General features: G+C 40.8%; 18 protein-coding genes and 1 long non-coding RNA gene across 36 annotated transcripts in view; 14 read left to right on the forward strand and 5 right to left on the reverse strand.

The window, feature by feature from the left end:
* Positions 1-3,072: 3,072 nt before the first annotated feature.
* LOC148428840 (dachshund homolog 2-like) lies at positions 3,073-46,878 on the forward strand. 3 transcript variants are annotated; one of them, XM_088433716.1, is made up of 13 exons: positions 3,073-3,779; positions 24,942-25,060; positions 29,830-29,940; positions 32,470-32,667; positions 33,565-33,728; positions 34,303-34,408; positions 35,293-35,367; positions 37,963-38,066; positions 38,140-38,287; positions 38,690-38,851; positions 39,147-39,209; positions 45,460-45,572; positions 46,831-46,878. In XM_088433716.1, the coding sequence occupies exons 1-12, from the start codon at positions 3,193-3,195 to the stop codon at positions 45,549-45,551; spliced, it is 1,929 nt and encodes a 642-aa protein (XP_088289842.1). In that variant the 5' UTR covers positions 3,073-3,192; the 3' UTR covers positions 45,552-45,572; positions 46,831-46,878. The 3 variants fall into 3 exon arrangements, with proteins under 3 accessions (XP_088289842.1, XP_088289832.1, XP_088289846.1); XM_088433706.1 differs by lacking the exon at positions 46,831-46,878 and having other exon boundaries at positions 45,460-46,172; XM_088433720.1 differs by lacking the exons at positions 45,460-45,572; positions 46,831-46,878 and adding an exon at positions 44,386-45,316.
* A 2,080-nt stretch (positions 46,879-48,958) lies between these two features.
* Positions 48,959-50,667, reverse strand: cnpy3 (canopy FGF signaling regulator 3). The gene is made up of 6 exons (XM_088426537.1): positions 50,419-50,667; positions 50,045-50,171; positions 49,858-49,954; positions 49,669-49,791; positions 49,468-49,585; positions 48,959-49,387 (listed from the first exon to the last, which is right to left on the reverse strand). The coding sequence occupies exons 1-6, from the start codon at positions 50,525-50,527 to the stop codon at positions 49,191-49,193; spliced, it is 771 nt and encodes a 256-aa protein (XP_088282663.1). The 5' UTR covers positions 50,528-50,667; the 3' UTR covers positions 48,959-49,190.
* A 3,647-nt stretch (positions 50,668-54,314) lies between these two features.
* trpc5a (transient receptor potential cation channel, subfamily C, member 5a) lies at positions 54,315-110,428 on the reverse strand. Of its 2 annotated transcripts, none has more exons than XM_088426446.1 (17): positions 109,974-110,428; positions 82,683-82,724; positions 81,421-81,774; positions 80,506-80,622; positions 80,376-80,438; positions 80,173-80,310; positions 78,140-78,346; positions 68,347-68,484; positions 68,072-68,270; positions 67,594-67,733; positions 65,208-65,408; positions 64,741-64,862; positions 60,757-60,952; positions 60,465-60,674; positions 60,062-60,103; positions 59,495-59,584; positions 54,315-58,092 (listed from the first exon to the last, which is right to left on the reverse strand). In XM_088426446.1, the coding sequence occupies exons 2-17, from the start codon at positions 82,713-82,715 to the stop codon at positions 57,133-57,135; spliced, it is 3,210 nt and encodes a 1,069-aa protein (XP_088282572.1). In that variant the 5' UTR covers positions 82,716-82,724; positions 109,974-110,428; the 3' UTR covers positions 54,315-57,132. The 2 variants fall into 2 exon arrangements, with proteins under 2 accessions (XP_088282572.1, XP_088282581.1); XM_088426455.1 differs by lacking the exon at positions 109,974-110,428 and adding an exon at positions 83,024-85,857.
* LOC148428843 (uncharacterized) lies at positions 76,417-98,706 on the forward strand. Of its 2 annotated transcripts, none has more exons than XR_015867058.1 (4): positions 76,417-77,334; positions 79,357-79,462; positions 98,023-98,084; positions 98,348-98,706. It is a non-coding gene; the product is annotated as an uncharacterized LOC148428843 (long non-coding RNA). The 2 variants fall into 2 exon arrangements; XR_015867059.1 differs by having other exon boundaries at positions 98,352-98,706.
* Positions 110,429-112,565: 2,137 nt separating the features above from the next.
* Positions 112,566-114,913, forward strand: LOC148428844 (uncharacterized). The gene is made up of 2 exons (XM_088426511.1): positions 112,566-113,147; positions 114,011-114,913. The coding sequence occupies exon 2, from the start codon at positions 114,011-114,013 to the stop codon at positions 114,902-114,904; it is 894 nt and encodes a 297-aa protein (XP_088282637.1). The 5' UTR covers positions 112,566-113,147; the 3' UTR covers positions 114,905-114,913.
* A 200-nt stretch (positions 114,914-115,113) lies between these two features.
* LOC148428845 (uncharacterized) lies at positions 115,114-117,158 on the forward strand. Its single transcript, XM_088426522.1, has 3 exons — positions 115,114-115,230; positions 115,327-115,392; positions 116,153-117,158. Exon 3 carries the CDS (start codon positions 116,153-116,155, stop codon positions 117,026-117,028), a length of 876 nt encoding a protein of 291 aa, XP_088282648.1. The 5' UTR covers positions 115,114-115,230; positions 115,327-115,392; the 3' UTR covers positions 117,029-117,158.
* Positions 117,159-117,276: 118 nt separating this feature from the next.
* Positions 117,277-128,172, forward strand: LOC148428846 (GRB2-associated-binding protein 1-like). Of its 3 annotated transcripts, XM_088426475.1 has the most exons (14): positions 117,277-117,929; positions 118,384-118,714; positions 121,421-121,549; positions 121,633-121,798; positions 122,929-123,070; positions 123,184-123,722; positions 124,538-124,620; positions 125,454-125,560; positions 125,637-125,738; positions 125,820-125,893; positions 126,051-126,147; positions 126,801-126,930; positions 127,012-127,146; positions 127,248-128,172. In XM_088426475.1, the coding sequence occupies exons 2-14, from the start codon at positions 118,640-118,642 to the stop codon at positions 127,431-127,433; spliced, it is 1,965 nt and encodes a 654-aa protein (XP_088282601.1). In that variant the 5' UTR covers positions 117,277-117,929; positions 118,384-118,639; the 3' UTR covers positions 127,434-128,172. The 3 variants fall into 3 exon arrangements, with proteins under 3 accessions (XP_088282601.1, XP_088282593.1, XP_088282609.1); XM_088426467.1 differs by having other exon boundaries at positions 125,637-125,893; XM_088426483.1 differs by lacking the exons at positions 117,277-117,929; positions 118,384-118,714 and adding an exon at positions 120,383-120,865 and having other exon boundaries at positions 125,637-125,893.
* Positions 128,173-128,328: 156 nt separating this feature from the next.
* Positions 128,329-132,405, forward strand: LOC148428847 (FH1/FH2 domain-containing protein 1). The gene is made up of 9 exons (XM_088426496.1): positions 128,329-129,236; positions 130,042-130,182; positions 130,256-130,438; positions 130,912-131,031; positions 131,108-131,269; positions 131,341-131,591; positions 131,654-131,861; positions 131,930-132,038; positions 132,112-132,405. Exons 1-9 carry the CDS (start codon positions 128,811-128,813, stop codon positions 132,138-132,140), a joined length of 1,629 nt encoding a protein of 542 aa, XP_088282622.1. The 5' UTR covers positions 128,329-128,810; the 3' UTR covers positions 132,141-132,405.
* A 5,201-nt stretch (positions 132,406-137,606) lies between these two features.
* arsj (arylsulfatase family, member J) lies at positions 137,607-142,867 on the forward strand. The gene is made up of 3 exons (XM_088431468.1): positions 137,607-138,022; positions 139,425-140,451; positions 141,356-142,867. The coding sequence occupies exons 1-3, from the start codon at positions 137,754-137,756 to the stop codon at positions 141,662-141,664; spliced, it is 1,605 nt and encodes a 534-aa protein (XP_088287594.1). The 5' UTR covers positions 137,607-137,753; the 3' UTR covers positions 141,665-142,867.
* Positions 142,868-144,804: 1,937 nt separating this feature from the next.
* Positions 144,805-146,429, forward strand: LOC148428849 (calcium/calmodulin-dependent protein kinase type II delta chain-like). Its single transcript, XM_088431479.1, has 4 exons — positions 144,805-145,012; positions 145,143-145,218; positions 145,290-145,384; positions 146,129-146,429. Exons 1-4 carry the CDS (start codon positions 144,877-144,879, stop codon positions 146,353-146,355), a joined length of 534 nt encoding a protein of 177 aa, XP_088287605.1. The 5' UTR covers positions 144,805-144,876; the 3' UTR covers positions 146,356-146,429.
* Positions 146,430-146,669: 240 nt separating this feature from the next.
* ank2b (ankyrin 2b, neuronal) lies at positions 146,670-190,573 on the reverse strand. Of its 9 annotated transcripts, none has more exons than XM_088408598.1 (45): positions 190,448-190,573; positions 177,472-177,573; positions 175,670-175,768; positions 175,502-175,600; positions 175,323-175,421; positions 175,052-175,237; positions 173,945-173,968; positions 171,349-171,447; positions 170,037-170,135; positions 169,590-169,688; positions 168,746-168,943; positions 168,563-168,661; positions 167,760-167,858; positions 167,595-167,693; positions 167,319-167,516; positions 166,699-166,797; positions 166,321-166,419; positions 165,379-165,576; positions 164,186-164,284; positions 164,027-164,125; positions 163,863-163,961; positions 162,637-162,735; positions 162,256-162,328; positions 160,322-160,463; positions 160,122-160,203; positions 159,932-160,035; positions 158,506-158,544; positions 157,945-158,169; positions 157,695-157,793; positions 157,365-157,519; positions 157,082-157,293; positions 156,349-156,553; positions 156,180-156,276; positions 155,870-156,098; positions 155,670-155,795; positions 155,473-155,595; positions 155,292-155,318; positions 155,172-155,193; positions 150,687-154,733; positions 150,353-150,427; positions 150,138-150,269; positions 148,927-149,074; positions 148,689-148,749; positions 148,428-148,559; positions 146,670-147,252 (listed from the first exon to the last, which is right to left on the reverse strand). In XM_088408598.1, exons 1-45 carry the CDS (start codon positions 190,526-190,528, stop codon positions 147,238-147,240), a joined length of 9,042 nt encoding a protein of 3,013 aa, XP_088264724.1. In that variant the 5' UTR covers positions 190,529-190,573; the 3' UTR covers positions 146,670-147,237. The 9 variants fall into 9 exon arrangements, with proteins under 9 accessions (XP_088264724.1, XP_088264690.1, XP_088264716.1 ...); XM_088408564.1 differs by lacking the exon at positions 190,448-190,573 and adding an exon at positions 184,094-184,418; XM_088408590.1 differs by lacking the exons at positions 173,945-173,968; positions 190,448-190,573 and adding an exon at positions 184,094-184,418.
* Positions 190,574-191,380: 807 nt separating this feature from the next.
* On the reverse strand, positions 191,381-208,057 carry frem1a (Fras1 related extracellular matrix 1a). Its single transcript, XM_088423340.1, has 31 exons — positions 207,728-208,057; positions 207,555-207,663; positions 207,331-207,462; positions 206,653-206,997; positions 205,800-205,942; positions 205,139-205,335; positions 204,160-204,250; positions 203,876-204,043; positions 203,603-203,811; positions 202,616-202,709; positions 202,282-202,534; positions 201,254-201,445; positions 200,982-201,167; positions 200,293-200,489; positions 200,032-200,233; positions 199,712-199,856; positions 198,913-199,054; positions 198,626-198,821; positions 197,966-198,227; positions 197,479-197,893; positions 196,574-196,775; positions 196,345-196,489; positions 195,984-196,113; positions 195,847-195,919; positions 194,913-195,062; positions 193,250-193,434; positions 193,022-193,144; positions 192,818-192,949; positions 192,483-192,598; positions 191,944-192,029; positions 191,381-191,821 (listed from the first exon to the last, which is right to left on the reverse strand). Exons 1-31 carry the CDS (start codon positions 208,055-208,057, stop codon positions 191,619-191,621), a joined length of 5,553 nt encoding a protein of 1,850 aa, XP_088279466.1. The 3' UTR covers positions 191,381-191,618.
* A 6,595-nt stretch (positions 208,058-214,652) lies between these two features.
* On the forward strand, positions 214,653-224,629 carry aco1 (aconitase 1, soluble). The gene is made up of 21 exons (XM_088432818.1): positions 214,653-214,712; positions 215,557-215,690; positions 216,140-216,308; positions 216,404-216,541; positions 216,613-216,682; positions 216,765-216,948; positions 217,377-217,516; positions 217,605-217,776; positions 217,848-217,948; positions 218,034-218,150; positions 219,155-219,314; positions 219,385-219,520; positions 220,081-220,165; positions 220,324-220,480; positions 221,251-221,375; positions 221,446-221,550; positions 221,681-221,823; positions 222,491-222,638; positions 222,900-223,022; positions 223,924-224,109; positions 224,191-224,629. Exons 2-21 carry the CDS (start codon positions 215,582-215,584, stop codon positions 224,305-224,307), a joined length of 2,685 nt encoding a protein of 894 aa, XP_088288944.1. The 5' UTR covers positions 214,653-214,712; positions 215,557-215,581; the 3' UTR covers positions 224,308-224,629.
* Positions 224,630-225,081: 452 nt separating this feature from the next.
* tmem185a (transmembrane protein 185A) lies at positions 225,082-231,281 on the forward strand. Its single transcript, XM_088420169.1, has 7 exons — positions 225,082-225,276; positions 225,777-225,953; positions 227,725-227,938; positions 228,018-228,101; positions 228,997-229,173; positions 229,245-229,368; positions 230,370-231,281. The coding sequence occupies exons 1-7, from the start codon at positions 225,239-225,241 to the stop codon at positions 230,618-230,620; spliced, it is 1,065 nt and encodes a 354-aa protein (XP_088276295.1). The 5' UTR covers positions 225,082-225,238; the 3' UTR covers positions 230,621-231,281.
* A 1,128-nt stretch (positions 231,282-232,409) lies between these two features.
* Positions 232,410-236,665, forward strand: LOC148428854 (ankyrin repeat domain-containing protein 46). Its single transcript, XM_088411899.1, has 4 exons — positions 232,410-232,571; positions 233,810-234,152; positions 234,898-235,056; positions 235,641-236,665. Exons 2-4 carry the CDS (start codon positions 233,842-233,844, stop codon positions 235,855-235,857), a joined length of 687 nt encoding a protein of 228 aa, XP_088268025.1. The 5' UTR covers positions 232,410-232,571; positions 233,810-233,841; the 3' UTR covers positions 235,858-236,665.
* A 797-nt stretch (positions 236,666-237,462) lies between these two features.
* Positions 237,463-242,179, forward strand: ponzr1 (plac8 onzin related protein 1). Its single transcript, XM_088423572.1, has 4 exons — positions 237,463-237,595; positions 238,833-238,970; positions 240,239-240,384; positions 241,810-242,179. Exons 2-4 carry the CDS (start codon positions 238,835-238,837, stop codon positions 241,945-241,947), a joined length of 420 nt encoding a protein of 139 aa, XP_088279698.1. The 5' UTR covers positions 237,463-237,595; positions 238,833-238,834; the 3' UTR covers positions 241,948-242,179.
* Positions 242,180-243,677: 1,498 nt separating this feature from the next.
* tada2b (transcriptional adaptor 2B) lies at positions 243,678-248,062 on the forward strand. Its single transcript, XM_088415244.1, has 2 exons — positions 243,678-243,979; positions 245,127-248,062. The coding sequence occupies exons 1-2, from the start codon at positions 243,710-243,712 to the stop codon at positions 246,309-246,311; spliced, it is 1,455 nt and encodes a 484-aa protein (XP_088271370.1). The 5' UTR covers positions 243,678-243,709; the 3' UTR covers positions 246,312-248,062.
* A 771-nt stretch (positions 248,063-248,833) lies between these two features.
* grpel1 (GrpE-like 1, mitochondrial) lies at positions 248,834-250,388 on the reverse strand. The gene is made up of 4 exons (XM_088415255.1): positions 250,252-250,388; positions 249,587-249,725; positions 249,442-249,523; positions 248,834-249,363 (listed from the first exon to the last, which is right to left on the reverse strand). The coding sequence occupies exons 1-4, from the start codon at positions 250,305-250,307 to the stop codon at positions 249,017-249,019; spliced, it is 624 nt and encodes a 207-aa protein (XP_088271381.1). The 5' UTR covers positions 250,308-250,388; the 3' UTR covers positions 248,834-249,016.
* The window catches only part of sorcs2 (sortilin-related VPS10 domain containing receptor 2), a 115,202-nt gene continuing 79,426 nt past the window's right edge, over positions 250,047-285,822 (forward strand). For 3 of the 4 annotated variants that reach the window (XM_088415167.1, XM_088415175.1, XM_088415184.1), the window contains exon 1: positions 254,252-254,615. In XM_088415167.1, the coding sequence (XP_088271293.1) occupies positions 254,295-254,615 (321 nt within the window). In that variant the 5' untranslated portion in view covers positions 254,252-254,294. Of the gene's footprint in view, positions 250,098-252,361; positions 252,425-254,251; positions 254,616-285,822 lie in introns of those variants that run through there. The other variant, XM_088415193.1, reaches the window with a different exon arrangement.

The following is a 285,822-nucleotide window of genomic DNA, read 5'->3' on the forward strand; positions in this document are numbered from 1 at the left end:
CAACAAACAAATACTGTAATTGCTCGAGTTTTCTAGCTAGCCCTATGCTAGAAAATGTAGTTTTATTGTGCATTGTCATTTATTTTGCAGTTTTTCAGCAGACAACCCAGAATTAAAGCACAACCACGCACAATTGATCTTGCTAAATCAAATTTGCCTAAAGATACCGCTACAAATGGAGTTCAGAAGTTTAATAAATAACTATTTCAAGTATTTTTTTTTTCAAATCAAAAAATGTTCTGCATTGGTTAAGGAGTGCTTCCTAGAAGAAAAATAACATAAATCATGGAAAAACATACCACTGATCCAAGCAATGCATAAAATCATAAAATCTACACAAAGTTAAATTGAGGCAACTGGATTCTACTATTTTTTTTTTTCTAATAATGTTGAAAAATTACTCAAGCAATTATTCTATTACATTGACAATATTTAGGAAGGCATTTTATTAAACCAAGTTTTTAGTCGTAGTTCAAGAGTTGCTTTGTATTGAAAACAAAAATTGGACTGATGCAGCTCATATATATATATATATATATATATATATATATATATATATATATATATGTATATACGTATATATATATATATATATATATATATATATATATATGTATATATATATATATATATATATATATATGTATATATATATATATATATATATATATGTATATATATATATATATATATATATGTATATATATATATATATATATATGTATATATATATATATATATATATATATATATATATATATATGTATATATATATACATATATATATATATATATATATATATATATGTATATATATATATATGTATATATATATATATATATGTATATATATATATATGTATATATATTTGTTACCTATACATACCTTTTTCTGTGTGACTTTTTAAGGTTAAAACACACACTTTATTGTCTCATATACATGTCTGTTTTGTGTGTGTGTGTGTGTGTTTTGTTTGTGTGCGTGTGTGTTTGTGAGTGAGAGATAGATGTTTAGATTTTAAAGTCGCATTACAAAACCCCAAAATCCTGAAGGCCTTGAGTGTGGTTCAGATAGCTGTGTGTGTGTGTGTGTGTGTGTGTGTGTGTGTGTGTGTGTGTGCATGCATGCGTGCGTGTGTTTAATGGCGCAGGACCCAGCGTGACGTAGACTTGAGATCCTTTTGAACCTCATCCTCCCACGGGACCAAGAGCAATTTCTGCGACAGGTTTTCCCACTTTGCTCTCGCTCGCTGCTCTTGCCACCTCTCATCGCGATCGGATTCTTTTTTTTTCCGCGCTCGGCCGCGGCGCCGCTCCATGTTGCCCGAACCGCATGCGCTTCATCTTCCGTGCGGTAACGGCGCCTTTTTTTTTTTTTTTCCTCCCATTCAGTCGCAGCGTCTCGGTGTAATGGGATTACACGGGATTACAAAAAGCAGCCGGTCTGTAATCCACACCACTCAATCCCATTTACGGCCGAGTAATTCCTCCTCGCTGCCGCGTTTAATCTTCTTTCACTCCTAGCATCTCCTGGTGTCAATTAGTTTGCTTTCGAACCCCGCCGCCAAACATCTAACCTTCGGCGAGTCAGAGGTCAACGTGAGCCGCGCCGCGCGCCCACGTGCATTAGGACAGGATGTAAAGAGTCTGTTCTTCATTAACGACACAGAAAAAAAAGCATCAAATACAGCGGGACGTAGATTTACGAGTGCCTCGGTTATTTTAACCGTCTAACGAGACATAAAACAGAACGTAAATTCAAAACAGTATCATTGTGTGCTAGCTTAATGCTAACACAGGATGGAAAATGTTCTTGGCCTTAAACAATTTAAATACAGACATATTCTTTATCCTCTAATGATTAAGTTTACAGTCTGTGGTTATGAAGCTCTTCTTAGTTTATTAGGAATATATGGATCATACTGCCCCCGGTGGACGGTTTGCATGCAACACACTCAGTTTGATAATCCCGATCACATATATTATTTATTATTTTTTCACTGATAAAGTCTGAAACCTTTTTAGTTTTTAAGCGTAGATCTTGCTTTTTGTTTAGGATTGTTGTTTTGGTGAAAGGTAAACCTCTCTCACAGTCTCTGGTCTTTTGCAGATTTATAGTCGTGGCAAGGCAATACATATTCTGTATAACATACTTCGGGGCATGCTTGAGATTTTAACATGGGTTATGTGGATATCAGCAAATACTGTATATTTAAATTCTTTTTGATGTCTTTTTAACAAAAGAAAGAAGAAAAATCAAAGTTCAATCTCTAGTTTGCCGATTTCGGTTCCTGAAAGTATTTTTGGAATGTTAATGGTTTGTCTTTGTAGTCTGTGACGTGGTGAGGACATTAGACATAGCCATTAACTGGTCTCTACCGCCACCTACTGTCTCGTGGTGAAACACAAGTCAGCAAAGAATTTTTTGTTTGCTGACGTCTGACCGCCGCTCAAAAGAATGTTGCAAAAATCGCAGGAAAATGGTAATAATAATGGTTTTATATGGTCCAAAATTTGGACTGATTATTTTTGTACACAGAATCTCTCACGTCCAGCAGCAATCACACAGAAATGTCAGAATCATTGCATTTTGAAATTTTGCATGTTTTGATCAGCTAGAAATTTCAGCTCCCTAGTATTTTTCCCCCATTGATGCTTTTATGATATCATAAAAAAAATCATAGGAATCTCCATAATTTGTAACATAATGCCACAAGGGTTAAACGAGGCAACTATATCTATATTGATATCGCTCACTCTCTCATTATATATACAATATGTATGTTAAGTGGTTCAGAAAACAGTGCAAATATCGCGGATGTCGCACCGCGAGTCTGCAGGGGTCCACCTTACAAACTTTCTTCCAAAGCACCTGGCTCGCAAGTTAACCGAAGGGAGGTTGCCTAAAGGACAACCTCCTTTCTAGCCGACCAATCGTAGCGGCTGTCCCGCACGGCGTCTTCTCCGATTGGTCTTTCCGCCTGTCGTTCTTGCGGCGGGGGCGGAGCCACAACCGAGCGTGTGCGTCCGCTTCCAAGTAAGCGGTTTATACTGCCAGAGCGGACGCCGGAGTCGGAGGGCTCAAGTGCGCGAGATCCGAGAGTTGACGTGCGGAACGCGAGCCTCTCAACGACGAGCGGACCAACACAAAACAGAACACGAGAGTCCGGAAGAGCGTCCGGAACTTCCAGCATGTCTCTCCCCGGCTCCCCCTCGGTTATCCCGGCGAGCTCGGGCGCCCCAACTCCGGCCGCGCTTTACCGCTCGACCCCGGAGACGCTCCACTCTTCCGCGGCTCCCAGCGGAACCTCCAGCCCGGCGCACAGCAACTCTCACCCGCACTCTCTGTCCCCGCGGCTCGGCGGCTTCCTACCGGCCGGCCTGGGCAACGGCTCGGCCGCAGCCGCCGCAGCCGTCGCCCCGCTGGTGTGCGGACTGGGCGCGCTGGGCTCGGCCGCACTGAGCTCCTCCGGGCCGGGTCCGTGCGGCGAGTGCAAGCTGGTGGAGGTGCACGGCGTCAAGGTGGCCAGCTTCAGCGTGCACGGCCAGGAGCTGATCTGCCTGCCGCAGGTGTTCGACCTCTTCCTCAAGCACCTGGTGGGCGGCCTGCACACGGTCTACACCAAGCTCAAGAGGCTGGACATCACGCCGGTGGTGTGCACCGTGGAGCAGGTGCGCGTGCTGCGGGGGCTCGGCGCCATCCAGCCTGGGGTCAACCGCTGCAAGCTCATCTCCAGGAAAGACTTCGACATCCTCTACCAGGACTGCACCAGCGCCAGGTCGGTTTCCAAACTACTTCAAAGTGCTCAAGTAAAACTCCCGAAACTTACTCGCGCGGATTCTTTCAACTTCTGATGTTATGCTTTCGCCATCCTGTTAGAAATGTGAAATATTCATTTGTTCTTTACGTTGCCACAATACATGTCAGGGGTAATAATGAATCATGCGAATGCACATGCAACAACACAGCTGGAGAGCCATTGTTGCTGAACACACTCCCCCCAAGCCCTTTCAAATCATATTGACATTCCTCCGGTGACCCCCACCCTCTCCGCAAATCATGTGCTGGGAAAGGGAAAAATTAAAAGAGAGATGAACTCCCACTGGGCTTGGTCTTCTCATCCAGTGAGCGTGCATCTGTGCTAAACCCTCAACGGTGCAGGTGCATCATTTCAAGCAAAGCTTTGATGAGGGTACAAAAAAAGCAGAAAAAAAAAGAAGTCCACATTCAATTTTCTATTATTTTATTAAGTGAAAACGTCCTGTTTTGTCCTTTAACAAAGAAGAAGCTTGTGTGGGCACATGTGAATGGAACGTGAGTGACAGGGGAGGACTTGCTGATGTCCAAGTGTTATTCTGGGCTCGTCTTATCACGACAGGCTGTTATAGACGACACACACACACACGCGTGCATACGTGGAAGATGGAGTCTTATTGGTGTGCTGAAGCATCACCGTCTCACGCGGTTAAAGACTTTCTGTACTTGATGCCAATGTGATGGAAGTCAGTCGATGAATTGATGACCTCATTGATATTTTTTCAGCGCAGTCGCGGTGCATTCCAATTTTTACAATAGATCGGTTTTGTGTAACGACATAGAAATACATAATAATCATGTTCATATTTGGCAGTAGACCAGGCTTCTATTTTATCTTGTTATATACAGTAGAATAGAACGCCTTTTTTGTTTTTAAATATTTTCATGTGGTTGTTAGACGTTGTTGTTGCCCGTGCATAAGTGGACGTAACATTTTGTCTCAAACGTTGAGAAAATCTTCTTTACTGTGTTCCCTCGCTTCATCGCAGTTTGGTCATTGCTGCTTCGTTCATATCTTGAGGCGCCATTGTTAGCGTCCAAAAAAAATAGCTAAAGCTAGCTGGGCTAATCGCTATTCCCAACCACAATTAGCTTACTTTCTCAGCTAGCGTTGAGCGCTACAGTCCAGCAGGTGGGCTAATTGAATCGTCCTTTATAAATTGGTCAGTTTTAAAAGTTAATCAACGTCAAATTTTAAACATGAGCGTGATAGTAAATTGTACACATTGGTTAGCGGGGTTACAATTTTAAAACGGCTCAAACTTTCTATTAGTTGGGTTGTATCATTCTAATATTACAACCGCAAAATATTACGCTATTACATTTAGCTTTGAGACGCATGGCTACAGTATATTTAGTGACATAAATACTTATTAAATAAATAAATACTTCTTACCTCACTACCAGGGCAGATCTTCGCTAGCTAGCAAACTAGCATAACGAACATCCGTTAATTTCAGCTATGACGTTGCATCACGTAGAACAAAGAGAAGTAGTCGCTCATTTTAAACAAGTACGTTTACTGTTGTATTACATTTTGATTTTATTTTAAATGCAGTGTGCAGTAACAAAGTCATTCAAGCATTAAAAAAAAAAAACACCAATTTTTATCGCTGAAATTGCCATACCGTAACAATGTTAAACCGCAGTATTTTTCCGCTGACTTCTCAGTCAGATTACTAGCTAGCTAGCTAACTAGCGTGCTAACATTGGTTTGTTTCAGCAGTTACTTCATGAAGTGGAGAAAAGTAGACTTGCTGATTTGTAAGTCATTTTCAAAGACCTGCTTTTATCGTTCTACCACATTTAAGTTTTATGCTTCTCAAGTCACCTGCAATGTGCATTTAACCCTTTCCTTGCCAACGACTTTTTTTTGTCTTGTAAAATACTTCTGCCAGTGACTACGTTTTTTTTTTTTTTTCTTTTATGGATAGAATGATGACACTTGTGGCCAGCGCTCATCTTAATTTAAAGTTTTGGCACTAAAAGTGTTCATGCGATAAAATACATTTTATCAATGGAATTAGTGTATTGTAATACTGGCAAAGCAATATTTTTCCACCCACGTGCCATGTTATCAGCATATACTTACAAAGCAGATTACTAACTAGATAGCTAACTAGCATGCTAACGTCATTTTGTTTCTACTGTGACATTACTTCGTAAAACGTAGAAAAGTAGCTGATTTAAAGTCTTTTATATAGCTAATCTCATTGTTGTACTCCATTTTTATTTCATTTAGAAAAATATTGTCGTTTCTCTTCTCACGTTAACATATGGCGCTTATAAAAGGAAAAAGTTCTTCCGCTCAACGTTTCAAAATAATCCATTTTCGAGCACCGATCACTGTGGATGTGCACTCACTTTGAACCCCTTTCATCAGCTTTTCCATGGAGCATTAAGTTGCTTTAATGGAGCAGAGTGGGTGGTAACACACACCTCAGCCAGAAGGCACCACGACTGTCCAAATGTGCGCATACGTGCCAGCGCCTCGCCAGATCAGTTGTCGCACGGGCTCAACTTGCATGCGTGCGTGTCGTTTGCCACTAGAGGCGCCCTCGCCCAGACGCACTTCCTGTTTGCGTTGTGGAAAAGTGATGCCAATTTCTTTCTGGGAGAGAGACACTGAGGGTGGGATGCTCTCTCTCTCGCTCTCTCTTTTTTTGACTCGCTATTGTTGATGAGAGAGGAGCGAGGGATCATGAGGAGAGAGGTGGAGATCAAAGCCAGAAATCCGACCTGCCGCACCGTAGAAAATAATACGCTCACCCTTTATGTGCGCGTGTGTGTGACTTTTTCAGGAGGCCGCCAACTAAATGTTTAAAGTACAGCTACATGTTTAAAGTCAGGCACTTAAGTCTCCGTCCAAAGATGACGCTTAGAAATCACTGGTTGAAGTTCAAACGTAGTGTAATGCAGACGTTTGCGATACATTTAGAAGTGGTGTAGTAATAGGGATTTTTTTTTTTGCCGAGGATAAAGAATGTATGTATTTTTATATTGACTGTCTGCATGTGTTGCTGACAGTTTGTTTTCAAATGTCCATTTGAGGAGCTTTAACATTTCTGGATGGCGTTTGGAGTCGTTTGGGTACGAGTCAATTGGAAGGGACTCCTTGGTGAACACATATGTTTTACAGGGGAACGAGAAAAAAAAAAAGAAAAACCAAGAAGTAATGTCAAAGACAGTGTCGTGGTTTTGGTTCATTTTTCACATTGTTTTCTATGAAATTCACTGAAGCAAGGAATAGAAAGATTGTTTTAAGTTTTTCCCAAAATGAGGGTTCAAGGAACTATGCAGTTCAAAAATGTATTTAAAAAAAAAAAATCAAGATTCGGAACTCGGGTTTTCTTGCACAATGCTTGTCTATGTACAGTGAACAACAACAACAACAACAACAAAACTCTCGCATGCTCTTCCACTTTCCCGTCTTCCAACTCACAAAAAAATCCAATCAAGTTATGCCAAATACGATGACAGCCAATCAGTTTCCGCTTAAGGGAGTGACAGACCTTTGTTTTATTATGTACAACCTACTCTATTCTGATGTATAAAAACGGATCTAGTCAGCATTCTTAACTGCTCTCTAAAATAGTTTTTTTTTTTTACATCTCTAGTTCATATATTTTTAATGTTTTTGAAAGTGCTTTGTTTTATGAAGTTGTTCTTGGTTTCAGTATTATATTTTTTGTCAAGTGCAAGATGAAAGAAAGTAACTAAATATTGTGTATAAAAACAAAGTAAAAGCTATTGTAAAGCTATTGTATTTTTTTTTTTTTCTTACTAGCCAGCGAGAACCACGGTGATAAATGTCAGAATCTAATCGAGCGTGCTCAATTCAACTATAATTTGACTGTAATTTGGATCGATTAGTCATGTCTGGACGGTTGTGCGCAAGGATGACATAATAGAAAGGCGACCATCGTCATTCTGTGTTGTGTCACAGTTGTTGACTTGTACGTGAATGGACGAATGAAAGCACACTAATAACACACAGTGTGTTTTCATTTAAAAAAAAACAAAACATGGCATCGTAAGATGGTTGCCTTCTGACTTCAGCCACAAGGGGGCCTATTGCTAGTCCATTCATATAAATAAAACCGTGATGGCACTGCGAGTCTTGGCAGCGCCACTAAAAATGTCCGGAAGCTTGATGGGTAGCAAGGATTGAAGGTGATGGCGGTGGGAGAGCAGGGAGCGGGATGTTGTCGTCGCCAACAAGATTATTGGATGCCTGCGAATGCGTGCACACACGCGCACTTAGGTGCACTTAGCAGATTGCTTTGGAAATGGCATTAGGGAGTGTCACAATCGCTTTTTCTCCCGTCCGCCAGGTAATCTCTCCGTCCCCTTTTCATACGCCTCCTCTTCCTTTCATCCTTTCACACACTTCCCGTTTGTATTTGTTTTTGTCTTCATTCACTTCCTGTGTGCGCCACTTCTTATTTCCCCATCCTGCTCACTTCCTGTTCCCCCCACACACTTCCTGTTTGTTCCCGCTTTCACTCGCTTCCTATTTGTTTTCTCTTTTCACTCACTTCCTGTTTACTCTTTCCTTCCCCCCGCGTCGTAGTTTCTTCCCGTTTCTTCCTTTCACCCCCTTTTTCCGTACTTTCACTCACTTCAACTTTCGTCTTTTGACCAATTTCCTGTAACGTTCCCTCACCAATATCCTGTTTCGTCCTTTCACCCATTTCCTGTTTCGTACTTTCACCCATTTCCTGTTTCGTCCTTTTGCATACTCCATTTTTTTTTCCTGTTCATACATTTCACACACTTCCTTTTTTTCCTCCTTTCACACACATTCTGTTTGAGCCGTCCTTTCACACACTTCCCATTTCCTCTTTTCACAGACTTTCTTCTTTACTTTCACTCCAAGTTTCGTCTTTCCATCAATTTCCTGTTCCGGCCCCTAAACAACATCCTGTTTCGTCCTTTCACCCATTTCCTGTTATGTCCTTTTGCACACTCCATTTTTTTTATTGTTCATACACTTCCTGTTTAATTTCTCCTTTCACAGACTTCCTGTTTGATCCCTCCTTTCACCCACTTCTTGTTTCCTCTTTTCACTCACTTCCCGTTTCCTGCTTCCACCCACTTTCCTCCCTACTTTCACTCCAACTTTCGTCTTTTCATCAATTTCCTGTTCTGTCCCCTAACCAATATCCTGTTTTGTCCTTTCACCCATTTCCTGTTTCTTCCTATGACCTATTTCCTGTTTCGTCCTTTTCCTCACTCCATTTTATTCCTTTTCACACACTCCTGTTTCCTCCATTCACACACTTCCTGTTTGAACCCTCCTTCCACCCACTTCCTGTTTCTTTTTTCCATCCACTACTCGTTTCCTTCTTTCATCCTTTTTTCACTGACACTTTTCTCACACCCCATTTTTTTCCCTTTGTTCATCACTTTGTTCTTTTCTTCCTTTCACTGGTTCACAGATTTCACAGATAAAACGAAAATATAAACAGACATCACATGGTTTATATGACAGAGTGTCGGCATAGCTCCCAACCACAAAGTTGTAGGTTCAAATCCCGATACTGGTGATCCTTGAGCTAAACACTGATATCAAATTCGCTCCTTTAGCGTGTAAATGTCTGGGTGAATGTGGACCATATTGTGTAGTCTATTTACATTTCCAAACAACTCACTTCCCGTTTGTTCCCAAACTTCTTGAAACCATCCTTGACGGGCCCCCCGCCCCGAACACCGTTCAAAAAAAAACGTTCGGAGAAGCGACAGATCCGCCGCGCGGGTGTGTCCGAAAGACAAGTTGTTATTAATGGAAACATTGAAAAGATGTCACCCGGTTCATACGAGCAAGCGCCCGTCAGTCCAAGTGTTGCAACCAAGTAATTGCAGCCGAAATCAATTAAAAAAAATTGCGTGTGTGTGTGTCCTTGAGCAGACAGCGTGTCATTAACACAAACTTTAATTAGCATGTGGACACATGACAGAGGTGTGTGTTTGTGTGTCTGTGTTCTGACAAACTTTATTCCTCTTTTTTTTTTCTTCTTTTTTCTGACAATGGGAATTCATGTATTTATCATTAGTGTGTGTGTGGCTATCAAGAAGCCTCCAGCAGACTGCGCGTTATTGATGAAAACGTATAATAATCCATTTAAAAACATGTCATCATGATTAGAATAATAACAGTGGTTAAACTGACTGAGATGTTCACGGGCGAACAAGCTCTCATCATTTGTGTGTGTTAAATGTGACAGTCCAGCCTCCTTCATTTATTTCTCCGCTTGCTTTTGTTTTCCCACCAAGAAGGTGGGCGACAACATGAAGACAAATGCGCTGTGTGGTCTTGATGAAGACACACGTTTATTACCTGAGCGCAAAAGTGTGTGTGCGCGGTTGTGATAGCTTGTCAGAGACTCATCATGCTCACTGTAATTTTCTCCTCACAGTGAACAATGCGGCTGCGTCAATTCAGTTTGTAACTTCCTGCTTTTTTTTCCCCCCAGTGTGTTTATTCTCTTTATTCCTCCATCTTTGACTTATTGGTGTCACCCATAAATCAGCGCGACGGGCAGCAGGGCGGACAAAGATGCGTAAAAATGCCATCAGTGTCCAGACTTAATTTTTTCAATGTGTTCCTGTTTTGAACCGAGCATAAACAAGCAAACTTTTCCAGCCTTTTCATAAAACATCTCGACATCAAGTTTGGATTCATCTTGAATTAGTGACGCGCTAATTTTTCTTTGATGCTGCCCCACACAAAAAAAAAAATCATAACTGAAATCTATATCCATAAAGTGTATTTGTCATTTGAGATAAATACATTGTCAAACTCTTAGATTTAAGCTATTTCAATTGCCTTTGTCCTAAAGAATATTAAATAAATAAATAAATAAATAAAAGGTTTAATGTGGTTCTCCAATAAATCTGTTCATCTAACTTTGCGCTAATGAAGTTTTGAAAAAAAAAAAAGCTTCGACTGGTTGAAATGAATTTGTTTTAGAATCTCAATTAGCCACAAAAAGTCTTGGCGAAACCCTAAATTAAGCAGCCTAAAATGGCCGCCACAAAACAGACTAAGCGGTAAATTAAGCTAGGCTAAAAGAACCGCCACGCTTGCTAATCTGAGGCCTCATTAATCATTTATTTGCTATCTGCCTGTAACTGAAATGTAAATAGCCTGTTTAACCTCCACTTACATGTGTGTGTGTGTGTTTGCGAGAGGCACTGTGGAGTGTGTGTCTGTGTGTGTGTGTGTGGGGGGGGGGGGGGTGCGTTGGGGGCAGGTCGCTTTCAAGTTACAAAAGAAGTTAATTAAAAATGAAAAAGGAGAGCGGCGGGAGGAGGAGGAGGAGGGATGATGAGGAGGAGGACGGCTGGAGTGGACGGAAGCAGCCGGGGGTGGACGGAGGGTAAAAGGGGGGGGGGAGCGTTTTTTATTGAAAACGGGTGGACAAACAGAGCGTAATTGGCTGGGGCCGCGGGGGCTAAAGGGGGCTTCAAAGAGCCGAGCGCCGCGGCGAGCAAATGAAGAAAGAGTATGAGGATGAGGCGGGAGGGCCCAAAAAAAAAAAAAGAAAGTGTCGACTCAGACAAAGTGGAGATCACCAGCTCAAAGAGGCTAAAGTTTGCCATTAAAAAAAAACAACTTTATTTGTAACCACACAAACAATAAAGCAACTTTTGCCCACCGTCTAAGCAACGTTTAAACAAAAAAAACTTCATAATGCGCTTTTGGCAACCACAAGAGGAGTTGCCGCACCTGAGCTTAATCGCTCTTAGCATGCTCTTGTGTGTGTGTGTGCGTGTGTGTGTGTGTGTGCGCGGGCATGCTGGCAAGATGGAGGTTTTCGCTCACTCGCCGTCTGATTGAATGGAAGCCGAAAGGTTGCGACCTCTTTCTAAACACTGCACGGTTCTCAGCATTAATCAAATAACACACTCACGCGCACACATATAACACACACACACACACACTAGCGCTGACCTTCACACACTCGCTTGCATGCACATTGAACACGCATCTGCTTAATAAGTGAAAAAAAAAGTCGGAGCTCACGTGCGTGTGTGTGTGTGTGTGAGACCCGCACAAACATTAAACACTCAGCCAGGTGAACCTATAGAGGATTACACACACACACACACACTACAGTGTCAAATGCCTTGTGTATATGGTTTAGTGTGTGTGTGTGTGTGTGTGTGTGTGTGTGTGTGTGTGTGCGATCGTAATAGTGACATCTGCACCGTTGGCTAAACAGCTTGCAAATATGCTGATAAAAACAATGCCGGCAGCCAAATTTACAACTCCTATAAAAGACACGCGCATAAACACACACGCACACACACTTACACTCAGAGGACGTATTATTGTGAGATTTACGGTGTGTGTGCGTGCGTGTGTTTGGCTTTATTGCGGTTTACAAGACAGCAAGAGCGTCTATGTAAGCAAGCCTGTGTGTGTACACGTTTGGAAACGACATCCACTGTCAATTTCGGTTTTCAAACTTTAGCATTGACGCTAGCTGGAGCTATCGTCACGGCAACAACTGCAGCTGGGGTCAATGTGAATATCTGAGGGTAAATTATCTTTATAATTGGCGAATGTTGAGGTGGGGGGGTGTGAGAGTTTCAAACAGAAAGTTCCTGCGTAAAGTTAACATCCCGGGGTAAATGCGGCATCCTTCCAGAAAACAAAATAAAAGCAAAAATAACGTTTGTTGACGTAGGCCATATTTGTTTCTGTGAACCTTTTTTTTTTCCAGCGCGGAGTAAATTTAGACTCAGTTTGGGACCAGCTCAGTTACGGCGAGGGTCATGTGACGTGAGTTTGTTCGGCCGGTGACAGTCTAAAAACGACTAGTTGGATTTGTGTCGTGGAATCATGGAGGTATACACACACACACACACACACACACACACACACACACACACACACACAAGTGTCCAAACTGAAGGCAAGAATGTGAATCCCTCTTAGGTCTCATGTTGCCGCCTCCTCCCCCATCCCGCCATCATCGTCCGCCTCCTCCCCTCGCTTGGAATTAGACAATGAAAACAATGACATTGGTGTCTGTTTCTTTCTGGTTTCAAAAAAAAAAAAGCCTCCCCCACTTGGCGGTGACCTGGAGGTGCTCTCTCCCACTCTCTCTCTCTCTCTTGCTTTCTCTCTCTCTCTCTCTGTCACTTTTCCCGCCGTGTCATTTTCACTCATCCATTTTTCGTCTCTCTGTGTGTTTTCATGCTCCATCAGCTCCTTTGTCCACTCGGGAAAGCTTGTACCCTCCTAAAGTTTTTTTTACTTGTCAACGAGATGTTTTATCTGAACAGAGGGACAAAAGTAAAAGTAACTGCATTCAGAAGGTGACTTAAACAAGAGCCTTGTGGAACGCCATTGTCAAAAAGTTTTTTTTACTTGTCAACGAGATGTTTTATCTGAACAGAGGGACAAAAGTAAAAGTAACTGCATTCAGAAGGTGACTTAAACAAGAGCCTTGTGGAACGCCAGTGTCAAAAAGTTGTTTTACTTGTCAACGAGATGTTTTAGCTGAAAAGAGGGACAAAAGTAAAAGTAACTGTATTCAGAAGGTGACTTAAACAAGAGCCTTGTGGAACGCCAGTGTCAAAAAGTTGTTTTACTTGTCAACGACATGTTTTATCTGAACAGAGGGACAAAAGTAAAAGTAACTATTCAGAAGGTGACTTAAACAAGAGCCTTGTGGAACACCAGTGTCAAAAAGTTGTTTTACTTGTCAACGACATGTTTTAGCTGAACAGAGGGACAAAAGTAAAAGTAACTGAATTCAGAAGGTGACTTAAACAAGAGCCTTGTGGAACGCCAGTGTCAAATTTCGCAGCCAATTGTGCTGTTTCTCAAGCTTTTGTTCATATTGTTCTTGTTGAAGCTTCTGGTTATGCTGGTCACAATGTCCTCAAAATAAAATAGATCTATTTCCTGACAGATGCCAGGGTTTACACTCATCCATATTTCTTATTTCTTCTTTCTGTGTGAGTTTAGGCTGCATTAACCGCTAGGACTGAAAAAAACCTGATTGTGTTTTTTTGGGGGCTTCATAATTGCAAATTATCCATTTGATTTCCTACAACCTGTTTCTCCACCCATTTTCATCCTTGAAAATGAGATGTAAATCTCAATTGATCTTTCGCGGTTAAAGGTTAAAAATGCATTTTTTTAAGGTCCTTTTTCAACAAATAATCTTGATTACTATAACAATCTCAGATCTAACGTACATTATAGGATATGAAAGTAAATGCAAATGACTAGGGCTGTCATTGTAGATTTTATAATCGATTATCCTTTTTTATTATTGCATCAATTAATCAAATAATCTGACACAATTTTATTTTGCATCAACGTGTTTTGCAATTATTATAACAAATATAAACCTTGTCAACTAATTGGTTCAAACTCTAGTGTGCTTCAGCCGACGGACACGCATCAACGGTCCACGAGTCAATGTTTCAACGAGTCGGCATTCAAGGTATGAAGTTGACAAGTGGATAAGAGTTAGACAGTTAGCTCTCTGCTAAACTAGCAATACATGCATGTTCAGTTTCCACTTGTATCAATTAACTCAGTGTGTGATAATGAGACCAAAGTAAAAATCTTCCGTTGAGAAAGGTGACTTAAACAAGAGCCCTGCAGAACACCTTTATCAAATACCAAAGGGTACATTTTATAAACGGTAACTAAAAGATTTCAACACTATTCAAGGAAGATTTTTTTTATATTGGCCATATTCTGACTGACAATAACTACCGTAATGGGACAAGCTAAAGTGCGGAATTCGTCCTAAAATTAAGGGTACGTCCTTTACACATTCGCATCTTGTATTTGGAGGATTACAGTAACTTGGCATGTGGTAACTACAGAGACAAAAGCAAAGCTCCTATGTTCAGAAGGTGACTTCAACAAGAGCCCTGCTGAACGCCTTTGTCAGATGAGCTATTTTTCCATGTTTTCGTTCACATCCTCTCTTTCGATTCCAATCGCGGGCCCAACTCCCCCAAATAGAGCACCATCTATTTCCCGGAGGCTCCCGTGAGACGATACTATTTTCTTTAGTGGCATTTCCACAGGGTCAAAACCAAATGCAATATGCTTGACTTTGGCCTCAGCAGAACACGAGGGACAAACGCCGCTGCTTGTCATGCCTCTGCCCAACCTGCCTGGGACGCAAGCTAACAGCTCGGAGAGTTGTGGGAAAGGAGTCAGCTTTTGAATTGGAGCATTTCTGATGATCGACCGGACTGAATGTCTTCCTCTTCGTGGTTGCTCATTAATCAGGTCCTCCCACTGCTTCTCCTTCTCCATTTCACCCCCCCCCTCACCATTCAACTCGCCCGTCACACATCTTTGTCTTCTTCTCTTGTCCGCCAGATGATTCATTCCTTCTCAGAGTGTCTTTCTTTAGCTTGCTCCTACTTTGCTGAGTTCTTCCACTCTCTTGTTTCCTTCCTTCTTTGTGCGTGCACTGTTGTTGTTTGCATTCCTCAAGGATTGGGCAAATCTCAGCCATGTTTGTAGATTTTTTACCCCCCCCCTCTCCCTTCTTCACACACGGGTATGTAAAGGGAGATGGAATGTGTGTCCTCGCGATTATCACCGTTTGTTTTTGCGCGCTCGGACATCGGCGCGTGCATGCTGAACATGAGAAAGTTTGTGTTAGCATTCAGACGCGCGCATTAAGAGCAGCGCTTCCTGCCGCAGAGGATGAACACGCTGATATTATTTGTCGTTCCCGTACGCTTTGTTCGGAGTGACCTACAAAATGGCTCGGCGCATTCTTCTGCGCCCCCCCTTTTGCCCCCCCCGCTGCTAAATGCTAAGTAGCTTGTGTCAAACGCTAGCTTATACCACAAAATTGAATGTTTTATTTTGTGCGAGAGGACCGCTTCCTCTTGTTTTCATTTTAGTTTCAGATTTCAGCCGTCATGTATTGCCATGTCAAGCTAATGCTCATGCTAGGCTTTTGAACTTCAACTTTGTTCATTCCCACCAACCAACCTGACCAGTCGAAATCTAGCAATTTTGTTAAAAAAAAAAAAAATCGACTGTGGATTTTCATTAAGAGCATGACCACATCTATTGCATGTTTACCTCACTATTTTTCTTGATATTTTTCCTACTTTTAAGTCGAACCAGACAAGAAAAACTCTAGGTACTTTATACAGTTATTTATTTTTTACTAAAAGAAAAAGACCTTTGTAGAAGGTAGACAAAATGTCTCAAAAAAAAAAATGCACATAATCCACCTAATGCAGAAACCGCAAAAGGCGAACAGCGTTATTGCGGGGGAATTCTGCACTTTCGATTTTTAGTCAGCTGTAATGAACACGGGAGCGATGCTGACTCCATTAAATCGAGCGGACATTGACTCAGCACGGCGTAGCAGCGCCCGACGGAAGACAAAGTCCGGTCCGATCGGCCGGTCCACGCTGTGCCCGGAAAAGTCAAAAGACCACGTGAGGCACTCCGAACGCGCTGGTTATTCAAAACGCAAACCAAGATTTTGCGTCATGAAGGAAGTGACAAAGCCTCCCGACGCTCGTCTTGATGGTTTTTGATTTTTAATGCGGAATGACATCCTCTGCTGGTGCGGTTACTCCTGACGGCACACGCCGCGTCACTTGGCGTGAAGTACATTTGTCTTTTGGAGCGGAACGTTCCGCTCGGCCCTTCCCTTTGCGGGACCGTTGACCGTCTTACGGGGGGTCTCCAGAGACTAGAGCGCCCGCTACTGGAACCGGGTGACCATCGCCAACAGATTCTTGGTTTCAAAGCGGTTGGCCTGGTTCTCGGACTTGTTTAATTTAGCCATCGGCGGAATTCTTTATTGATTCACGACAGTTTTACTTCTTGACTCCGGTACCACAGTGGTGTATGTTGGTGAATTTTTATTCGACCTGTCTTGGGGCAGTAGGAGGGATACACCCCGAACTGGTTGCCAGCCAATCGCAAGGCACTCAGAGACGAACGATCACACACACGCTCACAGACGCATCTAAGGGCAGTTTGGAGTTTCCGGTATACAGTACCGACTGTGAATGTGTTTTCGAATTGTGGAAGGAAACCGGAGTGCCTGGAAAAAACCCAAGCAGGCACAGGGAGAGTATGCAAACTACACACAGGACGGCCAGAGTCGGAAGAAAAAATTTGAGGACTATAGGGAGGTAAACCTGCATAAAATTTGTAGTCTCAAATGAAAATTGACAAGAAATTTTTTTTGTTTTGTTTTGTTTGTTCCCCTTTTATTATTGAACTTGCTCCTTAAAAAAAACAAACATCAGTTTATTTTGTTTGGCTTGACTTAGAAGGAGGAACAATAGCAAGGTAAACTTGCATAAAATTTATGTTCATAAATGAAAATTTACAAGAAAAATTTTTTTTTTGCTTTGTTCCTTTTTGAACTTGTTCCTTTCAAAAAAAACACATAAGTTTATATTTCTGGCTCATTTTAGGAGGAGGAAAATTATCAAGAAAAATAGTGAGGTAAACTTGCATAAAAAGTTATGGTCATCAATGAAAATCTACAAAAAAAGGGTTGATTATTTGTTCTTTTGTTTCTAGCAAGGTAAAATTGCAATCAAGTTATGAGTTAGAAAACGTTAAATGAATGAATTTGTCAAATGTTTTTTTGGACCGGTCCAAGTTAAAAATTGCAAGAAAACTTTAAGGTCACAATTGACAAGCCACAATCGAGTGAACCCGCGATAATCAAAAAGCGATTTGGCGAGGGAACACTGTGTGTACCATATATACGGAACGTTATGAGGTGTGTCTATCACGAGTTGAATATACTGTATTGGGTGTGTGTGTGTGTGTGTGTGTGTGTGTGTGTCATGCATGCGTGTGTATTTTCCTAAACGACCAGGTCATTCAAAATGACTGTGTGTGTGTAAATCAACAGTTATAATAATATATTCCGGGAGATATAACGTGTGTTCATGAAAGCACGATGAGAGAGACATTTGTGTGTGTGTGTGAGAGTGTGTGTGTGTGTCCACTGTGACCCAGTGTAAACTAATATTGATTCAGCTGTTGGTGTTATACACGAGTCATAAAACTGGACTTATTGTAGGATCCAGGCTTTACCTTCTCGTTGCGTGTGTGTGGACAGAGAGCACATGTTAAATGATACACACACACACACACACACACTCTCACCCTCTCCAATTTGGGTAGTTGCCCCGAAGTTGACGACACAATAATTTGACTTTTCATCTCTTTCGTCGCGCTACCCCGTGATTCTTCTCGTCCTTTGTTCCCTCCTTTCTCCCTCGCTGCCTTCTCCTTATCCAAATAGAGGACACAGACAATCCAATAAGGCCCCCACACACACACACACGCGCACGCACGTCCACTTGCCTCTCAACAGCTGTGGTGTGTGCGCGCACACGCGTGTGTGAAGCTCCGACTCAGCAGAAAAGAAGGATGACACCCTCTGAGTCGGACAGGAATGTCATAGAGGGGAAAAATGGGATGAAGGCGGAAAGGAAAACTCTTGGAGTGACACATGGTGCGCTTGTGGGAAGTACCGATAATTTATTATGCGCAGTACTTTAAGATTGATTTTTTTTGTTATACTTCCAACTCCTTACTTTGTCAACGCGGGCCAGTGACTTTTTTTTTTTTTTTGAATGCGGATGCTGACACAACGTCGAGCGTTATGTTTCCCGACGTGAAGTTTACCTTTCATTTAAAGCCAATTCCCCGCCTCGGTCCCCACCCGGCTCGGCTGACAAGAGATAAAAGATGGCGGCGGCGAGGAGTGAAGGAGGACTTAAGTGATGGCAAGAGGAGGAACGCGGAGGGATGAAAGATGACAGGCGGCGCGAAGGCGGGCGAGCGAGGCACAGACTCATGGGAGGGAGGATGGAGAGAGAGAGAGCGAGATGAAAGATGCGGGGAGTGGCGGGGGGAGGGGGGTGCTCGGGGTAGAGATGACAGGGCGATGAAGAGGAGGAAGAGGAGAGAGGTGAGCGTCCTTGCACTGTCAGGGGCGATCGATGGCACATCATTTACATTACACTGACTTAACGGTCAGGGAAGGCGCGGGAGGACAGGTGAGAGGGGAGCGAGGGGGGGAAAATTAACAACAGTCAACCCCCGTTTATCGGGGCGATATATTCCAGACACACCCAACTAGGTGAAAATCTCACATCGAGGGAAATCATAAACACATTTTTATGTAGTTTAACACTCCCTAATTATAAACACGTTAACCGGTGAGTGTCCGGGGGATTTATTGTCACCGAATTGGGTCAAATATTAATATATATTTACTTTCAAACCCTCAAAATGTTCAGTGGCATCAACCCTGGCCATACATATATAAAAGAAGTTTTTTGGGGGAAACCTATGCCCCCTTTATGTACAGAAATGGTAAAAATACGACGATAGCAAAAGTGTTAGCTTAATGCTAACAAACGTTCTGAAATAGACAGCAAATTAGAAACTAGCACTAGTTCTTACAGTTTGAATTTTGCATGTGTGTAATTTTCGAAGTTTTCTAAGCCTTGAGATATTAGTTGTTTGTTTTTTTTTTCTAAGGAACGGGCTGCTTTGCTTTTCATTTTTAGCCTTGCAAGGTTATAAACTCGAAACAAATTGAGCTACGCTTTGAAGGTAGACATTCACGCGGCCAATCGAAAGGCATTCTCTGGTCACATGATTCCAAGCGGGCGGACACACCTGTATCTGTTAGTGACAATGAGTACTTGTAGCACCAGAGTGTGTTTTAGGGGCATTTTATGTTTTGTTTTTGATTATCACGTAGGTGCTTGCCGCCACCGGAAGTCGTGCACTTGGTTTTTCAGAATAAGAGCGTCGTATAGGAAGTGGTATGTAATTTTGTAAACTTCATTTGGAAGTGCGCTCATTTGATTGATACATGGGAAGAGGACCTGGAAACATAATCTTGGATTAAATCTGTGTTGTAGTATTGAGTTTGGAAAAAAAAAATCACATTTTGATCATTTTTTTTAATGAATTCAGCCCCGGTTTTATGTATGTAGCTTGTATTCTCGGCGATTTGTTTTGAAAATGACAGTATTATGGCATGTGACCTCCCGCCGTGCAAACTTCCTGTCGTCCCACTTTGTTTTGTGGAACTTCAAAGGGGGAGCGGGCGTGAGGTCTGTTATAGTTCTGCCTAAATGCTAACATGTGAGAGCGTTGTGCACGAATGTGTACGTGCGTGCGTGTTTGCCAACATGCCGAGGAAGTAAGGTAATGACGCTTGAAGCCATCACACACACATTTGTACAGACATGCAGACACGCGTTAGCCCATCGACCTGTATAACTTGTCTCGTCAGCGATTGTGTGTGTGTGTGTGTGTGTGAGGTGTTTAATATTTAATGGATGCTGGTTAAATATGCAAGAGTGTTTTTGCCTCCTGTCCCGAAGCACACCTGTTCCTCGATAAGAAAGGGTAGATAGATGGATAGATCTTATGGGAAGGGCAGGAAGTGAAGCGCGTGATCAGTCAATTCAACTTCCTGTTTCTTCGTCTTTCTTTTAAAGGTGCTATCCCCCCCCCCTCCTCAAATTATTTTCGCTCTACTTCTCTTATGGATCAATACTTGTTATCGGCTGACCGGGCCGTCTGTCTTCCTTTCGCACTTGTACGCGCATGTGCGCGAACGGACAATGAAGTCATTCATCTGTCCAATCAAAGAAGCGGAAGCTCGGAGGAAAATAAACATCCATCTCTCTTCTGGTGTGAGGGTCCATGATTATGATTTGTGCGTTTTTGTGTGAGTGAGTTCGCCAATGAGCAACTAAATATTTTTTTTTGGACACAACTATGTGAAGGAAGTCCAGCCAAAGTCAATCCGTTCGATTAAAAGTGTTTCGAGGCTTTAAAGGATGTGAGCCTAGCCCGGTAAGTCAGATTGTAGCTAGCTCAGGTTAGCAGCTGGCTGATAACCAGTTAGCACCATCTATTTTGGTATTGAATTTCTGGACTATGAGAAAAAAAATAAAATCATTTCTTTGGAATTGTATGAGTTAAATCAGCAATTAGGCCTATCAAGGCTGCTAAACTAGCTTGCGCTTAGCTACTACTCAACTTTAAGCTCTATATTTGGCTATTTTTTTTTTCCGAGTCTTTCAGTTACAGTTTTACTCGATTATAATTGAGGTAATAAACCCCAACATTAATTTAAAGTGTTGATTTATACAAAAGCACTTTCTGTCCAAAAAGTTAGGATGTCATGTATGCTCATTTTGAATCAGTTTCAACATCAACTTCATGTTCATGGGCTGTGCAAACCCTGCTGAAATGCCTTAATTACGATTGAAAACACTTTCTGTAAACCAGCCATCTTCCTGCTACTTTGGGACACTTGAGATCACAGTTGGAATTACTGTGTGGCAAGGAGCACATTTGACACCGGCGTTCCACAAGGCTCTTGTTTAAGTCACCTTCTAGACTTTTCTAGACTTTTGTCTCCACTCGTTACAAGCACAAACATGAATATGAGCCTTCCCTCTGGTTTAAAAGTACTTGTTAAACAATCCCAAACTTTGACATGCATCTGTTTCTCTCATTTCTTCTCGAACACACTAGATTGTCTGAGTCCAAGCCCGAAATAAGAATAGCAGTGATCCCGTGAATCAAAACAACACTTATTGACTCTTTAAGTGAGGAGGAATGAGGAAGAGACTCGGACAGGAAATGGAGAGATGAGCTGGACAAACGGATGGAGGGATGCGAGGAAGATGAAAGATGCTCGCTAAAGAGGGGCGACCTCTCGCCCGGTCCGACGTATTGACCGTCGCCGCCTTTGATAAACTGCGCCGCTGTCTGCGCGCGCGCGCGAGTGCGCACGTGTGACCTCTGCTCGTCTCACGCTAAATCAATCTGTCAAACGGGTTTGCCAATCCGTGCTTATTCACCGCCATGCCTGTTTGTGTGTGCGTGAGAGCGACCCCGACCGGCCATCAGAGCCGATGACGAAGTATTGATCAAGGCTCCGTCGCCATAGAAACGGCCATTTGGGACGACAGGAGATGGTGCGCGCGTCCGAGCGGGAAGGCTTACTTCAAGGTGGCTCGTCAGATCGTTGTGCGCGTGTGTGTGCGTATATGTGTGTGTGTGTGTGTGTGTGTACATTGAGACAATGAAACACTGCGCGTCCTGAGTGCGACTGGTGACTGCAGTCGGTTTGCAAGGCCCTGTGGCAAAAGGGGGACAAATGTCTATTTAAGGCTTTCACTATACTCAAGGTTAACAAATGAATGTAGGTCAGTGTGTGTGTTGAGAGTGTGTGACCCGCTCTTTGTGTGGAAGAGCGAGTGGACCGTTGACGAGGATTAATACCCGACATATGGCAACCCGACGGGACACACACACACACACCGAACAAAGAACTGTAATGAGAAGGCGATATCATGTGTCTTTTGTACATGCGCACTCACATACACACTTACACACACATGCATGTGGTCATGTGACATCAAGGGGTCAATTTGAGTTCAGATGAAAAGTAAAGGTTCACGTCCCCTCCTTCATGCTGCTTTGCTTCACTTTCACACCGTGTGTGTGCGCTGTCACCCTAAAACGCCGCTTTTTCCGCCACATCTTTTCACACCCTCTACGGCGGAGCTCCCAGCGGGACCAGCCTCAAAACTCCCGCCGAGCGCCGTCTCTGTCTTCCGAGGAGTCGCGTGACGACAGAGATGTTTTGCAGGAGACGTGTCTCGGTCCTCTTGCTTTTTTTTTTTTCATTTTTTTTTTCCTCGCTAGGTGTAAATGACTTTGCGAGGCCATCTGTTACAGCGAGCCGCCCTGCCGCGAGCTGGCCTGCTTGGGTTTTATGTTTAGTTGTCAGCTGAGCGCGTCGTGGCCATGTTTGAGCGCATGTAGCCGCTTTCCCTTCACAATAAAATGTTGCCAAGGTCAAGGAGGGACAGGTTCGGCGCTGGTCGAAATGACTGGAAATACCATGAATTTGTTTAAGCCCCGCCCCCCTCCACTCCCTAGAAAAAGATAATTGCTCAGAAAAAAAGCGCACTGTATAATCTTGAGTCCCTATGAAGTAGGGTTTGATCAAAAGCTTTGAAAGAGAGCTGAATTTTCACCCAAAATGGTGACATGTCAAAGTTGAAAATTAGACAGCCACTAAAATACAGGCAGAATAATGTGAAAGAAAATGAATTTAAAATACTGCACAAGCGTTAAAGGTAGGGCTACACGATTATGGCCAAAATAATATTTACAATAATTTTGGTCAATATTGAAATCTCGATTATTAATCACAATTATTCACCATGCTCGGTTGTTTGGTCAAACATGTCTATTTATTGCCCTTTTTGAAAAAAAAGCAGTATATACCAAGGCTTCAAGGCTTGATACTTGTAAATGATAAAAATAAACTAAAATAAATAAACTAAATAATTAACTTACCTGCTTAGGGCAAAACAATAACAAAAATGAAGCCTAAGCCTGCTTAGAACCAAGCACATTGTCCCTCTTATCTGTTAGGAATCAGGTCAGAAACTCAACGCCATTTCACACTGGTAAATAATACATTAGGGTGAGAAAAGCATAAGCCTTTGCCATGCAAACATGTGGGATACATTGCCCCCTGGTGGTAGGATGACAAAGTGTTTGGTTTGACATGTACTGTATGTATAGTATCCAGATTTTTAATTGTTAATATCACCAAGGATTAGCTCAATTAATCTTGGTAGCCATTATCGTGATCATGATTAAAATTCGATTAATTGTGCAGCCCTTGTTAAAGGTTTGATTTGTTAAACATCCTGTGGAATATTTCGACAAGTTTGTATACTGATTTCAAATCAGTTTTCAAGTAAATTTAACATTCCAAGCTTGTGCATAACTTGCGTATGTGTCACTATTAACTAATTCAAGACACATTTTTGGTTACTCATTCTTCAATCCTAGTTATTTATTTTCAAGTTTTAGAGTAAGGCATAGGTTACACGTAGCCGGGGGTTGTGCAAATGACTGATAAATTTCTACAGTTTGTTCTAGCTTCTACATGTGCCCGGGGTTTGGTTTTTCATCAAAAAGAAGGTCTCTAAAAACTGACCAAACCGACCAAAGTAGAGATTTGCCAAATTCTCAGAATCCTCATTTGCGTGTAGCAAACATAAACCGGAGATTTACGTCAATACTCTACTCGATTTCCCGCCAAAGGCGCCGATGCCGGTGATTTTAGTCGACGGAAGTTTTTTACGATTGGACAGAATTTGTCGAAACTACTGCCCCCTAGTGGCTTGGCATGCTTGTTTATGAATAAAATTGCACTATGCGGATTTGTATAGCACAGGGGTGGGCAAAACTTTTTACTCAAGGGCCACAAAGGCTTGTAAAATCGGACAAAAGGGCCAGACCAGGAGCAGATGGAACGTTTTGATAGTTCACCTCACAAGAGAAAAAAACTTCAGGATATCTAGAAAACATCTGCTTCAGTTTTAATAGAAAAAAAAATAAAAAAGCAACAGTGTTTTTCCAGTCCCTTGTATTTACCTATTTATTGAAATTACTATCACAGCAACTGAACATGAACTCTTTTAGTGCCAAGCTTTATCGGAAAAGGAAAGCTTTTGTGCGCCAGTCAGTATATTTTAGCATTTTCACTCCTCTTTTAAGGCCGACTATATTGTGTACTATGTCTATGTAAATGTGTGTGTCCTTTGAATTGCATGAAAATAACTGCAGTGTTGTAAGTGTGGAAACACTGCCGTCCAATGGTCACAGTTATCAGTACAGTGCTCAATCGGATTATATTAGGTACGCATTAGTCAAGGGTGTCAGCTACGCTCCATAAAAAAAATATTGTATCATTTTTTCATATCATTTATTATTGTTATGACTATTTTAAAAGATGAGAATTCTCATCCATGGCACTGAAAGAATTAATTGGAAAAAATACAGCTTTAGATTTTAAATTGCTAACAGTTGCTAACAGTTACTATTTTAAAGCACCAATAGGTCCACTGTTCTTCAAGAATTTAAAACGATCACTCCTCCTGACTGATAATTTCTTCATGTTCGACGACCGAAATTCTATTTCTGTGTATGTAATAAAGAGATGAGATTACTTTGCTGATTTTTGGCTCTTTCTTTCTTTTTTTTTTTTTTGTCTCTCGCCCGCAGCTCTCGTCCGGGTCGTCCTCCCAAGCGCTGTTCTTCCGGCGCCGGCATCCAGGAAAGCCCAAGGCTGCTTCACCCGGGCCTCCCCGGCCTGCTGTCCCCCAACCTGCTGTCTCACACCGGTCAGAATCACTTCGCTTCTTCTCCGCCTTCGTTTGTAGTACCTTGGAAGGGGGGGGGGGGGGGGCACAAGCAAGTGGCTGTAGAGAGGGAGGGATTAAAGAAGAAGTAAGAGGAGATGGAAGAAGGGAAAAGGAAGGACAGGAGATAGGAGGTGAACGAGTGCAGGCGGCATGCTGGTGTGATGAATGACTCGTCTCCTGGGTCCCACTCCTCCATCTGTCCATCTCCCCCCCTCCCTCCTGCTTTCTCCCCCCCAGCCGTCCTCCTTTCGCCTCCTCTCTCCTTCCACCTTCGAACTTCCTCGGAGTTCTCCCTCCTCCTTCGCCGTTGCAGGATTAATAAAACATGCTCGTGTTTAGTGACATATGGACACGGCTCACCGTGGCATACTAATGACACACGCACACACCAGGTATGTGTGTGCACAGAAGTGAGAGTGTTTGGTGAACATTAGTGGATCCCAGAGACAACATTTGCTCACTTATGATCGCTCATTAGTGCACGCGCACTCGCACACTTGGCACTCATCGCATGTCACCACAATGCACGCACGTCGTCTAGGCCGCCCTCGCGTCCATGGAGACGGACGGTTACCGAGGGAGACGAGCTGTTGTTTATGACCTCGCGGGGAGGCGGCGGCGGCCAATCACAGATGGATATTTATCACGCGACTGGAAAACGGCGAGCGCTAAGGGGCCGTTTGGGGCGGGGGGGTGAAACGCAATCGGACGGACGAGGAGGTGATTAAGGCGAGGGAGTTAGTCATTTTGGCCGTGGATTCATCCGGTTTTGTGGGAACGTGCAAGTCAACCCGCAAAACCAGGGAACGCCCCCTCGCCTCTTCCAAAAATGGCTGACAGTGATGGGGCATTGTGATTTCCCAGGAATGTGATCAAATGTGTGAAATGGGGAAGAAGGTATGCCCTTGCTTGCCTGTAAAATTCAAACTTCTAAAGGCAAGCAGGTCCCTATAGATGGCAGCGTTGCCTCGCTTTGAATTTGAAGTTAGCACAGCGTTTGAGTAGAAGATAAAGATCAGGAGGTGAACCTCGGGCTCGGCACGTGCGTTATAAATGAAATATGTGTCAGCACATTGGAGGTTTCGGAACATAAGTGTCTCAGCTTGACACGATCATTTTTGAGACCATTCAAATAAAAAACAATCATTAATCACATTGGCACAATATGTCTTTTTGAACAACTTTTGGATACCAATTCCATGAGACGAGATATCTCACGAGAGTCCAGACGTGTTGCGTCCTCTACAATCTGACTGGTTAAAAACAAAACCATCCAACGATGAAAAAAAATCAAATGAATTTCCGTCATTTGTAACCTAAAGCCACAAAGGTTAATATAGACAAACAAGCATTCCCTTCTAAGAAGAGCTTGGCGTAAACGTGATCACTAATTGGCGGCGACGCGGTGATGGTCAGGTTAAGCGCGTGCGTGCTAACTTTCAGTGCGCTCTTTGTGCCGCTCATTTGACTTGTTAATTCGCACACGCGCACCAACCAGCTCAATGCTCGGCCTTGTCTCTTCATCGCACGCATCACTTCCGCCGATGCAGAAATCCAGCCTTCTTGATCGCCACAACTTATTTCGCCGATAAAACACACACCTGCACTCACTCTTATACACACGCGTTCAGGAGTGGTGTGTTGATTACACATGAAGTGGTTTTAATCTTCTCATGAAAAGAATAGACACTCATCTGAAGGCCCTTTGTGCACCTGCGGGGAGTCAGGATGAGCGATCGGGAAGGGGAGAGAGAAAATGTGTGTGCATGGGCGGAAGGAAAAACTAAAGTGGTTTCAAGGCTTTTTTTTTTATCCCTGCTCATCCTTTGTTTTTACAAATCAATTTTACCAACTGAAATAAATTGGGTTAAAAAAAATAAATAATAATAATCGACACACTGCATGTACTGTAAAAAAAAGTTTCAGTCATTTTCTAATGCAAAAGCGAAAGCAACAGCGACAGGAACCAAAATGGCGCCCCGGACCTTCCGGAGAAAGCTAAAGATGGCCGACTTAAGTGCTGGGGCGCAGGCATTAAATCCGTTGGACTCGGCGCTCAGGAGGGCATAAAAAAAAGAATAGTGCCTTTCTAAATCCAGAACACAAAGAGCAATTCCTCTCTTTTGCTGTTTGTTTTATTCAAAGTGTCACTCCGTCTCTCAGAGTGCGCTCTCTCGCCGGCTCGCACCATCAAATATTGAGAAGCCAAATGGGTCGGGTTTCACGCGAGTGGGGTCTTGAAGGGGGAACGGGTCCAGTCCACGAGACGCTCCAGCACGTTGTAATCACACCTAATGCTGGGAAATTGTCGAATTGCTTCACTGGCTATGCTAAGCTAACATTCTACAAGTTGCCGCTAGCTCGCTAATGTGGCCAAACGCAACATTTCTTCCTCAAAGTCAAGAATACTCAACTGACTACATTTCCCATGAGTCCCTTTATCACAAAAGATGGACGAGAAGACGGAGAAGCCACGCTAACTGCTAAGCTAATGTGAACTGTCGACGATGCCAAACACGCAATATCCAAAACTGGAAATGAAACAAGGTAATACAAGAACAAGTAGACAATAAGGTCAAACATATATTCACATCATTTTTGTTGTTGCTTTTTTAAAACGTTTTTTCATGAATTTTCTTTTGTTAATTGCCTATACTACATTAGCCATTTAGCAATATTGCTAGTACACTTGATCTGATATTATAATGTGGTAAATACCATGAAGTTTCAACACGTATTTTTCATGAGAAAGTCTTAACAATGGCCAAGAGGTAACTAAAAAAATATCTTCATACCCGAAAAATGAGTGCTTTAAAAGTGGAAATGATTAACCACCCACCTGTTTATGTCAGGCACTCAATTCATACATTTAGGATTGATCTATGTTTCATAATGTTTCATATAGACGATTATTGGACTTGACAGATATTTTACATGTTTATGGAAAATTGGGTATAACAACATGATTTCCTCTTTTTTTTAAATTATTATTTTCCAATATTTTTCCCCCCATTTTCTGTGTATTTGATATTGATAAGCATTTTGGGAGATTTTTTTTTTTTTTAATATAATTGAATTGGTGTCATTTATTGGCAAATTTTTGGTTGTTTGGGGCCTGGTTCAGTCCCTATCCTGCATGACAGTAGAGCTGGGCAATAATAATAATTAAAATGATGAATGACTATTTTTGCACAAGCTATAAATGTTGAGGTTACGTTAAAACTGATTTCAAATCTAAAGTCTTTAAAGAAATAACTATACATTATAGAACACTTAATAAGGGAACCTGTGGAATAGAATATAGTGAAATTCATAATGGGAATAGTCATAAATTTTCACGTCAGTGACATAGTGTTTTCAAGATGCCAATAAGTGCACTCACTTTTTTTCGTTTGTGTCAGCTAAAAATAAAAATATTGAGGTTTGTTGCACTGTCAACAGTGTAATCTACAGCTTAAATAGTAAGCTTAAATAACAGTAAAAAACAAAACAAAAAAACGACCGCAGGGTAGTATTTAATTGTCATATTTACAATGCACATTATTATTGTTGCCATTACATCATTAGCAATTATACATGTCAAGGAAGACTCCAGACAGGATTTCTTTTTGAAGAATTAGAACTTTTATTTCATACTTTGATCAAAATCGTAATCATCCAGAATGACTTAAAAAAGTGATTTTGTTTTTTCACCATATTGTTTAGCCCTACTACAGTATACAGTGCATAAATAATGTTAAAAGTAGATATCTTGATCCATCTTCTGTTCTTTGTTCTTAATGTTTTTTTTTTTAACTCCGTGTTGAATATTGATCAATAAAAAGCCTAATAAATATCATGAGGTTATTATTGGCTTGGTTCAGAATCAGCGTCGTATATGAGCATTAAAAATTAAGCGTTTTGCGCGCACACACACTAACGCAAGCGGGTTGTGATGATGCTAGTGTCTTTAAGGCGCTCTGTCAATCAATCACGCGCTAATTCCCAAGGTTCCCCGGTCGCCATTAGCGACGGGGGTCGATGCTCGGTAACCGTGGACACAGCGGAAAGCCATCGATCTCGGCGTGTGCGAGCGAGCGTGCATGCACGTTTGATAGTCGTGATGGAGAACAGTATGGCGGCTCTCCCTTTCTATCGATTCTCTTCCGCTCGGGTCCAAGTCAAGCTGCCCGTCGGTCTCATGAATCGAGAGCGTAACTTTAAGCCGGACCGCCGACGGCGCTCCGTCTTCCGTCCTCAAATTTCGGACGGCACAAATCCTGGTCGTGTGTTCTTTAAGGCCCGCGGACAACTGTACTGCGTTGTGTGCGTAATGAGCATTCCTCTAAGGCCCTCAACCGTGGCTGGGGCAAAATCAACACACATATTCAGAAAAACATGCGTGCATTCCTTCAGACACACACACGCGGGGTCATCTCTCTCACTCTGCTGGTCGTTGTGTATAGAAGTCAGTTCCAGGTCAGTGCACTGAGCCAGGGATCTTAGTGGCTACAAAAGAGTGTGTGCACGTGCACTGTGCTTGTGTGTGTGTGTGTGTGTGCATGCATGCGTGCGCGCATTGTCTCGCCGCCTACCGGCCAACACGTCCTCGGGGCGTCTGAAACACTTGAACAAAACCACTTTCAGGCAACAATGGCAGCCGGCATGTGTGTCACGCCGGCGACGCCACCTGGAGGCGACAGGAGGCTGAGCGTATTGACTGAGGGACTGCGTGTGTGTGTGTGTGTTTGGTTGCGTGCGTGAGTAAGGCCTGACAGCCGCCGCCATGGCCGAGCTCCAGAAGCTGCACAAGATGAAGATGATGATGAGTCTGCAGAACGGAAACGAGTCGGACAATGATGACCTGCATTCCAACGCGGGTAACACACACTCTTCCGATCTCTCCTACACACACACACACACACACACACACACAGGTGAGATTGCTCACAAATAATGCATAAAGCCATACAGTTAACAAATAGCGTCGATATGTCTGTGATTCAATTAGGAGTATCCCGATACAACTTTTTATTTACCGATACAATAACGATATTGACGTTTACTAAACTAGCGTACTGCAGGAATGATACATGCTTTTATTTATCTTGTAGTTTGGAATATTAGAAGAGACTTGATCAGGTGAATAGAACAATAGTCAGCTTATCATCTGCAAAGAATCAAATAGCGATACGAATACCCCTGGGGGTGCATGTACGCACTTCTCAGGTATTTGAGATTTTAACCCGGTTTCTGCAGGAATCAGCACGTAAAATCCTTATGCTTTGTAATGTCATGACAGGAACAGTACATTTTTCTTTTCAAGTTAAGATCAAATGGACTGGAACATGACGCAACATGGCTAAATTGTTTTAGAATGATGGCATGCAAGCCGTTGCGTGTCTTTATTTCATTAAGTTTTACATGGCTGAGCCTTGTCATTACTGATACAATTTCTGGCAGGTGAGCATGAAATAAAACAGATGATGTTACACGAATTATCTTGTAAAGTTGCTCAGTAAACTATATCTATAGATACCGCTTCAAATGGAGTTCCATAGTTTAATAAATTAAGCACGCATGGCACAGCATTCTGTTTTAGTGTAACATTATAGTTTCAGTCTTTTTTGTTTGTTTGTTTTTTGTTTTTTTGTAGTGTAGAATTGAAATGGACAATATGTCAAGCATGCGTGCGTGCATTTCCGCTTGATGTGCGTTCAACAAAGAGTCCATTATATCCCAGTGTGAATTATTGAAAGAACGCAAAACAAAAAGCAGAAGGAGAAAAGAAAAGCGAGCCACTTCCTTCGCTGACCTGCCAAACGTCCGTCTGGGCCATTTTGTCTTGTTGTTGTTTTTTTTTTTTATTGTAAATGTAAAAATCCTGCTAGGTTTGCCGCTTTTTGCAGGAAAAAAAGACATCTGCATGTGGCCACAACCACAAGGTGTACATATCGAGAGAGAGGGGGGAGAAGTAGAGAAAGAGAGGGAACATCTGCCCATCTGTTTATATTTCTTGTCTTCCTGGTGTAAGCGCAGAGGGGATGAGGCCCAGCTGTCATACACACAAACACACACACGCACACACGTCAGCGTACGTGCACGGCGCAGGGAATTCAGTGGGCAATAATAGAGAGAGACGCCTGCTAATTCAAACTAATGGAGGGAGATGAAGATGGATGAGGGAGGGAAGAAGAGGCAAGCGGAGGGAGTGAGGCGGCCGGAGAGCGACACATCATGGCACAGACAGACGGGGAGGGAGAGACAGACACACAGACAGACAGGGACAAGACCGATAGAGACAGGCAGAGAGCAAGAGAAAGTGACAGAGAAGAGAGACAGAGGGAGGAAAAAAAGTGACAGAGACAGACAGCTCGAGAGAGACAGAAAGATAGAGACATGTAGCGACAGGCATTAAGACAGAGACAGAGTAAGACAGACAGACGGAGAGAAAGGGACATAGAGAGCAATACAGACAGAAAAAGAGGGAGAGAGAGAGACGGGAAGTCTGAGACACACACAACAGACAGAGAAAGACAGACACAGAGTGACATTCTGAAGACAGAGACAGACAGGGAGAGACAGGGATTTTGAGACACATACACACAACAGACAGAGAAAAAAGACAGAAAGATAGACAGACAGACAGAGAGAGACATACTTTGTGGCATTTGGAGAAACACAGAGAGACAGGCAGAGAGAGACAGACAGACAGACCAGTAATGTAAGAGACAGGGAGAGATGGACACAAACAGGATAGACCATGAGAGTAACAGACAGCGAAAGACACAGCAAGAAAAAAGACGGAAAGAGAGAGACAGGCAGAGAGCGAAAGAAATACAAAGAATGAAACAGAGAAAGAGAGACAAAGACACCGGTGGACACAAACAGAGGAGAGACCGTGAGAGTTACAGACAGCGAGAGAGAGCAAGAAAGAGACAGAAAGAGAGACAGGCAGAGAGCAAAAGAAATACAAAAAATGACAGATAGTGACAGAAAGAGAGACAGATAGCCTGAAAGACACAGAGAGAGAGACAGAGACACCAAGAGAGACAGAAAGCGAGGCAAAGAGACACAGAGTCAGACAGAGAGACAAATAAAGACACACACACACAAACAGAGACAGTGAGAGTAACAGAGAGACAGAGACAGGCAGAGAGATAGCCTGAAAGACACAGAGAGACAGGGACACCCAGAGAGAAGGAGCGGCAAAGAGACAGACAGAGAGACAAATAGAGACAGTGAGAGTAATAGAGAGAAAGAGAGCGACAGAGAGACACGCAGATAGAGACGGACTGTAAGAAAGACAGATATAGAGACAGACAGAGAGACATAAAGAGACACGCAATCAGAGAGACAGTGTGATGACAACAGTTGTTGCCTTTGACGCCGCCTTCATGTGCGCCCAGGAGGAAGCGAGTGCTCCTGGGACAAGGAGCGACTGAGCAGCCCTCCGGCCGGAGCCCAAAGCGGAGGGCCCGGAGGAGGAGGCGGCGGAGGCGGGGCCATCCCGGCCGGAGGCGGAGTAGGAGGAGGAGGAGGGCGGGGCTCGGCCCTGGGAGCTGTCAATCAACAGCAACTCCAACAGCAGCAGCTGCTCGCCAACAGTGAGTGAGCGCGTACACCCCAAGCTTCGCCGCGTGCGAGGTTACTGTGTCGCGCACACACTTAACTCTGCGTCTTTGCGTGATTGTGTGCGCGCCGTAGTTAGATTTGTGTGTTGCTGTGTGCAGCGGTCAATCTTGATAGCCTTTAGATGTAAAAAAAAAAAAACCAAAACAAAACATGGCGGCGTGTGCGACTTTATAGCCGATGGCTTTGCGTGCACGCGCGCGTGTATCAGGAATGTGAGCGTTTCCGCGCGTTGCGAAAAGTTTGATGTGTGCGTGTGGTGAGTGTATGCGCACCTCGGGTTTGTGTGCGCGCGTGTGTGAAAAGGCTGGCAATATTTGTTAATGCACAGCATTTAATCTGTTGCCATCTCCTGTATTAACACTCCGCCTGGATTAATCAGCAGACACTCAACTAAATGACTCAATTCATCAACATCTCACACACACGCACACAGAGACAACCATTGCTTCTTATTGCGAGTCATGTGTTTGACACACACGCACACACACACGGCGGGAGGTGACAAACACTCACATTGATTATTGTATCTCTCAAGTCGTCAGAACAACAGCAATCAGCATTATTGTTGCCCACACACGCACTCCCAGCTCTACACACACTCACGCACACACACCCCGAACCACACAAGAAAATAAAGGGGGGTCAGAGGTTTTGGGGGGAGTTGAAAGCAAACAAAAAGTTTCACCTTCATTTCACCTTTCATCTTTAACCCCGGGCCGCCCATTTGACAAGTTCAACGGCGGGTCACCGCCTCTTCAAAGATCCTAAAAAGTGACATGGGAGATTTTATTTTGAAAGGGAGTACAGGGTTGGCCAGGCTAGCCGTTAGCTTACCTGACCCTTCTGCCGGGTTATTGTTTTTGTTCCAGGACTGGACCTGCCCTTCATGATGATGCCTCACCCGCTGTTGCCCATGGGCTTGCCGCCTGCGTCCGTCGCCATGGCGATGTCGCAGATGAACCACCTCAGCACTATTGCCAACATGGCCGCCGCCGCTCAGCAGATACACGTGCATCGGGCGCCTGTCATCAAGGTAGGATCCCGTTTTCTGGGTTCTGGGCCTCCAATTAGGATGATCATGTTTTTTTTTTTTTTTTTTTTAATTGTAGTAGGCTTTATTTACATTTTGTCAAGTTCTTTTTAAATTACTTTTTAAAGCAAATTTGGTCATTTCAGTTAGTTTGTACTGTATTTTTAAATACTTAATTTTAATTTGTATTAGTTTATGTGGAGCGCAAATTTTGAAAATCAGGTCATTTCATATTTTCTGTTTCAGTTTTTTGTTTTTAAGTGTTTCTGCTTGTAATTGATTTCATTTATTGAAGTGTTTTTTCTTATTAGTTTCAGTTATTCTGTTCATTTTCAGTAACTATTACAGATCACTTTTTTTTTCTACTCCAGTCTTGTTTTTGAGGATCTGCTGATGCATTCCAATGCGATACCTCCATAATGACAGAAAAAAAAAGTAAAATCCCAACTTTAAAACCCAGTTTTTTTCCCTCTCTCTATTTCATTAAGCAGAAAATGGTGTAATTGGGACATTAAAACTCTGATAACCTTGGTCTAGAAAATTTCTATTTGTGTGTGTGTGTGTGTGTGGCGTGTAGGAGCGCGTGTGCGACAGTCCCTCTCTGTCGCCCTCTGTTGACGAGACCAACACTCCACTGCAGTCCCAGCCCAGTAGCTCCGCCTCCAGCTCGCCGGAAAGACTGGGTATGCATCTTCAAATCTAAATTAATTTTTACTTTCAACCCCTCAAAATGTTCAGTGGAATCTCCCCTATCTGTACATATGGATATTTACATATGCCTACTCCAAGGCTGTTTCCTTTTGAAGAATTTTCATTTTGTGAGAGAGAAAAAAAAAAACATGTAGATGTAATGTTACGCCTTGCATGAAATAAAACCCTGCAGCAGAACAAAAGCTTTGCTGCAACATTCAGTTCTTGGATCGAAGCCTTTTTTCAACTACAAGTCCCACAATGCATAGCAAGAACTTTGCATTATGGGATCAGGCTAAGCCACTCAATGAAGTCATTGAAAGGCTTGCAAAAGTCATAAGTTGCCTCCTGGTGGACTTAGGGGTCTGAACCCCAAAAAATTCTATTGCAACCTGTTCCATGATTAGCCATTGAAAGGATTCATGAAAAAATAAGGGAAATGCATGATGAAACATCAGGGTTTCAATAGGTCCAAAATTGACAATATTTCTAATTTTGAATGGCAGTAAGTGAGCCCGACATGGGCTAAATTTGACACCTATAGGGTGTTCCTCTCAAACTTCCATTTGCAAGCAGTTAGAAGGGACGGCAGGATGGCAAATTTAAAGTCCACAATGTTTTGACAATCCATGCAATATTTTAGCTTCCTAGTGTTTTTTTGTTTGCTTTTCCTTTGATATCATGCATCGAAAACATGTAAAAGCCCGAGTTGGGTCAAAATTTCCCTAGGGATTAAAATGGTTTGGCTAAACTTATAAGTACTTGGAAAAATTCCTTAACTACTGATGATTCGTCATTATTCATGGCAGGGTTCAGTCCTTGGTCCTTGTAAATAACAATTTCCTTACACTCACTTTGTCTGGTTTTCCTTTCTCAGGCCTGCTGTCGGCCGATGCAGATGTTGCACTGGCCAATGTTGCCACACCCATCAAGAAAATCACAAAGGACAAAGGTGAGACCACACACACACACACACAAACACACGGATTTATCTTAGTATTTTATTGGGGACATCCCATTGACATAATGCATTTCTTAGCTTCTAACCCTAACATTAACCATCACAACTGATTACCTAACACTAACCCTTACCCTAACCTCAACCAAAATCCAATTGAAACTCAAAAACCAGGTCTTGACCCTCAAAAAGAGGTCAGGACTAGTGGGGCCTCACAAAGACTGTAAAAACCCGGAATATAAACCCCACCGTGTAGCGAAAACAAAAACACACTCACAAATTCCCGCACAGCCATCACACACACACGTGCATGTCAAGATCTTCTGCATATTATGCACCTTCATCTAAACCCTCACCCATTTCCCTTTTGACAACTGACAAATCATCTTCACTTTCTTCATCTCCTGTATTTACACACACACACACACACACACGCACAAACTGAAGTGTCAGGATGTTCCGCCGCTCCTATTGATCACCTGTCTCGGAGCCATCAATCAGACCGATGAGGATGGGTGTGTGCGAGAGAGGGAGGGGGGGAGGGAGGCTAAGTGAATGGGGCAGGGCTAAAAGGGGTCAAAGGGTGTCCCACTAAAAGCATGGTCGTTATTTTCCATCCTCGGAAATGCGACACATTCCCGCGATTGCCGCCTCTTCCAAACAGCCAGAAGATAAGCGCGTGTGACGGAGGAGCAAAAAAGTATGGATGAAGTGGCAGATAGGAGATTAACACGTGTGTGTGCGCGCGTGTGTGTGCGCGCGCAAACGCGAGTGCTGTAGAGTGCATCTTCATCAGCGTTAATTTCACAGCAGAGTTAACTCAGTTGTCAGTTTGTTAGGCATTAAGGGCCGGGCAGACACTGTGACGCACTCGCAATGAGCGCACGCACACACACACACACACACACACACACACTTTAAATCACGGGTGTCTTTAATCCGTGCCAATTAGTAGCTCACGTGATTGTCTGAATACTAATGACGGGCGCTTGTGTCAAGTGTAATTGATCCCTATGATGCCGCATCATTGACTTTTACACTTTAGCAAACAAGGTGTCTTCAACTTGTTTGTCGCGTGTGTGTTTGGGGAAAAGTGGACGGCGGGAGTGTCTTGAGATGCAACTTGGAATTTTTTTTGTTTTTTGCTTTGATTTACAAGCGTAGACTCCATCCATGGTAATTGGCAAATGCGGAATAATCCGTTATAAGAAAGGCTTTAAAGCACTTGTGTCCAACTCAAGGCTCGCGGGCCAGATCCGACCCGCCACATCTTTATATGTGGCCCGCCAAATCAGCATTTGGCTTCAAGTTTCTGTCAGGGATTGAATGTTGATTTGGTAATTACATTATTTTTCACATTCATTTAATACTTAAAGACATTTTTTTCATTTGCTATCGACAAAAAAATTGACATCACATGCCGAAGGTTCAACCAATAGATCACGGTTCAGTTTATGGATGTCACATGACCAACAAGGGAGCCATAATTCATCGTTGCCCGAGCCTTAAACACAGGTGATGTCATTCAACAGCACGTAGAAAAATATGTTTTTGAAGGTATTAATAGTACACGCATGTCAAATAAGTGAATATTCCTTTTAAATAGAAGCGGGTAAGGGTTTTACTGCGGAAAATGGCTAAATAAGTTTAGCATCCCTTCAAAGCATTGGTATCAAACTGTTTTTTATCATGAGGCCACATTGTTGTTATACTTTTTATCAGAGAGGCAAAATAACTGTCAAGTCAAATAAATTTTAGAGTTTGTCGCACACTCAGTAAATTTTAAAATCAGAGCTCAGGAAAAACTGTTCAAAAGGGAGATTGGGAAGAAAAAATGCTTGTTGTTTCCCCCCAAAACTTTTTAAAGTACAGTAGAAGACAGCTCACAAATGTAATGTTTTAGTTAGAACCTTGAAGTCATAATTAGCATTTTGCGGGCCACATAAAATGGTCTGGCGGGCCAAATTTAGCCCCCGGGCCGTGAGTTTGACACCCGTGCTTTAAAACAAGCAGCTCAGCCTTTCAGTCATCTACTAGCTCAATGCTAATGCTAACAGCCGAGAGTAGACAACTGCAGTTCATCGAAAGATGCATCCTACCTATTTTTGATATCTCCCTGTCCCGTTGCCGCTGATTAAAATGGTCAGGATCGTTATTATGCTCCCACAGAGTTTGCTGCTGGGCTGATCGTTCGAGTCAGGTGCGAAGGACACGTCGAAAACTGGAGTTTCTCGTAAACTGCCTCAGGCCACGTAGACGGACAATACGCTCACAGTCATATATTCTTTATCCTCTATATGGAATGTCTCATTTGATTGCCGTGCTGATGAGCTCAGAGGGATGTGACTTGTCAATCGTCAGTAAACGCGTGGCAAAAAGGGGTTGGATCTTTTCATTTAAGGCTTTCCTGAAATATAATCGAAGAAACGATTGTACACGAGAATCAATGAAGCACTTTGTAAACATTTTACTGTGTACTATGTAGACCGAGATAATTCGATACTGATAACTGATATCAGATCAGGACAACCATATAGTTTTAAAGAATAGGACTTTATTCCATATTGTTCCTTTGTTTTTTGCCTGTAGAAGAAGAAGCTTCACTGGGGCAGGCCCTGCCCGCCGGCTTCCCTGGCCCGTTCCTATTCGCCGACAGCCTCTCGTCCGTAGAGACGCTCCTCACCAACATCCAGGTGCCACCACGCCGCTCCTTTGCTTCATCTTCTGTGCGTTCCTCTTCACGAAACGTACGCGTGTCCGTTTCAGGGCCTCCTGAAGGTGGCGGTAGAGAACGCCCGCGTGCAGGACAAGCAGATCCAGGCGGAGAAGAGGGAGCTGAAGATGGAGCTCTACCGCGAACGAGAAATGAGGGAGAGTCTGGAGCGGCAGCTGACTTCGGAACTGCAGAGCAGAGGTCTCGCACGCGCTCGTAAATTTGCATCTTCTAACTCATTTACTGCCAGCTTGGTAAAACGGCATCTTTGACGTCAATGGCGGCGAAAGCCAATCCAGTGAAAGTGGATCGTCGTCTATAGACGTCAATGGCAGTGAATGCCAGTCCTGTAAAAAGGGATCTTTGACGTCTATAGCCGTTAATGGCAGTTGAAGGCTCGTCCAGTAAAAATGGATCTTTTACGTTTATTGCGGTCAATGGCAGCAAAGGCCAGCCCAGTAAAATTGACGTCTACAGCCGTCATTGGCATCGAATGAGTTAATTTTCTTTCTTGAAAGAAATGCTCTGAATGCGTAGGGAGTTTGTCCCAAAGCATTCTGGGAAATGAAGTCAACCCCAAACAGCTTCCGCCTCTGCCCGCAGCGTCCATCCAGAAACGTCTGAAGAAGGAGAAGAAGGCCAAACGGAAGCTGCAGGAGGCGCTGGAGTTCGAGTCCAAGCGGAGGGAACGGGGGGAGGACGCCCTCAAACACTCGTCCTCGTCTTCGCCCGAGCCGTTGCACGCCGCTGACGACAACGGCGCCGGTACATTTGTAACTCCCTGATCCGGCTCAAATGAATATTATTATTTAGGACTGTGAGTTCCAACTTTTGCTAAGCCTACCATCACATACCTCAGTGGCCTGGGTCTCATTTGGAAAAAAAAAAAAGAATCTTTGTCGTTCACACTACCATCAGAAGATACAGATAGGTGCAAAGAAAAAAAAAATTGGATGCAATGTAGACCTAGCCAAAATGCTATATGCTAACAGTCCATTTTCTTCATAAAGCATTTGAATAGAATGTAGAACTGTGATTCTGTCCTTTTTGTCTCAAGCAGATGCTGCGTCTGACCAGCAGGATGAACTGAACGGGAACCAGGAAGACAACGGAGCTGTGCAAGGTACACACACACACACACACACACACACACACACACACACACACACACACACACACACACACACACACACACACGTTTGTATGTCTGTACTTGTGAGGACCTTCACTGATGTAATGCTTTTCCTAGATCCTAACCCTAACCTTAAACCTTAAACCTTCAAACAGTGATTACTAAAGAACGGAATAAGGTAGAATCTTATTTTCCTTTTTCCTTACTTTTTCTGGGTAAAGAATGGAATGTTAATTTTTCATATGGTACCACCAAATGTCTACATAATCAGACAATACAATAGTCTGTCGGCCCTGAAAGATGTGTCAAAAAGCTTGAAATCGGCTGGCACGCGAGCACAGGTGTCAGACTCAAGTCCCGGGGGCCAAATCCGGCCTGCCACATCATTGTATGTGGCCTGCAAAATGCTAATTATGACTTTATGATTCAAACTAAAAGGTAGGTAAGCATTCGTCAAGGTTGTCAGCTACCCTCCATAAAAAAAAAAAAAAAACTTATTCGAGGAGAATTTTATTCTTTCTTATTGTTTTTGCTATTTTAAAAGACAAGAATACTCGTCCATGGCACTGAAACAGTTAACATAATGCATTGCATCTGCTAGCCCCTAAGCCAACATATAGCCCACGGCCCAAATGGTCAAAATAGGCTCAATCCCGCCAGCAAGATGATTTTATTATGTATAAAAAAAAAAGCTGTTTTTTCATGACAAATTTGAGATTCCTGACTAATAGTGATGTTATACTTGTGCTATTTGTTTTGTATTAAAAAAGAATCATAAATTTGAAGTTATATAGCATGCTTTCATTGGTCTAATCTCAACCCTCACCCAATTCAAACCTATACTCTAAAAGCAAGTCTTTACCCTCAAAAAGAGGTCTGAATACGTGAAGACCTGCCTAAATCTCCTCACTTCTCCAAACCGTCCTCGCCGAGTCGCTAGAAAACTCCAAACCGTTCTCACAAGTATAGCCGTACGGGAACACCCGCACATACACACGCACGCACTTGCGCAATCAAACAAGCCAAATGCGTGCGCGTCGGGTAAGTTGTGAAGCGTTGACAGGAAGCAGATTTTCGCCTACTGTAGGTGATTTGATATCATAACAGGATTAAGCTATTTATGTGTGCGTGCGTGTTAGCATGCGCGTCGCCGTCCTTCTTCCACCAGCTGCGCTCAGTCCTGCCTGACATTGAGAAGCTTCATTTCGAAACGCCGCATGTGTATAAAATTGCCGCTCCCTCTCCGTGCGCGCGCGCGCGCGCGTGTGTGTGTGTGTGAGAGCGAGTGTAAGTTTGATCCGCACTTGGGTGAGACAGCCAACTCTAATTAGCTCTCTCTCCTCTTTAGACCCCTTTAGATCCACACACTCGCGCGCACGCACACACTCGCAGGCCCACCTGATTTCATTAATGTTGATTGGCCCGGTAGGACCCCTTTGCCGCTGTACGCGCACACACACTTTCATGCTCGCTGCCATAAAAGTGTTTTGCACCTACAGTGATTTTAATGCACACGCGCGCACACACACACACACACACACACCTCCCTCGCCTCTCACCTTCCACACTCTTAATTAACGAGTGGAGAGAAAAGTGCTGAATACAAAGAAAGATGTGGCATTAGAATCAGAAGAGATGCGCCGAGGAAGTGGAGCTTTTATGGGAAAGGTTGCAACTAAAAATGCGGCCGTGAAGAGGAGACGGCGGCGAGGCAAAGGAGGGCAGGGGGAGGAAGACTTGAAAAATGTGACCTTGTTGCCAGACCCGCTGACATTTACGGCAACCTGCTGATAGACTTTAACAAGGCGGGTCAGGACCATTTTTCACTCGCGCGCACAAACGCGCCATTGCTTCCTAAACGTAAAGATATTTTTATTGTATTTTACAAAAATATAAGACTACCGCAAGTGCCCAGAGGATGCGCCTATGTATTGGACACACCCCTAATTTTACAGTCAAATTCTGGTATTTTCTGCTTTACCGTGTATAGACGCAAATTGACGACAGTGTAAAAACTATAAGAAAACAGAATAAATCTCATCTTTGTAAATTCGTCATACATTCTTGCGTTCATATCCAGAAGTTATATAATGTTCAGTGGACCCCCGGGTGACAGCGTCCCTAGCTTACTTTTTTTTTTTTCAGATTACGAAGTGGAATACTACATTTTTTTTTTCGTCCCCTTGTTACAGCATTTTTCCCACTTTACGGCATCAACAACAATTACAGAATTCAAACTTGGCGGTCAGTGTGGATGCGTATGACTGTGCGAGTCGCACCACACTCGTGCGTCACTTGAAGATGCTGGTCTGGTTTTGGTCAGTGTCACCAAGATGCCGATATGCTAAAGACTTGATCTCGTGTGAGTGCTTAAAATATCGTAATTAATGTGCATTTTGGTGCTTATTTCAAACTTTAATTGGTTAGCCACGGGTCGCAAAATCGCTCGTGATGTCAAAGGGAGAAGTAAGAAGATGATTAGTATGGAAATGAAGCTGGAGATAATCAAGAAATACCAAGAAGGCACGAGCATCATTAGCCTCGCTAGGGAATACGGCCGTAACTAGCTCAAGTCACGTCACTCCAAAGGTGAATCAAATTTCCTTTTTACTTTATATATTTTTTATTATGTTATTCAATTATATACATGTATTTTTTAATATGTATATAAAATGTTGATGTTTTTACCTGGGGTTTTGTACGCATTAGCGAATGAGCTTTCCATTGCCCGCCGTATGACGATTTCGCCTTACGATCCCAACTCCGGAACGGATTAATTTTTTGTGGCGGGGGTCCACTGGATTTGCTGCAGGTTAAGTGTGTTTCCGATTTCCCACATTGTGAGCGGTCAGTGAAGCATAGGTGTTGAACTCCAGTCCTCATGCTCTGCATGCTCTTTGGGTTTCTGTCCCCAATACTTCTGATTCAAAAGACTAGCTTATTAGCAAGCTCTGCGCAACTTGAAAATAATCCTAATCATTTGAATCGGGTGTGTCTGAGAATGAAGGTTTGAAAACATGCAGGATACCGGCCCTCGAGGACCGGGGTTCGACACCTGTGGTCTATAGCATAAACTAGCCGCTACTGATCACTTTTGAACATGCCAGCCTGAAGCAAATGTGTCTTACGTGGGTTTGATGTCACTTTGTCTTTTTGAAAAGCAAAATATGGTTAAAGAGGTTCCTATTAGATGGAAATGTGTTTGGTCTTCTGGTGTTTATAATTGTTTTTCGTTGAACAAAATAAAACATTTGATGTTATTTTTATTCCTATTTTCAAGTGACGTGTGTGGTGATATTTTGGCTTTGGACTTGAAAAAATGATTGGTAAAATATTGGCATATCTGACAGTTTGTTAACACTGCAAAAAAACGACCACAACTAACATGCATTTTGAGAAACTAGCTTAGTTGCTACTGAAAAATGAGTTTGTAACTAAAGTGTCTCTCCTGCTTGGATTTACACTAACCTGTTTATTTTATTATTTTTATTTTTTATTTTTTTGCAGTCTGCTCAATATAAAGAACAATTTGAAAACCGGGAACTTTATATATATATTACTAATTTTGCCAAAATCGAGTCTCGTAAAAAATGAAACTCTTTCGGTGCACCTCACTTGACCACTAGGAGGCAGTCTAGTCACGCAGACGCAAATGATCAGACGACTTCTTCCGCTAGTACTTCTTGCTTTCGGTTGTTTGTTTTTGTCGAAACAACTTTTACACCAGGCAGATGTGGGGGGGAATGGCTCCGGATAAAAATATCCTCAACGTAACAGATAGAGGACACAAGGTGAGGAATGGGAGGGGTGCTGCATGGCAAAAAAAAAAGCCTGTCGGGGGTGGAGGGGGCGATCCGAGTTAAAAATAGCAAAGGACACCAGAAGACTCGCAAACGGGAGAATACGATCGCCGAAAAGTTCTTTTCCGAACGGATGTCCTGTCAGAGAGAGCGGGACGGCATTACGGCCGGCGTTATGCAGAAAATGTAAACACTTTGCAACGTTGGCAGAAAACAATGACACCGCAGGGGGAAAGGAAGGCGTGCTCGCGCGTGTGTGTTTGCGTGAGAGAGGCTGCTGAGATGAGATCTGAGATCGCAGCCATAAAGGGAGAGGAAGCGGCAACAACATACAATTAACCCCAGTTTTATATTCAGCAAATTTTGTGTCGATGGCTACGTGAAAAATATATGCGCTGTATGTGTGCATTTAAGTAGGATTCGGCTCTGGTTTTGGTCTGTCACATCTGTCAGAAAATCGGCAAAAATATTCATCGTTTTCTAGTTTAAAGCAGATGATGCATAGCAGTCTTGTTTGGGGGAAAAAAAAAAAAACACCATCTGCTTTATGATATATAAATTGAGAATATTTACCGGAGAGGCTGTCTGTCTGTCTGTTTTAAACTGTTTTTTTTACACTCTGTTTTATATTGTTACTGTTTTATTATTATATTTGTGCCCAATAAATTGTTCGGTATTTTAGTAACTATGCAGCACTTCGGTCAGCCCTTTGAGGTTGTTTTTAAATGTGCTGAATAAATAAACTTGACTTCAACAACAAGGCTTCTAAACAAAACAAAGATCTTTTTTACAATTTGATTTGTTGATTAATCTTTCCCCCTTTCATTCATATATATACATATATATATTATATATATATATATAATTAAATTAACCATTGCTGTTTTAATGTATGGAAAGCAAGCATGGGGCCAAAACGTCAACACAAGCTTGTGCTGATTTTATGAAATACTGAGCAAAAGTTTTGAAAACAGCTTCCTCTCTTTCACAATGCTGTGCCAATAATAAACTTCTCATTTTTGGGTTGCCCTGAAAAGTAATGACACATATTTACATATTTTTACGTTTTTTTTTTTACATTTTTTTTTTCAAGTGTTTTGGCTAAAGGAAGATCTAAAGTGGCTGTTAATAAATTAATTTTCATAAAAAATGGAGGTAAATACTAACTTAATTACCTAAAATAATTTGGTTATCGTAGTATTTATTGCCTAGTGATCAATTACTTAATTCACGTAGCCAATTTTTTGGACTTTAAAAAAAAAAAACGTAAAATGATGTCTTTGGGATAGAATGAGCTAAACGTTAAACCTTTCGATACTGTAAAGAGCGTCTTTTTTACTGATGGTTTTGTTTTGTCTCCAATTCAGAATCTCGGGCTTTTCTGAAGACCACCATCATGTTCTAGTGACAAAACGGGCCCACCCTCCACCGCCGCATCCTTCCTGGGCGGGATGCAAATTTTTTAAACGTGATGCCCCATCATCAGAAAAGAAGATGAAAAAAAAAAAAAATCTTCCTTCCACTTTCTGTCATGCGACTTCCTTCCCGCCCCATTTTTGTTCTTTTTACTTTTTCTTTTTTTTTGTGGTTCCCGCGCAAAGCATGCTGGGAGGAACGGACCAAAATATGACCTCGTTCTATTTACGCACGCTACAGCACCGGATTTGGCAGAACTTAAGTCCGCCTCATTGGCTGGCCCGCTCAGATTGGATGGGAATCAGAACATTGGTGCTGGAAGAAGACTGTCAAAAAAAAAAAAAAAAAAAACAATAACGTACTGGGATTGGAGGGTCCCGTCTCATTTCCTTATTTTTTTCTTTTCCAAACAAAGCAAAATATTGGAAAACGGTTTTACCCTCAACACACCTTTTACTCCTCATCTTGAACTCAATGAAGCTTTTTCTATCACTTCGAAGGACATGTTTAAAAAAAAAACAAAAAACGACTTTTGTTTTTATTCCAACGAAGTGCGTTTTAGAGTATTCTATCCTCAACCTGAGCAGGAAGTAGTAGTTTTCCACGTGACTTGAGTAGCACTTTTCCTTTCCTTTTCGCCCAGCAGGTGCGCAAATCAAGCGCGGCTCGGCTCCACTTTGTAACGTCGGTCACCTGCACTTTTTTATTTTCTTTATTGCTGGTGCGAACTCTTTTTGTTCCTTGTGAATCGGAAATGTACAGGAATGGCTCGTGTGTGTAGATAGAAGTGACACTGGCTGGTTTTTTTGTTGTTTTCTTTCTTTGGCTTTCATGTTTGTGACTGCAAATATACACGATGACGACCACGGGGGGTGACGCGCACTCGCTGCTCTTTTCTTCTCCGCCGAACGCGCGGCCTTTCCTCTGCCAGCGCACCGCCGTCTCCTCCTACCTCCGCGGCTCTCCGTCTCCATCGCTTTTACCAAATAGCTGATGTCACTTTTTCCATTTCCTCCTAATGGAAGCCCCGAGAGCTGAGCGATGGACGGCGGGGGGCGAGCGGCCCCGCGATGAGGAGGGATGGACGGGAGATGATGGAAGGAATGAGGAGGGATGAAGAGGTGACGGCGTGAAGGATGTGAGTAACCATGCGAGAGAAAATGAAGGGAGGAGGAAGGGGAGGGACCACAAACAAATGCTTGAAGGTGTCCCGGTAACCGCGGTAATGCTAGACAACTTTGACAAAAAACGCTAAAAGATTTGCGATTGTGGCTTCAAGTAATTATTTTTTAAGGTCCTCCGCCCGTTTATTTTGTTTTTTACCACCGCCAGCAATAAATTAATCTTTATTACAATGAAAGATGTAAGATTTATTATACAGTGCATACATGATTTAGATTTTTAGGTGAGGCTTATGCTAAAATCCAGACAACATTGGATTCATATGAAAAGCAGCTTATTTATCTGCTCAAATTAAACTTGTTTTACCCTTTTCAAGCTGCAGTCTTTGAACTGTTTACTCAAAACATTCTAATAAAAAAGTGTGGCGTAAGAACATACTGTAAGTCATAAATCAAAAGGCATCAATAATTCAAACATCTGTGACTTCAATCACTTTCCACGCTACTAATGAATATGTCAACATGTGACCTGCGTCTTTTAAGTAACTTATCTGGGCAATACATGAGCAATTTATACACACGTGTGTGTGTGTGTGTGTGTGTGTGTGTGTGTGTGTGTGTGTGTGTGTATATATATATATATATATATATATATATATATATATATATAAACCCACGATAAGTGAAAACTGTGACATAGTGCCCCCCAGAATGACTATCTAAATATCTTTTTTTAATGTGAAAAGTCTTCATTCTATGCATATTATTTAAGACAAATATTACTGTAGAACTCTACACATATATACTTAAATGATTAAACCTTGAAGTCTCGCGCCAGCCACGGCCATATTAGAAGTCAAATTAAAGTCAATTTTGTATGACGGCAGGAGTTGGAATCTACTCTCGCTTCACATCTTGAAGCGTCGGCCGGTCGGGCGGTCTCATTCATAAAACAAGGAGGCCGGTCTTGCTCCTCCAAGACAGAGGAGCAAATCTCTTACTTAGATTTCTTTTATAATAAAATGGTACAAGTATTTCAAATGTAAACTTACATTGTTATCATGTTTTATCATGTACAGATTTGACTTTAATTTCGATTTCGGGACATCGCTAATATGACCGCGGCTGCTGCGAGGCTTCAAAGGATGGAAATGGGTATCTGTTCGGTTACTGTATAAGCTTTAATCATTTAAGATATAAGTACATTTCTGTACTGCAATAGTTTCACATACATGGCAAGTGCATTTATAGTTACCTCGTCTGTCTGGCATGCAGGAAACCGTCACAGCAAGTCTCTCCACAATATAGCTACGCCCTGAAAAAAACAAAACAAAAAAAAATAAAATAAATATACATATATATATATATATATATATATATAAAATCAATTAATCGTTCAGCTCAAGAACCACCCCATGAAGACAAAACCCATGTGCTGCACATTCATGATTTTTGCGAGGATGAAAAAGACGAAGAAGAGAAAGACATGACGGAGGAAGAAATGGGCACTTTGCTCCATCATTAGTCTTCATTACAGTCTTGAGCAGGAAAATTAGGATGGGAATTTCCTCCCAAAACGCAGCCCAGGAATACAAGGTGTGTGTGCGTGCGCATGCGCGCGTGTCAAAACTAATAAACCTTTTCTCTGTACACACACATCTCACAGCTTTGTCCATCCTTCACATACGTCGTTTATTGTTGGTCATTTTGTTTTCACCTCATGGTTGGTGGCTGGCGTTGCAAATAAAAAAAAGTGCACCAAGTTTGAGAAATGACAAAAATCAGACAAGAGTGTAATTCCCAAAATTATGAAAGGGATCCACAGTGTTAAAAAAAAAAATGGTGTGATGGCAGCGCGCCTCGCAAGATTTGTATTTTCGTTCCTCCTGTCGTCCGCCAACGTTCATTTGATGGATGGCGGTGCGCTGACGCAAAACACCAACACGACGTGAACAAAACCACGCGATGGCACTCGCAAACGTGATTATTTGTTTTCTTGGATGGAGCGTCAAAGATGACTTGAGTGGAAGGTGTGATCACAATGCCCTCCCTTTCGCCTCCCTGTCATTTCACAGCCTAAATGTGCAAAGGTCAGCTGTTATTCATGGCAGGCCCCGAGGAGTGTGTATATTTGTGTGTGTATGCAAATGTTGGCCAGTGTGAAAGCTTGCATGTCACACCTTTCTGCTCCAAATGCCATGTAGCCCCGCGATTAGCACGTTAGCGTGTTTGCGCTCCCTTGTGCCAAAGAGATTTCAAGTGGTGAGCTGGTGACAAAGGGACACGCAGTGTGACAGTGTCATTTAAATCAGCTTTATTTTGTTTTTTAACCGAGGCGAAATCATTTATCTGAATTTTGCGATATTGCTCACACTTTTGCACCACTATTTGTGTTCAAAATGTCATCGCTTTAAAGCTAATAAAACCGGTTTTAATCTTTTTTTGACGCGATTGTGCTGGTTTTCAGCAGTGGATTAAGTTGGTCGAGTCCCAACCGAAGGCCGGTGTATCAATACGACTGCCTGTTCACTTGGCATCGATGCATAAAGCTGAAGTCTGGCGCTCTCAAGTGGTGATTAGTTGTAATTACATTGACAATTTGTTTAGCTCTGGCTTCTCCGAGTAAAGACGTGACATTTTACCCCCCCCCCCCCCCCCCCCCCCCCCCCCCCCCATTAGTAACTCGCTAATGCTAGTAGTAAAGTAGTGGACGTTCATACGGAACTATCAACATGTTTGTTTGGTTGTATTTTGTGTACGTTTTGCAATACATTTTTGAATGACGAATTATACTGTTATGCTCAGTAGAGAACTGCTAGCAACTGAACAAGGTCTAAGGAACACAAAATTGTGTTTAAAGGCATTTATAGGCGTAATCCTGCAAAAAAAAAACAATGCACAAAACATGTTTTCACACACATACATACACACACACACAGTAGGAAATACACACCTATGTACCTTAAATAGCACTTTACAGATACGCCATTTATGCTAGCAATACAGTAACGAACTTTTGTCAGACAAAATGATCAGATTTAGTTGAATATTTTGGTGTTAGTTACGTATTGTGTAAGTTTTACAGTAAAGTTTGAGTGATTGAAGCAAGCATGTTTTGCTCATTAAGCTACTGTATGTGGAGAACTGCTAGCAACGGAACACTTTTAAATTGCTAACGAGTTTCCACATGTAAACAGATGAGGGAATACTTTAGAATTGTATTCAAATGAGATTTGATATATCTTCAAGGGCTAAATAATACTTAAAATGCTGAAATAAGCTTAATTGAGCACAAGGGCAAATACTTTGTTTATAAACAACTTTCCATGTTTTAGGTGTAATGCTGTAAAAAACGACTAGTCGTAAATTTTACCACACTGCAATCAAGTCCAAAGGTAATGAATATTTTTATATATATAAAACTTTATTGAAAGACAGAAATGCAGCACAATCAAGCAGATATGTTCACAGAGAACACAACAAAAACCAGTAGGAAATACACACGCACACATGTACCTTAAATAGCAGCGTAGACACACACACACACACATCCGGCATGACCATTAAAATTACAGTGTAGTATAATTATGACTTCATTGTAGCAAACGTTCCTGCAAGCATTCTTCACAAAGTCTTCACAGCTCCGTCTTTGTCTCGGATAGAGACACCTGAGGCTGAACTCCCTCTGTCCTCTCCGCCTTTTTCTTCTTTACTTTCTTCTCAGTTTTCTTCTTGCCGTCAACTCCTTCCCTTTTCTTCTTCTTTTTCTTGTCTTCCCCAATGGCCGCGTGGTCTCCCTTTTTTTTTGGTCTCCACTCCTCCTTCAAGCAGGCTGGACAAAAAACACACAGTCTCAAGCAGCTTCAGAGGGACATACTGTAGCTGTCCTCATTGTGTGTCTTTGTGTTTCACCTGTGTCCTGTCCTATGAGCACATGCTTCTCACACAGGTAGGTAGTCAAATCTTCTTCCTGGTTGCCCCGGTACCAGTTTTCAATCACGTCCTCATACTCCTCCACCAACACGTCACACTAACACACACACACATGCTTAGAAGTAATTTCAACATATCTTTTATCGTTTTTTTTCCCCACCCTCTCATACGCAGATTTACCCGCTTCTTGAGGTCCGACACTTCCGCAGATGTCTCGTTCCACAGCTCATATGGAATGTCCATGACCACATTGACGCCTTTATTGACCAGGCCGTGAAGGGTGGAGAAGGTCTCGGACATGCCCTTCATACACAAATTTCTAGTTGGAGCAATTAAACAGCCATTGATTTATTGGGAAGTGCAACTCACCTTGGCGAAGCGATTGCTGCCGCTTCTTTCTTTGTGCAGGTTGTATTCCAGAAGCCTCTGACACACATTTTCCACCACCTCAATGAAGCGCAGGTCGCTGTGGACAGACAGAGGAAAGACGGGCTTCAAATGAGGATTTGAGGCGAAGCAAAATAGTTTGCACGAATGCGCAATGCTGCATACTTACGATTTGACATATTTGATGGGAGGAGCTCCCTTGCTGTCAATGAAGCGATAGTTGCGGTCGATCACTTCCTTGGTCTTCCCCGTTTCATCGAAGGCGGACTTCATCTCAATGCTGACAAACTTGCAGACTAAAAACAAATTAATACAACATTTGGATATTTTATCATATCTTTTTTTTCGAATCTTTTTTTTTTACATTAAAAAACAGGAAGTAAATAATTGTGTTGTAAATTTCTTTGCCCAGTGCTTTCTTTTCAAGGCATAATTCGGGATATCACTGTACATTTTACGTGTTCTTTACTTATTTCGTATTTACCTATTGTTTCCGGTAAGTAGAAGTGCATTGTGGGTTGTTAGTAGTTGATGGTCAGTTACCTTCACAATTGTCCGGGAGATGAACCCACTCGTCGTCGCCGTCGGTCTTTGCAGCCGTCCCAGCCGCGGCGACGGTCACCAAAAGGCAAAAACGAGCCACTAAAGTCATCCTGCTTGCCTTTGTTGGACTCGGTCTCAAAGACACGCACGTTTTGTCCGTTTTAAAGTTTCATTAACGGATTGTTTTATCCCCCATTCGGTGGTTCATCGCAACTGAGTACACTTCCTGTTTCGGCTGTTCGCCAACCAATCAGAGAGAAAGAAGTGGCACCAGCTCGACCAGTGAGGAGGCAAGACTGACAGGAAGAGGTGTTTCTATACGCAGATACCGTCAGGCGCATTGCGTGCCCTTTAAAATAAAAATCCACAGGAGGGCGCTGTCTACACAGGAAAAAAAGTACGTTTGTCGCGAAGATTGGATTGTTTGTTGTTTAAGGGTGAGTATGGAAAGTAAAACACTATAGTCTTGTTTCTTACGTCCACACCCCCCCTCCCTTTTTTTTTGGTATTTTACGTCTTAACATTTTTGTTTTCTTTGAGCAGCTAGAAGGAAAGACTATAAATACAATTAATTACTAAAACTAGTGGCTGGCCTCAGTAATAAGCTAGCACGTGGAATACATTTACAAATAAATCGTAACTGACGAAAAACAAGAACGTCTAATTTGGGATGTTTGATATGTTATAATCACAAGAGACAACTTTTGCAGTTTATTGTGCCAAGTGCAATCATTCTATATAAATATATATATATATATATATATATATATATATATATATATATATATATATATATATATATATATATATATATATATATATATATATATATATATATATATATTGTGTGTGTGTGTGTTTTAATGTATGTATGTACACAAAGTGCTATGCACAACTCCAATACAAAATATGCACATGAGATGCAGCTGTTTTCATCCTATATCCTCTTGTTTTACACATGTATCTGTGACTGAGTGGCGTGGGTGTCAGTGATTGAGTGTGCACATTTGTCTGTTTATCGCTCGGGATAGCAGCTGGCTAACAGTCAGTTGTGAAAGCGCAGTTTGTGGTTGAATGTGCTTGTGATGCTTATATTTTCAATTTTAACAGAAAAAAAATATTTTCATCCTTGACCACCTGTAGAGGGATTACATTTTTTTTAAAACAGCAGTGTTAGGCCATATTAATTTAGCTTGAAAATTTTACACTAAAAAATGCAGTACACGTTGTCCTTTCTAAGTTTGATCTCCCAACTTGGACAGTCTACATCTTCTACAGCTCTCCTTCTGTCTCGCACTTATTCCCATGTGAGCCGGAAAATCCCATGAGATAGTGAGAAATCTGTGATAGCAAGTTATATTTAAAAATTCTTGACCGTATCCTGGACTTTCGTTTGTCCTTTCGCCATGGGAGACAAAGACGACTGTTCTCCAGCCGTTTCTTCTTTTTTTTTTCTTTCTTTTTTTTTTTTATTATGAGGCGCTTCATCATGCTGTTGCAGCCTGCCAAAAGGACAGCCGGCTCCCGGTGACGTACTGTACGTCCGCGCACACACGCGCGTCCTGGCAGAGCGTGTGTCTCATAGAGCAAGTTGACACTGAGTTGGTGGAGGGGCGCTCGATGCGGCGTGCAGAGAAAGAAAAGATGAGAGCTGGTTCCTGTTCAGCAACGCGGCCCACACAAGAGCTTTGTGCGAAAAACCCTCATGTCTCTCTCAGTAATACGAGCATCACAATCACACGTGCTCTAGACGCAGCAAAAAGCACTTTCAGCAGTCGCACAATGTGGGGTTAATGTCGTTCACACACTATGTGCAAGAAAAAAAAAATCAGTTGGTGAAGCTAGGGATTTTGCCAGTTGGTCCATGATCCATTTGCCGAATATCAAAATCTTGAATAAAGTCAACATTTTTTTGGCTTTTAATAATCCACATCAGTGCAGCATTCATATCAGTCATTCTATACAGAAGATAAAGAATATATGATTGCTTTTGTATCATGTAAATCAAGTAAATCAATTGGAACTATGGTAGCGTGGATTATGGCCAGAATAATCATGATTATTTTGGTCGATATTGAAAGCAGGATTATTCATCATGTTTGGTCAAACATGTCTATTTACTTCTCTTCTTTTAACCAAGCAGTATATAAACAAGGCTTCAAGGCTTGATACAGTACTTAGAAATAACAAGAATGAACTAAAATAAATAAAGTAAATATATTTAAAGAATTTCACCCAATTCACCCAAAATTTGGCACACAGGGCAACACAGCTAACTTTCTGAGTGCAAACCAATGAAAAAAAAAGAAGCCTACTTAGAACTTGTGTACATATTGTCCATATTCAACCTGCCGTTTTATCTCAGCTGTAGTAGATCAGCAAGTAAACATTTTGCCTCTGACTTTTCTCCTCCGATCTCACAGTATTTTGGGCGAATTTCGGGGAAAAAAAAACACCACTTTCAGGCTAAAATGCATTGTAATGCATTACTTTACTCCCATTTGTAACGTGTACAATATCACTATTTTTTGTGTATAATTTATTACATTGCCGCGTTACTGTAAAAAGTAATGCATTACAGTAATAACAATACTTTTGTAATGCTTTACTACCAATACTACTCAAGTATAGCCGTATAAACGCGTGTGTGGTTGAGTGAGAGCTTCTCTCTCGGGCATGTATTTAGAGAGGCTGAATTGTTTGACACTTGTAGCTCTTTTTTTTTTTTTTATTATTATTTCGCCATATGGGTCCCGAGGGGTTGGAGTGGTGGTGCAGTTTAAATGCCACATATATATTTTTTATGTCACTACTTTGGTGCTATAATAGGTCAAATGTACACACACAAACACACACACACTATTGGTTTATTGGTGCGAGGTGTGAATTTGCCCTTGTTTTCCCCATCTTGTAGGAACATAAATCTTGTAGCAAAAAGTCAGTAAAGTGTCCTCAGTGTGTGTGTTGTGAGTGTGTGGGCACATGTGTGTTTGCGTGAATAAAACACGATGACCCCCTCCCTCAAGAGACACTGCTGTCAAAATGCGTGAGTGTGTGTGTGTGTCGCTGAAGATTTGTCTTGTCTCGAAAGCAAATGAGACAACGCACACACACATGAGGGAATCAGACCGCTGTTACAAATATTGACTCTATCAGTGATTGATCCTCATCTTTGTGTGTGTGTGTGTGCTCACCTATCAAGGGAGCTTTTACAGTGATCAATACTGATCGATTTGTGTGTTCATATCTCATTGGCAGGGGGAAAAAAACGGTGTGCCCCGAGGCTGCGAGTCTTTACGGCGATTGGCGAGGTGCGATCGATCGTCAAATCGGTGCGGCCAGGCGCCCCGCCGGTTACGCGGCAGCGACACCCGGGCCGGTCACCATGGCGACGTGGAGAAGCGCCACGTGAGTGAGCCAATTAATAAACACACAGAGCGCACTTAGCCGAGCATCCCCAAATCCCCTCGGCGGCGTCCGGTTGAGCTGCGTCGAGCTGGCGTGCGGGTTGCCGTGGTTACGGGCACACATTTTGGGGTGACGCGGTTGGTGGTTCGGAGTTTTGTTGCTTCAATGTAAGTCTTACACTTGTCTAAAGGATTTAGGATTTTGGCTAGCGCTCTAAAAGGTTTATAATGGCCTTTAACCTTGTGCGGTATTTTGGCCAATCCTTTTGATCTTTACATCCATTAAGGAACTGAAATTTCACCCAGATGATGTCAATATGGTGTTCCCACTTAGTTATCACACTAGCAGGAGTGTGCCTTGGCTCAAATATTGCCAGGATGATGTGGAAGATGTGGAAGTGACCCAAAAACGGTCAAAATACCGCAAAAGGGACAAATGCCACAAGATGGCAGCAAAGCTCTACTTTTCTAACAGACAGGGATATGGAAGCTCTTTCCTTCACTTTATTTGTTATTTGGCAGCAATATGCCACAGTATTTGACAAAAGTATTACGTATTTAAATTTTAGAGCACAAAAAGACTGAATAGGCAAATGTTTCAGTTCAGCAAATAACAAAAATTTAAAAAGATTAAAAAAAAAAGTTAAACTTACTGCCAATCATTGGAAAAGGAACCCTCTAGATTGCCAGTGTATTTAACATTTTCACTCATCTTTCTGACAGAATATTGTGTGCCATCTCTATGTTAATATGGGTGGTATCATATGAAAGATTGACTTCCATTCCTTACTTTGAATTGCATGTAGATAATAGCTGTGTTATAAGTGAAAGAACACTGCCATCCAATGGTCACTGTTATCACAACAGTGCGCTATTGGCTTAAGTTAGGTAAGCAATAGTCAAGGGTGTTAGCTCCTCACCATAAAAAAACGTATTTGACCAGAATTTTATGATTTCTTATTGCTATTTTAAAGACAAGAATTCTCATCATTGGCAGTGAATCAATTGTATTTAGTCAATTGTATTTACCTTTGTGATGTAAAATATCTATAATATGTGATGAAAAATATCTTTAGCATTTATGTAGCCACTTATGCACAGATTGGTGCCTTGAGATAAGCGTCACAGTTAAGCAGTTATATTGTTCGTTTTGTTCTTGGAAATCATTTTGCTCGCCAGATTAAACCGCCTCTGAGGCGCGGATCTGGCCCGCGAGCCATACATTTGGCACCCCTAGCGCAGAGGCAATTTGTTTACCCCCCAAAAAAACTGCATGGAGGGAAATGTGTTATATTATTATTAGGGGGTAACATCCCCCTCACCATTTTCGATTGCTTGCCATTAGCCAATAAATGGACACAAAGTCTCCACAAGCTGCGTTTCATCACTCACACCCTCTACACCGCTACTTCCTTTCCAAGTCCAATAATTTATTGAGCAGCTCCAAGTGGGGCAAAGTCAAGGAAGAACCGAACGAGGAGCCACAATCCTGGAGGCAACTCAAAAAGAAGCAAAAGACAAACCAGAGTAGTCCTTATTAATATAGTTATTATTATTAATGTAAGTATTACTAATATAAGTGTTATTGGGGTAGAATGTCGTTCCTTGGCCCTGCAGGGTGCAGAAAGAAAGAGGGGAAAGGGGGTGCAGGTTATCACAACAGTGTAATGGGGAAGCGGGGTCCCTTTGTCCTTTTAGATTTGTCTCTTCAGGCTACGTTCAAATGAGTTCTGGTACTTCCATTCTCGTGGGCTTAACAGGCCGCGTAAAGTGGTTAAAGGGAAAACGGCCTTGTCCTTGTCATTCCCTAACTTCTTCCGTCCTCCTTGACGTTGACGTTGTCCGCTTTGCACCGCTCACAAAGATGCTCGTTGACTTCTGTCGGTATCGTTTTACGTACATCATGGCACACATTCCTAAAAAAAAAAAAAAGCTATTCCATGTGAATGATGCAGCGTTATTGCCAAGTGAAAAGGTGATAAAGCGAAAAAACGATCAGGATTGGCTATCTCGCTTATGATTGAACGAGCTAATTCGCGCATGTTTTAGCAAGCACGTGCACTAATATATTGATGAAGGAAGTCGGTGCTATAAAGTGAGCCGCTAATTGCGCTTGGGGAAAAACAATGGCCTTTTCCTTTAAACGGGACATTCATCCATCCATTTTGTCCACAAATTCGAACCGATTGACTCCCTGGATTGAATATTCAGCTAGAAATAGGGGTGCCCCGATGCAATCACAGTACTGTCCGATACCGATATTGTTACAACATCGGCAGGAATGATACATACTTTGATTTATTTTTTAGGATGAAATTTAGGAAGAGACTTGATCAGGTGCTACTATTTAAACAAAACACTGCAGTCAGCAACAGTAAGTATGAGGAAATGCAATCTTAAAAATTAACATCTGGATGCTGGAAAGAAGAGCAGGAGTGGAATATGGAATGGGCTTCTTGTAAAAAAAGTGTCAAAAAACAACAAAAAGTACTGGGCTGATATTTTATCGATATATGATTTCAGTAATGAATTGGGACACCCCTATTTATAGACGGTTCAGAGTCTTAAATGATGCTAACATGCCGGCCGACCAGGAGAAAACGCTCACAGGCTTGTAGAGAACACGCAAAGATGAGCTGTGGATTAAACCCAGAATTCCAGAAGTTGTCTTAAAAAAAAGAAAAGAAAAAAAAAACTTTTGCCTTGCTTTGTTTGGGTTACTTGACACGGACGACGATACAACCGTCGCATGTCCCTCCCAATGGCAAAATGGCGGCCAACAAAGGCTGGATTTACACAACATGGTTCAAGCGACAATTACAAACGTTTTGGCACAGAAGAGGGAAAAAAAATGCATGGAATTGGATATCACCAGATAGGAATCAGGCTTCTGCGTTATCACCGGATGCCAAGGAAAGATTGGATCTTCTGTCGTCAAAGTGCACAAACAAAAGCATTGAAAAAACAGCCGCTGTAAACGACAGCAAAAGCATAAATGATTAAATATGGTGTACGTCGGAGCTGAATCGAACGAGATGTCAATATGTACTGTACATTCGAGGTGAGACATCGCGTAGGTGTTAACGTGCATGTCGAGAGTGCGCGCATGCGGTTCGGTTCATGTGTTCGCTAAATGTAAACACAGTGATGTGGGATATGTGTCACTGGTAAATAGAAAGAGGAGATTCGGGCTTTCGCCGGGAAGCGGGCGTTTCGACCCGCGGTGTAAATCCAGCCTCGGCTCTTGGACTTCATCCCTGTGCAACGTGCTGGAGCAAACAAAAAGTCAGGCCAGCCCAACGCGCTTCTATAGTTGCGTGCTGACCGAGTCCTCGACGACCTCGCAGGTGTCCTCGATGACGTCATCGCAGGGTCCGACCCACCCGCCCATCATCATCATCACCCCGCCGCCGCCCGCCGCCGCCTCCACTCCGCCGCCTTGGAAAATGTCCTCGCTGGAGTCCAAGAGGCGCGAGCTGGACTCGGACATGTTGGACGTGCAGTGCAGCGACTGACATGGGCAAGGGGGAGGCGGGGGCAGCGTCAGGAGCGCGTCGCGTCCGTTTGTTCTCCGCGGCGAGAAGGAGGAGCTGTTGGCGTCCACGGAGCGGCCCACCTCGTTCAGGCGGGTCTCGCTTCTAGTCACGCGGTCCAGTCCCGAGTCCGAGGGCCCCCCCCGCGGGAGGAGCAGCCCGTCGGAGATGGTGTAGGACGGCGGGGATTGGAGGGGCAGGGGCGAGCGCTTGGAGCGAGAGAAGAGCAAGGAGAGGCGCTTGAAGGAGTCCGTCTTGGCCGCCGGCGTCGACAGACGCTGCAGGCGGCTCTTGGTGCGAGCCAGCGAGGTGGACAGCGAGGAGGAGAACGACGAAGGCGACGGCGAGGGGAGGGCGCTGCTGGCGGAGGGCGCCATAGTCTTCAGCCCGTTGCTCTTTGGTTTCTCTTCCAGCTCCTCCCCCCAGCCCACGACTTCCTCCTCGCCCACCTCGCCCTCGTGCTCCGCCCGGCTCATCCCGGAAATGGAGCGCACCAAGGCGGAAACGCCGAGCGCGGGCGCCGGCCGGCGGTCGTCCTCCTCCAGCGGCACAGTGAAGGTCACGCCCTTTGACTTTTGGCCGGTGTCGCCCGGCTCGCTGTCGTCCTCCGAGGCCGCGCCGCCGTCGTCTCGAGCCATGTCGCTGGACGAGGAGTAGTGTCGGCGAGGAGGACGTCGGTTGCCCAGGAGATCCAGGACTTCGTAGCGGAAACTGGAAATGTCCTGCTTGAGCTCCTGGAATCGCACAGAAGATAAGATGATTGTGATGTTGATGAGAGCGGGAGATTTTGACTGCCTCCAGGACCTGAGTCAGCTGTTTAATTTTGGACATCTCTTTGAGATTTCCGGATTCTGGTCAGAGAAGACCCCTGATTTGTTATACGTACAAAACTACGCAGAGCAGGACGATTATACCCAGAGGCGGGCAGTCCATCACCGAATAATTGTCCTTCGGTCCGTCATCAATGGACAATTGTTTTGCCAACAGAACCACGAATGACGGAAATTCTCACTAAACAACCGACTAAGCATGATGGAAAGTGAATTTTCGTGTATGTGGGCATTCTGGGCCCCTCCCTCCATTTTACTAAGGCCAAATGGAAACGCTTGCCACCTTTCCAGCGGAAAAGCCATAAAAATATGTTTGATTACATTGACAAAGCTCCAGTAAAAGTATTCCAGTGAAATACAGATCAAGCCTTACATCTATAAACCCACGTTATATGCTGCTGCGCTTTTAAAAAAATCCCATCAGAAATGTATTCACACGTTTCCAATCATAGCTTCAGTTAGCATGCACGCATTAGCCAGACTTGTATACCAAAAGGAGGTGGAGGAGGCGAAGAAGAAGAAAAAAAAACAAGAAAAGGAAGGAATAGAAGAACTAACAACTACAAAGCCAAAAAAGACGGAGAAAAAGATATAAAAAATGAAATGGGCTGTATAGATTTAATAGCATCCAGCTAACAGTAAGCAATGTCATTATATGCTATACAGTATATGTATGTATGTACGTAGACATATTAAGGCTAATAATAAGGCTATTATATATTATCAACTGCAGTCGACTAAGGGGAGCAAGAGTATTTTTTTCCACTTAAAACACTACTGCCGAAGATGCGGTTACGATACAAAACCTCAGCAGACCACTATTTGGACTTACATTTACAGCTTTAAAAATAAATAAATGGCATACTTACGAAAGACGGACCAGCAAAAAGAAATGTCAAAAATTCAATGGCGGAATGGCGATTACAGTGTAGTACGACCTGACTGACCGGCAAATTATTATCGTCCACTTGCAAAAAACAAATGGACGGAGTGTTGTATCAGTACCAGATGTACAAACTTGGAGTGGTCTAGTTCTAATGGAATAATTGTGGATATATTTATATGTATTATCACATAAAAACACACCTATTGGCACACACACACAGATACAAACAATTCTTATATGATATTACTGTGAAACTTGTAACCGCCTTCTTTGTAATCTTTGTAATAAAACAAAGAGGAGAACCCGAGAGCACCGGATGATCTTGTTGCGCGCCGCCACTTTTGCAAAAGATTATTTTGACTCAGAGTCTCTGCCTTTTCTCCGCTCTCTAATTATCGGTAACTCTGACACGGTGCCCACCTTAAAGTTCTCTTCCGTCAGGCCCTCGTCCGTCTTGGCGCTGCGGATCATAGCGGCCACATATCTCTTCACCAAGTTTCGGATCACTTCCTGTTGAAAATGGCGGTTTAGTATTTAATGACGTTAAAAACCTCAGGGTATGGCGCGATGTCATCTCATGACCCTCTCGTAAAACATCTCGCCAGGATTTGGTACGAAGCGCGAGGAAACGTCAACCCCGACCTCGGCGAGAGATTCGCCGCTCGCCCACAGACGACACCTGCGGCAGCCAAGCGGCACGCTGGGCGAGCTGTCACTCTCCGCCTCTGCCCAAATGCGTCGCCGCCCGCTCGTCGAGCGCCAGCCAAGGAGCCCTTGACAACGCGGCGGCATTTCAAAGCGGCCGCCGCCAATGACAAAGTACCTCCGCTCGGAGCCGACGTGCGGGGCGACACGCTTGGTTTGCTCAACACCTCCCCGCGAGTATCCGTCAAAGTGAGCCTAACGCCACCGAACCCAATGTTCCATTTCGTAGTGGATTCTCATTCTCTGCGGGAATATGATTTCAACGAACCCTGCGATACACACCTGGTAATGCTGGTTCTGTATCAGGCTGTCGGCGTGCCGCTCCTACGGAGAAAACGGAGCGAAAAAAGTCAAGCAATCAGAGACTGATGTTTGTTACATTTGCAGTTCTGGTCTCTAGAGCATCTATTGCATGCATGGATGGATTGAATTTAGAAACACAAGAACGCAGCTGAAAACACACACACAATCAGATCTCTGCAGTGCTCTGTGAACTTATGTGGGCTGCTTGGCTTATATAACTCAGCTGACTTCAGATGAAATGAACATGCCCGTGTGTGTGTGCAGACTATAAAACGTGTTCATCGGGTTGGGTTTAACTCTCTGGACAAACAGCTGATGTCCGACGGCTTCTATTTTTACGGAGCGGCTCGCACGCGTGCGTCTGAGGCTCGGGGCCGCTCACCGTGAACTCTCGCAGGTTCTCGCACTTGTGCGGGTCCTCCCCGGGCGGCTGGCCTCGGCCGCACAGCTTGTTGTGCAGCCACATTAGCAGGTACCAGATGGACTTGGGGCTGGGAATGATGTTGAACGGAGGCGGCAGCGTTCCCCCTTCGTCGAAGTAGCTCATCCACAGTTTGGTGCGGGCGAACTTCCATTCGATGTCGGCGTGGTCCTGATCGGAGACGGTGTTTTGATAGCGCAGTGTGGGTTCGGGTTCAAACAAAAAGATCGACGCCTGAATTTTTCAGACTCACGGCAATGAGCTGGTACGAGTTGTTCATCATGGCGATGAGCATGTTGAGGAGGACCACTAGCGAGATCACGTTGTACGTCCCGAACATGGTGGCTCCCACGAACTCTGTGAACTCGTGGCGGGCCTTCACGTTGGTGACGTAGAGATTGAGCAGACCGAATATTGACCAGAAAAGCGACTGCAGAGTTTCAAAGAGCCTGTAGGCGGACACAGAGATCATTTTGATTTTGTGAGCTTACAAGTCCTCCATTTCTTGTTGTGGAGTGTTTTTCTTTACGGTCGGTAAATGTCTAAATCTGTGTACTAAGAATAGGACCAGATTTTGTATGATGAGATCTAGCGAGATCACAACGCCACTAGATCTATTTTCCTTTGTTAACGCATTGTTCCAAAATCATGTTCAACTGCAAATTCAAGGCGCTAAAAAAGACTTAATTACACTGGTGATGTATTGTACTGGACTTTTTCCAGCGTTTATTGTGTCTAACATTAATTAGCCTCTAGCTAGCAGTGCTCAACCACTCTATATTATCTGGCGAGAGCAGATACATTTCCTTTTATCGGCATTAATAGACGTAAGTTACTTGCGTACAGTTGCCGTTCGTACTGATCACTTTTAAACAAAACAGGGTGACTCAAATGTATACTCTGGTTGTCGCTTTGTTTCATTAACCATTATTTATGGTGAAAGTTGTCTAAAATCTCTATATAAAATACAGTGATGTTGATTGTCAAAAATTCATCATTCATGATTAAGTGTAAATGCGTTATTTGGTCTTCTGTGTTTATTTCAACTCTATATATCAAAATACTCAATAGCTTCAGCTCTAGAGGAGAAATGAAGGATTTTATCCTTACTGTTTTGCAAAAAACTTTTCTCATTGACTCAGTTTTTTGTATCTCGTCCCATCCCTCGTTCGAATTAGAAAATTTTTGCTTTCATAATATCCAGAGAAGGGAAATTCTGACTCCCGAATAGAAAGAAGACCTCGAGGCACTTCTGTTCAGACACCATTACAGTAGTAACAGGTTATGAGCAGATTATGTAACCTCCACCAAAGACATTAGAAACAGATTATTAGGAAATATGTGAAATGCACGTATGCAATTTGACAGGCAATAGTCCGCTCTATCCGCAAGTAAATTCAGGTTTCCCGAATCAAGCTTTATGAACTCAACTTTATCATACTCGCGTGGTTATTTTGAACCCGTGGATTCCTCATAGCATTCTGACAACAACGTTTTTAGACCGAAAGACTCAATAGTCCGGGAGAAGGTTTTGTTTTTTCAAACAGAGCAAGACTCTGGCTATTCACTGAATTTCGCCTGTTAGATTTGGATCCACATCGCTGCCTCGTCTTCCCTTCCGGTCGCCTCTCCCACTCAGTGAGGACAGCGGATCGTTGAATCTTTGATGAAGCAACAATTGGTGGCGGCGCTCGGTCTCATCTTGGAGCGAGCGTTGGCCCGCGGGTGCTTATATTTGTGCTGCATAAAATATTCACCAGCGACATTTATTCTCGTGGCGGCGTGTGTGTGTTCATGTGTGTTTTGCAACCAGCGAGGGTGTAAATGACGAGGGGAGTTGACTGGCCATGAAATAGGCAACAGAGCGTGACACCGCCACGTCATTATTGTGAAATGAGAGCGAAGCGACGTGATGATGAAGAGGCAGGCTGTCCTCGTTTTGGGGATCTCTCTTATTTTTCACCCCGTTTTTTTCTTCATTGTGCTCGTCAAAAGCCGACGGTGTTTCTGGTGGTCGGCGCTGGCAAACGGCGTTGTCAACTGTCATCGTGGTGGAGGTGTTCTGGAGCCAGTTGTTTTCACGCCTCCTCATGCGCGACTCACGCAGACGCGTTGCATCACCGTGTCAAACACTCCAACACATTCATGCCAACAGGACGGCGTGATGGACAGATGAGACGCGGGGGCAGTCGCACATCCGAACGCAACCAGGAAGTGCAAAAATTTTCTCGCATTTGCACACCAAACAATAACAAACGGGACGCTCGACAAGCAACGGGGGATGATGGGAATTGTTGTCTTCTCAAAATCCAGGCAGGCGTTACTTTCTTGTCCCCTTCGCAGATGCACACACACACAGCAAATAATGCTTGCATTGTAAATAAATAAATGTTGACGCAGCCCTCGGGGCCGCCATTGCTCTGTTTGCCATTTCCGGGGTGACTGGCATGCTCGTTGGGATTTGGATATGTGCAGCTGCACTAAAGATGACTAGCGCCTATGTGAAATCCACAGAATAGTTTGGGCCCAAGCAGCTGAATGATTTATTCTTTGTATGACTCTAGATTTACTCTCATATTTGCTGAGAAAAGTGTTTGGACCTTTATGATGTTAAACTGGGTAGTTTGTGAGTTTTCGTGAAACACTGTGGCAATGCGCTGATCACTGAGAAAACTGCTAATTTTGACAGTCAATATCTACACGAAATGTCACGGAACTTTTCGCTTTCTGCAGATTTTTAGGCAACCTCATAATTTTTCATCCAAAGCTATAACTTGGTGGTTTATTTAACAGCTCAAAACCTACAAAAATGTCACTTCGACCCATATGCTAAACCTGACAGAAAGTCTAAAGGCTCAGTAGCGACCTCTATAGGTTTTCAACCAAGCAAACCCATTATGTTTCATCAAAAGCTGCAAAAAACTTTAATAGTCCAAAACCTGCACAAATGTCAACTCGAGCCATATGCTAAAGCTAACAGGAAGTCTGATGACTCAGTAGCACCTTCTACAGATTTTCAGCCAAACAATCTCGTAATGTTTCCTTAAAAAAAAAAAAAAAGACAAAAAAAAATCAGCAGCGAAAAATCATGCTATGTAACTTAAAGACAATCAAATATACTGTATGTAATTTTTGCTATGCGTGTCCGCCTGGTCTCAATTCATCACAAATAGTGGGGGTAAACTTTAAATATATTTTTGAAAGGCAAAGAAAAGCTGAAGCAGCATGAAATGGACATTTTCTGTTCATAAAATACATATTTTAGAACACATAATAAGATGCACCCAGCCTCTCACAACATTTGGAAACATGCCGTAATGTATGTGGTATGGACACAATGCCCTGATTTGCTGATTTCAAAATCCGTTGGAATTAAGTTGCTAGCGCAAACAGCTCAGGGGTTACGGTGATTTGAAAAACAGCCCGCTGTCCAGGTTAAACCTTTCTACTCGGCCCGCGGGCCGTATGTATGACACACTTGACCTAACAGGAAGCCCGACGGCTCTGCGGCACTCCCTACAGATTTTTAACCAAGCAACTCTATTATGTTTTATCTAGAGCTATGAAAACGTTGGGGTATTAGCCCAAAACATTTTTGCCGAAAACAGGAAGTCATTTTGAGTTTTCTTTCAAAATGTGTTCCATTTTTGGCCTTTTGTTGCGATTTTTTTTTCAAAATGTCTTGAAATCATGGGTGTTTTTTCTCAAGATGTTCAAGATAACCAGCGGAAGCAAAGCTTTTTAATTAGCTGTTGCTATGCCGACACGCTGTTTGCTAAGAAAAGTGATGCTGATTTTCTGCGGTTATACGTTTCACCAAATCTGTGACGTACAAAAAGACACTGGAGCCCTACTTTAAACTCTCAACAGGAAATTGGCTATTTTTAATTTCCTTTCAAATTTTGCTGTGTTTTTGGCCTTTTTAAGAGGTCATGTTTCATTAAAAAAGAAAATCCAATTTACTATTATCCTACCATGCCATTACCCCCATTGTGGCCAAGATTGCAATGTTCCTCTATTGCTCCTCACAACTTCAGATATACTTCTTTTTCCAGCGCCATCCTGGTCAAAACGACACAACTGCGACATGAGAGCTGGGTGTGAACAATTTGCATGTGTCCTCTTGGCTTGGTCTCTGTGTTGGATTAAGACGCGAATCAATAAGCACTTTGCAAAGTTCACAGGAGTGACACTTTTCACGCATGACCTCTGATCACGTGACCATGCCGCCACTTACGTTGAGAAGGCATTGTTCTGCCTTTCACAGCGGATGCCCTTGCAGTTATTGGGCTCTTCTGAGGCCGTGGTCTCGTAGTAGAAGTACAGCTGGTTCAAGCCGTTGGCGAAAGCCAGCAGCACCTGTACAGAGAAACATCAAAGCTTGGTTTGAGTCTTCTTTTCATGTTCACCTCAAGGTGAGGTGAGATGTGTGTGTGCTACAGATGCACTGTTGTCTCCCTAGGATTGATTTTTAGGACTTTATGCAGTCTGACCAGCAGTGTCAGAATGGGGTAGTGGAGCAGGAGCTCCCTGGAGTGTTTGGGTTAATGAGTTGTGCGTGTAATGAAATAGTCCTGTAATGTCTTCCAGCCTGATGAAGCGTAGACAAGACAATCTCATCACCATCAAAAAAAGACAAAAGGTTGAGGCTCAGTGGCATCGCCTGTGCATTTCTTAAGATGGTGAAAAGCTCTTCGGTCTTACCAGGCAGTAGATGAAGAGGAACTTGAGGATGTCCAGCAGCATCCTCCCCAGCGAGATCTGCAGGGGCCCGAGGTGCGAGTTGGCAGTGAAGAGCGATATGAGTCTCAGCGAGCTGAAGATGTTGGCAATGGCGAACAGAGCTTCTGCGATCAGCGTTGGGTGCCACATCTCCCACTCCTCCCTGGGACGCGATGAGTTGTACTGGCCGAGAGTCAAATACACGGAAATGAAGGCAGCTGAACGATTTAAGATATTCTGGTTTTCTTTCTATGACGTGCAAGCAATGAGGTTTTCTAAAGCAGGGTCGTCGTACCCTAGTCCGGAATCGGACTCCGAGTCTTGGACATGACTCGAACTCCTTGGGATTTGACTTGGACTCGTATTGGACAGGGCCATAGGAGAAATATTTATTGACACTCTTAGGTCCAGCTCTGTTTTTATCCCTGAAAATTAATGTCCTCCTTCCTGACTGAGCGCCAAAGCATGCAGTCTTTCAGCCATGTCAGCCAACAACGGAGTCATAAAATTTGTATTTGTTAATCTTGATTACGTGTTGGGCAGAATTAAATATCTCACATTTTTTGGTCACGGCAATAGAATTTTTCTGCATTAAGGTTTACTATTCTGCGCATCTGTACTTGGACTTGGACTCGGACCTTTGTGGCTCCGACTTGACTTTGACTCTGATCTTTGTGACTCAAACTGATTTGGACTCGACCGCATGTTACATTTGCACCAGATATCCAAAGTTGGCAACGAAAGCAAAATGATCACGGTAAGAGAACCTAATGAAGAGTTTTCAGTAATGATTCGCAAAAGCTTATAAAATCGGATGAGATGAGATGACAAGACAAGACAAGATTTTCAAAAGTTGTAATACATTGTAGAATACTGCCTAAAATTTTTATCTTCCAGTCTTCAAATTTGTTTCTTTTTATCAAATAGACAAAAGAAATACAAAAGCTAGAGTGAATATATAAACATAATCTTGTAGGCAAATATAAACATAAAAGGAAACAAACAGTCTTTGTCTGATCTTTCATTACCCAAAAACCTCACAATTATTTCAAGGCGTTGATGAGGTTCTAATATCTGATTTGGTAAGGTTTATTTTGAAGTTCTCACCACATTTGTTGACATATTACAATCATGCAGAGCATTAACAGCCAAACACTTTTTCCTGTGTAACCCGTGTCAAAAACAACAGCTAAAAGAATATAGACAGGGGTGCACATAACTGGTACATATTAACATGTGCGTGAGTGAAAGAAATCCCCAATACATAACGTCGTGTGCTTCACTTCACACATTTGCTTACCCTATCTAACTTTCACCCATGACAACAATCGAGCTTGAGCTGAATTTCTTTTTCCTTCAAAAGTGGCTCCAAGATATGCCATTGCTGGAAGCACACTTAAATCTGGAGCAGACCAAATCGTTTGATACAGAGTGGAGCATTTTCAGTCACCCTTTATTGATAAGTATGAAAAGAGCATGTGAATGCAATTCATTGCTAACGATTAAGCTAGTCGAGAAGCAATAGCTAATCACTCTTGCTCTTGCTCTACAAACTGGCTGTCTGGGCTGCGTATCATTCTCGTAAAAAAGATTGTTTACGTTGTCACTTTACTACAGTTGATGGAGGATTTGCTTCTGATTTCCCTTGACGGATTAAACTTGGTCCCGAAAGAACCGACAAATCGTGACTGATGGAGTTATGAAACTTTTCGAGGAAGCAAGCTAGCTGTTTGCACACACAGACAGTGCTAATGTGGTAGCAACACTAAGAAGGACATTAAGGAATACATTTTTTAAAGAAAGAAAAGGTGCATAACATATACTATGTCCTGGTACTCATGTGAATAACCCACGAAAAAAAAAAATATGTGCACACCTGAATATAGATTTCGTGCTGTCAAAGAAAATCTCATGGGTTTCTAATCTTGCGAGATCTCATAGTGTGAGATCTCGACCAATCCCCAATATAAAGTACAGTACAGTATTTAGAAATCTGAATTCACTTTACAATGTCCTTAAATATCACCATAAAAAGTAGCCAAAAGGTGAAATATAACGCACCAACTGCTCCTTGGCTATCTGTAGATGTGCGCATGTACATGTGATATAGTATATGTGTAAAAACTATGTGTGTGTATGTGCGTGTGTGGGAGGGTGGCCCGGCATCATCAGTGGCTCACAGATGCTGCAGATGGCCCGTCGTCTGGTGAGTGAATGCGAGTCTGTGTGTTTCAAGCACACCTTGTTTGCTTGTAGACTGTGTATCAATACAAAATATCTCAGTAGCAAATCACAAAGCTAATAACGAAGCTATCAAACACTGGGGTCGCGAGAACTGGTGCACACACACACACAAACTAGATCTTACCTTAACGTAGGCCACTATTTTTAGTGATATGGTGGCCAGATAGAGGGAGTTCATGGCGAAGTCCATCAGGTTCCACCAATCATGGATGTACTCTGTGAACCCACCGTCCCACATCTCCTTTATTTCTGCCCAGATGAATCCTAAAGCACACACACGCTGTTGGTAAGTTTCTAACTCATGCATATTTTTGAGATGTTGGCTCATGGAGCTGGACCTTATCCTAGCTGACTTTATGTACCATGGACTGGTCACCAGCCAATCGCTGTACACGGACAATGCGATCACCGCTTGGAATTCATCCATGAGTCGTCTGTTTGTTCACTTCCTGCTCTGTTCCCCAAAGTGGAATGATTCAAAATGTTCCAGCTGTCCTCCGGCCAAATGCACATATTTAACTTTCCACATGTGAGAGATGTGGTCCGTGAATATATCTGTCAGGTCATTATGAGCAAATGTAGCGTTGGAAGTGTGCACGTACCCAGCACCCACGGCAGAATCATCCACTCCACGATAGTGGGCGGTGGCCCCTGCATGTGCAGGTTGGTGCGGGCGATGTGCTGTGAGGCCAGCAGGAGCAGGAAGAGGAAGGTCAGGTAGGATGCCGTGTGACAGATGAACTTGATGAAGGGCTTCTTGATGAAGCGTCCCAGAGCGCCTTTGGGAGACAACAGGTAGATCTGTGCGAAGGGAAGAGCAAGGTGACGACAGTATTGGCTCGCCGCTTGTATCCCCGGAAACCGTGCTTCGGCGTACCAATGAGAAGACGGGAAACAGGAGTCCGATGATGAAGCAGGTGACCAGCTTGACCACCCAATGGCGCCGCCTCCAGCCCGGGAAGCCGTCGTACCATAGCGTCGCCAGAAGCTGCTGGCAGTTGGGCTGTGCCACAAACTGCGGAGACAGATGTCGGGATGTGCGTCAGTGCTTTTGTTTTTGTTTGTAGTGCGTTTAACCGCTGGGTGCCCGCTGATTTTTCGCTAGCCTGGCCTCATTGTCATCCAACTTGGGCTGACTTTGAAAAGGTAAGAACATCGCCAAATACAAATCTTATTTACTTTCAACCCCTCCTGCATTGTGACATCAGCCCTATCCATACATATACAATTTATTTACTTTTTTGGGGAGGGGCAGTATTATGGACAAAAATTGTAAAAATGTCATAATAGCAAAGTAACTACGCAGTATGTATATACTTATGGAATTGAAATAATAATATTTAGTCTGTCATAATTAGAGTATCACGACTTTTGAAGACTTTTGCATTATGGGAGTCCAGGCTAAGCCAGTCATTAAAGTCTGAAAGGCTTGCAAATGTTATAAGTTGCTAGCGCCACCCGGTGTTTTGGAGTGTCAACACAAAATTTTCGCCCGTTGCGCCCGTTCACGAGTTGCCGATGAAAGGATTAATGCAAAAATCGGAGGGAATGCAAAATGAAACATTAATATGTTTTGAATGGCAGTAAATGACCCCGACATGGGCTAAATTTGACAGCTATAAGGTTTACCTCTCAAGCTCCTGTTGTCAAGTATTTATAAGGTAATGTGGCATATTAAAAGTTGTCATGTGTTGACAATTAATTCAATATTTTAGCCTCCTAGTGTTTTTTTGGATGCTTTTCCTTTTATATCACACATTAAAAACAACAAAAAGCCCAAGTTGGTCAAAATTCGCCCTGGGTTTATCTACTATTACTATTATCAAAGGTCAACTTTTTGGTGCTTTTAACGTTTGAACATTGTTTTAACGTTTAATGTTGATTTCTCACCTCCAAAGTGTTGTTTTCCTTCGTTGATACATTTCTAAGCATTCCTCGCACACCGGTTCCTCCGGACTATATAAACATGACTTGAGAAAAACTTAGGACAGAAGAAATTTGCACCTCCCTACACCGCCCCTGTACTGCCCGTGTAAGGGTAAATACACACCCACCTTATCCATGTCTTTTAGTTTTGTTTTGGTTACAGAATGGAGGAGAGATTTTGCAGCCAGACACCCGCGGGCGGAATTTTTGTTATGAATGCTTGGTTCCTATGGGGACCGATTTGATAGGGACATGAGTCAGTGAGTGCAGTCTAGAGACACTGTTTTGCATTTTAATGTCAGTAAAATGTGTGTTTTTGTCTCCTCTGTGCACTTTGCGACCCTCGTGAGGATAAGCAGTCAAGATGATGGCTGGATGAATGTTTCGTGGCCCGCGGCATTGAACGACACCATAAAGCAGGGGTAGGGAACTCCGGTTCCTCGAGAGCCATATCCTGCCTGTTTTTGATGTGTCTCACTTTCAACACACCTGATTGAATTGATCAGGATCATTATCAGGCTTCCAAAGGGCTTGCTGATGAGCTGATTATTTGAACCAGGTTTGAAATGCGAGGGAGACATCGAAAATAGGCAGGATATGGCTCTTGAGGAACCAGAGTCCCCTACACCTGTCATAAAGGGTGCCTGGCACCTACCACGGTAAAAAGCACGACCCACCAATGAGACATTTTACTTCCTAGTTAGAAATGTCAGTACCATAAAACTCATATTTGGCACCAATGGGCCAAATATAAGTTATATGCGTACACTGTGAAAAGTGCAAAACTTAATGATCTAGTTCCTTTAAGCCATGTTTCCACTGATGGTATCTACTCAGCTCTACACCAAAGAACATTACGTCTCCATCACCAATAGCCGGGAGAATGATATGTTTTAATGATTTTTTTTTTTTACATTCCAGTGATTTGGTTTGGTATGGGTAGCAAAGACGCTATAGAATAAATGCCATGGGAGGCATGACTTTTTTTTCATGCCACCACTTGATTGCGATCAGACTCATGTGCTTCCTTACTGTATCTTTTTCCTTAGCGTACTGTCTCAAGTCTCCTCAGCTAGCCCCCATCGCTTTCTCTCGCTAAGGCTCTGGTTTGGTTTCCTGTTGCTATGGCGACGATATGCTAATGAGGGTGTTGGTCCCTGTTGCTGTTGCTCTTTTCTTTGGTTTTCCACCGCACTTGACGTTCGGCGACATCCGAGTTGGAAACTAAGTTGTGCACAGGCCCGCTTTTGGATAGCGAAAACATGCAAAACGACCCAGAAATTAGCTTGAATTTGCGCCATGCGATAAGCGCAAAATCCAAGTTGCTGGCAGCCAACTTTCAAGTGGCATTTTTAAAAAGCTCGCTCCCCAACGCACACAGGGATGATTCAGAGAATTAGAGCGTTGCCAGAGCAGGCGCATGAAACGCCTCTAACTGTGAACATTCCCGGCAGCCAGTTTGCCGACAACAGAAACAAAGCAGAGTGAATTCATTTGTCTATCTTTGAATAAATGTAATTAATAAAAGCATCCAGCCGTCATGCCTTTGACTCCGGGGAGTCGTCCCAAGTGAGGAAATGAGCTGAGTGGGAAGTCGACCCAAATACCTTTTAAGTCAACTCCCAGTGGAGAGTTCTGATGACTAGTGTTAACCTGCTGAGTGGGGCCCGGACCAACTCTTAATTTGACGTTCCTCGGTTACTTGCTGAGCAAGCTCGTTCACTCAGTTAGCTCCTTACAAGGAAACGCGAGATTGATTCTGCATGAGGAAGACGGGAAAAAACATGCTTCTCAGCATCTCCTGCGCTAACGCAGCCATTTCATTTCCAGGACATTTTCAGTCAATGGAATTGGTTAACCGTAAACCATCAAGAATAAAACAACTCTTCCATTTTGTAGGAAGAGAGAAAAACATCTAATGTAAGATAGGTCAACTCGAGGCTCATACATCAATCAAATGGCGAAAGCAGATCATGTGCTTTGACAGTAAATCTCGCTAAATTCTGCACCAAAATTAAAACGTTCCTTTTAATACTTTCAGTGCCATGGACGAGAATTTTCATCGTGTAAAATACTTGGTTTGTGTGCCATAGAATTTTTTGTGTTGACATTGCGCCCTACAATCCAAAATATTTCAAATGTTATTCAGCGACTTTTGTTCCATTTCCCACCAACACAGGGTTGTATAGGAAAGAATACACAGTTCATATGCTGGCAACACTGAGAACGTTACATAATACGTATGTATGCTGGTAGCAATAAACCAATGAGAGGACATTACGTAGTATGTATAGCATGTAAATTGGCCGTGATAAACCATTCAGAGAACATTAGGTACGTTTTCTTTTATTGCCAACCATAAGTTTGAGCGTATATCTGTTAATTTACCTAGTGTGCCCTATGTATGGGTTGGATACGAAAATACACCCCATAAATGGTGTAACTTGCTGGTGTGGAAAATACGGTAAACCGCATACAGCAGTATTTCTCAACTATATTTTGCCAAGCCCCCCCTAGAAATAAGAAAACTTTTTGCGCGCCCCACCCCCAGTCGATGCACGGGCTATAAATTCGATTATTATTGATGAAAATTGCTTAAGAATACCTACACATGTATCATTTTTAACATTAACAACAGAAAAGCGCAATATAAATCAACTTTCAACAACTGTTAATTATATTTATTGCGTTTATACAGCTTAGTCTAAAACGGAAAAAACGAAGCAAGTGCACCAAAGTGCCTGAGACTAAAAGAAAATGATGAAAATTAATACTTTATTGCAATTACATTCCACATGACAGAAACAAAGCCTTTTTCCTGGGATCATCCACACCCCCCCTGGCATCACCTCGCGCCCCCCCAGGGGGGCCCGCCCCTCTATTTGAGAAGCACTGCCATACAGAAAGCACAAAGTTTGAGATTAGAAATGATAGTAATGCAATTGAAAACATAACAGTTTACTGTAATTAATCGTTCGCAATTAATCTGTTAATCTGACACTCCTAAATTATATAACGCAATTGCCCAAATACAAGAAGCACTTTTTTTCCCCAAACATTATGACCAAAAGTATGGGTGCATCCTTTTTCTAAGTGAACGGTTCACGGATGAACCATCTAAAGAGCCAAAAGTCCCATGAATAAGAATAGCTTTTAAATAACCGATTACAGAGAAAAGAATAATAATAATCTTTGACTCTCCATAGGACTCCTGACAATTAAAATGGTAGTTGGGCCGAATTAAGTCGTACTTTGCCACATCCCTGATGGAGCCGGAGCATCTTTCCAGCTAATTTGATTGCAGAGCCATTTGACCTCTCAAGCGAGCAAAATGCTAACCGAGGCTATGCTATGTGTCTCTGGCTAACTCAATTAGGCCTGATGTAATCTGCTTTCACCACATGACAATGTAAGAAGCTAAACCAAGGCTATGCTAACACCGGCTCCAATTTGGGATTAAAATGCAAAGGTGAACATAGCTTGTTTGCGCAGTCGGTCATTTGTTAGTCGAGCCGCATTGTGATTACTTTGAGAGCGCTGCATGAAAAAACCGCCTAGCACGCGCTCTGATTTCCTTCAAGCTGTTTGATTATTGAATATGTGCACGCATATGCAATGCAGACACTCGTGTCGACACAAAGTCACTCATTCGCCCCTCATGAATAGTTAAACAGCTAACTATCAAAGAATTATTACACAGTTTCGACTTACGCACGTGCAACAAAGTTGGATGGTAGATTAAATGAAGGTTAAACGCTGAAAATGAGCGAGTTCTCAAGTGAGGACACGAGGGCGGGGACCAAAACGTTTGCATTTAAAAAGACAATTACGGTTGTACCGGTGGCGTAAATGCAGCATCGTTTTGCCCCCTGACTTGCTCTCGCGTGTGTGAGATGTTTATCGCGCCGCTGCGTTCATCCACATGACCGCCTTAATTATTGAAGGTTAAAGGCACAGCCCGTACAACCAGAGCATGAATAAAACATAGTCCATATTGTTCACGGTGTCATTGTGAGCCTTTTTGTCAGCGTTCGTCCCACCGTCGCTATCCTAAAGTTATCCACTTGCTATGTGTATAAAATGCAGTTTTACCTGCATTGAGACAAATTACGTAATTATCTAATCAGTGTCTTTTTCAAAGACGAGACTGCGTTTTTCACATGTAGCAGGGGTGGGCAACTCCGACCCTTGAGGGCCAGTGTCCTTCATGTTTTCCAGTTTTCTCTCCCTAACACACCTGATTTAACCATTAGCTCATCAACAGGCTCTGCTGGAGTTTGAAAATAATCCTAAGCATTTGAATCTGGTGTGTTTGAGAGTGGAAACAGGAAAACATGCAGGACACCGGCCCCTGAGGCCTGGAATTGCCCACCCCAGCACATGTAGCATCCGTCTTCATCATCTTCATATTGCAACCACTAATATAACTTAGTTCACTTGAAAATTCCACTTTTTTTGAGTGTTTGTTTGTTTAGCGTCAACATGTCTGTTTTGTTCCTATTCTCGAGCTTCCAAAGTGCTTCGTTTTCGCCTCTTTACGTGCAGAGTTGACGTTGTGTTGGGCCAAAAGATAACACTTTTTAGGAGGCGTTTTTTTTTCCACTAACGAGATCCTGCAGACAAAATCTCACGACATTGAGATCTTGAGTAAAAACGAGACGTGATCTGAGAGATCAAAACAAACATGGCGAAATTGGCAAAAATGTTTGCTGAATTTGTTAGATTTTGCTGAATAAAAGTGTAGATGGGATGACTAATATTTTGAGGTCAAAAATCGATGCGATGTTTTCGTTTGTCTGTTTGTTTGTTTTTCCTCCTAATCTGCTGCAGCGTGTCCATCGTTGGGCCAGACTGGAGACGCTGGACAATAAGGAGTGCATAAAAATCATTTTCTGAAAAGAAAAACGAGAGGCCGCAATGTTATGCCGCTCGCTGACTGTGAAATGGTTATGTGCAATTTGTCCAGCTGCCATTGAACAGAGCCACATGTTTTATGTTTAATATCGTATGTTTAATTCGAATCGCAATAAAATGCACGCTGGTGGCCATTTTGTTGGCTGTTACAACACGAGGAATAATGGAGCATCCACCCCAGCATTAAAAAGCGTATTTGAAACATCCTCCGCATGGTTACGTAGAACATATTCAGGTATATGCAAAACACAAAAGAGACACAAAAGCGTACCCTGCGCATCTAATCTCAGCGTTGCGTAAAGGCCCGGGATGGCGGCACTTAACGCGACCTCTATCACAAGCTCACATACAAATAAAACAAAGATCCGAAACGGAGGCGTTCAAATGAAAGCAGGCGGCAGCAGGTAAAAGACGGTGAAAGCGCCGCGCGCGTCCAGGGAGGGGGCTCAAAACGGGCTCGTCATATAATATTCCATCTTGACGAGCCGGCGTGCGAGCAAAAACCAGATTAGGCCTCACGACAGGGTATATAACCGAGTACAAGCCGAGCTAATGAGGCGTCTGTTTACCAACATCTGCCGTCGTCATGGCGACGGCACGAGACGTCCCGCCCGCATCCTCTCCCGCCGCGCATCTGTCTCTGTCTCGACCTCTGCTTCCTGACGGCAGCACGCCACGCTGATTAAATATAAATACTTCTTTATGGTTTCAGTGCTGTTACTGGCCTCCTTAAAGTCTGAGTTTCGTGAAAACGTTGACATTGCTACAAAAATGAAAATGCATGAAAAATCAGTGATGTTGTAAATTATTGACCCGGAAAAGTTCAGAAAACACCACCATTTGTTAAAAATAAATAGAATCTCAAAATTCTCAAATATTCGACTTTGAAACTTTTTGGGAAAAATATGTTTTGCGTTTTTTCCTTGAGTGGTTGTTCTGACAAGAACAGCATAAAACATAAAAAATATATATATTACAATCTCGATGTGTAATGTTAGAAACGATATTTTTGAAAACATCTGATATGTTGAAAAAAAAATCCATTACTTATTTATACACTTTTATAATGGGACCCATTTTTGATCCCTAAGGGTTATAAATGTGCTTTTTTTTTCTTCTTCTTCTTCTTTAATAAAAAAAACACTGTCATTGCGCCCAAAATAAAATTGCATCAAAGGAGTGATGTTATAATTTATTGACCTGCCTAAGGCCCTAGTAGAATTATATCAATTATTCCACTAGGAAACTTTTTTGGCAGGCAAAAAATATGTTTACTCCATGAATAAAAGCTGTGACTATTATGACAAAAACAGCAAAAAAAAAAAAATCTATATAATGTTAGGTCTGATTTTCAAAAGATTTGATATGTTGAAAGCAAATAATATTCCATTAATTATTTAAACACTTTTATAATGGGAACCATTTATGGTCCCAGAGGATTATATTGCACATTTTTTTAAATGCTGTTATTGCTCCAAAAATAAAATTGCATCAGTGATGTTATGAGTTATTGAGCTACCAAATAATATCATCATCTTAATTATTCCTCTTGGAACCTTTTTTTGGGGAATATAATACATATTTTGTATTTATTCCTTGTTGTTTTAGACAAAATGCATAAAAATATTGAAAAAAAAATGAATGTTACATCTACAGTTAGACCCCAAGCTATTGATGATGTGTTGAAAATATGTTGTTTTATTATTAGTTTCAACATTTTTATAATAGGGATAATTTATTGGTTACACGGGTCCCTAGTGTAAATTTTACCATCAAATAAATAAATTTGCAAGCATTTAGGAATTTATGGTCCCGTTTTGAACATGTTTTGATCATCTCGTCAATTTTCGCCTCCTAGTGTTTTAAAATGGTTTTTGTTAGATGTGTCTAGATCAATGGCCCGAATCGGGTCGAAATTGACACGGAGGGGTTAAGGCGCCTCATGGGTTAAGAACGGCATCTTCACTTCATTTACCCGAGATTACGTTCACTCACGCTGATTTCTCAGGTGACAAATAAACCCAGGCAGAGCGCTCTTGTCTCTGCTGTACAAATGTTTATTTTTCCACTAATGACCGACTTCCTTTCCCGTCACTCGAGAGCTCCATCACGCTCTTCACTGGCTGCTCCAACGTCGCCCACCAGCCTCATCCCTCTGCTGCCATCATGTCTTTCTGCTTTCATCTGTCTGGCAGCAGCCGTCTGCCGAGGAAGCTGCAGGCGGCGGCGGCGGCGGCGGTGAGAAACAGGCTGACAGACCAAGACATGCCTTGGGCGCCTTCCCTTCACGCCGTTAAATCTTCCCTCTCGCTCGCTTGATCCCCCAAGCTCTCCGTTTTTCTCTTCCTCTTTCTGTCCCATTAAACCTCGTTTTTCTTTGTATGGACGCGCACCGGCCGCAGCTTGTTATCGTACTCAGTCCTCAGCAAGTCTCCTTTTTCCTTTCTTCATGCTGCGCTAGCACAAAAAGATATTCTTGTCTGCAGTGTTATTGCTTGTGCCAATTCTACATATGTAGATCAGTGATTCCCAAGCACTGCACTGGAGGAAAGGAGCTGACTTAACTTATTTGGGCTGTAAACTTCTCTTTTTTTTACTACTAAGCATCTGACGGTACGATAACCTTGAGCAAGAATCTCACATTATCACTGTATTGAAATCACAGCTCTATTTTTTTCCTCCATTGAACGCAATCTATTTATTTTTTAACAAAATGTTGAATATTTGGTACAATATAAGTATAAAAGAATAAATGTAACATTCTTTTTTTGCTCTGCCCACAGTAATATTTGTTGAGGAATGTTTTGGAAGTGATGTAGTTTGCGTGTGCAAATTCACGCCTACAAACACACACGTATGTTTTGTGCAGTCAGTATCCGTTGTTTACTTTATTTTGGAGGCGCAAACAGGAAGTCGCTGTGCGTGAATCGAGTATAAAGGCCGTGCTTATTCAGAAGAACTTGCTGCAGCTGACTTATCTCCAGCAGAACATCGCGTTTGTGTTGTTACTTCCTTAACAATGGCTGTAAGTTTTGTGTTTTCTGTACATCGTTTCTGTTAAGTGCATACTCATGCTAAGTGAATAATTAGCATACAAAAAGATCGCGAATGTCCTTGTTTAGCATCGCTAATCACTAGCTAATGTTAGCATCTATGCACATTCCTCTCCACACAAGACACTGCCCTGTCACGTGCAAGCTATTTTTTTAAAGACAAATAGCGCCTCCTTATCCTCTATTCAAGGTTAAAAACATCATATAAAATAATAAATGATTGCCATTTAATTATTTTCAGAGGCAGCTTGTTAAGTCAACCCTGCAAGCACTAGTGATAACGTATCACCAAACTGCACCGCACTTTCACACATGTCCACTGTGAGGTACACTAGACTTTGAAAATAATTCTCTAAAATACCGATGTGCTATATTTTCAAAATTATTTTGAAAATTATCAACTGCAACCCTCAAAATTATACTGAAAAGTAGTGTGTTCGACTAGCAGGAGCATCATTTTGTGTTATTGATCCAAAAGGAGTTGAAGTCACATTTGAGAGCTATCTTTTAAGATCCAATGAGAGCACGGAGGTTGTTACGCTTCATGGCTTGATTTTGATTGGTAAAGCTTTGTCTAATCATCTCCCAGAAGTTTGCGACATCATTAAAATTCTGCATATTTTTTATTATTATTAGTTTATACACACAAACTAGTTTTAGACGGTATTAGCGGGTATTGAAACCTTTTCAACACCACGGTAAACCGTCAACCCAGTTTTCGGCCCATGAATATTTACTACAAAGAAAGATCAGCTGTGTCAACAAAGTTTAACACACCTCTTTTTGGTGGTACTTGATGGCCAGTTTGAGCTTGGCCAGGTCATGGCATTGACGGGGGTCCAGCTCTTCGCTCTGGTCGTTGTCCCGGTGGTTCAAGATGGTCTCCAGCTCTCTGGAACTCCTGGCCTGGTCAAGAAGATCTTTAGCGAAACGTTTGCATTGCTGCGACAGCTCCTCATACTCCTGACGGAACTCGTTCTCCACCTGCAGAGATGAAGTCCTTGTTAATTGCGCGGTCCGATAAAAGTATTCTCAAATGAAGTAATCTACAGTAGACCCTTTTTTGAGCTGTACTTGGTATGATAGTTCTGCCTATCAGAATACAATACATAATCAAAGATGCTTGATTTGATGGAAATATTTTTCTTTTTTTGCCCACTTGAGGGAAACTGATGTTCTGGGGATCTCTTGCGGATCGCTAAAGTACTTTGGCACAATGTTTGAGGATCACTGCTCAAGTTATCCTTGAGGTGGTTCTTAGAAAACATGATCCGCCTTGGGCTGCGGCTGGTGACCCAATTCAAGACTCGATAGTTTACCCTTTCAATTGAATTCCGTTACGGTTGTGCCATTCTGAGTCCTCGGGTATCTCCATTGATTTACAACTGCACTTCACCTTATTGTGCCCAGTGTTTGATGTACAGTACATGTAAAAAACTATATTAAAATGTAGCAATACAGTAGGCTATGGCATTCAGCAATCTTCTGTAGGGCTACAGATATTGAATACTTCGGTATTCAGATATCCAACTGTAAAATCTATCGAGTTATCGGGTATTCAGAAAAAAAAAAATATACTTTTGCCTGGTTAAAGAGCATTTACAAATACAGAAGACAATATAAGACAAAGTAGTGAATTTTACTGGCTAAAACAACATTTGCCTTATTTGTAAAAAGTGATCAGTAGGAACAGTAACGGTGTCATTTTAGTCATTGAGATCTATCAAACTGCCTTTGAAAAGTAAACTGATGGGTCTGACCTATTTACTGTATATGGAGCAATTGAGTGCTGCTTGCCGCTAATGTTGCTAACATATAGCGCTGTTAGTTGTTGCTAGCCGCTAATTTGGAGTTGTCACTAATCACTCAATAGGTGTCGTATTATGCATAATTACACATTATGTTATTACATATTATTACACATTATTATACATACATAATTAAGTCTTTAAGGATCCTTAATTAGCAGTAATAACAATTGAACTTGATTTCAGGACAACATAATGTTGTTGATGTCTATGACGAAATCAGTCAGCCTATACACAGCGACATACTGCCAGGATCTACTCCAAAAAAAGCCATTGATGACTTGTTTTCAAGGTAAGGTTTATTTTAAAGTTGGCCTTCTCACCGTGTTGACTGCATGTTACTGACATGCATTGCATGAAAGTACTTAATGAATCAAGGTATTAAGATTACCGTATTTTCCGCACTATAAGGCGCACCTAAAAGCCTTAATTTTTTTAAAAAGCTGATGGTGCGCCTTATAATCAGATGCGCCTTATACATGGATCAATATTGAGATTGCGATTCGTAGATGGGGAATGAATTGATAAAATTGAGCTTTACCTGTTTCTTTTGTGTGTTTACAGTTGAACAAGGTTGCTCATATTGACATTGAGTTATTATGCTATTGAGAGTTATTATTGTTATTACTTTGAGTATTACTATATTGTGATTGAAAAAGTTTTAAAATATGTCATTAATTGAAGGTGCACCTTATAATCCAGTGCGCCTTATAGTGTGGAAAATACGGTACTTGAGTTTGTTCCACCCCTAATTTCCTTTGAACAAAGGGCTGAGTAAACTATCATTATTTATTTATTGCGCAATGTAAGGAATGTTTACAGAGAAATTGAAAGCATGTCGTGCATCTTTTTTTAAACAGTTTTTTGCACAAGTTTCGTTTGTGCTTTCATGTCACACTCCCGGATCATGTTTTTTGAGAAGCACCTCTTTGCATGAGGAATTGTGCGACACAGTTGAAGCCAAATTGACCCTGCTGATGATAATGGTCAAACAAAGTAGACCTTGCTGAGTTCTTTTAGTTCCCAGCCCAGTCTGAAGGCGGTCAGAATCGGATCCTCGCTGGACAACGCGATGAGTGACGGCGACGCCAACGCCTTGTAGATATTCAGTCGAGACCGCGAGTGTCGAAGGCTGTCCACCTGCACATCAGGAATAGTATGTCGCCAACACGGCTTTTAGTCGGCGAATTTGTACCGCGACCAACCTCTGAACTCGAGACGCACTCCACACAGTCGCATCGGATCTGGTGCGGCCTGGGAATGGTGACCTGGGAGATTCCATGAGTCAGTTAATGGCGGTCGCCGGTTTGCTGAGGGCGTTTGAACTGCCGTTACCTTCCTCTGCACTAGCAGCTTGATGATCTCGTAGTTGTTGGTGTGAGCAGCGAGCATGATGGGAGTGATGTCGGGGGTGAATTCTGAAAACTGGCTGTCCATCATCAGCGAGGGAACCTGCAAAGGGTTATTGGCACAACAGCGTCTTGTGTGACCGGCTCGCCGAATGGATGAGTAGGGGAAGACACGCGTGGACTCTTTCATCTCTCCGAGGGAGCGCCAAGCCTCCGCTCGTACTTTTCATCTTTTCTGCCGCTCGCTTCATTTCCTCCTCCTCTTCCTCCTGCCCCACTTTCTCCTCATGTCTGCATCCCGCGTCGTCCTCTTCGCACCCTCTTCTCATCCCGTATTTGACGTTTTCCAATTCGCCGCCGCTCTCCTCGTCTAACCCGCCGCTTCCCGTCAGCCCCCCCCCCCCCCCCCCCCCCCCCCCCCGCTCGTCTCTCAGACAAATCCTCTCGTTCCTTATCTCATCTAGCACTTTTCGCTGGATGTGATAAGGAGTGTGAGAACAGCTGCCCCCGGTGGGCACCCGACGTGCACAATCTTGCACACATACATTCAGTCCCTTGACAGTAAAGTACAGAAAGTTTCTTTTTCTCTTTGCTCATCACATTCCCAGCAAAAATAGATGCGCATTTGCATACGTGCACGCGCACACATACACACTTCTCACATCAAAGGGCGCAAGAGCCTTCCCTCATCTGCGTCTACCCTTTCTCTTCCCTTCCTATTCCTCCTCTCTCAATCTGCGCTTATCCCTGTCATCTTCCATTTTATGTCTTTCCTTTCCTTATCAAACCTCTACCGCCTTGCCTCCGCCCGCTCATCCTTGCAGTTTCCGCGGCCGGCAAGCACGAGATCGAGCCGCGCTCGAGAGCGTAGCGCGATCGTCGTTAATCCGCGCGTAAGCACCTGTTTCTCGCCGCTCGGCCGCCGGTGCGACAGCAGCAGCTCCACGGCGCCCACGACCTCCTTCCTGATGGCGTAGAGCAGGGCGTCGCCGGTATGGATGCCGTGGTCGAGAAGCAACTCCATGATCTCCAGGTTTTCGTTCTCGATGGCGATGAGCAGAGCGCTGCGGCCCAGCGGGTCCAGGCAGTTGACGTCCATGTTGTAGTAAACCTCGGCCTCGCGGAGCGCGTGTTTGACTCCCGCGTAGTCGCCCTTCTCCACCGCTGTGAGATAGGCGCGCTCCTCTGCCGACAGCTCAACCTCAGCCCGCACGATCTGCAGCGGGATGCGGTCGCGGTACGGCGAGTACGTCGCCTTGAGGGAACAGAAACAACGTGAGCCCAACCTGCCGTGTCGCATTTGTGACCTGCTCTGGCAAAAGCGTCTGCGTGTCTGTTTGGAAGTAAATATTTGCCCGATAGACAAACAGAGTTTTGAGCGTTCTCAGAAATAACCGTATTAAAGTGGACTCCCGGAGCTCGGAGGCCTGGAACGCTATTGGTACTACCTCGTACAGGATTCTAATCTCGGAATTTGCTAAAACGGCACCATGCAAAGCTTATGGGTGTCCCAATAATACGAGGAAAAACAAAGACAAGCACTACTTTTGCGTGCCGCAACTTATTAATTTCAAATGTAAATTTATCTGAGAAAGGTGGTTGCGTAACATGGGTATTGGTGAAAATTCGACGGGTTTTCGTTGTCTCAGCCTTGAATCTCAGATTTGGACGATAGACGTGCAAATTATTTTTATTTTTTATTCTTTGTGTTGTCTATTTGGTTGAGTGGTCATCTCCCAAGCCAGAGGCTGTGGGCTTTGTGTGTATCCCTTGTCCAACTGTTCATTACCAAGACAGTGAACCCCCTCTTGCTCCTGATGCTGTACCATCAGTAGGTAAAATGAGTAGTCAGTGTCGAGCTTTTTGAGTACTTAAGGTAAAAAAGTGCTATATAAGCGAAATGCTTAGACGTTAACACCATTAATAAAACAAATGGTTTCATGTCAATCTGTATTTGTTTGTATTTGGTACACGCAGCCTCCACTTCAACCTGTTGAGCCTGGAAGGGGGCTCCTCCCACCTGTGGTCACTTCTGAAGGTTTCTGATTTTCCTCAAATTGGGGTTTTTGAGTTTTTCCTTCCCCTTCTGGGAGCTTTTATCGGACCAGTTTGCCAGAGCCGGTGACATTTGGGGCCTTTGGACATTCCCGTGGTCCAACTCACCTTCTTGTAGTAGAGCTGAGTCATGGGATTCATTTGGACGTTCTGGCAGGGAGACAAGACACCAGATTAGCAACTCCTCACACATTTCACACAATAAATATTAAGCTCGTTCTGCAGCATAAGCGCGTCGTTAGTGCGCAGCGTTAATGTGTAATCCTCGTGCACTCTGCAAATTGAAAGCCGTAAAAGTCATAAATCAAGGTAAAAAATCAAAGCATAAGGGATGTCACTAATTGAGTAGGTTCTAGGTTGCCTTCTTGCAGTAGACCTCAAGAGACTTAGAATGGAGTGAGGTTCCCAAGGCTGCTGATGTTTGCGCGCCATCGAATTGAGCACCTTACGAGCGTTTGTTTTCACCTCCCGGACTGATTGTCACTCTGTTGACGGCGATCATATTTCCACAAGCCGCGTGCGTCTTTCCCGCAGTCGGGATGTTGAAAACGCGTCGCGCTCTCTGCGGCAAAGTTAAAGAGATTAAGATCTGCACACGTCTGCTGGATTGCGAAACTCCAGCGCGCTCTCTAAATGAACGGTGACTGACGGCCGGCTGCCGGCACAGAATGCAGATTCACGGAAAATCTGCACGCTGCGGGACTATTTATGCTGACGGCTTTACAATGCGTCGTACAGCAATGCAGATAAACTCGCCGCTTGCCTCTGATCTCGCTCCATCGCTCGCTCTTTCTCCTGGAATGTCGCTCTCTGTGACTTGTCCGTGACTTGTCGGAACGGTAGCTCGTAAATGCTGAAGCGGTGCTGTTGCTCGTGAAACCAACACACCAGCGAAGACAGTGTTTTTTGCTAGGTCTGACGGCGGTTGTTGGATAAAATCTTCGTACGGAATCTAAAATTGAGCTCAAGGATCCTCGTTTTCTTTAAAATGAGATTCTGTCTGTAAATAAAACATGAGGATGGAATCCTTGCAAAACAGTAAGAGAAAAAAAGTGAACTTAGTCCTTGCAACCTGTTAGGTGTTTAAGTTTGTCAATAAGATTTTTAGTTGTGGTATTACTATCTTAAAAGTTTGTAGCACAAAAATGATTGGACATAAAGACATGTGGTTACGGGTCCTTGTTATGAATTTGCTACTTTGCCACTAAATGGCTTAATTCCTTCCCGATTTGCTTTCTGTTTATAAATATTGATGATTCTGACCAATTGGGAGCTGCACACTCCTCGCATCAGACTTAATTACAACAAACAAGTTCTTACGTAGATGCTCATGAGTCCAACTGTTGTCGACGAGCTCAGGCTGTAGCTAATGATTATTCCCATAACTGATTTTTTAAAATATGATTGAATGCCATTCCCTTCATTCAAGAAATTGACTTTTTTTTAAATTTACAGTGCAGAAAATACATTTAATAAATATTTATTTACTCATTTGATATTTGTTTACTCGTTTGATTGTTTTATTGTCAATTCTTAAGTGGTCACAGATATCAATGGAGATTTTGATACATAAAATTTCTAAAAAAAACCGATATGGTCTTAAAATTTTGACCCAACTTGGGCTTTTAGATGTTTTTGGTGTGATGTCAAAGGAAAAGCATATGAATAAAAACACTTGGAGGCTAAAATATTGCATGGATTGTCCAAACATAACGACTTTCAATCTGCTGTCCTGCTTTCCCTTTTAAATGCTTGCAAACTGGAGGTCGAGAGGTTCAGCTTTTAGTTTTCAAATTTAGCCCATTTCGGGCTCATTTACTGTCATTAAAAATTGAAAATACTGTCCGTTTCGGACTTATTGAAAACCAGATGTTTTGTCATGCATTTCTCATAATTTTTACATCAATTCTTTCAACGGCAACTCGCAATAAGGGTGCAATAGAATTTTTTGTGTTGAGACCCCAAAACCACCGGGGTGCTAGCGGACAAATTGTGACATTTGTAAGCCTTTCAATGACTTCATTGAGTGGTTTAGCCTGATTCCCATAATGCAGAGTTCTTGCTAAGCATTGTAGGACTTGTAATTGACAAAAGTCTTTGAGCCAAAGAACTAAATGTTGCAGGAAATATCTGCAAAAAATGCATTTTGAACATAGATATATGTAAGTGAAATGCAATATGACATGTAAATACAGTGCAATTGTATGTAAAAGCAGAAAAATGTAACAAGAATGTTTGTTTCGAACCGTTGCATTATCAAGGAGTTTGGATGGAAATGTACTGTGTGTCCAGTGTGTCTGTGGAATGAGGATGACGAGTGGTGGAATTCTTTGATTTATTTATTTTTTGTGCAGTGACATCACAGATGTGCACTAGAGCTCTATTGACACCTCCCTTTGATCTCTTTGCGCATCATCTGCCCTCCATTTTCACAGCATCGCTAGGGCCAATTATCTACCTCGGCTCCATCGCCCGCTGCCCTCTCCCCATCTCTCCCGCACTTCATCAAACTTTCTTTCCACTTCCCTCTCCTCCCTCGCTCTCGTCCAATGAGATCTTGGGCTGGGAGCGTACCCCCCTCCCCGCCCCGACTCGTTTTGAGTCTTCAACTTTGTCCTGTTCATCAGCATCTCGTATTCTTCTCACAAGCCTCTCATGCTTTCCTCATCTGGCTTCACATGAAAGCTTTCTTTCTTTCTTTCTTTCTTTTTTTCTTTCTTTCTTTCTTTCTTTCTTTCTTTCTTTCTTTCTTTCTTTCTTTCTTTCCTTCATCCTAGTTTTGTCCTTTCATCCTTTCTTTCCCACATTTCTTCATTCATTCTTTGTCATCCTCCTCATTTTGTCCCTTCCTCCTTTTTCTTCATGTCTTTCTTTAATTATCCAACCTTTCATTCCTTCTTTTATCCTCTTTGTCCTTTCATCTTTTAATTTCCATCTTTCTTTCTTGGTTTAGTGATCATCGTTCCTTCCCTCATCCTCATTTTGTCAATTTCTCTTTTCTTTCCTGCCTCTCTTTATTCATCTGTCTTCTTTCCTTTCTTCCTTTTAGCTTCATTTTGTCTTTCCATCTTGTCCTTTCTTTTTCTTTCTTTAATTCTCGTCCTTTCTTCCTAACGTCCTTTATCATCCTTTTGCCTTTCTTTCCTCCCTTTTATCCTCTTTTTGTTCTTTGATATTTTCCTTACTTTCTTTTTCTTTGTTTAATCCACGTTCTTTCCTCCTTTCTTTTTTCTTCTTTTTGTCCTTTCATCTTTTCCTTCCTGCCCTGCTTTCTTTATTAATCCATCTTTTCTTCCTTGATTTTATCTTCATTTTGTCCTTGTCATCTTTTTCTTCCTGAAATTTTAGAATCATCTTTCTTTCTTCCTTTCTTCCTTTCTTTCTTTCTTTCTTTCTTTCTTTCTTTCTTTCTTTCTTTCTTTCTTTCTTTCTTTCTTTCTTTCCTTCATCCTAGTTTTGTCCTTTCATCCTTTCTTTCCCACATTTCTTCATTCATTCTTTGTCATCCTCCTCATTTTGTCCCTTCCTCCTTTTTCTTCATGTCTTTCTTTAATTATCCAACCTTTCATTCCTTCTTTTATCCTCTTTGTCCTTTCATCTTTTAATTTCCATCTTTCTTTCTTGGTTTAGTGATCATCGTTCCTTCCCTCATCCTCATTTTGTCAATTTCTCTTTTCTTTCCTGCCTCTCTTTATTCATCTGTCTTCTTTCCTTTCTTCCTTTTAGCTTCATTTTGTCTTTCCATCTTGTCCTTTCTTTTTCTTTCTTTAATTCTCGTCCTTTCTTCCTAACGTCCTTTATCATCCTTTTGCCTTTCTTTCCTCCCTTTTATCCTCTTTTTGTTCTTTGATATTTTCCTTACTTTCTTTTTCTTTGTTTAATCCACGTTCTTTCCTCCTTTCTTTTTTCTTCTTTTTGTCCTTTCATCTTTTCCTTCCTGCCCTGCTTTCTTTATTAATCCATCTTTTCTTCCTTGATTTTATCTTCATTTTGTCCTTGTCATCTTTTTCTTCCTGAAATTTTAGAATCATCTTTCTTTCTTCCTTTCTTCCTTTCTTTCTTTCTTTCTTTCTTTCTTTCTTTCTTTCTTTCTTTCTTTCTTTCTTTCTTTCTTTCTTTCTTTCTTTCTTTCTTTCTTTCTTTCTTTCTTTCTTTCTTTCTTTCTTTCTTTCTTTCTTTCTTTCTTTCTTTCAATCGAAAAAGAATTCAAAGAGATTGATTTAAGAATATAAAGGGGCAGAGGAAAAATGTATGGCAAATCGCCCATGGCGCCAAATAGCACTTTACAAGTGAGTCCCCGTAGCGTCCTGTCTGTCCTCTGTCCCGCGCGCAAGATAACAAATTCCACCCAAACAAGCGAATAAATAAAAATGACATTGACGCGTCTCCAAAGACTTGTCTCCTCTTCTCCCGACCTTTATTTAACAGTGCCACTTAATTACAAACAAACACCTTTACGAGCTGAGCCAGGAGATGAGAACGGCTAAGCGAATTCGAGCGGGAAAAAAAAAGAAGTATGTTGGCAGATGATGCAACCCTTTTGTTGTGTAACACTCTAAATTTAGAACCGAAAGGCATTTGGGAAGACGAGGCCGCGAGCGGAACTGAAGATATCACAACCCCGTCGCTACCGACACTCCTGGGGGAGCGTCCTCCTTGCTCGCGCGCTAATCCTTCCATGCCCCCACTCTTGAAAAACCCCAAATTCCTCCTTTTGTCTCAGTTTTCTGGCCATTTTGCCCTTGGCTCATCCTTTGGATAATTTTGGGCTTTCCCCGAACTTAGTTCCCCATCTCGTCCCCCCCCTTCATCATTGCCATCTGCCCGCCGCCGTCTTGGTCCATCTTGCATCATTCGCTCGGTTTCCTCCTCACCTCACCTTCGCTTTATCTCGCTCTCTCCCCTCCTTCATAACTCTTTAATTCCTCTGCTGCCTTTTTCCTCTTTGAGCCCACAAAGAAAATGACACTTGCACGTATTGCGCAAGTGGCAAGACTACCCTTTCTTTCTTTCTTTCTTTCTTTCTTTCTTTCTTTCTTTCTTTCTTTCTTTCTTTCTTTCTTTCTTTCTTTCATCTTCCATTCCTTCTTGCCCTTCTCTCTGTCTTCTTTCTTTTTTTTCTTTTTATTGTACATCACTTCGGTTGACTGGTCATTTTAAATGCGCTTTATAAATAAAACTGACTTGACTTGACTTTTTTCCTTTGATTCTTTTTCTTTCTTTGTTTTTCACTTTCTTTGTACTTTCATTCTTTCATTCTCTGTCTTTTTCTTTTCTTCCTTTTGTTCTTTCATCTTCCGTTCTTTTTCTTTTTCTTTCATTCTTTCTTGTTTTCCTTTTTTCATTCATCTTTCGTTCCTTCTGGCCCTTCTGTCTTTTTTCTTTCTTTTCTGTCTTTTGTTTAATAATCGTACATTCCATCTTACCTTCTTTCTTTCTTTCTTTCTTTCTTTCTTTCTTTCTTTCTTTCTTTCTCTTTCTGTCTTTTCATTCATTTTTCCCTTCCTCCTTTTGTTCAATCATCTTCCCTTCCTTGCCCTCCCTCCTGTCTTCCTTCCTTTCCATCCTTCATTCTTTTCCGTCCTTGATTTACTGGTCGAGAATGACGTAAAAAATGCTATAATTGAATTTGCTGCGCTACATCAGTCTTTTTAATTGGCCACATTCCCATGTTTAATGGCGACACGTTATGCGGCTTTGCATACAAATGTGCGCCTTTTTTCTGATGTTCTGATTTGATCCGCAGGGTCGGGGTAAGAAAACACACACAAGTGCGCTTACTCGCATGATGGGAATCTCCCCAAACGCTATTAGCTATTATCACGTCGGCAATGTGTACCTGTCTTTCTACGAAAGTAACACCCTTACATTATTAACACCATGTGTAAATGCGTTTGTGTGTGCGCACACACGCCTGTCTCGAGTGATACTTGGTCATGACTGAAGGAGACACAGCCGTCGCCATGGTAACAGTAGTGAGGGTTGCCATGAGCCCTTGCTGCAGCAGGTTAAAGGTTAACATGGCGGGCCTGTGACCATAAGTGCGCACGTTCGAATCCCTGGCTCATTACAGGAGGAAGTGAACCTCAAAAGAGTCATGCGGCTAACAACTATCTACTCACAGTAGACTCTATCGTTCAGACAGTGACCGTAAGGCAGAATCTCATCTTTCTGACGAGCCGTTAGTCCCGTAATACTCGTTTCTAAAAGGGACGTTTCTTAAACATGATATGAACGAAGCTGAAAGCTGAGGAGTTTGACGGTATGTACTGTGCTTTCCTAGCAAGACATACATTTACTATGACCAGCGGAACGCACCACATAAATGACTATTCTCGGGATACAACAATTAATCTATGAATCGACATCTCATTGAGGAACACATTTTTATTCTTGATAGTCAATCATTTAGATGGATTTTTAATTTGAAATTTTCTTGCTTGAAATTTCAGCTTCAGCAGTAAATATTTTCAGGAAATGAGTAGTCCTCCATGAAAGCAAATACATCATTTGCAAAACAATGATCAACATTTTTTTTTTACTATTATTTGGGCATTTTGCAGACTAAACCAATACCTGAATCATAATTATGTTTATATATTTCCTGCACTATCAATTTTAGGCCGCGGATTTTTTTGGCAATGCTCAGTTTTGATGGAATGAAATACAGCTTACCATAAGGCAGAATTGAACTGTGTCAACATGTTATTTATAGACCCGATTCATCGATTAATTTAAAAAAAAAATCAACAAATTAAACGTTTTTACCGAAATAAGTATTTACATCTTATTGCAGACTGTTTTTAATCTAATTATAAATGAGTTTAAGAAAGTTTTGTGGCCATCTTGTGGTACACTAAATAGTTAGCCTTTCATAGACATATTAAGACTGAAAACAAGAAATGGTGAATCAATTCATAAAAGATCCCCTTTAAAACTGTTTTAAAAGCTTTATGTCAATGTGTTCATTTTCGTAACATCGTCATCCACGATTTTCACAAAGTTCCCAACCGGCCGGGTTATTTTATGGCCGAAGTTGAACTCATTCAATCCCATAGACATTCTTATTCGTCATTTACTACTATTGGCAGACATCAAATATCCATTTAACAAATAAATGAACTCATTTGCTGCCCTGGACAGCTTTATTCGTCAAAAAAAATAAATAAAGAAAGAAATGGGCTGGGCTGGGAGTGAATGAGTTAAAAATTAAGAAAACCAAAATAATGAATTGTTGGCCCGACTTAACAAAGTCAACCACCGGAAGCGAATTCATCTTCCCAAGCACTCTTTATTCCGTGTGTGCGCGTGTGGCGAGAAAGCCTTGAAGACAGCAAGCAGATGTTAGATGACTTCTTTTGATCTGACACTACTAAGTAGTTCCCAGGCACGCTCTCCGTCTAAGGTGGCGACTTGTGTGTTGTGTTTGCGTGCGCGGGTCGCAGTCAAACGTCGAGCGGGAGGAGAAGTCTTAAAGAATGGATGAAGATGAAGCGCCTCAAAAAGTTCAGCGGAATCGCTTAAAAGAACAGCGGGCAAAATGTTCTTGAAGGCAGCGAGAGGCGTTGGGGGGGGACGTTTAAAATGATGATGGAAGTGAAGGCAGGCAAGCAGACAGATGGAGACTCCGCTCCTCCTCCTCACATGCTTTAATAAGTGTGAGTACATGAGCGCGACGTGGCTTCGGTGGAAGCGTTAATATTCATGAGCGACGCCTGACAACCAGCCGCGCCTTGAGGTAAAAAAGACAAGAACGCCTTGACCCAGGTCACTTCACCCTCCTGTTACTTGGGTGCGCTACAAATTTTCCTGCTGCATACTCGGCCATTAATAAATGTATGAATACAAATTACAAAGGTCATTAGGGCTTCAACTAACAATTACTTGAATATATGTCTATTCTGAATGAATCAGATTTTTATGACACATTTAATTGACATCCCTTTATCAACTCATTCACTGCCATCCATGAGTTTCTTTTTTTTTTTTTTTTTAAAGCCAGATGTTGTGTGCCAACCTCAAATTAACAAGACTATTTTTTTTTTCCTCTGAGGGCCACACACAGGAAAATAGAAAGACTTAAGGGCCACGTTATTGATGTTCATTTTACTAATTAAACCAGGAAGGTCAAACTCATTTTTGTCGCAGGCCATTTTGTGCCGATGTGTTGGGGAAACCAAGCCCATTTTAAATCATAGTATTATTTCAGTACACAACAAATTGATGACTGAGTAGATTTAACTTTAGTAATATGCCGTGATCTGCTAAAATGTGAATGATGGGCCACAACTGGCCCATATAAGATGTAATATAATAATATATGATATAATATAATGGCCAGTATAAAATTGTATGTATACCCAAACCTGTATCCTTTTTAACATTAACAAAAAGCAATATAAATACACTTTAAACAACTTAATGATTTTTTACAGCGTTATACGGGTTACAGCCTCGTCTGAAACTGAAAAAAAAATATAATAAGTGCATAAAAGTAGTTGAACTAAAAAAACCTTGATGAAAATCTTATTGTGTTGCAAATACACTTCACATGACTAAAACAAAGCCTGTTCCCTGGGGTCATCCGCACCCCCCAATGGGGGCCCGCCACACTATTTAAGAAGCAGTGCTTAAGACTAACCTTTAACCTGTATATACGCTGTAAAAAGTACTTAACAGTTGTTCAAAGTGGCTTTCAAAGGCTGTTTTCTTTTGTTAATGAGTTAAAAAGGATACAATTTCTATCGATAGTACTGTATTCTTATTTATAGTCGGGTGGTGCGTAAATTTTTCCCTGGGGAGAGGGGCAAAATACAATTGAGAAGCACAGGTTTAATGTCATTTAACATTTTAGAAACTCATCAAATCTTTAGAGGGGAGGGGCTGAACCAATACAAGCCGAACACTGGCGTTATTTCACAATTCCCGGCAGATTTGTCCTGATGATGACCGTGACAAGGTGTCGGGCTGTGACACATCTGGCACGCCACGTCGACATGATTGGAATCCAGCCATAGAATACATGGCCCTATTAATATTCAAATAGGCGTCTGGCGTGGGATCATGTGACGTAATCAGAGCGCCTGTATTCCTGTAACGGTTGGGGGCGGGGGGCACAGTGGGCCACCCGTCATTCAAATGGATCCGCTGAGGACGCCATGAGGCCGGGGGGGGGTCTGCACAATTAGTGCTGCATTTGTTAATGAGGCTTAGGGGGGTGCCTTGTTTGTTTGTTTGTTTTTAATTGATCCAATCCGCCACTTGTCACTTCATAGCGCGTTTCCAAATTTAGAACATGGCTGGCATCGCTCGCCCTGCGGTCAAACGTTAGCGTTTGTGTCGGCGTCTTCTTTAGATGAGAACACTGAAGACAACACTTGACCTTCTGTTCCCCTCTGGTGGGAATAAATGTGATCTGTCACAGCTGAAAGTGTATCTTCTCCGTTGACGCCGGCTTAATGCGAACCACGTCACGGGATGCAATCTAATTAAGCGTCGGGGTTCCAAAGTGAGCCAGAAACGGCGCCGCTATCCTTGTGAAAGCGGCTCGTTCCGGTTTTCGTCCCGCGTGCGGGTTCTTTGACTCGGATCAATGCGGCCAAGATCTCCGAGCGCCGGCAGCGGTAAAGTCGCTCGGACATGTTCATGGGCCGTGAAGAGCTCTGATGTGCGCCTTGAGAAGTCGATTCAATCCGAACGGGAAGCAGACGCTCCCTTTTTTTTTTTATACCTCTAGATGGATAAAAATAGATTTTTGGAAAAGCTACAGTTATGTAAGAGTAGCAATTTGCCACATAACCATATAAAGATGAAAATAATTCAAGAAAAATCATGGTGAAATAGGCCCGCACAGTTAATCGAATTTTAAACGCGATCACGATATTGGCTGCCACGATTACTTTAAGCTGATCCCCGGTGATATTGACATTTAAAAAGTCAAGCACTTTTTTTGATTACAAGTCCAATCGAGCACTTTGCCATTCTACCACCAGGTGGTAGTGTTTTCCACATGTCTGCATGACAAAAGCATCTTCTTTTCTCGCCCTAATATAATATTTACCAGTGTGAAGTGGCGTTGAGTTTCTCAACTGATACCTAATATATACAGTGCTAGCTGTCAATTAAGACACTTTTAGAGAAATCCGTTGGAATAAATTGGAATAAATTCGGTTTGAAATGACCGAAAATAACATTTTGACCGCTAATTGATTAAAATTTGCTTAAAAGTAAATAATGTGCTTGGTTCTAAGTAGGCTTTTTTTTTCATTGGTTTGCACTCAGCAAGTAAGTTAGCTGTCTTGTCCTGTGTGCCATTTGTTTTCATTATTTTTTATATTATATTATTTATATAAGATTTTTGCAATGTCTTGGGGGTTGAATTTGTTTTAATTATTGACTTTATTTATTTACTTTAGTTTATTATTATTATTTTTTAAGTATCAAGCATTGATGCCTACTTTATATACTGCTTGTTTAAAAAAAAGGGCAATAAATAGACATGTTTGACCTCACATAATGAATAATCGTGATAAATAATTGTGATTTCAATATTGACCAAAATGATTGTGATTATTATTCTGGCCATAATCTGCAGCCCGAGTATGGTGTAATGTGGACCCTTGAAGAATTCACTATAACACTACTGAGCAAGAAGTTGTGTCATGTTCCAATTAATTTGCTCTTTTTTTAAAAAAAAGAAAAATACATGGATCCCGTCATGGATCAGAAAACATAATAGATTATGATACTGCAGAAATTGTGTTAGAATTTCATGTCTCCTCTGTATGTTCATATACCTCGGGTGCAGTAAGAACCACTGCTATACAAAGGATATGAATCAGGTCATAGCAAGGCAAATTTCCATGGTGGGGTTTCATTGGACATTTATCTCCCAATTGCAAATAACGTCCTTTCTCGAAAGCTCATTAAACAGAGTAAAAGATGAGTGTGGCCTTTTAATCATAACCACAATTGATCCCAACCTTTTATCACCAAAAGATTTAATATATGAGCTTTTTATAGCTTTTAAGCCACAGAACATTATTTCATATCTGTGACCACTGTTAGGGGCCAGTGTGTCATTGGGACCAACTTTTTTTTTTTTGGGTGGTCTTTTTCATTAACTTTGTCACGTTCAACTCTTTCTACTGAGTCATCCGTCTCCTTTTTTCTTGTCTTTTTCATACAAAAAAAACTGCAGACATGTCTTTATTTATTCTGCCAAGTCAGACACAGAAGTTATGATTGCGGGCTTGAATACATTCAACTGCAAAGCTTCCAAACGGGACCTTCTATGGGATATTGATTTCCCTACTCTGGCCTAAATTAAATGCCACAGTGCGGCTCACTGTGATGTACTACTTGAAAAACATAAATAAATAAATAAAAGCGCTCAAACAAATACGCGTTTGCTTCCCGCGTCAGCATCTCGTCTCCGCTCGGTGACGACACGGGCAACAATCGCTTCGACGGCAACGTTTACGCTCAGCGTGCGGCTGCTTTTAACCAGTCTTCATTCCCAACCACTTCCCTTCATGATGCTCTCATCCTAAGTTGTACAACTTGAAGTAAGCCTCCACGCTCGTTTCCATGGCGATGCTTTTTGTAGCTCGCAAGGCTCATTCATCGAGCTGGAAAAGAGCATCGGCGCCAGCACAATGAAACATATCTGTGGAGCTTGACGGCTCTTTGAGTCCAATTGTCAGAGTTTGCCTTTGAGCCTTTCACCGCAAGAAAAAATCTAATTTGATGAACTGCAGGCGTTCATCAAAAGACTAAGCACAATGCAAATCACGATTGTGTTCCTATGAGCTGGCGGCAAATGACCGATAAAAAAACATTTGATTGCTTTTGTTTAAATTCTGGCAGGAAGTTATTCCTCAGATTTCGGACATTACAGATGTTGTACATAACGTCAGAATCATGATAGAGAATAATAAAGAAATTTGGGAAATCATCCATCCATCCATTATCTCCAATATCCTCATACGGTTTGCGGGGGGCGCTGCAGCCTATCACAGCTGTCTTCGGGCAGTGTTCTGTATTCCAGCCAATCGCAGGGCACACATTTACGAACAATAATTCACACTCACATCCATATCTAAGAGCAATTTTGAGGAAGTTAGACTGAAGGAATGTTAGACAAGAAAACCCACGCAGGCACGGGGAGAACATGCAAACGTTACAGTTAGGCTTGAGCTGGAATCAACCCCCACCTCCGACTGGGCACTGTGTGGCGGACATGCTAAGCACTCTCCCACCAGGCCGCCTATTTCTGAAGACAATACATTGAATTTATTTGACGAATTCGTCATTTTATGAGATGAAGAATTGAAAATGAGCTAAATCTGGAAATTGATTTTTTGCCCCAGTGGCAGAATGCTGGATGGGTGGTTTATGAAAAGCCTAAACCATAGTTATGAACTACTTAAGTGCATCATTTAGGCAAGGTGTACGAATACCATAGGTAGAGCAATGTTTTTTTGTTGTTTTTTTTCTCCAGGGCCAATACAGGGACATGCGGGCCATGGAAAATTTCAGAATAAGCCATAGATTTTCCCAAACGGTCGTTGGAGGTGGGGCTATATTTTATTTTTGGACCATGTCTCGTAGTCCTAGAGTCAAATTGTGTGAAAAAAAAATCACAAATAGTGTGCCTGCCCAAACATTTTTCCATCACACCTTGTAAGGCTGGAAAATATATACCATAATTCCCTAAATATATGACACACTTTTTTTTCCCCAAAAAATGAAGGAAAAGCATGGGTAGTAACTTAAAAATTGTATGTATTAATCTTAATTTTTTAACACCATTCAAGGATGATTAATCTGTCAGCCACATAACCGAGTTTTGACGCACAGTTTTGTCTGCCGTAAATAAAATCGTCAATGAATTAAAAAAACAAAAACAGTGTCCATGTTTCCCTCTGCCTCTTTAGTAAAATCCTTCCCTGGATGTCTGCAACTGCTAATCGCCTAAAAGCTTCAATCACATATTAGAGTTTTAGCTGTGATTGATCTGCGATTTACCACAAATCTGAAGTTGAGGCAACTACAATTGAGACAACCATTAATTCACTTCACCATAAAATGAGGAACCCTAATAAGTCAAATCTGTGTAGGTTATAAGGTGGCGCAGTACCAAAGGAAAAAAAATGGGTCCAGAATATCTTTACCTCAATTTTAACGCCTTTAGATAAGCGGCTGTTGCAAGTGCCTCGCATGTAAACCAAATGCGTAACCCAACAGCGCCTTTCTTTCAATTGGATTAGGGGAAACTTTATTGATCCCTGAGGAACAAATGGGCTGCTGAGGGAGGTGCAGTAATTGGATTCAGGAGGGGGTGTGGGGGAAGAAAGGAGTATGAAGCACTCAAACAGAATATAAAATTATCAATAACGATGAGAGATCTCAGTTCGGAGCATCTGCTTTCTTGTGTTTTATTGTTTCGTGCAACTTTTGCGCACCGTTTTTGGAGTTCGTTTCTGAGTAGTGCCTTAAGTGGGGGGAAAATAAGTTCAATATTCCAGATTTAACTGCTGCTTGGTAAATTTAGGCAGTGGGTAACGCGGCAAATGAAAAAATAAATACAGGTAGTCCAATTTGGGATTTCTATCAAAGCAACTTCCTTAAAGTGACGATATGTAAGATTGACACTGTTTTTTTAATAAAAAATGAATCAGTTAAATTATGCTTTTCTAAAACTTACAAATACATGTGTTCTTAACTCATTCAGTGCCATGGACGGGAATTTTCGTCTTTTAAAATAGTGATAACATTAATAAATCAAAAAAAATCTGTTTTTTTATGGTGAGTAGCTGACACACTTGACCACTGCTTACCTTTATATAAGCCAATTGAGCACTGTAGTGCTATCTGTATCCACTTGATGGCAGTTATTCCCACACAACACAACTGTTACGTACATGCAAGTGTAGCTGAAGAATGAAAGTCAATCTTTCAATGGCAGCACCCGGATTTACATAGCACACAATATTCTGTTGGCTGTGAAACGTTAGCGAAAATGCCAAATGTACTGGACCAGTAGAGCTTTCCATTTCCAACAATGCTTGGCACTGAAAAAGTAAATGACCAACAGTATGTTTTAAATATAATCGTGTGTCTAGTTACAGTAACATGAAATTATATTACATAGGGGGTGGCACTCCTCCGGAGGTCGCCATGTCTGTTATAGCTATGGACAACTGGAGGTCCGTGTGTATTGCTGCATTTAGCGCAATGCCCCCAAAGCTCCCACGGGCGCATGCAAAAAATTACACATACTCCCTTTAAGGGACTTTCATTTCTCAGTAGGTAAAAGATTCAAATTGTAATTAAAGTTCATGAAAACAAGGGATTAGTAAATGATGCGCACTTGTGAAAGGTGAATGTGCCAAAACTTGTTTTTCTCCAAACTAGGGATTCCGATTTGTAAACATTCGATTTGCTCTAACTTTGTCAATTTCTGAGCTACTTCCATGAATTACATATCATTTTAAAGGTTCTTAAAGAGACAAAGTGTAAATTTAGACCGTTTTTCATTACGGACAGCAGAAGGATCTGCATTTACCATTGTCCGTAGCTATAATTTTTTGAAATTTATAATCATTTATTTTATTTTTTTAATGAAAAACGGTCTAAATCTTACACATTGTCCCTTTAAATGTAGAATTAGAATATATCTCAATGTTCGGAAAAACGCTCCATAAGTGAAAGTCCTTTTCGCATTTACCATTCATTTTGTTGAGTTCGAAATATCTGAATGCAATTGAATGCAACTCATGCATCTCGAGAAGTCAATAGTCCCGTTAGCAGCTAGCTGCCGACGCTGTAAACCTGTGCCAACATGGCGGCCTAAATAACTTGGGTTTTTCTTTTGAATATCTAATTATCTATGTTTTTTTTTTAAGTGGGGGAGGGTTTAACCAAAGTTATTGAAGTATATTAAGTATTATTGAAGTATAACAAAGTGTGTAAAAAGCACCTGATTGCTAAAAGCTAAATTTGAGAAATGCTGGTACTGTTTTTGAGCATTAAGAATGAAAACAGGGATGATTAAAAAAAAAAAAAAAAAACATAAGTGCGCTACAGATAATGACGTCTTCTTGCAGATGGATCATAATTAATAGAAAGTGGTAATTAAGCAAATAGGTTTCCACATTCTTCCAAGTTCACGACCCGAAATGTACAAGATGTCCTTGATGCTGGCGGTTTGCCTGGACAGAGAGGAGCTAAAATATAAGCTTGGACGGATCTGATGTAAAGATGCCGTTCCCCAAAAATTGCCATCAAATTCCCCAGCTATGAAATGTAATCATCTTAAAGCCGATTGTTGGCGCTCCCACCTGAACGGCTCGTGTTGTGATAAGTCATGTGGGAAGAGCTGGTAAGCGGCGAAGCGGCAACAACAAATACTGTCGTGTTGATTGGTCATCTATCTTGTTTACAGCCTGTGGACGAGCGGGACAATGTGAAGAGAAGAGGAATGGACAGAGGACAGCAGCGAGACAGGTGGATCTTACACACACACACACACACACACACACACGCACACACACGCTCGTTTATTGACGAGTTGGACATAGAAGGTGGACCTTCACTTAGCAACTAGATTTGATCATCTTTAAATCATCTTTCAACAAATGTGTGAGGGATATCAATAATAAAAAACTGGAAAAAAGGCAAGACTGAGTCAAAAACGATCTTTTGCAAAAAGTCACTTGTCTTCCGGTAACTTCTGGCTCTCCTTTTTTTTTTTTTTTTTTTTTTTTAAGAAAGAGTTATCACAGTTGCTGTGACATGCTTTTCCGTGAAGAACTTCAACCAAAGCATTTCAAAGGTGTTGGCTTCCAAACATTGTATGGTATGTTAAGATTTATTTTGAAGTGTTGGCTGGCCTTTTCACCACATTTGGTGACGTGTTTTACTGTCATCCAGCGCATTCTCTTGTGTATTTCATTGCTTTTGTGGCTCAACAAGCCCCTCAAAAAAGATTTTGTGTTGCGCTGCGATGAGAAATGTTAGTCCTATCCCTAGTCAACAATATGGCATTACATACTTCATATTTATCATTGTGTGACTCACATTTTTGCGATGAAGCTATTTTATCAAAATTCTCCGTGTCAACTCTAATAATCGGAATAACTTGAAACGAAGTTGAAAGAGAAGACATTTTACCACCCCACTTGCTGTCGTAACTGTAAATAAGATCATTATCTATAGAAAGGAAATGTGTATATGTTTACAAAAGGGATAAAAAGCAACATAAACACACCTTTAACGAAAGTGATAACATTTAAGCCTGATCCTTCATTCGCGCCCCCCATGGAGGCCCAAACAAACGTACATAGGTTATCCCATGTTTACTCTTATTGTATCGCAAAGCATTTATTCAGGAGTTTAACCTTGTTTGAATCATGAAAGAGAAAGTTATCTGTGAAAGCAGCGAGCACAAGAACAAAAAAGACACCGTGACCTCACCACAGGCCAGAACGGTCTGTGGATGGCATTTTATGTTCTTTGAGAAGATAGTAGGCACTGTATGAACTGATAACTGATATTATAGCACACACACACCACATCGCATATTAATTGTAGCGTCGCTGCTGTGTGTGCTCCCCCAAAATCCTTTAGAGCGGTGACTTTATGTAACTTGGACCACTCTAATCAATAAATCGAAAGGGCTCAGCAAAACTGGGTTTGCAAGAGCGTTAGATCTGGAACTGTGGAACACGTCTCTGTCCGTTCTCCTCGCGAGCAAAAAAAATCAAAAGCCTTTTGTCTTCCTTCCACGTGTGTCATTTATTAAACGTTCTAGGTTGCCAGAACCTGACAATCGAGCGTGTCAGCACGAGCGGCACGTCGCCAAAACCTCACCGCTGCGAGGTTTTTTTTAAGGAAAGACGAATGGCATCTCGAAGCGGTCCGAGAGTCAAAAAGGACATGGGTGCATCGAGGAAATGAAACATAAAAGAAGCCAGATGAGACTGGCCTAATAGAGGAAGTGGACTCTAATAAGCCTTGCTCATTACTTGTAGGACACACTGACATATTCAAGTGCGGCGCCACATCAACCTGGAAAGTACTCATCGGTCCGTATGAGCTCCCGGGTGGCGCCAAACTCCAGCGCCAGCTAATCCTCCGCGTTCTTACAACCGCAGTGGTTACCGACGGCGTCCGCGAGGAGATTGAGCAACAAGTACCAACCGAGGGGATAACCCCTGAACGGGAAATAGCCCGGAGCTCAGCTCCGATTGTCATCTTTGCGACAAGAGGTTTGAAGCCGAGTCCATTGCTGCTTTCCGGTGCGTTCATTGATCTGCGGCGGCGCGACTTTATTTTATTTTATTTTTTTATGAGCCACTACTGGAGATCCAGCCACTGCGTCGTAATGAGTGTCGCCCCTCCTTGTAAACTTAACGAGCTCACAGTGTTCCTCAACACTAACCTCTCACTTTACACTTTTCGCTGCTGTGAGCTCGCGGAAAAAGAAGACTTAATTTCCCTCTTAATACCGCAGCTGTGACTTTGCAATTTGAGCTGCAATGATTAATCGACAGCTAATTCATTTTCAAATGAATTGATGATGGATTCATTGTTTTGATAACTAGCGTCGAGGGTTGCATGATTATGGCCAAAATAATAATCACGATTATTTTGGTCAATACTGAAATCACGATTATTAATCTCGATTTTTTTTTTTTATCATGTTTGGTCAAAAATGTCAATTTATTGCCCTTTTTTTAAACATTCTTTTTGAAAACAGGTCTGACGCTTTATGTTGATTAGTTTTTGTGGACAAATATTATTAATAAATAAGTTAATTATTTATTTTTGTGAACAGATCTCTACTGTAAGCCCAAAACAGGACGCTTTATTTTTTATGTTTTTTATTGATATTTCATCTTATTTTTTGTTTTTTACACTTTATATTGATTCTTTTTTTGTGGAAAAAATATTGATTACCATATTTTCCGCACTATAAGGCGCACCAGATTTTAAGGCGCACCCTGAATTAATGACATATTTTAAAACCTTTTCCATATATAAGGCGCACCGGATTATAAGGCGCACCCCCAATTAATGACATATTTTAAAATTTTTTCAATCACAATATAGTAATACTCAAAGTAATAACAATAATAACTCTCAATAGCATAATAAGTCAATGTCAATATGAGCAACCTTGTTCAACTGTAAACACTCAAAAGAAACAGGTAAAGCTTACTTTATCACTTCATTCCCCATCTATGAATCCCAAACTCAATCTTGATCCGTATATGAGGCGCACCTGATTATAAGGCACACCATCAGCTTTTTTTTTTTTTTTTTTTTTTTAATAAAGGCTTTTAGGTGCGCCTTATAGTGCGGAAAATACGGTAATAATTATTTCTTTTTGATAACAGATTTTTTCTTTGATTTAAAAGAGGACCTTTTAGGTTGATTTTTTTTTTTTTTGGGAAGGAGCGGCCGTACAAATAAAGTTTGAAAGGGTCTGAAGTTAAATCAGGCACTGATGTTATCTTTTAAGTTTTTTTTTTTTTTTAACCCCAAAATGCTTTACACTAGTTAAGGGGTACTTGGCTGAAATTATATATATTGTAATTGGTTCTTTGACTGATTATATTATGTTTAATCACCAATACAGTAGTCACATAATTTTAAGGGGCCCTGACATCCTTTCATTTTGAAAAAATTTGGACACCCCTGTCTTGAGACATTCTGTTTCCTGCCGCGTGCTACATTCTAGCACTCGTTCCACTATCTGCCGTCACTATCAGCCCGTGACATTTAACAGAACCGATGTACATTTAACTGCAGAAACAACAAGTTTACAGCAGGACGATAACAGACTGTGTAGCCTAGCTCAACACGTAACGGCGATTGCCCCTTGTTTGCATTTAAAATCTTAAGCAAATGATGGCCTCAGCTGGAATGCAGTGTATATTTACTGGAGTGAATCATCCACTTGAAAAAAATCGCCTCATTTCAAGCCTTGCTTACCAAACTGAGCTTATTGAAAAAAAAAAAAAAGCACAATTGGACCATGTCAGGGCCTTTTATTTATTTTTTATTTCTTAGCAGGCGGAACTCAGTCAGGGTTGTTGTGTTGCAGTGAAGCAAAAAAGCAGTCGATGATGAAATTAGTTTGAGATCTTTTTTTTTTGTCCCTCGCGCCCTTGAGGCTAACACTCTCATTGATCCCTCTTGAGGAAATGGCAGCACGCCAGCGTCGTAAAGCGTGATATGCGGCAAGCTCCCCCCGGGGGTCACACGTTATGTTAACGACGTACATCCTACTGCTTTGTATGTACTTTAAAAACTTTTAAAAACCGCCGCTTGGGTTTTTGCCTCGGCAAGCAGATGCCTACCTGCTTTGACCGTTTCCAAGCGACCAATGGCGGAGAAGCAGATCATTTTTTTTTTTAGTTCTTTATTTAACCAACCACAAGTAGGATTTTACGAAATAGAGATCACACCTACCCAGAACAAACAAGCTGTCTTGGACCCTTGTGCAGTATTTTGATCATTTTTGTGTCCTTTGGGGTCAAGGGATGGCACAATGGGATAACTGAATGGTCGTGCCATTTTGAACTTTGACATTTCAGCTATCTAGCGCCTTCTTTCAATGCTTTACCTTTGATGTGAAATAGTTTGGATGGAAAGATCAAAGGATTGGAGAAAATACTGCTCAGGGGTAATCTACTAGGCCGGCGGTTGTCAAATGGGGGTACGAGTACCCCTGGGGTGCTTGAAGGAGTTCCAGAGGGGTACTCCAGATTTTAAATACAACAAATATGCAATGATCCTTTGAAAATAGTTATTGAGCTCATTAAATGTTTCAGGAAAATATAAATTCATAAAACAAATTATATGTTCACTAGGTTATCGATTTTTTTTATTTTTAACCCCGATTCTCCCCCATACTAGAATGGTTTGACCCAACTTGTCCCGTGCCACCTCTCATTGGCTAACCTGTCAAGTTTGTGATTTATTTTTGTGAACACATCTCTACCATGATCCCAAAAGAGGACACTTTAAATTGAATATTTTCAAATATGTATTCATAATTATTTCTTTTTCAAAACAGGTCTGATACTTTATGTTGGTTATTTTTTTGTGGATAATTTTTTAATCGATAATTAAGTCAATGATTTAATTTTGTGAACCCAAAAGAGGATGCTCTTTGTTTCATAATTTTCCGTGGACACTTAATTATTTATAATTATTTCTGTCTGACACTTTATATTGATTATTTTTTTCCATGGACAAATATTTATTATTAATAATAATAATAATTGCCGTAAATTAATTCTTTTTGATAACAGCTCCATAATCTATGATCCAAAAGTGAACACTTTATGTTCTAAAGTAAGGGTTCTAAAGTTTAATAAATCAAACACTGATGACATGTTTTAAGTCTTTTTTTGTTGTTGTTTTTAATCCAAAAATGCTTAAACGGTTAAACGGTACTTTGCTGAAAACCACTGTACTCGTCAATGTCTTTTTTTGCAGTAATTTTGTTTTTGTGTACCAGTTCATAGTATTCTAGCTACCTAATTTACTAGCCAATCAATGATCATTTGTCACACATGGCCGACGAATTTTTGCATTTTGCTTTGTATTTTGGTTGCTGCTTGTAATATAAGCTTGAGTGCAAGATTAGTGAGGGATTGCTTTGTGTTTTTTTTTTTTTTTTTTTGGAAGCCATGACTGTGGATGATGAGAAAGTAAATAATGACTTTTCAAGCAGGGTGTTTGCTTCAGGGCTGTTTGGATTGATCCAAGTCAGTATCCAGTAGAGTTGATACTTATGTCAATATCGGTATCATTTCACTAGCAAAGAGTTAGAATCAATCCTTAACATTTATTTAGTAATTTGGTTTCTCATGGGACTTTCACGCGATCCCCTTTAAGTGCATAGGACAGAATTAATGGCCTGACATGCTATTTTGGAGCACGGTTTATTGAGTTTTACATATATTTATTTCCAATTTTCATTTTTATTGAAGTGTAGTCCTGCTTTGATTCCGGTCTTTATGTCTGCATTTCCATATTTCTTCATTCGTTTTTTCTTTTTATTCGTGCTAATTGTAGAATTTTAATAATATTATTGTTCGGGGCTCAACATTTAATTTGGAAACAAAATAAGTTATTTCATGGAAGAAATGGATTTAGGATCGGTGATACTTGCACCAATATTAACTGAGTATCGAACAATACCTTAATCTCTTTCATAGTTAGCTTGCTTTAGTGTGAAAGTAATTATTTTTACATGAACTCTTTACTTTAAACAAATATTTGTAAAGTTTGCAGTCATCTGAATGCATGCAGTTGACATTGAAAAATATTGTGGTAGCGTGTGAAGGAGTTTTTCACACAATTCATTTTTACGACTTGCGAATGGGACGCGCTTGCAAGCCTGCCATGCTGTAGCTCTAATAGTTTGTATTTTTGGTAATAATAATATATATTCTATATATATATTCAATTAATATTCTGTCTTATTAAGTATTTGATTACTGTATCCATGTGAAAATGGCAGAAGCATCACGATATTTTCCCCCAGGTATCAAGGGGTGGCCGCAGTGCCCCCCCCCCTCCGCCAATGGCGGGAAGTCAACTCATTGTGATGCCGTCGGCCATTTTTTTATGGTTTCCTGACGTAGTTGCCGCTCATCCGTCTTCTGAGACATGACACAATTCTGTTCCGAATGAGTCAGAGTCACACAGTGTCAGTCACTCGGCGCGGCGGTCAAAGGTTCCTTCTCACACTCCCGCGTCTAGACCAAATTCTCCGCACGCTCGTCCATGACGCGATCACAAGGATGCGTGGATGCGTATCCTAACGAGGCATCAGCGCCTCAACTGTTTTTTTTTTGCCGCATCAATGTCTTCTCGCTGTGAAATTTGACTTTGATCGTCCTCGCCGAGGCAGCGCGTGACATCACTGATAGAGCGGCACCGCTTGATTACAGAAGTCCATTAGCTGCAGGACTGAAGAACCGCCGCAGAAGCCAAAAAGCCATAAACCCCCTCTCATAAAGCTCCCTATGAAAAACCTAATTGTTCCCTATCAATATTGGCCAAAAGTCATATTTTTGAGTCGCGGGAAAGTGACAAGGTATTAATCGCGGCCCAAAGTGGTTCGGCGACCTTCGGGTCGCGGCCTTGTGACGGAAGCGCGGCGCGGTCCTTCTGGATGCCTAATGACGCTTGCTGGCATCCTGATGTCCACCATATTTCCTGCTCCAAAATTGAATTAGCTAATGCTTCCCGACAGTGGATGCGGAAAGGGGAGTGAAATTGAAGTGAGGAGGCGGCGCCGCGATTAAACCGGCTTAACCTCTATCTGAACCTGTTTGGTATCAGCGCGGCGATACAAGCCCCAGCTACCTAGCCGATTTCGCCACGGGGATGTGTGTGTGTATATATGTGAGTGTGTGTTTGGGGGGGGTAAACGAGGAAGCAGGAAATGAAAGAATGAGTTTGAAAGGTGACAGGCAGATAATATTGGGTGCGAGAGTAACGGAAAGGGATGAGGAAATGAGGTTAGATCAAGGAGAAAAGTGGGAGAGCAAGAGTAGATGTTCTAGGGTCTGGGCAGCGGTCTCCAGCGCCGCATTTTGGTTCTTTCATCCTTCTGCCGTGTCTCTCGATGACTTGGGAAAATAATGAGTACTTCATCCAAATTTAGTAGTTTGTCGGTTTTCTAAATGTAGTTTTCGGTGCTCTTGGAACCACTCTTGTGGCATTATGTTACAAATGATTGAAATTCCTTTATTTTTTTTATGATAACGTAAAAGAATCAATGGGCAAAAAAAAACACGAGGGAGCTGAAATTTCCAGCAGATGGTTAAAACATGTCAAATTTAAAATGGCAATGATTCTGACACTTCTATGTGATTGTAGCTGGACGTGCGTAATTTTGTGTACAAACGTAATAATTGTCCAAATTTTGGACTATATACAGTAAAACCATTATAATTCCAATTTTGAGATACATGTTAATTGGATATTTGACATTGATTTTCCTGTCATTTTTGCAACATTCCGTTGAGCAGCGGTCAAACTGTCAGCAAACGGAAAATTCTTTGTTGACTTGTGTTTCACCCCAAGACAGTAGGTGGCGGTAGACACCAGTTAATGGCTATGTCATTAAGTGTCATCGTCACTTTGCAGACCACAAAGACAGACCATACCGTTTTTTCAATTTTTCTGTGCATGTTAATAAATGTAATCTAGATATGTATGGATAGAAGTGATGCCACTGATCAATTTGAGTGGGTGAAGGAAAAAAATATTAAAAATAACTTTAATTATTATGCTTTAAAAGCATTTACAAAGCTACTTTATGGGTTGTTCTGTACCAAACAAACGATCCAAAAAAGTGTCATTTTGTGTAAAAGAATATCAAAAATTGGGTTGTTTTATTCAAAACCCCGAAAGTTGGGTCAAATTGACATAAATTGGTGGTTCTTTGACCCATAATTGGGTTATTTTTAATCCAACTGTTTTGAAAATGTTTGGGTTGAAATATAATCCAATGAGGATGCAATTATTTAGAGTATGATCTAAGACAATTGGGTCAAATATTACCCAATTATGGGTCAAAAAAGGACTGACCCAATATTTGATCCGTTTTTCCCATTTTTTTCTGGGCTGTTTTGCTCCCCAAAAAATACAGTTTTGTATTAGACAACATCAAAAATTGGGTTTCTTATCAAATAACCCAATAAATTGATCCAAATATTGTATGGGTTTTTTTGACTCACAAGTTTTTTTACCCAATCATTTTTAACATGTAAATATTATTGATTGATTGTCATTTTATAAATATTGGCACATCAGTCGGAATTTTCGTATCACCCCAAATCATCCCTTATCAAGGACCCCCAAAATGGCACGTTTGTTCAACAGTTAGCATTACATTGTGAAAGTTAGCAAGCCATTTTCAACATTTTACATTGGCCAGTCATTTGTAAAAACAACACACGCGCATGTGTGGACTGAATAAATTTGAAGCTTGCCAAAATGTGATTTATGAGGCTTTGGCCTGACACCAGCGAAATATACAGATTATTTTACATTTTAAGTCCAATTGTTCTGAATTCAACTTGACAGCTGACTGCATGATACACATGTGGTAAAATGGCGAAATAAATATAATATAATTTATATGATAATAAAAGATACATTTCCTCAATGTTATTTAAGATGCCACTTGATTTCTAAAAGGTTTAATGGCACTTTTTTTTTTTGGAAGACAGTCAAAATTACCCTTTGAGTATTAAGCATAACCATGAAGTCCAAATGAAAAATGAAGGAGGCTGCGAGAGAAGCAATTGTGGAAGAAGAACCACTGTGAGAGGGAAATGCGGATTGTTCTTTTGCACAAAGCCGTCCTCTCTCTCTGCTCTCCATCTATCTGAGAAAACAACAAAACGCCGAGTGGAGGAGGAAGAAAGCAAGCGAGAGAGGAAAGATGGGAGGAGAGAGCCTTCAAAACAAGTCCTCACCCACAGGGGTCAGAGACAAGCACCATCGCACACCGAAAAAAGCAAGTAAAGGTTCTGAAACTTTCTACCGAGCTGCACCCAGCCAACTACCTTGAAAAAAAAGTCAATTTTAAATAGTTACCAATGTTCATGCACTTCCAGTGTGCACGGGTTGTATGCATTCATCCCAGCAGGCCACACTTACGAAACACCTGCGATTTTTATTCCATTCCATCAGTTTCATCAATCAGGCCCACTCTTGATTACGTACATAAAAAGGTGGCAGCATTGTCTGGATCATTACGACCTACATAAACCTTTTGGAGTGAAGCGTAAAACGAAGAGACGCTCAATATTTCACATCCGCGTGCATTTGTGTGCTGCTAATTAGAAGATAATTAGCAGGGTCCAAAATGTCTTCTTTAACATTACATATAAATACTGCTGACCAGACTATTTTATCATTACGATCAAACAATCTTGATCAAGGCCGCCTTATCTCTCAGAGGGGTTAGATTTTCCAAGAAAAAGGCCCTTGATCCCCCACAGCAAGAAAAAAACGGACTTATTATCAGAAAATGCGAACAAAACCTCTTAAAGTGCATCTGTGGTCTTGAGAAGGAAAAATATACTCTCCTGAGACCCAGCGTATTTATTTGTGTCCATTTTCTCTCAGCTAGTCAGTAAAGTCCAGGATATCCTCTACTGGATACACTGGGACTTTGTAGGTTAGCTTGAGTGAGTCAAAAATATATAGAAGGTAAAAACAAATGTCCACTACGGTGGACAGAAATTGTCAGCGTTATCCATAAGAGAGACTGAAGGTAAAGAACACAAACTGAGTCAGTTTGTCTTGCCTTGTCAGACCAAACCATTATGACCAGTGCTTGACTCCCCTGGGTTTTTATTTTTTCCTAAAACGGGGGCTGCTTTACAAACTCTGGAATTTTAGTTCAGGTTGTTTTCTTAAATCCCCAAATGGTCACAGATCTCCCTTCGCTAACCTTTGGGGAGAAAAAAGTTACACAATCATAACATGATACAAAAGTCATATGTTCAACACTAACTTCAAACCTTCTACCACCCCCTCAAAAAAAAAAAATCACGATAAATGATAGTACACGTGTTTAAATGACTAGCATATATTTTTCTCCATCACAACATACATCTCAGGAGGATATGTGGTATATTAAGAAAAATTGCAAACGTATTTTGGTTTCACCAATTGTTATTACAGCAAGCTTTTTGAATAGTTTGGGGAACAGAGGTGGAAATATCGTCAGTGCAGCCGGCGCATCAGGGCTTAAAATGGTATCATTACAGAATCATTTTGTAGATTAAAGCTCAGGGTTGATCATGCCATGACACGGACAACATAAAATTGGATAGCAAGTGGATGAAAGAGCCATCATTGTGAAACTTAGCCAAAGCAAACAACAAAGTGACAAATATTCAAAATGCAGTGGACCACCGGGTTACGGCATCCCTGGCTTACGTTTTTTTTTTTTCATGATACGAAGTGGAATACAAGGTTTTTTTTATCCCATCTTTACAAAAAAAAATTCGCTTTAGGGCAACAACGACACTTACAAAATTCAAACTTGGTGGTCAGTGTGTGTGCGTATGTGGCACCGCGCTCATACATCACGACATGCGTCACTGCATACGTCACTTAAACGCCGGTCTTCTATTGGTCAGCGTCGCTAAGATGCTCATCTGCTATTGGTCAGAGTCACGGTGTCGCTAAAATGCCAATATGCTAAAGACTTGATCTCGTGTGAGTGTGTACAATATTGTATTTATTGTGCATTTTAGTGCTTAATTCAAATTGCAATTCTTTTTCCATGGGTCCCAAGATTGCTAGTGAATTTAAAGGTAGAAGTAAGAAGATGATTAGTATGAAAACAAAGCTGAAGATAAACAAGAAATATGAAGAAGTCTAGGCTAGGCTAGGCTAGATGTTTTTACCTGGGGTTTCATACGCATTAGCTAATTAGCATAGATTTCTATATTCCTCACGTCTACAAATCATCACTTTTCAGGAGATGTTTGTTCGACCGTTATCATTACAGCGTGAAACTTAGCAAGTTAGTCTCACAAATTTCAGTCACTACCAATGGATTGAAGGAATTTGAGTTGGTACTGATTTTGGATGTGAAATGTGAAACTGACTCAGATTTGCGCGAATCCGACCAAGAAAACGCCAGCATTGAACCGGAGAGCTAGACAGCTAAGACATTATTCATTTAATGAACGTAATGTCTCCGCCCCCTGCAGGCTGTCTGCATGCTGTCTCAACCAATAGGTTTCTCCAGCTTTTACAAGCTTGTCTTAATGGAACCAGCAAAATAAAAAGCCCGTTTGGGTGCAGTTTTTACCATATAGACTTTGAGAGCCTTTCAAAGGGTTTTGCGGTCTTTCATTTGACTTTGTAAAATCCTACGGTCCACATGCTCTAGCGCATGCGTGTTCGTAGCAGGTGGAGATGTTTTTTTTTGATGGAGGGGGGGGTGACTAAGGGTTTCATACAGTATGCAGCCAAGTCGGCCGTTCTGCAGCGCCATCCATCATCTCCTCCTGCACAAGCGCCGACATGCGCCCCGATGTCAACCGCAGTGGCGCGCGCCAGGCTGCTCCACCGCCATCTCGTGCGCAAAGCCTACCAAGACCCACGCAAACTCTGCAGCCCCCCTTCCGCCGTTACTCAATAGAGTGGGGGCGTGGAGCTACCGCGTGAACCACCCACCTCCCGCCTCTGCACTGGAACCCAAACAGTTTCTCCCATGCGCGAGGTCTGTTGCTTTTTGAAAGCGCTAGCACACATCATGCCGCTTCCGTCCCCAAGCGCTAATTAATCAATTAGGGATGATGACAGGTGCCGGCAGGAGAAAAGGTGTCTTACCTGTTACGGGAAGGAAGTAAATATCCTTCAAATTAGTCCCTTCTGGTACCTCGCGTCTCACGTGCTTTGCTCGGATTCCTTCCCCCCGAGTGCTTCTGTCTGTCCGTACGTCTCTCCTTCCCGTGGGATCTCCTTCCGCCCCCCTCCTCTTCCCCCTCCTCCCGGCCCTCCCTCTACCTCTTGATTTCCGCGGGATCAGCTCGCCCTGGCCGAGCCGCCTGGACTGGGACGGAGCGGTGCTGGGTTCTGGTGGCTCGGCCGCGGCCGTCGCTCGGCGCGTGCCATCCTTTCTGTCCGGGGAGCGGGGGGGGCGTCGATGCGCGCATGCGTGTGTCGGGAAGCGGCGTGCAGCAGCTACAGGTGATGAGGGAACATTGCCGGTATTCCAAAGCTGCCGTTGGTAACGAGGCTGCGCCTCGGAGTGTTGCTGCTGCGTGCGAGACCGCGCCAGGCAAGAGGCTGCTGCGTACCCTCTTCTCCCCCCCCCCCCTCCCCCTCCCTCCCCCCTTCTCCATCTCTACAAACGCACACGCGTTCACGCTATTAATTCTAATTCAATGCTAGCTTTGCCTACCGCTTTCACTGCTGGTGCGAAATAAGGTCACCGATTCCTGGATGTTGATTAAGAATTTTAGGATTTACGGCGATATTAATTCGTATCGCTGGCGTTGTGTGGAATCTTCCTAGCTCCTTTTCGGGAGACGAGCCGAAACGGCAAGTTTGTTCAACCCTTAACATTGCATCATGAAAGTGCACAAGTTAATACTATCTACATTATTTAAAAAAATCAAAATGCAGCATGAGGTTATGGCGCGATAAAATCTACAAATTCAGTAAAATTGGGCTTCCACCCCAACTCAGCAATTGCTGTTCGCTTCCCATTTTAACTACCAAATCTGGAATCCGTTGGATTCACAGTACTCGTGCTGAAAACATATTATAATCCAAAAACTAAAAAATCTAATTTGATCATAATGGTAAATATGATCTACATCGGTGCTTCTGAAATTGTGGGGGAGCCCCCCCCCCCCGGGCGGCACGGATGACCCCAGGGAAAAGGTTTTGTTTTTGTCATCTGAAGTGTAATTGCAATAAAATACAAATGTTATTAATTTCTTTTATTTTAGTTTCAGGCACTTTGATGCACTTGGTTATTTTTTTCTCTTTTAGACTAAGCTGTAACCTGTATAAATGCTGTAAAAAATAACAGTTGTTAAAAGTTGAATTATATAGATTTTTTCTATTGGTAATGTAAAAACTGACACAAGTTTTGCTATACTTATACAATTTCTATAGATACTAATCTTATTTATAGCATAAAGTGGGGGGAAAGCGAAGACCGTTCTCTTTCCTAGGGGTGGCTTGACAGAATATAATTTAGAATCACTGATTTACATCAAGGCTGTCCGAGCTTTTTCTTCCGAGGACCACACACAGAAAAATAATAAGACGGAAGAGCCACATTATTTATTGCGTGTTTCAGATTATAAGGAACAACAAAAATTTAACAGAAAATGTATACTGTGTTTGTCGCGCAGACGCACTCGGATTGTTAGAAAAGTTACAACACATGATTGCATTTACTAGTGGAGATTGCCTCATGGTGGCAAGTAAAGCAGTTCACAGTCAAAATCAATACTTCGATAGTGTCTTCTTCTCTTCAGGAGATTGCCCCAGGAAAAAAAAAAAAAACCCTGCAGATATGCCGCACTGGACTATAAACCACAGGGTGCAAGGCATGAGAAAAAAGTCATGGTAAGTCTGATATTTAAGTTTGTTTTTTTTTTACTTATTAGATCAACTGTAAAAATCAAGTGAGCAATTATACACTGTCTAGCAAGGTTTTCTGGTAAAGGTAATAAGGCGAATTAAAAAATCAAACTCCTAGCGCTGTTTAACATCAAACCCTGTCATTAATTTTTTCAAATATCACTACGCAAAATGTCTAAAAGTAATTTTAAAGTATGATGTGGGCCGCTAAAACGTTGATAATAGTCCACAAATAGCTGTCATTTGGACACCTCAACCGGAATTAAAAGCGTTAAAGCAATTACAACTACATGCTAAATCTCTTGACAAATGACACGATCGAGCGCGACGCGTCACAAAGCTGATCTAACTAACGGAACGATCGTGTAAATGATGGACCTTAATAAATCCGGTCATGTGATCTTCATTCGGAAAGATTTCAATTGGAATGCTGAAAAAGTGTCCGTGTAAACCTGGCTAATTGATACAGTGCTGGAGATAATTCAATGAGTCTCGCCAGATGATCCGGTCCTCTTCCGGGATCTGTCTCACTCTGTCCTCATAGTGTGGGGCATTTCCATCCTTTTTCATCCTGCTGTACAGTTCTGACCAATCATCAACAGAGTCATCAATTAGTCGACTTAAACTGAGATGTCCTAATAAAAATCGTTAGTCTCTTAAGACCTGGCGGCGCCGTGAGATTTTCTTTGTGTTAAATGGACTCCTTGACCTAGTCAAGATTGAGCAACCGTTTCCAACTATTCCCACTCACACGTGCACATTGCATTTAGTCCACATTGTCCTCCTTTTGCTCTCAATGGGAATAAGCAAGCATTTGCACACATATGGTGTATTATGAATGCTTTGTAATTTCAGCACCTGGTCCCTGTCTGTGTCTGTATTCGTGTGTGTGTGCGTGTCTGAGTGTCACTCATTCAAACTGCTCAACATGAAAACCAGTAGTGCAGTCATTTAAAAAAAGCGTCTTCAACAAGTCTTTGTCGCCCTCTGCTGGCTCCTGTGTGTACTCTGGCACGAAACAAGCGTGACAAATCGTACATTACATTGAGCTCAAAGTTTGGCTCAAGGCCAAAGAATTGACCAAAAGACGCCTCCCAAAACTTTATCAGCAAACTTCTTACGAGGGAATAATGGCTCGGAGGATCCGACAGCAGGGAGCAGGGTGAACGTCTGTACTTGCAACCAAGAGCCTTCTATTTCTTCATCATATTCCCCATTTGGAATCGAGTTTGGATTCGCTTGGCTGCTTCCTCGAGCGTGCGATAGATGAGAAATCTGTGACTGGGGCTCAAGTTACTGTTTGTATAGTGAAGACATGACAGTCATCAACATGCAAAACGGCGCCGATGGGGACCTCACTTTCCTCAAAAATCCTATCTGGACTTTGGACGTCCTTTTGATAAGGTGAGTCCCCTTTTTCTTTATCGTTCTTGAGAACTTATCCTGGAATCAATGAATTTTTTACTCGGGCTTGTCTCTGTGATCTATGAGAAACGCAGAGTGCAGATGCTACGATGCCTGCTTGGATTTGGTATTTGTTTCATTCTACTTTTCAGAAACAAGAACATTATTTTTTAAATATACATTTTATATATCAGCTTGGGTCTTGTCCCTTTATAAAAAAAACATATTTGACCAGCATTTTATGATTTATTGTTATTATGGCATGTGTCCTACACAGCTCTCTTACTCACAGCACCGCCTGTAAGAATAGTTTTTGCCCAAATTCCCTATAAAATGCCATGACTTTGTCAGTGTAGAATGATAAACAGGAGTTTAGTTTTAAGCAAAAATGCCTTCATTTGGGGCTGAACAAGGCCGAGTATTAACAGGCTGCTTCAGACTCCACGTTAAACTGAGCCCGGGAATGCTATTGCAGTTTATCGGGTAGGCTCTGCTGTAAAATGCGGGTCTCAGAGTTAACTTTGCACATGTTGTCAAAAGTCATAGCTTTCGGGAGCTATTATAACTTACTTTAATACAACCAATAAAACCAAATCCCCAAATCTAGTTTTTCCTCATTTCCCATGTGTATTTTCCATTCTCTGCACCACAGGTACGTTTTAATGGACTAACACAACTCCAAAATGATAACAAAATGGGCACTGAAAAAAACTGCACAATTTGGAATTGCCTTTTATCGAGGGCACCCGAAGGAACACTTCTTTCTCACTGTTACCTCGGCGCAGGAAAAGCTCTCAATGGCACAATATGTTCTGCACCTTAATTCATCACCCCTGTGTGAGTTTGAGTTTTTGCTCTTGCAGATGTCAAGCAACTCGACTGAAGAGGAAACGTGTTTCCACTCCGGGCCCTTGCGCATCTTTTTCCTATGCTTCAATATCTCCTATATCTTCGTACTCCCCCTCTACATTGCTGTCCTGTACATGGGGTTCCGTCAAACCGCGCAGCATTGCTCCGCCTTGCCCTTATCTACGTCGTCCAGCAGTGCGGTCAGTCATTCCGACATGTTCACCATCCACATGGCCGCCATGGAAGTCTTCGGTGTGTTGGCTTCCATCCTGCGTGCTTACGGCCTCCTGGCGGACAATCCCAAAGCCACCCGGCATGGATTGTTAATGTATTTTTTCATGTGGTACGGTGAAGTGATATTTCATACCCTGACCTGCGTGGATCGCTACCTGGCCGTGATCCATCCCATCGCCTACATGGGCCTGAGGCAGGGGCAGGCCGTGCAAATCCGGAACGCGATGGTTGCAAGCGTTTGGCTGATTTGCATTGCTACCACTGCTGTATCAACTGTTCGATATTTTTCCATCGCGGAAATAGGCTTCCTGAGCTTTATTTTAGCCGCCGTGGTCTTCTCCAGCTTTTCGGTTCTTTGCGCTCTTGTTAGACAAGGGCCGGGCTCACAGATTGTGCACAAGATCAACCAGAAGAAGCGGAGGGCCTTTAAAACCATCCTGATCATCCTAGCGGTGCTGCTTTTGAGGTACATGTGGAGTCTGGCGGGGTGTTTATATAGTGTCATTCGCCCGAGCAATCCCCTTAATTGTTTGTTTGTGATGATGGAATGCCTGGCTTGGTTCCCCGGCGCTTTGGTGTCACCCCTCTTCTTCCTGCACAGGAGAGGGGTGCTGTTGTGCCGTCACCACAGCACTCGGGGAGCCTTGCATGGTCAAGCGAATACCATAGAATGAGTGCTTTGTTTACGTTTTTTCTTCCCAATCAATGGAGGGATTTAGTCACCGCTTTCTTAAATGCGCTTCCGATAAAAACGTGTGGATCATGAATACTTTAGCATGAAGACTAGAAGATATTGAACTCAACTTTAGGGTGGTACCACAAAGCAAAGGTATTGACCAACGGACGCCTCCCAAAACCTCATCAGCAAGATTCCCATGGCGGAATAATGGCTCAGCTCTGATGACAGAGCAAATGAACACCTGTAGTTGTGATCAGGTGTTTGGATCCTTCCGTCGAGTAATAAAGTACCCAAATTGGAAGATGATTTGCATCCATTCAGGTGTGTTCTGCTTCCTGGAGCGTGTGATAGTTGAGAATCTGTGACCGTGTCTCAAGTTACTGTTTGTATTTGATGTTTGATGCAAAACGCCACCAGCATGGACCTCACTTTACTCAGAAATAGGACCTGAAATATTTGGACTTTGGACGTGCATCTGATAAGGTGAGTCCCCTTTGGTTTTTCACACAGAAGTGTTGTAGTTCCCTAGATCGGTTTTGGTCTTGAGACCGATCTCGAGACCACTGTCCATTCTCGGATGCAAAGGTAGTTTTACTCAAATTGGTCTCAGTCTCGGATGGACTGGACTTTTGATCAAGATTGGTCAAGACCAGACCAGTCCTACTGTGATCACTCGAACATGCAGAATGTAGTTGCTATACTGCCTTCCTCGTGCCGCCTGTTTAGACATTTGTTTCATTATATTATTTTGAAAATTTCATGTGTTATTTTTGCAAATGTTATGGGAAAAACTTACTGATGATTTTGCCCTTTAAAACCCGGGTATCCTTGTTGAATTCCATTCGCAAGGATACCTTATTAAGTTTGGTCGAGTAGTTCAAAGGGTTCAAGGAAAGGCACCAAAGCCTCTTGTTGCCTTAAAATGTGTAAATTCGCCAGGCCGTAGCTCTCAAACCCTTGCTCTGATTGACCTAAAATTTTATATTTAGTGTTGTGCCACAACTATCAGGAAATACACCAAGTTTAACCAAAATCAAAATCACCGTCTTGTGATTTTTGGCATGGACTGATCCAACTCTAAAATCTGCTCTGATAAAACCATACATTTTAGAGTAGCCTTTTTTGTAGACAGTTGAAGGCACACTTCGTTCTTAGTTACTTTTGCAAAAAAAAGTCGCGAACTGGCCCATGTTCGCCACCTTAATTCACCCGCGTGAGTTTGACAAGCTGTGTGCTTTTACAGATGTCCAGCAATTCAACCAAGGGAGAAATCTGCTTTGTCTCTGGGCCCTTGCACATCGTTTTCATTTGCTTCAACATCTCCACCATCCTCATGCTCCCCCTCCACATGGTGGTCCTGTACATGGGGTACCGACAGACCACCCAGCATTGCTCCACCTTGCCGTTCTCTACGTTGTCCAGCAGTGCGGTCAGTCATTCCGACATGTTCACCTTCCACCTGGCGGCCATGGAAGTGATCGGCGTGTTGGGTTCCACCCTGCGTACTTACGGCCTCTTGGCGGACAAACCGAGCGTCGTTCACCATGGATTATACATGTATTATTTCATGTGGTATGGTGAAGTGATATTTCACACCGTGACCTGCATGGAACGCTATTTGGCCGTGGTCCATCCCATCACCTACTTGGGCCTGAAGCAGGCGCGAGGCTTAAAACTCCGGAACGTCGTCATCGCAAGTGTTTGGCTGATTTGCACCATCCGCACCTGTGCAGCTTCTTTTCTACATAATGACATAGCTGAATTAATCTTTCTTATCCTTATCTTAATTATAGTGGCCTTCTTATGCTTTTCAGTTCTCTGTGCTCTGATTAAAAACAGACCGGGCTCACAGACCGTGTACAGGATCAATCGGAACAAACGAACGGCCTTTAAAACCATGATGATCATCGTGTCAGCGTTGTCTGCGAGGCACATTTGGAGTCTGATGACGTCCATACGAGCTGTCATAGGCCCGCCCAATCAAATGTTTTGTTTGTTATTGCTCATGGAATGCCTGGCATGGTTCCCCAGCTCTTTGGTGTTGCCCCTACTCTTCCTGCACAGGAGACGGGCACTCGTGTGCTGTAACCACGGCACTCGGGGAGTCTTGCACACTTAACCCATCACCTTTCAAAGATTGTTTTCTTTCTTTTTTCGAAAAGGCTTTTTCTTCACAGCTTTTTTTCTGTAATTCCTATGAACATTTGCGGAATCTTCATGTGGAATAAAAGCTGTCCTCTTGCCTGCAAGTGTGGTCTCATGATGACAGTTAAAAAAGTATTTTCCAGAAATCGTCCTAATGTGTTCCAGGAGTTAAATTCACAGGCGAATGTGCTGGACACACCTCTGTGTTGTCAGCCATCTCATTCATTCGATCATTGGAGAATAGGGTTGATTGCAAATGATGTCGATGTGTTCATATGCGTTAGGGTTTCAGAGACACCCGCTATGTACAAGTACATCATTTTGGAAGAGGATGACCTCACAGGCCTGAAGTTTCGACATGGTTCAATCAACAAACACTGCATGAAACAGTTCAACATGTAAAGTAGGCTTCAAAATGTGCATTCAAAACAGTTGAGTAGAACGATCAGATTTACTGTACGATAGCTACCCTAGTGAATCGCGTGTTTTGCACCGAGTCTGCCAAGTAAACTGCAACCTTTTCGTTTATTAGTTTCAATGTTTTATGTTGTAGATGATGCGGAAAAAATGGCAAAAATGTGTGTTTGGGAGCACACAGACCGAAAATCAACGTCAGGAGTAAATATTACATCTGCTGGCGGAACGTCTGATAAGAATTTCCCACAGGACCGATTTAATTGGAGGAATGTCTCTAATTGAGTGCGGCCATTTGACACTTTGCTTTTTAATGTCTCCTTCATTCACTCAACTGGGGTATGCTCTAGTGATCTGTGACCCTCGTGAAGATAAGCGTTGAAGATGATGGATGGGTGTTTCGTGGCTGACCGGCATTGAAAGACATTTTGAAGGGGAGCGAGACAGCCACACTGTGAGAGGTGCGGCTTCGGTAAACGAGACGTTTCACTTCCTGGTTATAAATATCTGTACCATAAAACTCAAATTTAGTAAGCCAAAAAGTTGCCAGTGTGCCAGATGTAATTCATATTCATATATTTACCTGTGGAAAGTGGAAAAAAATACCATGGTCTAAGGATACCAGGAAAAGGATGTTTAGTCAGCTCTGTTTAGGTTGCTGTCTCCGCAACTCGACTGGGGAAAATTGATGGATGTATAGATGGGTTTAACAATGACAGCAAATCTATGGAACACACAAGCTCTGCAGTCGTACCACAGAGCACTACTGCAGATCAGCAGTTACAATTCCACGCGGAGACATTAATCCTTGAAAATTGAATTTCCATTTAAGCCAACTAAAGGTCACTGTGAGCCAAGCTGGTTCTCGGTGCATCTCCCTGTGAGGGCATCTCTAAGTGTGTGCCTCTGTTGCAGGGGGCGGAGGAGAAGAAGACAAACGGGAAGAGTGGGAGGAGAGAGGACCAGGAATGTTCCTGTTGTTCTGGGACGCAGGAGGAGCCAGAAGTGGGAAGGGGAAGGTCCTGGGAGAAGAAGGTGTGACTCACTCACTCGCCACCGAATGCAGCAGCTGCTTGACGGATGTGCCGCCGAGGGTCCAGCTTGTCTGATGAGGCGCAACTCGAGCGACGCCTGATTGGCTAGCGAGCGGAGGGTACACCCGGCACTCAGGATGAACGGAGCAGCCGAGGTTGTTTGTGAAGGATGGCTCCGTAAATCACCGCCGGAGAAAAAGCTTCGGCGTTACGTGAGTACCGGGCAGAAGGAGATACTTTTGCTTCCTTATTTGCTTTGTTTCTGTCAACTTATGAGTCAACAAATATTCACTTTTGCTTTCGCATCGGTATTTTACTAATCTTATCACGCTACTACGATAAGAAGGACTTTTGCACAAATGCACGCCCACAAACGCACACACACACCACATTTTTGGCATACCTGTCTTGTGAGTCGTGTTAATCTCCATCCTTATTTGTTATGACCACAAGTAACACTTTGATTTAGTTTTTTATGAATGTTAATGGAGACTATGAGGCCATAACATTAGGAAAATGTTTTATAAAAACAGTCTCAAAACTGTCCTTTGGCATTTTTTTTTTTTTACTGTTTTGTCCCTTTCTCAGCAAAGTTAAAGACATGAGGCATCAATGGAAAGGCCCGAATGTCCTCTACTGAGCACACACAAACTTCGAAGGGTCAGTAAAATTAGTAAAAAAATATCCCCTCAAAAAATGTTTCCGCAACAGTGGACATAAATGAATAGGCTGAGTTTTAGGAGGATGGATGGTTTGGCAAGAAAATGCATATAAATGCTTTTTGGGCTTTTCTGGTCGTATTAAAGCAAGCTTTAAATCGCTTGGGAAACCTATTTAACTTGATGACACGCAAGACTTGCAAGACAGCAACGTTAATTGCATCTCACCTACGCAGATGAGACATTATTGGAAATTCCAGGATATCCCCTACTGCACATATTAGGATTTAGGAGGGTAGTTCGAATAAGTCAAAAGATATTGACCAAAAACAGGTGTCCACTACAGTGGACACAAATGAATAGATGACCCTAACCCTAACCCACCATAGCACATGAAACATCATTGAAAATCCTACGAAGTCCTCTACTGCACATTTTAAAACTCCTCGAATGCGTCAAGATAGCGACCAAAAACATTTGTCCGCTACAGTTGACGCAAATAAATAGGCTGTGTCCCAAGAGGTTGTATTGCTTTATCAAGAAAAACTGCATCCAAAACCCATTTTCTTTATTTTGCTGGTTGTATAAGCAAGCTTATAAAAGCTCGGGGGACCTATTTGTCAAGACGACATGCAGGCAGCCATACTTGCAAGACAGCAAAGTTAATTGCGTCCCGCCTAAGCATATGGGACATCATTGGAAAGGTCGGGATGTCCTCTACTCAGCATACTAGAACTTAGTAAGGTCGGGTCCAATGACTCAAAAAGATACAAATCAAAAACAAATGTCCACTACCATGGACAAAAGGGAATAGGCGAGATCTCAGGAGGGTAAGACATAACCTGTGATTGGTTGTTGGCTCCAGCTCCTTCATGAGCCAAATGAAGATAAACACAACAGAAAACGGACGAGGAATTGCTGTCGACTAAAAAGTTGTTGTGATTTCCAGCCCGTTGTTTTGACGCTTTGAAAAAAAAGGCGTTTTTGTTTTGTACATCTGTGCGTTTTCATCACGCTGAATGGCCAGCTGTGTGTCCACTGTCAACAGCCTTGCGAGACGGCAGCGGTAATGAAGATTTGGGCTAAAGTTCGAGCGGCCTACTTCATCACACACTCCCTCTGTGTGCGCGTTATGTAATCCATTCTAATCACTTTCAGCTGGGCCGTCTTGAAAGATTTGGAAAGACTTGCTTCCAGAGAATGGAAACGAACACATACACACACACACGGAAGACCTCGCCGGTCGGATCCCGGAAATCTGAAAATGTGTGGGGACGTCACGTGAGATGGGACAGGAAAAGGACAAAACTGAGGTCCAAATAAGTAACGGTGGAAGGAGCGAATCGCTTGTTAAAGGTTTGGCGCCTGTTTTTGGTTGGTAGAGCGGCTGGGAAGGAAGCGCTCTTTTGGATCCATTGTGTCCACTTCCTGTCGGAACAAGGTGGGGGTCAAGAGAGAAAACAAAAGGAAGAGGAAAGAGGCTACGAGAAAGTGTTTTGTTGCATCTCCCTCTCCCTCTCAAAGCGCGACTTGTTTTCAGGTCGACTCGACAACGCTTGTGTGTGAAGCCCGGCTCACTTCCTGTCCAGTTACTTCCGCTTCCTGTCTGTTTTTGGTGAGAGAGAGAGGAAGTACGCTTGGCAGCATTTGCCAAAATCCACATTGCAGATCTCACTGTAATGTTTTGAACAACACAGACTGAAGGTTTGATCCAGATTAAAACTTGGCTTAGATTGCAAACTCCAATCCAAAATCCAGTCAATAATTTTTCAAACAACTGTAATCGGTGAAAATCTAGGATATCGAGACTACATCAAAAACATTTAGCGACAGTAAATAAGAGGCGGCTGACCTGTAAACCAAAAGAGAAGTAAACATTGTGTATTTAAACAACCAAATGTTCAACAATATTCAATTTCATTTTAGCTAACAAGATGATGCTAGCTTAATGCTAACATAATGAGAATTGCTTAAAACCCTTGTTTGATATTTTGACTATTTTTTGGGTCATTTTCCTCCACGTTATTCTCACATTATTTCAGCCTGGGAAGTGGCCGTGTTGAACTTTGTCATGTTCTCTCCATCTGAGTGAAATTTCAGCTCCCTGGTGTCTTCTTTCAATGCTTTCCGTTTGATATGAAATGCCTTTGATTGGGCAAAATACGGCACAAGGGTTCTGTGTGTGAAACAGGTGGCAGTCCAGAATGACACACACACACATAAACGCACAAACCAATTTGAGGGCGCGTCTTCCTTCAGGCATGGAAGAAACGCTGGTTCGTGTTGCGCAGCGGGCGGCTGAGCGGGGAACCGGACGTTCTGCAGTATTACAAAAACCCTCATTCCAGACGGCCCATCAGAAGCATCAATTTGAACTTGTGTGAGCAGGTACACAACACACACACACACACACACATCTTGTGCAGGACCTAACCTGAAAAGATGGTTGAGGTCCTCCTGCCCTCCTCCAGGTGGACGCCGGGCTGTCGTTCACCAAGAAGGAGTTGGAGAAGAGCTTCGTGTTCGACCTGAAGACGGAGGAGAGGACGTGGTACCTTGTGGCCGAGTCGGAGGCCGACATGAACCGCTGGGTGGCGTCCATTTGCCTGCTGTGTGGCTTCAACCCAACAGAACAGGGTCAGTCCGAGTCGTTGTCGTTAAATGTCAAGCCGTCGAGGTACGTTTGGGTGCAGATTCATTTTTTTCGCGCGCTACGAGGTCTAGTCCGCTCATCGTTTTTATTGCGTCATTTATTGCCTCACGCGTTGCGTCAATCACCTCGGGGGAAGAATTTGAGAAGATGATGAAGTCACCGCATTCTTTTGCCTTTGTCGAATATTAAAGGCTTTTTTTTTCATTTGTGTGATGCAGTGTTTAATAACACAAGCCGGATAGTTTTTTGTATTTGTTTTTGAGCTCGTTCGATCCCAATGACATATTTTTAAGTTTTTCCACGTTTGGCTTGATGGATGGTCTAAAAATGGCTGCAAAACAACTGCAATAGTTATGTAAGGCAACTGATTACTATAGGTAATTACGTGCTCAAGTAATTGATGGCTTTAGCTAATTAAGTACTAAAGAAAACAATGTACTCTGTTATTTCATGTATCTGAGTTCTAAAATAATCACTAAAGTCATTGTTTGCTTTAAGTAATAAAGTATTCAGTAATCAATTACAATTAAGTTCTAATGTAATCCCTTATTTCAGGTAATTTAGTATTGAGGTAATCAGTCACTTTAGGTATTTCAGTCCTAAAGTTATCATTGACTTTAGGTAATAAACTACTCAAGGAATTATTAATATTACTTTCGGTAATTAAGGACTAAATTAACCGTTGATGGACGTCATTAATTTAAGTAAAATTACATTAGTTAATTAAGTACTGGAGTAATCGATTATTTAAGGTAATGAAAGTAAATCAATTACAATAAAGTACTCTGGTAATCAGTTACTGACATCTGTAATTTAAGAAAAATTACATTGGTTAAATAAGTCCTGATGTAATCAATTACTTAAGGTAACGAAAGAAAGGAAATTAATGACAAAGTACTCAGGTAATCAGTTACTCCAGGTAATGAAGTATTACGGTGATCAATTACTTATTTCTAGGTATTTCTATATTAAAGTAATTGATTACTTTAGTTAATGAAGTACTAAAACAATTGCTATATGTAATTAAATCACACATCACATGACCGAATGTAAAACAGAACGTTAACGTTTATCTGCTGAAAACTACTTTGTCTTATACTTGTACTACTTGCAGTTCTTGACAGTTCTCACGTTGCCACGGTAACAGCATCAGGCCCGCCCCCTTACAACCCGCTGAGCTTGCGCCCCCAAGAGGCTGACGGCGGTCACTCGCAGGAGGATTACTTGTTGCTGGCGCAATGCCAGACTCAAGTCAGGTAAAACAGCAGAAATCAGTTTTTCAGAGGCTACCGTTGCCATGGCAACTCTTGTCAGGCTCCTCGCGGCCCCCTGTTGGTTGTGACAGCCCTTGTGGATCTCTCTCCCCCAGGCCCAAGGAAGGTTCGTCCCCCTCCCTCGAAAGCGACAACGGCGACCTCCTCTTCCCGCCTCCTTCTTCCACCTCCTCGTCCTCTTCCTCTTCGCCTTCCACGCTTCCCGTCAGCCACGCCCCCCCTTCCTCCGGCTGCCGAACGGCGGCGTGGACGACCGCCCCCCTGACGGGCGCCCTCAGCCAGTCCCTGGACTCCGGCCTGCCTCCTTACCTCCAAAGAGGAGGCGGGAAGCCTCGTTGTCACCCCTCCCCTCACCCCAGGAAGCACTCGCTGGATTTCCACCTGCACCCCGTGGCGATCCCCCTCTGCGACGCCGCTCCCTCCGCCGGGTACCAGGTCCCCCGCTCCGCATCCGGATCTCAGACGGCCCACGCTCTCCGCCCCTCGTCCACGCCGAGCACGGCGCCCCGAAGCCAGGCCGAGCTCTGCGCCTCCACCCCGACCCCGCCGCCGCCTCGCCCACCCAAGCCTGGCGCCGTCGCGGCACAGGGAGAAAGTCCCACTGGGGGTCACTCGCCCGGACGCTCCCTCTCAGGTGACGTCCCGCAGAGTTTTTTTGTTATTTTTTGATGAATTATTTTCTCAAAAGCTATGACGACGTGAAATTTGACCAGGAATTCTGCTGATATCAAACCTAATTTGATGCGTTTTAATGCCATGAGACGAACAGTGCATTTTTGTTTTCAAATTAAGAGCAAATTGATTGGAACGCGACAAAACGTTGCTAAATTGTGACTCCTTTGCAAAAAATTGCATGCCTTTATTTTGTTAATTTTTATATGGTTATATTATAACCAGTAAAAAAAACATGTATACATATATGATATATAATTAAAATATAATATCATTACTGACATAATATAACTGCAAACGCTTTATAAATGAGACAGTGAGGGCTCAGCACTGTTTAAAAAGTACTCTGCAGTAAAAATATTTAATAATTGAAAAAAGGTTGAGATCCACTGTACTGACTGAAAATAAGCTAATTACATTTATTTTTAACACCGCGTTTGTAAAATGCAATTATAGAAACTTTTGTCTTGATCATTCTGACGGACTTTTTTTTTAATTCTATTTTAATGATCAAATCAGAACTCCCCAAAACTTTTCCCTCTCCATTTCCATAAAAACAACAAAAATTAAAAATGGAAAAAAAAACAAAAAAACATTGCTGGCCTCAGTTGACGTCAATGGCTTTTTCCCATTGGGTTCCCATTGACGTCCTTTCACGTCAATGGCACTCAACGTATTAAAAAAAATCTTTGCCGTCAATAATTGTCAATGGCAATGACTTTAGCCAAAAAGGAAAAAAAAAATCAATTTGTTAATTTTTTTTTTGTTCTTTTCCAGGCTGCGAGTCCCTGTCCGCCGCTCGCTCGCTGTCTGACCGAGCGAGCATGTTTGACTTCAGCGACAGCTTCAACAGCTATTTTGTGAGTTTTAAAACTTTCCTTTAATATATTATATTATATCATATCATATTATATTATATTATATTATATTATATTATATTATATTATATTATATTATATTATATTATATTATTTTATTTTATATGATATGATATGATATGATATGATATGATATGATATGATATGATATGATATGATATGATATGATATTATATTATACGTCTGAAAGATATTTTACTCTGGGAAAAAAAATGGAAAACTGAGCAAAATGAGTAAGACGTCTTCAGAAAATGTATTTGGAAAAAGGAAAGGCATTTCACATCAAAGAGACAGGAAAAAAGCATACAACTTCAAAGAAAACGAACGCTTTTAACAGGCTATACCAGAAGTACAACTTGAAAAAATTATTTATTGCGACCAAACCAGGTCAATCTAAGGTGACTGTGCAAGATGATGTTCCAGCGATCGCCAATGAAGGCGGCTTTAAAAGTATGTTTTAGATTTCCGACATCCTGTCTGTATGAAGCAGGGTTTTCTGCAATGATCGCAAAAAAAAAACAAAAACATTTTTTTATGTTGGGAGTTGATACCCCAGTTTATATTGTTGAAAGAGTTGTAACAGTAGTTGTGACATGCCTTTCCAGGAAGTACCTCAAAATAAAAGTATTCCATTGTACTTGTGGCCCAAAAAAGCCCCCCCAAAAAAGTTTGTGGCATTTTAATCCCATAAGAATTCGTCATACGAGATCTCGTTCCATCCCTTACGGTTTCGGTACCGATTCCACCGCCTGAAATTTGACCGTCCCAAAATTTTTGACGTTTGAGTTGGACCTTGAACAGTATTGCGCTGTCAGTTCAATAAAGGCATGGTACCGCTGGGGAGCGTTTGCTCCGAAGACGACGTGGACCAAAACTACGTCGCCATGAGCGCCGCCACCACCGAGCCTCCAATCGCAGCACGGTTCGTTTTATCAACAAGCCCACGCCCACTATTTTGTCTAATTCGTGTGTACATGACAGTATTTTCATTTTTTCAGTCCTTCGGAGTCGTTTTCTTACGGCCAGGAGGCCAACTATGTCCCCATGACCCCCGTGGCCGCTCGCCCCCCCTCCGCGACAGACCTGGCGTCTTTTGGGAGGCAGGTTCCGCCGCCCGCTCACACGGGCTTCCGAAACGCCCCCTCGACACCCGTCACGCCCCCTGCCCCTCCCCTCCGCAGGAGTGGGGCAGGTACAGGGGGGCGGGAGGCTGTGCCGCCTCCCATCCATCGTGATCTCAAGCCCAGGCGCTGCGGTGAGGGCCCACACTAAAGGAGAGCGCTGCTATCTGCCACAGCTCACACCCAGACACTCACACGCCACCCCACACACTGCAATACAAACAGCATTTTGTATTTAAAAAATGTATATACATATATATGGGGATTATTGTGTTTTGGCATGTCTTCCAGGCAAACCAGCTCCCCTGAACCTTCCTCCAGTGCAGCAGGAATGGCAGGAAGTCCCGCCCCCTGTGCGCTCGCCTGTCACTCGAACCTTCACAAGAGAGTATGTGTTTGTTGTTGTCTTCCAAAACCATGGAAAAATATGCAGATTAATATTTTAAATGGGAGATATCCTCAGGCATTTGTGTCCACTGTAATGGACATTAGGTTTGGTGTTTAACTTTTGACTCATGCGAGCTACATCCTAGTGTGCACTGTAGAGGACATTCCGGTCTTTCCAATTATGTCTCATATGTTAACCTTGCTGTCTTGCTGAGCCTAAATGGACACATCAATGAACACTAATGAATAGACTGCTTTTGCACAACCAAAGTGCCTAAATTGCGCTCTCTTGTGGCAGTTTACGGTATTACACCAAGCCAGTGTACAACTTACTAGCGCCAATGTTGATCTTGATAATTGTCGCTATTCTATCGATTTTGATTAATCGAATATTAGGATTAAAAAAAAATTAAAATTGTCATTTATTTTATTTACCAATTGTTTTTTTTTATTTTGTATTGTTTAGTGATAATCAAGCAGCTTTCACAAAGTACGATAGAAATCAGAATACGTACTTTTGATAGGCTGAAATGTGATGTTTTTGATCATTTGAAGTTCGTCGCTCCAAAGAATTATTAACACGGTTTTTGACAATCGATTAGCTGTCGATTAATCGATTAAGCTGGTCAGCTTTAATGCCTTTGTGTCTCACAGCCCGTCCAGTTGCCATTCAGCCAGGCCGAGCTCCTCCCACAGTTCGTCCCCCTCGTCCGATTCGGATGATCCCGATGACAACTACGTCGCCATGACGACCGCCGGCCTCAGCTTCAGCGCCGGAGAGCCCGTAAAAAACTCTTTCCTCAGTTTCCTCCTCCTTATCCTGCCGTCTTCCATTTCGTCTTTCTTCCTTCTTGTGTGCGTGCAGTCCCTGAGGCTAATGATGCACCGGGCGTCAGAGGGCGGGGCCAGCAGTCCGTTGGTCCGGAGAGCCAGAGGCAACAAACAAGTGGAGTACCTGGATTTGGATCTCCACACGGGACGATCGACACCAACAAGACAGGTAAAAGCGCCCGAAAATGATTAACTCGGACCGTGGGAATTTTTGGGGGACTTTTGGTCTCGAGTTCGAGTTCTTAAAACAGAAGCGACACTGTGCTCTAGAAACGCTGCCCGGACGACATCGACGGCAGCGGAGACAAGCCGGCCGAGGGCGCGGAGACGCGTGGCCAACGCGTGCGGGTCGACTACGTGGTGGTGGACCCCAAGAGGACCAGGGCCCTGAGGAGCACCAGGGAGGCGTGGCATGATGGGAGGATGTCCACGGAAAAGTGCAAAGAACACAGCTGAGAATTCAAACTCAAGTTGAGTGGCGGGATTTAGATTTGGAGCGGAAGTCATTAAGATAATGAATGACCAAGAAGCAGCTTTTCGGATCTAGCGAGTATGGGGCAAATATTTTTGACTTGATCACACATTCCAGCGTATTTGCAAAGTACGTCTGATCTTAGTGAGAAATTTTGTGACTGCTCAAGAGTTAAGTATTGGAACTAGTATCGTTCTGAAAAAAGTGGCATTCGACACTATTACCAATGTTTTGTTAATTTTCAAACACGTCTGGTTTATGATCTAGATCATGTTCATGATCATAATATTGCTCTAAGAGAATGACTGATATTGCGAGTACCCATATATTGAAATAACGCCGGGCATTGGTCCAATACCAATACTTGGTATCGGTACTTGCTCATCCCTAGTATCGGTAAAATGCGGTCAAATGCTAAAAATAAAAAAAAAATTGCATATGGGGAAAAAAATGCTGTTTTTAGGCTTCGAGAGAACAAATCTATTCAATAGAGTTTTCCAGTCAATAATATTTACTCAATGTAATTATATTGTAATCTATGACTTTATGTGAACAATTCGTGATTGAATAAATAATTACCTATGGTCAGCAGTCACTCACAGGAACTCAAAATCTTGCATTATTTCCCCCCTTGTAATTCATCACTATTTCTTGCAGCCACAACCCACAAAATCTTGTGTAATTTATTTTTTTTGTATTTCATTAAAATGCGTGACACCTTCATGACGCTGACGTCCCAGGTTCATGAGTTGTTTTGATTTCATTTTAACATTGATTTCAATGGAGCAAGAAATCCAAACGGTCAGCAACAACTTTGTGCCTTGGTGAATTAATCCACAGCCTTTGAGCAAAGCAATTTGGCTGGACCCGTCCCTTGAGAGCTCCCAAGCAAACAAGATCAAGTGTGACGGAGGGAGGCAACCTCATTAAGTCTGCAAGTCAAGCATGCAAATGACCCTGGAGAACATGACCGCATCATGTCTTTGAGTTTTCTTGCTATATTTCCTTACTGGATAGTCAAAACCCGAAAATTAGATAGTTGCGTACTAAAGAGCGAGAGCAGAAACAATCTCTCTTTATATTTAGGTGGCAAAGTTTGCTTTGAACATCTAAGAGAGGTTTGTTTGTATACAAGCGGCGAGATGAAAACCCGATAAGGAAATGAAGGAAAGGGCGCAGCTCAAATCGGCTCACTCTCCGACAGGCGACGAGCGAGTGGAAGATGTTCTCGGACTTTCCTGCGACGCAAGACTTACTGGATCCCGTCTGAGCTGAAGGACTTGTTTAGGTTCAGAAGAAGATTTGGAAGTTGGTCTGGAGAGAGGGAGTGACCACCTCAATGTGGAGAAGCGTGTGACATCATGAAAGAGTGGGAGCAAAGCAATGGAGATTTGGACCAAGCCTGGCCCCTCAAACCTGACACCCGCCTCTGCATTAACACCTTGGACTTCACGGACCTCTGGGATGAGGAAGACCTGGAAGTGGACAGTACAGAAGAAGAAGCAAGCAACTTGGGCAACCAAAGCGTCTTATCACCCCCACCACCGCCTCCTCTGGACCCGCATATGTTCATGGACTCCTCCAAGAGAGCTTCTGTTAAAAGCGCTACCCTGAAGCTCCACTGGCGGGCGCTACAGAGCGTGGCTCCGCTTCCCAGGAAGACTCGCTTTGGGACTCAGACCATCTGGACCGCATTGGAGCCAGTCCACTTAGATACAGCACGACTAGAGGTTCTATTTGAATGGAAGGCCAAGAGCGCTTGCTTGAGTCCTGCTTGTGGACAGCGGGTAAGAGCTGTTACCATTTGGTGTAAAAATCACCGTAAAAACCAAGATGAAATAGTATTCTAGACTGAGACAAGACCAAATTTTGGAAAGCGACAGCCAGACGAGACCCAAGGCGTTTGGATGTCAGGACCGAGACTTTCGGAGGTCGGGACCGAGACAAGTGCAAATCTTTGGAAATCAAGACCGGGACGAGACCAAGACGTGTGGACGATGAGACAGAGACAAGAACATGAGTTTTGCATTTTGAGACTGACACAAGATCAAGACTGTTGGAGGTCCAGGCCTTAATTTTTTTTAAGTCAAGACAGAGACAAAGCCACAAGTTTTGGACATTGAGACCATGATCATAACTTAAGTTATAGAGGTCAAGGAACAGGCTTTTGGAAGTCAAAACAATGACAAGACCAAGACTTTTGGAGGTCGAGACCCAGAGAAGACCAAGACTTTCTGAGGCTGAGACAGAGACAAGACCAATATTTTTTAGGTTGAGACAGAGACACGACCAAGACCTTTGAAGGTTGTGACAAAGACAGGACCAAGACTTTTGCTGGTCAAAATAAACAAGACCAAGAACTTTGCTGGTCAAAATAGACAAGACCAGAACTTTTGAAGGTCAAGACTTAGACAAAACTAAGAATTTTGGCGGGCATGACTGCGACAAGACCAAGACTTTTGAAGTCAAGACAGAGACAAGACCAAGACTTCAACGTGTTGAGACCAAGACAGATCTCCAGAACCACAACACTATTCGCCAGTATGTTATCTTGATCCGTGTCCTCAATGAGCTTCTCACTTAACAACCCAGAAACCAACATCGGTCTCAGTTCTGGGAATGAAGCGGAGTAACAATATCACCATCACCTTGAGCGGCCTGCCTCCCCCTCACCTCCTCCCACCTGCCATATACAACATGGACGGCAGCATCCTGGACCGCGAGGATATTCAGGTGCGGTCCCGCTCATTCAGTTCTTGACTTCCCAACGCGGTTGGTCTGCTTGAAGGTTTGCGTTGCTTTTCAGCGACTTCAAACGCTAATCCCGACAGAGGAAGAGCTTAATCTGATCAAAAAGGCCAAGGCTCAGAACCCAAACTCCCATCTCGCCCCGGCCGAGCTCTGCCTGCTAGCTTTGGGGGAGATCCCTCATCTGGCCTCGAGGCTTCATCTGTGGGCCTTTGTTTTGGATTATGACTCCCTAGAGCAGGTAAGTGACGGCCATGTTGTCTTGAGCGGTTTTTGTCACTGTGAATCACCACGTTGCCCCGCCTTACGACTGTTGTTGGACCGGACTGGCAGATCAAGGACACTCTTAGACAGACACATCTACATATCATACATGCGTCACGATTTACCTTCCCCCAACCAGCCACGTGTTGTTTGAGATAAGCGGTGTTGTTTTTTTGTTTGGCACATGTGGGAGGATTTTTTTCCGGGCTTATGCTACGCTCTTGTTGGTGGATGGCCGAAGTGTCATTTCTCTCCTCCCTCACCCTCATGTCCCCCTTTTTCTCTCCTAAGTCCTCGGAGCTCCCCCGATGGGCCTTGCCGTCTGTCTCCCAATCAGCCAATTGTGTTTTATGTTTCTAAGACAGTTTGTTTAGTCAAAATTTTGTCGCCTTATACTTCTGTAGGTGTAACGATAATAACGATCTGTCCTACCCTATTATTTGTTTGTAGGATATCGCCGAGCCTCTCTTCTTCCTGAAACAGGCCATGGAGCAACTGTTGGCCAGCCAGACCTTCAGACATGTTCTAGCCACGGTGTTAGCCATCGGTAACTTTCTCAACGGATGTAAGGTGAGCGTGATCCGACGAGGGTAGGTAGTAACCTAAAAGTAATCACAGCTCTCAATAGTCGTCCGTTGTTCATCAGGCCCGTGGTTTCGAGTTGAGCTACCTGGGGAAGCTCTCTCAAGTGCGGGACACGCGTTCTCGCCAGCCTCTTCTCCATCACGTTTGCGAGCTTCTTCTGCAGCTCTACCCACAGTCTTCCGACCTCTACTCAGACCTGACAACAGTCAGCAAAGCCGGCAAGGTTCTCTCGGGTCCTCCGCCGAACAGATGTGACCATCCAAAGTTCTAACACAGTTCCTGAATGTTTTGCAGTGTGACTACTCCCTGGTCCTCGCCAACCTGCAACAACTGGAAGCTCTCTCCAAGGGATCATGGGAGCAGATGAAGATTTTGGATAAAGCGGAAGATTCGAAATGGGCGAAATGCGAGAAAAGACGAGTCGTTGGAGCAGGGGAAGTTCTGGGGCTCGACGGCGCACTCCTTCACAGGCTGCCAAATCTTCTGAAAGACTGTCAGGCCAGGACCAAGGTCCTGAGAGCCGTTCACCGCCGCGTTGTCAACAGGTCGGTTCCAAGATGTGACCTTCTCTTGCACTTGCATATGAAAACTAAGTATATTTTTCCAGGTTCCACTCTTTCCTTCTGTTCCTGGGCTACTCCAAAGCAATGGCGCGAGAAACCAGAGCCGAGGACTTCTGCAAGACCATAAGTAACTTCTCCCTGGAGTTCCGAGCTGCTAGGCAGACTGTCCTTCTTCAGAAAGAGCGTGCTGCGAGAAGCCCTGCTTCGAACACTTCCACAAGAGGAGACAAATCTCAGTTACCTGAAACAAAGGTTTGGTCAATGAAGCGTGTTCACGGGCAGCTACTAAAACTAGCTAAACGGTTCTGTCGGTTGGCTAGGAAAGTGAGCAACGTTGTATGCTAGAGGAGTTGCTGAGAACACCCGAGTCCAGTTCCAGACTTGACGTGACTCTACCTCTGCACCGCAGGAGGACTTCCAACGTCCGAGGTGAGTTTGTGACACTTTGTAAATCCCGTTTATCAAGCAACAATACTAAAAAAAAGAATTGTGTTTGTCCCAGGTGCAGTCCTGATAAAACTGAAACGCTGAGCCTGCTGACCAAAAGCTAACCAGAACATGTCGACGTTATCAGAAGTATTTATTTTCTTGGCGACCAAGTGACAAATGTATTTTCTTAGTAAAGACTTCCCGAAATTCAAAGTGTGATTTCCATCAAAGATTTTTCTGTCGCTGTTTTCTACCTGTAGTTTATTTTTGTTGTGTCAGTGTTATGTTGTGTAATTGGTATAAATGCCTCATCAGATGGTTTTGTTCATGTTTTAATCTTTTAAAATAAAACATAACTTGAAATTCACATGTTAAAAGGCAGAAGTGTTATTTTGATTGCTTTTACACACACTACCTAGTATTGTGATCACGAATTTGAATGTAAATAGTTAATCTCTTGCAACAAAACAACGATGAAATTCAGAAGTGCATTCAGTATGTGGATCGCAAGAGAACTGCAATCAGGATGAAAAAAGTGTTGTGATCATATTGCGCTTTGGCATCAACCTTGAAATAATAAAACAGAATAAATCGGTTGAGAATTTGGCAAAACACGATTTAATTTGAACGCAAATTCATTTCTTATGATAGGAATGTCGCCCTTTCCAATATGGCCGCCACACAAGCACATCTTTCAGCCAGGCTGCTTAAGCGTGAGTGTCTGTGCCAGTCATTGGCCACTGGGCGGCGCTAGCCCCCATCGGAAGTCAAAATGTGCTTTTTTTCAAAACCAAACCTCTTGACACCACATTACGTCTTGATTTACGAGGGGGTTCTAACCTTGACGTCATTACATTTATGGTCACATTCAGCTTCAAAAGAAGCGTGGCTCCTCGTAAAACAAAAGTTTAAGAGGGCGATGCCACGACGGCAGCTCAAAAGCGGAACCGACTCAATCGTACGTCAACTTGACCGCCATATTGGATGTGGCATATAATTAGAAACCATAACCCTAGTTTAAAAACTTCATTTAGAACCGTAATATGAATGTAAAGAACTAATTTGCAACATTAATCTTAATTTAAAACCCTACTTTTTAAACGAACCCTAGTTTTAAACCCACATTTTAAACCCTACCCAATTAAACCCTAATTTGAAATAACATTCTTTGAAAATAGTTCAACCACTGACATAGATCTTCGAAACCTTTACTCTAGTTTAATGCCCTAATTTGAAATCATAACATGAATGTAAAACATAACTTGAAACCTTAATCTTAATCTAAAATTTAAAACCCTAGTTTGAAAAACTAACCCTAGATTTAAACCCAAATTTGAACCATAACCCTAATTTAAAACGCTTATATCAGGGTAAACCCTACTTCCAAACACCAACTCCTGTATAAACCCTAATTTGAAATCTTAATATGAGGGTAATCCATTGTCGAAACTCTTAACTCTAGTACAAAATCCTCATTTGAAATCGTTATATGGGAGCAAACCCAACTTTGAAACGCTAACCCTCAAATTAAACCCTAATTTGAAACCCTAATATGAAGGTTAACCCTACTTTGAAACCCTAACTCTAGTACAAAGCCCTAATTTGAAACCCTAGTATGAGGGTAAACCCTACTTTGAAACCATAACTCAAGTATTAAACCCTAATTTTGAAACCCTAGTATGTGAATAAACCCTATTATGAAACCCTAATATGAAGGTAAACCCTACTTTGATACCCTAACTCTAGTATTAAACCCTAATTTGAAATCTTAATATGAGGGTAAACCCTACTTTGAAACCTTAACTTTAGTACAAAAACGTTAATTTGAAGCCCTAGTATGAGGGTAAACCCTATTTTGAAACTCTAACTCTGGTATTAAAACCTAATTTGAAACCCTAATATGATGATAAACCCTACTTTGAGACCCTAACTCTAGTACAAAGCCCTAATTTGAAATCCTAGTATGAGGGTAAACCCCACTTTGAAACCCTAACTCTTGTTCAAAACCTTAATTTGAAACCCTAACTCTCGTATTAAACTCTAATTTAAAAGCCTAATATGAGGGTAAACCCTACTTTGAAACCCTAACTCTAGTATTAAACCCCAATTTGAAACCCCAATTTGAGGGTAAACCCTACTTTGAAACCCTAACTCTAGTATTAAACCCCAATTTGAAACCCTAATATGAGGGTAAACCCTGCTTTGAAACGCTAACCCTCAAATTAAACCCTAATTTGAAACCCTAATATGAGGGTAAACCCTACTTTGAAACCCTAACTCTAGCACACAGCCCTAATTTGAAACCCTAGTATGAGGGTAAACCCTACTTTGAAACCCTAACTCTAGTATTAAACCCTCATTTTGAAACCCTAACTCTAGTATTAAACCCTAAACTGAAACCCTAATATGAGGGAAAACCCTCCTTTGAAACCCCAACTTTAGGATAAACCCCTCATTTGAAATTTCTCATTTAAGCACCTGTACAATGTCACACTTGAGGCCGGGGTGATGGGGTAGGCGCTACTATACATTATAGATATTTTTAAATCACTATAATTTGTTGTCCACAACTCAGTTATATTTAACTTTGGCAATATAGAGGATGTTTAATTTCCCTAAATCGAAGCAGCGTATAAATGTTTTGGCCCTGAGGGGAGACTGTGAAGCCGAGCTGTTATGTGTCTTCCATCTGCTGCTTTGTTTACAGTCATGTGCGATGAGGGGTGGGGGGGAGGGGCTTGCTTAGGGGGGGATTAAGGGCCACTGAAAAAGCCCTTTTAAGAGGAAGCTCATGTATGGTGAAAGAAAGTCAGTGTGCTGCGCAGAAACACATTTTCAAGCCGCAGGTCCGCACACCACTGTGGACTTTCTATACTTCGCGGTCAGGCCTACGGAGAAACGCCAAAACTCTTGCTGACATAAACGGTCGACATCATAAAAATCGGAATTAACCGTGCGGGTGATGTTTGCAAATTGCTATTTACTAACTGTTAACTGCTCTAGAATAATATTTTCAAAGTCCAAAGCAAGGGGGCTACAGAAGAGGTTTTGTAGACTATTTTTGTGTAAGTTACGTCGCTAGCTGTTTCATTAGCATGATCACTATCAAAAAACTCACAAAAGTTACGTTTTATATAAAATAAATCCCCGGAAATCCCTGCAAAATTGCACAGACTCAAATAAGGCGACCTAAATCCCCCTCAAAAGTCACACAGATCAAAATACGACTGTTGCAAATACCACCAAAGTTGTATTTGTGAAATGAGATGACAAGAAAGAGGCATAGATCACACAAATATAAAATCTCTCTAAAACTTTATTGGGTCAAACACAATTGCAAATGATCTCTCAAAATTTCACCGGTTAACACTTCTGTAAAATCCCAAAAGTTGCATAGCTTTGACAAATGTAAATTTCCAAAATGTTACATCGCTTCAAAACGACTACTTTAAATCCCCCACAAAATTGCACGTGGTCAAAAAGGACTACTAATTCCCCCAAAAGTTGCACAATACAAAATAAGACTGTTGAAAATCCCATAAAGGTTGTGCTTTTTCATAATGAGACAACCAACAATATCTCAAAGCATCATCAATTACCATAAAGACTAATTCAAAATCCCACCAAAATTGCACAGGGTCAAACAAAAACTCCCCTATTTCATTTAACACTACATCGGTTAAATAAATTCCCAAAATTTGCACAGTTTGGTTAATCTAAGTTTTCAAAATGTTGCATTGCTTATAAAAAAAAATATGGTAAATCCCCTCTAAATTGCACATCAATAAATACTGCCTTATTTGTTCCAAAGATGCACAGTACGAAATGAAACTTTTGTAAATTCCACAAAAATTGTTTCAAACTGTCTCAACGAGGCACAGATTAAATCCCAATTAAATCTGTAAATCCCCACAAAATTGCACATCAAAAATTAAATCTCCCCAAAGATGCACAGAACAAAATGAAATTGCTGCAAATCCCACAAAAATTGTACTTGTGATAAAACTACCAAAAATATCTCAAAGAGGCACAGACTACCGTAAAGACTGATGTAAAATCCCCTGAAAATCACACAGGATCAAATGAAAACTCATCTAATCCCCCCAAACCTGCACTGGTTAAATAATTCCCCCAAATTGCATATCTTGTTAATGAAAATTTCCCAAACAGTTGCGTTGCTTAAAATGGCTTGTGTAAATCCCCACAAAACTGCACATGATCAAACAAGTACTTCTTTAATTCCCCCCAAAGTGGCACAGTTCAAAATGAGACTGCTGAAAATCCCACAAAAATGGTGCTTTTTATTAGAGTCACAGATTACCGCAAAGACAAATGCAAAATCTCTCCTCCTTTCAAAAGTGCACAGGATCAGAGAAGCCTCCCCCCAAACTACACTAGTTAAATAAATCCCCAAAAGTTGCACACCTTGATGAATGCAATTTTCCAAAACGTTGCATTGCTCAAAAAAATACCACTCTAAATCCCCACAAAATTGCACATGATCAGAAACTACTACTTGAATTTCCTCCCCAAATTGCTCAAGTTAAAATGAGGCTGTTGTAAATCCCTCAAAAGTTGTGCCTGTTATGACTGACAAAAATGCGTCAAAATTATACAGGGTCAAATAACCCCCCCCCCCAAAAAAAAAAAAAAAAAAAGAACTGCACTGGTTAAATAAATCCCCAAAAGTTGCACAGGGTGATTAATGTAAATTAAAAAAAAATAGTGAAAATCTATACAAAATTGCACCATTCAAGGAGGAAAAATCTGCACTGTTCAAATAAATCTGCTGTAAATCCCATCAAAATTCCCATGGTTAAAATGAGACAAATTCTCCAAAAAGGTTTTGTTGTTTAAAGACAGAAGACAAGTATCGGTGTCTTTAATGTTTATCTTTACTCCTGAAAAGCGCTGATTTCGCTTGTATTTTTTTTAAATATATATATTATTTCAAACTTGTCGATTGACGATGAGCTCCAAAATGATGGTCGTGTCTCCAAAAGCCCCCCCACCCCCCACTGCACCCAAAATAAGGCATAGGGTGAAAAAGGAAAGTAGCAGTACTTGTCTTCGGGGTGTCCCGCTGCAGGTCTTGTTTTGGGGCCGACACAAGACAGTCTTTGTTGGACTGCGACCGAAGCGAAGGGGGGCGGAACGGATCACTGCTGGCCAGCTTCTATTTCTGATACCGTTTGGGAATGCGGCCTTCTGGGCGCGCGAGGTGCGGAATGCGTTTGGAGCCATGAAACGACATGCTAGGACTTGAGTAATGTAAGGAAATGCGTGTTCCAGTTTTTTGTGTGAGATAATAAATCAGTGTACGGAAAGTACCGAACAACTTCAACTGGAGTGAGTGATGCACAACTTGGACATCAAGACTGGTGTCCGCTGAAGTGACGTCATCACAAGTTTGTTCCATGAGGCTGGCGAGAAGTTCTGATATGCTGTCACTTTTACCATCAAACTGGGTTTTTTTTTTTTTTTTTTCCTGGTTCCACCCGGACCCGCCCACGCAATCGGGGGGCGTCTCGTCGCGGTTTTCTCCGCGAGCGTGAACATGGATTTTTTTTTTCTTCCTCCCCCCCTTCTCTCCCACGATGGAAGACATCTGGCGTGGACCTGCTCCAGAACAATGCGCGTGGAAGTCATTTGCGACTATGACGCACGGACGCCGCCGATGCGTGCAATGAGGCAGCAAACGCGTCGCTGCTAAAAATGTTCATTTGGTGGGTTCCGCTCACTTTGCTCCTCGGATTCATCGTGTCGCACACTTGGAGCTCCAAGTGGGCTGCGGAGTCGCCCAAATCTCCGCCGCACATCGTCTTTATCCTGGTGGACGACCAGGGCTTCCGGGACGTGGGCTACCACGGTTCCGAGATCAAGACGCCCACCCTGGACCGGCTGGCGGCGCAGGGAGTCAAGTTGGAGAACTACTACGTGCAGCCGCTGTGCAGCCCGTCCAGGAGCCAGCTCATGACCGGCAGGTACATTTGGCTTGACCTTATATGGTCAACCGGACCGGAAAATTACGAGGTTTTCACAGCCGTCTTGCAGGTCGTGTCAGCGGATGACGATTTCACAAAGCCATTGCACAGCACTCCACACTAGTAAAACACGGGTATCGATATATGATATAATATAGGGCTGCGCGATTAATCGAATTTTAATCGCGATTATGACATTGGCTTCCACGATTCATCAAGTGGATTCACGGTGATATTAACATTTAAAAAGTCAAGTAGTTTTTTATAATTACAAGTCAAATCAAACATTTTGCCATCCTACCACCAGAGGGTGGTGTTTCCCACATGTTTGCATGACAAAAGCATCTACAATATATTACTATTCTGTGTTTATTATTTTAATGGCGTTGAGTTTCTGGCCTGATTCCTAATGTGGACAGTGGTAGCTGTCAATTGAGACCCATTTCAAAAAATTCCATTGGCGAAAAATTTGAATAAATTCGGTTTAAAATGACTGACAATGACATTTTGACTGCTAATTGTGTAAAATTAGCTCAAAAGAAAATACTATGCTTGATTCTAAGTAGTCTTTTTTTTACATTGGTTTGCACTCAGTTAGCTGTGTTGCACTGTGTGCCAAGTTTTTGCTATTATTTATTATTTACATTATTTATATTTATAATTATCATTTATAAGTATCAAGCCTTGAAGCATTGTTTTTATGCTGCTTGAAAAAAAAAGTGCAATACATAGACATGTTGTGAATACCATGATGAATAATGGTGATTAATAATCATGATTTCAATATTGACCAAAATAATCGTGATTATTATTTTGGCCGTAATCGTGTGAAAAATATGATACATTATGATATGATACATCAGGGGTGTCCAAATATCTTTTTCTGATGGACACTTACAATAGAACGGAAAGACATAAGGGCTACGTTATTTATTTTATTACATACTATTTTAACACAAAAACGTGATCAAACAATCAATGTGTTATATATTGTCTGTATCATGTAGTTATTTTAAAAATCTGCTACATTTTTGTGAACATAAAAAAAACACATTTTGTTGAAATCCTACTTCAAAACCATAAAGTGATTTGAAACTTCATGGAAACCCTAATTCATTCGAAACCCTACTCTGTAACCCCAATCCTAGTTTGAAACCCTACTCTCACTCTATCGTTTGAAACCCTGCTTTGAAATCTTGTAGAGCGCTTCGGTGTTTACCTTCTCTGGGCCAGTAGTTATGAAATAAATAAACACCTGTGCAAAAATAAAAAAAAACATGTGAACTGATAAAGTATACAGAAGCTAATGCTAAACGTTCGCTAGCACCACAAAGCACCAGAAGAAGAACGAAAACGAGATCCAACAAAGTTGTGAGTATTTTTCCGGGTTTTCGTTTCGCAGGTACCAGATCCACACGGGCCTTCAGCACTCCATCATCCGAGCCACTCAGCCCAACTGCCTCCCCCTGGACAGCGTCACCCTGCCGCAGAAGCTGAAGCAGGCCGGCTACTCCACGCACATGGTGGGCAAGTGGCACCTGGGCTTCTACAAACGCGGCTGCCTGCCCACCCGCCGGGGCTTCGACAGCTTCTTCGGCTCGCTCCTGGGAAGCGGCGACTACTACAGCCACTACAAGTGCGAGGGTCCCGGCATGTGCGGCTACGACTTGTACGAGGGCGAAGAGGCGGCCTGGGAGCAGGACCGCGGCTTGTACTCCACGCTGATGTACACGCAAAAAGCCGTGGGCATCTTGGCCAAGCACAACCCCAGCAAGCCCTTGTTCCTCTACTTGGCCTTCCAGGCCGTTCATTCCCCGCTCCAGGTTCCCGCCCGCTACCTTGAACGCTACAAGGGCATCGTCAACCCCCACCGCCGCAAATACGCGGCCATGGTCTCCTGCTTGGACGAGGCCGTCCGCAACCTGACGCTGGCCTTGAAACGCTACCGTTACTACCGCAACACGGTCATGGTGTACTCCTCGGACAACGGGGGGCAGCCGCTGGTGGGCGGCAGCAACTGGCCCCTCCGGGGGAGCAAGGCCACCCTGTGGGAAGGCGGCATCCGGGCGGTGGGCTTCGTCCACAGCCCCCTGCTGCTGAAGAAAGGCACCGAGTGCCGCTCGCTGGTGCACATCACCGACTGGTTCCCCACGCTGGTCGCGCTGGGTGAGGGGTCCCTGGACGAGGACCTCGATCTGGACGGCTACGACGTGTGGGAGGCCATCAGCGAGGGCCTACCCTCTCCCCGGCAGGACATCCTCCACAACATCGACCCTGTTTACGTCAAGGCCAAAAACGGATCCTGGAAGGCCGGCTACGGCCTGTGGAACACGGCCGTGCAGGCGGCGCTGCGGGTGGGCCATTGGAAGTTGCTGACGGGGGTTCCCGGGTACAGCGACTGGGTGCCCCCGCAGACCTTCAACGCGCAGGTGAGGGGGGCTTCGATTGCACAGACAGTGGGGTTCTAATTACCGTAATTCCCCAAATTGGACTTTTTTCCCCAAAATGAAGGTCGAAAGCAAGGGTGCGTCTTATGAACGGCAACTTAAAGATTGGAAACATTTTGGAAGATTGATTCATTCACCCACATAAGCCGAGTTTTGACGCATAACTGCATATTTTTACACCAGCTGTTTTGTTACTTACAAAAATTACCGTAACGGAAGGGCTAGAGGGCGGACGTCATTTCGCTGTTGCAGCTACTCGTTAGCTGAGGTTGTTACGGCATTACAATATTTTCAATAAAAGAAGCGAGCAGACTGAACCACCGTACGAGTCCATCCGTGTTCACACACAGGAATGTTACTAAAACGGAGAGGATTATGTCAAAGTTTGAAGTCTCTAGCTGATTCAGTTAACAATGGCAAGGAAAGAAGCTGTATGGACCGGTTAGAGAACACGGAAAAGTATTCCTTTTGATTTATTTACTGTGGTCTTTTCGCATATACACACAATCATAAACTTTGCGAAACACGGTAGTCTGCAACTTCGGGTATTTATGGCAAAATGAACTACAGGTAGAACAACTGCTTCGAGCGCATTCAGCGTTAAGCTGGTGCACCGTTAGGGTTGCGGTTAATCTGAAACACGCTTAACCCTCAACACACTTAATGCGTTACATGATCCTCTTCGTTTTAGTAATATTCCCGTGTGTAAACAAGGGTGAACTCAGACTGTTGTTCTGTCTGCTCGCTTCTTTTCTTGGAAATAACGCCTGGCCTGGCGAGTGACGTGGGCGTCAGCGAAAGAGTGTGGATCGGCTGTCCCGCGCACTCGCTTGTGAGCTGAAAATGGAAAACCGAGACTTACTCCCACCTGTGTTTATCTTCTCAGCGACTGACCCTGCGCTGGCACAACGAGCGCGTCCGCTGGGACCGCGGCAAGTCCCTGTGGCTGTTTAACATCACCTCGGACCCCTACGAACGGGTGGATTTGTCGCAACGCTACCCGCACGTGGTCAAGAAGATGCTGATGCGGCTGGTGGAGTACAACAAGACGGCGGTGCGAGTGCGCTACCCGGCTAAAGACCTGCGCTCGAACCCGCAGTACAACGGGGGCGTGTGGGGGCCCTGGTACAAGGACGAGGTCGGGGACAGATACGACCATCTGTTGACCAACCATCTGAATAGCAGAGCGGGCTGAAGCGTAGCAGGCCTGGCGTCTTCGCGGAATGTTTCTCAGGGATCACTCGGGACTTCCCGTTGCGGGATTTCAACCGCGGGTGGGGAACATGAGAAACTCTTGGGCCCCTTTCGAACTTTACCACTTGGAATGCTAGAAAAATAACATTGCGAGATTCCGAAAAATGATGTAGTGTTACTAGGACATATTTGGCCTTTTACAAAAAAAGAAAAAATGTCGTGCAACTTGTAACTATTACAAAAGATCAATTGAATTGAGATTCATGCAAGATTTAGACCGTTTTTAATGATGAATAAATTCTTATAAATTTCAAAATTATGATAAATTTTTAAAAACTTATAAAAATAAATGTGTTCTTAGTGACCAACAGTATGTTTTAGATATAATCGCAGGTCTAGTTATCATTAAATTAAATTAAATGGGGAGTGGCACTCCTGTCTGTTATACTGTAGCTACACAGCAGGAGTTGCATTTACCGCAATGCCCCTAAAGCTCTCACGGTGCATGCAAAAAAATTACACATATTCCCTTTAAAGGCGGAATATACTGTGAAAAACTAGCGTTACTTTGTTATATATATTTTTTTTTTAAAGTCCTAATATGACATAAATCGGCATAAGATCACAAGAAATTGTCGTAAATATACAAGACTAAAAGTCGTAATGACACTAACAATAAGTATGTACAAGTAATGTTGGTAATATTACAAAAGACGTAAAAGACGCAACAAGGAAGATGTCAAGAAAAATGCTGGAGGTTTGCAAAATAGAAGAAAGAAGATTGCAGCTTTCTAAAAAAGCTGTAACGCTAGCAAGGCAGTTGGAAGATACTTCGTAAAAAACACGCCAAAAGTTGTGACATTCATCAAGATATCAGACAATATACTACAAGAAAAATGTCATAAAAAAGTAGGAAAAGTAGAAAAAAATAGGAAAAGTCGGAATATTATGAAAATAACGACATTGTAAGTAGTGAAATGATCACAAAGGAGTTTTTTTTTTAGGATAGAATACGAAAAAAAATGTTACAAAACGTACTTTCAAACAACTGTGACAATCATTTATGAAACTACTACTGTAACATCCAAACACATCCATGACCTCATAGGCTTGAAATAGATTTTTGGAAGATTTTTTTTGTACTTGACTGGTCTCGGCTTTGAGACGACTTGAATTTGAGAAGAAAATAAACTCCGGTTCCCAACTCCTGTGTTACTTTCGCTACTGCTCAGCTTGCGCCTGCTTATCATTCCACCTTCCTTCCCATTGATTTCCTTCACAGAGCATCTGGAATTTAACAGGTGTGGCGCTTTGAAATCCGTCCAGCTGGCAACACGCTCAAACTCTTGTTTTGCTTTCAAACGCAAAGCGGAAAAGGAGAGTGATGGGAAAGTGAGCTTCTTCTTCTCAGTGGACTCAACAGCTGAGAGCTCTCGGCTTGCACGTTACGGAATCCGCCTCGTCCCTCCCATATCCTGCCCGACATCTGCACTCGCGTTACGGGCGCGTGGATGCGTTTTCCTGTCCTTTTTCTTTGTCGAAAGGATTCAGATGGGAGCGGAAACTGCAATAAAATTTAAAAAAAGCAATACTGTACTCCAAAAAAATAAAAATGTACGGTGTAAAGTTAGAATTTGAGGAGAAAAGAAAAGACGTTTTCCGAATAAAGTTGAGGAATGAAGTTGCTATGCCACAACAAAAGTAATGGTTGGATCTCAAAGTAGTATTAAAAAAAAGGAAGAAAACCGCTGAAAAAAGTTGCTCGTTGGACTGAAGTGAGGATGCTGCAAAACTTTGTAATGCTACAAGAATAACATCGTAAGTTTACCAAAAAAAACGTTGAAAAAAGTTACGTTTTAAAAAAAAAACACAAATTACGAGAAAAATGTAGCGTAGTTACAAAAAAAATTGGGTTCAGATGAAGTCCAATCCAATCCAACGGTATTTGTTAAGCACTTTAAAACAATCACAGCTGACCAAAGTGCTGTACAAAAAAATAAAAACATCGTAAAAACAGACACAATAGCTCAAAGACATAAAACGCTAAATCTGATAAGACAAATGAGTAAGGGTCAAACATAGAATAAAATGAAGGATAAAAAGAATAAAATAGCGAATACAAAATTATAAGGATAAAAGAATAAAGGAATAAAATAAAAGTAAAAAGTCTCATGAATTACAGTAAAAAGTCATAATGCCAAAGCAACTTCCGTAACTATTTTAAAAGTCTTTACCAGAAAATTGCCAGTTTTAAGTCAGATGCTCAAAATGGGGCAAAAAAATTAAGTCATATCCAAGAATATTATGAAAAAAAGTATAATAACAGTTTTATGAAATAATAAAACAATAATAATAATCATACGTATTATAGTATGTATATGAAAACATATGAACACGTATTACAAAAAAATTGAGTCATAGTGATCATAAATTAGAATACTGCAAGAAAATCGTTTATGGAGAAATAAGGTGCCATATTATGGGAAAAAAGTTGGATATGGAAACAGTTTTTTCTAAAAAAAAAAAATGGTAATGCTAAAATATTTTTAAAGGGTATGTAGATAAAAAAGCTGAAATAACAAGAGCATGAAAAATTGGGATGAAAGGCATAATGTTCCGAAAAATGTGGAAATATTATGTGGAAAAAGTCTAAAAAAACGTATGAATTTGGAATGTAATGATTAAAAACATGTAACGTTACATGAATAAAAAGTCGGTTATGAAAAAAAGTTATGATGTGTAAACCTTACTACGGTAAAAATATTGCTTACAAAAAAATGCTGCTACAAAAAACCTGTAATACTGAAATGCTGAAAAATTTTAATGTTAAAACATAACAACTGACCACGGAAAACATATCCTCCGAAAACATTTGTTGCGACGAAAAACTTGCAATAGCTGTTTAAACTAAGTGCCATATTAGGAAAACCAAAAAAGGTTGAATGACTTGGATATTATGTTTCAAGAATAAAGTTAAAAGAGCCATTGAAAAAAAAGTAACAATATGGAATGTACTTATTAAAACCATGTAACGTACAAGAATAAAATCAGAATTGTAAAAAAACCTTTTGAATGAACAGCAACCGGTTTTGTTTGCACACACGTATTGTATTTACAAAGTAAAGTCCAGTAGGAGTCCAAAGGGACACGACAAAACCACCACAGTGTCTTTCCTGAACTGTCCAGTCTAAAAAAGAGAGCTTTGGATTTTATATGGGACAACTTGCACGTAGGATTGGGCCGAGAATGCTCCGCCATCTTTTGCTGCTTTTGCTATGCTTGGAATGCATTCTCGGCCACGTGACTGTTCAGTTGGCTCAAAACGACGGTGAACCCGATGCCGTTCGAGGTAAATATTTCAATCAAAGCTCAAAACGTAGTATATTGTCATCGCTAAGATCAATACCTGGATTTGTCTAATACGAGAGGAAGATTGCAAAATTACCATGTTGATGATTATGATCAATTTCATCTGTTAGCCCGCCAGCGGGAGATCGTTGACGTTACGAAGAAGCTGCTAACAGTCATTACCGCCGGAGAATACGACGCTTATAAGTTAGTTTACTATAATCGCGCGACTTGCTAATATTTATCGGATTCATTGCATGTCTTGTATTGCGTCTCAGGGAAATGTGCGACCCGGGTCTGACCAGCTTCGAGTCTGAAAGCAAGGGCGTCCTCGTTCAGGGCATGGAATTCCATCGCTTCCTAATGAGTAACGGTAACGGAATATTTATTATGGGGCAACAATACTGCCGCCAAGCGGCTTGGCATGCTTGTAAATGAATGAAACCGCACAATGCAGATTCATGCAGCAGTGATTTTGTTTCAATTTTCATTTTTACACATGAAGGGGAGAGAACAGACATGTTTAACCCCTGGTGGAAATTTTGACCCAACTCGGGCTTTTTGATGTTTTAGATGGGTGTTATCAAAGGAAAGCAGACAAAAAAAAAACACTAAGAGGCTAAAATAAGTGCTTGCGTACGGGAGGTTGATAGGTATACCCTATAGGTGTCAAATTTAGCCCATGTCAGGCTCATTTACTGCCATTCAATATTAGAAATATTGTCAATTTGGGACACATTGAAAACCTGATGTTTTATCATGTATTTCACCCAATTTTTGTATCAATCCTTTCAACGACAATTTGTGAATAGGGCGCAATTGAAGTTTTTGTGTTGACACCCCAAAACCACTAGGGAACGCTAGCGGCCAACCTGTGACATTTGCAAGCATTTCAATGACTTCCATGATTGGCTTAGCCTGGACTCCCATAATGCAAAGTCTTCAAAAGTCAAGATACTCCAATTATGACATAATATATATATATATATATATATATATATATATATATATATATATATATATATATATATATATATATATATATGTATATATATGTATATATATACACAGTATACTCCCAAAGTTACATGATCAAGCGAGTGTTTTACCTTTTCAGTGCCGCCTAGAAGTGCTCTTCACACCAGCATGGTCAACCCTGTCGTGCACATGATGGGAGAGGACGCGGCCTGCATTGCATACATACGCCTCACCCAGACCCTTGGCAATGACCTTCGAGCTATTACGGCCAGGGCTGAGGAAACTCGCATCTGGCATCGACGCAACGGCACTTGGCGCCACATCCACTTCCACAGAAGCGGCCCCACAACTCTGCACACAAGCTAACAGCGGCAACAAGCAGAGAAATTTCTAATAATTAAATAAATAAAAAAAACAGCCTTTTACATGCCAAAATTCTATTCTCTGATTGTTTTCTTGCCATTCCCTTTAGCGCAGCTCCATCTACTGGATGGACAACGCAATCACTACCGTAGCTTCTATTCTATGCGCCTTATAATGTGGTGCGTCTTATATATGAAAATACTTTTAAACTACGGCATTTATTGACGGTGCGCCTTGTAAGCCAGTGAACCTGATAATGCGTAAAATACGGTAATTCATTATCATACATCACAAAATAAGAAATTTAGTATCCACGCTTCTGAGGAGCAACCTACAACTTTGTAGGGAGTTTATTGACGAACACGGGTGTGAACAATTGTGCACTTTGATAGCTTGTCATAAATCCGACACTTCTTCCTTCCCGCTGCGCGTTACACTGGACTCCACGCGAACAAAAACATTCGGCACGCTGTACCACACGCACACACTCATACACACACTCTCTCACACTCATGCACACAGAATAGCTGTACGGAAGCGTTGACAAAGTAGCAGTAAATCAATGAAGGTGCGTGAAGAGGTTGTGTCGTTGATCATCCGTCCGTTAATCATAGCGGCCGGTTGGACAGTAAACATCGGGACAGTAGGGACGCAGTCTTTGGCCACAAAAGGAGCAAAAGATAAATAAGATAAGACAAAAAAATAAAAGATGCCCGAAATATCCACAAATGGAGGGAATAAAGAATCCGTCACTCAGCGCTAAGATGGAAGCTAAAGGTAAGCGGCCGCTCAGTGCCGTCGCTTTCCTGGGCTCCCACGCTCAACTTTGCATGGCTGCGGATGCAGTTGCTGCTTTTTGCGTGGCCGCTGCTCAGCCGTTGGACTTCATGCATCTGGTTTCTGGGGGGAGAAAAAAACAAAACAAAACATAAAAATGCATGTCAGTTAAAAGGCAAAACTACTATTTCAATTTTTTTACCATTATGTACTCATTAGTAACATAACATTAGTTGCAACAAGTAACATTAGTGTTATTATTCATTACACGGGAATCAATACCAAAATTAAATCAAGAAATTTGTTGATGAGGTCGTTCTGCAAAGAAAATCTTCATTTTCACAAGGAAATATTTCACAAAGATTTGACCTGGAGGTCACTTCTCAACACATAACTGAAGCCACGGTTTGTTTAAAAAATAAATAAATAAATAAATAAATACTTAGTCAAAAATATATTAAGAATAAATGTGATAAATAAGACACCCAATTACAACTACTAGTATTATAAAAAGGAATGATAAGAGTGAATGTGCCTGTAACTTAATCAATGGCCACACATTGCATTCTGGGAAACAAAATGGAGTTCTTTTTGTTTAAACAACATATTTACTGTTGGCCAAGGCTATTACAGGAAACTAGGTATCAGGCCGGCCCACAAATACTAAAACATATAATCAATATACTAAAACATATAAAACATATACATCCACATATAATTGACACCTATTGAATCTCAATGGGAGGAAACAAATGCTAATTTATTCATTGCAGTTTTTAAAACAAATTGGTCCATTAATTGGTACTAATCAGTATTTTTTTTTCCCACTAAAATTGATAGTATCTTGAAAAAAATCCATATCAAACAGGTCCAATCCATTTCCCAACAGTGGGAAATGTTATAATACAAAAATATGTTAAAATTATTGCAAAAAAAAAAAAACCCATTTTGCTATGAGAAATATGTTGGAATATCAGCAGAGTACATTTAAAATATGAATAGAAAAATATGCATGGTTACAGGATCTTTAGATTAAAAAAATTGTTGAATTTTACAAGAATACATTCAGATTACTATAAAAAAAATGTTGCACTGGTATATGGAAAAATAGATGAAAAATTTGTCATGTTATGGGACAATTGTTGATTGCAGTGAAGATAATTTGTTCTAAGAAGTCTTACTACCGCATAAAAATTAAGTTGTAATCTTATGATAATAAAGCTCAAGCACGATGAAGCATTGAGAAAAATGGTATCGTTCCGAACGAAAATGTCCAACTTGAGAGTTTCTCCTCTAACCTTTTGCGAGTGTTCCCTGCTCGTGTTTTCCGATCTCATTCTCGTCGTCACTGTGGTTTTGACAACCTTGCTGACTTTTCGATCCTTGGCGGGCTCCACCTCGAACCGCGTTGACGACGCGCCGCCCGAGGTCTACCAAAGGGAAACAGTGGAATAGTTACCAACGGTCCACGGCGACCTTCAACAAAGCATTTTAATTTATCTGACCAAGTTCTTTTTCAACACTATTGTAAAAACAAGAAATAAAAGCCAAATTCTTGCCTGTTTAAGACTGGCTGTGTGTTCCAAGTGCGTCGATTCTGTAGATACGCGTTGTCCACTGCTACATCATACAAATCGCAAAAAAATGTCAGCACAACAACAAACTTCAATCTAAATGAGAACGTGCTAATAACTGATTCAACTTCCAAGACTTGGGTTCAAATTTGACTTTGGGATGATAAATGGTATCAGAAGTGAGACTCATTTGGAAAACGGCCAAGTAAACCTGATAGCTCACCGTTTTGTTTCCATTTGATTCTGAAGTGTTTGATTCATTGCGGCAGCTTCTGATGAGGCCTCCTGTGTCAACGCGGTTGTGTCGGTTTTGATCAGGTGAACAATGTCCATGCGGTTGATCTCTGTCAGTCGCTTGATGAGTGTTGTTTCTATGTTGGAGAACATTCCATTAAAACTGTGACTCAAAACAGTATTTTATTGGCTTGCACCAAGTGGACATTAATGGTAGTGCTCTGCAGTGGTTTAGAACCTATTTTGTAGACAGAAATATTTCGTCTTAACCTTTGTGCTACGCTCACTCTGTTCCACTGTCATGCGGTATTCCACAGGGTTCAATTTGGGGGCCCCTGCTGTTTTCATTTTATTTGCTGCCCCATCAAAATAAAACATGGAATTTCCTTCTACTGCTATGCAGATGGAAGTCAGATCTATTTCCTGCTGAGCAAAAAGGACACTTTTGCCCTTAGGAAACCTTTGTATTGTCTGTAGGAAATCAAGGCCTGGATGAACTTTTTGAATTACGATGCAAAAAAAACGTTAATCATGTTGTCGCTTTGGCCCTTCTACACAAAATAGAATAGAATAGACAGTATCAATTTGAAGAGTTAAGAGCCGCTGGACCTGTGCATGCCACCATCATAGAAATAAAAAAATCCCACCTCACATTCCACAATACTGACTTGGGCTCTGTGACCCCAATAGGAGAAGTAAAGCCACTTGTTTGTCAAAAGAACTCAGAAACAATAGTCCATCGCTTCGTTATACCTCAGCAGGATTACTGTAATGCCCTTTATTTTGGAGTGAGACAGTCATACCCCAAGAGTCTCCAGATTGCTGCAGGTCACCTCTTAACTGGTGCTCGAATGAGGGAGCTCATAGAGCTCATTCTTGTCTCACTTCAATTGCACCCTGTACATTTTAGACTTTTTCTAGTGTTCTTGAGATTTTTTTAAACCGGTTTTCAGATCTTGTAACTGTCTCTCTGCACCTTAACCTAACAAATGTTTTGTACTCCTACACACTGAAACGGTGTTTCAGATCAGCAGTTAAGATGCAGCTAGAGTTTGGAAGAACCAAGATGAGGCTCAGACAGGATTGAACCTTCTTCTTTGAATGACCTCTAAATAAACTCTGGACTACTCAACTTGAAAAAAGCCTTCTCCATTTTTAAAAACACATTTTTATCAAAAGGCTTTTGACAACTGTACAAACCTCTGTCATCTATTCCCTTTCCCTCGGTCCACAGCTCCAAAAGGGCGTAACTTTGGTCTCGCAAAGAATCGGGGTTTTCACTCTTTATCAAGGTTATCCTCTCCTCACTGAAGTCCAGTTCTCGAGCCAGCTCTGAGCCAAATGAAATAAAATTCAGCAATTAGCATTGTGTGATGAAGACATAGAGGAGATGGTTAGAAGTAGCCCGCACTCACCTTCCCAGCTGAAGCCGAGGTGGTCAGCTATCAATGACAAAGTTTGATTTTTGCTCTTCACTCCAGGTTCTGTATCTATCATGAACAGAACCGGACATATTTCTTCAATTGAATAGGTCAGAAAAGTTTATGGGGGATGGAAAGAGGCACTACAATGATCTCAGTGCCTTTCACACAGAAGAGAGAGATCGGCGGTATGAAAGGGGTGGTGTGAAATTAAACCTCAAATGAAGTACAGAAGAACTTAAAATAATCTACAAAGTATTTGTACTTTATTTCCCATTCATCTGCGTGAAAGGCACATGTTGAGATATCAAGGTAACGGGTGGCATACCTTGAATTTGAGCTCGACTGCCCGAGATTTGCTGCACCCGTGTCTCAACGGTGTTGCTGCGTCGCTGCCTAATGGAAACGACATTCCCAGAGGACATATCGGCAAAAGCGTCCCTTTCGATTACCGACGGATCAATAAGACTGCTCTCGTCCTCAGAATCGTCGCCGTCGTCTTCTTTCTTGGCCTCGGACAGCCTCTTCACAAGCTTTGCAGCCTCGTCACTGATCTCTTCGAAAGATTCGGCAGAATGCTTGCGTGGCTTGTTTTTTTCTTTACACGTTGTTGACGATGGAGAAGATGGGCCAGCTCTACCTTTAATGGGCAATCTTGATTGGAAGGCTTTTGGTTTAGAGTCTGCTGTATTCGTAGCTGTTTTGGTTGAAACTCCCTCAGATAATCTCTTGATGGACGTCTTGGTCTTGACATCCACACAAGTGCCTTCAGACTTTCTCCGCGCATCCCTGTTTGTAGGACCTCTGTGTTTTTTGTCTTCGGCTGATTTGACCAAAGAATCAGGTTTGAGAGACTTAGATTTAATAGGAATTCGCGATTTTGATGGAGTGGCAGGAGCTGTTTTATCTATAACTTGATGAGATGGCTTAGATTGGCTTTTGAGGGGAACGGTATCAGATTTGCTGTTCTGGGGCGCCTCAGTCGAATTGGGGGTCTGTATCACTGACTTTGACTCATCGGGAGAGGAATCGGATGACTCTCTTCCCTGCTCGGAATATATAGATCTAGTAACAGTGGATTCTGCCGTCTCTACATTCATAATCATTTGATCAGTGGAGTTTGAATCTAAATCGGAGGGTTCTCTACTTCTAGTGCAATCCGTTTTAGCCGCTAAGCCTTCGTGATCTGATTGATCTTTGGCAGATGGTTTGGCTGAAGCTGAAAGGCCCATTTTGGGGATTTTTAATTTGGAAGCTGCCTGATCAACCTCAGTTGCCACCTGGAGCTGTGAGTTTACGGTTTCGTGGCACTGTTCCTTAACCTTGACCTCGAGTTTTAGATTGAGGCCAACTTCCTGCTGGGTTGCAGGCGCCTTGCATTCTTGCCTGCTCTTTTCTAACACGGACCCCTCGAGCGGGTGTTCACCAATTTGGAAAAAGGCAATGCCGGCCGCATCTTCCTCGCAGCTCCTTTTGGTCATATCAATAGCACCGCTTCGAGTCATTTCAAAAAGTTTCCCTTCTTGAAAGAGAAAAGGGTTGGGTTCACTTGTCGGTGTGCTCTCCTCAGTTGGTGTTTTACCCGGTGTGGTATCTGGTGTTCCCGGCAGAGACTGCGAGTCGACCACCAGATTGAGTACCTTCTCTTCCTCGACTTGGAGACGAGCTTCAAAAGCGCCGTCTTGATCCAGCATGGTTGACCACGAGTATGCTGCATCCACCTTTGCAGTGACACCTTTGGACTCAGTTCTGGGATGTCCAAGTTCATCCTCTTCTGTATCGTCATAGATACAGAACTCTGGTTTAAATGTTTCCTTTGTTTGGTGCAATGCATCAAGTCGAACTTCTTTGACTTCATCGGTTACGTTACTAGCTGGTGTATAGGTTGGAAGGGTGGCAACATCTAACTCTGGCACATTTTCTCTTGACTTCCGTAAACTATCCTCTTTTTGTTCATCGGTTTTATTTTCCGAGTTTAATGTTACAGCTGTTTTGGCAGGTCTGCTGGCACAAGCAGCAACGGGTGGCGGAACTGTTGGCTGCGGTACTGTTTTTAGATTGAGTTTGGAACAGTCTGTGTAGGCTTCCTCTTGAGTGAAACTAGCTGTTTTGATGTGGATGCCTTTTGCTTGGGATCCGTCATGCATACCTGCTGAAAAAGAAGAGGGAACTTTAATATGGGGGTCAGAGAGGATAGCTAAGCCTGTCTCCTCTTTAAGACTTTTCACCCCAAATTTAGATTGTGTGTCCCTTGGGAACTCTAAGCCCCCTTCCTTCTCATCAACCGATTTCTTTCTAGCTGTAACTCTTTTGTGAGCGTCACTGCTGTCTGACGTATCATCTTCCTCTGGGTCTTCGTAGATGACTGCAGGTTTGAATTGGAAAGAGAGGGATGAATGGTCAGGATGTTTGGGATTTAAGTCGTAACTTACCTCATCAGAGCTAGGGGTGTCGGGGGAGAGAGGACTCTTACCAGAACTCGTCATCTGTGATGTCTGCTCACAACTGTCATCGTCGGCACTAGCTTCGAGGTCTCGGAAATGCCTACCATGCAATGCATCTTTGATCGATGCTTCATTAGAGGACTCTGGATGGATTACAGATTGACTTGGGTGATCTACCATGAATGGGAATGATGGATGACTGTGCTGGTCAACAGGGCTACTCTCTAAGGAGTCATGAGGAGGGGATTCCTTGGTAGGGCTGGGTTCAATGGAATCTGGGGACTTAATGGAGGAGTTTTCATCAATAACAGGACTACCTTCAAGCGAGTCTCTGTGGCTTATTGTCAAAGAGTCATCTGCTAATGGGCTAAGAGGATCGCTATCTTGCTTTAGAGCCAACTCCAAGCTTCCATGGCACTTATAAAAGGATTTAGAAGTTTCTGAAGGCGCTAAAGGCAAGGATAGCTGTAATTCATGACTGCTGCCATCAGTAAGTTGCTCAACAGTATTTAAAATGTTTTGTTGTGTGGCGTCAGTTTTAAAACATCCAGGCCTGCTTCTTGAATCAGATGTGGACTCACTTGGTGTGCAGTCATCTGCAGTCTCGCTGAAAGATACACCCAAGGGCAAATCAGTAGACAGTTGATCGCCAGGGTCGAGTCTTTGACTTGGTGTTCCCGTCTTTTCTAAGCCTTTACTTCCTTTTTCAAACACCGTAGTGGTTTTTGTCATTACTTGATGCGTTTGCTCATCTTTGGGTGAAAGACAAAGGCTTTCAGGACTTGTTTCAGGGGTGGCCAGACCCTCGTGTTTGTAACTGTCCTCAGAACTCAGATGTGGAGTTCCAGAACTGCCACTTGTGGAGTCTGCAGGGGCAACTTCATCTTGGGAGTTCCCCTCATTGTCTCTTGTTTTGGTCACCTCTGACTCGGCGCTATTCTTTTTTTCCGCCTTGCTGGGTGGACAAATCTTAGAATCGAGAGATATTTCTCGTCCTTTGCCTGCAAATTTTGTCAATTGGTTTTCGGACTTTGGGGTTTCATCCGGTCTTGGCAACCTCGATGTTTTGGATTTATACAATCCAGATTCTCTCTGTGAGGACTCTTTTTGAAACACTTGCATCAACTTTTTAACTGACATGCTATCCTCTTGCTTTTCTGATTCATCTGCAGGTGTTGTTCTATGTGGATGGGATTCTTTGACTTTTGGAGGCAGTTTGGCACTTGCAGGTAACTGAGGAGACTTGATTCCTTTTCCTATTTGTTCAGCCTCTACTTTCTGTTGCAAGGCTTTGACTTTGTCTTTTATTGAGCCAATGGGAGTCTCTTCCACAAGCGGGGACACAGATTGTGATGTATCAGTGACCGTAGAGTTGTTAGCTTGTTGCTGGTTCTTCTCTTCAGCCCCGGGACGTGTTTGACCTTTAGTTGAAGTGGTTGATTTTCTTTTGGGTGCATCAAGGAGATATTCTTTAGGACTGCTACTGTCTTTTGCGGATTTTGTTCTGGGAGTCCCTTTGTTAGCCTTAAGTGCACACAAGGCAGGCTCTGGTTTTTGAAAAGCTGCTTTCATTTGGGCCTCCTCAATCTCACTGTCAGAGACGAGGACCCACTCCTCAGCCTCCCTACTTGCTGTAACTGTTTCTTCGGTCGCTTCTTCATATGTTCCGCTTCTTAGTATTTTGCTAACTTTTTCCAGGTCCTCTTTGACTTTCTCCAGGTCCTTCTCCATTGTTTCTAATGGCACCCTTGAAACATCTTGTGCCTCTTTTTCAGAACTGCACCCCTCCAAAGACGGGGATTTTTTTGAGGGATCGGCTGTCAAAATGACTGTCATTTTGATCAAATCTTGTTTCATCTCCGACACATCTGAGAGGAGGTCTGGTTCACGAATCAGCTTGGATTTTGGGACTGAAGTTGCCGTTTCTTCATCTTTCGTGTGATGGATGAACAAGTAAGGAGTAAAAATAATGAAAAATTCAAATGAAAGGAGACAAACATTTGAGATTGTGGTCAGGGCAAAAGGTGTCAGAGATAGGCAGTATACATTATTTACTTTCATTTAACATCTGATCTTTGTGGAATGCGCACAAACCCTTTCAAGACCAAATAAACAACAACAGCCACAAAAGCATACAAAGATGAAAGCTGTAGATGCCAGCATGCAAGGGCAATGAGAGGTATTCTGACAAAAGGAAAGTTGGATTTAAAAGTTTGTAAAAGCACTTTCATACATGAGAGCATGTGTTTCATTTGCACAAGATGCAGGTGTAGGCAGCAGTAAAAGAAGCAAGTGAAATTCACGTATGTGTGCATGCTATGGTTTTTGCTGTCATCGTTTCTTCAACCCAACTGAAAAAAATGGCTTACATCTCTCTTGCGTTGTGTTGATCTGGGAGAAAAATATATACGTAGAAAATGGATCAATAATCACTATTTCATACACCGGCACTGATGCAATACTGATGGAAAAGAACTATCTGTCCTTACCTCGTCATCTTGATCCGAATCAGACTCCTTTTTCCCAAAGCAGCGAAGCAGGAAGAGGGAAAGAGACAAAAATTGCATTTTTTTTTTCAGCGACTGTAAGGCTTTTGCTCCTGAAATCAAACAAATCAATACAAATCAACAAAAGAACTGAAATAGCTTTCAGGACTAAGAACTGCCTCACCTTGCAGTACGATGGCAGGGTGATGTTTAAGTTGCATATGGCGTTATGGGCCAGTGACCTGTAACTTCGGGGTTCCTTTAGAAAACACAGGCGGCCGCACAGCTCCTGGGTGTTGTCTCTGATCTGGAAACAACCACGGGAACACCTTCAATGTTCTGCATGTATCTGAATGAGCAAATAAAGAAAAAAAAACTTACTTTGATGAAAAGTGTGAGTCGGTTCTCCTTGAAGGCATAAAAGCTGAAAAGATGATGCTGGCCACTTTTGGTGAGGGGAACAAAGTTTCCGCAGCAATCTGCATAGATGGGCTTTCCTTCTAGAACCTGAAAAATGTCAAGGTAGTCATCAGAGGTGGAAACATGCAAAAAAAAAAAAAGTACAGCTATCTGAAACTAACCTCCACGTCTCGACTGCGAGCCACCTCGGTGAAGTTCTCTTGCTGCTCCAGCGTTTTGTCAACCTTGTCATCGGTCATGCAGAAGCAGCGCAGGTGGCCCTCGATGGGGTCGTGAGTTTTGGCGAAGATGACAAACCTAGCCATGTAAGGCACACATATGATCTCCCGGTACACTTGAGAGGAGAAGTTAACCGATTCCTGGATTTGCCGGCAGTCTATTAGCCAAAACCTGAACAGAATGAAACAAATTTTATGGTCATATATACCTTCAATATTTCAGGATCACATTAAATATCGATTCATTTGTCACCTCGCAGAAACATTGGTAGTGAAGGACACACGGTCACTGACAAATGTTAAGGGAGTGGTTCCTGTTATGTCCTCCCACTGGGCTGGTGTTGTTCCACCTGTAAAACAAATTTAAACAGACTGAGCATAAAACGCCGACCGTCTATCTGTGGCAATGAGTCTGATCTTGCCTGTGATACTGCAGAGCAGTCGTAAGGTTGGTGTGTCCCGTCCCAAACTGTGGGGTACCGGGTCAGAGTTGCCTTTTGGGACCGGGATGGTTACAGTTATAGGTTTATGAAACTTCCTTCGGCGGGGTTCCAGAGTGACGATGGGGCTGAAGCTGGACTTGTTTCCGAGAACCCTCCTGACGATCTCCAAACTTACTGGCTGGGCCTTGTAAAAGAGACACTTGCGTTCATTTTTTTGCTGTAAATATTAGAGTAATGATCTAGGTATTTATACAGAAGGCAAGTTTCTTCTTGACGTTGATTCATTGACAAATAAAGCACTAGAATAGAAGACAAAATTTAGTTATTAGATTATGTATTGTATTTATTATTATCATTATAATTTTTTTTTTTTTACTTTGTTCTCATCTGAAATGCCCAAACATTCTGGAAAGCATAGTGGAAGCCACTTAGACCCATATCTATCAATCAATCAATCAAATTTTATTTGTATAGCCCTAAATCACCAAAGTCTCAAAGGGCTTCACAGTTTTCTTTCGAAAAAAGAAGTCATACAGAGACATCTTTTCGGTGTAAGGTACACAACAGCATCCCCTGTTAAAGCTCCCAGAAGGGGAAGGAAAAACTCAAAAATTGAGTTGACCCATATGTTCTGCAAGTTAGTGTAAAACACATTTTCAACCACTGAGTGATATTTCATACTCATGAGAAGCTCCAAACCAATGGGACTTACCTGAAGACCCACCCTGATCCTTTTGGTGAGGGCCCCTTCAGGAAAAACTGCTTGGACTTGGGGTACAACCGTGCTGTTCAGAACGCCTCCTTCAGGGCCAATCAGGATACTGTCTTGCCTAATTCGTGAAACCACCGCAAAATATTGTGGGAGATCCCTGGTGATGATGCGACAAATGCGCTTCTTCTGGAGCACCTCCTGAGAGTCCAGCTCTGGAGGAAGGTAAAACAGAAACGTTGGACTGGCTGTCGCATCAGTTTTAGGAGCACATTCAGAACCTGACCTTCTTCCATATTGTTGAGGATCTGGTTGAGTTCTTCTTGGGTGTGCTCACAGTGATGCTCTTTCCAGCTCTCTCCCGTCTCACTCCTCAGGATTACAAGCTCCCGTTCACCCCCGCGCAGAGCGGCAAAGTGGGGCACCTCCACAATTACAGGACTGGATGGAGGAACAGCAAACTTTTAGAAATGAATGCCAGATAAGATCAATCTACAGCTACAAATCACAAGAAAGCTTTTAGATGAAGATTCCTTGAATCCCTAAAAATGGAAACATAGAAAAAGCCAAAAATATTTTTTTTCTGTGCGAACATCATATCTTTTTCGCAGCCTACCCCAGGAAATTTGTCCCCGGCGGGCCAAGTTGGAGGATTCTGCTCACCAAACTCTCACCCTCATTGAGAGGTGGTGGGGCACTGGGAAGGTGGAGCTTACTGTGCCATTGACGTTCCATTACGCAGCATTAAGTGAGAAAAGAAACGCACACATTTGGTCGCGGATGCAACGTCGGATCCAATTTCTGACAACTAACATCGGACAGGAGAAAGTGAAAGGTAAGAGGAAAAAAAAAATCAGCTTCCTCACCCAAGAAGCTGTCCTCCGAAGGGTGCAACCTCAATAAACCTGCTGGCTGGACCCTCGCCTTCAACAATGGGGGGCATGCTGGCCAGGCGGTGTCTTTTCACCAGCCTGCAGGTCACCCGTGTGGGAGCGCCGCACTTGCCGGGCGGGATGATGATGCGCAGGCCGCTGTGGCGACAGCCACGCATGGATCCGCCTCTTGCGTCCACCATGAAGCTAACCAGGAAGCTGATGAAAAAAACAAGCTGATGCTTTCGTACATATTGGATCTCATTGACTAATTTGGCTTTACATAAGGTTCTGGGCCATTCTATAGGTTGTGTGAATGTGGAGGTTACCCGCGGAGGTTTGTCCATATTGTGATTCTTGTGTTGACATCACAGCAGGCATAAAATGAATTTTACATTTGATAATCTTGCCCACGTGAATATTGAACGAACAATGAACATGACAACCACAACGATACACAGTCAACATGAGGGAAAAGTACGTGGATGACAAAGAAAGTAGAAGATGAAGGAAAAAAAAAAAGAAAAATGGCTGAAAGAAGGCATCGAAGATCACCTGCTGTGGTCCGTATGATCACGGCATGGAGAGGAACGGCTAAAAACATCAGACAGAATTCCAGCCAAAGTGGAACCCAGAGAGAGAAGGAGCACATCAGAATCGATTAAGCTCCGCTTGATGTGACATTAGAGAAGAGCAGTTATCTCTTGACAACATTGACAAACGCTGTACTCACCTACTCTTCAAGCTTTCTATGAAACAAACTTGTCACCATAAAAAAACGCACATCTGTGTATAATTTTGCTTTCTCTTATGCCCTAAAATGGTACCCGAGAGTCATTCCATGCCCCCCCCCCAAAAAAAAAATGCTAATTTGGATTTTAAAGAAACCTTATGAGTTTTATAATAGTTATGGCCTAAATAGAAAAAAAAATCTCAACTTTTTAATCCAAGTACGGGTAAGGGAGAAATAGCCTGGCAAATTTTGACATTGTTGTCAACAAGCGGCATGGTCGCCTTCCTTTGAGTCCTTAAAACTCAGGTTAAGTACACCATTAAATTTGGTATACTTGTTGATAGGAATGATGCAAAAATACCACTCAAATTTTTCGAAAACTGGGGTTTGGGAGCTACAGCCTGGCGAATTTTTACATTTTTGGTAAAAAGGGACATAGCTATCTTCCGGCGAACTTTAAAATCTTAAGTTAAGTACACCAAAGTTGGTGTACTTGTTGGAAAAGACTGTGCAAAAATACATTTCAAACTTTAGATCAATTGGAGCAAGGGTTTGGGAGCTGTGACCCGCCGAACTTTGCGAACTGGCCCAAAAAGGGGCGTGGCCACATTTATTTGAGCCTCTATTTGTCAGGAATTACTGTGTCAATTTTCACAAAATAATTGCTGGACATTGAATTCAGCAACAACTCGGAATCAGCAATTATTGAGAAGATTGGGGAATCATTTCTGGTGCCTTTTTAAGCGATCTAATGGTAAAATATTTGGTCAAAGGTCAAGTAACATAAACATGTCCAATCTTCAAAGAGCAGATGTGTAATCCTTGTTAATTACATTTTCAAATACATGAGTTTTGTTAAGATTGGCCGAGTAGTTTCTGAGATGTGAGGGTTTGAAGGAAGGTGGCCAAAAACAGTAAAAACTCAGCAGGCTCAGGCCTAAAACCCTTGCTGCGATTAACCGAAAATGTTAGATTTAGGACCACCATTAACAAGTACATCAAATTTGATTCAAATTAAAATTTGCTTGTTTAAACCTACTGAGTGAAGGAGTGAGGGTCAAATCTCCTAATCCTTCTAAGGTGCGATGAAAATGAAAATTTGAGATTCATATTTGCGTTATCGATATCAACAGGAAAGCAAAGTTTAATGGTGTACTTGACCTGTGAGTTAAGGTTTTAAAGGAAGGTGGCCACATCCCTTTTTTGTCCAAAACATAAAAACTCTTCAGGCGACAATACAGTACATACCCAGAGTGCAGTGGACTGGAGGTTAAAGCTATGTTGTCCAGATTTTCTGCGCCCCAACTCAGCCGATATGAGTCTCGCTCATTTTCCCTTGGAAGCGACGAGGTCTGGGATGAAAGGAAAACCATAACAAGAACCGGCCCACAACCTCAAGTTTAGAAACCGCAACTCAATCTGTGGGCACCGTACGTACCTGAGAAGTAAACATTTCATCCATCATGCCTTCCAGTTTGTGATAGTAGCCTTGACGCGTGGGGGCGAAAGACCTGTCTGAACTGCGTGGGAAATAATTACAAAAACTTAAACCGGACATTAAAGAAGAGCGAGTCCGAGTCGCGGGAGATGTCGGTCCCATAAGTGCTCGGCTTTTATCGCCTCGTAAATTCGCTTCACCTGCCAGTGTGCGCTCCCTCGTTGCTGAAGCAGAGGTAGTTCATGTTATCCAGATACTGTCCTGGCAGCGAATCATCTCCAAGTTCCCTGAGGTCCTCAGCCCTGAAATACTCTCCTCCGTCGCCCGTTATGGTGTCATCGCCTTGTTAGCGGCAGAGGAAAAATAAACTATTTAACATTTGCCGATTATTTTGACTAATCCACATGATCAAAGGCATTTCACATCAACCGGGAAGGACAGAAAGGAGACACTCGGAAGCTGAAATTCCACCATGATGGTGACAACATGTCAAAGTTCAAAAGGGCAGGATCACTCAGTTATCACACTACTACTATATTTTGCCAGGCCCCCCATAGAAAAGAGAAAAGTTTTCGCACCGCCCCCCCCCCCAGTCGATGCACTGAATATAAATAAGATAATAATTGATGAAAATTGTTTAAGTATACCTACACATGTATCCTATTTAACATTAACAACAGAAAAACGCAATTTAAAGCAACGTTCAACAACTGTTAATTACCGTACTTTCCGCACTATAAGGCGCACCTAAAAGCCTTATTTTTTTTTAAAAACTTATGGTGCGCCTTATAATCAGGTGAGCCTTATATATGGATCAATATTGAGATTGAGATTGGTACAGTCGAACCTCTACATACTGAACTTCAAGGGTCCGAGGAGAGAAGTTCACTATGAAGAGAGATTCACTTTATAGAGGTTTTTCTAAAATGTTCAGAATTCATTGATGAAATATGTGAATAATTTTTTAATAAATATGTAAATAATTTTATATACGTTTTTTTAAAAATAAATATGTAAATAAATGTATATTAAACAACTTAAGTTGTTTAAACACTAAAATCTAATGCGGTAAAACTAATGTAAAAACATTTTACATTGAACAAATATCTTTATTATTATTCAACAATAGTTAATGACAATAATCATCCATACTTTTCACGGCAGATTCCGACATCTTAGAATTTTCGGAGGGATGACCAGCGGAGAAACGCGTGCGCAGTGGACGGCGGACGAAGTGAAAATGCAAGAGAAAGTCGCGGCGCGCGAGAGCGGCTAGGCAGGGAGGAAATCCCGACAGTGCGCCCAATTTTACAACTTCACAATTTTCGATAAGTTCAGATATTCACAATATAGAGGTAGATGCTGTCAAGGGACTGACTAATAGCATCACTATGAAGAGATTATTCACTATGTGGAGTTTCACTATGAGGAGGTTTTACATACACGTCAAATATAGCTGTTTTGCAAGGGACCGTAAAGATTCGTTCACTATGAAGAGAGATTCACTTTGTAGAGGTTCACTATATAGAGGTTCGACTGTAGATGGGGAATGAAGTGATAAAGTAAGTTTTACCTGTTTCTTTTGTGTGTTTACAGTTGAACAAGGTTGCTCATATTGACATTGCGTTATTATGCTATTGAGAGTTTAGAGTTATTATTTGAGTTACTGTATTATTGTTATTACTATATTGTGATTGAAAAAGTTTTAAAATATGTCATTAATTGAGGGTGCGCCTTATAATCCGGTGCGCCTTATAGTGTGGAAAATATGGCATTTTTATCGTGTTTATACGGGTTATAGCTTAGTCTAAAACGGAAAAAAAAAGAAGCAAGTGCACCAAAGTGCCTGAAACTAAAAGAAAATGTTGAAAATTATTACTTTACTGCAAATACATTCCACATGACAAAGACAAAGCCTTTTTCCTGGGATCATCTGCGCCCCCCCAGGGGGGCCAGCCCCTCTATTTGAGAAGCACTGCACTACCAGGAGTGTGGCATCGCTTAACTAAAATACTGCAAAAATGCTTGAGAAGAAAATGACCCAAAATGGTCAAAATAGTGCACAATGTACAGGAGATGCTGTTGTGGACTTATGATGTTCTTATAACGGGAGAACATGTAAATAAAGACTTACCTTCTTCATCTGAGACGTCCAGTACTTCCGTCATAGTTTCTGGCACATTCAGCTTGTGTTTCTCTGTCACCGTCTAGTGGTGGATTTATTTTTTAATATTCAAAATCTCATTAGAAACATTTCTTATTGAATCCCAACCTAGTCATTTATGTTTACTGTTGAGTCCATTTTGTCCTGGCAGTTAAGTGCATTCGACCCAAAAATGAGACATCATTAGAAAGGCCAGTATGTCCTCTCCTGAGCACATTAGAACTAAATACGGTTGCTTGAATGAGTCAAAAGATAAAGACCAAAAACCAATGTCCACTGTGGTGGACACAAATGAATAGGTTGGATCACAGGAGGATATAATCAGAAATGCAACTGGATGGTGCAATTTACCGTTGTGGTGGTGGTGATCTCCTCTGTGACCACCTTTAGCGTGTCCACAACGGAGATGTAGCCCAGCCGGCGAGCAATACCAAGAGCCGTGTTCCCATTCTGGCCAAAAAAGACCCCACCCAAAAAAGTTAATTCAATTCAGATATTTGGGTCTATTCATTTATTTTTAATTCAAAACAATTTGCGATTTTAAAGGGTTTAAATGACGATGATTTTTGCTTCAATTGATACATGAGTAAAGAATCATCATGAGTTTCTCCATTTTGCTTTTCAAGACAGAATGACACATGGAGACAGTGTCCTTTTTTTTTTAATTAATTGAGTTTTGAATAGTAAGGAGAGTGCTTTTTTCCTCAAAAAAAAAAGTGCAGACCTCAACTGCTACCCCATTGTTTATTGTAATTCATTGCCATAACAACCACGAGAATTGTAAGACAGAAGTCTTTTAATTTTATGAGGTATTGTAAACTTGTAATTAAAATACCCAAGTAATTTCACCCTCACTATTCATTTTGATATATATCAGCTTAGATATTTGCAAAAATTAATGTTCAATGCATAGATTAAAAAAAAAATCCTCTGAGTTTGAAATGTACAGCTACATTTGAAAGCACCACAGAGCTAGTGGCTTCCACTAACACTGGTGACTTGTGCCGTATCATATAATGAAAGCTAACTGATTAGCTATTTCTTAGCATCCTTAAATAGTGATTGAATATGATTTTAATGGTGGTGTTATCATCCTGGTAAAAATGCAAGAAAAACGGAAGTGGAGAAAAGCTAGCTAGTAGCAACTACGACTGCAAAAGCCACCTTCAAAATAAAGTTGCGCTAATTCCATTGACGTCCATATATTATTTGATGTTCATTTTGAAACGGGCCCATCACCCCAAAATGGGAACAACCTCATTATTAAGGTTGGATATTTAATAACAAAAGTTGGTTCGAATGAAGAACAACCATATTGTGGGTCCAAAAGGGACAGCCCCGCTGTTTGGGTCAGTTACACCTAACAATCTAAAAGCAATTTAAAAAAAAAACACGACATTCTAGGTCAATTCGACCCAATTATAGAAAATTGTTTTGGATAAAAGATCTTTGGTTGCTTTGTAAAAAATAACAGAAAGTTGGGTCGGATTGAATTGATTAGTAAATAGGCCTATTTTTTTCCCCCCTAATTGGATTATTTTGGATCATGCTGTTTTTTTGAGTGCGCATGAACTTACCACAGTGACAGCATTTGGCTTGGCACCATATTGCAACAATAAGTTGATGATGTGCGTGTTGCCTTGCTGGGCCGCCTGATGAAGAGGACTGTATCCATTCTGTGAGAACATTGAATTTTGAGTTGCATCCAAAAATTCACACCAACTCGTTACGGACTTAGTACCTTGGTCTTTAATGTCACATTGGCGCCATTTTGAAGCAGGAAGTTGACTATCTTGGTGTTTCCGTAGTGACATGCCACGATTAGAGGAGTATAGCCAAGCTGCAATGTGCAAGATTGTCGTTAATATTCCAAATTTTAAACACGTTTTTAGAGTCTTACCTTGGTCTGCTGGTTGAGGTTGGCGCCATTTCTGGCAAGGATCTCTGCAACAGCAACCTTATCATCCTGCGCTGCTAAATGAAGGGCGGTTAGGCCACACTGGAGAGCACAAAACAAACACTCATCAATCAACTGTAGTGTGTGTTTTTTTTTCACAGAAAGTCATTAAAAGTTGGTATGAAAACAGCTTAGGCAAACAAAACAAGCAAGCTGTTTGCATGCTGGAAATGAAATATGCAAATAATTGGAACTATTGATAAAAAGTTTAATCGCTAGTCAATCTGGTGACCGGTGGTTGTGCTATTACTTTAGCTAATGCTAAATTCTATGTTGGGTGAGAGTTCAAAAGCGCTAAACTGGTTGATGCACTCACCATGATCCAACTTTTTTTTTGGTATTTTGTATTTGTAGCCCCTTTCCTTTCAACTTGAGTTGACACGTCTATTCTGATATTCTGAGTCAGTCAAATAAATAATAAAATGTTTTCATGGACCCACTGCAATGTGCTCATGGAGTAGTCATTGCTGTTTGGTGCATTGAATTAGTATTTATATTGATTTTTGGGATGTCCTATTGTGCAAATGGTCATTGAACGCATCTACAGTCAGCCGTGTGAATGAGTGAAGTCCTAGCTTTCTTTTTCTTCTCAGTGTAGCTACTGATCTTTGAATAGGAGCAGTTTATTTATTATTTTTTGCAGAAGCTTGTATATAAATTCTAAAATCTACTGGGACAAGATACCTCGCTGTTCCGCATCGGAAACACGCCATCGGAAAACTCAACTTACCATAGTTTGATTTCATTTCCCATGATTCATTGACACGGGAGCAGGAAGTAGCTTTAGTATGACGCCAAAGTGAAAGGAAACGTGTAAATTATTGTTTAATTGCTTGTATAAAGTCCCAAAACAACTGTATGATTGACATGCGCAAAACTCAAACAATTGGCTTGCTGAACGTAAAAGAAAAAAACCAAAACATATAAACAACAAAACATGGGACATCAATGGCGCTGACAAAATCCATCAGGACTTGGAACAAGACTCAACATCTCGATTGTCCAGGTTAAAACAGGATGTTTGGTCCCCCTAATCTTATGGTATGACCACAGAATGCTAACATGTCGTCAGTCTTCATGCTAATCCAGTGTTTCCCAACATTTATGAATCCAAAACACAACAGTCCACACAGTACCTTAGTGGGGGCGTTGACATGAGCTCCTTTACTGAGGAGCAAGGCGGCCATGTCAGCGTGGCCCTCCTCCGATGCCAAATGGAGTGGCGCGACGCCCTGTTTGGTCAGGACGTTGGTTTCGGCACCATAGTTCAGTAGCACTGTCGCGATGTCCGTTTGGTTCTTTTTGGCCACAATGTGGAGAGGGGTGTAACCATTCTGAATCAGAAAGACACAGGACCTGAAACTAATACATTTCACATTCTTTTGTAAGTGAAGTTTACCAGAGGTGGAGGACTTGAGCCAGATTTAAGACGGCAATTTTAGAAACTGGGGCTTAGCTATGACCGGCGAAATATTCAACTTGACGAGTTTTATGCCTTGAAAAATGTTGCATTTTTGTATTTGAAAATCAGTTGACGGAAATCTTAGGTTTTGAAGCCGCTTATCCTCACAAGGGTCGCAGGCTTGCTGGTGCCTATCGCGGCGGGCACACAGAGACAAACAACCATACATGCACCCAATCACACCCAAGGACAATTTAGCATGTCCAATACACCTGCCACACATGTTTTTAGAGTGTGGGAGGAAGCCAGAGTGCCCGGAGAGAACCACACAGGCTCGGGGAGAACATGCAAACTCCACACAGGAAAGCCGAAGCCAGGGGGTTTTGAACTCGGGTCCCTTTAACTGTGAGGCGGATGTGCTATTGATTGCGCTGCCATGTTTGAAAAGCAGTTGACAGCAATCTTAGAATTTGAGGCTTGGTTATTACGCTCAAAAACTCAACTTGGCAAATTTTGTCTACATAGTGTTGTCATTTGGTACTTGCAGAAAACCTGAAGGTAAAGACTTAAGAGTGATGACCACGTAACTTACTCCCACCGCTGAAGCTTACCAAGGCTTAACCTCATCGCTAATTCAAAGAAATGCAAAGCAGCACACTTGAATTTGAAGTCTCACCTTGGCAACGGAGTGAGGGGACGCTCCTTTGTCCAGAAGCAGAAGCGCCACCTTCTGGTTGTCATAATGTGCTGCGACATGGAGCGGGGTGAGGCCATTCTATGAGAAAATCAAGGTATTATGAAAGCTTTTGTATTTTTTAAATGACCTTATTTACATAAAATGTGTCATTTTTTGCTCATAATGCAAATGCAAATGACATTTCTGAAAACAAGCTTCGCTTTTTGTGTTTTTCCCTCTTCCGGGATTTGCTTTTTTTCACTTGATACCAACAAAGCTTCAAAACCTTTTTTCCCCAGCACGTTATTTCCTCTACACAAGTTGAATCAGCCACAAATAATGGCACACATTTTAGCAAAGCTTATCTTCAATGCTAACCTTTCCTGCAGAATCAGGCGGCGCGCAGCGCTGCAACAGAAGTTTGGCCACATCCAGGCTTCCGTACTTTGAGGCAACATGAAGGGGAGTAAATCCTTTCTGCAGAAAATATACCAAAGACCGTCAATTGATTACTTATTAAGTGTCCATCCCTTGCACAAACAAATATACTGGTGCTAATGCTAAGTATTTGGCATGTGCGCCTTAAAAAATAAATTAATCCTAAGCAATATTATGAATGAAGTCTTTGTAAGCTGCAACAGTAGAGAAGTGCGGAGCTGCGGGAGACGAAAGAAACTCAGGGGACGAAACAGAGGGGACGAAAAAAACTCCGTAATCCACATTGCAACATGAAAAAAAAGTAAGCCAGGGACGCTGTAACACGGGGGTCCACCTGTACTGTATATTCAAACGAGTTTCCGAGTCAAAATGTTTACTTCACACTGTCAGCTTCACGTTTTGGTGCCATAGACAAGTTTTGCTAGTTGAACAGTTCTGCTCAGATCAAACAGCCAGATGATGGAAAAACATTGATGCAAATGTTGGCAGGTGAATTGAACATCTGATTGGTTGAACCAACAAAGGGCATCTATGCTAGGGTCAATGGACCCTCTCCGCACCTTTGTGGCCAGCGAGTGCGAAGCCCCCGCTTCCAGAAGAACCGAAGCGGTCTCCAGCTGGCCCTCCTTGGCGGCGATGTGAAGGGGAGTGTAGCCATTGGCTGTAGCCGCATCAGGGTGGGCCATGTGTTGGAGCAGTAGCTGGACGATCTCCGTTTTGCCCAGGCGGGCCGCGATGTGCAGGGGGGTCTGATCCTCCTGAACGCCACGCAACACAAGAAGAAACTCATGGTAATACCACCGTCTTTTGACGACATTTTGTAAAAGAAGACTCACCCGGGCCCTGGCGTCTACCATTGCACCGTTCCTCAGCAGACAACGAACCACCTCCACCTGACCGGCCCTGGCCGCCATGTGTAAGGATGTTTCGCCACGCTGAACAGCAGGTTTCAGGTATTACGTCATTGCGGCGGTGAAACCGATGCGAGCCGTTTCACTCACAATGTTGCTCCTGTCTGGAGAGGCTCCGTTTTGCAGTAGCAGCAGGACGATATTGAGGTGACCCATGAAGGCTGCCACGTGGATGGGCGTCAAACCGGACTGCACACACGATAGAAAATAACCCCCCAAACACGTGAATTTATATGAAGTGGACTCATCCTGGCAACCTTGTTAGCCATTGACAGCTATAGACGTCAAATATTTATTTTACTGGGCTAGCATTGAACATGTGAACTCGTTCACTGCCATTGACGGCTATACACGTCAAATATTTATTTTAAATGGGCTAGCAGTAAACATGTGAACCTGTTTACTGCCATTGATGGCTATAGACGTCAAAGATTTATTTTAACTAAGCTAGCAGTGAACATGTGAAGCCGTTCACTGCCATTGACGGCTACAGACGTCATAGATTAATTTTAACTGGGCTAGCATTGAACATGTGAACCCGTTCGCTGCCATTGACGGCTATAGACGTCAAAGATCAACTTTAACGGGGCTAGCATTTATTATGTGAAGGAATTGAATATGACAGAAAGTAATAAGGATTTTCTTGTTGGGCAAAATCTAACAGCCGTACATCAAGGATTCATTTTAACTTGCCAACAGTGAATATGTGAACTCGTTCACTGCCATTGACGGCTATAGACGTCAATGATCCATTTTAACTGCGCAAACATTAAATATGTGAACTCATTCCTCCCCATTGATGAAGACCATGATCAATCCAGTCATGGGATCGGACCATCCCTAATTTAAGGCAGTACTCTTCAGTAAAAATGCAGTATTTGTTCATGAAGTACCTCCGTAACAGCCTGGATTGATGCTCCGTATTTGACCAGCAGCTCCATGACTTTGACCCGGTTCTTCTTACAGGCGATGTGTAAGGGAGTAAAGCCATTCTGTGGCATGAATGAAAATGTTTGAATGGCTCCTGCGGGTGACTAAATGATTTCAACTGAGAAGGTAAGAACAAATGGTGGTACCAATGCCCGGGCGTTAGGGTTGGCCCTCTTGTCCAAAAGCAGCTTGGTGACTCTGTAGTGGCCGCAGTGGGCCGCCACGTGGAGAGCGGTCAGGTAGTCCAAGGTGACGTCGCCGATGGGCGCCTTGTGCTGCAGAAGATGTTTGACGCATTCCACGTGATCGCCTTGGGCCGCCATGTGAAGGGGAGACAGCCCATTCTGGGGAACAGTGAACCAAACAAAATCAAGTTTTGCTCCCTTTTAAATTCTGACTCTATAAGCATTGTGTGACAAGTAAATGTACAATTTCATCCAGGAAATTACTTGTTTTTTTTTGTTTTTTTTGCTATGCACCCTCATTAATTTTTGCCAAATTTAGTTCAAATTCGACTTTAATTATACTGTTAAAAGTCTGCCTTTATATTGCTTCCTTGAATTATTCCCCAGGAATTACATTTTCTGATTTTTGTTTTACAATATTATAGCTTTTCATCCTTACAACATGTTTCTTGAAAATTAACTTATCATGCAAACATGTGGGAAACATTGCCCCCTGGTGCTAGGATGACAAAGTGCTTGATTTGACATGTACCGTACATAAGGCAGACAGCTTTTTAAATGTTAATTTCGCCAAAGATCAGCTTAATTAATTGTGGCAGGCATGACCGTGATTAAAATTTGATTACTTGTACTTCTTAAGTGTAATCTAGAGAAATTACAAGGTATTAGGACTGTTTTGTAGCATTTTTACCATTTTCTGGAAAATAATGGAAGTAGTACAGAATGAGCTAAAATGAGCATGACTGCACAGCTGTGTGAATGTGAATGTTTGAGCAGCTGTGCTGTAAATATGTGCAAACGATACCTTGGTCCTGGCAAGCAAAGGTGCCCCTCTCTCCAGAAGAAGTTCAACAGCTGTGTCGTGTCCACTCCGGGCTGCGCAGTGCAGCGGGGTAAGGCCATCCTACAAGAAAGAACGTATGTATTTAGGGCACAGGTTCCATTCATCAATTTGCTACGACCCACTTTTACGGAAGACGAGCGCCGTAAAAAATGTATCGCTCAAAAATAGCCAGTGAAAACAAAACGTTATATTTGGAATTTGTGGCGGATGACAAATCTCATAAACGCCTCCCCTGGGGAGGATAGACTCAGCCTGTAAATTGAGTCTGCCTGTACATTATAACATGATGAAATAGCTTAATGGATAGCGGGCATCGTCATGGGATTTAATGCACTTTCCCGCAGTAATAATGAAACATTTGACAGTGTATCATGACAGACAGTTGCGCATATTGATTGACGCACTCACCCTTGTTTTGGCGTCGATCTGAGAGCCACGATCCAGCAGCAGGCAAACCATGTTGGTGTTTCCTCGCTTGGATGCAACGTGAAGCGGAGTGATGCCATTCTGCAAGGGAGGGAAACGTTGCTGTTTCACAACTGAAAACTCCTTTTTCAGATCGAAAAGTCCGAATCATCTGAAATGTTTACAATACTGTACTATATGATGCCCTCCAAAAGTAAAATCCAATCAAAATATTCAATTAAATGGGATTTTTGAAACCTAACAGGAGCTATAATGACAGGTAAAATGTGCCCATTGTATTAAATACATATATATATATATATATATATATATATATATATATATATATATATATATATATATATATATATATATATATATATATATATATATATATATATATATATATATATATATTTATATATATATATATACATAAATACACACAAAAAACAATTCCCTTTCAGTCTCGAAGTTCATTTCCCAACAGCCAAAAGACTCAAATTGTAATTGTAGAATTGGAAATCTAATCACACATTAAATCTGTTCGAAATGTACGATAGTTTTTTTCCCCCCAGGTTTTTAATGGTGTTCTTATTTAATAAAAGTGGAAAATGATGTTTACTGAATATGATTGTGGTTCTCTGATAAATTCATAGTTACTTGAAGTTAAAAATATTTACTTTATGACTAAAAGGTGTGTGAAACATTGAGTCGTAAATTCATTTTAGGGTATTTTCTCCACTAGGTTTCATTTTGGTTAAATGTTGGACAATGATAATGGGAACAAAAAAAAATCGTTCAAATTAAGAGCAATCTAATTAGAACATGAAATGATTCATGGACTCTGCTCATTTTGTTTCTTGTAAATTACTCGTTCCCCCAATTACATATTGCGAGTTTTGACTTATTGACAGCTGTACACCAGAAGTCACATATTATTTATGTAAATAATCCAAATACATCTAGAATGTCAGTGTTTTATTCAATTATTAGTGAGTCATTATTATTGCCCTTATTGCTTTATTACTGTTTTTTGTTTAGTTTTATTGCCTACCTTATTATTTGCTCAATTATGGAATGTAGTCTGCTCGGGGAAGTAAACAGAATAAGAATTTCATTGTGTGGTATTGCTATGCATATGACAATAAAACTCTTGAATCTCGAATTTTTCTCACCCATTCTATTAAAATTTGAATGCCCCGGATATTGTATTTACCGGTAATTCACTTTGTAAAGCAATTGAAGGCCTTAATTTTCACAAAATCTGATGATTTGACAGTGGTTGGGAATCAGCGTTTTTTTCGGGTCTTACCCGGGCAAGGAAGTCCACAGCTGCCCCTCGGTTCAGGAGAAGCGTGGCCACGTTGACGTTCCCATAGTGAGCAGCGATATGCAGCGGGGTGAATCCACTCTAGAGTGCAGCAATGAAAGGAAAAAGATGTGAAAACAAGCACATCATTCACAGCATGCATGCGTCGGAATCAAATGCCATCAGGTGTGAAATTAGGAAATCAAATCACAGGTAAGAAACAAATAAAAGCAACACTTCATGCAGGCTTTCGTTCACGATCACTCCAAAGTTATAGATGGGAAACACAATGCAGGAAAAACATGAGTAACGGGCAAGCAATATTACAATCGTTATAAAATAGACGGGAACAAATTATATTGAAACAAAAATTGAGATTCTCCTCAGAAATTGCATGAATGCTGAGGAAAAATTTCAACCAGCACTGCAGATGTGTTCAGTTGCTGCTTTTTGTGAGGTTTGTTGCCTTCAGGTTTGTCTTGGAAGTGGAACAAAAAAACTCAGATTTAGACCCAATAGAGTATGCGTTTTTCCATACAAATCTGAGAGCAGCAAGACCCACAAACAGAAAATGAAGACGGCTGCAGTGAGTTCTAATAAATGTTGGCCATTTTAATTCTAAAATCAATGTTAAGTAAAAACATGTAGACCACAGACCTCTGAGAAGTCCGAATTTTGAAACAAATTCCTAGATTCGTGCTTTAATCCGGGTCCTCCCAGCATTCATACAAGAAGAGTAGACAAAGTGGAAGTTTATTATTTTTTTTTAAATTAATAAACCAAAAATAAATGTTGACTTCATATCATCAAGATATTAGCATTAGTAATGAGAATTGGTGTCAAGAAATGTTAGATTACACAGCAGTTTGGAGTAGTTGTGAAATGTCTGCCTTACCTTGCCATTCTGTACGTTTTGGTCCGATTTAATGTGAAAAAGTTGTTTACAAAAGTGCTCAGTGACTAATGTGATGCTTTCAAAACGTTGCACAATCATCAAACACAAAACGGTGCCAAATCAAGGAAGGGCGTGTGCATGCAGGTGCCAGTAAGAAACCTGAGCTAGCTAAAGAGGGCTGCCAAGGCTAATCGATTTACAAACAAATTTTAAATGGGCAAAATATGACTAAATGCAGTTTTGAGGTGATAATTTTTTTCAAATGTCCACTTAAAGTTTTGCATGAGATGTATATGCCTACAAAATTGCAGTTTGTGAAGTGATGTAGCGAAGTAAGCACTTTTAATCGAGTAAAATCATTCAAACTTGTTTACAAGTACATTCAAACCTATTTGCAAGTGCTTGTGGGCTAAATGCTAAAAACACCATTTGTTTGTATGACGCCAAAAGGTTTCAATAAGCAGACCGCATAGCATTATGGGAAAAAATACTGTGTTTTTAAGAGTTAGCTTACAAGTAGGTTTGAAAATACCTTCAAAGATTTTTCAACAAAAATGCTGCATGTAAAATTTACAGTACTTGTAAATACATTGGAAGAAACCTAAATACATTCAAACGTACTCTCAAATATGTTCAAACACGGAGGTGGCAACTCACGACATTTGTCATTTGTCAAAGCCCCGCCCCCTTTCCGTCATCGTCAGTCCGTCAGTTTTTCAAGCGAGATGAAATTGTAATCCTCAGTCCGTTGGTGTATTTTTGCCCAACCTTCCGCCACCATCAGAGGGCGAAATTTGACTTTTTTTTTTCTGGTCCGTCATTCATGAGGTGCTGGTCTAATTCTGTCTGTACTCATACTAAGTCTTTGTTTCTGTTTTTGTATTTAAAGTAAACACGATATCAGTGGTTCTACAGTTACTCTGCAATTGAAACACAACACATTAATATAAGTGTAACACGAAAATAAGCCTGCTAAGGGGTTTCATCCTAGGCTATAATATTATCCCACAACTGAGGGAATGCAGGGAATGAGAGTGCAATTACCAATCATGTCCACTGGATGGCATTATCATGCTTTACGTGATACTCAAATGATGGATGTCAGTTCTCATTTATGACTGCCTGCCCTACAACTACAAAAGACAGTTTCATGAACATTCGTCTAAATTTGTCAAAACTTAATCTGTCACATACACTACCAGTAAAATCTCAAATACAATTGAGCATTCTCTTCAAAAGTTAACTGTTTTTGATTATCTTACTTTTTTAATATTTAAGTAATTCCTAAAATAAATGACATTTATTCTGAAGACATCTTTTGTAAGTTCGACTTTAATTTTGGCAACCCTCATTTTCACATACTACTTATAAAGCATGCAGCATACCAATGTAAAATAACACAAGGTATATTAAAAGGGCTTTCCTTTGAAAAATAAATAAATAAATAAATAAATAAAGGCATGTTAATATTTAGTAAGTGGTCACTTGTTAGCGTTTAGTTGCAAAAATTTAAAAGGCATCTTGAGAAAATATGATCATAAAAACAACACAGAAAACAGAGAGGCGTGGCCATGCAATTGAGGCCAAAGACAACAGTGGTGAACAGCAAACCAAAGTGATGCTTATTATTTAATACAGCGCTGTGGAATGTGGCAGAAAATAAATCAAGCTGTGAGGCAGTCAAAACAAAAAGACACCGTATACCTCAGTAGTTCTATTGACCATCATCTGAAGCGGGGAACATGATGAAGGAAAATATCAGTGCTCATATGTGACTTCAGCCAGGTGAGCTTCAAAATATCGGTGCGAAAGTGTGCCAGTAGCTATCATAGTGCAAACATTGAACTTCACCGGTACAGTTTTGGCTCCAGCAATAAAAACAAATCAAGTAATACTTCGTTGTAACTGTCATGCCTATTTTGTATAGGCGATTTAATTAGCAATTGTCCTTAGTAGTCACGTACCGTATTTTACGCACTAAGGCACACCAAATTATAAGGCCCGTCTTCAATGAAAGGCCTATTTTAAAACTGTTTTCATGTATAAGGCGCACCGCATTATAAGGCGCATAGAATAGAAGCTGTTAGTTTTTGAGAAATCTGAAGGCTCATAGTGCAAAATATACACCTTATGGTGCAAAAAATACAGTATTAAATTATTACTACTTTTGGCAATACAGTCAATTATTGTAGCACGGTCAAACCCATAGTAGCAAAGTTGGGCAGACTGTGCAAATTTTGATGTAACCAAATTTATTCCAATTTTTTTCCAATGGGATTTTTCAAAATGGGTCTCAATTGACAGCTAGCACTGTACATATTAGGAATCAACTCAATGACAACTCAATGAAATTTCACACTGACAAAATCATAATGTATCGTGTGGGAAAATTAGAGGCTTTTGTAATGCAAACGTGTGAAACATTGCCCTCTAGTGGTCGTGCTTGTAATCAAAAGAAGTGCTTGACTTCTGTTAATGTCGCCGTGGCTGATCTTAATTAATCGTAGCAGCCAATATCGTGATCGCGCTTAAAACTCGATCAACAGTGCAGCCATAGTTTAAAGAATAGTTTTTACCGGGATGTTATCAAGCTTCCTAGTACATTAACATTTATATTGGCATTAGTGTTTTTTCCTGAACCAAAATGATGTCTCCCTGTTCGAGACCGAGAAAAGACAGGGTAAAATATGCCTTGGATTCCAAGAGTGAGACCCTTAAAAAGTGGTCTAAAAACCAAGACTGATCTCGAGACTACAACTACTACAGCGTTCTGGACTGACCAAATATCTACAAACAGACTCTCTGCAATACCTTGGACTGGACATCAGCGTTGTGGTCGTTCTGGAGAAGCAGGGCCGCCGATTTGGTATCGTCTTTGCGGGCCGCGATATGCAAAGCCGGCAATCGGACCTTCCCTTTCGTATCGTTCTCCAACAGGATTGAAACCACTTGGTTGTGACCCTGCTGAAGCGCAATGGCCAGGGGGGTGAAGCCATCCTGACGGCCATCAGCGAGAGAAGCATGCGTTAGCAAAAACAAGCCTAATGATGCTTCTTTTCGAAACTAGGACGTTTCTCCTCACTTCTGTGGCGGTGCTCTGGTTGCCACCGTTGTCCAGGAGGTATCGCACCACATCCAGGTGATTCTCCTGGGCAGCCATGTAAAGAGGAGTGAATCCATTCTGCATATGAACACATAGAAGGGGTTACAACCAACAAAGGCCACATTGGAAAGAACAAGGTCCAGGTCCGGAAGACTCACTTGAGACTGTGTGTTGATGTCAGCGCCTTGTTTGACCAGAATCTTCACCACTTCGGTCTGGCCGGCCAGAGAGGAAATGTGCAGAGCTGTGTTTCCTTTCTAAGAGCGTAAACTTTGGTCAGATCATCAGTTTGACTTTCAAGAGAAAAAAAATGGAGTTTCCCACACCTTTGTTGCAGAATTCAAGGCAACCCCTCTTTCCAGCAGCTCCTCCACAAGCTCGACGTGGCCCTCCTTGGCTGCCAGGTGCAGTGCATTAAGCCCATTCTGAAAAAACAACAAAAAAAAAAAAAAAACGTATCATAGGATTGTTGTTTCCAGTCCGAGTGTGCATTTGTATGGAGCCTTAACCATTGTGCACACACTTTGCAAACTATACAAGATGCATTTTGTCTCTAATTTTGTAAATGCTTTTAAAGGCATAGTAATTACCTTTATTTATGATTTTTTTTTCCTTCAACCACACAAATTGTTCAGTGGCATCACTTGTATCCATACACATGTAGGTTAAATTTATCACTCACAAAAAAATTGAAAAAATGGTAGTCTGTCTTTGTAGTATGTGACGTGATGATGACACTTAACTGGTCTCTACCGCCACCTACTGTCTTGAGGTGAAACACAAGTCAACAAAGATTTTTCTGTTTGCTGACATAGTTTGACTGCCGCTCAAAAGAATGTTGCAAAAATCGCAAGAAAATCAATGTCATAAATCCCATTAAAGTGCATCTCAAAAATTGTGATTATAATGGTTTTATATAGTCCAAAATTTGGATAATGATTATTTTTGCACATAAAATCTCGCACATCCAGCTGCAATCACATACAAATGTCAGAACTGTTGCATATTAAAATTTTACATGTTTTAATCAACTGCTGGACCTTTCAGCCCCCTAGTGTTTTTTTCCCCATTGATTCTTTTATGATATCCTAAAAAAAAAAAATAAGGAATTTCCATAATTTGTAACAACACAATGGCAAATTTCTTTTCATTATGGCCACAATATGTGAGGATTGTTGGATTCATGTCGTGGATAAACAAATGACTCAACAAACAAAAATAGACACTCCCACTCTTGGAAGGACAAAAAGAGAAAAATTAGTGGAGATATTGTCAGAAAGAACAAACTCACTGGTTTGTTCTGAGTACAATTAGTAAGGATGGTACAAGATCTTGTATGACGAGATTAGAATACCACGAGATTTTTCAACCATGCCTAGCAAGAGATCTAATTTCTTTTCCTGTTGTTTTTGGTGATATTTTGGTTTTGCAGTTGAAAAAAAAAAAGCATGGCAAAATATTGGCATATAATAAAAAGTTTGTCCCTGTTTATATTTACATTTGAGTGACAGATTGTGTTTACATTTGCACTCTTGCTTGTGTATTTCCTTCAAAAATGTGAAAACTGGAAAATGTTAATACGAGGCATTGTTTTACAATTTATTAAAAATTTTCTAAAAAAAAATATCAACTCGTTCTTGTGGACACAATTTCGTCTAGCAGAATTTTTGTCTCGTCCTATCACAGTTAAACAATAGGTTAAATAGGCCCTCACTACTGTAGATTCATATCAATTCTTTCTACCTTATATTTCATCATTTTGGAGAATTGACGGCGAACTTAATGAACCGCTTGCCTTTGTTTGTTAAATTACCAGCCAAGGTTATTTGCGAATACAGTATAGATGAAAAACGCTTTAGTTATAGATGCACTTTCAATATCATTTTGCTGCTGGCAAATTAAATCATTTAAAGTTGTTCAATGTTCATTCAAATCAACTCATTCAATCCCAAAGACGTATTTATTCGTCATTACAGAGTCCAGACATCCTGTCCCATAGTTTTCTTTCTTTTTTTTTTTATTTAAATATTAGTGTAAAGACAATTAAATAAATCTGCAACAAACCCAAAAATATGAGAGCTGGTATGATTTATGTGTGTGTTATTTTTATTTATTTTTTTGTTGTTACCTGATTGCTGGTGTTGATATCCACTCCCCCTTTGAGATATTCCAACACCTTGTCGATGTTCCCCGCTCTGGCCGCACGCAGGAAGCTGGTGTTGCTGTCAGACTGCAACAGAGATAGATTTCCTCAAAGTCAAAGCCAACCAGCCGGATTTTGATGCCGATCATCAAACTACAAGCTCCGCAGCCGGCTTTGACGTTCAAGCCTGTGCTAATTTTAGTTTCGGAAACACTTGAAACTGCACCCATCCCAAAATAAACCCCAGCGTTTGCGGCGGTCTGCTTTTCCAGTCACGATTTCGGAGTGAACTCGTCGTGCACTATAGATAACATTCACTCGATATACTGAAAGTCCCGTAGTTGATTTAGCTGCGTATCAATAATTCAATTCCAGTTCATCAAATACTTGCTGTGTTTGAGACTCACTTATTACCGACAGCGACGGCATTGATATTTGATGTCCGTGTATGAATATTTAATGGACGAGCATTTATTTTCTCTGCCTGTCTTTCACTACAAGTTCCTGGCTCAGACGCTGATGCGTCGTCACTGATGGTGAGTGGGTGAGGTCATACAAAGGGAGTCAGTTATTTTGTGGTAAGCCACATGGTTTTGGCAATCCCCTCTTCAGACTGAGGCCCCTAAACATCTGGAAAGTCTTCTGTAAATCCCTGCGAGCCGCTCCTCTGCTATCGCTCGCAAACAAGAAGCCAAACAAGTCAGAAGTCATCAGTCATCTCGGATTCTAAAGTCAACCCCTGCTCGGGGGTATTCCATCCTTCACCCAAAGTCATCAGGGATAAGAGGGATATCGAGAAGAAAATGGATGGCGCAACATCTGGAATCTGGAGACCAAGTTTTGAAATCTCAGAGTACTGGTGTTACGGGTGTTGATTTATGGTGAGGTTAAATGTTATGTGGCTTTTGAAAACACTTTTAACGACACTAAACGCTCGTCAGTGGTTCTCAGCCTGGAGATGTAGTTTGTGGTGTCGGTAAGCCTGTCACGATAATAATTTTCGGAACCATAAATCTTCCCAGAATCTATCACAATAAATTCTGTCATTTTTGCAAGTTTTTGTTTCTATCAGTACATACATACATATATACCATATTTTTTGGGCTATGAGCCACAGCATTTTCCTCAGGATTTGAGCCTTGCGGCTTATAGTCCAGTGCGGCTTATCTGTGTGTACGCATACATGCATATATATATATATATATATATATATATATATATATATATATATATATATATATATATATATATATAGCAGTGGGAATCGTAATGCGATCTGTAAGGTTAAAAACATCTGAATTGTTTATACATATTCAAAACTGGTAAGGAAATAGTATAGTAAGGGCTACTTATATATCATATACATGTATGCAATTAAATAACATTGTAAAGACAAAAAATATAAAGGATTTATTTAACTTTGAGTGATATGAAGAGCTTGTTATCGCCATATTCCATAGCAAGGGTAGCCTAGTTTAGCCAAGCCTTCTTTGCGTTTCTCAATTATCTCCAGCCTCGTTTCCACACCAATCATCTTCTTACTTCTCTCTTTAACATCACTAGCAATCTTGGGACCCATGGCTAATCCATTCAGACTTGAATTAAGCACTAAAATGCGCAATAAATACCATATTTTAAGCACTCACATGATAACAAAGCTTTAAAATGGCGCCATTTTGAACGGTGACGCCGACCAATAGCAGACCAGCCACTTAGGGGGTCAAGAACCCGACCAATAGCAGACCAACATTGTAGTGACATATGAGCACGGTCACACACGCAGACTGACCGCCATGTTTGAGAAAATAACTTGTTGGGTTTTTTTTTTAATGTCATAAGGTGAAAAAAAATGACGTAAAGAGGGGACGAAAGACTTCCGAGTCCACGTCGTAAAGTGAAGATGTAACAATGTTTATTTCTCATCCTGCCCCTGTACCGCTTATGCAAGAGTAAAGACACGCCCACCCTATCAGAGGAGACTTTCATCTTTTCATTCCGGAGTTCATTCCCAAAAAGCACAATGGCTGTATTATCCAAGAATAGCTAGTAAATGTTCCCTCCCTTTTTTTAGTCGTCATAGCAATAGCAGTAGTGGAATCTCTTTTGAGCTGCTGCGTCCCGTAGTGCCACAACAGCCAGATTATGAAAACTCTAATCCAGGATTTGGCCAATCCTAGTCCACCACCATGGAGTACTGCATGCTCAAAAGATGTGAACAGTTGGAGAATCTTTCCTGTAACGCTGCAAAAAATGTACTGGTAATAAATTCCCTAATAAATAGTTAGCAGTCGTTTCAATGGCACATTCAGAATAGTCAACATGTTCAAACCATTCAAGGCATTTCATTCATGATTGAAAAATGTTCCCAAACTCCAAATTGAAAATGTATACAACAATATTTTTTGTTTACTCCATCAATGATCCTTTCCATAACTTGCGATCTAACTACTGTATAAATATAAAACTATTATACTATGAAACATTTTATGCTGTTTCTGTCAAAACAAAACAAAAATTCCAAGGCAAAAACATAAAATATGATTCCCCCCCCAAAAAAAGTTTCAAAATGAGATTAACATATGGGGGCCTTTGGTAAATCAATAATTCACTGATTTGAATTCATTTTTATTTTTGAAGTAATGACAGGTTTAAAAAAAAAAAAAAACACCCACTATAACGCCTAGGGACCATAAATGATATATAATGCATTATAAAAATGTTTCAACAAATTATGGAATTATAGTATATTTTTATAACAAAATATATTAATATTAATAATATTATTATTAATAATAATAATAATTTAAATTATAATAAATAAAAAACAGATTTTTTAGTTATAAAACAATTTTTTTTCAATATCATTTAGACATAAAATTTGTCATTATTGTATGTTTTATGCAAAGCAATCATTTTTTTCAAGGAACAATTACAAAATATGTATTTTTCTCCCATAAAAGGTTTTAAGGTGGAATAATTGAGATAATTGCATTAAGGCCTTTGATAGGTCAATAATTCATAACATAACATCACTGATTTTAATACACTTTTGTTCTTAGGGGCAATGACAGTGCTTTTTTTGTTTTTAAACACATACTTTAAACGTATGCATAGACGCTGATAACATTTCCGAACCCTAACTTGAAGCAACTGGAATACTTTTTCTCAACAAGCATTAGGTAAGAGGAAATATCTTATGGTACGGGTTGATTTTTGTTTTTTTTCCGTGGTATTGGTTGTGGTACTGATAAACACCCTGATCCGTGGGTATCCGTCTCTGACATCTGGATCGACCGAGCACATATCCTCTACTGCCCCCACCCTACGCATCATATAGGAAATGAATGGATGGACTCATACGTACAGTATTCTAACTTCAACCTTGTGACGCCAAAACATGAGAAAGCTGTTGATTGAATGAGGTGAAAGGTGGTATCCGAGATTAAAATCAGAAATGTTTCCGCGTAAATTGTATGATCCAAGCGGCCAGCAGCAGGCAGGGATTAGAACAGGAAAACAGATAAGAGCGTGGGCTTTGCCAGCAAAACAGCAAAATGCTGCTCGGGTGGGGGGTTGAAGGTCGCGCGGGGCTCAAGATTGAGCCGTCAAGGACCAAAACAAAAGTTTTTCACGATTTTGCCTTTTCAATTTGTTGCATTTTCTTTGGGTTGCACTGCTTCCAGTTCATGTACTATCATTTTTTTTTTTTTTTGTCCAATCAGATTTTAGCCTCTATTTGTTACAATATAAATGTAATTTGCTCATGGCAGGTATGTAATGGCGCTGTTTCAGTAATCGATTTCAAATTCGTTTGACAATAACTCTACAAGCAAGATGATTGGTCAGTTAAAACTCTTTCAGCCGTGCTTCTCAAAACGGGGGTGTTCGGGAGTTTAACATAGTTTCCGCAGATATCTGCAAATTTAACCCTTGTGCGCACACTTTGCAAATTATGCACGTTACGTTTTTTTTTTCCTAATTTTGTAAATTCTTTTAACGACGTAATAATTAAAGTTGTTTATGAATACTTTTCTTCCTTCAACCACTCAGTTTGTTCAGCGGCATCAGTTCTATCCATACATGTGGGTTAAATTTATTAACACCCACAAAAAAAAGAAAAATGATACTGTCTGTCTTTGTGGCCTGTGAAGTGATGATGACACTTTAAGACATAGCCATTAATTGGTCTCTACCACCACCTACTGTCATGAGGTGAAACAAGTCAAAAAAGAATTTTCTCTTTGCTGACATATTTTGACCACCGCACAGCGGAATGTTGCAAAAATGGCAGGAAAATCAATGTCATAAATCCAATTAAAAAGCATTTCAAAAATTGTAATTATATTGGTCTTATTTGGTCCAAAACTTGGACAATGATTATTTTTGTACACAAAATCTGGCATGTCAAGATGCAATCACTTGGAAACGGCAGATTAGTTCCATTTTGAGATTTTACATGTTTTAATCATCTGCTGAAAATTTCAGCTCCCTAGTATTTTTTCCCCCATTGATTCTTTTATGTATTACAAGAAAAAAAAATCAAAGGAATTTCCATAATTTGTAACATAATGCCACCAGAGTTGATTTAATGCCTTTTGATGTTAAGACAGGAACTGCATTTTTCTTTTCAAATGAAGAGCAAATTAATTGGAAAATGAGGCAGCTTGCCTTTAAATTGTGTTAAATTGACACCTCTGCAAAACCTTGCATGACTTTGTTTTGTTGTGTTTTCTATGGATACACATTGTCTTTAGGGACACAATGTGGGGGAAAAAAAGCAATGTTACACTATGTAGCTTGTGGAGTTGCTTTTTTTTTCATCAAAGCAAAAATGCTTTGTGCTGGTTAGGGGTAAGTTGACTGAAAAATGATTTCACATTACAAAAGAAATTGAAAACCTCGAAGTTAGACAAGCAAAGGTATGCATTGAATTGGCTTATTTAAATCAGTTTGCAAGGTGGACATTTGCAGAAAAAGTAGACATTTTTTATAGTTGCGATTCTTTCAGTTGCGACGGCGCGATAGCGGTGGTACAAAATACACAGCCTGCCGCTGCCAATATGCAAACATTTTTTTTTTAGTAGTTAACAAATCTGTGGAGGTACAGCAAACGCCCACAGGATTATTTTGAGGGTTTTCACAGTGGCAATGAATTAAGGCATACCAACAAATGCCAAATTGTGTTACTTGACAGGAGCTGACGGATTGAAAAATTCAATCAAGTCAGGTCACAGCAGCCAAAGGGGTGAAAGCGTCACAGGTCATTTTATTCACTGTTGATAATCAGATTAAAGACAGGTGATATAAATGTCAGGCTTTTTTTTGGGCCCTTGTCAGTCCACCGTGAAGGGTGAATTTGAAAACAACAGTTTTTGATAAAGATGCATACTGTTTGGAATCATAATGAATGCTTACAGAGGATAGAAAATCAGTTATTGTTGTCAAAGAAGTATGTTCATGTGATACAAAGATCTCCGTGTGTTGGGGAGGAGCTAAATTTAGCTTGGGTTGGCTGTGTAATGATTTTTCAGCCAAGTATTGACTAATATTGTCTGATTTATCAAATATTGGAACTGCATTTGTAGTGGTATTTCTCGCATTTTATTCAGCAACTCCAGAAAATAAGATCAACTACTGGAAAATGATGTTATTAACGACAATATGCAGTCGGATAAAACTGAGGAGTCACAATAACACAATTTGGTAATGTTCCAATTCATGTGCTCTTAGTTTGAAAAGAAATGTTCTAGTCCTGTCACAGCTTTTAAAAACAGTAACTTAGCAGACCCTGTTAAAATCTGTCCGTTTTCAATGAGAGAGACCTCTCAGACCAAACCGTTCTGACTGGTGCTTGGCTCCTCTGGCTTTTTATTCCTTTCTAAAGCAGGACTTAGTTTATAACCTGGTAAGGGATCTTTCTTTGTTGGCTTTTGGGACAACAAAGCGACACAATCGCGGCATGAAACAGAAGTGATGCAATCAACACCAACGTCAACCTTCTGCCACCAGCCTGAGCAAATTATGGTTGTTGATAATGCAGATTTAACCTTTGTGCAGTATTTTGACCATTTTTTGGACATTTTCTTCCACATCATTCTCACGGTATTTTAGCCAAGGGATGGCATACTCTGCTAGTGTGATAACTATGTAGATGTGCCATGGTGACTTGTTGCCACCATCTGGGTGAAATTTCAGCTCCCTGTCTGCTTTGAAAGGTTTCCCTTTGATGTACCAATGAAATAATTGACGAAATACAGCATAAGTACTAAATAATATAACTTGTATGGTTTCTATCAAATTTTATGTACCATTTAAGAACCACTGTTAAGGGCAATTACCAAAATGAGTAGGGGGCGGAGTCATTTATAGGTTGTCACTATTAGAGGCAGAGTTTGGCCTCTAGCACCTGAGAATGTCAAACAAAACTTGCATGACATTTCTGAGGTCATTTTGAGTTTGAGAGGGGGGAAAAAATGTTCTGGCGCAATAAAGGGAACGATCGTCTCGACGGCGTGGATGATGCCGAGGCGCGGACGACAGGACGTACGATGGGGTGACCACCGCCCGACAAACGGGGGCTGAATGACAAGGGATGACTCCCGAGTACCTTGCGCTTTCGTTCCGCCTGCTCTCGGGAGCGCCGCCTTCTCTCCTTGGCTTTTTCCAGAGCCTTCAGGTCCGCAGGTGGATCCATCTCAGACCTGGCCTTTTTAATGTGGGCGGCGGCGTGCGCCATGGCTGCCCGCTAACCGCTTCCGCGCTCAAACAAAAAAAAGGAATACACCTGACAACTAGCGCGAGTCCTCCCGCCGGGCCGCAAAGGGAAGCCACTTCCACCGTGCGCAGGTTGGGCAAAGTGATGGAGCCGGGAAGGGGTAAGATGCTGGGGGGGCGGCCGGGGCTCCGCCCTATGGAGCGACAAACACGGGCGCGAAGGCTCTCGGAATCCCTCCCGATTCCATGTGCCGACACTTCTCGTGTCGTGCACGATAGAGCGGGAGAGGCGGCGGGATTACGCTGGATCGGTTGGTGGGGGAGGATGTGAGGAAAATATGCGAGAGGAGGAGGAGGGGGGGTAGGGAGAGAGCATCTGCAATGGGCCACACACGGGAGGTACCATTTTGCAACGAACGCAGGGGGTGAACTGTGAGCTGGCAAATATTGAAAACATATGATGCACTGTTTACCGCAGGTGTTATGTTCTCAAAAATACCCGCAGTAAATGACTTTTTTTTTTTTTTTTTGCTAAGAATAAACGTGATGAGTTTTCACAAAATCAGGATTATGTCTCCAAAAATGAAAATTGAGACGGTCTGTTATTCTAATTGTCCACCTAATTTAAAATGATATATAATACATGGAGGTAGGGCTGCACAATCAATCGAATTACAATACTGGCTGCGATTAATAAAGCTGATCCTTGGCGATATTAACATTTAAAAAGATGGCTACGCTGTGTCAAATCAAGCACTTTGTCATCCTACCACCAGGGGTTGATGTTTCCCACATGTTTGCATGGCAAAAGCCTCTGCTTTTTCACCCTTATATATTATTTACCAGTGTGAAATGTCATATAGTATCTCACCTGATTCCTAATATATACAGCGCTAGCTGTTAATTGAGAGCCATTTTGTAAACTATTGGAAAAAAAATTGGAAGAAATTCAGTTTGAAATCACTGAAAATGACATTTTGACTGCTAAGTGATAAACCTTTACTAAAAAGTATATTATGTGCTTGGCCCTAAGTAGGCTTCATTTATTTCATTGATTTGCACTCAGCAAGTAAATTAGCTGTGTTGCCCTGTGTGCCATTTTATTTGAAACAAAATCGTTATTTTTTGACTGCTTTGACGTAGAAAATGGAAGAAAAACTGCAAGAAAAATCATGAATAAACCTGCAATAAAACAACCTATAGTCATAAAAGAAAATCTGGGATAGAGTGAAGCCACAATAATCGAACGATGATGTAGCAAGGGAACACTATTTCTAAATTTAAAAATTGATGGTTGCACTTCAGAAAACACTATGGGAATGATGTGGAAGAATGATGGATGACCCAAAATGGTCAAATTATACTCAAGGGTTGAGCCTAAATGTATCTGGAAAGCTGACCGAGAACTAAAATGAATTGAAAGGTTTGGGTGCAATTTCAGGAAGAATCGAAAAACTGATAAACAAAATACTTTGATATTATACATTGAAAACAAGAAATTTAAAAACTTTACTATGAAAAACCACGATAACTTCCAATTTAATGCCGTGCTAAAGATGGAACAAAACAACCCCATAAAGAGAGGCGGGCTACACTTTGAATCTTTCAGTAACGTTACATTTTTTTCCTGAATGTGAGATGAAATCCAGAACAGGGCATTGGCGCCAAGAAATAAATGTTTCAAAAGAGATTAGAACCCAGATGTCCTTACCGTGGGATAGAAAATAATAACATTTTTATAAACAATGGCACCATCTAGAGTCTGAATTTTAGCATTACATTTCAGAAGAGAATCGTATAGTGACGTCATACAACCAGATTTACAAACGTGACGTTCTCGGTCTAAAAACTGCCACTCGGTTGAGTTCCCAATAATACCAGGAAACGCAATCATTTAACATAAATATATTTGTAATTTTCAATTATTAGGGTCATTTCAATAGATAGTTAAATAAATGGGACTTGAATGTTGTCATGTTTTTGGTCATTTTCTATTGAAATTAAAGCACGTTTTCTCGATATCCTGCATTGTCCAGCCCCTTGTGACACAATCTTCTAAAATTTGACAAAAGGTTTGCTTACCCCTGGTCTAGTATCTAAACTCACTTTCATCTGAGAACATTCTATATGGGACAGGCTCTGCCATAAGTTCTTTCATAAATTTTGCCGTTCATCTCCTTACAGAACAACACATTGTGCAGAAACACTGAAAAGTTGAACATGTGAATTCAGAAGTTTACTGAAAGTCAAATTGAGTTCACATCTGATTTAGATTCTTTCTGAAATTGCACACAAACGGTTCAAGACATTTGAGTTCTCTATCAGCTGTCCAGATACATTTAGGCTCAAACTTGTGTATAATTTGACCATTTTGGGCCATATTCTTCCACATCATTTTCGTAGTATTTTAGCCAAGCAATGGCACACTCCTGGAAGTTGAACTTTGACATGTTATCACCATCTGGGTGAAATTTCAGCTCCCTGGGGAGTTTTTGAAGCAGCGTTTGACTTCTTTGTTCCTTTAGAAGAAACTTCGGAAAACTGGCCTTCGCATGGAAAGCTGACTTAAAAAAAAAAAACTATAGTAAATGTTAATTTTTTGCTTTTTCATAAATGGGAAAAACTATTTCTTCTTTTCATCATCCAGCTTTTATTTCGTGACTTTAACTTGACACGCTTAATCTTTTTCATTAAATCTAATTTTAAACCTAATTTTTAAGGTTAGATGTATCCAGCAATTAAATGGTGCAACACAAATAAACATTTTCTCACCTGGCCTGATTCGCCAACCACCATGTCTGCGATCACTGGTCCTCCCAATGGAGGTCAAAATTATATAAAAAAACCACCAACAATCAAATGTGGGTTTGTTCCCGGGAATATCCAAGCCAATAAGGAAAAATCGCGCGTCATCTGAGCGCAAACGTGTGTAAGATGTGAAAAAGGGAGAAGAAGCTTAAGCGCGGGACAGTCCTGCTGACTGCGTGGATTAGCGGTATTAACACCGTAGGGCTAACTTGCACACAAACACACATATGGACACGAACAAACCGAAGCTTGTGTGTCTTCTTAGAGGGGATTAGGTGGCTACAGGCATTTTCTACTGACCTAGAAACAGGTAGATTCAATAAAGAGATCAAGGTGACATATAGCTACGATTAATGTGGTATTGTCTTGCAGTAGATCAGCCATAGCTTGTACAGTGGAATGAACGCAAGATCGTTTAGGGGAGGGGTCCCCAACCACCGGTCCGCGGGCCAGTAGCGGTCCATGGATCAAATGATAACGGGCCGCATGGGAAGCACCCGAAGTAATTATTTATTTATAGCCGCTTATCCTCACAAGGGTCGTAGGGTTGCTGGTGTCTATCTCAGCTGACTTTGGGCAGTAGGCGGCGACAACATGAACTGGGTGCCAGCCAATTGCAGGCCACACAGAGACAAACAACTACTCACCATCCACCCAATCACACCTAAGGGCAATTTAATATAGGGGTGTCAAACTCATTTTTTTATTGTGGGACACATTTTAGTTATAGTCTCCGTCAGAGGTCCGGTATGACTGTGAAATCAAAGAAATTTTAGGTGTGCTCGTCACACTTCTAAATTTGAAATCAGAGGCCGGTAAAAACTGTTCCAAAGAGAGATTAGGACAATAAAATGCATGTTTTTTTCCCCCAAAATGTTTAAAAGTTGACGACAACTTGCAATTTTTGGTATTTTAACCAGAAACTTGAATTCAAATCAGCATTTCGGGGGCCAGATAAAATGATATGGCGAGCCGGATTTGGCCCCCGGGCCTTGAGTTTGGCACCTGTGATTTAGAAAGTCCAACACACCTGCCATACATGTTTTTATAGTGTGGGAGGAAGCCGGAGTACCCACAGAGAACCCACGTGGGCACGGGGAGAACATGGAAACTTCACACAAGAAGCCCAAAGCCAGCAGAATTCGAACTCAGGTCCCTTAACCGTGAGGCGAACGTGCTAACCAGTGCGCCCTCGAGCCCCCCTAATTATTTAGCCCCCATTAAATTGGCGTTATTGGCAAGTTTGAAAGTTTACGTGCAACAAAATTGTCACTCGAAAGGTTGGAGACTGCTGATTTATGTGAAGTCAACCACCCCAGAAAATCTTCATAACCTCCACTACTCTGAACACATTGCGATTGAATATTGCGCTTGTGGAATATGAATTATTCAGCAAAATCCACTTGTTTTTATCCATCTCAGGGGGCGGCCATTTTGCCACTTGCGGCCGACTGAAAATGACATCATAGTCGCTCAGGGAACAAGCAATCACACAAAACAGGTGAGCTGAGCAACTGTGGTATCATTTTCATTCGACAGCAAGTGACAAAATGGCCGCCCTCTGAGCTAGATATAAGCGGGTGGGTTTTGCTTTTTAGTTCACAGTCAAAAAATGGAATATTCATCAGAATCAGGGCCGGCTCACCCGTTAGGCCAGGTAGGCCAATGCTGAGGGTGTCATGGACTCTAGGGGGCGCCAAAAATCTGCTGAAAATTCATTTAAATATCTAACGATTATTACTTATAAATCTTACAGTCTAGTCAAAAGAAAAAAATTTAAGTAAAATTCGAAATAATCCAATTTTTAGTCAAACATTTCCTAATAAAGTATCTCATCTCAATACATTAACAATTTCATTTTAAAAGAATATTTTAAACCCCACTTGTAAAGAGTAATATACGAGTGAATGTAAAGCGTGTAAACAGAAAAAGTTATGTTTCTATTTTTCATTTAAAATATTCAAATGACAATGCCAATGGACTAATGCATCTCACTTCCAGTGAAATAAAACTACTGAGCAGTAAAATGAAAAAAAAAAGAAAGACAAACGCAAAACTTGAACTTGACTTGAAACTTCATCAATGAATAAATAGAGCTGTGATTGATTGATAAATAATCGATTATCAAATTATTCGATGTCCATTTTTGGAAAAATTATTCATCTTTATCAATTAAAAATTTTCCAAATCCTCTGAATGTTAGCCTCTCACTAAATTCTCCTATTTCTGAACAAAATGAAACTGTTTGCAAAAATTGGTGTTTATATGTGGGAAAAAAATGAATTTTTTTTTTACTAGTTTCAAAGCGGTAACTGAATCTTTGTTTTATTTTATGTTATTGCACAATCTAATTAAAATAATGTCCTACTACTTCATAATTAAACGGGTGGAAATTAAAACGTTTATTTGATTAATTGATTAATCAACTAAAAAATCTACAAATTATCACTTACAAAAACTATAGTTAGTTGCTTAAATAAACATATGTGAATAGTTATAAATGATGAAATTCAAATGTGTTGCCCTTAAAAGTTAAATACAACTGAACTAAGTGAATGTCGGTTTACATGCTGCTGTTTCAGTTAGCAACATTGCTCCAGATATTAGCAACTGAGATTATGTCACAGCCTATAGTCGTAGCAGTTATGATGTCACAAAAAAAATTATAGGAAAAAAAAAAGGGAAGCTATCACTTTAATTAGCTGTCAAAACCTAATAAACGAGGCCATTCGTCAAATTAATCAATTCAAGACTAACCAACATCTTTTTCTTCTCCTTTTGGCTTTTCAGCTCATGTGATGTTCCTCTGATATATTCATTCCTGACCCTATCCATCCTGGTCACTCCCAAAGAAAACGTCATCTCCCCTACCTACCATAACCGATTAATCTCATGCTAACTCGGGTGATGATTGACAAAGACGAATTCAAACCATCACACTCATTAATGTTAACCCTCTTCATCATGATATCTCGAAACCTTCTACCTCAACCATAAATGTTTTAAATGTATTTAACCCTTCCCGTCAAAATCATTAGCGTATATTTACAAAACAGCAACCTAGCCTCAGCGTCGATCATATTCGATCAGGCCCCAGAGGAACTGTTAAATCATTTACACTCTTAACCCCCAATCAAATCATAATTAGTTTGATCTAGCTCTGGATTCAAATACACAACAATAGATTACAATTACAACATGCGTGGTGTTTTTTGTTGTTGTTGTTGTTGTGTGTTTTTTTTTACTCCTAAAGCATCCCTTGCGCTACACGGATGAAATCTAGAGGCAGGCAACACAAAGAGGGAAATGGGGACCCACCCTGTCATGTGAGAGGCGCCTCCTACTACTACTGGCCGAAGCGACCAAGAGGTGCGCACAACAATGAAAAGCGTGCCCGGGAGATCTCCCCAAAATTGACATTCGAGGCGGGTTCAATTACCTTCTTGGGTCTCTTCCTCCGCTGTCCCAAACCATTGAGGCGATCGCTGGGGTCCAGTCTGTAGTGGTAGTCCTCACTCATTTCTGAGCCCCCCTACCAAAGGAAGGGGGGAAAAAATGTTTTTTTTTTCCGCTTGTTTTCTTTACATCCACAACAAGCCGCACCCCTTTTGCCCATTCGGCAAAACACACTCGTCTAGTGTCAAAAGTCCAGTTTGGCTGCAAAGACGGCGTGGACAAAGCGCGCAAGCAGAAGGTGGAGTGGAAGGGGGGTGAACACGGAGGGAGGTGGCCGAGGGGGGAGGTTTGGAGGAGGGAACACAATGGTGTTGCCATGGCAGCAGATGTCACCAGTGTTTATCTGGAAACCTCGCCCCAGTAGCAAAACAAGAAATGCAAACGCACTGGGGCCATACCGGCAGACGCCGTGGACCTAAAAAAAATATACAGAAGTAAATTAATATTTTTTTATACATTTCATATAATTATATATATATATATATATATAAATATATATTTATATATATATATACTGTATATGAAATGTAAAAATGTCTTACCTTGTTGATCGATTCCAAAGCAATAGTGTTTTTGTTTTTTTTAATTGGTAGAAGGCATACAGCCCTTGTAATGTCTTAAAACGTCTGATTGGCCAATGAAATGTCGATTAATAGAAATGACCAATGATTTAAGTTAAATATGAGGGCCGTTTAAATCTGGGTAATGTTGGCCGCTAGGTGTCACTGTTTCAGAGGGGAACACATTTTTGTGCTATAATGTTTTTTGAATTAACGAAATATAAACAATTTTGTAGACGTTCAGTTTTCACTCTGCCACACATTTACATTTATTAAGATACTTTTCTAACACAATGCAAATATATTTGAACACGCATGTAAAATACAGCAAGTAGTTAATATTGCCTGGGGTTAAATTAAATGTGTTACACCTCTTTGCGTTGCATGAATGAAACACACTTTTCCTGTGTTTAATACAGTATACTAAAATAGTCAGAGCAGATAATGAGCACTCGGTATGTATAAAAGATAGTACTTAATACTTTGGCGGTTAGGTAAAATAAATTAACAAAAGATATGATGCAGCCAATGTTTAAGAGGTCTTCTACTTCCACGAGGTTGTGTTTGTTTCCAAAAATTGCTTAGCACCGGGAATCAAATCTTGATGGAGCATATATAGCTGTGTGCTGGGCCCGTTTTGCAGTCCCTTCTTTGCCACGTTGCCCTCCTCCACACCAGGACACACTTTTTGCTCCCTTTCAACATGGAGCGCGACGGTGCCTTGCTCCAGTTAGTGTAGATGACGCTCTCCCCGTCCGCCCACTCCCAAGAACCTTGGGAGTCTCTGTCATTAAGACCTGGCAGTGTTATTAAGGTCAACATCGTCAATGCTTGATTTTGAGAGACAATACTGATATTTTGCAAAGCTAACTACAAATGAGAAAAGTTCTTATGGTACATTATCATTTAGATAACACACCTATCCAAAACGGTTTCCTCCTGCCAAAATTCCACAGCCAATCCATGTCACGCTTTGAGGAAACACTTGCAAGGTTCCCTTTATATCTGAGAAAAAAAGAATAAGTATGTTATATATATATAATTACACTATATAAGTACACTATTTTGTATTTTTTATTATTGCCGTACAATCTCCATCTCTATTTGGTCATTTTGTTCAACTTGTATTTCATAGTTATGTCTGTTTGTATAACTGAATCATATTAAATGGTTAAAAAAAATTTTGATCAATTTTGCGATTGCTTAAAAAAATGCAATCACTTGACAACACTTTATATATATATATATATATATATATATATATATATATATATATATATATATATATATATATATATACACAGTATAACTAATTTTCCAATTATCCTCGACTTATAAACAAGCAATATATGCCATAAGTCTTTTTTTTGGGGGGGGGGGTCGGTGGTGAAAGTTTGAAGTTAAAAAAAAAAGGCACATATGACCAGTTTTGTTTGGGGCACCCACGTTGAATCGTACCTCTCTTTACAGCTGCGTTTTGCTCCACTCCATGAAGCTTTGTGCTTCTTGTTGAGGACGTAGCAGCGGCCACCGTGGAAGGTCCAACCACGAGGACACGCTGGAGTTTTGGTCATCTGTGAATGGACACAATTTCCTTTAGCCCTTCAAGTCAACCTAGCAGTAATAAAAATTGAGCAAAGATGGATTTGCGGCACCACTCTCGACATGATTTTTACTCCTGAGAGTCTTGGCCTCAGGTTTTGGTCTCACGTAACGTCAACTTGATTCTCCATTACTGGGTCGTCCACAACTATTTAGTTTTTAGGGTTTCCAATCATAGTTGAAACAAAAACCTGCTCTGTTGGCACCCAGGATCTCCAGAAGACACCGTTGCAATGAAACATCTGATTGGTGGTCTGGTTGAAATGCAGTAGTCCCATCGTTTCTGGCAAACATGGCCGAGGTACCAAATTATCAGCTGGCGCCTATTAGAAAGAAAAAAAGTTGATATTCCAAATGCATGAAGTTATATTGTGATGAGTCGAGTACAGCCTCACTGGTCCACTTTTTCCGGGGTTGGGGAATGTTCTCCTCGAGTCATGCTTTGAATCAATGAGCTCTGTCGATACCCTCTGCTTACTTGCCCTGCTAACAACATGGGTCTTTGCCCTTCTTCCATTCTGAAAACAAAAACACATTTTCTGACTGAATAAACATCTTACATTATTAAAAAAAATTGCAGTGAGGCAACTTCAAAGGGAATAATAACGATTTCAGGCACTTACAGGTTTGGATTTGCCCTTAAGCCTAATGTTCTTTGAGGACAAGGTTGCATCTTCATGGACTGCAGATTGAGTGCCAAGGGTCAATTTCCGGAGCCTCCCAGATGGATTCCGGGCGTATTTATCAGACTGAATGGTCTTTCCCTTGATTATAGACACTGCATCTTTCTGGTTTTGCTTGCATTGCCCTGCGGTTTCCATTTGCCAATGAATAATACATAACAAAATATGCACTTGATCCTTTAAATCCATACACATCCACTAGGGCTGCACGATTATCTCCAAAATAATAATCACGATCATTTTGGTATTGACATCACAATTATAAATCACGATTATTCATTATGTTTGGTCAAGCATGTCTATTTATTGCACTTTTTTAAATAAGCAGATTTTGTTTTGACAAGGCTTCAAGGCTTGATACTTAAATATTATAATAATAAACTAAAATAAATAAAGTAAATAATAATCAAAACAAATTCACATGGCAAAAACTTGGATAATCAGTTAACTTACTGGCTGCGTGCAAACCAACGAAAAAAAATGAAGCCTACTTAGAACCAAGCACATAGAACAAAACCAGTCTTGTAACAACACCTACTACAGCCTTAAAGTTTTTTTTTGCAAGAAAAAAAAACAGCACACAAGCACCAGAATCACTCAAAGTGAGTATGGACTTGGCAGTCATTTTTGGTCATTACCGTACTTTCCGCACTATAAGGTGCACCTAAAACCTTTAAATTTTTTAAAAAGCTGATGGCGCGCCTTATAATCCAGTGCGTCTTATATATGGATCAATATTGAGATTGGGATTCGTACATGGGGAACGAACTGATAAAGTAAGCTTTACCTGTTTCTTTTGTGTGTTTACAGTTGAACAAGATTGCTCATATTGTCATTGAGTTATTATGCTACTGAGAGTTATTATTTGAGTTATTATTGTTATTACTTTGAATATTACTATATTGTAATTGAAAAAGTTTTAAAATATGTCATTAATTGAGGGTGCACCTTATAATCCGGTGCGCCTTATATATGGAAAAAGTTTTGAAATATGTCATTAATTGAGGGTGTGCCTTATAGTGTGGAAAATACAGTATATAAATTTTCCAAAATGGATCTAGCAAGGTGTATATTAAAAATCAGGTGAAAAACTCTATCTCATTTCACTCTGGTACTGATGGGAGGCTTCTAAATGTACCAGAATCACTCGAAGTGAGTATGGACTTGGCAGTCAAAATATCATTTTCGGTCATTTCGAACTGAATTTCTTTATTGGATTTTTTAAAATGGGTCTCAATTGACAGCAAGTACGGTATATTAGGGGGTGAGAAAAGCAGACTTTTTTTTCATGCAAACGTGGGAAACATTACCATCAGAAGGCTTTTAAGGTTGAATTGAAAGCTGAAATCTCTGAGTTTTAACCTTGCGTTGCCACCCTGGTGGTAGGATGTTGAAAGTGCTTGATTTGACATGTAAGTAACCAGCTTTTTAAATGTTAATATCGCTGAGAATCAGCTTAATTAATCGTTGCGGCCAATATCATTATGGCGATTAAAATTCTTAAAATTCTTCTAATTCTAATTCTAATTGTGCAGCCTTAACATACATAAATAGCAAACAAACGAAGCAACAACAAAAAAGAAAAACAAACTGAAATATTTACCTATTCCTGGATCTTTGATGGTTACTTGAGCTTTGCTGCCTCCGGCAATAACCGTGCCTTCTGGGAGGACTAAGAAAACTTCAAATACTTCATCTGCCTCTTCAAGTTGATCTTGAACAACCTCAATGTTCCACACCCTCAGCGAGACTCCTTCACAAGGCGGAAAACATCACATCTTTTGAAATTATGAACATTTGTGGCGAAACATATTTAGCCATTTGACATTTTAAGCAGAAAAACGTTATCATTTTTCACTAGGTAACATATTTTTCATGTACATTAATACCTTAAAATTCAATTTTCCTCTTGCTGTCGACTAAAAAATGGCAACTCAGGTAACAACCAATAACAGATCACCAGTTTTTGGAGTTTGGTCATTTGATGTCATTTTGGTCCATCCGTTATCTTTAGCCACTTATCCTTTCCAGGGTGGCAAGGCTTGCTGGTGCATATCCCAGCAGTAGTTGGGCGACACCCTGAACTGGTTGCCAGCCAATCGCAGGGCACACAGTGACGAACAACCATTCATGCAACCAATCACACCTAAGGACAATTTAGAGTGTCCAATACACCCACCACGCAAGTTTTTGGAGTGTGGGAGGAAGCCGGAGTGCCCGGAGAGAACCCATGCAGGCTCGGGGAGAACATGCAAACTCCACGTCATTTTCAGTTGACAGAAAATGGCAAGAAGTGTTTTTACAGGCAAAATATTTACTTTTTACTGCTGAAAATGGCTAAATAAGCAAACTGGATATGTGTAAATATAAGTAACAGCAGGGCCAAATCCGCTACATTTTTCAAGAAAATTATTTCAATTCTTTTTTTTCTAAATGAGGCAAATGGTTTAACTGAACTGTTAACTAAAGTAATATCTAAGCTGGCCAACTTTAATTTTCTGGAGCGGTGAAGATTTATGAAGAAAAATGGCATATACCTGGATCAAACTGGATAAGGGAAGAGGAGCTTGTGAGGAAATCTTTTCCCACATGGGCAGTCACCTCGTTCACCTATCATGAAAAAATGAGAAAAAAATAAAACACGTTTCTGAGAAAAGTGAGCGACTTCTCGGACCTTGACAGTGACATATGAAGATTCTGCTAGGTTTCCTTTCCGGATGATGCCCACGGAGACTCTTTTCTCGTCCTCATTCACGCAGTAGTCGGCCTGGGACAGCTCGACGCTAGACCAGTTCAGTTGTAGTCTACGGGTGTAAAAAGTGACGATAACGAAGACCAATCTTTATTTGCTGAATAAAAAAGCAAACGGGGGCGAGCTCTGACAGCTCTGAAGCGAACACGAGAGTGAGAGCGTAGTTGTCCCTCGCGAGTAAGAAAAGTCAATCTTGGCTGGTCTGAGTTTATTATTTTACAGTATGGCATTTGGGCGTGTTTTAGTCTTCTTTATAGATTTCTCTGACATCGTTTCAGCTTACATGTGAGATGGTCCAGCGTTTCCATGGCGATCAGACACCTTGAATTCCAAGCTGTCTGACAGAGACTCCGATTCCGGATTGATGATGTAGACAATTGCCTTTCTGTTAAGATCCATTTGTGAGATATGCTGTCGTGCAAAACCGCCTGAGAAAAACCAAAGCGGCAGATTGGGGTTGTGATTAAAGCTGCAGTGAGGAAAAAAAAAAAGAAAAACCAGACACTCCTGACCTGTCGTAATATTTTCGAGGTAACCAAAATAGGGCTGCCGAACAATGGAGAAAATCAGCTCCTCGTCTTTGCTGTTAGCGTCTTTGGCTTTGAGATCCCGAGATGACAAAAAGATTCCGTATCGTCCGTCAGCTAAAAGCTCGGCTTTCCAAAAGGGGAGAAGCTTTACCACTTCGGGATGTGATGTATCCAGCGGCGTGATCTGAAATTAAACACGGCGATGCTTCTCAATTTGAATACATTGGGGAACACGGTTTTTGATACATTAAGTTTGACAACTACATTTTTCACATTTTTAGGTGCAGAATTCAAAACTGATCCCAGTCTTTCCTCTGCTCAAGGTTTTGAGTGACAGGATCCCTTTTTTCTAAAAAAAATATGAAATGAATATGTATATAAATAAAACACTAACTTTAAAAACTGAAGAAAAAAAAAAGAGCATAGGACAAACTGAAATTACACGGGTGTCCCTATGGTTACAAGATTAAGAGAAAAGACAGTACTGATCCTCCGAATTGCTACTATGCTATCTTTCAGTTTTTTATATTGATCATATTGACTTACCGGGAGCTGTACGCACCTCTCACCATACACTCCTCATTTAAAACTGAATATTTGTCCATATTGATCGTAATGATTTATTGGGAGCTGTACACACCTCTCACTGCACTCTTTCAATTGGGACTGCACGAACAAGTGGCCACGTAGTCGTAGAGGAGTGCAATCATAATCATCTAGCAAGTCTTAATATGGCTAATCAGTGGAATTTTGCTTATCTGGTGCACTGGTTCTCAAACTGGACAATGTGAGGTATGAGGTACCTCTAAATTTAGATTTTTTTAGCCTGAGAATGAATAAAGAGGACACTGCTACTTGCACCCAAACCATTGAGCTTGGTCACTTACCTGAATGATAAAAAACATCGGTTCCGTATGTAACTTCCCATCTAACAGGACTCCGCGATTGGCCCCGTCCGAGGCGGTGAACTGGAAGCGATCGATCTGTGACTGCTCTCCGTTATGCTTGTACGTGACCTCCAACTCCTCAATGTGTTGCTGGGTAAAATTAGAACCCGCTGTCAGCGCGGTTCCATGTAGAAGCAGCTCTCCGTGCTGAGGAGGCTGCAGGAGTTTAAAGAGCAGGGCGCCGCGCGGGGTGTCGGGGTCGCTCATGCCAAGGTACTCTGGACTCAGGGTCATGGCGAACCCTTGGGGAATCACAAGGCCTTTGTTGGACAATGTCGGCGGGATGTGATCGACCATTTTCACTCTCACTTCCAAGATTCCCTTTCGACTCGTCTTGTTGTTACTAACAACAAACCTGGCAGAATAGAAACAGGTTGATTTGGAACAAAAAGTCTTAGTTTAAAAACCCTCCCAGAGGTAGACTCACTGAATTGATTCTATGGGTGTGCTAGCTTGCTTGTCATGCACGTAAGCCACACGGTTTGCAGCCACGTCCATCTGGCTGAAGGTGGAGATGGGGACACCGGGGCGCTTGGTGTTCTCCAAATATCCATGAGCTGCCATAGTAATGACAAACAGCAGCTCCTCGGGCCGGTCTGCACGGTCTGTGGCAAACAGCTCGTCGGTGGTGAGAACCACGCGACCTCCGCGGTTCACCGTCACAGGCCTGACAAAGATGGTGATAGTTCCTGGAAAAAACAAGTCAATAGTAGAGACTATAAATAAAATGTTGGGGATGAGGTGGCTCAAGTACTCATACTTAGGTAGTAGCACAATAAATAAATATGTACAATTCAACACCTATAACTTTACTTATTTAGCCATTTCCAGCTGTAAACACGTATGATATCTGTAATTACTGGTTCTGTATTTTCCGCACTATAAGGGGCACAGGATTATACGATGTAACTTCAATGCATGGCCTATTTTAAAAGTGTTTTCAGATATAAGTCACACCACATTAAGGCACATAGAATAGAAGCTACAGTAGTAGCTGAGATTGCGTTATGCATCCACTAGATGGAGCTGCACTAAAGGGAATGTCAATAAAACAGATAAAATATTTTGTTTTGTTGATTTTTAGTACCCTTTTCCACATGTTTGACAGCTATGCTGAACAGCTGTGAGGGAGATTGATTCTGCCCGTCGTGTAAGTGGAAAACGAAAAGGTCCTGCGCCGTAGTACCAAACGGGTCTGTGTGCACATAGCGCAGACGATTCATGTCCACCATTTCCTGGGTACAGTTTTCCCCAGCTATCAGCGGCCGCCAGTTTTGAACCCACTGTGAAAAAAAAACAAACAAAAAAAACAGTCCCACATACCATTGTACCAATGAATTCCGTAAATTATACTGTATACTACAACACACAGACCTTAAGCTGTAGGAGTCCCTGGGTAGGTAGTCTCTTAAAAATGTACATGACCTGCGAAGGGGGCGTGTCACGGTCCTGTGCCAAGAGGGTTACGCTGGTTATGAGTCTGGTCTCTCCTGGTTCTACCTCCAGTCCATTGTTTCTGAAGGACACACATGGTGGGAGGACAGAAGGAATGACTGTTTTTTTCTTGTTTAATATCAATCTTTTGATCTCCCACAATAACACATCCATCACATTTATCTCAATGATTTTTAATTAATATCTTGACAGCACCAACTACAAGTATGTAGAACATTTAGAAAAAAGAAAATGGGATATGGTCCAATTGCTACAAAATTTTAACACCGTACAGTACATTAGACAGATTGATGATGCTAGCAATATGAAATATAGTGGGAGGCTCACAAAAAAGACTCAAGAAACGATGCCTGCCCGTCCAAAATATACTATAACAGAATCAATGTAGAGTAGATGAAGGGCCCCAAAGCAGAGCCATGGGGAACACCTTTTATTTCAGTTTCACTAAAGCCACGTTTTCATCGACACTCTCTAGTCTTCTCTACTCTTCTGGTCTGTCTCAGACCAATCAAATGCCTCCAAAGCATTTTTGGGGAACCACAAAGCAGTAAGTACCAGAAAAAGTGGGAGGAGTAATAGCAGGGTAGTTTTCTCGGTGGAAACTGAGCTTTTGTCAAGTAGACTAAAGTATGATAGTTTCAAAATTCGAGCTACTGTATATATAAAAGAAATAATCTCCAGCTGACAACTAGAATTAACTAACTTCTTTTCGTCAAACCTTATTAAATCGGGCTTTTCATCATTGACTGCCAATACTTCCACCATCACTTGTCTTTGGATTTTGTGTCTGCCGTCCATTAATTGGATGGTAAAGCTGTCCTTCAGATGTTCAGAGTCGTCATGTTTGTAAGCCACAGTTTTGCCTGCAAGACAGTCAAAGTACAACTCAGAAATAAAAAGCCTAGAGCGATGATTCTTAATATGTGGTGAAAGTGGATTAGTAGTAGCCAACACTTGCCAAGTTTTCACCTTGTAAAAATGTTACACACAAACTCAACAATACAACGGGAAACTAATTTATGCACTGAAATTACATACCATTTGTTAGCTCTGCCATTGTGAAGTCAACCTCAGTGGATTCCGATTTGACATCCTGGTTGGTGTCAATGCTGCGCTGGCGAATTATCTTGCCATGCCGAGGGGTTTTCGCAACATGAAAGAGCAAGTCGTTCTTGGGAAAATCCAGATCGGTTGCGTTTAGCACAGACAAGTCCAGATACTTCATTTGTCCTTCTTGTACCTAAAAGGAAAGCAGTCGTCAGTGGACCACGTGACCACAAATGAAAAGGAACGACTCACCGTGATATTTTGGGCCACAAACTCTGGAATCTCATCGTTTGTTGGTTTAACAACAATGTGGAACGGTACACGTGTAGAGCTGAAATTACCGTCTGACACGTGGATGATTAACTGGTCAGTTGTTGGTTCCAAACGTTGATGCCTGGACTGCACATAGTTGATTTGACCAGCAATAACGTCTTTGTAAAAAAAAGAGTCTGTGGAAAAGAAAGAAGTAAGAAACTACGAGTTGAATCCGAGTAAGTAGCCAATTTTTACAGGAAATAAAGATTCCCAAAACTTCTAAATAACAGAAACAAAATACAAGTTCGGAGTGTTCCAAAGGTCGGCAGACTCTCTTATAGAATTATAAAAAATATTAAACAATTTGTTTCCTTAACAGATTTTTAAAGAGATCTACTATTGACCATCAGATTTTTTAAAAGTCCGAGGTAGATATTTTTCAAAATACCAAATAATTTTGCTGATAATTAGTTGAATTGATAATCGATCCATTCCTATTTTTTGAAACAATCAATAAACAGCACAGAACATTTTGAGTTTGGTAAATAAATCCTGTGCTACCAGGATTTAATCAGGGTCGAGAACGGAAACCTTTTGACTACCCAAGTCAAATCTTAAGATTTAAACCCAATAGAGCACGTATTTTAACTACTACATAAAATACGGATGGAAATCAGAATGCTTACCTATGCTCACACCCATGTTGCTTTTCTCAAAGCCAGGTCTAGGCAAAACATTTTCAAGGTAGCCAAACTGAGGCAGAGTATCCAAACTGACCACCAGCTCATCCACGACTGTGTCTACATCGGACACTTTCAAATGATTTACTTTTATCGGGGCTCTCCCGCCTTCCTCTACCACAAATATGTCTCCTATAAACAGAAAAAAAGAATTTTGGTTATCATTACGATGATGTTTCTGTACATACGATGTACTAGTGTGACATTAAACAATCCACCTGTTTGAAGTGAGGGTGGCTGGTTGTTAACGGGGAAAATTGTGATGTGGAGGTCATACACGGGAAGAGATGTTTCTCTGCTAGCGATTTTGGGATCTCTGCCACTGCAGCAGAGTGCTAATTTTTCTGTTTCTCCATCAGAAATCACAAAGGTGACTGTGTCATGTTGCGGAGTGAGTCCTATCTCCTGCCCTAAAAGCACAACCGCAAAAAAATTTATTACAATAGGAATCAGGTGAGAAAATCAATGCCATTTCACACTGGTAAATAATATATTAGGGTGAGAAAAGCAGAGACTTTTGTCATGCAAACGTGTGGGAAACATTGTCCCCTGGTGGTAGGATGACAAAGTTTGAAAATAAAAATCTTCTTCTTCTGTGTTGGACCAGACAAAAAGTTGTGATTTTATACATTCATTTCTTTTTCTTTTAACAAAAGAAACTACTGGTAAATTGAAAAAAGAGTGAAAGCAAGAATAAAAAATTAAATCTCTAATTCGAGGATTTCAGTTACTGTCGGATATTTTTGTGAACGTAACCTCCGCGATAAACAAGGAAACACTGTGATCAATTACTCTATCGAATATTGCATTGATGAACTGAACAATCAAGACAATTTATTTGGTATAAATGTGCTAGCAATTTAGCTAACCAACCATAAAGAAAAATTAAAGAATGTCACACAAAAGGGATTGATGTACTTGCCAAACTTTTAGAAGCAGACGAGGTAACCGTTTCAGTCTTTGTTTCCAAAGTAAAACCAGATGTTTGTCTCATTTTGATTCAACAGAAAAAAAACAACCGGCCTGTTTTCGTGAAGGACCCCAAGCTGAATTCAGACAATTTGAACAATTTCAAGTTAAACGATAGCTCTAAATGATTAGCTGATTATTAAAATAGTTATTGACTAATTTGATAATTGATGAGTTCATTTTGACAGCTCCGAAGCTCAGATCATTTGTAAATCCTGTATGTCCAACTGCAATAACACCAGAATGATTTCTGCCTCGCATTGCTACGTTTACTTACCTGTGTGCCTGTAGCTGATAACGCCTGCAGTGACGTCCGCCTGAACGAAGCTATCGACAACCACGCCGTTTCTCAGCACCAGTCCGTGGTTGGGCGGTCTCGCGATCAGGAAGGCGAGGCTGCCGTTGTCAGTGTCTGGGTCAATTGCGTGAATGTACTCATCGGAAATGACGACTTCCTGCCCCTCAGCACATGTGAGCAACGGTTTCAAACCGGCTACCAGCACTGGTACCTCATCATTGATAGGAGAGACCTAAAAAAAAAAAAAAAACAAAAACGATTAAAGTAATCAAGCGATTTGCCACATGTGACTTTCTCCAATTTGCGTGCTTACGATTACTTGCAGAATCAAACTGATTTTATTGGTACCGTCTGTTGCAGCCAAATCAATGCTGTCCTTCGAAGCTTCTGAATTGTCATGAGTGTACCTGATAGGATAAGACATTTCTAATATTACACATTTTTAGCAGATGATAAGATAAATTAAGTGAAATTCCATTTTAGGTTCATGAATTAAATAATTAAAAGAAAAAACTGCATTTTTTTCTTTGTCAATGAACATCATACATAAGCTTTTTGTGTTCATTTCATATGTACACTATTTACTTTAGTACTGTTGTGTGTCCGTACACAAGTAGAAAAGCTAATTTTGAAAATTGTGGTTCACTGTATTAAGCAATATTTCGTGACCATTTTTTTCTTAAGTTGCACTGACAAATCTTCCATGTTTTAAAAAAAACAAAAACTAAAAAAAAGCGGTAATTTAAAAAAAAAGCATTTAACGACCTACAAACTGACAAAATGATCTAAAACTGAATTAAAACTGTATTTGAAAAATAAATAAATGAATAAAACAATAAAAACAAATGATGTAGAACGAAAAATACAAAACTATTATAGCCCTGGTTCTTTAGTATTAGCACTTAAAAGACATACTGAAATTATTTAACTATGTTCAAGAGTAAGAAGTTAGTATTTTGTCTAGAACTAATTTCATAATTTGGCTAAAAAAGTTCTATATCCTTTTGAATAAAAAAGATGAAGCAATACTTCCAAATCCTTTTTTATACAAGTATCTGTGCATCTACCTAAAGTTTACCTGTAGTGTTCAGAAGAAACAATGTACATAGTTTATCAAGAAAATCTACATCTACAGTAAATATGTTTTGTTGTTTCACTTTAAAGCAAGCTTAAAACAGGCAGAGGAAATATTTGTAGAGACAACGTGCCGAGTGTGAATACTTTTAGCCACATTTGGTCCTCTATACAGTTAGTTGTGAAAAGTATCACTTCAGAACCTGAGAGAATCGAAACATCTAACCTAACTTTATGGCTTTTGAGGTCAAGCGAAGAAAAGGTTTGTCCAGGTTTTAGAGCAACGCTGTTAAGCTGCAGCGCTCCATGCTGTGGTCCCCTCAAAAGCTCAACTTTCAAGGCTTCTTCGACAGAGTCCACATCTGATAACAGCAGGTGTTCGGGACCAAGCCAGCATTCGTCACCCTCATCGACCGTTAGAGGGTTGGTGATAACCTGAAACGGCGCAAAAAAGTTCTAAGAATGAAATAGTCCCGTTTTGGGTGTCGTTCCTCTGTACCTTTGGTGGTTGGTTGTCCACTGGTGTCACAGTAATATTAAAGCAGATCCCATCAAGTGTTTTTCCATGTTGATTAGAAACTGAAAGAGCAAATTGGATATAGCGAGGAAAAGGACCAATATCCATAGTTGGAGGCATGTAGGCTACTTTCATGAAGTTGATGGCATGCTGAAAGACCACAGACCAACATGAGACAATGAAATTCAATCCAAGACATGGACAGAATATGGACTATAGGAGAACGTCATCATTTAGTGTTTTGATTGGTTGCCAAAAATAATTACCTGTGTAAAGAGCTTCAACACTGGTGCATTGGTGTCTTTGGTGAATTTGGGTATACTGTCCACGAGAAATAATCTCCCTGCATCCTCGTTGCTGCTCGGCACAATAACAGCACCACAAAGCTCAAATAGATAATACATTAAGTAATACAAAGATCTGCGGCAACAAGAGTTTTTGCAAATTTACGTATATTACCAAACAAAAAAGAACTGGGGCCCAGCTGATCCCAAATTTTGGCGGAAAAAATTAATATTCTCCCAAAGCACCTCAATAGGTGTCAATTATATGCTGATTTTCACTATTGGATTGTGTGGCACAGTTATTGAATGAGTGTCATTTAACACATTTAATCTTGTGCAGTTCTTTGATTTTGATTTTTTGGTTGTATTCACAAAAAATTCTCGCAGTGTTTTAGCAAGGCATTGGACATTTCTAGTAGTGTGATAACTAAGGCCGATGTTGAACTTTGACGCGTTGTCACTATTTGGGTGAAATTTCAGCTCCTAGTGTTATCTTTCAATGCTTTGTCTTTGATGTAAAATACATGAATAAAAAGATAGTATTGGACAAAATACTGCACAACAGTTAATTTATGTTGCATTATGTATTTTATGATTATTTTTTTTCAACAAAAGGTTACTAGGTTGTGTTTGAAGTAGTGACATAATTTCCTTGCACAGCGTACCAAATAATTGCCAAAATGAATATTTGCTTTGTTTTGAATGCCACGTCCACAGGACAAGTTTATCAACAAATTTTGTGAGGTACATTTAAGGATACAAGGTTATGGTATGGATTTGTGTGTAATAAATCACGATACCAGAGTGACTTGTTATGGTAAATGTACATAAAGAGAAAAAGTTAAAATAATTGGCAAAGATCAGCCAAAATTTTCGATCAATGTTGGAAGGGCCATAATTGGCCGGCTGATTAATAGGTCCGGCCCTGTTAATAACAATCCGAGAAGTATGGCATACCGACCTGTGATGATCACTAAAGAAAGGTGGCGTTGTAACCGTGTACGTCAAATCATTGTCTGGCGAGTCCTTGTCCACAAAGTGAAGGTGTTGCTGTGTTATATGGACCACGTCAGTCTCTTTGACCACAAGACACCGTCTGGCGCCAGGAACTTCTTGAGGTGGTTGGCGAGGTAACGGCTCAATGTGCAAAATCACAACCTGCGCGTCGGAAAGATAAACCACTTTGGTTTATTCATTGTTCTACTGAAATGTTCTGATTATTAGGAGGGTAGCTGACACCCTTGACGAGTGCTTATCTAATATTAAGCCAATTGAGCGCTGTAATGGTAACTGTGGCCATTGGATGGCAGTGTTGCCATACATGCAATACAAAAATTACATACAGTACTTGCAATTCTAAGTAAAGAATGGAAATCAAGCTTTCACCGCCCGTGTTTACATAGACGTAGCACACGATATTCTATTGGCCATGAAAGCTGAGTGAAAATGTTAAATATACTGGCACTATAGAGGTTTCCTTTTCCAATAACGCTTGGCACTGAAAGAGTTAAGGGAAACAAACCAGCAGCAAATGAGTCCAAATTGATTTATTACTTCAATTTGACATCCATACACCAGAATCTCATAAGTCGAATTGCTGCACAAATTGCAAAAACGTATACCTGGGGCTCTGACAAGTTTGGGGGATCCTGGAAATCCGACAGCACAAACTCAAAGGAGTCATCGAGCACCTCATTTCCCATATGTCGATAATAAACCATGGATTGAGAGAGGTCCCGCTGCAAAAATTTGCTGACTGGGTAACCTGGAGGAAATGAACTAAAACTATTGAATCAAGGTGATACAATATAGACCCTATAAGATTTAAATCAGCAATGCGCATGCTAGGGAGGGCCACAATGTTTCATCAGCGCTACTGAGAGGCCCACATAAGCATTAAAAAAAAACAGATGCATGACAAACATTTTACAGAGGCTAAATTTGTGCATATGCACAAAAAACATATTCTTAAACGTACACATCTTACACACACAATAATCCATTTCAATATGGTTGACGAGTTAACGTCAGTCTCTCCTGAGTGTTATTGCTGTATTGTTGTTTAATTATTTTTTTTTAAACAAAGCCCAAATAAGTGACACTAAATGGTTAATAAACAGTAATGGGGGGGGGACTTTAAAAATATTTTTTTCGATTATTGAATTAATTGATGGAAAAATCGAGCGTAATCGATTTAAAAAATATTCAATGGTGACAGTTGTAGTAAAGGGCAGTACAGCATAAGTGCATGTTTGCCATCTAGTGGTAAGCGGTGACATTACAAGGTAAAACTCTGATTCAGATTGTGACATTTTATGTTTATTTAGTGATTTCTGTCCCACACATTCCCTCCTGCTTTCCATGGAAAATATACAAAGAATGTCTAACCGTGTTATTCGAAGGGATTATTTTTTTTTCTTTATTCGGACCAGCAGGCAAATAAGAGAAGCGAGTGAGGCATGTGTTTTCTCTGACCTGTAAGCCCGGGTTCTGGAAACTTCATAATCTCCCCCACCCGTGGAGGTCTCGTGATGTTAAAGAGAATGTAGTCGCTGCTGGAGTCCATATCAGAAGCCTGAAGGGCGGTGCCTTTCAACAGAGTTGTCTGACCTTGGGTCACTTCCAGCAACATATTGGCAATGAGGAAAGGAGGGCTATCGTCTTTGGGGAGGATCTTTATCGGGAACTTGTGCCGAGTCTGGTGATGACCATCGGTGACTCGGAAGACGATGAAGTCACCGGTGGAATCGCTGTCATCGTGGTGATAGCAAACGATCCCGGCTTTAATATCCTCGATGGTAAACATGAAGCCCTTTCCACCTAGACATAGCAAACGCAGCTTGTTAAATGTAACTCATATCAAATGGAGAACTTTCACCCTCTTGGTGCAGTTACTAAACTGCCAGTTGTTGCGGTTGAAGGTCAAGGGGTGAAGATTGAAAGGTTTTTCTCGAGACCTCTAGGGCTGTTTTTTTTTTTTTTTTTTTTTTAAAGTTGACCAACTCGGGTCTGTACACTATAACAGTCGACTATAAATATCTGCATTACATTTTACATATTACATTTTTCCTTCATCTCCATGAAAAATAACAGAACTATAGCAATTTTCTAGTAAATATTTCCTCAAAAATGAGTAGAATGTAATCATGACACCTCTGACAGTCAGTCTTCCATGCAGGAGGCCGTCCACGATGATGATACGGACGGCATCTATGTTATCATTGTCCACAATCTGGAGCTGCTGCCATGTTATTGGACGTGACTGACCTTCCAACAAGCTGAGACCTGGGTGACAAATTGCACGTGTGCGCAAACGAATCCACAACAATCTGTTATCCCTTGATATAAAAAGTACATATTTTTAAAACTGACCATACCCATGTTCCAGGAAACTCTGGGCGAATTGGTGTCGGCATTCCGTATAGACATGTGTACAGTCATGGGTGGGCTCTTCTCGAAAAAAAAATCATGAACCTCGATTTCCATCTGTTTGGGAAGATTCTTATCGATTATCTCTATTTCATACAGTACATGTGCATAAAAGTACAACCTCAAAGTTCCTGCGCTGCGTATGAGAGGAGTTAGGAGGCTGATATGCAATGAGCATGGCATTTAAATCCAACCATGTGAAGGACCAGATGGGCCGCGTTTGGTCGGACAGGTGAGTGATGAAGCCATCTGAAGGTGCTTTGGTGATGTTGAAAATCAACCTCTCTTGGGGTGTTTCCTCATCTTCCCCGTCTAACGTGGCGGTGGATAGCGGAGTCAGAATGAACTGGTCCACCTCCAGGATGAACGTTGACATGAATGACGCCGCGGGCGACTGGTTCGCCATTGCGCCTGTGATTTGCACTGGAATCCAAATCTGTTCAGACTTCATAAAGTAATAGAGTCATAAGAAATATAATCATGGTTTGCATCTTCCCGGATGATTTCCTGAAATGTCAGCATTATGGGTAATTAAATTTTAATTATATTAACTCATTTACAAATTCAACAAAATGAAAAAAATAAAAGGTCCAAAATTTTAAGTTGCTAAGTGAAATTGGCCTCTGGGGCTGAATAATTAAAAAAATAAATAAATAAAAAAAAAAGGGGGGGGGGCATTCCTCAGGGCTTCGTCTCGGGGCCCTAAATGTGTTCCACATTTGTTTGTTCAATAGATTGTGTTCTTGCTATCTTTTCATGACAAACATGCAGATCAAATTTCATGTTTATGTTGCCAGTTTGACCATTTTATGAAAATGTATCAAATTTGGTAGTGTGTTGGCCAAATCAACGTACATCAACAAATTTCCTGTCACTTTTCTGCTGGTTATGCGGATGATTGCAGAGCTACTAATTATTGATATCCAGGATAGTAAAATTTGTGTAATATTCTTACACAAATGGATAGCGAGCTCCCAGAGCATGTCGTAAAAGGTTCAACCAAAGCAAATGAGTAAATAGCTCACAATAATTTTCTACCATAAATCAAGTTCTCAAATATTTGGGAAAATTTGGAAATTTCATGTAATTTGTTTTCAAACAGATTCTAAAAACACAAAAAAAGTGTGCAGTGTACCCAGAGTCATCAGAATCTCTTATGAAGTTAACTGAAATTCGAAATAGGTTCCTAAAGTTAACCGTTTAAAATTCATTTATAACTAGCCATCAGATTTCTTAAGAAGGTCGATGCAGATGACAAAAAATAGCAAATTATAAATATCCAAATTTTGGCCTAGCTAATATTCGTCTATTTCGAATCAGTGCATCATATTTTTTCCTTAATCTAGTACATTCCAGTTACAAAAAAAACCTATATAAAACATAATAAAGTCACATTGCCTGATAAACGTTGCCGCTCCTTGTATCTTTGAGATCAAGCCTGATTGCAATGTAGTCAATATCAGGAGATGGAGGAGTCATATGCTGATATTTCAGCCCCATCATCAGGAAGTCCTCGCAAGGAACTTTGAAGAACCTGACAGGCTTCACACCCCTCAGGCAGACGGCAGAATTACATTTGGCTGGATCCTCTGGAAGACATGATTTCACATCACTTTTGAGAAATATCTCAGGGAACGCTTTCAGCATAAAATCCATTACCCTCAACATAACGCAATGGCTCATCCCCTCTCTTGACCGCTTCCTCTGGCTTTCCGGTGACGAGTTGCCCGTGAGCTGGCAGGTGAGTGTCGTGTGAATTGAGATGGATGGTACACTCCAAGCTGGACCGCTTTTCATAATGGAAGGACACAACATTGCCATCAACATCATCAGAGATGCCATATGAAGGAACTTGCAAAAATTTCCGTCCAAGCTTGATAATACTGCAGTCGGGTTCAACGACGGCAACGCGGAGAGAAAAAACTTCAATGTGCGTGTCGGTCTCAGTGAACCTATTTACAAAAATAGAACTCAAGTAAGTAAAACATATATGGTACTATTAAGCCCCATTCATCACAAACAACCAACACTGAAGATATTAAAATGATGTACCTATACAGCCGAAGCTTGACTGTGTCTTCGGTTAACAGTGGGGAGCCATTATGGACGTATTTGACCTCATTCTCACGATATTGGCAGTTAAAAACCTGCAAAAAGACATTTGTTTTCCTTCAACCACTCAAATTGTTCACTGGCACCAGTTCTATCCGTACATATGTCGGTTCAATTTATCAACTCAGACAGAAAAATGAGAAATTTTATGGTCTGTCTTTGGAGTTTGTGACGTAAAGATTGTAGAGAATTATTGTCACATGTATAGCACGAAACCACACTTACTGTATTTTCCGCATTATAAGGCGCACTGAACTATAAGGCGCACCCTCAACTAATGAAATATGTTAAAACTTTTCCCATATATAAGGCGCACCGGATTATAAGGCGCACCCTCAATTAATGATATATTTTAAAACGTTTTCAATCACAATATAGTAATACTCAACGTAATAACAATGATAACTCAAAATAACTCTAAACTCACAATATCATAATAACTCAATGTCAATATGGCCAACCTTGTTCAACTGTAAACAGGTAAAGCTTACTTTATCAGTTCATTCCCCATCAATGAATCCCAATCTCAATATTGATCCATATTTAAGGCGCACCTGATTATAAGGCGCACCATCAGCTTTTTGAAAAAAATAAGGCTTTTAGGTACGCCTTATAGTGCGGAAAATACGGTACTCTGTTCACCTCATTGGTTAGTGATTAGTTAATTGATTAGTCGGTCGGTTATCGTAATTGTAACAGTGACTAAATCCAATTGCAATTGCAAGAAGATTGAGGTGAATTAACAAATAGTGCATCATGATTCTTTTGATTATTTTGTGCACTGGATGTCCTGTTTTTCAGGAAAAGATGACAAAGACACTTTAAGACATAGCCATTATCTGGTCTCTACCGCCGCCTAGGTGAAACAAGTCAACAAAGAATTTTCTGTTTGCTGACATAGATTGACCGCCGCTTGGACATTCCACATGGAATGTTGCAAAAATCGCAGGAAAATCGATGCCATAAATCCTATTAAAATGCATCTGAAAAATTGTAATTGCAATGGTTTTATATGATCCACAATTTGGACAATGATTATTTTTGTAGACAAAATCTCGCACGTCCAACTGCAATCAGATAGAAATGTCACAATCGTTGCATTTTAAAATTGTACATGTTTTAATTAATCCCATTGATTCTTTTATGATATCATAAAAAAAAATCAAAGGCATTTCCATAATTTGTAACAAATTGCCACAAGGGTTCAAAAAAATCATAATTTGAGCTTGTTAGTGGAAAATGGACCATCCTGGCAATAGTTTGTGTGATGTTCCATTACCTGAGGCAGGAATTTTCCCACTCGTTGAGTTATGGGTTCATTTAACACCGCTTCCACTTTGCAGGCGTCCTTTTGAAGCGGGATAAGAAACTGCAGGTCGCCTTCCTGGAGGTAGGTTGACTGACCCCGTCTCACCTTTAAAGCCTTATTGATTTTTACAAGGGAAGCGTTGCAAGTCACTCCAAGAAGCAGGAAGGGAAGCAATGCCAAGTTTTGACCCTTTGACTTCATCATTGTTCTCCCTGTCTGAACAGGTTGACTCTGTTACAGCACCGTTTTCAGCTGTCACTCTCAAAAAATGTGTTCAAGGTCGTTGTGATCGTCACCCCTGTTGAGTTGAAGTGACATTGCCTCAGGAATCGGTTGCTTGTGGCATTAAGCATTTCCGCTGAAAACTGGGAGAGGAAAAATGAAAATATAGAAAAATAGCCTCATTTTAACAAACATCGCAGTTGGTCACCATATCAGAATTTATTGTTGTGATATTGACCCAATAACTTAAAACAGTGGTCCTCAAAAATTTCAGCCAAGAACCCCCCAAACAAGCACAACCCATTTAAAAAAGAATTCTGGCCCATATGTGTCTTATTAAACTAAAATTTGGAGGGGTATTTTATTCAGCAACTTCAAAAGATAGATTTTGTTCTCTTTTTTTTTTAATTTCTAGTTAGTTTGCCAAAAATTATATCACTAATAACAACGTACATCCCTATAAAACTTTGAAAAAAATCTAAGCATAAACATTTATCAAAGGAGCCACTCTAACACAATTTAGCAATGGGTTGCAGCCTGTTCCCACTAATTTGCCCTTAACTTGAAAGGAAACATTAACTGTTTCGTTTATAGCAATAAAATGCATTAAATTAGACCTGCTGATATCTGCAGAAACCCTGTTAAAAATCCCATTAACCCCCCCCCCCCCCCACCCCGCTTGAATTAACAAGCCAATTGAAGTTTTAATCAGCATAAAGATCAAACAACAAATTTTTTTCTTCAAACTGCTCCCCAAAATAATATTTGATACTGCTTGCTTAGAGCTATCTTTCACAACAGTATTGATATTTGATTTTGCTACATTTAGCCCCTGAAACCAAAAAGTTTGCCCACAGTTGTCATTGCAGCTGAACAAGACCTTTTAACCGAGGGACACACCTTGTAATTAGTCTTTACAGTACATGTTCCGGCTTGTCCCAGTGAACAATTGTTACAGTAAAGCCAATGTTTCACATGACATTTTATCATAGAATGAATAGAATGAGTATCATAGAATGAATAGAGTGAGAATCAAAAGTGGAATACATATCGATAGCAGGCCATAAAAAAAATAGTCGTCGGACTCGTTTCAAAGTCATGTGACTCTAGCCCCCCACCTTTTACCAATTAATTTTTATCCCGCTGCCCCCCAGCAGTTCTGGTAGAAGTCTGTGCTCAACTGGCCATAATAGAACTGCTGCAAAAAGCTCAAAACAACGGCTACAAACTACACAGCAGTGAAGGAATGTTAAGTGTCACGCCACAAAGTGGCTTTGTTCCGATGGGAAGCTCGGCAGCATCCTTTCACAGCGCCTCCTCTCACCTTAATAATGACAGAGTCCTTTGCAACTACCACTTATTTCCAAGCAACTATTATATGGGTGCACAAACAGGACACTGTTATACAAGAAAAGCATCTTTTGATGACCTCATATCTTAAACTGTAAATACACAAATATATAAACACAAACAATGATTCCAAAACAAGTCATCATTGCAAACTCATCTTACAACATTACCCGTGAAAATAAATCACTTTGAAAAAAAATGCACATGCAGGCGCTGTAATTTCCACTAACAATCCAGGCTAAACTGAAGAAACAACAACAGAAGAAAACCAAAAAGTCACAAAAATAATATATACTCAATGTAATGTTCTCCATTCTGGGAAAAAACGTGCAATTAATTAATAATTAATACAAGAAGTCGTCAATGCACGCAATTACAATATGTGCTGTATGCAACTACAGTTATAGTATCTTAAAAAGGATTCAAGAAGCAAACTCAGGCATTTGGCAGAAAAAAAATAAAATAACTTGGCTAAAGTCTCCAGATGGAGACATGTCCTTACCTGTATGGCGCCTCCTCTTCTGCTCCATTATTCGTCCGGCCTGCTCTACCGCTCGACTCTACTACAGCATTTGCGTTGGGCCCAAGTGTCAAACTCCACCTCTAACAAGAGAAGGTGGAGAACCTGAGAGGCCATACTAAACTTAGAGTGTAAGGGGGTGGGGGGAAAAGGCATTGAACATGCATAGGTTAAATGTTTTGGGGCTTTTTTTTTTTTTAAATAGAGTTCCAATTAACATTTTGTTTTGAGAATTGCACTGCAATCAAATCAAATGCTCTGATATTGTGCATGAAATACAATCTTTTTTATAATGGATTTCTTTTTACTTTACATTTCATTGTTTTTTTTTCAGTCATTTTAGCAGTATAAAGTTGATGTTTTGCCCTTAATTAATTTAATTATTTATTATGTACAGCGGGGGTTTCCAGATTCAGTCATCGAGGGCCGCTATCCTGCATGTTTTCTCGGGTTCTTTCTCTGACACACCTGATTCAAATGATCGTGATTGTTATCAGGCTTCTGCTGAGCTTGCTGATGACCTGATCATTTAAAGCAGGTGTGTCGGGGGAAGAAACCTAGAAAACATGCAGGTTGCCAGCCTTTGAGGATCGGATTTACACCCCTGATGTACACATTTCGCCACTTGATGTCCACTGAAAATGACAACACAGGTGCTCAAGGCTCGGGAAACAACCAATCACGACTCACCTGTTTTCTGAGTTTGGAAATGTTTGACTGTAATGTATGGAAATTCCTAGGCTTCTTGAAGTGTACAATAGATCCTGCAAGTTATGATGGGATGGTTGACTGTTAGCCATTGTATGAAGAGAAAGGCTGTTGAACAAAATAAAGAAGCATGTTCTGAGGAACCATTAGTGATTTTATCAAATATTTACGAACATTACATTGACTACATTAGATGTCAATTTCAATCAACAGCCAATGGCAAAATGTGTGTTTTTAAAGGGTTTAAATGCATATAAAAAATAAGTCATCAAAAGATGTATAGACAATATGTTAACATTTTAACTGATAAAGCAAAATAACTTTAGAATCGATCTGACGAAGGATTATTTCTATGAATCTATATTAAATGCCAGTAATTCCAGTCATGATAAGGAAATTATTATTGCCTACTAACTACTCCAAGAAAAATGCAAGCAATTAAACATGATATCGGAGCTTTGTATAAAATAATGAATAGCATCAATTTCACTTTACCCTATCTTTGCCTGTTTGACAAAACGACTTTTGGTCGATCTTTTCAGTTTTCTGCTTTGCGCGATTTAAACACTGAAACAAATGAAAAATCACCAAAAGTTAGTGAGAGATCCTCAATAAAAAAAAAAAAAAAACACTCTACTTATTTTCAACTTACTGCAGCTAGTAGTGTCTGCATGCTTTATGGAACCACTACAAGGATGGCCTTCATTTTGTAAGAGTTTGTAAGAAAACAAATTGAAAGCGCGTCTGTTCTAAATGCACACTAGGAAAACAAATACGCAAAAGAAGTAGTTTGATCAAGTGCTGTTTCCGTACAATTTTCGCTTCAGATTACTTCCGCATCCAGTTTGGGTAACCGCGACGTCAAACGCCGATTTTCGTGACGAGGTACAGTCAGACACACATCACTACCTGTTTGGCGTTATTTGCCACCGAAGGCACACACCCAACTTTGTGGTGTAAAACATTGTTTACTTTAAAAGGCGATAACGAACTAGTTTGAGTCTTAAACCACAGTGGGGCTGCCCTCCTGCAGCCCGAATTATATAACTCACTTGGCAGTAAAAAGAACTTTGTACGCTTTCGGCTAGAGGAATTAATAATGCACAACAAAAAAAAAGGCACAACAAAACTGTTGTTTTCATTTCATCAAATTATAAAATGTGACTAACAAAGTGGCTAATGCTAACCAGTGGGCCATGATGCAGACTTCAGACTTTGACACTAGGGTCTGGGCACATATACAGGTCAACATTATACAAACCATGAATTGGCGTGCTGCGGGGTCAAAAAGGAGTAAAATAACTATTAGGGATATAATTTAACGTCAAAGGTCAAGTAACAGTCCTGACTCACCCTAATTGTTAAAATGATTCATAAAAAAAATCCAACAAAGACCAACAATACCAAAACGTTTTTTTCTTTGTAGCATTGCGTCATTTGTTACGTCATAAATGGGCGTGGCAATGATCAAGTCTTGATCGCAAAAACTTGCTGAAATACTTATGTGTACACAAATACTGTGACAAAGTACACTTTAAGTACTTATACTTAATTACACTACTTGAGTGGATTTTTCATAAATTTGTACTAATTATCAAACTCTTAATTCCTGCAATGAAAACAATCTACAAAACAAATATGGCTTTGCAGCTAGTCAAGTGGCTTCATGTTTTTAAACTGCCTTCTAGACAAAATGAAAGCAATGGTTTGCATTCTCATTTTACTTTAGATTTGGACAAACGTAACGGGTGAGGATGGCCGGAACTGCCACTAATCCATTCCAACGTATCGTCGAGCCTCTGGATCCGCAAGTTGCAAATCAGCTGTTTTATAATCTCTCCAAACTTGAAGATCCCAGATATGGTAAGAGACCATCTGTTGCTATGAAATGTGTCCACATCAAACACTTACAAAAAAAAAAAAAGTTTGTGAAATTGGGCTTTCGGGTGAAATTTCTGGATAAACCCAAACTACATGACAAAATCAACTTTATTCATTGCTGCATTGAAAGTGCTGCTTCGCGTGACGTAAAAATAAAATTTGCCCATCAAAGTGTTTTGACAAAGACTTTTTATATAGTGTGACATAGAACTGACTTATTCGCATGGCAAATAAAGGAAATACTTGCTTTCCTAAGATGGAAGGTGCAAAAACAATGAAAACAGCAGGGGCCGCAAAATTGAACCCTGTGGAACACCATATGACATTGGGGCAGAGCAAGATTGAACTAACCCAGACAAAATGACCAGTAACTAACACATCGTTGATCCCACACAAGGATCTTAAATTCACAATTCTGTTCTGTCTTTTAGACAGCTTGCCGTTCTCCATTCGGGTTCTCTTGGAGTCTGCTGTCAGGAACTGTGATGGCTTTCTGGTGAAGCAGTCTGATGTGGAAAATATCCTCAATTGGAAACAAACCCAGACGCAGACAGTGGAGATCCCCTTCATGCCGGCACGCGTCATCCTGCAGGACTTCACGTATGCCAGCGCTACTATTTTTTCAATTAGTGGACCCATTACTGACTGGTGTGGTTCATTTGCGCCCAATCTCTTTCTTTCATTTTTCTTCACAGCGGCGTACCTGCCGTGGTGGATTTTGCCGCCATGCGTGATGCGGTGCTAAAACTGGGCGGAGACCCTGAGAAAATCAATCCCGTTTGCCCAGCTGACCTGGTCATCGATCATTCTGTCCAAGTGGACTTTAACAAAAAGTAAGATTGTCAAAAAAAAAGTGCTTGCAGCTTTTAAATGTTCCATTAATCCAATCATCTGTTTTTTGAAGGTCTGACAGTCTCCAGAAAAATCAAAACTTGGAATTTGAGCGCAATAGAGAAAGATTCCAGTTCCTTAAGGTGCTAACAAGTGGTCACTGTCAATTGACAAACGCCTCTCACACTCTGAAAATATGCTAAAAATCTTTTTCCTTTTTTTTAGTGGGGGTCCAAAGCTTTCAGGAACATGCGTATCATTCCACCTGGTTCAGGAATTGTCCACCAGGTCAACTTGGAATATTTGGCCCGAGTGGTGTTTAACCACGAAGGGTTTTTCTACCCTGACAGCCTGGTGGGCACAGATTCCCATACCACGATGATTGATGGCCTCGGTGTTCTGGGATGGGGTAAGTCTTAGTTTGTGTTCAACTTTATATGCACCCAATCACATTCAAATTCAGACGGGGTTTCATTTTGTAACATTTATGAGCAAAAAGTGGAGCCCTAGGTGAGATTTCATATGGGACCCGCCCCCTTCATGTATGATTTACATATGCTTACATGTTTGGAAAAAAAAAATGCAGTTATACATTTGAAGTTGTTGTTTTAAAGTTATTTCAATGCAGATTTCCTAATTCACTGTTCAAAATAAGTAATACTGAAAATGAGTAAAGACGTATAAATACATCTTTGGGATTGAATGAGGTCATAATTCTTTGAATCGAATCGAATGTCAATTTTCAGCTGATTTTTGGCGCCCCCTAGAATCTTTCCTAATTCTCTCATTCTTACGAGGGGATTGATTTAGTTTTAATGCCATTCTACCTTTGCATAGGTGTGGGTGGCATTGAAGCAGAAGCAGTGATGCTGGGTCAACCAATCAGCATGGTTCTTCCTGAGGTGATCGGATACAAGATGTACGGGAGCCCGGACAAGTTCATTACCTCCACTGACATTGTTCTCACCGTCACCAAGGTAAATGACTCCATTTTCATGGAGCGATTATAAAGCTTTGTATTAAACACCATCTGTATCACCCTCTTTTTTTTTTTTTTTCCCCCAGCACCTCCGTCAAGTGGGCGTCGTGGGAAAGTTTGTGGAGTTTTTCGGGCCCAGCGTGGCTCAGCTTTCCATTGCCGACAGAGCCACCATCTCCAACATGTGTCCGGAATACGGAGCGACCGCAGCTTTTTTTCCGGTGGATGATGTCAGCATTGAATACCTCAAGCAGACCGGTGAGTGACTCTCCAATCATGGCTGCGGAATGAATTTGCCTATGTGTATAGTTTATTTTGTCTTAAATCAGGGCGAGAGGCACAAAAGCTGGCTTACATTACAAAGTACCTGAAGGCCGTGTCCATGTTTCGGGACTACAGCGACGTCTCCCAGAATCCAGATTTTAGTCAGGTCTGTTCTAATATCATGTATCGCACACCACAAGGGAAAAAATAATGAACAACATTGTGTTAATAACATCATGTGTCTTATGAAGGTTGTAGAGTTAGACCTCAGTACTGTGGTTCCATGCTGTAGTGGCCCTAAAAGACCTCAGGACAGAATTCCTCTTTCAGACATGAAGAAAGACTTTGAAAGCTGTCTAGGTGCGAAGGTGAGGTTTTTTTTTTTTTTTTTTTAATAATTTCTTTGCTTTTTTAGAGCAGTGGTGTCCAAAATCTGGCCTAGTGTAATAATTAAATTTCAGTACGGCCTGAATCAAAAGATAGCTGGCCCACTCTGTTATGTATTTTACAAGAATTAATATACAGTGGGCCCCTGGTTTACAAGATGAATCCGTTCCACGGTTGGGATCGTAACGCAAATTCGCCGAAGGGTGGGCAATCCAAACCTATGTTAATCAGCTAATGCGTGTAAAACCCGAGGTAAAAGCATAAAAATTGTCCATACATGTTAAAAATTTGTATCAAAAAAGTATGGTAAGTGCTACTTATCTATAATATACATGCATACAATTCATCAATAAAAAAATATATAAAGTATTTATTTACCTTCAAGTGATGAGCTTGTTATGGCCAAATTCACTAGTGAGGGTAGCCTAGGCTAGACTAGCTTAACTTTCTTCGTATTTCTTGATTATCTCCATCTTCGTTTCCATATAAATCATCATCTTCTCTCTAGCAATCTTGGGACCAATGGCTGACTTATTGAAGTTTGTATTAAGCACTAAAATGCATAATAAATACCATATTCAAAGCACTCTCAAATGAGATCAAGTCTTTAGGCAGCCATCTTTGTCCCCCGACCAATAGCAGACCAGCATCTTTGTGACGTCGACCAATAGTAGACCAGTATCTCAGGGAGTTGTTACACCGGCCAATAGCAGACCAGCATTGCAGTGACATAAGCAGTGACGCGTGTAGTGACGTATTAGCGCGTTGCCCCTAGTAGACGCGCGCTCACACTGACCGCCATGTTTGAGGTGTCGTAAGGCGAAAAAAATGGCGTAAAGAGGGGACAGAAAAAACGTCACGACCCACGTCATTAGGTGAAAAAAAAATGTAAGGCAAGGACGTCGTAAACCGGGGGTCCACTGTATTTGAGCAGTTTTATGCACAAATAAATGCACATTTCTTATTATTTTTACCTAAAATCCAGCAAGGTTTTAAAGGCTTCGCCATAGCTCCGGATTCTCAGAGTGCAACAGTCCCCTTCCAGTTTGATGGAAAAGAGTACACGTTAAGCCACGGCTCAGTGGTGATTGCAGCCATCACCAGTTGCACAAATACCAGCAACCCGTCCGTCATGCTCGGAGCTGGTGGGTCATGTGGTTTTCATTTTTGGATTTCCCTCATACGTCTGGATTATTCATTGCAGTTTTCTTGCAGGACTCCTTGCTAAAAAGGCAATCGAGAATGGATTAAGTGTGAAGCCCTACATCAAGACTAGCCTTTCACCTGGCAGCGGAGTGGTGACCTATTACCTAAAGGAGAGTGGTGTTATGAACTATCTCTCTCAATTAGGGTAAGATGATAAACAATTATGCATACAAGGTGCTAGGGCTGAACAAGTTATTGTTTTGGGACCGAAATTGCAATCTTAGTTGATGTAATTTTGGGATCGTCAGGCTGTGTTTAAAATAAAACAATGGCTTACATTAGCAATTTAAGGCCATTTAGCTATACATTCTCACTTTCAAAACCGTATATCTTGTGTAACAATAGCATCTAAAATTATTTCATAAATAAAATAGAAATGTAGTTTTACATACACTGTTATACATTATTACATATATGTAAGTAGTATGGAAGGTATGGGTTTAATTAAACATTTTCAAAAACTTTTAAAAGGACTGCCTAACTCACAAAATGTCTTTAGTGTCTTGAATATTATGTTATCGTATTATGGTAATATATTTTAATGTTTTGATGTTGTGATGCTATTTTCATGTCATGGTTTTAAGTGTTATTGTACATTGTGATGTAGAACTGAAGCTTGATTTGGGGGGAAAAAATCAAAGCAATATAAATTGTATTAGCATCACATGCATCACTCTCCTTTTTTTTTTCCTCTTTTTTTTCAAGCTTTGAGGTTGTCGGCTACGGTTGCATGACATGCATAGGCAACAGTGGACCCCTCCCAGAACCAGTGGTTGAGGCCATCACCCAGGTATGTCTAAATACAGTAGGGCTTTGTCGTGTTAATGGTGGCAATATGTTCCACGTCCATCCGCATACAATGGACGCGTATCCTCCACATTACGGTGGAAAATTTGTATATACCAAATAGGAACATTGATAATTCTGTGTGTATTTTTTGCTTTTCAGGGAGATTTGGTCGCTGCAGGTGTCCTGTCGGGAAATCGAAACTTTGAAGGTCGCGTTCACCCCAATACAAGAGCCAACTACCTTGCCTCGCCGCCGCTTGTAATTGCTTATGCCATAGCTGGGACTGTAAAGATTGACTTTGAGACAGAACCTATAGGTGAGTAACGTGGGAAGTTGTAAAACATGATTTGACATCATTGAAAATGATTCAATGTCTCTGATTGTCTGGCTTTCAATATGTATTAAATCATTTTTTTGCGGATGACAATAAACCCAAGAAGGGAATACAGCATATTGGAACGTCTGGAATATAGAGACCAAGACATGACTTAAGGAGTAAAAAAAAAACAAAACAAAAACGATGGCCAGCTATGGCCCTTCACACATTGGCCAAAAATGATTGGCCAAATAATTAAATAATATAAATTAATAATAACAAAAAATCATAAAATACTTAGAGCAACATAAATTATATTATTATGTGGTAAACATGACACTCATTCAACTCCTAGTAAGGCAAACATTTGACAAAAATTTATGTCTCCATAATTGCGCCACACAATGCATTCTGTGAATTTTTTATTTTTTTTTGGCAATTTATTTTCTGTTGATCCCTGCTATTCGTGGGAAATTGGTACCAAGCCGACCCGTGAATTGTGAAAATATGGTTGTCATTGATACCTATTGAAATGCATTGAGAGTAAAAAAAAGTGATGCTTTATTTGTTTTATTTTTAAAATGAATCAGTATTAAAAAAAAATTGCCAAGTATCAGACTGAAAAATCCATAAATGGGATCTAAAAACATTACAAATTTTAGCAATATGAACATAAAATACATACTATGTTTTAATAAGTATAGATATGAATGAATGTGGAATGGATACAGCTTTTTTTTAAATGACACCTATTTTTGTCTTTATTTTAGCCATTAATTCTGATGGTCGAGAAGTCTTTTTGAGGGACATCTGGCCCACGCGGGAGGAGATCCAGCGAGAAGAGACAAAGTTTGTCATTCCGTCAATGTTTAGAGAAGTCTACGAGAAAATTGAGGTGCATTCCGTATTCAAGACGGAATTTGAAGGAAGACTTATTATGAAGAAATGTTGCTAATGGGTTGCAGAAAGTGAATGAACGCTGGAACTCTCTGGTGGCGCCTTTGGACAAACTGTATCCCTGGGATGCGACGTCAACTTACATCAAGTCCCCGCCTTTCTTTGATGGTTTGGTAAATAATTATTTTTTTGTGTCAGAAATGTTATCAGCTTGCATAGAAGAGATTGAGGCCAAGACATTATTTTTTTGAGAATGAGCATTTGCAATTTCTGAGTTTTTCCAATTCCTCGTCTCTGATTCAGACCATGCAGTTAAATCCTCCTCGGTCCATAGACGGTGCCTACGTGCTGCTCAACTTGGGTGACTCGGTGACTACAGACCACATTTCCCCTGCTGGGAACATTACAAGAAGCAGCCCCGCGGCACGGTACCTCTCAAGCAGAGGGTGAGAGACCTCAATGATAAGATGTGGACATATTTTCAAATTAACATATTTTTAAGGCACACCAGAGTTTAAGCAGTACCAACAAAACATTTTTAGAAACTATATTTCTGTCATGTATAAGATGCACCAGACTATAAATGGCAGATTGTAACATCAGATATTCACACAGAAATATGATCCCTGGAAGTTTCTTCAGTTTTTTTTTTTAAAGCCTTTTTAAACTAAATTTCCAGCAACTCCATGTCTTCAACACAAACTGAACACGCCTGCATGTTTATAAATAAGAACAGCAGCAACATATTGTCAACATAACACAACACACCCGGATTGTTAGATTACTGCACCAACACAACAGTCGCATGCACGATTGTGTCTACTAATGGCAAGTGCCCCCTGGTGGCTAGTAAATTAGCAGTTCAAACTCAAAATCAACATTTAGGTAGCATTTTTTCTGTCTCCATTTGTTTTCTGGGAGATTGCCCTCTGGTGGCTAGTAAAAAAAAAAAAAAAAAACAGCAGATAAGCTGCAGGGTTCAATGCGTGAGAAAAAAAAAGCAGTAGTCCGAAATTTTTGGGATGTGATGCTCTGACTCATCAATAATATACTATACTACTATTTAATGCCTTTGTTTTTGTTTGCTCATTTTGTTTTTTTACATAATGATAGCGTAACCCCACGTGACTTCAACTCTTATGGCTCCCGTCGAGGCAACGACGCCGTCATGGCTCGGGGGACGTTTGCCAACATCCGCCTGTTCAACAAATTCCTCAACAAGCAGGCACCACAAACCATTTACCTACCAACTGGGGAAGTGGTAAGTACGTTAACAGCTGTCAACTCAAACACCGTGACCCTCTTCATCCGTACAAAATCTGTATTGGAAATCCCCCTGAGACACATTCTATTCATATGCGTCCACAGTTGTGTCCATTTTGTCTCAGCAAATGAAATTGAATCCCACCCAAACACCTTGGAAAGACCATGATGTCCTCTAATGAGCTAATTAGGATAGAAGGACGAAAGAGTAAAAAAAAAAAATTGTATCTTTTTAAGTCATTTGTTCTGTTTTGTCTAGATGGACGTTTTTGACGCTGCGGAGCGATACAACCAGTCAGGAGTCCCTCTACTGATTCTTGCCGGGAAGGAGTATGGTTCTGGCAGCTCGAGAGACTGGGCGGCAAAAGGTCCATTATTACTGGTAAGAATTCCTTAGCTTATTAATGTTTCATATTTGGTGCTTCCCAGCCACAAAATATGTTGGAAGAGATGATCATCATCTATCACAGTAACATTTTTTTCAATGATATACCTGATGTCCTATGATTTTTTTTTTTCAGCCAAGTAATGTTGTGATTCATTGTCATCACTGTTATTGTTATGATCTTTAGCATTGTTTTATATAGCTGTACACATTTAGAAATTAAGAAAAATTGAGGTGTAAGATTTATTAAGTCTAGACTTCTTCCCACTCCCTTTTGAGCATGGAGAACTTTTGTCATGAGTGCTTTGCTTTTTTCTATTTATTTTGTTGTCGTTTTTATTGTTGTTATTGTATTAATGTTGTTATTTCACAAGGTTTTTTTTTTTCCTTCATGTTCAAGTAAGCACAGTCATAAGCACTGCCTAACCAGAACAAAGGCATTCATGTCAGAACTATTCAATTTTGGAACTCATTTTAGTGGGATCTCTCGGCCCATTTTTATTTTAGAAGCTCCAGAAGAGTGGTCCTTTAACGTCATTTGTTTCATATCAGGCTCATCTTCTGAAAAATTGTGTCACTCATGACATTGCGCATCCGTATAAAACTTAACAAAATCGAAAACAACATCTTGCAAATGAGTCATCATAAAACATTTTAGCAAAAAGTTGATTCATGTTTCAATTAATTTTCTCTTAGCTTGAAAATAATGTACTGTTCCTGTCATGGTATTAAGAAGTAATAATTTAGATTTGTTGAAACCTACGGAAACTCTGTTTTATTTTCACACTCCAATTTATTCATAAATATTGTATCATTGACAGCAATGCATAATGAAAAGCAGGAGAATTTCATGGACTCTCTCCTACTGTGATTGAGCATTTTCTGTGCCTTTTCCAAGGGTATCAAGGTCGTTCTCGCCGAGAGCTATGAGCGGATCCATCGGAGCAATCTGGTGGGGATGGGAATCATCCCGCTGGAGTATTTACCAGGAGACAATGCTGAAAGTCTGGGCTTGACGGGAAGAGAGCGCTACCTTATCACCATACCCGATAACATCACCACCAGGATGATTGTTGAAGTGACGGTAGGCTGGCGGGGTCTCGGAAGGCGCGCATTTCATTACAGTATACTGCATAACGTCTTCTCTTGTGTTTTTCCCCTTCAGCTCGACACAGGAAAAACGTTTAGTGTACGGATGAGGTTCGATACAGATGTGGAACTGGCCTATTTTCACCATGGGGGCATCTTGAACTACATGATTCGCAAGATGTCTGAAAATTAATATCAAAGATCCATAGTTGTCAATATAAAATTCCACGAAACATTCCTATTGTATTATTTGTAGAATTCTAAAATGACAACTGTTTTCCTGCATAGATTTATTTTGCCTCCTGTCACTGCTTTTTTGTCAGGGTTGCTGCCTTCATTTTTCTTATATTTACATATCTACATGCTGTATATGTTGTCATGGGGGAATGATTAAGACTTTGTAACTGATGATATAACAATACAAATTTGTGCAATAATATTGCTTTGCTATGCAACACGTTTAAGTAGATCAAAGGAGATGTGTATGATTTGAATTAAATGGACACATGTATGCATCTTGGACGGCTTTTTACTCTGTCGCATGTCTTTTAACTTTACAACATCATACTTTATATCTGAGTTTCTATAATTACAGTATTATACCAAATTTACATGGAGAAAAAATATGTAACGCTCAAAGTATCAATATAACGACCTACATAAAAATAGGCCAGTTAGTGAAAAAAAAAAATTGCATGTTATATTATTGTATGCAACTATACAGTTGTGCTCCGTTTTAACATTAACAATATACAGAATTGAAAATTTACAAAAATCTGAAGGTTCAATCAAAAATCTGTCGGACACAAATGTTTAATTGCGGATAATAATATACAGCCGTGCAGTATTTTAAAATAAATACTAAATACAATACATTAAAGAAAAACTTTTATGGCACTTCCGATATACAGTACAATACATTATTACTTCGTCTCTAGTCTCTCGTGAACGGAAGTAACCGCCCATCGTGCGTGACGTAATTTCCGATGGAGTGGTTAGGGGAAAAACAAAAATACCCAAGCTAGCTAGCAAGGAATTTTAGATGAGCGTCTAAAGTAAAATAAATCGCAAACAAAACGAAACCATGGTATAACGAACGAGGGTGACATTTTTTTTCCTGCGAAATGAATTTACGTGGACTCTTTCAGGATTTTAATCCCAGGTAATGGACGAGCGAGAAGTTTGCCTTGCCGAATCGCGTTAGCTGGATGTCATAACGTCACCGTGTCAACAATTGAAACAATTATACTTCGATTAGAACTTATTTGGCTGTAAGGTTAAAAATGTGAAAGTGAGAAAAACCCTTTAGGGTCGGCAAAAGTGTTAAATATACTGCACGAACAGTATTAAACGTAGCGATTTATTTTCATTTTTATGTATTGAAGCTTGTTAACACGCTAACTTGTTCTTCAGGAATGATGAGGATTTAATCATTATCTTGCTCACTTAACAAGCGTCGTTCATTATTCTATTTATTTCTTTGATGTTTTCACATAAATCATGGTCCTACCTGGAGGTATCAGAGTTCAGTGGCTGCTTGTCATACCACCCTTGTCTTGCTTTTCACCACTGACTCTGTTCATTATAGTAGATCAATTTCAAATCCAGATGCCGTTTACTGACAAGTTGATGTGATCCATGTGTCCTCCTATCCCCCCGCAGCAAATTCCTGATCTACTTGTGCCTACTGCTCTTCTCCGTTTTGCTGTCCTTGAGACTGGATGGAGTTATCCAGTGGAGCTACTGGGCCGTGTTCACACCAATATGGCTGTGGAAGCTGCTGGTCATCATCGGCGCGTCGGTGGGCACTGGAGTTTGGGCACACAACCCTCAGTACAGGTACGAAAATATCATAGTAATACATTTACGGTGCAAAACTGTCCTTTTTAAATTTGAATAACCAGAAACAGCATTTCCTCTTTGAGCACAATTAATTTTGTTTTTAGACTGTCAGAGAAATCTATAAAGAAGACTAAGACAAGCCCAGATTGTAAACTAGTAACTCATACCAGCCGAGATTGACTTTTCTTGCTAGCAAGGGACAACTAAGCTCCCACTCTCATGTTCGCTTCAGAGCTGCCAAAGCTCAGCCGCCCCGCTTGCTTTTTTTATTCAACAAAGCATTACACAATACAAGACACCACAAAAATCCCAACTGCTGATAGTCAGGCATCGCTGATGTAATCCAACAGCAGGGGCAAAGTTCCAGTTCACACTTTTCTGTTTCAACAGCCCTATCTAAAGAATGGCGTGAGACGGACAAGGACTTCATAGTTGGATTGTAATCCAAAAGATAAATACATATTGATAACAATTTAATGTATGATTTATTTCATATAGACAAATCATAGAATTTTTGGTCGAACTTGTACCTGTTGGTATCTTTTTTTATATTTTTTTAAAAGGGCAGTTAGCAGTATTCAAAAAGCGGGGCATTTGTGTATGCGGTGTTCCTTTTGCCTTGCTCTCTCCCTCCTTCATGTGTAACTGCTCCTGCCTTCCCTTTCTTTTCACTGATATTAAAAACTTAAGTTAATTGCGGGCACCTTACTTAAGAGGTGGTTCGTTGTCTCAATTCGATTCTAGGCTATACTGTAAATATAGTCAATTGAGCCATTAGTTTATCAGGCAATGTTTATTTTATAGCTTCCGAACATATTTTTTTAATTTGATCTGTCTGACATTTTCATACCTATGTTTTAGTTTAATGTAGAAGCATTTCTATTCTTTGAATGCATTGGTTAAGAGAACTGGTTTTATTTTAAGGCCTGTTTCCATCAAAGTTAACTTTAATTGACAAAAGCCCTACTTCCAGGGAGATATCTACTCCTATCTAGTTGCTTTTTCTGGTACATACTGAATTGTGGTTTAAAAGAAAAAAATGGGCAGTAGCCTGGTGACAAAATCTGACATAAATACTTTAGAGGCCAATGATTAGTCCGAGACAGACAAACTACCCGGGAAAACCATCCACCAGTAATGACGAAAGACAGAGAAGACAACGAATTTAAAAACCTTCACCTCCACAACCTTACTTTGATGGACTTGAAGTCAATATCATCTTCTGGTTAATGCAATAGTATTCCAAAACAGCCATAAATCTAGCACCAGGTACAATAATTCTTCCGCGCTCTCCATTTTTATTTATTTTTTTAATTGTGTACAGTGCACGTTTGCTCCTTCGCTGTTAACATGACATCACTGCTGAGGTAAGGAGGGTTGTGACAGTGGAGATGCAATGTCCTTTAGTGTACTGGTAGAGCTGAGTAGTGTTGCATAGAGCAGGATAAATACCATCGGTGAAAAAATGGCTTTACGGTCACTTAACTTTGCGTAAAATGACTCAAATTCCATAAATTGAATCAACTTAAAAGTACTGTAGACTTTTCATCTTTTAGACCATATTACACCAAATATTATTGATACCTTTTCAGTCATGGCTTCATTTTAAATAGGATTATATTCCTTGGGCAATGTGCATAGGAAAACAAGATGTAGCGAAGTCTTCTTGTGATATTTAATTTAAAATATATCATACTTTAATTTTCGATGTAGTGAGGACTCAAGTTATGTGACCAGGGCGTGATGTGTCGTTGTCCTTCTCCACCAGGGCTGAAGGCGAGACATGCGTGGAGTTCAAGGCCATGCTGATCGCAGTGGGCCTTCATGTCCTCTTATTGATGTTCGAGGTGTTGGTTTGCGACCGCGTGGCCAGGGGAAGCGGTAACTACTTCTGGCTGCTGGTCTTCATGCCGCTTTTCTTCGTCTCCCCCGTCTCCGTGGCGGCTTGCGTCTGGGGCTTCAGACACGACCGCTCCCTGGAGGTGAGACATGTTTTATCATGGCGCGCCCACCCACTGTCATGTAGGGTGAAAAATTAACGCCGCTTTTTATTTGACTCAGCTGGAGGTGTTCTGTTCGGTAAATATTCTCCAGTTCATCTTCATCGCTCTGAGGCTTGACAGGATCATCAACTGGCCTTGGCTGGTGAGGGACACTCAGTCGGATTTTTAATTTAAAGTGAACAAATAATACTCCAGGGCCACTTTGAATCCTTCCTTTTATATTATGTGCTCAAAATACAGTAATAATTATATTAGCACTAGTAAATGTATCATAAAACAAAGAAGGTATTTTTTATTTACATTTCCTTAAAAAATAGTAAATAAAATCCCCACCTCATTTTGTACCTTTTAAAAACATTTGTAAGCTAAATTGCTCAAATGTAAACAGTTAAACATTTTGTACATGAATATTACTGTCTAATGCCGCGCCTTCTGATGTATGCTACTTGTATACTACAATACTTTTATGTAGACACAACTGAAGACGACAATTACTCACAATTACTTTAATAAACGGTTAACCTTTTGAATATTTTATCTATTAATTGATGAATTTAACACAAATGCAAGTTTTAATTTCTATTCATATATTTAAAAAATGGCTAATGAATCAAATTGACAGAATGAGCAAAATATATATTCAGTAATAAATCAATTCAATTACTATTTGGGTACAACAATGCAGATTTCCAAATCTGGACCTGAAGGTTCGTTATGCTCCATGTTTTTGATGATTCTGTCCTCAAACACACCTGATGTGTATTTTTAGTTCTATATTTAACAGTAGAACTTTTAAAATGTGCCCTTTATTAACTCTGTAAGCATGAGTCGTTTCATTTGACATAATTTCAAGTTGAAATAATCCATTTTTGTTTGTTGTAAAAGGTCAAACTGACCCGTGTTTTAAAAGAAGCATTTTTGTTGAGACACTAAACATGAAAAACAACGTACTTGTACATAGGCATTGATTCTTTTGCATACCACTAGAGGGAGCCACCGCTAGATGCTAACCGGTCTGTTGATGGCGGTGTACGCAGGTGGTGTGCGTGCCCCTTTGGATCCTCATGTCCTTCCTGTGCCTCGTCGTCCTCTACTACATCATCTGGTCGGTCCTTTTCCTCCGCTCCATCGACATCATCGCAGAGCAGCGGCGGACTCACATCACCATGGCCATCAGCTGGATGACCATCGTGGTTCCGCTGCTCACCTTTGAGGTGAGGCTCCGCCGGCGCTTACCCTGCTTCGGCCCGCAACGCTGACGTCGGCGACGTTTCCTCTCCCCCAGATCCTACTGGTGCACAAGCTGGACGGCCACAACAGCCTGAGCTACGTGTGCGTGTTCGTGCCGCTGTGGCTCTCGCTCCTCACGCTTATGGTCACCACCTTTGGCCAGAAAGGCGGAAATCACTGTGAGTAGAAATCGAAAGCATACATTTGTATGTTTTTTGCCGCTTGAGTCATATTGCACAAGCACAATATTAATAGATGTTGAGTTTGGGTTGACTTCCTGTTTAAGTGAACTAGAGGTGCAAAACTCTGTCGATTAATCGACAACTAATTGCTTATCAAATTAATCAAAATCTCTTTTGATGACTGGACAACATGTTTAAAAAAAATTAAAAAAAATCAGCGATGCAAGTACTGTTTTTTTCTGTTATTTCTGAATTTGCCCTTGTTTTTTCAATAACACATGTTTTTCATAGTAGTCTTTAGTCCTTAGTCTTTAGGGCTGTACGATTATGGCCGAAATAATAACCACAATTATTTTGGTCAATACTGAAATCACAAATTATTCATCATGTTTGGTCAGACGTGTCTATTTATTGCCCTTTTTTTAAACAAGCAGTATCCAAACAAGGCTTCTAGGCGTGATATTTACAAAAAATAATAATAAACGGTTTACTTTTAAGCAAATTTGAATCAGTTAGCAAATTTTTTCCAGTTTTTGAGGAACTTCACGCCATTTCACACTGGTAAATAATATATTAGGGTGCAAAACAAAAAAAAGATGCTTTTGTCACGCAAACATGCAGGAAACATTGCCCCCTCGTGGTAGTGCTTGATTTGACTTGTAATAAAAAGAAATTGCTTGACTTTTTAAATGTTAATATTGCCACGGATCAGCTTAGATAATCATCAATATCGTGATTGCGATTAAAACTTGATAAATTGTGCAGCCCCTAGTCTTGAGTGATATTTATGAATGAAAGCTTAGGTTCAGCATCAAGTGGAATCTTCTTTCTGCAACGCCATAGCTATAAAGTACGCCACATGGTAAAATCCATATTGTGCAAGCTTTTATGGATAAAATAATACCTTTTCAAATGTTGCTTTTACTTTGAAAAATAACACGCAACATTTTTAACAAAAAATGGCTGTTAACCTTTCTTCCACCTCTGTGTCTTCCTAGGGTGGTTTGGCATCCGCAAGGACTTCTGCCACTTCCTGCTGGAGCTCCTCCCCTTCCTGCGAGAATACGGCAACGTTTCTTACGACCTCCAACGCAGCGATGACCCCGAGGCCGTGGAGGACCCGCCCGTACCCGAGCCGCCGCCCAAAATCGCCCCCATGTTCCACAAAAAAACAGGCGTGGTGATCACGCAGAGTCCCGGCAAATACTTTGTCCCGCCGCCCAAACTCTGCATCGATTTGCCCGACTAAACGGGCGCGGACTCAGCAAATAGAGCCGCCGTCGTTTGAACTGAGCACAAATCCTGCGGCGTCTTTTTCACCACAAGGAGGTGATTATTTGGGACTACAAAATGGAAGCTGCCTCACCTCTGTGATGGGACCAGCCAAGATGCTCGCTTTGTTCCGGCCTCTCGGCGAGGACTTTAAAAGTCGGCATCTCGTTGTCTTTGCTTGCGATTTGGACTCCACCCTCCCGTTACTCCGACGAGTCCAATAATCGTTCGTTTCACATACAGCATTTGCAGAAAGTTTGAGTTCATTTCAGACGCTTACGGACAATTGGATTACTTTATGGGTTTTCCTCACACAAACGTAACAAGAGGGTTAATCGCGCACTGATCGAAATGTTTTGGGTAAAAAATGCACTTAATAGTCGAGAGAGCCTCCCTTTTCCCGTTGATTGTAAATAAATGAATATGTCTCAATAGGGACCAGAGCAAGCGATCCACTTTCAAGTTGATTTGTAGAAACAAGCTGCCCAGTTGTATTCGACACCTTCCCCATCGTTCCTGACTGTTTGTGACCACCAACTTTAAATGGTTTGGATGCAAATGTACATATGTGATCTGTTCGGCTACTTGACACATCAGCCGATATTCCTACAGCAAAATAAAACTACAACAAACAGCAATTTTTAGTGGTTGTAGTTTATTACTGTCAAAGGGGAATAATGTTAAACTCTAGACTGCGTAATAGAAAATCTAAGAGTTTTATTGTCATATTCATAGTAATACCGCACAATGAAATTCTTATTCTAGTCACTTCCCCGAGCAGACTACATTCCACAATCGAGTAAATAATAAAGTAGGCAATAAAAAAACATTAATAGGGCAATAAGAGCAGTAATAATGACATACTAATAAATGAATAGACATTCTAAGCGTAATATAGAGTATGTATTTAGCAGCTTTCCTGCACTGCAGGTTTTGTAAGGTGCATGCGTGCGTGCGGTAAAGTGACTGTTGTTGAGGCATAAGTACTCAGCATACCAATTTCATGATTTGTAGATTGTTTGAACAAAGAACCTTTCACTTAACGACAGGAAAACTCCCTGTGAAGATGGAATGAGAGAACCTTGACAGATAAGTAAGTTCAACATTAAAGCCTATCATTATTTTGCTTTCGCCTTTGGCCTTGTAGTTCCTCCTCCTCAAGTATCTTCCTTTATCTTTTTACATACACTCTCAAGATCACTCGACTCTTTTTGTCAGACTTGTCTACTTGGAGCGATAAATTGAAAGAAAAAAAACCGTTTTATTTTGCAGACTTTTTTTGATCTCGCCTAAATACTGAAAATTCCACATTTATTCGTCACTTGGTGGTCAGGGTTAGCATTCGGTTAGGAGACTAATTTTTCCTGGTGGGATTGCAAGTGTGAATCGTTGTTTTATTTTCTGTGTGGCCTTTTGCTAGGTGACAGATTTTAAATGGTGCTACGCAGTCCAGGACAGATCAACATTTTTTGATTACATGGAGAACTTGACAACAAGAATGAAATCATCTGAAGTGGGATGTGAAATAAAAGCAGTTAAAGGCGGAGAGTGAAAAAGCTAGCAGAAAACGTTACCAGACTAAGAAAATAATGTTAAAAACAAAAAAGAACAGGTCTGCTAAAAAAAAAAAAAAAAAGAAGTTGCTCTGGTTACGTATTTTTAATAATAAACCAATAAATAACGAAAACAGTTTGTGGTCTGACAGATATCCTTATCTGAAATATATTAGAGGTTCAGGCTGCCACTGAAACATTTTTTCCTTAAATTACATTGAAAAAATATGAACGCCATGTTTTTGCAGTTACACCTTGTGACCGCTAGATGTCAGAACACCAAACAGAAGAAGAAGACACAAACCACACAGCTCGTAGCGTTAGCAACTAGGTAGCTTAAAACGATTTCACGGCTGTTTTGGGATCTTTTAACAGGTACGTCACACAACTATCAGCAAACGTGTCATCTACAACCCATCATTTGCTTATTTGTTTTGATTCAATTGACGTCAATTTGCATATAAGCGCATTTCGAGTCCACTCGACTGGGCTGTTTGGCTAACATTAGCTAAAGCTATATACTAGCTTGTTTCAATGTACGCTTAAGGGTTTAAAGCGTCGTTTGAGTGTTTTATGTATGATGTAAATTACGTCTGTGCGAGTGGTCTTAACGTAAAATCTCTCACATAGTTGATTATTTTACCTTCGCCAAAGTCAAGCAATGATACTACAAACTAATGGTGCATTTCCCCTTCTGGCATTTGCTTTATTTCACTATTTTTTTTCTCGCAAGAATAGTTTGTGTCGCCGTCTTCCACAGGCATAATGGAAATCATTTCTTTTCGCATTGCAGATAACGTGAATATGTTTCTGTTTGTCCCTTTTCTACGGTGGCCCTGAAGTGCAATTCACAAAAAATAACAAGCAAACAAAAATATGTATTCACCCAAAAATAAAACACTTCACACACATTGCAAAAAGACAAAACGGCAAATAAAAAATGTGAAAGGAAAAAATTGCAAACAAAAATTTCTTAATGATAAATGATCACAATCAAACAAAAAAATAACCGCAAACGATTTCTGATTTGCAATTTTGTTTTGTCTCAAGTAATGTGTTTTTATTTTATTTTGTCTGCAGATAGTGAGGATATAGGAAATGGGTGGATGGAATATTTTGTTTACTTTTCTGAGTGTTTTTTTTTTTATATGATACTCCATTTTGTGTTTTTTAATGTTTTTTTCTTTTTGTTTGTGGTTAATATTTTTGTTTGAAATTGCAGATTTTCAAAAGTATTTTGTCTTTTATAATCCGCAGCTAATTTCGTTTTGTCTGCTTTTTTTTGTGATTTTTGATTCAAGATGTTTTGTTTTTGTAATCAGTAAGTTTTTTTTGTTTGTGATTCACATTATTTTGTTTGTATAGTTAATTTTTTGTAATTTACACTTCAGCACCACTGTACCCTTTCAAAACGAATACAATTAAAATTTTAAGTACTTACAATGTTAATGAAGTCCACATTATTAGACTTAGCATAATAAGGAGAGCTCCCCATTTTCATGATTTTTTTAATGTCTAAATAATTCGACTGTCTCATTCATTTGAATATATATTTGTGTGTGCGTGCATAAGTATGTGTGAACCGGGACCTGACATAGTTCTTTCTTTTCCAGGTACGCTGGAATTTTCTGACACCCACTCGGACATGTCCTATGTCTTCATCAACGATTCGTCGCAGACTAACGTCCCACTGCTGCAGTCTTGCATCGATGGAGACCTGGCCTTCGCCAAGAGGCTCCTGGAGACCGGCTGCGACCCCAACATCCGCGACAACCGGGGTCGCACCGGCCTGCACTTAGCTGCGGCGCGGGGCAACGTGGACATCTGTCGCCTGCTGCACAAGTTTGGCGCCGACTTGTTGGCGACGGACTACCAGGGAAACACGGCGCTTCACCTGTGCGGGCATGTGGATACCATCCAGTTCCTGGTGTCCAATGGCTTGAAGATTGATATTTGGTAAGCGATGCGTTGTGATTTTTGGACATTTGCATTAATATTGCAGATATATTTTTTAATATGTTATTAAACAGTAATTTATTAATTTGATTTTTATTGTAATTTATTGATGTGTTGTAAACTATGAGGAACCAATGCGGCATGTTCAAGACTGCTTTTTTTTTTTTTTTAGAAAACCATAAGTACAAACCATAACATAAGTACAATTGAACTCCTCAAAAAAAAAAAAAAAACAGCAATAAGGGATCATTTAAATGATCTACCTATTCAAATATATAATATCCAGAAAATAATGGCAATTTTAGTGTCTTCCAATTTTTCATTTCTACTGCGTGATTGTAAAACTGCTCAGAGAGTGACTGGATCCTGGTATCGGCTGCCATTGTGAGTAACGATACCTTAAAATAAGGCAAGGTATCAGCCCAGTAACGATACTTTGTTACGATACGTTTACGATACTTTTTTGAACCAACTACCACTACCTAAAAAAAAAAAAAAACATAGCAAGTTCCACCATCATGACCAATATTTTGCATAGTAGACCTAACCAAGGTTAAAAAACACTAATTTAAAGAATTGTTTTCAATATGTATAACAGTGTTAATGTTCATTTAACGCATAATGTTATCTTGACCACACAGACCAATGAATGAAATATGTTGTGTGATTTATCAAACACATAAACCAGTCAATCAAGTTAAGTTAATTGAGTCACGAATGCAACAAATCAAAATCTTTGCCGCAGTAACCACAACGGCTCCACGCCTCTTGTGCTGGCCAAGAGGCGGGGCGTCAACAAGGACGCCATCCGTCTGCTGGAGGGCCTGGAGGAGCAGGAGGTGAAAGGCTTCAACCGAGGGGCCCACTCCAAACTGGAGACCATGCAGATGGCTGATAGCGAGAGGTGAGTGCTAGGATCTGAGCGCTTTTAAATTAGGCCCCTTTCAACACTGATCAGAGCACTGGTATGCAGTTTTATATCACTGCATTAAAATGACAGGTTTTTTTCAATTTATTTTAAAACAAAATACTGAATATTTGATACATTAAGAAATGTAGACCATGTTTAGTGCTAATAAATAATAAATAAATACATTCATGAACATGTTTATTGTTATTTAATTGTTCTTGGCAAGTTACAGTGCCTCATCACTGGTAAGATATTTATAAGACAAAAACCTCTTCCTTATCCTCCATATATGCCAAGAAGGTTAAAAAAAAAAAAAATCTGTGATTGCCATTTAATTATTTTGAGTCACATTTTATTGAGTCAACTCTGCTGGTACCAGTGATAGCGAATCACCAAACTGAACCGCACTTCCATGAATGTCCACTGTGTGGCACACCAGACTGAAAGAATCCTCTGAAATATGATATACATTTGTATATTTGATCAAAAATGATCACTCTGCCTTTTTGGAGATCCAAGCTTGATTTTGATGGTTAAACCTTCGTCGTTCAAACGAGCTCGTTCCGTATGCGCCCCAGTGCCATGGAGAGCCACTCGCTGCTCAACCCCAACTTGCAAAGCAGCGAGGGCGTGCTGTCCAGCTTCCGCACCACCTGGCAGGAGTTTGTGGAGGACCTGGGCTTCTGGAGGGTCCTGCTGCTGCTGGTGGTCATCGCCCTGCTCTCCCTCGGCATCGCCTACTACGTCAGTGGCGTGCTGCCCTTCTCCACCAGCCAGCTGGAGCTGGTGCACTGAATGGAGCGAGGGCCAATCGCAGTCAGACAGCTTTCCCGTTTATTTGTAAGGCGCCCGCCAAATAAGCGCCGTTTTCCCTTCGTTCTAGACACGGATGGTTTTGTTCACTCAAACGACTCGCGTAGTGCTCGTCGACTTTACCTCTCATTGTTTTGACGTCGCATTGTCATCCGTCGGGCACGAATATGTTTTCAGATGTATATTTGAAGTTAGCTCTTCCCGTCATGCAAATGAGGTGGATTTCCTTCATACCGGTTTCTGGAGTACAATAGGTTGAGCAACAAATTTCAAAAGATGACTTTTTGACTAGTGAACCACAAATAAGATTAAAAAAAAATAAAAAAAAAACATCCACTGGATGACTTTGCATTAACTGACTTTGTGCTTGTAAGTAAAAAAAAAATAGAATGTCTTTATTTCGTCTTATTTTACCAAATGTAACCGCAGCTGCTTTGAAGAAATGATGCACTTGTTCCAAGCTGTACATTGCTTATATCATCTCCATTTTTTTATGTTTCTCACCTCTGTGTTAATTCCTGAGTGTTTTTCAAGCCAGCAAAGTTTCTTTGTGTGTGTGTGTGTGTGTGTGTGTGTGTGTGTGTGTGCCTCTGTGGATGAGAACACTGCTTTGTGTTCATTAAGACATTGCGCTCCTGAAGCATGCAAATTTCCAGTCTTGACATAGATTAATTATTTGTATTATTATTATTATTATTATTATAACATTTGTAAACCATGTAATGTTATGCACATTGAACTTTGCCCGTGTGAAAAATTGGCAAATATGAATAAAACTGAATGATTCTAATCCATGTCTCATTATTTGGCTCCAATTGGATCTATTTGGACGGATTCCTAACAAGCAGAGGCTAAAACTGATTTTTCTAACCATGTTTTCATCATAGGTAAAAAAAAAAAAAAAGTCTACACACCTGTTTAAATGCCATTTTTTTGTGGTAATAAACCCAAGAATCATAATGTCAAAACCTCCACAACTCATTTAACCTGCTTATGTGGAAAAATTGGCGTTTTAATGGGGCAGTTCAGATTTTTTATGTCCACTGAATGTACATCAAATGCCTTGTTTAGCATTCCATTAGGGAAATTAAATTGCCCAAGCAGCATTTGTCATTAAAACCCCATTAATATTGAAACCAACAAAATAGAAAGTTCAGCATTGAAGAGGAATTGAAAGTAGTAATTTGAGGAAGAAAAAAAACTCACTCTAGACTGAGATGCTGGTGTGTGTGGTAAAAGAAAAAAAAAAGCTACTATCGTGCTAATCATATTTTATGCAAAATAGGAAGTTTAGTATTGACAGTGACGTAAATGACAGTGATTTTTAGAAGCAGATATGATTTATGTGCAATATTTTGCGCAATGGAAGTTTGAACAATATATTAAGCTGTATAATGCTAAAGGAATTGCGTTTATTTGTAATATTAATCTAACATATCACTTCTATAACAAAACGTATTTGGTTGAAAAAACAGCAAATCTATAAGTATCGGACCTGTTAAAAGTTCGTTTGCTGAATGCAAATGTACTTGGCTTTTTCCGTTTTACTTTCATTTCTCCTTTTATCGAGTTCATTTGTTTTGGGTTTTTTATCCTCAGAGGAGGAGTTTGGGGGTTGGCTTTCACTGGAAAACGAAACGTGTGTCTCAAGGGCTCGACACTTGCACCTGAACAGTAGTCGTTTACTCAACATACGGAGAGGAAAAAAAGAGAGAGAAAGGTAAAGACTTGTCGTAAATTAGCTTTTCATTTTACTTTTGATATATTCTAAATATATATATATGCATATGTATACACAGTTTTTTAAACGTTGCTTAAAGATTTGGCTGCAAAGTTTATTTCACATTTGTTATACTTTTCAAATGAACTTTTGGGGTAAAATTCGCATTATTTCATACACATGACGTCTTTTATTTTTAACGTATTTAATACTATTTTTAGACAGTTTGGCGTAATGTTGATCCAGCCTGGCCACGTGATACCTAGTTTATTTTGTCTTTATTAACTATTACTGTGATTCTAAGAAAAACATAAAAAAAAACATTACCCGTCCCTCCCTTGGTGTTATAAATTCAGTAGTTGTTGTTTGGCTATTTTTTTTTTTCACAATGTAAAATCAGAAGTTGATAATTCAAGGGGTGGGGGTTATTAGGGGCCTATTAGCTTAAATGCGACCTACGGGCTAGCGACTTCGAAAAACGTGACCTCCAAACAGTAATTATTTTTGTTGTTGTTGTTTTTATAAATGTTATTGATTAATTTCTTAAATATGTGAACAATAATGTGTCATTTTGGTATGCGTTTGCATTTAAAAATGGTTGACATTGATGCCCTTGGTCTGTAAATTTAGCACAATTAGTTTTGGTAATTGGTAAGAATTTTCTTTGTTTTATTATTTTTATTTATAAACACGGGTTTCTTTCTACTACACATAAGCACATAGTAACACAAATACAAAAAATTATCTAGACAGAACCGCCTAAGTAGTAATTAAATGTAGAACAGTAAAGGCCTAAGCAGTAACATTTTTTTTTCTAGTTCTGTAGCACCCTTAAGTGCAAATTTTGTTGTATACCCGTTGTAAAATAACAATAAAGTCGTTCTATTCTATACGAGAGTGTGCTTAAAACGTAGCAATTGATATCAAAGAAGTAAGACACACCTCCAGTCTCAGGACATCCATGCACTTCTAGTACATATTTTTTTTCACCTCCAAATTCCAGTCACCTGTAAATATCATTTTGAAGGATAATGTGGCAAGATTAGTTTGAAATACTTCAAAAGAACTTTAAAATTATATTTGTGAGTTTGCCGCTCTAAGTCTGAAAATTAAACGCGAATGAATAGGGCTGTAAAGTGAAATACAACTGAACTGCAGGCAGATATTTTTTTTTTCACATACCACTACAGTGGGGCGACTAATAAATAAATATTGACATGTTTTCTGTCTGTTCTAGAAATGGCCTACTACCAGCCCCCAGGACAGGCTGTTAGCCAGCAGCCCACTCAGGTGGTGACCCAAGTGGTGACCAATACTTTTCGTCACTCCACCTGGAGCACTGGCCTCTGTGATTGCTGCAGCGACATGGGCACTTGTAAGTTACATTATTCAGGTCATTGAAATGCCTTCAGAGTGCTGTTTTTATGATTTGTATAATAGATATTCAAAATATAAATACATCATAATTACATATTTTCAGTACAGACGAGATTTTAAAATAATGCCCGGTATAAATTCTCTAGTTTTCAAAATTGTCTTTTTGATTGAGCATGGGCAAGAAAATTAACAATCGAGCGTGCTAACGTAAACGTTACGTAAAGTTATTATCCAGCTACAGCTGAGCTAGCTTTAGTGGTTGGCATATTTTTTCGCAGTTTAATAACTGTCTTTGTCTCATATGCTGATATTTTACCATTCATTATTTTTTAACTGGAAAACCACAATACATCATACATTATTTTTTTATTTGATGAAAAACTGTTATAAACACAGAATACTAAATATCACATTTCTATTTAATAAGGAATGACCTTTTTTTTTTAAATCAACATTTTTTTTCAACATTAATTTGAAAGATGAGATTTTTCAATGAGAAAAGACACACAAAAGACACATTTTACTCAGCCGGATAAGTGATCAGTAGCAACGGCAACCATGTCAGAATATTAGCATTAGCAAGTGTGTACTTATTTTCGTCTATTAACTTGCCTCTGAAAGATTCCAGCTGCTCTTGTGGGTACTCAAGCACTGCTAGCTAGCAGCTAATTCCGCCTGACACTACACTAAACGATCAGCGCTTTACCATTACCTAAATGTCAGCGTAATCAATCTGCGATTTAATGTTCAAAGTGATCAGTAGCACCAGCAACCATGTCAGAATGTTAGCATCAAAGTGTATACTCATTTTCGGCGTATTATCTCTGAAAAGATTCCAACTGCTCTCGTGGGAACTCAAGCACTGCTAGCTAGCAGCTAATTCAGCTAGACACTGCGCTATTGCGTTATGGCGACGTACTTTCAGGAAGAACTTCAAAATAATAGCGTCCAAAGTGTTTTTATGCATACATTGTTTGGTATGCTAAGGTTTATTAAAGTTCACCACGTTTGGCGGTGTGTTTTAAAGCAAAAAAGTTAAAAAACAAAACGTTGAGAAATCTTTCAGCGTTTTACTTTCATCGTTCGAGATCCCATCCCTTGTTCAGTTACATTTAACAGCACATTTGCATTGTTTTTATTGTTTTTAACGTTTACGTGCTATAGATTTGAATTCAATCATTTTTCAAGAATGTTTTTTTTCTCCCCAGCAGTGCTTCGCCTATGACGCCATTAGGTTTAATGTCATCCGACTTGTTTGATTGTCAGGTTGCTGCGGTCTGTGGTGCTTCCCTTGTATGCAGTGCCAAACGGCCAGCGAGCACGGCTGGTGCTGCGCCATGCCCTTGCTGGACTTCTGCTGCATCGTGTCATGCATGCTCCGCTCCTCCATCAGGGAGCGCCATGGCATCCCGGTAAAAATATGATCGCATATGGATGCATTTATTCATTTTATAGTTGACTGTAACTGTTCTCAATGTGTGGGATTACTCCATCCACAAAAGCATCAGAATCGTCATCTGACGTGTATTTAGTTCCCTGTTTTATTTCAGTCCTGTTTGGCGGTAAATGACTTCGGTTTCCCCTATTTTTTCCGTTAAAAGCGAAAGTCTCCAAAACGCGGGTCTAGTTATGAAGAGCAAAGCTTCAGGATGTGTGCATATATCGGAACAAGCAAAGTTCATGTGATACGGCTCGCCGTATTGCTCAATCAGTACCCGTAATTGAGGCGCTGAAATAAGGAAGCACATCTGTCAATTGTTTCTATTCTATTGTTTCTTCGCATCTATCACATTTTCACTTTTAAGTTAGTGTGATAAGGAAAGCGAAAGAAGAAAGGATTTCAGATTGTGGGACGATTTTGATCTCATATCGGTAAACACGAGCATAGCAGACAGCATGCTTTCTGCAAATGTTCAGTGGCATGAGCTCATTTCATACATATGGAGTTTTAATTTTGTATGCACTCCTCTATCCCCCAGGGCAGTATATATCCAAAAATGTGAGTTAAAAAATTAACCCGACTGTTTAAAAAGAAAATTTTTGCGGATTATTTCATATGACCTATTAGAGCTTTGAATGAAGCAATAAAATGAGACAAATTAGATCAATTAATTACAGATCTTAATTAAGATCTTTTTTTTTTAATCTCATGACAGTAATAATAATTATCTGTTATAATTACATTTTATGTATCAAAACTACTCATGATATCTGTTCACGGTATCGGTCTCTGTGACAATACACTAATTGAGTACTCGTACTGGTATATGTTAGGGATGCACAATTAATCAAATTTTAATCGCAATCAGGATATTGGCCGCCAGGATTAATAAAGATGATACTCTGCGATATTAACATTTAAAAAGCCGTCTATTTCACTCTTCAAATCAAGCACTTTTTCATCCTACCACCAGGGGGCAATGTTTCCCACATGTTTGCATGACAGTCTATGCTTTATTTACCAGTGTGAAATGGCGTTGAGTTTCTCACCTGATTCCTAATAGTTATCGTGCTAGCTGTCAATTGAGACCCAAAATCGCAATAAATTTAGTTTGAAATTACCAAAAATGACATTTTGACTGCTAACTGGTTAAAATTTGCTTAAAAGTAAACAATGTGCTTGGTTCGAAGTAGGCTTCATTTTTTTTTCATTGGTTTGCACTCAACAGGAAAGTGAATTATTTACGTTATTTATTTTTGTTTATTATTATCATTTGTAAGTACTAAGCCTTGAAGCCTTGTTTATATACTGCTCGTTTAAAATTAAAAAAAGGGGCTAGATATGATGTTTATTCAACCTTTATTGCGCAATATTGAACCATTTGTGGCGCCTGCAGGGTTCTTGCTGCGACGACTGCTGCAAGTTCTTATGGTGTTTCCTGTGCACTTGGTGCCAGATGAACCGCGAGGTGAAGATCAGGGCCAGTGAAGGCACCACGTCCACTGTCAACACGCAGGTCATCAGGACGGTGTAGTGACTTACTGCACTTGGTTATATGTTCCGCGCATAGCAAGTTCCTAGAATAGTATTAGGTCAACCAAATACAGTGTTGAGATATCTACCATTTTGTACTACATGCTGTATGATGGTTGCCAAAATTCTGTTTATTCACTTTTCACATTGCCAAATTTTCAGTGTGACGTTAATGGGTTATGTGTTTCTTTCATCACTTAAAAGCATATTAAAAAGTACTTTCACAGCGCAAATACAGTCACGTGTCAGGTTTTATTTCGGTGCTCATATAATGTTCTCGTTATGTCATTTTTTTTTTGTGGGTTTTCACAGTTTGGTGTCATTCATGTAAGAAAGCCCGAAGCTCTTGCATCCACTAAGCTGAACCCCAGACAAACTTGTTCGGTTTTAGATTCACTCACCAAATCTGCACATTCCAGTTCCTTTTTTTTTCACATCACGTAAATAGGACCTTGATCCCGACAAGTAGCCCTGTCCTTGATATCAGGAAGTGAGCGGGAGATAGTCCACTGGGGGAGTGAGGCAATACCGAGCTAATGTAAATAAGTGCTTCCTTTGGGAAATACCGGTATTTCTCATAGAGAAGTGCTTCACAGATGGCATTCTGCACTTCATTGGAGCAAAAGAATGAAGTGATTTCATTTGAGGAGGCGACTCCCTCTGCTGGCCAAGGGGAAGAATTACATTTGTAATTCAAAATAGCACTGTGTTGCTAACACAAGAAAGCTTGCGAAAAAAAGGTCATTTTTATGGAAATATGTTTCTATCAGTAAAAAAAAAAAAAAAAAAAAAAAAAAAAAAAGATTGTTTTACCTATTTTGTCAAACTGATTTCGATTTGCTTAAGTTTCGATTTTGGGTGGTGGAGCTATCAGAGACAGTATCTTAATATTATTACTGTACTAACAGTAAAAAAAAAGCAACTGGATTCGTATGGCAGAATTCTTAAAAAGGACAACGAATTGATTTTTCTTCTCTCGTACCAGATAGTTTAATATTTTCTGGATTATTTTGGGCTGCTGATTCCAAACATGGCATGATTTTTTAACTGACCACTCTTTGAGAAATTAATATTTTAAGACAGGAAAATAATTGATCATTTTTGTGATTTGACTGCTCACAAAATGTACTTCGTTTTTAAAGTTGTTTTTTTTTTTTTTTTGCTTTGACATTGTAGTGCTAATGCTTCTCATTAGGTAATTTTAACATAGTGCCTAATTTTCAGAACTTGGTCTTGGGTTTTCACATGAAAGATGATTTGCAGATGGAGAGGGCTGTGAACGTTGTAAACGATTGTCATCGTTCATGATATTGTACCAAAACCGAAAGAATACTTTAAGGACATTTTTAAAAGACGGATAATGTAATAATTTTGTGCATTATTGGAACTTAAAAAAAATTAGTCATTTAAAAGAAAAGATGCACCAAAATATATTGTGTTGTAGTTTTTTTTTTTTTTTTTTAGTTTTCCTTTCTTTTTGACTGACGGAAACTTTTTTTTCTTTGCTCATAATTACTGGAGTGTTGACAAAATCGGCGATACTGTAATCCTAGTTAGGATTCCTGCGCATGCGCAGTCGCAGCATCTTCATCTTTCGGTTTTTCCCTTGCCACAGTGAACGACTGCCTTCACATGCGACTGTATTAACGAACTTCGTCCTGTAGAGGGCGGCGTTTCCCCCTCAAAACGGCGCTGGCGTTCGCCTATCATTGCGCACGCGCGGGTGTTCTGCCTCCAACAACAAGGAGCGAGAGCCAGCCAACATGGCCGACCTGGGGAAGAAGTACTGCGTGAACTGCCTGGCAGACGTGACCAATCTCCGGCTTCGCTGCACCGACTGTCCCGATATCGAGCTGTGCCCCGAGTGCTTCTCGGCCGGCGCGGAAATCGGCAACCACCGGAGATGGCACGGCTACCAGCAGGTCGACGGCGGTCGCTTCTCCCTCTGGGGTCCCGAAGCGGAGGGAGGATGGACGAGCAGGGAAGAGCAGTCGCTCCTCGATGCCATCGAGCAGTATGGATTTGGAAACTGGGTACGAACTTTTTGCACTTCGTTGACGTTTTGCACTGCCCGTGTAGAAGGAACAAACGTACTCATACCCCGCATTTAAGTACATGTAACTACGTGTAAAGTTTCTTATTTAACTCTTGTACGAAAGTGAAAGTACAGATGCTAAAATGCACCCAAGTGTCAGAATATTTTTTATCCTAAATTGTACAGAATACCCGTTTTGTTAACTTAGCATAAAACAGCGCACAACACAGTGTTCCAGTTGCAAAATATGTCTAGTTTGACAAAGTAGGGGCAGAATCAAAATGAAGATACATTTTCATGAAGAGATGATACTAAAAAGCCCTCAAGAAAACGATTATTTTGATGCTTAATCAGAGCCAATAGTCGAGTTGTATTCCACGGACGTTACTAGAATTATTTTTGTTTCATGAATTTTAGAATTCTGATATCTTGCTGGAATTTCCAATCTATAGTTGAAAAAAAAAACATAGAAGATCAAATAACACGTTCCCATTTAATTGTGAATGATCAACTTTTTTTATCAAATATTTTTTCTATCAAATATTTTTGGAGGTGGTTAACTTTTTTTTTTAAATCTTAAATTTAAATTCTTAGAACACAAATTTCCTCCTCTTGCAATGCAATAATTTGCTGTCTTGCTGAGAGGCAATGATTGACACAGTTGAATAGACCGTATCTTATCTTAAATAGTTCTGTGGGTTATTTGTGGCTCGCCATCCACATTTTAGTGGACTGGAACATGTATTAAAAATACGAGGTAATAAAGATTTATGGTAGACAGTGTTAGAAATGAGAAGTTTAAAAAAAAAATCTGGATTTGCCAGCTCACCTCAAAGTTTTGATGGTGCATTAACTAACGACATTCAATAGACAATGTGCACCTGCTTGCTTGTTTGGTTTTTGCCGTGTTTAATAAGTCAAAGTAAAATAAAGTTAATGTGGCCCTTACATCCTTATATTTTTCAGTATGTGGCCCTCAAAAAACAAAGTTTGGTCACGTACCCCGAACAAGAAAAAATTACAAAAAAAGGAGAGGCTGCAAATAACTCTAAAAAATACATCGAAGCAATCGTTTTAGCGCAGTCTTATTTTGTAAGTATTTGTACCGCGAGTACTTTCGAGACATGTGCTTATTGGTCGTTCAGGAGGACATGGCCGCTCACGTGGGGGCCGGCCGCACGCCGCAGGAGGTCATGGACCACTACGTGACCATGTACATCCACGGCAACCTGGGAAAAGCCTGCATCCCCGACAGCATTCCCAACCGGGTGACGGACCACACCTGCCCCGGCGGGGGGGCGCTGTCCCCCAGCCTCACCGTCCCGCTCCCGCCCCTGGACATCAGCCTGGCCGAGCAGCAGCAGCTGGGCTACATGCCGCTGCGCGACGACTACGAGATCGAATACGACCAGGACGCCGAGAAGCTCATCAGCGGCCTGTCGGTCAACTACGACGACGAGGACGTGGAGATCGAGATGAAACGCGCCCACGTGGACATGTACGTGCGCAAACTCCGCGAGCGGCAGCGGCGGAAGAACATCGCTCGGGACTACAGCCTGGTGCCCGTCTTCTTGGGCCGGGACAAGAAAGAGACGCGGGACAGGGACAAGTCGCCGGGCGCGGTGAGCGCCGCGGCCGGAGCGGGCGCCGGTACCGTGGCGCCGGGTTCGACGACAACGGCGGGGACCTGCCCGCCGGTTCCCACCACGCCCAAAAGGAAGATCAACAAGGAGGAGAAGGAGCAACGGGTGCGCCTGCGGGGGCTCTGTCAGTTCATGGCCCACCGAGAAATGGAGGAGCTCTTTGAGAACATGCATAAAGAGCGCGCGCTGAGGGCCAAAGTGAGGGAGCTGCAGCGTTGCCGCCGCAACGGCATCGCCCGCCTGGACGAGGCCGCCGAGTACGAGGCGGCGCGGCACAAACGGGAGAAACGCAAGGAGAACAAGAGCGTGGTCGTCTCCAAGCGGGGCGGCGGCGGCGGCGGGCTCGGCTCCGGGGCGGCGCCGTGCGGAGGGGGCGGCGGAGCGACCGGCGGGCTCGGGGCGGGCTGCGCCGTAAAGGAGGAAATCAAAGAGGGCGAGTTCGCCGCCATCGAGAACCTGACCGGCTTCGAGCTGCTTTCGGACCGCGAGAAGGTGCTGTGTAACTCCCTCAACTTGAGCCCGGCGCGCTACCTGACGGTCAAGACCATCATCATCAAGGACCACCTGCAGAAGAGGCAGGGCGTCCCCTCCAAGAGCCGGCTGCCCAGCTACCTGGACAAAGTCCTCAGGAAACGCATCGTCACCTTCCTCACGGAGAGCGGGTGGATTTCCCGAGACGCGGTTTAGAAACAAAACTACTGACTTGCGCCTTCTCGGTGGCGTTGTGAATGTGTACAGTGGCGGCCCCCGCTGGCGAACAAATACAGCGAACCCTCTCGTTTTTCGCGAGGGATGCCTTCCCGCGAAGATTTTTACAAAAAAATATTCACACTCCAGATTAATTTACAAACACCCCATCTCACAAAAAAAATCCAATCATAGCCTCCTGAAAGCCAGTGTTTTCCTTTGTGTCTACTTTTGAGTCCATTTTGTCTCAGCAAGAGTTAGTTGCTAGAGTTAGCGGCAACCTACAAGAGACATCAATAGAAATGCTGCGCTAGGACTTATTTGGTTAGCTCGAATGAGTCAAAAGATTTAGATGGGGAACCAATGACCGTGGACACAAATGAGAAGGCTGGGGTCTCAGAAGAATATAATATTATTTGATTGGCTCTATGAGTTCAATTTCAGTCGGCAGCAGGTAGCAGTAAAGTACAACCCTCAGACATTGAGTAAAAGGAGGTCGATTTTTTTTTCTGCTTTTTTTCTATCCCTGCAAACAATGTTAATCAGAGTATTCTGTTTTGAATTGTGTCAAGTGAAGTGCAACCGTGTTTTCCAGACCCACCCGCCATAGGTGAAAATCTAACACGTTTGTATTAAAAATGTATTCAGTTAACTCATTAAAACGTAAAAAATTACATTTTTCTAAGTATTACATACATATCTAGACAAAAAAATGATCCACAAAATGATAAATTAACAGCTAAAGTCTCTTAAAGGCACAGTGTGTAAAATTTAGACTTGTTTTCATTCAGAAGTTAAATGATTATAAATATCAAAAACTTGCAAATAAATGTGACCAATTACCAACTATTTTACTTTTAAATATAATCCTAGGTCTAATGTATGAAAAAAAACAGGAGTATTCTCTTGTTTACGGTTATTTTTAGTAGAGATCGGTTGTTTTGTCTGATCCTACTTGAAGGATGAAAAACATTGAGAAAAATGGCAAGATAAACCTGCAAAAGGGTCATCATTGAAAATCCATTGTAGTGGAAAAAATTTATATATATATATATATATATATATATATATATAAAATAGCGACGTATTCCTGCAACAGAAAAAGTTATGGTCATAAATCAGAGATAAAGGGAAGCCCCAATACTGTGATGTTGCAAGGGAACTGTGTTTCAAAGTTGATCAAATACTAAAGGCCAAATTTTTGTAAAACAAACAATTTATAATGCCACTAATTCATAAGTGTGATACTCAAAAGACTTTGCCTCCGATTGCTCTTGACTAAGGCACATTTCTTCCAGTCGTGCTCAGTGCTGCCTGGAATGTTGTGGCGGAACGTGGTACTGCATCCGATTCACAATTACCACTTGCCTGCACTATGGAAAATCCAAATTTATGGAACACCGTGGGTTCACTGTATTTTCATATTAGCACTAAGGACAGAAAGAGCCATATTTTGCGGTTTGCAAAGGACAGGGTGAATTGTCAGTATTTTGGGCCGCTCATTTGGTTTGGATGATTTCCATATTTGCAACGCTACCTGTTACTAATCAATATAATCTATCGAGGATTATAAAGCGAAACGTTTCTCAGCTGCTCCGCGTCTTTTTCATCCTGTCCCGGACACGAGTCTGACCTGTAAATGATGTATAAATGGAGAAAAGAAAATTACTGGTGACCTGTACAGTATTTTCCATTTTTTGGAATATTTTTTTATATAGCTTTTGTAAGTAAAGAAATAATTTTGTATTGCACAGATGAAGCTGCCGTCTTTGCTGTCGTGGCGTATGAATGGACATGTATTAAACATGGAAACTAAATTTAGGACGGTCGCACTTGTTTGATTGGAATGATTGAAATGGATGATTGTAAATTTATGTTATTGTCTCCTCCAAAACATATTTTTGTATATTGTTTTTTTTTAATCAAGTAAAATAGCACTTTCTAATATTGTACTTAAACAATTAAATAGAATATAAAGGATAGGCAGCTTGTGCGTCGTCATTTAATACTTCATTTCATTCAGTGTGCTGCTCCTGCTGTGCCCATCTTGGCCACCGGGAGTCAGTAATGCAGTCGTAAATCCTAATTGATTTTCAGTGAATCAATAGGCTGCAATTTTTTTTTTGTAAAAGGCTAAGGAATTTGTGAAAATGTTGTGTCATCAGGCTACATCATAGGTGTCGAACTCCAGTCCTCGAGGGTCGGTATCTTGTATGTTTTCAATTTTTCTGACCCAACACAAATAATGACCTTATTAGCAAGCTTTCCAGGAGCTTGAAAACGATCCTAATTATTTGAATCAGGTGTTTTGAGGGAGATGGTTCAAAAACATGCAGGATACCGGCTCTCGAGGACTGGAATTCGACACCTGTAGTCTGTTTTTCGCTGTTTGCGTTAAAACCCCTGTTGTGTAACGGGTTATTGATGCTAATCGTTAGCACATCTATGGGTTCTTCCTTCGTGACTTAGCATTAAGCTAGCAGGAGCATTTTAAAGCAGAGCTGTTCAAGATACACAACATGTCCTTATGTTTTCTCTTTAATTTTCACTTCACTTTATTTATATTTGTGACATCTGCATTCCAACTAGTCCCGCCAACTCATTAAATTTAAAAACAGGACCGAAGTCAAAGTTTGGTCAGTTTATTGTAGTACTCAGTCCAGTGAAGGCGAACACGCCAAATGTCCGCATGGTCCACGGTGTTCTTAGGAGGCTTTGGCCACGCCGACCAACGCCGGCCTGAGGGTGCGCCCGTGTAGCTTGTACCCCACTTTGGTCACCGCGGTGACAGTGCCGGGCTCCTTCCCTTCGGCGGGGGCGTGGAAGAGCGCCTCGTGCTCGTAAGGGTCGAACTTGAGGCCGTACGGGTTGAGTTTGACCAGGTTGTGCTTGGTGAACACCTTCTGGATCTGGACCTCAGTCATCACTAGCCCGTCGTAGAGATTTTTTAAGTGAGGGTTCTGGCTCGTCACTTCCTCCTTGGGTACGCTTTCCTTGGCTTTTTCCAAAATATCGGCCACCTCCAGGAGGTCTTCGCAGAAGCCCTGGATACCTGGCAGCGCAGTAATTGCTTAAAAATTGATTATATCCCGCATAACTATAAATAGTGTTTCACGAGAGGTGTGTTTACCGTATAATTTAGCTTCCTGAATCATCCTTTGACTCCTTGTCCGTAGGTTCTCTGTGTCCGCCAAGGCTCGCTTATATTTGTCCTGCGGATCGTCAGATAAGGTTTTTTTGTTTTTTGTTTTTTTTAAAGACAGCGTACAACTTACGGTCATCTCTTTAAGCTGCTCCTCCAGCTGCGTCTTCTCGGCCAAGAACTTTTCCGCTGCGTTCTGATCGGCTGATGCCTCCTCTGATCCGTGACCGTTCTTTTGCTGGGTGGCTGTGCAAAATCGCCGCGGGGATGCTCTGAGGAAACAAAAATAAACACCAGACCAGTTAATCTATTGCCCACGATGCTAAAAAAAAAATTGTAAAATGCACTCAAAACCTTTATTACAACATCAACAACGAAATCCGCTAAGTAGAGATACAACTTTTCTTCCTGATGATCATATTTAAAATTTCTTGAGTTAAATTGAAAACATAAAATCAGCATTTTTTTGGTTTTGGTTCGACTCGAGATGTAGCGGGGCTAGATTACAAAAGGTCAACCGGCTGACGTAATTGTGCGACGTCAATGACGTCATTCTCGGTGCGTCTGAGAAGTGTTCGATAACTATCCTTCGACTAATGAACTATAAACCACTTTTACAAATTCTAGCGTTTACGCCACCTGAGGTAATGTAAGCATTTTTCCTCTATATATAATAGCATGTTACTCCCACTATGTCCAATTATGTCATCACGCTATCTCGCGATGCTAACGTCGACACGTTATTCACGCACCAAACACATCGACACATTTTTCAAGTAAAATGGAAAAGTTACTAACCTTACGACGTTACGCAAAGCTCCGAGTGAGAAGCTCCGTATGCACAAACTCGCCATATTGCTACTTAATTGGGCAAGCGAGAAGCCTCCTTGGAGCACACGCTTAGACAGGACACCATGAACTGATAGTCGCTGTCCAGAGTGTTAGCCAATCGGATATCAGAAGAGGCGGGCGTATGTGTTTTGACCAATTGCATATTGAAGTTGAGTAGGATAGTTTGGTTGCGCTAGAGTTAAACGTCCAAACCCACACACGTGACCAATGACAGTTGATTAAAAAAAAAAAACATGCGAAGGTTAGTATTGAGTATTGCGTATCGAGTATTGAGTGCATATTATTTAAAAATAAACAATAATAGTAATGCATAATTAGTAATAGCCGTAATAGTCCCACGTAGTCTCTACTTTTTTAATTTAAATGTGTTTCTAACTAAAGTGGCGAAAGTCTCACTTTACCTGAAATTTTTTTTTTTTTTTGTACTTGGATTAATGTACAAGTGTTTGAATAAGAAATATTGAGAAAAAATGACTTAATTGCCAATAATATACAAAGTTGGTTGTGAATGTTGAAGGAGAAGGGAATTTTTTTAATCTAACATTTCTCTGTAAAATCGTAATTTTAAGGATGTGGTGAAGACAGTTGAGGTCAGTACTTTCCCTGATTAGGCGTAACATATTCAAGATGGAATATTTTGAATCGATCAAGAAATATGGAAGGATGAGCTAAATAAGTAAAATACCTTTTACATTTGTTTTGTGTGTCAAAATGTGATCATTTTGCTCATTGTGATAAACAGTTCGTGTGCAGAAATGAATTCGTGATTCGAGTTAACTCAACTCAAACTGTACCGCACGGAAAGTTGGAAAATACTAACTAGTTCTTCAAAAATGTTGCCTCGACCTGTTTGACACTCCTATTTGACGTTAACTGTCAAACTAAAAATAAATCTAAGAAATCACAGGTTTATTTCAAACGCGAAAAAAACATTTAGGAGCTAAAACTTAAGATTCAAGAGTTTTATTGTCATATGCATTCTAATACGACACTACGAAATTTTTCTGTTCACTTCTCCGAGCAGACTACATTCCACAATCGAGCAAATAATAATGTAGATTATAAAACGGAAATAAATAAATTAATTAATTAATAATAGAACCATAAGGGCAGGAATAATGAAGCACTAATAAATGAATAAACTCACATTCTGAGCATATTATGGAGTAGACAGAGTGGAAGAAACTGAATACATGTGAGGATGATGCAAAATATCATGTAGTGCAAAATATTATGTATTTAGCAGCTTTCCTGCACTGTGCAGGATTTGTAAGGTGCATGTGGTAAAAGGACCGCTTATGAGGCAGACTACAGCCTGAGGGATTTATTCAGAATCCGAATGGCTTGTCGGTAGAAACTTAACATCAATAGTCTCATAATCATGTGTTATATATCCCGTAGTAGGGAAAATTTTATGAACGCAATGTATGTGTATTTGAAAGTTTAATGTATCTTAATGTGTGTGTTACTGCCCCATTGTGGCCAAGTGGTATTGACTCAATGATGCACAGACTTCTTCATTCTTTAGCTTCTTTTTACAGTTATAAATATTTAAAAAACACACATTCAATATTTTCCTGATTGAAAATCATTTAATACAACTTAACATTTCATCTTACTCAGTGAAATGGGGTTATACCAGGTCAAGAGTGGCTGGTTTTTCTTGCTAGTGGGGAAAAAAAAAGAAGAAAACATGATCAAGGTTGTTCAATTATTCATGTCTGGCGAGGCTTTTGCCTTCTCAGATGGTGAGACTCAACAAGTATGCAGTATTATCCAGAGGATGCTCGTTTGCACGGATCAGGTTTGCAATTTTGCCTGCCTAGGCCAGAGGTGTACGTACAGTGACTGACAGAATAATTAAATACCATTCCACTATGTTGCTGTACAGGCTGAATTTTTTTTTAAAATTATTTTTAATATAATTGCATACAAGTGTCTGATATAATTATTAGAAGCTCCTCCTCTCACATTAACATAGTTGCTTGGCACCAACATGTCAAAAAATATGTTGCCAAAGCATACACTTTTCTCATCTTTTCATTCTCTCTTTCAGGCCACGTTGCTATTCAAGAATTGCAAGGGGCATCGTTTGTGTGCTGCGGGTCCCGTGGGTGAGGTGAGTCATTAAACGCATCGCTTGTAATACCGGATGACACGGCGTGACGGCCGAGGCGGAGTTTTTGAAGTGCTCGGTGTGAGTAAGGGGACATGAATGACTTCAAGAAGTGAGGGGAGTCGCCCACCTCATTAACGGTGCGGAACATCCCATTAATTTGCCTTTTGTGGAAGATTATGTCTTTTAATTTTGCTATACTGTCTCCTAAATGTCTTTTAAAAGGAATATTACAAGAGTAATAGTCAAATTTGTTGCTAAATCTTCTCCATGCTCACTATGACTGCAGTCATCAGTTTTGTGTCTTGTTAAATGATTTCTTTCTCAAAAAAAATGGGGAATGTTGAGATTATGTGAAAAGAAACCAAAAGATATCAAAGAATGACGGAAAAAACGAATAGGTGACGACGACTCTTCAAATATTAACTGGGTCTCACCTCCATCAAATATTAATGCTGCTCTTCTTCCACCTTGCTGGGCAGCGGATAACAACCCGCTGTTACAAAATGAGAACTCTCTGATCTGAAAATCTCTCATTGCGGGATTTCTAAAATCACAAAATTGGCTCACATTACCTTGATTTTATAAAGACATCAGATGTAAATGCAGACATCTCAATTCTTTGGGTGACTTGAATGAAACCATAACACTTTTTTTCGTTTTTGTCACGGACATCTAATGAGTTAGCTTGTCAATAGCACCTTGGTTTTACACGCACGGGATTGACCTTTTCCCATTCCTGTTGAAACAGAGGATAGTGGTGATGTTTCTGGCCACTTGAAAACATTTCTAGGAAAAACTGACATCTTACCGAGCTACAATTAAGTTCCCCATTAGGGCTGGTATTGATAATTGAATGTTGGTCAAGTACTGAGTCGTATAAAGTAATGAATCTTATAACGTATCCTGGTTCAAGATTAGCATTTACTGTAACTACACGGCGACTGTACTGTATCAATATTATTGGAAGGTATATTCATCTGTACAAACGTAGAGGTAGTATAGATTGGGCGGAACAAGCCTTTTTTGAGGAGTGGGGCTGGGAGGGTTGCCGTCATTTTGTTGCTAAAATATTGTGTCAATGAAGCACTCTTGTTTTAAAAGAGCATTTATGTGGTGATTCAATTCAGGGCAACTCGAGCACCCCCAAAAATCTGCTAGAAACACCCATGGGTTAAAGCTAAGTCCAGTGGCAGGATAATTATGAAAAACTGAAAAGGTTCATTAAAAAATGAAAAGATTATTTTGTCTTATTTTTTTATATATTGTCTCCTATAGTACAGAATTATGTTGCGTAAGTAAAACATAACTGTGTGAACTACAGCTACTGAGTTCTATTTTTTTAAATTATTATTATTAAAAGTATTGTATCATGCAATTTTTAAACTTTCTAGCTTCCTCCGACGCTACTGGAATAAATCTGGAGCCCAATCTACTTGCAAAAAATAGTATAGCCATAACTACCGCAAGTTTACCTTGCTATTTTCTTCATATTTTTCCTCAATTTTGCTTAATATCAACTTTATGTCTTTATTTTTTAACAAAAGAAATGAACTAAAAAGGGAACAAAAGAAAAAAAATCAATCAATCTCCACTTCGCGGATTTCCTTTCTTGCGTATATTTTTGTCAACGTCACCCCCGCGAAAAACACGGGAACGCTGACGACGTTCAAATTCAGTTGCAGTTTGCGTGGCTGCTAGCAGCAGGTGGCGCCAGTGCGCCGTCCCGCGGTCCACTTTGGCACCAAGACGCTTCCACGTTGTTCCCACTACGCCACCCTCCCTCGCCTCCTTCGCACACTCCCTCGCTCATCGCTCAGTACACACCTATCCATCTTCCTCCAGTCTCCTGCTCCGTCTCCGGCCCGAAAGCATGGCCGAAGCAGCGCTCCCCGCCCTCGCGCGTCTTTGCGTCTTGCTCTTTACCGTCTCGGCCGTGACCGCGATTCCGGGACCCGCGCGCTGCGACCGCGGGCGCGGACCGGACGTGCAGGGACTTGGAGGACGCGCGGAAGGCTCCCCGCCGGAGGGAGGCGAGGACGCGGCCGGCGCCGGGGGTTCGGAGGGCTCCCCCCGCCTTCGGAGAGCGCTGTCCCGGGAAAACCAAATGTCCTTGCAGAGCAGCTCGTTCGTGCTCAAAGGGGATGCGACGCACAACCAGGCGATGGTCCACTGGACCGGGGAGAACAGCAGCGTAAGTAGCCCGAGCGTCCACACCCTCTTTGTGCCACCCGGTCCCACCGTGCACATGACGGGAGACAAGTTATTGTTCTCGCCGTGGGAGAGCGTGACGCACCCCGCACGTCGGCTTTACGCACGCAGGTGCGCCACCTGCATGCATTCAGCACCGATTTGCTTATTTGCTCTTGTTTGGCTTTCTTTGAGGAACTGACTCCGCTACTCACTAGGACACAGCGGGCTGCGCGTTTCTGTTGATTTCTATTTTCGTCGGGGCTGTTTGCTTAAACAGAAGCTGTATTCATCTGGCTGCATCTGGGTTAGAAGGTGTGAGGAAATGTGATGGTTCTATTTTGTGTCTGCGAAGGTCTGGTGTGGACAAACGTTCAGAAGAAATTCAAGGTGGGAAGGACCACTTTGACTTTCATTTGTTTGACAATTGTGCGGCTTAACCCAAGGTGCTTTGAGCAGACCATCATTTATTTTTATGCTTTGAAGACACCTCACTGAACACCACACGAGCGAGCACCCAAAACCAAAAGTCAGCGATTTTTTTTTGTTTGTGTGATTTTTTTTCCAACAACAATGTGCTGAGAATTGTGCTAAACCATAAAAGTAAATGCAATCTTCAGTAAGATGACCTTGACAAGGAGCAGAAAATCAAGCAAACATTAACTGAATTATCTTTCTTTTTCAAGCATTTTAAGGAGAAATTTTGTTGCTATTTTAGTGATGTGTGGTGGTGGAAGACAAGCAAATGAGAGATGAAAACAAATTTCTTTACTCTGCCTTGTGTGTAATTTTTTTGGAACGCCTTCAATGGCCGTGAAGAGTCCAGTTGCCTCTTTTGCGGCTTCTATCTTGACATTTACGGGCTTTGCAAACAAGTGCGGTCTTTGTGGTGAATGTTGCATGGTGGAGACGTCGCTGGTTGTCACAGTTTTTGTACGGCCGGGGCACTACACGCAGCTGTGGAAAAGTTTCCTTGTGCATCCTGATATAAATAACATTGTTTCAAACATACTGAGGGCTCTTTGAAACGCTTTTAATTTTTTAGGGGTGAGGATACTAGTTATCTTGGTTATATTTGATCAATGTCTTGGCGGGCACGGCTTGTCACTTTATTTCAATTATATTTAAATTGTTTTAAATTTTCAGGCAGATAACTGGTATTAAACTGGGTTTGTAGGTTCATTACTAAATGCAGATACAGCAGAAAAGAAACTATTGAATTGCTTCTTAATAAAATAACATTTTTCTTGATTACAGTGGGCTATATTTGGTAATAGTATTTATTTCTCAAAAGATGTCAGCGTGGAAAGGGATTGATGTTAGCCATGGTAGTCAGCTAATAATAAATTCCCATTTCACCAATTGTAGACTTGCTAACTCATAGCTAGTTGCAAACGTTCTTTTCAAGACAGCACCATCTTACTAAATCAAGTTACAGTATGCTTTCCCAGCTCTCTGTAAATTAATGTAAGAATGGCAAGAAACTGATGTTAGCCACATTATTTAGTTACTGGTAGCTAATGTTTTTATTTCACCAATTATAGACATGCTAACTCTCATAGCTGGTTACAAACATTCATATCAATAAGCGTTAGCTTACTAAATCAAATTGTAGACATGCTAACTCTCATAGCTGGTTACAAACATTCATATCAATAAGCGTTCTCTAACGAAATCAAATTGTAGACATGCTAACGCTCATAGCTGATTACAAACATTCATATCAATAAGCATCTAACTAACTCAAAATAGAGTAGGCAACAACAGAGTTTTGGCTACTTTTCTGTATGAAGTAACGTCAGAGTGGAAAAGAACTGATGTTAGCCATACTCTAGTTTGCTTATAGTGAGTCTGTATTGTAGACATGCTAACTGATAGCTTGTTGTAATTGTTCCTTTCATGATAGCGTTATCCTCTCAAATCAAACTATAGTAAACTACAACACTACACGTATTCCTCAGAAAATGAGTCGCTACTTCTTTGCTTTTTGTGAAGTAACATGAAATAAGACAGGAACTAAACGTAGCCATGCTAGTTAGCTAGTAATCAGTCTACTTAATTTGACCAATTGTAAACATGCTAGCTCTCACAGCTGGTTGCAAACATTCGTTTAAAGATAGTATTTTCTAAATAAATTAAAACGCAGTAGGCTACAACAGTAAAAGTACTTATTTCTCAAAAAATTAGGAACTACTTTTCTTTTCATAACGTATCATATCATGTCATGTCATATATTGAATGTTACTTTGCATTTGTTGCAAAGTTATAGGCGACGCTCTCGCAAATGTGATGTAGTAATTGATGTTAACTCCAGTGATGATTGTTTGGCCTCCGTGAAGTTTCTAGTTATTGATTTGATCTTGGAATCTCCTTTCTACTTGGATGTTTTTACTGTTTCAAGACTGCCAACCCGCTCCCTCTGTCCAATAATTTCTAAATAATGACTGGCATTTAAGAAGAATACAATTTATCCAATAGCCTCAGCCATCGACTGGATGAACTCCCTTTTCTCCATCTTCCCCTCATATCCAGCTGCAGGCATTTTATGATTATGCCGGACAAGGAGCTCAGTTTGATTCCTCCTCAATCAAAGGTTCATCCCAGACCAATAACGCGGACAAATGGTGCCATTTAATTTCTTCAGGGCTGACATTTATGAGCAGAAGCCCTTGATAGAGGGCCGAGGCCTGAAGAAGCTTTGTTTTCCTTCAAATGCTGAGCGACAGACATCCCGAAGGGGCCGTGCCAACACACCTGACCCGCTGAATTTAAGAGCACCGTATCGCAGGTGATGTCTCACGTGACAACATATAATTCCAAGATGAATGGAAGCGGAATTGCCTCTTGGATCCTGGCTTGCAGCGATCGGACAATTGAATGAGTTCTTTTGCTCGCAGCTCAGCACCTTCCAAAGTCAGCCCCCCGTTTTAGAACCAGAGCACGCAGATTCCCAAGGAAGGCCCGAAAAAGAAAACACATTCGTTGAATGGGGAGAAAAGTTCACCATTCACGTCGTCAGCTTTTTACGAATCCAATATTGATGAGGTCAAAGCAGCGGCGGTCTAATAATACACGCGAGGGTTCTCTTTATATTACTCCCCCGACTGTCCGAGATATTTGTGTTGATACTTTTCATATTGAGCAGGTTCCTTGTAAATGTACCGTGGATCAATTTTAATATATTTACTCCGGGCTCAACAGTTTCCCCTGCGAGCAAGCCCAGGGCATCGGCGCTAAGAAATAAAGATTAAAAAGAGAAAATGTGCTGACTGCACGCATAATAACAGCACTTTGACACACTGGAGCAAGCAAAATCACGGCCTCTTAATAGCTTTTCTGTGTTTGTGTGACTGTGGACCGACTGGACTCTCCTCAGCCGCAAACTAGTCACCTCTCGCTAAAAATGAATGAAAAAAAATCGGAGATCTATTTAATTAAATTCCATCAGGTTCGCTTTCGGCTCCGGTCTTCCTGTGTGGAGTTTTCGTGTCCTTCCCGTGCCTGCGTGGGTTCTCCTTGGCGACTACGGTTTCCTCCCAGATCCCAAAAACATGCATGGAAGGAATAATGGGCAACCTGAATTGGCCGTTGGTATGCAAGCGAGTGTTTGTTTTTTTGTGCCTTGCAATTGGCTGGCATCCACCTCAGGGTGTCCCCCGCCTACTGCCTGAAGATAGCTGGGATAGGCTCCAGCACGTCCGTCACTCTCGTGAGGATAAGCAGTTCAGATAATGGATAGATGGATGGATAAATGCCATCTGTCTTCTCCTGTTTTTAACTAACAGAATAGCAGTGTCGTGTAAAAATACACACACACACACACACACACACACACACACACACACACACACACATATATACAATATATACAGTGTTCCCTCCTTTATCGCAGAGGTTACGTTCCAAAAAATACCTGCAGTGACCGAAATAAGTATAATTGATTTTTTTGTTGTTGCTTTTGCTCCCTTTTTAAAGTTTTAAACAAATTAATAAAATCTTTTTTCCTGCTAGTCTATCTCACATACACACTATATATATATATATATATATATATATATATATATATATATATATATATATATATATACACTATATATATTATATAAAATAGCGACGTAATCCTGTATTTATATATATATATATATATATATATATATATATATATATATATATATATATATATATATATATATATATATATATATATATATATATATATATATATATATATATATATACAAGTATATATTATTTTTTTACACGGGGCCAACAATACAGATTCTGCAAGCAACTCATAGTGCCTGAAATCTGATTGGAGAAAATAAATAACTACATGCATCTAACATCCACATAACACATGTTGGAAGTAGTGCAGCTATGATCTATAGATCTTGTCGTTATTTGCATAACCGCCAGTGTGTCTATTTGAGTGAGTGTGTGTGATTCCTCACGTCCCTGACTTAATGCGAAAGGCATTTGTTCACGCTTCACATGCAGAACAGACAGTTCATTTGGCCTCCGGTTGTTCTGTGGCGGGAAATTGTTTGCACATGTGAGCAGAACTTTTTTCGTCGTTTATCTCGTCGCCCCGTGTTCGAGACACTCCACAAGCATCAGCGCTGTAAATCATCTGCGGTCCCAGCTTCGTTGTCCGCCTTCCATATGAATTCCACCCGGTCCTTGTGGCTTGTCATCCCGGACCCGTCCCGGCACCGCTGAGCGTTTACTAATCGCCGCTGGCTGCCTTACATTAATCATTTTGTCACTACGGGTTCGGATGACACTTTTTTTTTTGCCGCGTTACTGTCTTGTGTCCGGAGGATAGACTAAGTGTTATTAATAGCAGCGGGGGGGTTGATGCTTCCTGGCCAAGTGGGCCTTATTGGGACAGAAAACGGAACCGGGTATCATTATTACATGAGACAAAGTCATCATTTTGTCTGTTCTGATGAATGACTCCTATTTTTTTTGCATACAATCGGTTACAATGTAAAGAATTCAAAACTTTTGACGAGAAATAAACTGCGCATCATTTTCTTTGCAATATTTTCACCAGGTTTCAGTGACGTCATGTGACGTGTGCAAAGCTTAGCTGTGATTACTTTAGCAACTGTGATGTCATTTTCTTCGTCAGCAAGTGGCAAAATAACGACCCCCTGAAATGGATAGCACCAGATTACTTACCTTATTTTCCGCACTATAAGGTGAACCTAAAAGCCTTATTTTTTTTTTAAAAAGCTGATGGTGCGCCTTATAATCAGGTGCATCTTATGTATGGTTCAATATTGAGATTGGGTTTCATAGACGGGGAATGAAGCGATAAAGCAAGCTTGACCTGTTTCTTTTGTGTGTTTACAGTTGAACAAGGTTGCTCATATTGACATTGAGTTATTATGCTATTTTGAGTTAAGAGATATTATTTGAGTTATTATTGTTATTACTTTGAGTATTACTATATTGTGATTGAAAAAGTTTTAAAATATGTCATTAATTGACAGTGCGCCTTATAATCCGGTGCGCCTTATATGTGGAAAAAGTTTTCGAATATGTCAACAATTGAGGGTGTGCGCCTTATAGTGCGGAAAATACGGTAATTTCTTTCCCACAAACACGCAATTTATCAGTATATTCGATTAGTTATTGACATTTTATTGTCAAGTAAATTTGGGGGTTCGACTTCTCCAGGGGCAATTATAGGGTCGGAAATTATAGGGTGCTCAGTTCAGGCAAGATAAATGTAGATTTTTTTGCGTACATTTTAATCTCAATTTATTTTCCCATTTATGAAAGAAAAGTTTTTTTCGGTCATGGAGCAGGCACGCTTCTTCCATTTTGATTCAGGACAGCTGTGCTGTCTCGGACCACCTAAAACTTTTCCTTCCTAGAAAGAAATTGTCAGCTAACTCTTACCCAACAACATGACCGATGAGCTGAATATTAACATGGAAATACTGAGGTTTGATAATGATCACAGAGGACTGGAATGATAAAAAGTGTTCGAAGATAAGACATTTTCCACATGAGCCAGTTTTATTGATTTTGCATCCTACATTTCTGTTAGTTGAAAGGAACACATTTTGCTTTTCCTCATACCTAAAGAAAAAAACATTTTAATTTAGTTGGGCCATGGCTTGTAACTCCAGAGTTGTAAATTAGGGCACTTGGATGTTACGGTAGCAGTGTAATTTGCGGATCTACTTTAGCTGTGGCTTCTGGGAAGTTGCCACGATGCTCTGTCTGAAGCCCTAATTGCTTAATTAATTAATTACAAAGCGTTCAGTGTTATGTGAGGAGACTTTCACATAGATATAACCGGTGAAATGCCGCCAGGGGTTTTAGTAATGTGTGTCTCAACTGATATTCTCGCCGTTCACTGAAGTGTTTAATTTGAGTCAACATGTCAGCCCCCAGTGTGCATTTATCTACAGTGTATCCGTTCAAGTGCTACCTGCCATGGTGAAGGTTGACTAGCCCGCTGCCTTCGTCCCAGTTGATGACAGATTTTCACGCCGAAAACAATAGATTCGCTTGTGCCAAGCACAGAAGCGCTTTGGACCGGACTCATCCATGGATAAACTCGTCATCCGTTGCTTTCTCTTTGGGCGCCAATCTTGGCAATGTTGCTTAGTGGATTCTGACTAAAGAGAACTAAAAGTAGCTACAAAGTTTTTTTTTACCTTGCTGCCGTTTCTTTAGTTTGTCCTGCAAAAACACAGCAGGCGCTTCTTGCATGTCCTTCCAGTTTTGTCTCCGCAAAACAGAGGGCTTTTGTTTTTCTTCCCAACTTCCCCGTTGTGTCCTTCTTTAGCTTCCCTGTCATGGCTGAGACTTCCCGCTCACGTTTCTCCGGAAACCCGTACTGGAATCTCGGTGAAGGTCTTTCAGTGGTTTGGTTGCTATTATGGATTCTCGGGTGACCCTGTCAGAACGTATTGAGGATTCATCAAAAAACTGATTTTTTTTTTTTAAGACAAGTTTCCTAAAGTTGTTTCTAATATGACTCATTCCAGTTTGCAATGTTTTGTTTTTGGCATTAAGGAAAATGGTAGGACTCTTGAAAGTTTGAAACTACGGAAGCTTGGACCTGTCAATGTGGAGTAAACATTTTTGAAAGGCAAAGTCATTGGAACATACTTGCAAATATCCATCCATTTTCTAGATACATGTTGGAATGTATTCATTAGTACATTCCAAAATATCTGCTAATACATTCAAACGTAGTTCCATATACACTTGAACAAACACATGCAAATACCTTTGACGCACTTGCAATTATGTATAAATGAACTTAGATTAAATAGATTCAAGCGTGCATTCCAACCTGTTTGAACGTACTTGCAAATAAGTTGAAATGTACTTGCAAAAATCTTGGAACTTACTTTCGTACATACATTTAAGTATACATGCAATTACATTTGAAGGTGCTTGCAAATATTATAATTTAATTTAAACACATTTGAATTCGCATGTGCAGGTTAAAAAAAAAAAAATATAAATATATATAAATATAATATAAATATATATATATATATATATATATATATATATAAATATATATATATATAATATATATTTTATTATAAATATATAATATATATATATATATGTATATATATGTATATATATATATGTATATATATATGTATATATATATATATATATATATATATATATATATGTGTATACATGTATATATGTATCCTGCACGTGCATTTGCGCTATATTATACCTAAAATGTCAAAAAAGTAATAATATTACAAATATTTATTGTTTCATTATTATGTCCACAAGGCATTTCTTCTCACAACCCTAACCCTAACCATAACCCTTCTCACAAGTCAATACCACATGGCGAATCTTGAAACGGTGGAAGAGTCCAATTCATGTAAATATATATTTTTATAGCTGAGTGGGGATGCTTTTTGTCAAACTGTCCAGAGAACAGTTTGTGGTACCAGAACATCTGCACGCGTTTTTTTTCCACTTCACTTTTTCGACTGATCTTCATTGTTTTACCTTTTTTTGTTGTTTTCCTTTCTCTCAGCAGCTTAGTAATAATTTTAACACCCGTGGCTAGCTCTAATGGACTCCACCTGAAGTCCCGTCAGCTCCCCTCCCCTATAAATTGCCTTAAGGCCTGGTGGTCCAGATGGCTTTCTCAATCCCACCTGCGCCTCCAATAAATATCCAACTTGCGTGGTCTTCTCACATCCTCACATCACACGCCACTCAAATGCTACGGCTACGCTCACTTTCCCGCGCAAGCCAATTACTGTAACGACGACAGAAAAGCTTCCGCCCACAAGACACTGAAGTGTATGCTCGGGCATCAAGTCGAGTTTGCAAGCGTCGACGGCGAGGAAGCCTGCCAGTTTCTATTCAGATTCGGAGAAAAAGCAAAACAAAGTACATTTCTGAGTCACGTCGATTAGCAATTAATGCGGCAGTGGGGGCGACTGTGTGGGAGGTTGGAAGACAGGAAAGAATATAAAAATTAGCTCCGTTTGATACTCAACTTCATACTCTCATTGCAAGCTGTTGAGCTTTTGTTGTCATGCTTTTAAGGTCCATATACCGGTATCTTCTTCACCAAATACTGGCTCAAAAACTACTTGGCTTTCCTATGTAGGACCGTATGACTAATTACTGCATTGACTTAACGTTTAGTTTTTAGATAAATCAATAAATGGTCATTTGCATGCTTTGTTTGTTTACTTACAACATCAACATGCACTCACGCTATTTCTTCCTACTCCTGTAACGGCAATTTACTCACCACTGTGCGAGTCGGCGCTCACAAGCGCGCACAAGCTGGTGGAACGGCTTTTTAACCCGTATTTTGTCCAGGCCTTTAATCTTTACATCAAAGAAATTTCACATCAAAGGGAACGCGTTGAAAAAAGACCTGGAGCTGAAATTCCGCCTCGAGGGTGGCAACACGTCAAAGGGCAACGTAGCACGACCACTTAATTATCATACTACCAGGAGTGTGCCATCCCTAGGCTAAAATACGCCGAAAATTATATGGAAGAAAATAACTCCAAAAAGGTCTGAATACTGTACATGTTTTATAAATTTCCAGCTCGTTTTGCATGTGTCAAATTTGAAAAATTGAAGTACACTGTATAAAATACGACTTTAAAGTAGTGAAAAATCAAGCTCACGCGCTGTCAAACAAATACCAGTATGTAACTACATGCTTAAGCCATGAAAATATATCCACTTTTAGTCTCTGGTGACTGGAATACATCCCACTGGGTTGCCACGACAACAAGGCCTAGATATACCAATCGGACCAACGTCAGCCAATGTGACGGACGCCTACCCCCTATGGTGTTGCCCCGACCGTTGGCACGTCACGCTGAAAAAATGATGGAAATTACACCGCAATAGACTGACAGCAATGCTATTTTTAAGTATGTTTTGCGCATATGTGAGAAGTAATCCCGCTTGCGCAGGAGGGGCGGGAATGTACAAAGGTAAACGATGCACATCGCTATTTTTTTCATTCACAGTGACCGCCCACCTGACAGACATTGTACGTCAAAATGCTGAGGGCAAAGATTTCCAAAATCAGCAAAAATTGCCAAGGCATTTCCTCGCTGTTTATTCAAATTTTACTCATTCTATCCCAAACAGTACTAATTCACAGATTTTTTTTCAAATAATAGGGTAAAAGAGGCTCTATCTATCTATCTATCTATCTATCTATCTATCTATCTATCTATCTATCTATCTATCTATCTATCTATCTATCTATCTATCTATCTATCTATCTATCTATCTATCTAGCTAGCTAGCTAGCTAGCTAGCTAGCTAGCTAGCTAGCTATCTATCTAGCTATCTACCAAGATCACTTTTGTATGGCACTGTATAGACACTCAAAAGACGCTTTTGAATGGATACATTATTACTACACTCACGCGTTCGTACACTAGTGTATTTGTCACTTTGTTTTTTTACTAACAGACAATCAGAGCGATCACATGTCACGGTGTTCCGACACAGATTCAGCATGTTGAATGCACCAACAGCTCTGACGTTTTGACTGTTTTTTTTCTCTACTAATCCTACACCACATCGTGACGTCCGGACTCTTCCCGACTTCCATCATCGGATTCGTGCATCTGGGTCTTAGACTAATGAGACCAGCGCAAATCAATTGTCCACATGTTGCTCGGCAAGTAAGACTTTTGGGGGATGGGGGGTAATCCCTCTCTTCGCTATTTCACCTTCCCCGTTATGGCGTTTACACTCACAGCCAACAATGGCGCGCTCTAAATTGCTTGCTTTACTTCCGACATAGTTTTGGAATGGAAGACTCGAGCCAAAAGACACTTGAAGCTTGCTACCTTGTGCTCTGTCTTTAACACATTTCAAGCAATTACCTTGACTGATTCTTTGGCGTACCACTTGTTCTTTCATATTGCGGTAATGTAATACAGTAGCTGAAGGGAAAATTGGAAAAATGGATCCCACTGTTAGACTGTTGTTCTACTCGTGCACTGAATTGTCCTATCGGTGAAGACAACGAGCACGCTAGTCAAATAAATGCTCCGACGGCTTTCCAAATACCCCGACATGATTTGAATAAGAAGGCGATCGGGCTTTGTGGAGAGACGGAGCTTCGTTCGGCTCTCTCTGACTCTCGCCCACTCGCCTTCCTTGCAAATGAAAGGAGATGCGGGCAGGTGGGCGTTGAGAAACATTCCTGTTGGCCACCTCATTAGATACACCTGCACAACCAGAGGTGGCAAAAGTAGTCATGGCTCTCAAGCGGGGACAACGTGGGACTGGCTAGCATTTCAAGGCTCACTTTAGTTCAAAATGTTTTAATGAAGCTATACAATTGTGCTCTTCTTACTCTTATTATTTTTATTATTACTCTTATTAGTGTCTCATAATAAAATAAGTTACAATTCCCTTGCTTTTGGTCAAAAATCTAATTTACAATTGAGTGTGCATTTGTTTATTTGAACAAGTATTACAACGGAAATTGTTTAAAGTGACAAAAGGACAAAAAAAAAAATCAATCAATGATAAACCAGCATTCCTGATTAATATTGCATTTGTGAAATTTATGATTAAGCAGCAATGTCTTACTGTTTTTACCCATCTCAGGCGGTGCCCAATTTGTCACACGCTGTTGACTGAAAATGACATCATTGTTTTTCAGGCCTCGGCTAACGACCAATCACGGCATGTCTGTTTTATGAGTTTGATCATGTGACGTTCTCAAGCTGAACTGTGATTGGTTTTTAGCTGAGGCTCTAAGTAACCGTGATGCCAATTTCAGTCGAGAGCGGCAAAATGGCCGCCACCAGAGATGGATGGCTTTAAAAATGAGTGGATTCCTTTTCCAAATACAAGGACATTTTATTGAAAAGAAAATTTTGGGGTTGACTTCCCCTTTAACAAAGCTGATGATGAGACGCCATAATTAAGGCGGCTAACGCTGCACTTCCTGTTGGTGCTCTTATTGTGAAATTTCAAACCACTTCTGATGCACTGCTTAGTGAGATCATTGTTTTCCAAAGTAAAAGCAAATGCTTGATTGATTGATTGATTCAACACAAGGTAATCGGTTTGTTTTGTTGAGCATGGCCGATATCAGAGAATATTTACTGTTGGCAAGCTGAAATTCTGAAGTCGAATTTTTTATTTGTATTGGCAGATAATCGATCTTAATGTAATGAAGTCATACAGTATATTCCATTTTCTTTTTGTTTGATTTTCAAGCCCAGTTTCCGCAGAGAAGCTTCTGTGTCTTCCCACATCTGTCACCAACCCCCAACCATGACCTCATTCCCATTATCACTGCCTCTTAAGTCATCGTTAAGCAGCTCTGAGAGGAAAAGAGTGAGCCGGGTCAACTATTGGCTTCTAATTGTACCCCAAGCTGGCGCTTGTTGTGTAAATATTGTGGCCCATCATCACATGCACCCGGCACGGAGGATTATCTCCAGCTTCAAGGTGCCTCAAGTTTGCGCCTAATCTCTATTTCTATCTCGGGAAAGCTTTCCCAGATTTCCCAGCGGCTTTATTTGATGTGAGACTCTGTCACGCTGGGCCGAGAGCTTCCCTGACGGAAGGTGGAAGCAAGAACATCCCGTCATGCCCCCCGCTGTCTGCTTTGCAACGCTCGCGAGCGAAGACGCTGTCGGATGAGATGAGGCAAAACCCTGATGGGAATTTGCTGAAGGAGGGACCCAATTTCGCGGGTCAGATTGGCTCCAATTAGCGAGGCCGGCACCTGCACGGCACGGCAACGTGCGCCACCTCTGAGCCTGTAATTAGGATTTTAATGATGCCGATCTAATGAGAGTCAATACGAGATAATCATGGTGCTCACTTGTGATTGACACTGATATGAAGTGGCGCAGTTGCAGCGTTTATATGCAGGAGAACTCGGACAAGCAGGGTTTGACCCCCTTCCTGGCCCACAGGTTAAATTGGATGCTGCATTTACCAAATACAGACAAATAGATACACAAAACAGACAAATACAGACACACAATATAGATTATAGAAAACATTGTGCTAAATAGTGCAATGATGACTTGACAGCAGGCAAAGCCATTGGGCAGGAACCTTATATATATATATATATATATATATATATATATATATATATATATATATATATATATATATATATATATATATATATATTTGAGCACTGAGCCATCAGCAAGCAATTTCTTTGAGTATATCATATTTATGAATCAAAATAACACAAAATATCTCTTTACATTTAATTCTAAACATTACTTTTGACTTTTTAAACATTAGTTTTAACTTTTGGTTGGTGTAATAATCCCGCTGAGCAAGCGTGTGTACAATATGCATTTTGGGTCATGAAACCATGACTCAGAAAGGCAGCACAAAGAAAGACATCCCCAGTAAAGTCATCTTATGGCCGGAACTGACAAGTTGTGAATTGAACCATGGTAGTTTATTCATTCAACTGGACATAATTCTCCCCTGTTTGGTGGCATGAAAAGTGACTTTAGCCACATTGTCTATTAAGTGATTCTGCTGTTTTTTGTTTGTTTGTTTGTTTTTGTTTTGTTTAATAGATCACATTTTGATGCCTGATTCACATTTTTGTCTCAGACTCCCTGCTCGGCTCAATTGAGGGCACAACTCATGTGTGTGCCCCAACACTTGCGCAGCAGGTCGCGGGCGGCTGCTGCGTGCGCGTCTTGCTTCTGGGGGTGTTTACAACTTGCTCCGCATGCGTGTGCGCCTTTCACATGAGCATTCCTGCAGGTTACATTTCTGCCTCTTTTACACTTGAGCAAACTCGAACCGCATTTGTCATTTGCGTAAAAAACGACGAAGCTGCCGTCAAGTCGAAACCACCGTGATCAAATTTGGTCAATTTCAATTTTTTTTTACGTTGATACCATTTTTGAGTCGCCAGATGGGTGTGTTGTTTTTATATTATTGAACCGTCTAAAGCATTGGTGTCCAATCTACGGCCAGAGGCGCGTTTGTGGCTCATCATACATTTTTCAGCGGCCTACGGCATAAATTAAAAATGATGTTTCAAACGGCCCAAAAAGCAATTAAATAAACAAAAAAAGGAGGGTGTACAAAACAAATAGGTGGTACTACTAATATTAAATTGGTTTATATACTGAATACATTTTCTCCTGTAAATATGCAAAAATAATAAACATATTCATGATTCATGAGTGATTAGCAGATTCACCTCACAGTTCAGAAATAAGTTTTATACCTATCATCAGTGAGTATAACTGGACAGAAAGCAAAGCGTGGAGAGTCTCTGCCTCCAAAAATTCACAGGCGCTTTCTGAATAACCTTTTGCGGCCTTTTCTTCTTCTTTGTGGCTTCAGCTTCTTCTCTGGCAGACGCACCATGTTTATGTGCTTCAAAAAGAAAAAAGCAGTCTCATGCAGTCAGTAACCCATTAACAGCAATCGCTTTAATATCGCGGGAGAAGCGTATTATGTACCGCAGACGTCCTTAAGTGCACTTTTACCATTATTTTAGATCCAACTAAGTGTGGTGGAAATAAACGGAGAAAAAAAATGGTCGTCATGTTTGAAGTTCAAATCGACTGCTTCAAGGGATGTGAAATGAACATTTGCCAGGGTTAGCGTTGGATCCTTTCCACTGGGAGGCCAGTTGAAGACATTTAATAAAAGAAAGGCTGTTATTATACGCATGCTGACTGCTCTGGGCTAATTGGTCTTGATTGGTTAAGTGGTCGGTTAGAATAAAACAAGCCTGATCTGGGAACTCTTTGTTTGCGTGTACTATATTATATCCTGTAATTACCACCCCGCGGGCCTTTTCAAATATAAGCGGCGGAATGACAATAACTAACCGCCACGCCGCCGTTTTTTGCCGGGTGTCCCTCCGATTCACACAACGTGTAACCTGCCACATCTGGTACATTGATGGTAAAGAAATCTCACATAGCCTCCAGCCAGACGGACTCTTCAAATACTCTTATAATTAACTATTCTTCTTCTTGTGGATACAGTCCAAGCGCACATAGGGCATCAGACGGAGAAATAATCCGAGCGAGGGAGATTAATAATGTACAATATTGTCATGTATTGAGAGATAAGAAGGAGCCAGAAACTCATAGGGCTCTTTTGTTGGGGTATCGGGTTTTTTATGCATTGTTCCTCAGTTCTCAATGAATTATTGATGGCAAAAAATTGTTGCAGCAGACAGTACAATAAAATAGACGTATACAGCAAATTTGCTGTTGCATAAAAAAAAAAAAAATATATATATATATATATATATATATATATATATATATATATATATATGTGTGTGTGTGTGTGTGTGTATCTATCGCGCTCTCTCTCTCTCTCTCTCTCTCTCTCTCTCTCTCTCTCTCTCTCTCTCTCTCTCTCTCTCTCTCTCTCTCTCTCTCTCTCTCTATCTATCTCTGTGTGTGTGTGCACGCGTATAGTTTTGCCCCGCACACAGGATATGAACATATTTAATATGTCTATTCTATTGTACTGTCTGCCGCTACTATTTTTAGCTATCAATAATTCATTGATAACTGAGGAACAATGCATTAAAAACACGATATATATTATTAGTTATTGACGGAAATTTGAATTTTTGGCAGAGATGTCCATATTGGGATTTTTACAAAGAGGTCAAATTGCTGTGCCTTTGCCAAATTTTGAGCTACCGCCATGTATGATGTATCATTTTAAAAGGAAATAAAATTTCGAATAAGAATACTACATATCAATATCAATTCATTCATTTTCATTTCACACATTACATTTATACGGTCCCTCTGTGTGTCAACTGGGATAGGCACCAGCAAGCCTGCAACCCTTGTGAGAATAAGCGTCTAAAATGGAAGGGTCCCCCTATTTATAACAATTGCAGGTGGGTCTGTAATGTATCCCCCCAAACGATGAATGGAGGTCCACTATCCAATTCAATCGAAATGTAGTTTGTTTGGCCTTGGCGCTTTACTGATTGCCTTTTTTGTTCAGCCTTTTTCATCCTTTCTTTCCAAGTCGGACTTTGTGTAGTTGGAAGCGTATCGATCCGTATCTAGCCAAAGCGCTGTTAAGTCACTCTTCAAGAAAAGCCTTTCAAATCAAGGGCCAGTGGATCGTCTGTGACATTTTCCCAGGAAAGCGCACAATTTGTCTGTTCCCTCACAATAACTCGGAAAGGTAACTGCTTTGCGACAATTTCGCTCTGGGAATGAACGTTATGGCTGATTGTTTGGATCACCTAATAGCTGCGAAGACAAGGCTTGACAAAGACGCATTGAAAAAAGCGGTGATGGAACATTATCTAAGTAAGTTGTTTTTCCACTCAAAAATACACGACACACATAAGAATACAATAGTGCGGTAGCTGGAGTGACCCGATTTTCAAAACGGAAAACTGGGACGCTATATTTTCGCTAAAAGTCGAATATGCAACAAATTCTCACTAGGAACTTTTTAGAATGAATTTAAATTGTAGTCAGTCTGTGTTGTCACTATAAATTTAGCTTACGCTAAATGCTATCTGAGATGACAGTTCAACAGCACTAAACAAGAAATGCACTCACTGTGACATATCTTCTTTTTTTTTTTTTTTTTTGCTCTTGCATTAAAAGAAACACTCAAATTGTGTTCAGCAGATTACCCATGATTCTTAGACACTGAAGCGGGAAGTAGGTCTACTCTGTGCTTTAAATGCTCTGTGCTTTAAACTCCTTTTTGGGCAGTGGGTAACAGCAGATCATGAAGTTAATTCATTAATTTACCTTAGGGTATATCCTACAATGACAGCATAATTAACTTGCAAAGTTTTTTTTTTATGCTCAAGAAATTGTATGAATGGTACCACAGAATTGTAATAAGAAGGGGTTATTATGTAGGCCCGCGTGATGCTAAAATTGAGAAGTACAGAACAATCTACTCCTGCGTACCGTTCCTGCAATTGTGAATGTAAAAGTAAATAGGAAAGCACTTAAAAATTATACTGTATTCCTTTTTAATTGTTTTAGTGTATGAATCACCATGACAACTGTGTGATTGACATAAATCTGGCCCAAAAATTTTGCCTGCTGACTGGACCGAAAAAGAAAACAAACAAACAAAAAAAATGAGAGTTCAGGATGTGACCTATGTAAAAGTGGGGCAAAACAATGGAGCGTGTGAAATTTGTCAGGACACACGACACAAGGCTCAAAGCCAGAACTGTCCTGGTCAAACCGAGATGTCTGGTCCCCTTAGTGTTATAGCCTTTAATACCAAAATGTAGAGCTGGGTTTCACACCAAACATCCGCATTTGTTATTGACATTACCCACCAAATGACTGAATCAATTTACACACGTAATCCTTCTACGTTGCCACTAGCATCACCCTAGCTAGTGCTAATTAATTAAGTTGTCTCTTAGGTCTGTCGTTTGTTTGAAAACGTTACTTGTAGCATCATTCCATCTAGCGCTAAGCTAGTTCGTCTCTCAATTCCAGCGTTTATTTAAAAACGTTGCTACCAGCATCATCCTAGTTAGCATTGAGCTAGTTTGTCAATTAAGAATGCCATTAGTTTGAGAACTTTGCTACTAAATTAATTCTGTCGGGCGCTAAGCTAGTTCGTCTCTCATGTCCGGGATTCGTTTAAAAACATTGCTACCGGCATCATCTTAGCTAGCGCTAAGCTAGTTTGTCTCTCAGGCCTGGCATTCGTCTGAAAACGATGCAACTTGCATCATCCTAGCTAGCGCTATGCTAATGCATCTTATATCTAGCATTTCTTTGAAAACTCCCTTTTGTTCATTGCTAGCCCACCAGATATTACCGTTTTATTAGTTCAAATATAACTATAACTACTTCTGGACATCCACTTGAATACAGCACATACGACCCACAAATATGCGACATCCAAATGTCCTCTCCGACAACAATATGCTATGCTGTGTTTTTAATCGAATGGGAAAATTCTGATTTCTCAACTTGACTCACCATGTAACCAGGCTCGTAGTGTGTAGTGTAGACTACCTCGGAGTCATGTAACCCTTGACCCCGGCAACCTCGGGCACCCCGTGCCAGAAATGACTCTGATCCGTGTTGTCCCTAAACGAGTTTAAAAGAGCATCATTTCCTCCCAGATGGTCTGTCATGTAGCGTAGTCGCAGTCTAATAGAAGCAAGCTCCGAAAAATGTCGTGTATTTATTTTATCCTTGGCTGCGTTTCAATTCCTCCACTGAGTGCAATCCGCTGACGGGGGGGGCGGGTGGAGTGTGTGAACCCGACAAACATGAAAGTGACACCCCTACCCCTGCCGCCTCCACCCTCCTCATGCATGTCAACAGAGAAATTGTTTAGCTGAAAGTGGAATACGGCGCCAGTCAAGTGTGACAAATCTGTGAGTGATGAAAGAGACCTGCAGTATGAATATGCTAATGGAAATTAGCTTCTGGGGCGATGCTAAATATACTGTACGTTGTGCGCAATTGTGTCAATTTACCCGGATGGGCGAGGTTGTACTGTAAAATGTGTGCTGTTAAAGTCTTGATGATTGAACTAATGAGGGTCTAGAAGTGTTTGATTAAGCTCTCGCTATGCTTGCGTGGGTTCAGGTGGGCTGGATCTAAGTATGAAGCTGTAATTAATCAGCATTAGCAAAGGGACGCCTCGGAGGTTAAAAGAAGCGCCCTCATGAGATGGGCCGCTCCTTTTCCGACCGAAGAATCTTCTTACGGTTTGGTGTCGTTAAGGAAGAAGATGGAGTCGAGAGTTAGAGTCGCAAAATTTCAGGAATTTGAAAATTGGGAGATCTTTATGGGGATTTATGTGATAATAATGCTAATTATCGTGCTGTGGTACACCTGGGAGGTCAACGAGTTGTCTCAACAAAGGAGAAGTTCTCACCAACATATTTTTAGACATATTTGCAAGGAATATATGGAAATAGAACTTGTGTGTCCAATTTGTAAAAATTAGAAGAAAAAAAAAGTGTTTCTCAAAGCACACAAAATACTGTGTGTAAAAGTTAATTTTCAAATCCTGTACATAAGACTGAAGTATGTAGGTATGTATTTATTTTTTATTTATCAATTCATCTGTCAATTATTTTGTAGATTAATCGATGGATTGGACTTTTAGTCCGACCTTTCAAAAGCAGGACATTTTTCTTTCAAGTTAACAAAGGATAAAATGCAGCAACATTTTATTTTTAACGATTCTCCACTGATTTGGGCAGTAACATGTCACAAAAATAGCTCAAATATTATTTCCCATTTTAAAACAGGACATTCTTTAATGTCTTATTGTATACAATGTCAGAGTATTTCCAGTCAAGAGGAATTCTGAACATTTAAGCAATTTTAGCTTTTTTAATTCATTATAACTGCAACTCTAATATATATATATATATATATATATATATATATATATATATATATATATATATATATATATATATATATATATATATATATATGACATCAATTTGATACATTTTCAACTTGCCTCCTCCAATTATACTGCAGCCTGTGTATGGAGATGCGTATCGAATCGTCTTTCGCGAGAGGCGTACGCAATGTACGAATTGGTTTGACGTTGCATAGGCTTTGCTATTTCTTTCCAATTTAATTAACTTGGCAGAGCTTTAACACGTCGTTGCATCTTAATAACAAAGCGAATCATTTTCCTACTGAACGTAACTGAATGGAATTTCTTACATTTGAACAATATCACATCCCCGAATCGTATTGTGACCCATGTATAAAAAAATGTATTGAATCATCCCGCTCCTTCAGCAGGCCGGCAGCGGCGCCGATAACGATGTGCAGAATTTGGGTCACGCAAACACAAGCTCAAGGTCATGTTGTGTCGACGCGTCCTCGAGACACAGCACGCTCGAGGCCTTCCCTTGAGAGTCTCCTCTCTTCTTTTGTGTGCGGGTGTGCGTTCGTGTGCGACGGCTACACACCTTACCGACGCTGGCACAGAGCCGCATCATTGTAGCCCCGATTCAAGAAAAGCGCCTTTGGGCTGTCGGCATTTACACACGTTTATTTGTTTGGGTTCCAAATCTTATATTATAAATGGCTTCAAATTAAAGAGAGATTTTTTTGGGTCCCTGATCAATAGCTTAAGTACTATTCTAAAAACACTAGTGGGATTTAGGCATGTTTTTTTAAGACTAAATAGATTGCGGTTTCAGATTCTTGGCGCAATTCATACGATCGCTCCCTCGTCTTGTCGGACTTGTAAGTTCTGATCTCCCTCCAACACATCGCCGCTGTGTTGCGTCAGGGCAGGCCGCCAGCAAACACTTCCCTCTTCCCCGCCATATTTATTCCGCACTCCCGCTAGAATTATACGGCTAATTAAGCGCCCTGATTGTCTTTGCGCCGCACAATGCGACGCCGACGTGTAAAAAGCGAATCCTTGGGTGTTCGGCATGCTACGCGTTGCCAAAATGGTTTTCGGGGAGGGACGTTCACTCTTCTAGGGTAGGTGGCAGCGTTCCAAACGCAGGCAGCCTGCGGGAAGCGGCGCATCCAGGGCGGACTGGAGCGAGAAGGCCGCTTCATGCCGGCCGGAAGCGTTCTCAAAATGGGAAAAATACATAACTAATATTTTTATCATGGATTATATTATTGATTTTTCCGTAAATCAATACAGTCTTTCTCATATATTGGGGGCGCAATGCGATGCCAGAGAGGCAACAGGCTTTACTTTTGCTGTGCAAAGTGTAATTGCACATTCATGGCACCAGGTGGTGCAATGGCACACTCATTGTCAAAGTCTGTGCGGTAGTTATGGACTTTTTAAATCGTTTTCGTATTAATAATTAATGTGATTTTTTTGGAATAAAAATATGCACTATGTTTTATACTTTTTTTCAGGTTAAATATTTATGATATTGGTGCAAATGTTCCAGTTAATTTTATTTTTCAGATTGAAACGGTTCAGTTGGTCAAAAATGTTTTTAGTTTTAAAAAGGATTGTCATTATTTTTTTATTTCAGGCACTTTGATGTACTTTAAGTTACTTTTTTCGGTTTCAGACTAACTCTTACTTCGACTGTATTTATTTATAGTCACTGTGGCGAGTTGGGGGGGGGGGCACACAATGTTTTCTCTTCTCTAAGGAGGAGCTTTGCAAAAAAATAATTGAGATAATAATTACCAATTACAAATAATCACCAATTATTTGTGTTTACTCATCATTTTTTAGTGATTCTGATAAATAGTTAAACAGCAATTAACCCTGCTGTTATGTTGCGGGTCAAATTGACCCATTTGAAAGTTCAAATAAATGTTGACTGTTTAGGTAGAAGAAGTCTGCTTAGCATATTATGTATAATTAACATATCCTAAAAATGGTATTTGTACCTACTTTTGTTCATGGGTTTTTAAAATTTCTGTCTTAAAAAAAAGGGAAACATAATTGACATTTACAGCAAATTCTCACTGCTGTTCCCTTAGTGGGGGAGAATAGGAATTGCAAGATTTGCCAAACTACTCATATAAACAATTATTTCTGCTACTTTTGGATAATTTACATCTCCGGGTCACATTTAAACTGAGACATTGAACATATCACACTCAATAAAGCAAACTATTGGATTTGGATTACATCCATTTCTGACATGTTTGTTGACTAAACACGCATGGGTCAGAGTGACCCAAGGACTCGACCTTTGTGCCTTCCAAACAAACATAACGGGAATGTTCAACAATTTTAAACGAGAGAGATTTATGTTGTACTTACCACATATTTATCATCTGATTTTGTTGCTAGTTCGGTCATTGTTTTCACAATAAAAGCGAATGTTTGCAAATGTCTAATTTTGTTGAAACGTAAAAGGTTGAAGGCCTACAAAACCAATTACTGTTTGAAGCTGAAATCGGAGAATTCCAACCATTTTAAATCAAACAATGGCTTACTCATTTACTCGATTATCAAAATAGTCATTGATTAATGTTAGAATTGATTAGTTACCGACTAAATTTATTTTGACGGATCCACATAATGAAATGGTGCGTCATAATAGCAATGATATCGCTAACTGTTAGCAGGCTAACGGTTAGCCACAAGCGCAGCATACCTGCTGTTTTTTTATCAGCAACATGCATGGAGTGTTCACGGGGCGTTTGCTGGCGCTAAGATTAGGATGTGAAGGCCATCCACACGCCAAAGATGTTTATATCCCTCAAGTGGGCGTCGAAATGTCGACGACGAAGGCGAAACGCAGCGGGAAGGCGGAAGTTGGCGAGTGTGTGATCAAAGTGAACATTTAGCCCTCAGCTGTCCTCTTTAATGCCTCCTCCTCCTCCACGGAGCTTCCATTCCTTGGTGGGATTAGAGTGGCAGCTCCAAAGCGTGCATACCGACTGAGCCATCCGTGGCAGCCGCTTTTGGGGGTTGTGAGTGCTCGTGCTGGTAGTGGGGGGGGAGCCAAACCTCAAGGCATGCTGGGTATGCGGCGCTGCGCGGCTCTGACGCCATGTGGGACACAGCAGCTGGCGTTTTTCCCACAATGCTTCACTTGGAGCAGACAAGGAGTAATAATCAGAATATAATATGGATTTTATGTACGCAGAGTACACATGTATGTATGTACGTATATACTGTATGTAGGTACAGTATATATCTATATTTATATGTGCATATACTGTATTTTCCGCACTATAAGGCGCACCCCAATTAATGACACATTTTAAAACCTTTCCATATATAAGGTGCACCGGATTATAAGGCGCACCCTCAATTAATGACATTTTCAAACTTTTTCAATCACAATATAGTAATACTCAAATGAATAACAATGATAACTCAAATAGTAACTCTAAACTCTCAATAGCATAACTCAATGTCAATATGAGCAACCTTGTTCAACTTTAAATACACAAAAGAAATAGGTAAAGCTTATTTTATCACTTCATTCCCCACTTACGAATCCCAATCTCAATATTGATCCATATATAAGGTGCACCGGATTATAAGGCGCACCATGAGCTTTTTTAAAAAAAATAAGGCTTTTAAGTGCGCCTCATAGTGTGAAAAATCCGGTATTCTGTATGTAGGTACAGTATATATCTATATTTGTATGTACTGTATGGTAGTTAGGTAGGTTTTATTGCACAGCAGGTAAACAATAAAATTGGAAGTGCTGCTCTGATTGGTGCAAATTACATAAATAAGAACAATATGATAAAAATCCTACTTATACATGAGCGCAATCGTTACTATCATTTTTGGTGTTCTTGTTTGTTACTGCTCGGCGCATAAATATCGCTGCTGTCATCTGACACCTAGTTTTTTGGTTGATATCGAGCCAATACTGGATCAGAACAACCCTTCAATTCATCATTCATAACCAGTTTAACATCACTTCAAATGCAATTCGCATAATTTGCCTTAAAAGTAAATTAATTTCGGGGGGAAAAAAGTACCAGAAGTGCACAAGGTGCAGACTCTCCACTAACAACCCAGGTGACGCTGAGTTTCTCCTCGATCTTTGTGTCTCAACCGAAACTTTTCACTTCAAAGGAAAACTCCTATATCTACTTTTCTATCCAGCATTTCAACTAACCAGTGCTGAAACAAATTGTCATCAAAATCAAAGACATTTTCATGTAAAATAACCGAGAATAAGTTACAAATGAACAAATACTCAAATGAACTAGTTCTATGCTCCCTTTTTTGCGCTCCAGTTAAAAAGCACCTGTAAGATGCTATACCATCAAAAACACAAGAAATGGCAGCATTATAGGAGTGAAGCTTTAGTCGACTTGATAGAACATCCGCAAGATGACGCCGTAATTTGCAGAGGCAGCCTCGCATACACAATGTGCTTTGACGCCGACTGATGCGGACACCGTGTGTACGTGTGTGTGCTCATAGAGGACATGTGGCATCGGAGCGCCTCAACGTGCTTGCCAGCTGGCTGAGCAACAGACATCTTTGACCTGTCAGCGTGCGTTCACGTGTTAGCACCCCCCCCCCCCCCCCCCCCAAAAAAAAAAAAAAGACGTCTGCGCAAATATTTGCAATTGGGAAGGCGGCAGGTGGCTAATGAAAGGCTGATGTTGGGCCTGTCAGGCCACGTCTGCAAAAGTAAAAGAATATGGAGATCTGCAAGATGGCCACCGGACTGCACACAGTGTGCGCAAGCTGCGGCATTATTGCAGATTTTTTTTTTTCATTTTTCATTTTTAAAATAACGAAAACAAATCGAGTCAAAGAGGTCACATGTTCATCTCAAGCTACACGGTCGGTAGATTTTGATGAATCCGATCAGGTTGTCATTTGTCGTGTGGCTGTTATGCAACACATGATTTGTTTCATCAAAATCCAGATGAAAGGACACATCTGGATAAAATGCGACCTCCTTTTTTTTTTTGCGTCGTGAGGGTTGTCGCTGCTCGAGTGCGCAGGGTAAAAATAATCAACATGTAAGCTTTAATAGAAGCAGGGTTATAATAAGAGTTTGATTTGCCACTCTACTTGTTTTTAATTTTATATGACTTTGACTATGTTTTATTTTTTCCAAAAAGCTTTATTTTAGTTTAGTTTTTAGTTGGAAGTATTATTTTTTTGTAAAGCGCAACTCCCAAAAGACTGTTCGACCTTTCTTATTCTGTGTAGTAATGTCAAAATAAAATAAAATAAAAAAATAAAGTTCATTCAGTGCCATTAACGACTACAGACGTCAGTGTTCAGTTTTTACTGCACTACATGCATGGTGTATATTTAGGTGCATCTTGCAATGCGTTCATCCAGAATTCTCAATTTTACAATTTAGTTAAACTTTTAAAATGATGTATTAATTGAATTAATTGGTGTTATTGCAGAGCCCTATTATTGCCCTGCAAACAATGTTTTCAGTTACTTTAATTTCTTTTTAAGTTTTCTAATTTAATTTCGTTAATGGCATTTTTTTATTTTACTTTTAATGAACTGGAGTACAGGTGTCAAACTCAAGGCCCGGGGGCCACATTTGGCCCGCCTGATCATTTTATGTGGGCGGCGAAATGCTGATTTGACTTTCTTGCTAAAATACTAAATTAGTCTTTAACTTTTAGATTTTTTTTTTTTTTTTTGGGGGGGGGGCATTTTTGTGGCCTCCGGATTTCTAAACTAAGTAAATGTGTGACAAACAAACTCAGAATTTATTTGGCTTCATTGTCATACCGACCCTCTGACAAAAACTATAACTACTGGCCCAAGATGAAAACAAATAAGTTTGACACCCTGAACTAGAATAACTGCCGAATTTAAATGTCTAAATATCACCTAAAAAACATGGCAATTACTGGAAATTTATTTGACTTGGTTACTTCCTTGACTAGTTCTCTTTCATTTCACTGTAACCATGTGACGACCAACCTCAGTAGTGTCACGGTTACAGGTTCACGTTCATTCATGGAACCTTGTTTACACATGTAAACACTCGTTTTGTTTTGTGAATGGCAACAGGTGGACAAACAGAAGAATCATTTACCTGTATTTGTTCTGCCCGTCACTTTAAATCCCTCGCCTACATAGATGAAAAAAGGCGCGGAATTTGTCGTGAATTTTTGTTGGATTTCTAACCAATGACGTGAAATCGGATCATTTCCCACTCTACTTTGGAGCGGTTGGGATCACCGATTTCAAATAGACATGCGGTTTTTACATGAATCTGGCGCTTGACTTCGAGTCGCCTTCCGTGTTCTGGCTCTAAATTCACATGCAAATACTAATGAGGACTAATTATATGACTCACATGGGGACTGCTTCATGTTTATTTATTCTGCGCTGTTGATGCAGCTAATGAAGGGTCCCGATAATGAGTTAACGGCGTCATCCGTATCCGTGTCTCCTGATACCGAAAGGAATAAACTGACCTCGTCAAACCGGGCTCCCTCGCTATTTATCATGGGCGTCTGATCTACTTCCGTCCTCTCTGACGCGTGAAGAAACGCTTTTGTGAGTACAGAGTAGCAAACGTTGGCTCAGCACCATGCGAAAAATGTGTCCAAAAAAAACAAGTTTTGTATTTATTCACTCTGTCGCTTGGGTGCCTCCGTGCCCCACAGAGCTAAGAGCTAACAGTCCTTTACGTGATCACTGATCTAGTACTTGTTTTCCATCCTTAATTCAAATGAGGGCTTCTGAAATTCTTTGGGTCCAGGAGCAAATTTTTCCAAAGATCCCCTCATGTGCCTCTGAATGCCATCGGAATTTCCAAGTTGCCGGTTTACAATAGTAGAACCATTTTTGCTCTTATACAGTAATGTGTAAGAGCCAGATGATTTTTTTATTCTGCTAACTATTTTCGTTGATACGTTAGCGTAACCCAAAATGAAATTGTTTCTGATTATTCACCCAATGAGATAATTGAAAGTAAAAAATTCTAAAAAAAAATTGGTAGTGACAGTCTGATAGCCTATAGCACAAAGTTTTGTTAAAAAGACAAATATCCCGCCTATATTTCATATTGTTAGTCGTAAAGGACAGAAAATTAATAATTCATCAGCCGATTAATCGGCTATTGAAATTTGATCAGAGTTGGCATCAATCAGACCCCCCAAAAATAACTCATAAAGTTCTTATCTTTTCACCAACCGACCATATATCAGCTGAGTCCCATATTTAAAAGTTCTATATTTTACTAAATGTACTCGATTTGTGTAAATTAAATCAGTAATTCAACTGAATTACAAATGGTATTGCTAACGAGCTAAATATGTACACGGCAACACTATATAACATGCTGAAACTAACATTAGCTAACATGTTATCCTCAGTCACAGGTTGGACCAACAAATGACTAATTTGGGACATATTAGCATAAATGATAACATTCCAAAGAAAAAACACGCACCGGCCTTTCCCACTACAAAATGCACTATCATGAGCGGCCAGAGATGGCGCCAAAAACAAGCCAAACAAGTCACAAATCTGTAACTGTTAAAAGATGAACTAAATCTGTTTCAAAACACCCAAATTATTTCGCGAAGCTCTGCAGTAAGGCCACGGACCCCACTTTGAAAAACACTATTTTCTGTTATTAAACTTTACATTTAACAAGAGAAAGAATCCAATCCATGTTTTAACTTGCACATTTTAAAAATGGCACCTTCTCAGATTATTATGTCCTCTGTTCTGGAAAAAGATTCTATTAATCATTAATTATTCTTGAAAAATATGGCTTTTGTTCATGGAAAACCGGGATGTAATTACCGTTAAGAAATGAAGCTTAAGGGATGTCAGATTTACTGTGATGAGCCGACACAATCATCAGCGCTTTTAATTGGCTCTCATCAAAAGCAGTAAGAGTAATTGCTTGATTTTTTTTTTTAATTAAAATGCTTCTTCTCATCGATAGATATGCACAGTTTTAAAAGATACACCAAACTTTAAAAGTGTTTTTAGGGATGCCAAAATTGCAGTTGGTACGGCCCTGTTAAGATTCCATCCGGGTTCGTTTAGGCCGCGCCGGCTTGCTCGGGGCTCCTTCGTCCTCTTCGTTTCAAGCCGCCAACTGCCACGCGCAAAAAAGAATCATGAGCTCACCGCTTCTTTCCTTTTACGGGTGACAAATAGGCGGATGTCGCAGGCAATTACGTTTTCCGACGTGATGAACGGCGCACGTGAGCCACAGCAGGGCTGCCCCGCTACTGAAAAGCAGTGACCCCGAGAAACGCTCCCTCCCTCCCTCTTTCCCTGCCTGCTTGAGGGAGGAAGAAAGTCCCGCTGAATATATGCAGTCATTGAACAGCTACTGAATCTGATTGATGCTATACTGGCTTACCGTATTTTGCGCACCATAAGGCGCACCTAAAAGCTTTAATTTTTTCAAAAAGCTGATGGTGCGCCTTATATATGGATCAATCTTGAGATTGGGATTGGTAGATGGGGAACGAACTGATGAAGTAAGCTTTACCTGTTTCTTTTGTGCATTTACAGTTGAACAAAGTTGGTCATATTGACATTGAGTTATTATGCCATTGAGAGTTTACAGTTATTATTTGAGTTATTATTGTTATTACTTTGAGCCATTGAGAGTTTACAGTTATTATTTGAGTTATTATTGTTATTACTTTGAGCATTACTATATTGTGATTAAAAATGTTTTATAATATGTCATTAAATGAGGGTGTGCTTTATATATATATATATATATATATATATATATATATATATATATATATATATATATATATACATATATATATATATATATATATATATATATATATATATATATATATATATATATATATATATATATATATATATACATATATATATATATATAGTTATGACAGTTATGACAGTTATGACAGTTATGACAATGAGTTACTATGCTATTGAGAGTTATTATTTGGGTTATTATTGTTATTACTTTGAGTATTACTATATTGTGATTGAAAAAGTTTGAAAATATGTCTTTAATTGAGGCTGCGCCTTATAATCCGGTGCGCTTTATATATGGAAAATGTTTTAAAATATGTCATTAATTGAGGGTGCGCCTTATATTCTGGTGCGCCTTACATATGGCAAATGTTTTAAAATATGTCATTAATTAAGGGTGCGCCTTATAATCTGGTGCGCCTTATAGTGCGGTAAATACAGTATTAAAAAAATTACGATGTAAACGATGTATCTTATATTAACAATATAATGTCATTCCAATCAAAGTTGTATTAACACACCTTAAGATTTTGTCTCAGAGTAATGAGCTGCCACCTATTGGCAAAGAATATTATTACATGATGACACTGCAACACACTACTCTCACAGCCATGACACATTGTTTAAAAATTTTTGAAAAATGACGCACCTCACTAAATATCGCGGAACACCACTGTGCCGTGAAAAACTCACAAAGTAGTTTTGAAATACATTTTTGCTTTTACAAAGTAGTTTTGAAATACATTTTTCCTTGTTTGAAGTCTGCAAATTTTGTAGTACAGTGGTACCGCTACTTAAGAAATGAATTTGTTCCGGAGGTCATTTCATCATGTGACAGTTTTGTAAGTCAAGGTGCTTTTTACTTGTAAATAACATAATTCGTTCCAAACCCAAAAACACTCTTTAAAATTAATAATACAGTGTTTATAAATTTTTAAAAGGTAAAAATTTAAACATTTAACCTGTAACAAATACGTATTAGAGTTACATGAGTGTATAATAATCATGGAATTCAAAGTACACAATGTAAAGAATAATAAAAATATGTTCATTTACATTTGGGGTTGGGCCAGAAGCAAAATGGCATGGCGGGATTCGGAGGAGGAGGCAAATGTTTGACAGCTGAGAGAATTCACTTTTTAACAAAAAAAAAAAAAAAACCTAATGAAAAAGTTGGATTTTGTGTTTTATCAACGTGTGCTAGCGTGTGACAAAGGATTTGGTGACGCTCAAGGTTTTGAAGGGAAACGGAGAGTATCAAGGATAAAGATTTTGTCCCCGAAAAGCGAAGAATGCAAGAGAAATGAATACAGCAGGTAGCACAACGTCAATTTAGAGTGCCTTGTTGTTGGCTGCTAGTGCATGCACGTCTTGAAGAAAAGAGGTAAAAATGAAAATCTTTGGACAAACAATATGTTGAACATGACATCCAAATATCATGTCATATTAGAACGCCTTGTTACCCGCAACAAACAAAAAAACTACAAGGTGAGGTTTCACAGGAAAAAAAAAACTGAAGAGATGAATTTGCGAATACAGGGGCCTGCATATAGGATTTTCATTGTGTAATCCTGCTAATGAACAAACAAATGACATTAAAAAGAAGAAAAAAAAAACCCACTCCCTTGGTGAAGGTAATTACAGACTCAGCAAACGGGTGTAACATCGCAACAAGCGTAAACAGCAAGATTTACACCCACATGGCAAGAGGCGAGTTGAGGGGTGACGAGGCCGCCGCGCTCGTTAATGCGTCACGGGTCGACCGCAGCCCAGTGATGGATGTTCGCCACGCGATTAGCCTCATCCACGTACAGCGGTGTTACCGTTCAAGTGACTGCCACCCATCTAAATCGTCGGGACAGAGATTGGTGGCATGTGGTTTCTCCACATACAATTTTAGTTTGTGTGTGTGTGTGTGTGTGTGTGCGTGTGTGTGTTAGATAGATAGATAGATAGATAGATAGATAGATAGATAGATAGATAGATAGATAGATAGATAGATAGATAGATAGATAGATAGATAGATAGATCTAACAGCCTGTTAATACTCGAGCAAGGGAGGTAAGTAGGTAGGTAGATAGATAGATAGATCTAACAGCCTGTTAATGCTCGATCTAGGTAGGTAGGTAGGTAGATAGATAAATTGATAGATAGATAGATCTAACAGCCTGTTAATACTCGATCTAGGTAGGTAGGTAGGTAGGTAGATAGATAGATTGATAGATAGATAGATCTAACAGCCTGTTAATACTCGATCTAGGTAGGTAGGTAGGTAGGTAGGTAGGTAGGTAGGTAGATAGATAGATTAGGGTTGTTATTTATCTCAGTTCAGTTTACTTCCTGTGGCAGCGGAACAAAATATGATTTATTTCATCGTTTCATGTTAATTCAAGCAAGCTTCGTAAAAGCAGCTGTTAAAAAATGTGATTAATTATGGAATATATTGCAGTTGATTAGTAAAAAAAAATTGTAATCTCTTGACATAGACAAAAGCAATCTTGGTGTGCCGGTGCTGTAAATTCAATCAAATCAAAATTTGTTGTACTTTGACGCTCGGTTGATTCTCACATAATCTGCTATTGACCATGGAGGATTGTTTTTGTTTTGTTGTTTAATATTACCTCAGCCGAGCATGGAAACGCACGCATCATGTCGGGATTATCTCATCCAAAAATGTTCCATTCTACCTTTTTTTTTTCAGCATCTTTAATCTCATTGCATAATGGATCATGACATCATGCTTGCAGGTCTGACGGGATCGTCGTTCACGATATACGTCTTTTCTTATTGATCAAAGCAAAGAATGAACATTTTGTTCTAAAAATGTCAGCCATCATATTTTTGTAATAAGTCACAATCGAATCAGAGCTTTTAATTAGCCCAAGTAGGGAGCAATCATTGGTTTATTATGCTTGTTTTATTGCTGCGCCGCTCTCCATTTGTAGCGTTGCCTTTTTTCAAAATGCTACAACATCATAATTTACCGCAAATGATTTTGCGGACCCCCGACCAACGTCTCACGGAACCCCACCGACTGCTCTAACTCTCCACCCCGGGCCGCACTTTAGACGCCGGCGATGACGACGACGCCGTTAATTTACCAAGCGAGCGGGGGGCCTTTAGCGCGGGCGGGCGATTAATTAACAGCAACACGGTTATTTAATTAGCTCTCGGTAAAAGCAGAAGTGCGGTGGCTCCGCGGGATGGAGCCTGCGGTGTGTGTGATGAAGCATAGTTGTGAATAGATTGAACATTTCAAACCTCTGGGAGGATTACCCAAATCAATATTTGGGCCCTAAAATATTGTACCACTGTACCTTCATTTACAGCAGTGTTTCTCAACTATATTTTGCCAGGCCCCCCCTAGAAAAGAAAAATTGTTTAAGTACACCTATACATGTATCCTTTTTAACATTAACAACAGAAAAACGCAATATAAATCAACTTTCAAAAACTGTTAATTATTTTTATCATGTTTATACAGGTTATAGTTTAGTCTAAAATGGAAAAAAAAGAAGCAAGTGCACCAAAGTGCCTGAAACTAAAAGTAA

The sequence above is a fragment of the Hippichthys cyanospilos genome, chromosome 1 (assembly GCF_059441005.1).
Source record: "Hippichthys cyanospilos isolate Australia breed blue-spotted pipefish chromosome 1, RoL_Hcya_1.0, whole genome shotgun sequence".
Lineage (NCBI taxonomy): Eukaryota > Metazoa > Chordata > Actinopteri > Syngnathiformes > Syngnathidae > Hippichthys > Hippichthys cyanospilos.

Excerpts from the sequence above, each read along its gene's own strand:
- LOC148428840 (XM_088433716.1), top strand. The coding sequence starts at position 3,193 with ATGTCTCTCCCCGGCTCCCCCTCGGTTATCCCGGCGAGCTCGGGCGCC. Across the intron at positions 32,668-33,564 it reads GCAGCAGCTGCTCGCCAACA|GACTGGACCTGCCCTTCATG; the intron begins GTGAGTGAGCGC and ends TTTTTGTTCCAG. Across the intron at positions 34,409-35,292 it reads CAGCTCGCCGGAAAGACTGG|GCCTGCTGTCGGCCGATGCA; the intron begins GTATGCATCTTC and ends TTCCTTTCTCAG.
- cnpy3 (XM_088426537.1), bottom strand. The coding sequence starts at position 50,527 with ATGACTTTAGTGGCTCGTTTTTGCCTTTTGGTGACCGTCGCCGCGGCT. Across the intron at positions 50,172-50,418 it reads TCTCCCGGACAATTGTGAAG|TCTGCAAGTTTGTCAGCATT; the intron begins GTAACTGACCAT and ends ATTTGTTTTTAG. Across the intron at positions 49,955-50,044 it reads CCCATCAAATATGTCAAATC|CGACCTGCGCTTCATTGAGG; the intron begins GTAAGTATGCAG and ends GTCTGTCCACAG.
- trpc5a (XM_088426446.1), bottom strand. The coding sequence starts at position 82,715 with ATGAATCCCATGACTCAGCTCTACTACAAGAAG. Across the intron at positions 60,953-64,740 it reads CAGAACAATGCCTTCTCAAC|GCTCTTTGAAACTCTGCAGT; the intron begins GTAAGTGGCGGC and ends GTCCGCCTACAG. Across the intron at positions 60,104-60,464 it reads AGAACCTGCGAGAGTTCACG|GAGCGGCACGCCGACAGCCT; the intron begins GTGAGCGGCCCC and ends TTTTCTCCGTAG.
- LOC148428844 (XM_088426511.1), top strand. The coding sequence starts at position 114,011 with ATGTCAAGCAACTCGACTGAAGAGGAAACGTGTTTCCACTCCGGGCCC.
- LOC148428845 (XM_088426522.1), top strand. The coding sequence starts at position 116,153 with ATGTCCAGCAATTCAACCAAGGGAGAAATCTGCTTTGTCTCTGGGCCC.
- LOC148428846 (XM_088426467.1), top strand. The coding sequence starts at position 118,640 with ATGAACGGAGCAGCCGAGGTTGTTTGTGAAGGATGGCTCCGTAAATCA. Across the intron at positions 126,931-127,011 it reads GCTTCAGCGCCGGAGAGCCC|TCCCTGAGGCTAATGATGCA; the intron begins GTAAAAAACTCT and ends GTGTGCGTGCAG. Across the intron at positions 127,147-127,247 it reads GATCGACACCAACAAGACAG|AAACGCTGCCCGGACGACAT; the intron begins GTAAAAGCGCCC and ends ACTGTGCTCTAG.
- LOC148428847 (XM_088426496.1), top strand. The coding sequence starts at position 128,811 with ATGAAAGAGTGGGAGCAAAGCAATGGAGATTTGGACCAAGCCTGGCCC. Across the intron at positions 131,032-131,107 it reads ACTTTCTCAACGGATGTAAG|GCCCGTGGTTTCGAGTTGAG; the intron begins GTGAGCGTGATC and ends GTTGTTCATCAG. Across the intron at positions 131,270-131,340 it reads CAGTCAGCAAAGCCGGCAAG|TGTGACTACTCCCTGGTCCT; the intron begins GTTCTCTCGGGT and ends AATGTTTTGCAG.
- arsj (XM_088431468.1), top strand. The coding sequence starts at position 137,754 with ATGTTCATTTGGTGGGTTCCGCTCACTTTGCTCCTCGGATTCATCGTG. Across the intron at positions 138,023-139,424 it reads AGCCAGCTCATGACCGGCAG|GTACCAGATCCACACGGGCC; the intron begins GTACATTTGGCT and ends TTCGTTTCGCAG. Across the intron at positions 140,452-141,355 it reads CGCAGACCTTCAACGCGCAG|CGACTGACCCTGCGCTGGCA; the intron begins GTGAGGGGGGCT and ends TTATCTTCTCAG.
- LOC148428849 (XM_088431479.1), top strand. The coding sequence starts at position 144,877 with ATGGGACAACTTGCACGTAGGATTGGGCCGAGAATGCTCCGCCATCTT. Across the intron at positions 145,219-145,289 it reads GGAGAATACGACGCTTATAA|GGAAATGTGCGACCCGGGTC; the intron begins GTTAGTTTACTA and ends ATTGCGTCTCAG. Across the intron at positions 145,385-146,128 it reads TCGCTTCCTAATGAGTAACG|TGCCGCCTAGAAGTGCTCTT; the intron begins GTAACGGAATAT and ends TTACCTTTTCAG.
- ank2b (XM_088408564.1), bottom strand. The coding sequence starts at position 184,222 with ATGGCGCACGCCGCCGCCCACATTAAAAAGGCCAGGTCTGAGATGGAT. Across the intron at positions 170,136-171,348 it reads CTGTGGACTTCCTTGCCCGG|AATGGCATCACTCCGCTTCA; the intron begins GTAAGACCCGAA and ends CCTCCCTTGCAG. Across the intron at positions 167,859-168,562 it reads CAATCCAGGCTGTTACGGAG|TCCGGTTTGACGCCCATCCA; the intron begins GTACTTCATGAA and ends TCGTGTGTGCAG.
- frem1a (XM_088423340.1), bottom strand. The coding sequence starts at position 208,057 with ATGAAGTCTGAACAGATTTGGATTCCAGTGCAAATCACAGGCGCAATG. Across the intron at positions 207,664-207,727 it reads CGCAGCGCAGGAACTTTGAG|ATGGAAATCGAGGTTCATGA; the intron begins GTTGTACTTTTA and ends CTTCCCAAACAG. Across the intron at positions 192,030-192,482 it reads AAACGCAGCTGTAAAGAGAG|ATATAAAGGGAACCTTGCAA; the intron begins GTACGATTCAAC and ends TTTTTTTCTCAG.
- aco1 (XM_088432818.1), top strand. The coding sequence starts at position 215,582 with ATGGCCGGAACTGCCACTAATCCATTCCAACGTATCGTCGAGCCTCTG. Across the intron at positions 221,376-221,445 it reads AAGTCTACGAGAAAATTGAG|AAAGTGAATGAACGCTGGAA; the intron begins GTGCATTCCGTA and ends AATGGGTTGCAG. Across the intron at positions 221,551-221,680 it reads CGCCTTTCTTTGATGGTTTG|ACCATGCAGTTAAATCCTCC; the intron begins GTAAATAATTAT and ends TCTCTGATTCAG.
- tmem185a (XM_088420169.1), top strand. The coding sequence starts at position 225,239 with ATGAATTTACGTGGACTCTTTCAGGATTTTAATCCCAG. Across the intron at positions 227,939-228,017 it reads GACACGACCGCTCCCTGGAG|CTGGAGGTGTTCTGTTCGGT; the intron begins GTGAGACATGTT and ends TATTTGACTCAG. Across the intron at positions 229,174-229,244 it reads TTCCGCTGCTCACCTTTGAG|ATCCTACTGGTGCACAAGCT; the intron begins GTGAGGCTCCGC and ends CCTCTCCCCCAG.
- LOC148428854 (XM_088411899.1), top strand. The coding sequence starts at position 233,842 with ATGTCCTATGTCTTCATCAACGATTCGTCGCAGACTAACGTCCCACTG. Across the intron at positions 234,153-234,897 it reads GGCTTGAAGATTGATATTTG|TAACCACAACGGCTCCACGC; the intron begins GTAAGCGATGCG and ends TCTTTGCCGCAG. Across the intron at positions 235,057-235,640 it reads CAGATGGCTGATAGCGAGAG|TGCCATGGAGAGCCACTCGC; the intron begins GTGAGTGCTAGG and ends TATGCGCCCCAG.
- ponzr1 (XM_088423572.1), top strand. The coding sequence starts at position 238,835 with ATGGCCTACTACCAGCCCCCAGGACAGGCTGTTAGCCAGCAGCCCACT. Across the intron at positions 238,971-240,238 it reads CTGCAGCGACATGGGCACTT|GTTGCTGCGGTCTGTGGTGC; the intron begins GTAAGTTACATT and ends TTTGATTGTCAG. Across the intron at positions 240,385-241,809 it reads GGGAGCGCCATGGCATCCCG|GGTTCTTGCTGCGACGACTG; the intron begins GTAAAAATATGA and ends TGGCGCCTGCAG.
- tada2b (XM_088415244.1), top strand. The coding sequence starts at position 243,710 with ATGGCCGACCTGGGGAAGAAGTACTGCGTGAACTGCCTGGCAGACGTG. Across the intron at positions 243,980-245,126 it reads AGTATGGATTTGGAAACTGG|GAGGACATGGCCGCTCACGT; the intron begins GTACGAACTTTT and ends TTGGTCGTTCAG.
- grpel1 (XM_088415255.1), bottom strand. The coding sequence starts at position 250,307 with ATGGCGAGTTTGTGCATACGGAGCTTCTCACTCGGAGCTTTGCGTAAC. Across the intron at positions 249,726-250,251 it reads GCTTTGCGTAACGTCGTAAG|AGCATCCCCGCGGCGATTTT; the intron begins GTTAGTAACTTT and ends TTGTTTCCTCAG. Across the intron at positions 249,524-249,586 it reads AGCAGCTTAAAGAGATGACC|GACAAATATAAGCGAGCCTT; the intron begins GTAAGTTGTACG and ends GACGATCCGCAG.